At 44.8% G+C, this 252899-nt stretch overlaps 1 protein-coding gene across 1 annotated transcript; it reads left to right on the top strand.

The window, feature by feature from the left end:
• The first annotated feature begins 51541 nt into the window (after positions 1–51541).
• Positions 51542–213385, top strand: PHF20 (PHD finger protein 20). The gene is made up of 19 exons (XM_065414947.1): positions 51542–51646; positions 60084–60212; positions 74773–74887; positions 94311–94482; positions 94939–95023; positions 97402–97481; positions 108017–108404; positions 108986–109093; positions 117509–117688; positions 118539–118715; positions 131172–131450; positions 161217–161303; positions 166849–167013; positions 173329–173504; positions 186492–186591; positions 190441–190636; positions 201555–201954; positions 212172–212355; positions 213223–213385. Exons 3-19 carry the CDS (start codon positions 74805–74807, stop codon positions 213363–213365), a joined length of 3003 nt encoding a protein of 1000 aa, XP_065271019.1. The 5' UTR covers positions 51542–51646; positions 60084–60212; positions 74773–74804; the 3' UTR covers positions 213366–213385.
• Positions 213386–252899: the final 39514 nt, after the last annotated feature.

Genomic DNA, 252899 nt, shown 5'->3' with positions numbered 1-252899 from the left:
TAGGGCTGTTTCGTGCTGACTTAATCCTGCTTGAACAGCCAGGAGAGACTCCCCAAGTATGGGGGACTCCCTGGGGTCATAGGGCCACCCCTTCTCCATCTCCTGAGATGAGGTGAAAGATGTCAGGGGTCTTCTGTGTTTGGCCAGTCCCGCCAGAATAGCCATGGAGGTCTTTGCAGCTGGTATATGACGAGCAGCAGCTCACTGGCCTGGGTGTCAAAGAGCTAGAAAGGTGGCGGATTGCCACTTGCACCAAGCGCCGCTCCTCCAGGCTGGAAGACCGATGCGCTCTCTAGTGGGTGGGGAGGACGCTTACTGGTAACAAGCGATCGCTAGGGTAGCATGTGCTGTTGTGCTAGGAGGCGTGAGAGGGCTTGCTACAGGCTTGCTACACCAAGCACTATGCTCTGTCTGCCATGTCCCTGTGCCAGGAGTCACCCCTGCATTCTGCTCACTGCGTCCCCGTTACCGCCAAGGCAGCATGCTGCGTAAGTCCTTAAACCAGGAAAGCAAGCCAGAGCAGCTGGTGTGTTTCAGAGCCTTGCTGGCGAGGAGGCTGGCTGGCTGGGGTGGTCTCCGAAAGGCTGTGGCTGACCGTATTTGTTAGTGCCATAAATGCTCTGGGCTCACTTTGGGCCAGTGAGAGTGTGGTGAGCCGCAGCGAGGAGGGGGTGTCTTTCTGAGGCTGCTTAATGGGAACATGTGGGTTTCCCCTTGGCCTCCAGCCAGTCACACATTCCTTCGCAGACTGTAACTCCTAATTACGTGGTGCCCAGTGCTGCAACTTGCTTTTTTAAGCATTTTCTCTCCCAGCGGCAGGCCTGTTATGGGCCAGATCTCTGAGCCTTGTGGTTGTTTGTACAGCACTACGCCCGCCAGTGGTATCCAAAGCCATATTCACTCTTGTGCCTGCAGATTCCCCTCGTCCCAGCTGTGTTTCTCATGTAGGTGCCGAACACAAGCCAGCCTTCTCCTGACTGTAAACCATTTGTGAGCCAGAGCTGCAGTGGGCTAAATTCCAGCTGGCAGATGCATTGAAAGGCTACTCTCTGCTCAAGGCTGAGCACAGGTTTCAGACAGTCGGTGTGACACGTACAGGGAGCTCGGAACACTTGTAGCTTATGAAGTTGATGAGTCAGGGAGCCCTGGGGTGCAAGATCTTCAGCCAGAGTTTGGCCTGTGCCCTGTAGAACCAGGGGCCAAGGTGCTTCTCCTTGTACCAGATGCGAGGTGCTGGTATTACTGGGTCAGGAAATCCCTGCTCCTCAGGTCACAAGAGATCAGTCTGTCCTGGGTGCCAGAAAGGGTGCAGGGAGGGGCTGCTTCCCAATCTCACCCCGCTGCAGAGCTAGGAAGCAAGTCAGCTCCTCTGGCTTCCACAAGAGGGTGTTGAATTTACGCAGCTGCTTCCACCCTGAATGGTCCGTGCAGTTCAGGTGCCAGCCCTGGGTCACTGGGAAATTGAAATTGTTAAACAGTGCTCAGGGTGTCACATCCTCACCCCAAATTAGCTGGAATGTTTGCTCATGCCTGGCTCAGGATCCCCTTTCATTGGGTTGTAGATACACACCTGTCCCAGGGTTGTCAACTGCAGCTAACAACATTGTGGGCAATGATTCAAATTCTTCCTTGCCCCTCGGTGTAGCAGATAGATATTTGCTGCTGTCTATATCAACGCTTTTTGCCAGGGCTGTAAAATAGGCTAAGAAATTACACTGGATATTGTTTTCTTTTTTGCCAATCAGTTTGTAAATGTGAACCCAATGAAGCAGCCTCTCCTCTGTTACAAGAATCATTAAAAATTCAGTGGCGAACCCTCGTCCCTCCTGTGCATTTTTTAAGCTTGGTTCGTCCACATGGAGCTTCCTTTTTCAGTGGCAAAGTCCGAGGGTGGTGGATGAGCTGTGATGTGAGCATTCGCAGATGGACACAGGCTGCTGCTCAAACTCAGCAGGTTTTGTGGGATCCTCTGGATCTTTTCCCCATCCCTGTTGCAAGAAGAAAGCTGGGAACAGTCTGTATTCTGGAGCTGCTCACTCTCTGGAGTTGCCTTAAGAATGTGGTAATCCCATTTGGCTGTGCTGTTCTACATGATGAATATCAGAGCAGTTCCCAGTAACAACTCTGCTACTTATCTTGCGTGGCTGAAAATATCCCAGGCTTGGACTCTGTAGTCAATTTGTGTGTGTGAAAGTTTAAATCTCTTCAGCCCTTTCAGGTACGAGAGCATCAACGATTTACATTTTCTTCATTGTAGTTATAGCGTTGCCCCTCTACCTGCCAGTAGAAGATTCTGGGGCCTTGCTGCTTGGGCGCCTGTTGGAGGAGAAATCAGTGATGTAGACTCTGGGAATGCTTTACATGTAATTTTGTTTTATTTACACACACACACACGTCCTGGAACAGAGGATGTCAAACAGCATGCATGTCAAACAGCATCCAGGAATCTCGGCTCTACACCTGCTTCCCAGAGATTAACTCTGCATCAAGAATTGACTCCAGTCAGAGACCAATACTGAGAGCAAACTCCTGGGCTCATACAGCTCCCTCTAGTCAGAACAAAGTGAGCAATACACAACACCAGCATATCTCCTTCTAATAGATGCAGCTGTGTATTCCACTTAGGTGTGCGCATGCCAGCACGCCAGAGAAATTGCCTAGCAGTACCCATAGAGGGGTGGCGCTTGCGCTCTGTGGCTGTGGCCCCTCCCCTGGCTATATGAGGCAGCACTGCCCTGACCCCCCTCAGTTCCTTCTCACCGCCCGTGGCTGGTGTCAGAGCTCTGTGTGGTTGTAGCCTCATAACCTCGCAAATAGTTTAGTTTTCTTGTTGTATATGCTCCGTAGGACCCTCAGTGTTAGAGTTAGTTTGTTTCCCTCGGAGAGGACCACACCAGGTTTAAACATTGTCCTTCGTGCAGAGGAGCGATTCTCACATACACCGCTTGCTCTGTCTCGGCGCAGATCGTTTAAGAAAGGGCTCAGGTGGCTCGGGACCTTTGCCTGAAGCAGTACCTGCTCGAACAGGCCATGCGGCTCGCTTCAGTATTGAGGCCCTCATCGAGTCAGAGATGGGCCTTGGGCTCCAAGAGCACGTTCTGGAGCAGGCCCCACCCCAAAGAAACCCCTTCCCGTTTTACCCCAAACCCGATCATCCCTCAGGTCATCCTCAAACTGAAGGCAGATTGGGCCAAGCTCATTCTCATTCCCCTGGCCTGGCTGTGACAGTGTTGGTTCTCTGATTTTCTCATGCTGTCGATTCAGCCTCCCAAATAGCTTCCTCTCCATCCTGACCTGCTTGCTCAGAATCACAGCCATACCTTGCATCCTGCGCTCATCTCCCTGCATCCCATGGGGCAGCTGCTGTGTGGCTGAATGAAGAAGAGGAGCAGTGTTTGGTGGTCATCCAACAAGTCCTGCTCAACAGTAGGAAGTCCTCTACCAGAATGGCCTATGTAGTGAAATAGAAGAGTTTTTCAATGTGGTCCTTTCCCTGTTCAGGGAAAATCAATCTTCTCTAATGCCCTGGTGACGAGATTCCTAAAATGGCATTTCTGTCTACATCCTCTGGTCCAAGAGCCGTTTCCTTTGTGGGACCTAAATACAAGGCAGCTCTGATGCGACCTCCATTTGAGCCCCTACTGTCTTGTCCACTGCCCCTCTTGTGTCAGAAAATTGCTTGGCTGGTAGCGATTACATCTGCAAGGCAGGTGTGTGAGTTGCAGGTTCTGATGGCAGAGCCTCCTTATACGCAATTCTCCAAAGACAAGGTAACTTTATGACCACACCCAAAATCTTTGTCTAAAGTGGTCTCTCCATTTACCAGGCAGCATATTTACCTGTGTTTTTTCCTAAGCCGCATTCATCTCTGTAGGAGTAGCATCTCCCAGTTCTGGACGTTAGGCAACGTCTAGCCTTCTGTCTGGCTACAACTAAACCATTTCTTGTTGTGCCTCGCCTGTTTGTGCCATATGCAGACTGCATAAAGGGTCAAGTGGTCTCTTCACAGACTGTCTCTAAACGGGTGACATCTTGTATCAAGACTATGTCTGAGATAACTTCGGCTATGCCTCCTCAGCAGCTTCATTCAACAAGAGCGCAAGCAACGTCAATAGCATTCCTCACTGACGTTTCCATATTGCCCATTTGCAGGGCTGTTACATGGTCGTACATACATACTTCTATGAACCATTACACCATTAACGCATCTTCCTGAGCAGACGCAAACTTCAGAAGGGCGGTCCTGCAATCCTTATTTAGGTAGACTCTGAGCCCCATCTCCTGGGAGAGACCCTGCTTGTGAGTCACCTCTGTCGAATACACAGCTGCATCTACTCGAAGAAGACTAAATGGTTAGTGTAACTGTGGTTCTTTGAGATGGGATGCAGACGTGTATTCCACAACCCAACCTCCATCCCCTCTGCACTGGAGGCTCTTCTCATGGGCTTTCTATGTGAAGTAATGGAGGGGGATTGGGACGACACTACCTCATATAGCTAGGGGAGGCGCCACAGCCACTTGGCACAAAGGCCACTCTTCAACGGGTCCCGCGAGGCAGTTTCCCCAACTTAGGTGCACTGGGCGTGTGCACACCTAACTAGAATACACGTCTGCATCACATCTCAAAGAACCACAGTTCCAGTAAGTAACCATTTCTTCCCAGGACTGAGCATTTGTTCGTATGCGATGAAAGAGAACTTGGAAGATTCTGTGTAGCAGTGCCACCTGGTGAGCCGGTCTTAGCACTTATAAATGGTCCTCCCCCTTTTTTTCCTGTTTTTGAGGAGGAAAAATAATTCTAATGCAGGGAATTGTTAAATGTGAAATGTTCCATGGCAGGTGCTATGGGCAGCCTTAAAAATGTGGTTCTGAATTACAAAAGTGCAGAACCTCTAACCTGCCAGCTCGTGGGTAGGTGTGTGTGAGGCAGAGATCTCAGGGAGGCCTGCGCCCTGACATCAGCCCTGAGGCAGGATAGATTGGGTGAGCAAATACCTTCCACAAGTCTAGGAAGGATGGTCTAGTGGCCAGAGCACTGGACTAGGCCTCAAGAGACCTGGGCTCCATTCCCAGCTCAACCACAGATTTGTGTGACCTCGGGAAAGCCATTTAGCCTCTCAGTGCTCCAGCTCCCCATCTGTAAAAAAGGATAATAATCCTCCCCTGCCTGCCAGGAGTGCAGGGAGGAGAAATACACTAAAGGTTGTCAGGTGCTCAGAAGGCCATGTACCTGCCCAGGTAAAAAGGCCTGAATCAACATCAGCCCCTAAGGAGGTGGAGGCAGGGCCCAGAGTCCGACAAATGGGAGAGTCACACTTGTGCGCTTAGATTTCCAGGTTGTCAAAGCTTTCTTCCAAATGGCAGCTGAACTTTGGGGGGAACAAGCCCTGGAGGATCTCAGAGCATGAGCCTCTACTGCCAGTACTCAAGAACAGCTTCCTTAGCTGGGAGGCTGGAGCAGACTCCCAAACCTCTAAGTGGTCCAGCCCCTCAAGGAGGGACAGAGTCAGCCTGGGTTACACAAGCATTGAGTATATTTGTGGGCCAAAAGCACCATCCCAGTGAGCTCTCCGCCCCGAGATGAGGATGCCATTCCCTGAGGCAGGATGCATCGGGGCTGGACAAAGAATCCAGCCAGGCTTGGAGAGATGAGCTAGCTAGCCCAAGGAGGCAGAATTCCATCAGGGCTTGGATGCTGAGGAAGAATCAGACACCCAGTCCATCCCTGGCCCTCTGTCTGCAGAGGCCATTCGCACTGGAGAACCCGAGGCAGGGGGCCTCTCCTATAGAAAAGAGCTGATTTTGCTTCAGGAGTGAAGAAGCCCAATTTATGTGTTAAAGTTTGTAGCTCCCGTAACGAGATGCTACAATAAATACCATTGCAACCCCACTTGGGATACTGTGTCGCAAAAACAAGTTTAACCTTACTGCAATTGGTCCACTCACCACTAAGCAGCCCCTCATGGCCAGGCAGGACATTGCAGCTCTCTCATGGGGCAATACCCCTGCCAACAGTCACTGTGGCAGTTGCTCTGTCTCATAATTCGGCCCTCCAGTCAGGTCACCATCGTAAGTCCACTCCTTCCGAGGTCACAGTTATCTAAACTAAAAGTCCAAACATGTCTTTAAGAAGAAAGTAAATCCTTCCACCCTCACTGGGACCAGGAGTGGAGGAAGTGCCCTTAAAGTTGGGGGTGGCGGGGACCACACAGGCGCCTGAACCATGGCCCTGCCACCCAAGACCCTGCCCTCGCACCGCCCCTTCCCCCTGAGGTCCTGCCCTCGCACTCCGTCTTCCCTCCAAGACCCTGCCCCCCCCCCACTCCTCTCCACCCCCTCACCCCGTCGCTCGCCCTTAGTCGGTAAAAAGTGGGGGGAGCTATGCCCCCCCCCTTTTCCTGCACCCCTGGCTTGGGCTCTTCCTCAGCCTGTCTCCAGCTCAGGCTACAGTCCCCTCGGTGGGCTCAATAACCATTTCTATGGGCGTGTAGGCCCCCTTTCTGAGGCCAGTCGGGGAACCCAGTCTCCCTCAACTCTGGGTTCCAGCAGAGAGCCCTGTACCAACAGCTTGTTCTGCTCCTTGACCTTTGCTGTGGTTTTCCCTGGGCCACTTCCTACCTTTCTTCTCAAGTTCCCCTCTTGGTCTCCTAGTCACATGCCTGGTTAGCCAGGGGCTCCCAGCCCTCCCTGCCTGAGGAACTTACCTTCCCGCTGAGCTGCCTAACTAGCTTTCACTCCAGCTCTGTCCCCAGCTGGGCTTTGTCACCACTTAAGCCTAGCCCTTTATGAGGGATTGCCTGATTCCCCTGGGGGGTGGGCTCATTCTGTAACCAGGTTGGCATAGCCCCAGGCTCACCAGCCCACTGTTACATACACCCACCCATTTAGAACCTTGCCTACCCCAGGGGCAAATTCTACTGCTGTCCAAGCCTCATTCCTTGTCCTCTCATTGGTGTCGCCAGCCACATGCTTGTATGGCCTGGGCCCTGGCCACCTCTAGTCCCCTTCAGCTCACCCATCATAATTATGAGGAGATCCTTCTTTTCTGCAATGTCCCGACACTCCTGCAGCAACTCATTCTCATTAACAGCTGCTTGCATGACCTGTTCTGAAGCCACTAGCTTCTCCTAAAGCCTTTTTGCTTCTGCCGCTGCATCCCTCAGAGACTTTTCCATCAGGGTCTGAGGACCCACCATGAACTGTTTCACCCTTGTATTTGTCACTACTTTGGCCTGCTTCATCTCTGTGCCAACCATTTCGACCTTCAGCTGCCTGCAACACCCTCCCGAGTGTGCTGATTTAGTGTCTGCAAGGTCCACATCTGTCACCACCACCTCGCCTGCCTCAAGAGCATTTGGGCCACAGGACATTCTCTCTTTTCTTTCTACATGCTTGGGGCCCCACCCGGCCTTTTGCCACCCTGCAGTTTCCTGGGGGGGCAGTGTCTTTTTATATGGCCTGCTTCTCTGCACCAAAACCAAATAACTCTGGTCCCCCTCTTGGCATTAGGCCATGCTTCTCCTGGTTCTCATGCCCTGCTCTCTTGGGTTAACCTTCTCAGCACAGCTCACGTAGGGCCATGCTCTCATTTTGTGCCCTTTTTATCCACAGGCATGGCAGATCCTAAATTGTGCCTCTGGCCTCCTAGCCCCTGAATATTTCTTTTCTTTCTTTCTTGGGACCACAGATTATTTCCCTTTGCAGGATCTCTAACAGCTATTGCTGCTGCTGCTCCTCCAAGATAGCACATTCCCCACTGCTTCTGTTCATTCTCTAGGAGCTGCTGGAGAACCACCTGGACCTGGTTTGGTTACTGAGCTGCCCCCTGGAACTAGGGTGACCAGACAGCAAGTGTGAAAAATCTGGATGGGGTGGAGGGTAATAGGAGCCTATATAAGAAAAAGACCCAAAAATCGGGACTGTCCCTATAAAATCGGGACATCTGGTCACCGTACCTGGAACTGAAGTGGAAACTCAGAGGAGCAGCTCTGTCCCTCTACGTACCCACTTGGGAGGGTGGACTGTTCTTCAGCAAACACAGCCTCTGTGTATTTTGGCTACATCATCCCTCCTTGATTGGGGGGGGAAGGATCCTACCAACTATGCCAGTTTCTAACAGGGTTGCCAGCTCCCCCTCATGGCCAGTGGTCATTCTATGGCCCCTACCTCTGTTTTCCACTTTTCCAGGGCTCCTTAAATAAACTCAGCACAGTCCACAGGAAATTAAAACATTTCCCACCTAGGTCCTTTGTTCAGTCTTCAAGTGCACGCTGGCACTCTAGGCCCAACCCCAGTTCAGTGGCTCTCCTTTAGCTGGGAGGTTTCCAGCCCTATTTCTCAGACCTGGGTCACAGTTCAGTGTCTTTGCGGGAGCCAAATTTGCTTCCTGCAGCTGTTTCTTCAAGGCAGCTCCAGCTCCTCAAGCTGCTGTTTCCTGGTCATTTCTGCCCCCACCAGCTTCCTGCTGCCTTTTGTATTGGAATCACCTGATCCCTCTCAGGTGGGGCTCATCTTGTAATCAAACGGGTTTAGTTCCAGGCTCTCCAGACCACTGGCAAGCCACCCTGTTACACTTACACTTCCTCATCTCCCGCCAACAGGGGTAAGGCTCTAAACGTACTGACTTGGCCTCACTAGCATCCCGGTCCCGCTGGCACCTCACAGACCAACTCAGTGGGGAGAGAGGATGCCCTTGGGATGTCAGATGTTGACACTCAAAGATTTTGGAGACGAGCAGAGAAAGTAAGAGCTCCTCACAGAGAAAGAGGATGGAGCCTGAGTTAAGCACCTCACTGTTTGCAAATCGTCTGTTTCCCAGGTAGGGTGACCAGACGTCTCGATTTTATCGGGACTGTCCCGATATTTGCTTGTTTGTCCTGCGTCCCGACCAATGTTCGGTTGGGACGCTGGACAAACAAGCAATTTTGCCCTCCGCTCCCACGCACAGGTGGAGCCTGGAGGGGCTCGCCCCCCCCCGCCCCAACTCCGCCCCCTTCTTCCCCCATTGGACCCCTCCCCAAATGCACGCCCTGGCCACGCCCCCAGCCACGCCCCCCTCACTGCCCCATTGAATCCCTCCCCAAATCCCTGCCTCTTCCCCGAGCACGCTGCATTCCTCCTCCCTCCCAGGCTTGCGCCGATCAGCTGTATGGCGGCGCAAGCGCTGGAAGGAGGCCCGGGGGACGCAGGGGAGGGCGGGGTGATTGAGTCCGGCCTGGCCCCGAGCGCAGGCAGGAGGACAGGGCAGTACCTGCAGGGGCAGCCCCGGGTCCGGCCTGGGGAACCAGCTCCCTGTACGCGCCCATGGGTGGGGGTGGAGGGGCAACAGCTGCCCGCGTGGGGACTCCGAGGGGGCTTCACCTCCCGCCACGTGCGCGCCGCCCCGCAGGGTGGCTGTAGGGAAACCCCACCCTGGGGCGGAGGCAGCGGCAGCCCCGTTCATTCCCCTGTGGGACACGAGCGGGATGGAGGGGCTGGGGCCTGCTGCCCCCACTCCGGGGCACCCGTGGGATTGCACCAGCTGGGCACCTTCCCGTACTGGGGGGGAGGTGGAGACGAGGCGAGCTGGTGCGGGGTGGGGTGGCGCTCCGCCGGCTTTTTTTTTTCCCCTCTGCCGCCCCCCTCCCCTCCCCCCCCGTCCCGATATTTCAGTTTTGTCATCTGGTCACCCTATTCCCAGGGAGGTTTATGGTGGGTTCTTTACCCTGAAGCCCAGCCTTTCCACACCACCGCTTAGTAGGTGTCTCCCTCTGTCTGAGCACGTCCAGTATCCTCGACACACTGAGCTCACCGCTGAGTGGATACCAAGTGGGCATGAGCTCTGGCAGGCCCTGTTTGTGACATACAAGCACATTCTTCGTTGCTTGTTGTTTCAGCCTGAACCTCCTGCTCCACCTGAGCAGCCTTTGTTTGGCTAAACAAACAGGAACAATCCCCAGAGACAGAAATAAGGCTAGGTCTACACTACAGCGGGGGTCCGACCTAAGATACGCAACTTCAGCTACGTGAATACCGTAGCTGAAGTTGCGTATTTTAGGTCGGCTTACCTAGCGGTGAGGACGCGGGAAAGTCGACCGCTGCCGCGCTGCCGCCGACTCCGCTGCCGCCTCCTGCCGAGGTGGATTTCCGGAGTCGACGGCAGAGCGATCAGGGATCGATTTTACCGCGTCTTCACTAGACGCGGTAAGCCGATCCCCGATAAACCGATTGCTACCCGCCGGATCGGCGGGTAGTGAAGACAAAGCCAGAGCTGAAACCTGAGCCGATTTAAAAAGGCTGATGATGTTGCAGTGTTCACTGGGAGAGGCTGCCACACTGTGGTCAACCTAAGCTACTTAACTGCTTTTGACATGCATATGAAACTAAGTTAACCCTAAACCCTAACCTTGACCCTGAATGCTAAATCCTAACACAAAAGTTGAAACACAATGGAAAATATGGTATGATTCTTTCAAAATTTCCCCCCTAATTACTGAAACTGAAAAATAGTCAATTTTTAATTTGAAAATGTGCGTTTTTCCTTTTTTGCAGTCTCAGAAATAGTAATATCTAGAAACACTATTTTCACAGAGAAGACAAGAATATGGGGCATATATTCTCTCAGAAAATGAGGAATCAGATAATGTTTTGATTTTTTTTTCATTGAAAAAAATTCTCCAGTGAAACTTACTGCAGTTAAAAACATGCATTTTATAAATCAACATTAAAAATACCACAATGAAATGTTCAGACAAATAAAAAAAACTTAATCTACAAAAATCTAAGATTATATCTAAGGGTACGTCTATACTTACCTCCGGGTTCGATGGTAAGCAATCAATCTTCTGGGATCGATTTATCGCGTCTTGTCTAGACGCGATAAATCGATCCCCGAAGTGCTCGCCGTCAATGCCGGTACTCCTGCTCCGCGAGAGGAGTAAGCGGAGTCGACGGGGGAGCCTGCCTGCCGCGTGTGGACCCACGGTAAGTACCTTGTAGTTCGAACTAAGGTACTTCGACTTCAGCTACATTATTCACGTAGCTGAAGTTGCGTATCTTAGTTCGAACTGGGGGGGTTAGTGTGGACCAGCCCTAAAGTTTGGGGTGATTTTTAGCTTTCTACTAGGGCAGTTAACTCACGCGATTAACTCAAAAAAATTAATCACAGTTTTAATCACACTCAAAGAGTAGAATACCAATTGAAATTTATTAAATATTTTTGGATGTTTTTCTACATTTTTAAATATATTGATTTCTATTACAACACAGAATACAAAGTATACAGTGCTCACTTTATATTATTTTTATTACAAATATTTGCACTGTAAACAAAAGAAATAGTATTTTTCAATTCACCTCATACAAGTACTGTAGTGCCACTCTTTATCGTGAAAGTGCAACTTACAAATGTAGATTTTTGTTACATAACTGAACTCAAAAACAAAACAATGTAAAACTTTAGAGCCTACAAGTCCACTCAGTCCTACTTCAGCCAATCGCTAAGAGAAACAAGTTTGTTTACATTTATAGGAGATAATGCTGCCTGCTTGTTATTTACAATGTCATCTGAAAGTGAGAACAGGCATTCCCATAGCACTTTTGTAGCCGGCATTGCAAAGTATTTATGTGCTAGATATGCTAAACATTTGTATGCCCCTTCATGCTTCAGCCACCATTCCAGAGGACATGCTTCCATGCTGATGATGCTCGTTAAAAAAATAATGCATTAATTACTTAGTGACTGAACTCCTTGGGGGAGAATTGTATGTCTCATGCTCTGTTTTACCCACATTCTGCCATATATTTCATGTTATAGCCAGGGCCGGCTCCAGGCACCAGGCACCCAAGCACATGTTTGGGGCGGCACCTGGTAAGGGGCAGCGGGGGGAGCGCGGCGCGGCATTCCGCGGGGTGGGGGGCGCTCTGGCGGCGGGCGGGGGCGGGCTCCGGTGGCACGGAGCTCGGCGGGGGGGGTTAGCGCGGGGCTCGGCGCTCGGGGGGGGGGGTTCCGGCGGCGCTCGGCACGGGGGGCGGGCTCGGCGCGTGGCGGGGGGGGCGGCGCGGGCGTGGCGCTGGAGGGGGGTTCTGGCGGCGCTCGGCAGGGGGCGGGGGCGAGCTCCGGCGGCGCAGCGCTGGGTGGGGCGGGGGCGGCGCGGGGCTCGGCGCTCGGGGGGGGGGTTCCGGCGGCGCTCGGCGCGGGGGGGGGGGCGGGCTGCGGCGCTCGGCGGGGGGGCGGCGCTCTGGGGGGGGTTCCGGCGGTGCTCGGCGGGGGGGGGGACTCGGGGGGCGGCGCTTTTTTTTTGCTGCTTGGGGCAGCAAAAAAGCTAGAGCCGGCCCTGGTTATAGCAGTCTCAGATGATGACCCAGCCACATGTTTTTCGTTTTAAGAACACTTTCACTGCATATTTGACAAAACACAAAGAAGGTACCAATGTGAGACTTCTAAAGATAGCTACAGCACTCGAACCAAGTTTTAAGAATCTGAAGTACCTTCCAAAATCTGACAGGGATGAGGTGTGGAGCATGCTTTCAAAAGTCTTAAAAGAGCAACACTGTGATGCGGAAACTACAGAACCCAAACCACCAAAAAAGAAAATCAGCCTTCTGCAGGTGGCATCTGACTCAGATGATGAAAATGAACATACATCAGTCTGCACTACTTTGGATCGTTATCAAGCAGAACCTGTCATCAGCATGGATGCATGTCCTCTGGAACGGTGGTTGAAGCATGAAGGGACATATGAATCTTTGGCGCATCTAGCATGTAAATACCTTGCGATGCCGGCTACAACAGTGCCATGTGAACGCCTGTTCTCACTTTCAGGTGACGTAAACAAGAAGAGGGCAGCATTATCTGCAGCAAATGTAAACAAACTTGTTTGAGTGAATGGACTGAGTAGACTTGTAAAACTTAGAGCCTACATTGTTTTGTTTTTGAATGCAGTTTTTTTAATATAATTTTACATTTGTAAGTTCAACTTTCATGATAAAGTGATTGCACTACAGTACTTGTATTAGCTGAATTGAAAAATACTATTTCTTTTGTTTTTTACAGTGCAAATATTTGTAAAAAATAAATAAATCGAAAGTGAGCACTGTACACTTTGTATTCTGTGTTGTAATTGAAATCAATATATTTGAAAATGTAGAAAACATCCAAAAATATTTAAATAAATGGTATTCTAATTATTATTTAACAGTGCTATTAATCACAATTATTTTTTTTAATCGCTTGAGAGCCCTAATTTCTACGCCTTCTTCCTCACTCCCTGGAACACTTGCAATGTTAAAAACATAGGTGAGGTTTTCAAAGACACCTCAGAAGATCTGGACTCCCACTGGGCATCCAGACCCATAGGGCAGCTTTGAAAACCGCAGCCATAACACGTCAAGAGGTGGTGTCTACCTGTTAGAACAATATTTTCTCACTGTTAAATATTAAAAGTATTGACTAATACTTTAATACCTAATAAGTATACACAAACCAGTCTCTAATCCTGCTCGGATACACACTATTCTTCTCCAGAAACTCTTTCCCCAAAAGTGGGTTTTGTGTGAAGTTTGTGTGATAGGTTGGCATCACAGAACCCCCCTTGGGAGCTACCACCTGATGTGCCAAGACTACTTCTACCCCTGCCTTCCCTGCCAGCTCGGGGCCCCAGCACCCTGTCTTGCTGAGCCAGACACTCCCGCTGCAGTTCACTGAGGCTATGTCTTCACTACAGGGGGGGGTCGATTTAAGATACGCAAATTCAGCTACGCGAATAGCGTAGCTGAATTCGACGTATCGCAGCCGACTTACCCCGCTGTAAGGACGGTGGCAAAATCGACCTCCGCGGCTTCCCGTCGACGGCGCTTACTCCCACCTCCGCTGGTGGAGTAAGAGCGTCGATTTGGGGATCGATTGTCGCGTCCCGACGAGACGCGATAATTCGATCCCCGAGAGGTCGATTTCTACCCGCCGATTCAGGCGGGTAGTGTAGACCTAGCCTGAAACTGGGATACACTCAGCTCAGTGTTCAGACTTTATTTTGCTTCCTTTACTGTCCCTGCTTCCCTTACCCGAAATAAGCAAACAGAAAATAACAAACCAGTCGCCACTTTGTCTGTTCTCCAGCCACCACACTTAAAACTCACTACCAATATCTCAAAGCAATCAGCTGTGCACAGATCCTGCTCGACTATGCCACTGTGACGGGTTGGATCACAGAACCCCCCTTGGGAGCTGCCACCTGATGTGCCAAGACTACTTCTGCCCCTGCCTTCCCTGCCAGCTCGGGGCCCCAGCACCCTGTCTTGCTGAGCCAGACGCTCCCGTCTGCTCCAACAAAGACCCAGGGTCTGAATTACTTGCCGCAAAGAACAGAAGTGTTCTTGTCTTTAACACTCAGATGCCCAACTCCCAATGGGGTCTAAACCCAAATGAATCCGTTTTACCCTGTATAAAGCTTATGCAGGGCAAACTCATAAATTGTTCACCCTCTATAACACTGAGAGAGAGATATACACAGCTGTTTGCTCCCCCCAGGTATTAATACATACTCTGGGTCAATTAATAAGTAAAAAGTGATTGTATTAAATTCAGAAAGTAGGATTTAAGTGGTTCCAAGTAGTAACTGACTTACTTTGTTCTGTCTAACTGAATACAGATAAGATCCTCACCAGTTCCAGAATGCTCCCTTTTACAGACTAATCTCCTTTTAGCCTGGGTCCAGCAATCACTCACACCCCTTGCACACTGTCCTTTGTTCCTGTTTCTTTCAAGTATCCTGGGGGGTGGAGAGGCTCTTTCTTTAGCCAGCTGAAGACAAAATGGAGGGGTCTCCCAGGGGTTTAAATAGACTTTCTCTTATGGGTGGAGACCCCCTCCTCACTCCTATGCAAAGTCCAGCTCCAAGATGGAGTTTTGGAGTCACCTGGGCAAGTCACATGTCCATGCATGACTCACAGTTTTTACAGGTAGCATCCATTGTTTACATGCTACCTTGAACGTCCTCAAGGAGACTTCTTATGTGGATTGGAGCATTCCAAGATCCATTGTCCTTTAAGTGTTTCTTGATTAGGTACTTAATTTCAACATTCTTTTCTCCAGGAACTGACTAAATCAGGGGTCGGCAACCTTTCAGAAGTGGTGTCCCGAGTCTTCATTTATTCACTCTAATTTAAGGTTTCGCATGCCAGTAATACATTTTAACGTTTTTAGAAGGTCTCTTTCTATAAGTCTATAATATATAACTAAACTATTGTTGTATGTAAAGTAAATAAGGTTTTTTAAATGTTTAAAAAGCTTCATTTAAAATTAAATTAAAATGCAGAGCCCCCCGGACCAGTGGCCAGGACCCGGGCAGTGTGAGTGCCGCTGAAAATCAGCTCATGTGCCGCCTTTGGCACGCGTGCCATAGGTTGCCTACCCCTGGACTAAATGCTCTAATAAGGTTATTTGGAAATCAAGCCAGTACACAGCCAACATTCATAACATTCATAACTTCGAATACAAAAATGATACATGCATACAAATAGGATTAATACATTCAGTAGATCATAACCTTTATGGAGATATGTTACATGGCATATGTAGCATAAAACACATTCTAAACATATTTCCATAAAGCCTTATGGGAGGTACCGTCACAGTTTGACCACTGGATATCACACAAGCGACATCCAAAATAAACAAAACATTACAAGTGGGGTTTTATAGTCCAGCCACATTCTGAACTCACCTCTTGCCCCCACACAGGAGCCCAAATTTTAGGGTGAGCTTTCCTTACGCATTTTCAGGTAAAATCTCACCAGTGACAAATTCTGTACAATTTTTGATTGTTATAAGTCAACATGCATTCACAAATTACTGGGAACACAACCCAACAGCTTTGTTTTATTAAAGTGGCATTAAACACACGGGATGAGATGTCTTGCTGTGCTTCTAAGAGGTGCAGCACAGAATTTTTAGCCCAGGAGAAGGGGAACGAAAACACCAGTACACGATCCTTGCATCCTCCCGATCCCATGCTGCTCCAGGATCTGGAGCAGTTCCTGCTATAATTCAGCCAGCCCTAGGGCTTGTCTAAATTACAGCTACATGCCTCTGACACCCCCTCTCACCCTTAGTCCCCACCCCTTGTACAATGCCTGCAATAGGGCTTGCAAGGGCTTCCACAGAGGGCAGCCTTGTAGCTGTGTTCCTCAATTGTTGCACTGGGAGAATCCTCCCCAGCCAGAACAGTTTTAAGTTTGTAGCTCACTTTTGGACCCTACCGTGGAAAAACTTAACCAAGGAAATACAACGGTTTGCCCTCCATCACAAGGATCGGACTGTAACATAGTTGGCACCTGTTGCAGGCTCCTATGATACACAGGGCACATTGTTATGCTTATAAGAAGCACACGGGATCTTTTTCAGAGGAAAAGGCAATACGCCGCATTTATTGAAGATACAACAATTAGCACAGTCATTCAATCACACCACACACACTGTCCCGCCAGTTGATGTTATAGTTACCAGTCCAGAGTCCGGATCAATCTAGTGGTCAGTTAGGTTGATCACGGGTAGGGAGGAGCCGGGTTCCATCAGTCACGACACGATGCTCCAAGGAAGTCTTGGCAGGATGAACCCAAAGTTTCATGGCAAGACACCCTATTTATACAGTGATTTTCTTTCATTGGGACCAATGAGTTTTGCACCGTCATGCTGTAATCAATTGTTGTTTGACGAGTGCTTGTTTTCTTAAATTGTCCTTCTCATCCTTTATCTTGTTCTTTCATCAAGTTCCTCAGGGAGTTATCCCATGCTGGTTTTGACACCGCTATCTTGTCCCCATTGATAGGTGCCTGTCTCATCTTTAGAGTCGTCAATCTGCCCTCCTCTGACATTTCAATAGGAGCATGTTGCAGCCTCCTGGCAGCCTTGCATCTGTCTCCAGTTCCTCCCTCGTACATCTGGTTCAGCGATGGCCTTCACACTTATCTCTTAACACACACATTCCTCATTCACACACAAAACAGAATTAATTTACACAGAACATTTTGTACAGGAACATTAAGTTGCAATGCAAAAGAAAACAATCATGGCATTATTTTACTTATTTTAAAATGCTAAACCTACAACAAATTGGTGACCCTCAAAGGTCTCAAGTATCAGGGGGTAGCCGTGTTAGTCTGTATCTACAAAAACAACAAGGACTCTGGTGGCACCTTAAAGACTAACAGATTTATTTGGGCATAAGCTTATGCCCAAATAAATCTGTTAGTCTTTAAGGTGCCACCAGACTCCTTGTTGTTCCTCAAAGGTCTGTTACTGCTTTGAAATCCAGTCCAGACACAGATTCTGGCTGATGTATCTCTACCCATTGGCCCATTAGGCCATTCCTTTCTGTTATTCAAAAAGGGTGTCTGGCAGGATATGATCAAATCATACACCAATACATTTAATAGATGCTACATGGGAGGGAGAGATAGCTCAGTGGTTTGCGCATCAGCCTGCTAAACTCAGGGTTGTGAGTTCAATTCTTGAGAGGACCATGTAGGGATTGGGGACAAAAAAAATAGTTGGTGATTGGTCCTGCTTTGAGCAGGGCGTTGGACTAGATGATCTCCAGAGGTCCCTGTCAACCCTGATAGTCTACATTATTATTCTTTATCCTTCATTCTAAATTATATCAAATACAAATATAAAATCATACTACTACTACAGCCAGGCCAGGCTTGGATGTTTATGATTTTTTTTAGTGTTTGGAGGTTCCTGTTTTTAACTTGCCCACATCTGGACCAACATGTCTATGATTTTTTTTTTTCCAGTGACTCGTTGAAATGTTAACTTTTCCACTTTTGGACCCTGAAATGGAAAGGAGGGGTTTGCCCAGAAACCACACCTGGTTGCCTTCCATCACACAAAATGTGCCAGAGCCTACCTTACCCCATGGCAGAGGTGCCGACTCCCTGGGTGCTCCGGGGCTGGAGCAAGCATGGGGAAAAAATGGTGGGTGCTGAGCACCCACGGGTGGTCCCATATCAGCTCCCCCTCCCCAAGCGCCTCCAGCCCTTTCCACCAGCCCATCTGTGGATCAGGCTTTACTTTCAATAGTGCCCAGAGCTGCTGGAACATGAAATTAGTTCCCTGGTCAGTGAGGACCTCTGAGGGAAGGCCTGCCCAGGAAAATAGCTGGATTAGTTCCTGCACAAGCGTGGAAGCTGTGGTGTCCCATAGAAGAACAGCCTCGGGGTATGGGGTGGTATAGTCCACTAGTCCAAGGATGAACCTATGTCCTAAGGTGCTTTTTTTCTAGGGGGCCAATTATACCAAATCTCACTGTCTCAAAGGGAGTTGCAGTCAGGGGTGGGGAATTAAAGCGGCTTGACCCTTACCTTTTGGGGTGACCCTTTGGCAGCCAGGACATTAGAGGCAGAAGTCTGCTACGACATCATCCATCCCCATCCAAAAACACTGGGCCAATAGTGTTTCTTGGATTTAAACCTTACCTCGGTATAATGTGGGCCTGCTCTAGGAGCTCCCATTGAGCGAGTTTAGGCACCAGGAGGTGGTATTGGAGATGCTTGGTTTGAAGATGTCTCTCCACCTGGCACAGCAACTCATTGCACAACTCAAACCAGGGGAGACGATGTGCTGTGCAGTCTGCTGTGAACACTGGGGGTAAGACCCTCTCAAAGGGTCTGGTCCTTCCATGGGGCTGCCATGATGTCTAAAGCATCACTCGGGACACTAATCTAGATCAGGAGCTTGGTCTGCTGTGCCCCTTCCCTGGACGAAAGGTGGTTTTGGCTGTTGGGAGGATCCTGCCCCCTCCAAAAGATGGCGCTATTCTTCAAAGGCTGCTTTGATGGACAGCAGTTCTTTGTCCAGGATGTCATAATTCATTTCAGTGGAATTGAGGTTTCATGAGTAAAAAGTGCATGGGTGAAGCTGATGATTGAGAGGAGCAGGTTGGGAAAGGTCTGCCCTAGCATGAGGTTTGAAGCATTCGCCTTCACCATAAATGATTTGGTAGGATCTGGGTGCATCAAGATGGGAGCTGTGACACAGCTCTGTTTCAAATTATCAACTGCAGCCTGTGCTTCTGGAGACCATGAAAACTGGACTCCCTTTTGCATCAAGGGGAGGATGGTGAAAGGACTGGCCAAAGCAGAGAATCCTGGGATAAATAGTCTATAAAAATAAGCAAAACCCAAGAAACATTGGATTCTTCAGACATCTTTCAGTGCCACCCAATCCATGACAGCTGTCACCTTGCAGGAATCTGTTGCCAGTCCCTTGGGTGAGATAATATATCCAGGAAATTCAAGGGTGTCCAGTACAATGCATATTTCTCCAGCTTGGCATATAGATAATCTGGTGTAGTCTTTTGAGAATGTTATGCATGTACTGGTTGTGAAGAGCTGGGTCTTCAGAGAAAATCATTATATTGTCAAGGTATATAATGACAAAGTGAACCTGCATATCTCAGAGTATATTGTTCATAAAAAGTTGAAAACTTGCTGGAGCATTGCATAGGCCGAATAGCATGACTAGACATCCATAGTGGCTGTATTGAGCATGAAAGGCAGTCTTCCACTTGTCTCCCTCATGCATATGCACCATGTTATAGGCCCACACAGATCTAACCTCATGAAAATGTCAGACGTGCGTATCTGGTCTAGGAGCTTGTTGTTAAGGGGGAGCGGGGAGTGGTTTCATATGGTCAGCTTGCTCGGCGTCTGATAGTCAATACATGGCTGCAAAGAGACATCCTTCTTCTTGACAAAAATGATCAGAGCACCCCCTGGGCACATGGATGGGCGGATGAAACTCTTCTGAAGTTTCTCTTGCAAGTACATGCAGCGAACCCAAAGTTCAGGTTCAGAGAGGGCATATACCTGATCAAATGGGACCTCTGCTTCACATTGGAGATTGATCTGGCAACCATAAGTCTGAAGTGGGCCAAGATGTCTGCCTTCCCCTTTTCAAAAACATCAGCAAAGTCACAGGATTTGTGGGGGATCTTGGCCATGGCAGGTGCAGCTCCAGGGGACACTGAGGGCACTGGTGGTCTTGCTGCCTGAGGGCTGAGGTCTTCCAGAAGGTAATGTGAACCCCAGAGCATACCAGTCTGGTTCTTGGATCCTGGGAGGTGGGATAGCCAGCAATGCTGGGAACTAGAGTGTAGAGTACTGTGACTGGGTGTACCAATGCTGCACTGGTGTGGAGAGGGTTAAAAAGCTGCTTTGGGCCCAAGGGGACACACCCCCTCACCTCTGTTGGGCATGCTCCTAGGGGAGGGAGCATTTAAAAGGGAGTGACTAAGCTCAGCCTGGGCTGACAGTGGAGGAGAGCTACAGCCTGCTGCCGGGAAGTCACCAGGGCTCCACACTGCCAGGACCGAGACTCATAGCCAAGCTGCTGGAAACCTGTCAATCATGGGAGCTGAAGCTGATGACTTGCCATTCTCAGCGAAGGAGACTCAAGAGACAGATCAGCAGGAAACATAGAAGAGACCCCAAGACTAGCCCAAGACACCGCCAGAGGAACTGGAACAATGGTAGGAAATGACCCAGGGAGTGTGTTCAGGGGTATCAGGCCCTAGGCCCTGTACATGGGCTACTGGCTCGAAGGGCCCTGGGTCAGAACCCAGTGGAGTAGGGTGGGCCCGGTGTGACAATGCAGTTCTGGCGGAACCCAACTGAGAGTGCCAACTCAGGACAAATTGCTCAAATAGGGCAGTTACAGCCCAAGGCTGGGGGTTTTTCCACCTCTAAGGCAAACCAAACCAGCCAGACTAAGAGGACTTCGGTCTCACCCCACTGGCTAACCGCAAGTCTCACAAGCAATCTCCTAAGACACTCCAGTTTCCCAGTATTACCACCAGTGCCACTCGTTATGGGGACAAATGGTTATGAAAACCAAGACCCCAGTAAAAGAAAAAGGTTCTCCTGATCCCAAAGGACCAAGCCCCAGACCCAGGTCAATATACAAATCAGATCTTATCCACAAATCACACTGTTGCCAATCCTTTAGAATCTAAAATCTAAAGGTTTATTCATAAAAGGAAAAAGATAGAGATGAGAGCTAGAATTGGTTAAATGGAATCAATTACATACAGTAATGGCAAAGTTCTTGGTTCAGGCTTGCAGCAGCGATAGAATAAACTGCAGGTTCAAATCAAGTCTCTGGAATACATCCCCCGCTGGGATGGGTCCTCAGTCCTTTGTTCAAAGCTTCAGCTTGTAGCAAAGTTCCTCCAGAGGTATGAAGCAGGATTGAAGACAAGATGGAGATGAGGAATCAGCCTCATATAGTCTTTTCCAGGTGTAAGAACACCTCTTTGTCCTTACTGTGGAAAATTACGGCAAAATGGAGTCTGGAGTCACATGGACAAGTTCCTGCATACTTTGCTGAGTCTCAAGGCATATTTGCCTTCTCTCAATGGGTCCATTGTATAGCTGATGGTCCTTAATGGGCCATCAAGCAGGCTAGGCAGAGCTAACACCAGTTTGTCTGGGATGTCACCCAGCAGCATAGCATACATTTGAAATACAGACAGTATAGAGCCAATATTCATAACTTCAACTACAAAATTGATACACACATATAGACAACCTAATCATAACCAGTAAACCATAACCTTGTCTTAGACACCCCATTTGACCCCTTTTATACAAGATTTGCGTGCCACTACAGGACCTTGGTTGCAACAATGATCTACATGGTCCCAGATTATATCAATAACGTCACACCCGGGTTCCCCTAACTCCCCTCACTTGCCAGTGAGCAAAACTACCTTGAGCTGTTGCTGCTAGGCAAGGAAGTCTTTGGACTCTTGACAGTGGGTGACACTACCCTGAGCCATAACTGCCAGGAAAACTGATCCTTGGACACTCACCATTAGGTGTTACCTCCCCAGAGTATCGCCATTAGTTGATACTGCTGGCCCGGAGCAGGCAGCCAACACCCTCCCCCCCATCAGTTCCCCTTCTGCCAACAAATATGAGGGTCATGAGTGTAAGAAAGGGCATTCAGTGGATTAATCTGGGGCTCCCATACTCCCATCATCCTAATTAGAGGGTTTCCTGATTCCCCCAGGGGGTGATAACTGTTACTGGCAAGGTCTGGTGGGTTATTGGTCCTGAAGAGAGAGAAGAGACCAATCATTAGTCTTGACTACAACTGGAGAGTCTTTGCATATGGTGGGAACCACATGGGCCTTAACTAAGTTCAAATCAATAAAGTTACCTGATGCCACCACGTTGACTAGAGCCTCTATGTGAATCTCAGAGCTTACTGTAGTCGAATCAATAGAAGTATTTGGAGTTACAAAAGAAACTGAAATGGGGGCCCTGCTGTGCTAATTGTGGCCTGTGGGTGCTAGGAAATGCAGGAGGGGGTAGAAGACCAGCTCTGCCCAGACCTGCTCCTTGGGGCTGGGGACCTGGTGTTTCCCAGCCCCAGTTCCACCCAAGTCTTTGCTGGATATGTCAATGCAAGATGGCAGGGTTCCCCACAACCTAAACACAAGCCTAACATAAAGTGTCAGTTCTTCTCCAAGTCGGAGAGGTGCGAGCAAACCTGGTTGGCTTGCAAGGGCTCTTCTGCCAGGGCAGACCTGTGTGTTTGGTGTGTCATTGGCAGGGTGGCTAGAGACCTTCGGAGAATTCTGGTACTCTCATGATGAAGCTACATGAAGCAATCGTCGATTCTAATGTACAAGTCAATCAGAATGTTTAGACTGGGTGGAGGCTCCATCTTGTCCTTTATAACCTTGTTTAACGGCAGGTGGAAATGGTAGCACTCTCCCGCCTCACTCCATCCGGTGTCAGAAGCCAAACAAAAAAATTCAGCAGCATATGTGGGAATGGGCCAGTGTCCCTGCTGTAAGGCCTGAAGGGTTGTCTCAGTGGTTCACATATGGTTGGGGTCGTGGCAACGGATTCATCCTAAAAGTGGGGGGGCCACGAGGCCCTGCCCACTCCGTGGCCCTGCCCCTGCCCATCCTATTCCCCCTGAGGCCCCGCCCCCCCAGCCAAGCCAGAAGCCATAGCCAGGCCAGGGAATATGGACCCCCACATCTGCCTGGGGTGGAGAGGCCCCAGAGAGCAGCCCCCAGCCCATGTCCTCACCCCTCCAGACCCTCTGCCTATGGCAGGGGGAGGGTCTGCAGCTTCCCACAGCTTCGCACATGGCACTTACCCTGACCCAGCTCCAGCTTCCTGCCTGGCTGGAATGGGGGTGGACTCGGGGGCTGAAGAGCAACAACTGGGCAGCTGTGTGGAGCTGCAGACCCTCCATCTGTCCTGGGCAGGGATGACATGGACTGGGGGCTGCTCTCAGGCATTCACCCACCCAGGGTAGGTGGAGGGTCTGTGGCTCCTCACAGCTGCCTGGGTGGCTCTTACCCGGGCTGGGCTCCAGCTTCCAGCCTGGCCAGAGGGGCGGGGCCTTGGGGGAAGAGGAGCGGCAGGGGGCTGGGCCTGTGGTGAAAAGTGGGAGGGCCATGGCCCTTTGATCCCCCTGTTCCAGTGCCTCTGGTTGGGGTCATCAAAAATAATGAACATAGCTTGAATGAATTCCTCTAAACACAGGAGCAGTCATCATGGTGGACATGAGCACTGAGCAGCCAGCGAGCTGCTGCTGCTGGCTTAAGAGCTGGCCTGTTGGTCCCTTCAGCCAATCAACTGGTGTGGCCAGCCGGGCAGCACACTGCAGGCCAGCTGTAGTGATGAGGCTGCCTGGAGACTGGTTCTGCTGCAAGCCCTGATTGCTGACAACCTTGGAGCTTTGATCAGTGCCTTGCTCAAGGCCATGAGGCTCTAACCCTTGGAGCTATGATCACCCCAGGTGTTTGACGTCTGAGTGGTTAATCACTCCCTGGTGGTGAGGGGCAGAGCTGAGAGGAGCTAAGTAAGGCAGACTTGGTAAAAAAAAAAGGTATTTGCAAGGTGAACTCGAGAGTTGTGAACAGAGGCAGCTAAACAGGAGAGTGTCAGAGGGAGTTGAGAGAGGGAGTGAGTGAGAGTGGTTTTCCTTTCAGGTTCAATATTATGTATGATATCCAGATGCCCAGCGATAGAACAGTGGTGGTGACCTGCAATAGATGTGCCATGTTCTCTTTCCTGCCTGAAGCCAGAAAGGATTTCCTGTGCATGAAGTGCAAATTGCTGGCTGTGCTAGAGAAGATTCTTGAACTGGAAGGGCATGTAGAGATGCTACTGAGAATCACAGAAGCTGAAGAGTTCCTAGACAGCCAGGTTTGGAAACACCAGTACCCTAGGTTCAAAGAAGAATGGAGTTGGTCATGGGAACAGAGAGAAAGCAAGTCAGAGAGGAGGCCTGGCAGTTCATAACCACCAAAGGCAAGAAGTCAAGGTGGGTTTCTACATGGTTGGAGACAAATGAGGAGAAGCAGGCAACAGCAACCAGATGGAAGAGGACCGGGAAGAATTCCACATAGCTAGAAGTTTCAAATCGATACCATGTCCTCAGTGTGGAAACCATGGAAGATACCTCTCCAGAACCAGCAGGTTCAAGAAAACAGAGGGATATACAGAACACATACGTGGATGGAAGCTCAGCCCGACCTGTAAAAAAAAATCAAGCTTCCCCGCAAAGAGTTCTCCTACCATCCAAAGAATACAGACAATGCTTGTTTGAGATTCAATATTCAGAAGAACCGAAAGAACGTTCTGCAAGGGACAGGCAGACAACGGAACATAAGAACGGTCATACTGGGTGTGACGTTTTGTACCTCGTGGGAACACCCCACACTCCCATGTTCATCCTTATAATATGATTGTGTGGTATCCAATGCAAAGTTTGTCATGTCAGGTGTCTTTGGAAGGCTCATGATGCACTGAGCATTGTTGTTATAGTGATGCTATAGTAATTGTTGTTACAGTAACGTTATAGTAATGTTATAGGTTGCAATTTCATATATATAGCTATGAGGCTGAAAATGTGTCTTCATGGCTTAAAATAAGCCCAGGCAAAAACTCTCCAAGAACAGAGAGGCGGTTCACACCTCATCAGGGCATGTATGGGACAAACTCAGCCCAGCCTCAGAGGAACAAAGGACGCTGGCCTAGGCAGCAACAAAAGTATTTTTTGGACTCTCGAGTGAGTCACCCCCCTTCCTCTGGTCAGTTTGGGACTGCGATGAGGTAATGCTCACCTGACTTTGAAGGGGGAGGGGGTCAAAGCCAAGAGGAAAGAAAGAACATGATAAAAGAGAGAGACGTTTGCCATGCTCTTCCTCTCTCTTCCACCTACATCTACAGCCACCACACCGAGCAACTGAAGCGCTGATCAAAGGGGAGAGCCTGGCTGAAGAGCAACCAGCCAGCCTGTGGTGAGAAGTATCTAAGTTTGTAAGGGCACTGAAAGTGTTAAGATCAGCTTAGAATGCGTTTTGCTTTTATTTTGTTTGACCAAATCTGACTTCTTGTGCTTAGACTTAGATTCTAAGTGATTATATCTTTATAGTTAATAAATCTGTTTGTTTATTCTACCTGAAGCAGTGTGTTTGGTTTGAAGCGTGTCAGAGATTCCCCTTGGGATAACAAGCCTGGTACATATCAATTTCTTTGTTAAATTGATGAACTCATAAGTTTGCAGCGTCCAGCGGGCATAACTGGACACTGCAAGACATAGGTTCCTAGGGTTGCATCTGGGACCGGAGATATTGGCTAGTGTCATTTGGTTGCACAATCCAAGCAGTTTACATGCCAGAGGCTGTGCGTGAATAGCCCATGAGTGGGGGTTCTCACAGCAGAGCAGGGTAAGGCTGGCTCCCAGAGTCAAGTATTGGAGTGACCTAGCAGATCATCGGTCCAGATAACACAGGGGAATGTCACACTGTGTCAGACCAAAGGTCCATCTATCCCAGTATCCTGTCTTCCGACAATGGCCAATGCCAGGTGCCCCAGAGGGAATTAACAGAACAGGTAATCATCAAGTGATCCACTCACTGTTACCCATTGCCAGCTTCTGGCAAACAGAGGCTAGGGACACTATCCCTGCCCATCCTGGCTAATAACCATTGATGGACCTATCCTCCATGAATTTATCTAGTTCTTTTTTAAACCCTGGTATAGTCTTGGTCTTCACAACATCCTCTGACAAAGAGTTCCACAGACTGACTGTGCGTTGTGTGAAGAAATACTTCCTTTTGTTTGTTTTAAACCTGCTGCCTATTATTTTCATTTGGTGACCCCTAGCTGTTGTGTTATGAGGAGAAGTAAATAACACTTCCTTATTTACTTTCTCCACACCAGTATGATTTTATAGACCTCAATCATGCCCCCCCTTAGTCGTCTCTTTTCCAAGCTGAAAAGTCCCAGTCTTTTTAATCTCTCCTCATATGGCAGCAGTTCCATACCCCTAATTGTTGTTGCCCTTTTCTGCACCTTTTCCAATATATCTTTTTTGAGATGGGGCGATCACATATGCATGCTGTATTAAAAATATGGGCATACCATGGATTTATATAGAGGCAATATGATATTTTCTGTCTTATTGTCTATCCCTTTCTTAATGATTCCCAACATTTTGTTTGCTTTTTTGACTGCTGCTGCACATTGAGTGGATGTTTTCAGAAAACTATCCACAATGACTCCAAGATCTTTCTTGAGTGATAACTGCTAATTTAGACCTAGGACAATGTGCTGGCTTCCCAGAGGCAAGACACAAGATGTCACTCTAAGACTGGATGGGCTTCTGAAGTCAATGGGAAAAGATCCACTGGTGATGTTTCGTATCGACGCTAATGACACTGCATCACAGCATATCTTGCAGATAGTAGATGAGGTCAGGGAACTTTGAAGTATACTGGGGAAGAATGTCTAAGTGATCTTCTCTGAGATCCTTCCTGTCCCACAACCAAAGGAAGATAGAAGATTCTGGAAGTGAACCACTGGCTAGGTAAGTGGATGAGGGTTTGGGTTGTGTGGAACATCTGTACACCTTCAATGGAGAAAGGGGGCTGTGTAGTTTGGATGGCCTCCACCTCAGTAGAATAGGGACCAATCTTCTCAGGAACAGGATGGCTAAAGTAGTCAGGAGGGAGTTAAACTAATAACAAAAGAGGGAAGATATGAGCACAAAAATCAACATGTTGAGAACAAAATCAAGGAACCAAAGGACATGAAGAAAAAAAAATTATTGAATTGCCAATGCACCAATACGAGGAGCCTGAGTAACAAACAAGAGGAATTGGATTTGCTCATTTATGAGCATAAGTATGATCTAGTTGATATTGCTGAAAATTAGTTGGACGATTTGCACTATTGGAATGTTAAAATCAATGGTTATAAGCTATTTAGGAAGGATTGAGTGAGCAGGAGGGTAGGGGAGTGGCCCTCCATGTTAAAAATGGCATTATCTATTTCCAAGTCACTGATAAGTTGGAAGAAAATTATCTTGAATGCTTCTGGATCAAAGTCCTAACCGATAAGCACAAGATGGGGTATTAGTTGGTATCTGCTACAGACCCGAAATCACAGTGGGGAACAGGATGATTGCACATAGATACATAAGGAGCAATGTATAGGGAAAAACGCTGCAGGATCATGGGGTACTTCAATCTGAGTGACACACGCTGGAGGTCTCAGGCTATCAGTACTAAAACATCCTAGCAATATCTAAACATTATAGATGACAATTTCCTAATTCAAAAAGCATTGCAGCTAACATGGGGGAATTCTTTATTACACCTTGTCCTAACAGACAAAGAGGAACTGATCACAGATCTAAAAAAATCAATGGTAGCTTAGGGGTAAGTGATTTTTACTTGATAACATTTATAAAGTGCAAGCAGAATAAAGTCCAGACCAGTGCTATATATACACTTGGTGCTTTAATAGGGCCAATTTCACTAAGCTGAAAACAATTACGAGCCAAATCAACTGGGGGAAAGAGTTTTATCAGAAAAGGGTGTATGATAATAGGGAATCATTTAAGAACATCTCACTAGAAGTTCAAAAAGCCACAATTGAGGAAGAAGGCTGTGACGGTTAAAAAAATGACTTGGTTTAGAAAAGTGAAAGCAGCTATAAAAAAAAGAGGGGAAAAAAATCTATAACAAATGGAAGAAAGGGGAAGTTGATAGTAATGGATATCAATCAGGGTGACAGTCAGGTTCCAGATACCCCCAGGGGAAAACAGGGGGTCTGAACCCCCAAAGAATAAACTGAATCAACTGCTTGTATATAATGTTACTGTATAAAAATGTCAGGCAAGGTCTTTTATGAAAGCTTGTAATGTTCTAAACTTGATGGTCATTCTGAGATATTTATACAGACTGTGGTTACGAATGTATGTATTTGTGTAGATACAAAAATGTACTCATCATTTGTGCTTAAACAATCAGCTGCACCTCACAACAAGGCGGTGGTCAGACAGACAGGGAGGGGTTGCCTCTCCAAACAGTCAAGACTGGCGCCAACCACCTATATTGTCCAACTCAGGAGAAGACAAGTGATGGGCCATTAAAGTTAACGAGAAAACAATGAAACAACTTGAAACTGAAAAGAAAACCTCAGTCTTGGAAAACTAAGAAAGAAGGGAATTTTTGACAGAGTGCCACTGCTCCTCCACCTTTCCCAAATTGATTATGACTATTGATTTTAACATTCCAATCACGGGAATCATCCCTTCAAGACCAGGGTGTGGATGGCCATGCCTACTGGTCACAGCACAGAGCAGTCCGCAGGGCCGCCCGGGGGGGGGGGGAGTGGGGCAATTTGCCCCAGGCCCCGGACCCCACAGGGGCCCCCACGAGAATATAGTATTCTATGGTATTGCAACTTTTTTTTACGGAAGGGGTCCCCAAAATTGCTTTGCCCCAAGCCCCCTGAATCCTCTGGGCGGCCCTGGCAGTCCATCCTAGTGGTCAGAGCCAGCATCAGAGGCCAGGAACAGCTCTGAGCATCAGAGCTAGAAACCAGGAATCAGAGTAGAGTGTCAGTCAGGAACCAGGAGTTAGAGCCAAGTGTCAGGACTGGGTTGTGGGTGGCCTTTGGCCATGGAGTAAGTTGCTCAGTATTGGGGCCAAAGGTCAGAGATCAGTCTGGAACTAGGCCAGCTCAAAATTTCAAAATCAAAGTCCATTACCAAACAGAGCCTGAGGTGAGAATTGGGGTCAGTCTGGGACAGAGTCTTTCATCTGGGTCAGCAATAGTCTTACACCAAAGACAGTGAGCCAAGGTCGAGAGCTGAGCCTAAGTGGAAAGCTGGTAGTCTGGGATCACGGTGAGTTGCAGTGAGCAGGGTTTAAGGCAGAAGCACACCAAAGGTCTGTATTGCTCAGAGAACACCCAGAAATGGGGTCCTGGTTTATATGAGGAATGACAGCTAATCAATCACAAAGGGCTAGCACTTATGCCCCTTACAGAGGGACTTCCTTCAGAGCTTAGCCTTTCATTTGCCCTTGGTGGCAATCCTGCCTTGGCTCCTGGTGGCAATGAGGAAGCAGCACCTCCCTCACATCCTGGCTCTAGGCCCCTGGATTCTTACACTACAGGCCAGGGCCAAGGGCAGGAGCAAGGTGGGGAACAAGGCAGGTACAGGAGCAATCACAGCTGTGGGTATAAGTGTTGGGCAGCTGGCAACCTGCTAGTGTAGCTGGGCTTAAGAGCACATCTGCTGGCTCCCTTCAACCAACCAGGCAGGTCAGGCAGTTTTGCTATAGCCCATTTGGGCTCATTAGTCTGCTTGGAGACTGAACCAGCTAGTCCAGGTGCTCATCACTGACAATTTCCACCAGGTTACAGCAACACCAACTAAAACAAATTTATGTTTATAAATGAGCACTTCAGTTCCTCTTGTTTGTTACCCAGGCTCCCAGCACTAGTGTACAAGCAATTCAAGAATTTCTTCTCTTCATATCCTTTTGTTCCTTGATTAATTTTGTTCTCAACATCAATTTTGTGCTGAGTGCCCATCTTTTCCCTCCCCTTTTGTTATTAGTTTAATGCCCTCCTGACTGCCCTAGCCAGCTTGTCCCCAAGATTGGTCCCTGTTCTACTGAGGTATAGGACATCCAAACTATACAGCCCCCTCACCCCACAGAAGGTGGACCAATGTCCCACAAAACCAAACCTCTCCACCCTACACCATTTACTTAGCCAGCAGTTCACTTCCATACTCTTCTGCCGTCTGTCTTAATTTGCTCATGGGACAGGAAGGATCTCAGCAATGACCACTTGGACAGTATTCATCTTCTGCATGTTTCTGAGTTCCCTGAAGTCATCCACCATCTGCGAGATACCCCACAATACACTGTGATTAGCACCGATATGAACCATCACCAATGGATCATTTCCCATTGACTTCAAAAGCCCATCTAATCTTAGAGTGACAGTTATGGTTGCGTTTAGTGCCGTATACACTCTTGCACCATCCTCTCTCAGTATAGGATAGGCTGCTTGTGCCTCCTCAGTACCACAGGCAGGGAGGGGATTTGGCAGAGCAGGTGTAGTGGGTTAGCAGTGATCCCTCCGTCTCCAGCTCAGTGGGAGGTCCACCGAGGCCCCACCCCTCCTCTTCCCCTGGAGGCCCGTCCCCTTCTCTTCCCTCAGAAGCCCTGGCCCCGGCCAAGCTGACGCAGGGCTGGGGAACCCAGCCCCCCCACCCACCCAGGGGCCAAAAGCAGTCCGCTGCCAGTGTCCCAGGTGGAGGGACTCGGGCTCCCCACAGCTTCTCACGCGGCACTGCTCTTACCCCTACCTGGCTCCATCCAGGGGGCAGAGCTGCAGCTCAGCCATGGTAAGAGCAGCGCAGGCAGCTGTAAGAAGCTGCGGCGTGGACCCTCCATCTGTCCTGGGCAGGGAGTCCAGGAGGCGGGCTGGGGATATGGGGGGGAAAGAGGAGTGGAAGGGGGTGGGGTTGCCATGGCGAAAAGTCGGTGGGCCATGCCCCTCCGGCCCACCCCGTTCTGGTGCCACTGCACTAGACAGTCCCCACTCAAGTTCAGCTCCTGGTTTTCAGGGTTGGTGTCATTGCTTTTCCTCAGGCGTGATAAAAAGTCCGTGTTAGTGTAACCCACACACCTTCTGGGTGTGGTGTTCTGTCCCATCTAGTGGCACCGAGACCACTTAGAGAGAGATTACTGAATCTGCTCTACAGCCTTAGCTAATAGCTATATGGCTTTTAGCTCATGTAGTAGAGGCTCATGCACTGAGTTCCCAGGTTCGATCCCACCTGCCAACAGCCAGGGTCTGTCGGTGTTACCATAGGCACCAACTCCGTGGGTGCTCTGGGGCTGGAGCACCCACGGGGAAAAATTGGTGGGTGCTCAACACCCACCGGCAGCTCCCCGCCCAGCCCACCTCCCTCCCCTGAGCGTGCCGCATGCCTGCTTTTTCCCCCTAGCTCCCAGCGCCTGCGCCGTGAAACAGCTGTTTCGCACGGCTGGGAGGGAGGGAGAGGCGGGCCGGGGCAGGACTTTGGGGAAGGGGTTGGAATGGGGGCGGGGCAGGGGTGGGGAAAGGGTGGAGGCAGGGCGGGGCCAAGGGTGGGGGGGCGTGAGCCCCCACCGGCGCTGGGGAAAGTTGGTGCCTATGGGTGTTACAAGTGGGGGCTCATCTGGGATTTCAACTGGGAAGTCTCTGAAACTCTGGACACGCTTCCTCAGCTAGGGGAAGTATGTAACCCACACACCTTCTGGGTATGATGTTCTGTCCCATCTTGTGGCACCGAGGCCACTTAGAGAGATTAACGAGTCTGCTTTACAGCCTTAACTAATAGCCATATGGCTTTTAGCTCATGCTGTAGAGGCTCATGCATTTAGCTCCAGAGGTCCCAGGTTCGATCCCACCCAACAACAACCGGGGTCTGTCGGTGTGACATTAGCATTGTCCTTACCTGGTCGGTGTCTGAGGGTGAATGCAAATAGCTGGAGAGTGAAGTACCACCTCATCAACTTGAGATTGGTGTTCTTCATAGTGTTCAGCTATTTTAAGAGGGCATGGTTGGTTATCAGCAGGAAGGGGGTGCCGAGGCGATAGTACCTGAGGCATCCACCACCCATTTGACGGCAACAGCTTCCTACTGATGTATATGACTGGTGCTCGACCCTTTCTACCGCCTGTGAAAGGATGGCCATGAGCCCCACCTCTGAAGCATCTGTTTGGACAATAAATTCCTGGTTGAAGTCAGGGCTGAAGGTACCGGTTCCTAGCACAGGTGCTCCTTCTGGGTCCGGAAGGTGTTTTCACCCTCTGCTGACCAGTGTACTCAGTGGGGCTGTCCTTAGTCAGGAGTTTGGTCTAGGGGGCAGAAATTGACTATAACATCCGGCCAGCCCCAGGAACAGCTGTGGTCGGGGCCAGGCAGGCCTGCAGGGCCTGGACCTTCCCCATGAGAAGGCATATCTGAGCTTACCCCAGGGTGTATCCCAGGTAAGTGGTTTCTTGCCACCCAATCCGGCATTTCTTCGGGTTCGCTGTCAACCCAGCGACTCACAGTGCCTGAAGGACAGCTGCTACCTCCCAGCTCTGGCTGTACACCACCACATCATCTAAGTAGGGTGCGACTTACATAGTGTGGGGCTGCAGGAGGCGGTCCGTTAACCGCAAGAACGTTGCCAGGGCTCTGTGCAGGCTGAAGGGCATTTGCATAAAATGATAGAGCCCCGTCGGGGTGGAAAATGCATTCTTCTCCCTGGAGCTCGGGTCCAGGGGGATTTGCCAATATCCCTTCATGAGGTCAAGGGTTATAATGTATTGGGCCTCCCCGAGCCAGTCAAGGAGTTTGTCAGTCCGGGGCATTGGGAAGACATTGAACTTTGAAACTGCATTCATCTTTCAGAAGTCGATGCAAAACCGGAGAGTCCTATCGGGCTTTGGGACCAGCATGATAGGGCTGCATCTCTTGCTCTGTGACTGTTCCATGACCCCTAGCTCCACCATTGCCCTGACTTCCTTTTCCATGACTTCTTGCATCTGCCATGGGAGGGGCTGGGTGATCTCCTGGACTATCTCCCCTGGGTTAATCAAGATGGTGTGCTGGATGAGGGTGATCTGGCCAGGCTCCATGGTGAAGGTCTTGGAGAAGGCTTTTATTTGGCTGCAGGCTTGCTTTAGCTTTTCGATTGTAAAAGTGTCACCCAGCCAAGGCTCCTCGGAGTTGGTGGCCTCTGGGACCTATGGACACAGCACCAGTTTTACGGGGGTACAGGGCAATCAGCAGCCCCTTGTGCTCTCATCAGGGCTTCAGGAGTTTCACATGGTAAATTTGCTTCTTCCATCAGTCCAATTGTCAGATCTCATAAGTAACCAGGCCTACCTGACGGAGTACCTTTGGGGGCCCTGCCAACAGGCCAGGAGCTTCAGTTCTTCCAAGGGGACTAGGAGGAGTACCCAGTCACTGGGCTTGAAGATGTGAAGTCTGGCTCCCTGGTTGTAGGTCTGCTCCTGTGCCCCTTGGTCTGCCCACAAATTCTCCTTAGCAAAGTTCCCGGTCTGGGCTAGGTGCTTCTGCAATTGCATGACATATTGTAAAAGTCTCTGTGCCATCAATGGGGTGTGTTCCCAGGCCTCCCTCATTAGGTCCAACAGTCCACAAGGTTGTCGGCCATATAATAATTCCAAGGCTGAGAACTTGGTGTACAACTGCAGTGCTTCCCTAATTGCTAACAGCAGAGGGGGGAATCAGTTGGTCCCATTAGCAGAGCTCCTGCAGGAGAAACTTATGGAGCATCTCTTTTAGGGTCTGGTTGAACCGGTTGACCAACCCATCAGTCTGGGGGTGATATACCAAGGTCTGTAATTTCTTGATCCCCAACAGTCCACATACCTGGCAGAGCAGCCGGGAGGTGAAGTTGGTACCTTGATCAGTGAGGAGTTCGTGGGTGTAGGGAGCCAGGGTGGCTTCCCTCCGAACCTGAGGGTAAAGAGCCACTCTCTCAGCCTGAGTGGGCGGGGCCAGGCCAAGCTTACTCCACCCCCCGGAAGGGGAGGAGTGGAACAGGAAGTACAAAGGGCGGGGCCCTTAGCCCAGGCAGAGCAGCAACAGGAAGGGAGGCAGACACAGACCACTGGCAGTTCCCTTCAGACCCTGCTGCCGTGCCAAGGGAGGCCCTGGACCAGGAGAAACCTGACCTGGAGGAAGGATAGGGGCTACCAGGACTGCCCACCGCCAAGTACCCAGAGGAACTGGAGGAGCCTTACGCAGAGGGAGAGCTGGAGCTGCCAGCAGCTGAGTACCCGGAGGAGCTGGAGGGACCGGAGGGACTCGCTCGAGCGACAGGGTAGGAAGTAGCCCAGGGATAGAACTGCACAGTGTGGTGAATCTATTTGGTCAGCGTGTTGCGGAAGGACCCCCACTGACCCCGTGGTGGGACCCTCGCCCTGCCACTGTCAGGGCCCTGGGCTGGAACGCAGTGGAGTTGGGTGGGCCTACGTTCCCCTACCCGGCCAACCCGCCTCGGGTAGCAGAATCCCGACAACGCTATAGACTCTTGCGGGTGCTCCCCTGCCTGAGGGGCGCGCTAGAGACTCTTGCCGGAGCCCCTCCCGCCGCTAATTCCCTAGTGACAGACGGCGTGACTCAGGCCGGCCAGTGAGGCAGTAGCTCCCCACCGCCCCCTAGCGGCTTGGTGGGCCAACTGACACAGGTGACAGTGGGGGAGTCCAACCCAGGTGAAAACCTTCACGAGCTCTGCTGCAATGGTCTGGGCATTGGTGTTAGCCTCGGGGAAGTGGGTGGCATAATCCATTAGGATGAGAATGTATCAGTAGCCGGCGTTATTCTTTGGGAGGGGTACCACCAGGTCCATCGCAACCCGCTTGAAGGGAACATCAACCACAGGTAATGGAATCAAGGGCCCTCCACACTCCCTGGGGAGCCGTGAGCTGACATTTGGGATACAAGTTCCAGTATTCCATTACTTCGCGATGGACTCCTGACCAGAAGAACTGGGCCAGGACCCAAGCCAGGGTCTTCTCCTGCCCCAGATGACTGGCTGCTGGGACGTCACGGGCGAGTTGCAGGATGGCCTGTCGGTGGCACCGGGGAACAACTAGCTGAGTCCAAGTCTCCTGGGTTCGGGGGTCTCAGTCGATGCGGTATAGGTAGTCGCTGGTCAGCTCAAAGCGGGGTCCCTGGGCCGCCCGCCGGGGCTCAGTCACTTCTCCATCCATGAGGGTTAACTATTCATGGGCATATCTGAGGGTGGAGTTTTCTCTTTGGTCATTGCTAAAGTCTGTAAACATGGCTGGGGTGGTGGTCTCTTCATCCAGACAGTCCTGGCCCAGCACCGGGCCCAGTCATTCATCAAGGTTCTCTCTCCTGGGATCCTCCTTGTCTTCCTCGGGTGGGTCCCCCTCGAGGCACCTCCTGAGTAGGGAGACTCCCAGTGTTTGTAACCTGAAGCAGTTCTGCGAACCCTGGGCAGTTGTGGCCAAGGATGACAGGGTAGGCGAGCGTGGGGGCCACTGTCATCACCCAGGTCACTCTGTTCACAGTCGGGGGACCCGGGCACTGGGGTATGGTTTCATGTCCCTGTGGATACACTGGAGCCCTTATTTCCCCGAGCACCTGCTTGGGGTCTGGGGCAAGCTCCCAGAGGATGAGGGTCTGTCAACAGCCTATGGGGCCAGTGACCTGTAGTGCCCCACCTCCACGGGGAGCATGAGCTTTGCAGCAGTCTGTCAGCAGTCCCGGGATTTGCCCGTATAAACCCAGCCAAAGCTGCTGTCCATGTCTGGATATTCCCATTGCAGATGCCCTAATCAACCGCAAGAGAAGCAGGGCCCTAAATTTGGGCGCCCCAGGCGGGTGACCACCTCAGCCAGGAGATTGGGCAGACTCGGGCTTGGCACCCTCTCGCTCAGGTTGGGGCACACCCAGGGTCCCCAGAATGTAGGGTGATATTGGCAAGGGGTGTTGCTGACCAGGCTGTCATGTCTTCGTGGTCCTGGTTGTCCCTCGACCGTGGGTCCAGATTTCCTCCCTGGGTCTGGGGTGGTCATTCCTGATGCCAGAGTTCAGGTCCCTGATCCGACAGGGGCTTCTGGGGCCAGGAAGTCTTCCATCAACACCACAGCAATGGACAACATAGCAGGCCAGTGTTGAAGGACCCAGGTCCTACCTCGTGGCGGGAGGATATGAACAAATTGCTCCACAACGATCTGTTTGGCAACATCACTCGCGAAGCGCTGTTTGCGTTGCAGTCAACGCCAGCAGGCATCCTTCAATTCCTGGGGTACAGCCCAGGGTTGGGCGTCCGGCTGATAGACCTTCCCTCAGAACCATTCTCTGAATGTCTCCGGACAGATGTCTAGGGTGTCCAAGATGGTGGCCTTCACCTGTCCATAGTCCTGGGCTTTGTAGTCTGGTAGCCCTTGGTAAGCAGTTTGCACCGACCTGTAAGATATGGGGCCAGGAGGGTGGCCCACTGTTCAGGTGGCCACCCAGCTGCTGAGGCGACCATTCAGAGATCACAAGGCATCTTTGACAGCCGTACTGGTACTGTGGGGATAGAGGTGGTCATAGCTTCTGCCTGGTGGGCCCCGCCAGAACTGGACAGCAGGGCTTCCAGCTGCTGCAGGCACTACTGCTGCTCCTCAGGATGTTGGGCTTCCAACTCTCAGAGGAGCTGCTGCTTTTAGGCCCCTAGCTGTTGCACCAGCTGCTGCTGCTGTTGGAGTTCAGTCGCCTGCTGCTGGTGGTGGCTCTCAGCCAGGTACTTGATGAGCTTGTGGCAAGGCACCTCCTTCGTCTTGCCGGACCAAGCACTTCCCCCTCTGAAGATGGCAGGCCTGGGGTAAATCAGCCCTATCCCACTCTGGGCAGCGTTCGTCCTATCCCCTTCTGTGCTCCTTTGGTTTTATTTCCTGGGTAGGCCTCAGGGTAGGCCTACAGGGTGATCCTCCACCAAACAAAAGGGGAATAGTCTCATAAACACAAAAACAAAGGGATTGCCTCCTCCCTGGTGCTGGGTGTCGCCCTGTAGTCTGCCCCTGGATGTCAGTCCTTCCCCTAGCAGGCATTCAGGCTTGTCTGCTTCCCCTATGGGGAAGCTTACTTCCCTGCTGCCACTAGCTTTGTAGCGGCTTGTCTCCCTCTCTCTCTCCCTGTCCCTCCTGGTTTTAAAAGGTCTCAGGAAGCCCTTAACTGGATCCAGGTATTCCTAATTGACCTGAGGTAACCCATATGGATGTAACAGCTTATCCATGAGCTGCTGGAAGATTGCAGGAGCGCCATATAGCCTAAAAGGGAGGACAGTGTACTGGTACAATCCCTCCGGTGTCAAAAAGGCAGTCTTCTCTTTGGCCTCCTTGGCCAGAGAGATTTGCCAATAACCTTTGGTTAGGTCATTGGTGGACAAGAATCGTCCAGTCAGTCTTTTCCAAGTCAGTCAATTAGCTCATCTATCCGAGGTATGGGGTAAGCATCAAACTGGGACACCTCGTTTAATTTCGGAAGTCATTGCAGAATCTCATGCTGCTGTCTGGCTTAGGTACCAGGACAATTGGACTGGACCATTGACTATGGGACTCCTCAATGACTCCTAGCTCCAACATTTTCCTAACTTGGGTCTTGATCTCCTCTCTTTTTGCCTCTGGGATCCGATATGGCTTAATTTATAGATTTATAGATTTATAGATTCTAGGACTGGAAGGGACCTCGAGAGGTCATTGAGTCCAGTCCCCTGCCCGCATGGCAGGACCAAATACTGTCTAGACCATCCCTGATAGACACTTATCTAACCTACTCTTAAATATCTCCAGAGATGGAGATTCCACAACCTCCCTAGGCAATCTATTCCAGTGTTTAACCACCCTGACAGTTAGGAACTTTTCCCTAATGTCCAACCTAGACCTCCCTTGCTGCAGTTTAAACCCATTGCTTCTTGTTCTATCCTTAGAGGCTAAGGTGAACAAGTTTTCTCCCTCCTCCTTATGACACCCTTTTAAATACCTAAAAACTGCTATCATGTCCCCTCTCAGTCTTCTCTTTTCCAAACTAAACAAACCCAATTCTTTCAGCCTTCCTTCATAGGTCATGTTCTCAAGACCTTTAATCATTCTTGTTGCTCTTCTCTGGACCCTTTCCAATTTCTCCACATCTTTTTTGAAATGCGGTGCCCAGAACTGGACACAATACTCCAGCTGAGGCCTAACCAGAGCAGAGTAGAGCGGAAGAATGACTTCTCATGTCTTGCTCACAACACACCTGTTAATACATCCCAGAATCATGTTTGCTTTTTTTGCAACAGCATCACACTGTTGACTCATATTTAACTTGTGGTCCACTATAACCCCTAGATCCCTTTCTGCCGTACTCCTTCCTAGACATTCTCTTCCCATTCTGTATGTGTGAAACTGATTTTTTCTTCCTAAGTGGAGCACTTTGCATTTGTCTTTGTTAAACTTCATCCTGTTTAACTCAGACCATTTCTCCAATTTGTCCAGATCATTTTGAATTATGACCCTGTCCTCCAAAGCAGTTGCAATCCCTCCCAGTTTGGTATCATCCGCAAACTTAATAAGCGTACTTTCTATGCCAATATCTAAGTCGTTGATGAAGATATTGAACAGAGCCGGTCCCAAAACAGACCCCTGCGGTACCCCACTCGTTATGCCTTTCCAGCAGGATTGGGAACCATTAATAACAACTCTCTGAGTACGGTTATCCAGCCAGTTATGCACCCACCTTATAGTAGCCCCATCTAAATTGTATTTGCCTAGTTTATCGATAAGAATATCATGCAAGACCGTATCAAATGCCTTACTAAAGTCCAGGTATACCACATCCACAGCTTCACCCTTATCCACAAGGCTCGTTATCCTATCAAAGAAAGCTGACATGATTTGTTCTTTACAAATCCATGCTGGCTGTTCCCTATCACCTTACCACCTTCCAAGTGTTTGCAGATGATTTCCTTAATTACTTGCTCCATTATCTTCCCTGGCACAGAAGTTAAACTAACTGGTCTGTAGTTTCCTGGGTTGTTTTTATTTCCCTTTTTATAGATGGGCACTATATTTGCCCTTTTCCAGTCTTCTGGGATCTCTCCCGTCTCCCATGATTTTCCAAAGATAATAGCTAGAGGCTCAGATACCTCCTCTATTAGCTCCTTGAGTATTCTAGGATGCATTTCATCAGGCCCTGGTGACTTGCAGGCCTCTAACTTTTCTAAGTGATTTTTAACTTGTTCTTTTTTTATTTTATCTGCTAAACCTACCCCCTTCCCATTAGCATTCACTATGTTAGGCATTCCTTCAGACTTCTCGGTGAAGACCGAAACAAAGAAGTCATTAAGCATCTCTGCCATTTCCAAGTTTCCTGTTACTGTTTCTCCCTCTTCACTGAGCAGTGGGCCTATCCTGTCTTTGGTCTTCCTCTTGCTTCTAATGTACTGATAAAAAGTTTTCTTGTTTCCCTTTATTCCCGTAGCTAGTTTGAGCTCATTTTGTGCCTTTGCCTTTCTAATCTTGCCCCTGCATTCCTGTGTTGTTTGCCTATATTCATCCTTTGTAATCTGTCCTAGTTTCCATTTTTTATATGACTCCTTTTTATTTTTTAGATCATGCAAGATCTCGTGGTTAAGCCAAGGTGGTCTTTTGCCACATTTTCTATCTTTCCTAACCAGCGGAATAGCTTGCTTTTGGGCCCTTAATAGTGTCCCTTTGAAAAACTGCCAACTCTCCTCAGTTGTTTTTCCCCTCAGTCTTGATTCCCATGGGACCTTACCTATCAGCTCTCTGAGCTTACCAAAATCTGCCTTCCTGAAATCCATTGTCTCTATTTTGCTGTTCTCCCTTCTACCCTTCCTTAGAATTGCAAACTCTATGATTTCATGATCACTTTCACCCAGGCTGCCTTCTACTTTCAAATTCTCAACAAGTTCCTCCCTATTTGTTAAAATCAAGTCTAGAACAGCTTCCCCCCTAGTAGCTTTTTCAATCTTCTGAAATAAAAAGTTGTCTGCAGTGCAGTCCAAGAATTTGTTGGATAGTCTGTGCCCCGCTGTGTTATTTTCCCAACATATATCCGGATAGTTGAAGTCCCCTATCACCACCAAATCTTGGGCTTTGGATGATTTTGTTAGTTGCTTAAAAAAAGCCTCATCCACCTCTTCCACCTGGTTAGGTGGCCTGTAGTAGACTCCTAGCATGACATCTCCCTTGTTTTTTACCCCTTTTAGCCTAACCCAGAGACTCTCAACACTTCCATCTCCTATGTCCATCTCTACCTCAGTCCAAGTGTGTACATTTTTAATATATAAGGCAACACCTCCTCCCTTTTTCCCCTGTCTATCCTTCCTGAGCAAGCTGTACCCATCCACACCAACATTCCAATCATGTGTATTATCCCACCAAGTTTCAGTGATGCCAACAATGTCATAGTTGTATTTATTTATTAGCACTTCCAGTTCTTCCTGCTTATTACCCATACTTCTTGCATTTGTATATAGGCATCTAAGATACTGGTTTGATCTTTCCTCCCAGTTTTGTCCTGACCCTCCTTTCTCTCTGCCAATATAGCCCACACTCCCTCTCGTTTCCGACCCATCTCCCAGGTCTCCATGTTAACATTCACCTTTATTCCAGGATCCGTGATGATGTGATGGTGAACTTCTGTGGTCCTGCCTGGCCTTTCTGAGAACACGTCGTGGTTTCGTTCAATCATACCGATGACTTTGGCTCGTTGTTAAGGTGTCAATTCAGGGGATATTCCCACCTGCCCCTGAGGTTTGTTTCCTTGGGGTGGTGTCTCTAGAGTGACCAGATGAACTCCCTGTTTTGCCAGGTTTCAACAGGTGGATATGGTAGATTTGTTCCAGCTTCCAATGATCAGGCTGTCAAACTTTATAGTCGACCTCCCCAATGGCTTCTATCACTTCATATGGCCCCTGCCATCTGGCCAGGAGTTTGTTCTCTGCTGTGGGCACCAGCACCATTATCCGATCTCCCACTTGGAATTTCCAGGTCATCGCTTGGCGATTGTAATAAATCTGTTGGGCCTCTTGTGCCTTCTCCATGTGTTCCTGCATTATGGGGGTGACTTGGGCTATCCTGTCCTGCATTTGCAGCACATGCTCAATGATGCTTTTTCCCTGGTTAGGCTGTTCTTCCCAGCCTTCCTTGGCAATCTCCAGTATGCCACCGGGGTGGCAACCGTATAACAGTTCAAAAGGGGAAAACCCTTATAGCAAACATCAGGTAAGGTAGTAAGTTATCCCAATTTTTCCCATCCCAACTCACCACTTTCTGTATCATGGTCTTCAGTGTCTTATTAAAGCATTTTACGAGGCCCTCAGTCTGTGGATGGTAGACTAACATTCTTAGGGCCCATATGTGGAGCATCGCACAGAAGTCTTTCATCAACTTGGACACAAAGGGGGTCCCTTGATCTTTCAAGATTTCCTTGGGTTTTCCCACCCTAGAGAAAATTTGGATTAATTCCTTAGCTATTGTCTTGGACATTGTGTTTCGTAAGGGTATGGCTTCTGGGTATCGGGTGGCATAATCCACTACATCGAGCACACTCTGATAGCCCCGGGAGACTTCTCCAGTGGGCTATCTTCTTGAATGGGACTTCAATAATTGGCAGAGGGATTAAAAGGGCCCTTAAGTGCGGTCGGGGGCCATGTAATTGGCATTCTGGACAGGAGGTGCAATATCGTCGGACCGCCATACAAACTCCTGGCCAAAAGAACCTCCGAAGGATTCGGTTGAGGATTTTATCCACTCCTAGATGTCCTCCGAACAAATGACTATGAGATCCAACACTGCTTTCGGGTGTCTTCGAGCTACCAAGAGCTGCTCCACTTCTTGCTCTTGCATTTGGACTACCCTGTATAGTAGGTCCCTTTTTATCATGAAGTATGGCCCTGGGCCTTTGGTTTTCCCCTCCACTGGGACCCCATTCACCTCAACTACCTCTTTCCTAATGTTATCGTATAGCGGATCATTGGCTTGATCCTGCCCAAAATTCTCAAAGTGGGGTCCAATATGCCCAAACTCAAGGGGACCTATTTCTGTTTCCCTCCCGGGGGGGCCTCCGTGGAACTGGATCCGGCTTCTGACTCGTCGGTCATTTGCGTCGCCCCCACTGTCAGCTGGACCAGACTTCTTCCCTACGAGCACAGCCTTTTGGTTCTGGGCCAAGATTCTGGTTCCCAACCTTTTATCTGCCCTCCTTTCTCGCCTAGTCTTCCGGGGATTCCCACCTGTAGAGAATAGATCCTGAGGGAATTCACGGAAGACTGGGGGAGGGCTAGCTACTGGGGCCATCGTATTGATCCCAGGGTCACTACCCTCCTCTGACTCATCTATGGGGAGTAGGCCTCCAAACCCTGGGAAGTCTAGACCCATGAGGACCAGGTATGGGAGCTTCAGGACCACCCCCACCATCACCCTTGTGGACCTCAATTTGTACAGGGATGGTCAGATAATAGTTGACAGCACTGTGTACACAGGTTATTTCTGTGTGCTTGGCCCGAGACGGCTGATCCCAGCCCACTCCTTTCCCTGAGAAAAGCGTGTCGGCACTCCCAGAGTCCACTAAGGCAATGGTTTCTATGCCATTCATCTTAATTGGCTGCATGTATCTGTGGGGGGCCATCTCGACTCCCATGAGGTTTATCAAGCCACATGGATCTTCAGGATCCCCCAGATTACATATCATGGGCTCCTCCACATTAGGACACTGGCCCGCTATATGTCCTACTTCCTCACATGCATAACACCTATATCCTGCTCAGGGTATTCCCCTATTCTTTGGGCTATTGGGCCTTACCCCACGACCCTCTCTCCCCAGTTCTTCAAGTCCCTTTGCGGCCTCTGGACGCTCTTCAGCATCCTTCCTCCCCATCATAGTTCTGCCCAGTGCTTCATAAGCCAGGGCCCTCAGGGCGGGGACTGGCCTCTTGAACCAGCGCATCTCTTCCCCGATAGTCCAAGAAAGTTCTTTGGCCATTAAGCATCTCTCTATGAGGGCGACTAACTCATCATAGGAGGAGGGGTCATTTTGGCTGACCCATCCCCGTAGGTCAGGCGGTAGTCTCCTCATGAACTTGTCCAACACTATGATTTCCATAATTTTCTCTGGGCCATGGGTCTCAGGGCACAGCCACTTCCGCGTTAGATTGATCAGGTCAAATAGCTGGGACCTTGATGCTTTGCTGTTCCAGTACTGCCACTCATGGAACCTCTGGTCCCTTATAGGTGTTGTCACCCCGGATCTCGCCATGATCTCCACCTTCAGCTGGGGGTAATCTGTAGCTGCTTCTGCTGCCATGTCGTAATAGGCCTTCTGGGCCTCCCCACACAAAAAGAGGGCGAGGATGCTGACCCACTGGTCTCGGGGCCAAGCTTCTCGTAGGGCCGTTCTCTTGAAGGTGAGGAGGTATGCCTCGACATCATCTTCTACTGTCATATTTTGTAGGTAAATACTGGCCCGTAGGGACCAGGTTCCATCGTGGCCACGCATCAGAGTGGTCAGGGCCTTCAGCTGGTTCACGACCTCCTGCAGGGTGGCTTGGTCCTGGGCTGCCTGGGTCAACAGCAGTTGATTTGTTTACTGCTGAAGCCGCACCAACTCCTGTTGTGCAGCCATCTGGACCCTGGTAGCCTCTTGTTAGGCTACCATGGCCTGTACCAGCGCCCTTAGTACATCGTCCATTGGGGGTGTGTGTGATTTACCTTCCCTTGGGATGGTTCACATAAAGTCAGATCCCACCACTGACACTATGTGTGGCAAGGCACTTCCTTCGTCTTGCCCGACCAAGCACTTCCCCCTCTGGCGATGGCGGGCCTGGGGTAAATTAGCCCCACCCCCCTCTGGGCAACATTCATCCTATCCCCTTCTGTGCTCCTTTGGCTGTATTTCCTGGGTAGGCCTCAAGGTAGGCCTACTGGGTAATCCTCTACCAAACAAAAGGGGAATAAGTTCCATAAAACAAAAACAAAGGGTGATACCTTCCCCTGCCTTCTCTCTGGGGCTGGGTGTTGCCCTGTAGTCTGCTCCCAGCTGCCAGTCCTTCCCCTCGCAGGTACTCAGGCTTGTCTGCTTCCCCTATGGGGAAGCTTACTTCCCTGCTGCCACTAGGCTGGTCGTGGCTTGTCTCCCTCTCCCTCTCCCTCCTGGTTTTAAAAAGGTCTCAGGCAGCCCTTAACTGGATCCAGGTGTTCCTAATTGAACCGAGGTAACCCTGTCTCAGTTTATAGGGAAGAGGGCCTTTAACATTCTAGGGCTAACATATCTGCCTTCCCACATCCTCTTGCGGCTGTCTGTCCTGACTTTGTCACAGCTTGTCCAGCTCTATGGTAACCGCAAGGATGTGTGGGGTGTGACTTACTCTGGATCCCTTATTACAGAGGCCGGGCCAATGCCCGCATTCTTCACCAAGTGTAGTGGGTTAGCAACGGTCCCTCCCCCTCCGGCTCAGTGGGAGGCCACTCTGCCTGACTATGTCTCTGGGGTGCCACCCCTTATCAGGGATTAGAGCTCCAGCTCTTAGGCAAGGCAGGGCCATGAAACAGTCTAGGACAGTGGTTCTCAAACTTTTCTTTTCGCAGACCACTTGAAAATTGCTGAGGGTCTCGGCAGACCCTCAATGATCTTTCCAAATGTTGTTTGTTCGTTAGCTAACTATTGTAAAGCGCTTTGGATAAAAGTGCTATATAAAAATACCTTAATAATAATTAACTTTTTTTGTTCTACAAATAAAAGCACACGACTCATATTTTAATATCAGTAGTCTCACCTTTCTAATGTGATGGATGTACCCTCTCTCCCCTACCACAGCAGCCCCCGAGCTGGGGCTGGGAAGGAGGGGGGTCTGTCCCCCACCACAGCAGCCACAGAGCTGAGGCTGGGAAGGAGGGCCATCTCTCCCCAACAGCCACAGCCCTGGAGCTGGGGAAAGTCGCCTCTTTCTCTGGCCTCCGCAGCTCTGCACATCCCAAATTCCCACCTGCCCCTCTTCTTACGCCACTGCCCTCTCACACTTACCTCCTATTCACCCCAAGGCCACCACCTCAAATTGTATATGTGTTTTCTCCAGGGTCCAGGCACCTAATAAGTGGAGCCACGCCTGCGCAGCTCCACTAATTAGGTGGGTGGCCCTTCATTCTCTTGTGTGCAGCCGCCCAAGCACACACCTTAGAGGGAACTATCCACGGACCACCTGAATGGAGCTTGCGGACCACTGGTGGTCCACAGACCACAGTTTGCGAACCTCTGCTCTAAGTGCTTCAACCAAAACCACAGTGTTTTAGGAAAAATATAAAGCAGATTTATTAACTACAGAAAGATAGATTTTAAATGATTATAAGTAGCTGAAATAGAGATCAAAGTTGGTTACGTAAGAAATAAAAAATAAACTTGCAGTCTAAATTCTACAGACTAAGTAAGGTTTGAATCAAACAGTCTCTCACCTCAATGGATGTTTCAGGCAGTTTACAGTTTTTATTACACAGACTGAATTCCCTTTCAGTCTGGGACCAATCTCCCCAGTTCAAAGTCTTTGTCTTCCACGAGTTGAGATGGGGGAGTAGAGAGGCCAAATGGTGATGTCACTGTCCCTTTTTTATACTTTCCTCCAGCTGCTAGAAAGATCCTTCCTATGTCACATGAGTTAGGTTGCCTCCACAGTGTACGTGTCCTCTGAGGAGTCTCTGGGATGGGCATTGGGAGTCTCCGGTATGGGACACATACCTGGCTGGTCCTGATGTAAATCTGTTTCATTAGATGCTCCTTCGTTGCAACTGAAAGGCTGGCTGTGGGCGCCTCCCAACCTCACGACATATTTCAATAACACACACAACAATAGTTCACAACTTCAGATACAATGGTAACACACAATTCTACAGGATAGTAATGTTCAATAGCTCATGACTTAAATGATCCCTCGCAGGCATACTTTGTACAAAACATATCATAATCATATCACAGTGGTGAATATGAGGGTTCCAGGGTGCTATTTTGAGGTACAGAATGTCACAGTAGCCCCTCAGAAGTTCCAACTAGGGCCAGGGCTCAGTGATGCAGAATCGAAGACCCTCACTCAGCTCCTCGATGGCACTCTGCACCATATCCAAGCAGGGGAGAAGCAAGTCTTGAAAGTCTCTGGAAGAAGGCCTGCAATGATGCTGGACTCCACTAGATTTGTTTTGTCCTCCTTCTGTTCTGTCATTTTCCTAACCAAGGAAGTCCATCTCTTCACTATAACTGAACCCCACACCTACAAACCCAGTCAGCAGTTTGACATCTTTGTCTCCCTCCTTAAACCCTCTCCCTCCCCTCTCCCACTTCTCTCACTGCTTGGGAATTTGATGACTTTTGCACAAGATCAGACATGAGCTCTCCACAGGGGTGTTGGAACAATTTGTATAATGGGGGTGCTGAGAGCCATTGAACCAAACTGTAAACCCTATATATACTGGAAACCACTTCAAGTCGGGGTGTGTGTGGCAGCACCCCTAGTTCCATCACCCATGACTCTCCATTCCCTTACCTTCTACCACACTCTCCTCCTCCTTCCCGAACACTGACACCGTTTCTCATTTTTTTTCTCCTCCTCTAAGCCTTCCATCTGCTCCTGTGTGACCCCATCCCAAGTGTACCTCCCCAGCCCCCATTCTCACATCTTTTTCTTCAGCACCTTGGATCCTCCCCTTTGTAATACAAGCATGCTTCAGTCTAACTCATCATGGAATAATTCACCTCTGACCACATCTGCCTCTGCAGCTATCACACCATTTCCCTTACACCTTCAGTCTTATTGAATATGCTTCTACAACCACTACCTTAAGTTCCTCTTCTTACACCTTTTCCCTCTCAATCCAGTTTCTGCCCTCTGAACTCTACTGAAATGGCTCCCAGTATAATCTCAAATGATCTTTTCTTGGCCAAACCCCAGGGTTTCTGCTCCATTCTCATTCTCCTTTTATTTGTTTTAAACCTGCTGCCCATTAATTTCATTTGGTGGCCCCTAGTTCTTGTATTATGGGAATAAGTAACTTTTCCTTATCTACTTTCTCCACATAACTCATGATTTTATATACCTCTATCATATCCCCCCTTAGTTTCCTCTTTTCCAAGCTGAAAAGTCCTAGCCTCTTTAATCTCTCCTCATATGGGACCCGTTCCAAACCCCTAATCATTTTAGTTGCCCTTCTCTGAACCTTTTCTAGTGCCAGTATATCTTTTTTGAGATGAGGAGACCACATCTGTACGCAGTATTCAAGATGTGGGTGTACCATCAATTTATATAAGGGCAATAATATCTTCTCTGTCTTATTCTCTATCCCCTTTTTAATGATTCCCAACATCCTGTTTGCTTTTTTGACCGCCTTTGCACACTGCATGGACATCTTCAGAGAACTATCCACGATGACTCCAAGATCTTTTTCCTGATTCGTTGTAGCTAAATTAGCCCCCATCATATTGTATGTATATTTGGGGTTATTTTTTCCAATGTACATTACTTTACATTTATCCACATTAAATTTCATTTGCCATTTTGTTGCCCTATCACTTAGTTTTGTGAGATCTTTTTGAAGTTTTTCACAGTCTGCTTTGGTCTGAACTATCCTGAGCAGTTTAGTATCATCTGCAAACTTTGCCACCTCACTTTTTACCCCTTTCTCCAGATCATTTATGAATAAGTTGAATAGGATTGGTCCTAGGACTGACCCTTGGGGAACACCACTAGTTACCCCTCTTCGTTCTGAGAATTTACCATTTATTTCTACCCTTTGTTCCCTGTCTTTTAACCAGTTCTCGATCCATGAAAGGACCTTCCTTTTTATCCCATGACAACTTAATTTACGTAAGAGCCTTTGGAGAGGGACCTTGTCAAAGGCTTTCTGGAAATCTAAGTATACTATGTCCACTGGATCCCCCTTGTCCACATGTTTGTTGACCCCTTCAAAGAACTCTAATAGATTAGTAAGACACGATTTCCCTTTAGAGAAACCATGTTGACTTTTGCCCAACAATTTATGTTCTTCTATGTGTCTGACAATTTTATTCTTTACTATTGTTTCAACTAATTTGCCCGGTACTGACATTAGACTTACCAGTCTGTAATTGCCAGGATCACCTCTAGAGCCCTTTTAAAATATTGGCGTTACATTAGCTATCTTCCAGTCATTGGGTACAGAAGCCGATTTAAAGGACAGGTTACAAACCATAGTTAATAGTTCCGCACCTTCACAACTAAACTTCTTTCAGAACTCTTGGGTGAGTGCCATCTGGTCCCGGTGACTTGCTAATGTTAAGTTTATCAATTAATTCCAAAACCTCCTCTAGTGACACTTTAATCTGTGACAGTTCCTCAGATTTGTCACCTACAAAAGCTGGCTCAGGTTTGGGAATCTCCCTATCATCCTCAGCCGTGAAGACTGAAGCAAAGAATCCATTTAGTTTCTCCACAAGACTTTATCGTCTTTAAGTGCTCCTTTTGTATCTCGATCATCCAGGGGCCGCACTGGTTATTTAGCAGGCTTCCTGCTTCTGATGTACTTAAAAAACATTTTGTTATTACCTTTTGAGTTTTTGGCTAGCCGTTCTTCAAACTCCTCTTTGGCTTTTCTTATTTCACTTTTACACTTATTTTGGCAGTGTTTATGCTCCTTTCTATTTACCTCACTAGGATTTGACTTCCACTCTTTAAAAGATGCCTTTTTATCTCTTAGTGCTTCTTTTACATGGTTGTTAAGCCATGGTGGCTCTTTTTTAGTTCTTTTATGGTGTTTCTTAATTTGGGGGTATACATTTAAGTTGGGCCTCTATTATGGTGTCTTCAAAAAGCATCCATGCAGCTTGCAGGGATTTCACTTTAGTCACTGTACCTTTTAATTTCTGTTTAACTAACCCCCTCATTTTTGCATAGTTCCCCTTTTTGAAATTAAATGCCACAGTATTGGGCTGTTGAGATGTTCTTCCCACCACAGGGATGTTAAATGTTATTATATTATGGTCACTATTTCCAAGCGGTCCTGTTATAGTTACCTCTTGGACGAGCTCCTGCGCTCCACTCAGGACTAAATCGAGAGTTGCCTCTCCCCTTGTGGGTTTCTGTATCAGCTGCTCCAAGAAGCAGTCATTTAAAGTATCGAGAAATTTTGTCTCTGCATTTCGTCCTGAGGTGACATGTTCCCAGTTAATATGGGGATAATTGAAATCCCCCACTATTATTGAGTTCTTAATTTTGATAGCCTCTCTAATTTCCCTTAGCATTTCACCATCACTATCACTGTCCTGGTCAGGTGGTCGATAATAGATCCCTAATGTTATATTCTTATTAGAGCATGAAATTACTATCCATAGAGATTCTATGGAACATGTGGATTCACTTAAGATTTTTACTTCATTTGATTCTACATTTTCTTTCACATATAGTGCCACTACCCCCCCCCCCCCCCCCCCCCGCCGCATGACCTGTTGTGTCCTTCGGATATATTTTGTACCCCGGAATGATTGTGTTCCATTGATTGTCCTCAGTCCACCAGGTTTCTGTGATGCCTATTCTCTTGATGCACACATCTAGGCCCTGTCCAATTCTTGTTGTTTCTTTCCACATAATATTTCTAAAATTCTGCCTTTTCTGTCTGTGCAGCCAACCGAGGCTCTTATTCAGGCCTCATTATCTAATGTCCTGTTTATTGTAATTTCTTCCTGGTTGAAGACTATTCAAAACACTGCTGATGGGATTATGTTCCTTGCTCTATGCACCGACCATGTCATCCCCCTTTTAATGTGTTCCACTGGGTTCCCCTCCTCCACTACTTCAAACTTAAGCACCTCGTCTTTACCTTTAAGGCCTTTCGCCATGTAGTGCGACCCTATCTGACAGATCAACTAACTTATTGAGCCTTTGACCCCTTTGCTCTGCTAATTAGAGCCTCAGCAACATTTCTTGTTCATTTTTTTAGCTGTCTTCGTCCAACCTACTCTCACTTTGTCTTTTTTGTCCATTTGCTGTGCCCTAACATAGGGTTACCATATTTCAGCAAGGAAAAAAGAGGACAGGAGGAGCCCCGCCCCCGTTCTGCCCTAGCCCCGCCCCTTCCACTCCCCGCCCCCCTCAGAACCCCAACCCTCCCCCTGCTCCTTGTCCCCTGACTGCCCCCTCCTGGGACCCCTGCCCCTAACTGCCCCCCAGGACTCCACCCCCTACCTAAGCCTCCCTGCTCCTTGTTCCCTGATTGCCCCCTCCTGAGACCCTCCCCCCATCCTAACTGGCCTCCTAGGACCCTACCCCCTACCTGTACCCTAACTGCCCCAACCCTTATCCACACCCCCACCCCAGACAGACCCCCGGGACTCCCATGCCCCATCCAACCACTCCCCACCCCCTGACAGCCCCCCCCAGAACTCCCAACCCCCCCCCCTCGCTCCTTGTCCCCTGACTGCCCCCTCCTGGGACCCCTGCTCCCAACTGCCCTCCAGAACCCCACCCCCTACCTAAGCCTCCCTGTTCCTTGTCCCCTAACTGCCCCCTCCTGAGACCCCCCACCCTAACTGCCCCCTCCTGAGACCCTACCCCCACCTGTACCCTGACTGCCCAAAACCTTATCCACACCCCCAGAAAGCCCCCCCCGAACTCCCGACCCCCCCCGCTCCCTGTCTCTTGACTGCCCCCTCCAGAACCTCCCTGCCCCTTCTCCGACCCCCTTACTCTGCCGCTCAGACCAGTGTGCCGGGGAGGAGGAGCGGGGGAGGAGTTCCAGACTGCCGATGTGAACGGCCGGCTGGTGATCTGCAAATGCAGGGAGGGAGGGAGGGAGCGATCTCTGCTGCAGGGGGAAGGAGGGGCTCTCTCTGGCTGTCGGAGCCCCATGTAAGTGGCACCATCCGGCTGGCCGCCCTGTTAGCTGCGCGTGCTCTGCATGGGGCGGGGAAGTCCGGACATTTACAAATTCCCCCCGGACATGTCCGGGGGAATCCGGACGAATGGTAACCCTACCTAACACCTAGATTGTGAAATAATAAGAGTATGAGTGGGTATTTATCGACAACAGGAAAAACCCAAAGGATGGTGGGTGGAAGGAGTCTTTTGGGTCAGTGCCTTTATGGTGCAGGTGGGGACGCTGGGGCCTGTGTCTCATGCACTTAGAAGTCCCAGGGGCTGTAGGGCCTGTCTTCAGAGAATGTGGGGTGCTGATGTGTTGGGCTCATGTGTTTGGGGTACAAGGTGGCTCTTAGGCCAATCTCTTTGGGGTGACAAGCAAGGGAAACAGGACCGTCAGGCTTGCGGCAGCAGGGAGTGGGAGTGTTTTGGGCTGCTGATGCTGGTACTGGCTGGGACTATGCCAGCTGCCTTTCTGGATGCAGAAGTACCTCTGGGAGCAGCAGGAACCCCACTGAAGGGAGGGACCGTGCCTAACACGTGCCCAAAAGGGAGGGAAAAGGAGACCTGTGTGAGCGTTCCGCCCCGCCCCTTCCTGCCCGCAACACAGGCCCCGCCCCTTCACCTGCGCCTCCCCAAGTCCCCGCCCCTTCTTCGGGACCACTCTCTCTACCCCGCCCCCTCCCCTCTGCCTAGTGGCCCCACCCCCTCCCCTGAGATCCCGCGCCAGCCCCCTTCACCCTCGCGGCGGCGGCGCGTCAGCCGCGGCGGCCATTTTGTGGCGCTGCTCGGTCGGTGGCGCTGGGCTCGCGCGGGGAGCGGGGCCCGGGCGGCGATTAGCTCCTTTCTAACCCTTTTCCCGTACAGATTCCTCGGTAAGAAACCGGCAGCGTCCGGGCCGGCCCCGCCCCTCAGCGGCCCCCTCCCCGCGCGGCTGGGCCCGGTCTCGGGGGGAGGCCGGGCCCGCCACGGAACGTGTCCTCCCAGCCGCACAAAGGGGGGAGGGGCAGGGACTGGGCTGAGGAGGCCCCGAGGCCTGGGCGGCTCCTGCCCCTGCCCGGGGCGCGGGCCCCAGCGTGCCCGTGTCTGCGCCCGCCCTTGCAGGGCTCCGTTGTCGCCCGGGGCCGTGGGGACAGAGCCTGGCCCCTGCGCCTCTGAGCTGCGCGGCTCGGAGCGGCCCATGCGGGGTAGGTGAGTATTTGCGCCCTACAGCGCAGGCGCTGGCGGGGCCCGCGCGGCGCGGCGCGAGCGGGTCCGGAAGGGTCTCCGGGGCGCCCCCGGCTTAGCCCGCGGAGACGCCCAGCGCCGCTCGTGGTGCAGCCGCCCTCCGCTAGCACCTGTGGCCGCCGCGGGTCAAGGCGGCGCGCTCGGGTGGGCGTGGAGTGCCCGTGGTCGCGGAGCCGTGTTTTCTTCTCGCAGACAGCCTGGCGGCTTCCGCCCCTTTGTGCTCTGCGCTGTTGAATGTGAGTCCCGGCGCGGGGCTTTGGCTCCAGGGGCCTCGGAGCGGAGGATGGGAAACAGGAGTGAGCGGGATACTGACTCGCCTTTAACGTGCCAGCGTCTCGGGGCGCTTTGCGGACATGAGTGATGGCTCCCTCGGTGCGTGCAACGAGTGTTCTGCTGCGACAGTGACAACAAATTAACGTCAAGCTTGTATGCCTTTGGGAGGGGGCAGAAATAAAAGCAATGGCACTATTAGGTTGTGATGTTGATGTTTGTACCCTCATAGGCCCGCTGGATACAAGGTGTAAGCACAACACTTCTTACTTGGTGAGCTGACTACAGCATTTGTGGCAATCAAATTCTCTTTCTCTGTGGTTCACATTATCACATTGTTTCACTAGTAGGTGTGTGTCAGAGGATCCTGACACGCCTTAGCTCTAATTCATTCTGATTTGAATAGACCCACTTCTCAATAATAGCAAATACAACAAACAGCCTCTTTTAGACTGGTTTTCGGAGATTTTAGTGGATATGGGACAGTTGTGGGCATCTTTCAGTGGGGGTGCCTGTAGGCTGTCTCTCTACTGTACTTTTGTTAGCATTGTTAGCTTTACAAGAAACCTTTTGCTCTTTCCACTTTGAGGTGAGACCTCAAAGTGAGTGTGTGGCTTTGGTGAAACAGGAAGTTGTTCTGGAAAGGTTATAAAATGTCTATCCCTTCTTAAGGAGAAGAAGGCAAAAAAAATTAATAGGAAACTTGTTTATCACAAAAATAAGGAATATGACTTTTGAAAGATGTTTACAAAAACTGGCATTTACTTTAATCACTAACCTGCTAATAGTTGGTTCACTAGCTGGCTACCACTTCAGCTTTGCATAGGTTTGGTAAAAATAAAGAAAATGGGCTTTACAATAAGTCCACAGAAAAATGCATTTAGTTATGTTTAAAGGGGAGAAAGCTCAGACATATTTGTTGTACAGTATTACTTACAGTTCCTGGAATTGAGTATTGCTCCACCTCCTACTTCAGACTAATAGGTAAAGTGGGTCTGTACTGAGTTCTCAGTGCGAGAGAGCCTGGGTTCAAATCATTGCTTATATCCCCACCCAAAAAAAGTTTGGATTACAGACTCACTGGGACATCTGGCAGAATTGAATCTGTTCAAGAAAGACTAGAAATACAGGTAGTTAGGTCAGAATTGAAGTGTATTAGCTTTCCCATACAGCATTACCATCTATCAATCTAATCTAATTTCATTTCACTATGGGGAGTTTTGCGAACCAGCTTGACCATGGAAAAGTAGCTCTATGTCCCCAAATTAATATGTGCAGCATTAAATGTTATGCAGATCCTGAAAAATAATTTGAATTTGTGTATAGAAATCACAACACTGATCCAAAATAAAGGGATACATGAGACTGGGTAGATTCAAACAGGATCTTTTAAAAATCCATTTCTAGATGGTTTGGGGTGGTATGTGAAGTTTTGCAGAACATGTCTCTGTCATGCCAGAGGTATTACCTCAACATATTTTTATTCTCTTAGTTTCTGGATAATTGTACAGAAGTTCACAACTAGAAAGTTTTTGAGAAATGCTTTGGGTGATCTGGGATTCTTTTAGTGAAATGTTGCTTGTGGACAAAAGATCGGTTCTAAATCTGTACTTTAAATAACTGTGTTCTCGTGCAAAAGTGGTTAAGTTGTTGCATCTTTTTGTGTGTGTTGTACATAGCTGTTTGGAAGCACAGAGCAAAGTCCTCCTGATTTGGGGTTGTCTGCTGTTAAAAGAATCTTCATTTAAAAAAAAAAGTGTTGGTTCTCTTCTGGAGATGGGTGTATTGGTCAATTTAATCCAAAATCTAATTTGTGGGAGTTCAGTTTACATTCCCTCTACTCTACCCTCTTTTAAATTCTGTTGTTCATCATGCCTTGTTTTCTGAAGGACCTTTTGACTGTCTTTATCTTAAGCAGGCTGATAGTGTATTGTTTTGGATTATAAGCAATTGGTTTTCTTTAAAAACCAGTTTGTGGATGAATGTAGACCGGGGGTCGGCAACCTTTCAGAAGTGGTGTGCTGAGTCTTCATTTATTCACTCTATTTTAAGGTTTTGCATGCCAGTAATACATTTTAACTTTTTTAGAAGGTCTCTTTCTATAAGTCTATAATATATAACTAAACTATTGTTGTATGTAAAGTAAATAAGGTTTTTAAAATGTTTAAGAAGCTTCATTTAAAATTAAATTAAAATGCAGAGCCCCCCTGGACCGGTGGCCAGGACCTGGGGAGTGAGAGTGCCACTGAAAATCCGCTCGCGTGCCGCCTTTGGCACGCGTGCCATAGGTTGCCTACCCCTGTTACAGGGCATTCCAAGACTACACAGATTTACTGAACACCAGTTATCGAGCAGTCGGTGGAAGGAAGAGGATACAAACTACTTGAAAACTTGCAGTTAAAGTAGCTAGGCAGGGTAGCTGTGCTGATTGATGAGGGTGTCCTTGGACTCCTGCTAGGCTTCATCTGCACCCTTTCCAACATTCGCTGAAGTCAGTATTCCAGTCCTCAGTCCCATATGGACAAGGATCTCTTTGTTCTTGGCAGCATCCTTTCCTCTATGAGGTGGTGGATAAACCTGGAGACAGTCTGCAAAGGGGTGCCCTTTCACTTCCCTTTTTTCTTCAGCGATACAGGTAACCAATGTTACCACATAAGGATGGAGATTACACTTTGATCATTTTGCACACTCAAGGTCTGGGGTCTCGAGTCAGCTCTTCACATAAATATATTAAAGCACAGGACAGTCTTGCCTACAAATTTCTTTCCTTTACTGAAGTGTCAGTCTTCAGATACAATACATAGATCTTGATCTTCCCTCCCCTTTGTGTCAGGAAGCAATCAAATTTTGAAGCTGATGGTGTTATTTGATGCTAAACATGACAGCCCTTCACAGACATCGGAGTGAGCAATAGCCCAGCAGATTACTGCATCAGGCAGTACACAGCTCATCATGTGGCCTGCATCATGCGGGAGGTCAGACTAGATGACCACAATGGTCCCTTCTGACCTTAAAATCTATGAGTCTATGAGTCTTATGTGTGGTCCATGGAGGATTCTCTGAAAATCCTTTTCTGTAGGTGAGGTAGTCTTATTCTTGTTGGTGGTAAAACAAGTGCTGCCTATTCTGCCCCAGAGGAAGGGGGAAGAAATCTAGGTTCTCTCCCAGATGCCTTTCTTGGTCAGGTCTTGTGTGACTTCCCCACTGGCTCCTCTCATCCTCCGTTATCAGAAAGATGAGACAAATTACAGCCACAGTGACTTTCACAGCTTCTTCTTTGGTGAGAGAGTTCTGGGTCATGGATCTGCTACATCTAGCTCGCTGTATGACCTGTCTCACTCCTGAACATCCCAGATGTTCTGTCTCAAAATCAGGGGAGGATCCATCACCCCAGGTCTCTGTATCTGACAAATGGACGTTGACTGGCTGAGCATAATACTGAGAGAAGCTGCTCTGCAGAAATACAGAACATTCTCCTACAAGTAGGAAACCACTTACTAGATCTTTCCACATCATCCTAGAGAGAGATCTTCTACCTTGGCCACTTAACAAGGGCTTGGTTCACTGAAAACTCCTGTCCCCAAAATTCTGGACTCAGTAAAATTTTCAGAAGTGACTAAGTGACTAAAGCTCCTGAATGTCTGTCACTTTTGAACATGGAAGTTGGTATAAAATTTTCAGAAGTGCCTATCTCGTGCACTTCAAACAAATGCACCTTTACTGTCAAGTCAGTGAGTCTGTCTAGCTGCCATATCTGTCTGTCATCAATTTGTAGAAGCCCAAACAGTGACACTTCAAATGTAATCTTTAATTTGTGATCGCTTTAGCAGATGAGATCTATGAGACAGTGGGAGTGAAGTATAGGGGGGACTGAAATAGGGAGTTGCTGCAGGAAGGGGAAAGAAGAATTGCTTTAAGAAGAGTTAACTGCTGCTGTACAAATTCTCTTTACATGGACTGAAACACTGGACGATTTAAACAGGTATTTAGAATCCAGAGTATGTTAGAACAGATTAGATTAAAGGGGTGTCAAACTCATTGTGGGGAAAAGAGCCAAATTCCATTTTAAAAGTATAGATCAGGGTATAAGTTTTAGACCCTGCACTCCTGTTTAGTACACAGCAGAATTTTAACTAGTAACAATGAGAGGGTTGCACAGAGATCAAGGGTGGAAGATAGGTATTCTGTAGTAATTAAGCTTTTAGTTAACTCTTCCAAAGCTCTTCTGAAGTGGTTGGCTCACCAACTGAGAGGCAGTGTGGACAAAACAACTTCTGTTTGGTAAAGGATAAAGTAATTAGTGTAAGACTTCTGATATTTAAAGGCATACAAATAAAAAAATAAAGGTATATACGTGGTATGTCTTTTAACAAGGATTGCACTGAACAGTTACTAAGCCTCAATATTTACAGAGCTTTCACATTTAAAAGTTGGGAGTTCCTGAAGGTGTTGGCTGTATTATTTGGGGACTAAAAGTTATTCCTTTAGGTAACTGTTTTTCAGAACTTTAAAATACCTTTGTTATAGCACTGATGACTTTTTTCCCCTTCCTGTAGTCATAGGTTAAACATTTGGAATGTTTTCAACTATATAAGCAACAGGTCTTTTCTAGGTGAGTATTCTAATCAGATAAGTTCAGCTCTTTTATAACAATTCAGTAGTACTGCTCTTAAATTTCAGAATTATTATAAATACTTAGACTCTTTTTTTATAGTCTTACCATAAAAGATCTGTCAGTTAATGTTTCTCCCAAATCAAACAAATAATGTTGGCATTCTTAAAATGAAGTATACATATGTTTCAGATGCAGATTTGCTTTTGTAGACATCATGGCAGTTTGAATAATACAGAAGTAGCAGTTAACTTATTCATAGTATGTTCTAACGCTTCTATTTAGAAAAAAAAATTTCACCTAGCTCATATTATTCTTGGTAAAATTGAACAAGCAAGCTTGATTTTAAGGATTTCTGCTTTGCATTTTTAATTCACACTCACATTGTGGGACTTCTAGAAAGTATTGACATAAGATTAGAACAAGTAACTTTAATTTAGCCAAACATTTAATATATCTCTGAAAAGATTTTAAAACAAAATTCCTTTTAAATCACTCTTTGCAATTCAAGGCGAGGAGGATTTCTTTTATTTTTGAATTCCTCTTGTTTGATGGATTATACCTCCTGTTCCTTAGTCTTCACTTCCAGATTGGTCCCAGTCTCTGCATTCATAGTTCTCTAGTGTCCTTCCCTCCCCCATCACGGTAAGAGGCAGGGAGGGGAAGGAAGAGGCTGACTTCCCCACAAATATCCTGTAGTTTAGGGAAGGTACACTGACCTGGGAGCCAGGGGACCATGAATTCTGGTCTCTCACCTGATTTCTGTTCATATTTCTGGAAACTGGAGTCCTTTATTGAGCAGGTGCTCATACCTTGTTCTAAAACAGTGGTTCCCAAACTGCGGTGCACGAAATGTTACAGGGGGTTCTCGGGGGAAAAAATTCCCTAATGGCAGACAGAGCTGTCCCTAGGGACCCTGGGCAGCACGGACCAGCAGCCCAGAGCCCCTGGACTTCCCAGAGCTAAGCTGATCAAAGCAAGCCTATGTATCACACTGAGGAGATTTAAACTTCAAGACTCCTTATAAGAAATGGAAAGGGAGGTAGATATTTTTTGCTGTTTTTAAAATTAAATAGGCAGCTAGTATTGTTTTTAACATTATTATGAAGAAAAAGTTTAAGCTTTGTTGTAACGTGTGTTGTTTGCCTGATCTGCTCAAGACCTGAATGCTTGTATAAGAGGAACTCTTTGAGTTGGCTTCTTAGATACCTTCATGCTGTTTCACATCTGATACTTCTTGATGAAACATAAGAGCCTTGTCTTTTATAACAAGCTTATTCAAAGTGATACAAGCTATGAAAGTGAGATCTTAGAATCATAGAATCATAGAATATCAGGGTTGGAAGGGACGAAAGAGTGTTGCCATTTTCAGAATATAATAAAAATACTGTAATGATAAATAATAATAATAGTGTATAATAAGCATGTCATAAAAACAAATTTTATATTTTCAAGATCACTGCTTTTATAATTTATGCTCAGGTAAAGGAGAAAATCCCTGGAAATATTCTTTTTTTAGGAGGGGGTTCGTGAGACTTGACATTTTGGTGAAAGGGGTTCACAGATTGTTAAAGTTTGGGAACCACTGTTCTAGAAGGACTGGCAGATAACCTACTTGTGTAATGAGGAAAAATGATTGTAACAGAGAGTTCACATTGTCTGTGATAAGCAGGATAGTAAGCAGGTTCCAAATACAATAGATCCAAATCTTACTCACTGAGACTCACTGCCTCTCAGAATGAACGTGCCAAATCTAAGGATTTAGCTATCCTGTCTATAACCACTAGATAACATCTTCCTTCCAGATCCTGGAATAGATACCCAGGATTAATGATATCAACATCCTACTGCTATTTAGCAAATAATTGCGTAACTCCCAGGCAAAATATGTGGCATCCTGTTCTAGCGGCTAGCTCACGTAGCGGATAACAATAGATTAATGGTTTTTTAAAGCCGTTAGTGACTATTGTGATCATCTAGTCTGACTTTCTGCATAGGACAGGTGAGAAAATTTCCCGAAGTTATTACTGCATCAAACCAATACTTGTGTTTGGACAGTGTTCATCTTTTTGAGATGAACTGATGGGGAGTCCATCATATGCGTGGTAGTTTATTCAGATAGTTAATTATCCTTATTACTGGTTTGAGTTTTTCTTGTAACTGCTTTAGCTCAAGTGGTAGATGTCTTGATTGGGGATTTGAAGATACAGGGTTCAAACCTCACTGATACCTGTATTCATTTTCTTCAAAAACAAAGAAACCCTGGTTTAATAAATTGCATGGTGACAAAACATGCTTCAGTTTATGGCACATCGTGCAATAAGAGGTGTGCTTCATGCCGGCAGGGACAAGGGACACAGCCGGCAAAATCTGTCTGCTGGAGCACAGGCACGCACCCGGCTGTTGCAGCTACCCCTGGGTGTAGTCCATTTCAAGAAGTGCATAAGAAGCTGTGCAGTGTTTTGGGAAGCGAGTGACATTGCAGGCTTCCCCTACTGTGATTACCTGCCACCATTCCTTCCATGGTACCTTTCTTGAAGATTATTGCCATCTCTATGCCTGATGTGACCAAAGTACATAAATGTGTGCCTATTGATTTCTGATGTCAGCTTCTCTCCAGTAATACTTCTAACACAATTGTTTGTCTTTTCCATCCAGAAGATAAGATACTCAAGTCTTTGCTAGCACCGCATCTCAAAGACTTCAGTTTTTCTCTTGTCAGCAGCATTAGTTTCCCAGGATTCACATCCATAAGTTGCTATGGAAAAAATTAAGGTTTTCACCAGTCTAACCTTCATACGTTTTGAGATGCCACACTTTTGCAAGGGAGGCAATGGCTGGGTGAGCCATCCCTAGTCATCTTCTGATGCAACCCTAACTGTCACTAAATAAAGATTTTGTTTTGTTAATAAACTGCTCTAGAGTTGCAAAGTGCATTTGGAGGCATAATATTTAACATACTTTAAGGTAACATTTTCACAAGCACCGATATGATTTAGGAGCTTAAGTTCAGCTGGCTTTCAATGGGTGTCTAAATCACTCTTGATGATGGTACTAGGGAGCCTATGTTATGTGCATGTGAAAATTTTACGCTTGATTGTCACGAGGCCTTTAGGATTGTAAACATTAGGTGGTGTCTGTAGGTAAATACATTGTGTCATAAATAGTTGTCTGATATAGACGTTGCCTTTTCTCATCTGCAGGTGTGTATTTCAGCACAGCATGGCTATGGTTATCCATTTGCACGGTCTTCTGATTGTGGCGGGGGACCATGGACATTCACCACTTTTTGCCACTGAGGAAGATGCAAGATGTGTTTATGGTGGGCACAGGTGGTACCATTAAAGAGTCAAAAGTAACTCTTGCTGAGTTGTATGACAAATGCAAAACATGATAGAACTGCCAATTCAGATATGTCACCAGCAGGTCTGACCACCACCTAGTTCTGTGTCAGTGCGAGGGTAAACTTATCTACTGTAGTATCAGCTTCTAACAGTCCTCGGTTTAGCAACTGCAGCTACTTCTGTGCATGAAGGCAACCAAAACATAACCTACATTCTCTATGGCCCGTATGCGAAATGCATTCCGAATCCTGGTGCTGCCTTTGCTAGCCCCGCATTTAACTCAATTATGCTTAGTAAAGTATCCTCAGTGAACACAGTACCACCTTCGCCAGTGCCTGGTATGCCATCTTTGCCACCAATGCCTTCTATTCCCCCTAAACCTGTCCCATGTCCTGTACTTGCCCTGCTTCTTGTTCCTCCATTTCCCCTGGTGCATTCTGTACCATCAGTGATACCAGGAATGTCTTCTGTGAAACCTCCAGCTGTAGCACCTTTTACGTACTGGAATAAATGGGTCTGGAATAGCAGTGAATAAGAACAACTGTTTGAATCCAGTGTTTGTCTCTCAATAATCCTATAAAGCCTCAGATGAATTCTCAAAAGTAGTGCGAAACCCCTTCCTATCACTTTTTTTTTTTTTTTTTAAATGTCAGTGTTCATGGAATACCCCTTTTCTGCAGTGAAATCTGATATGAAAAGGTTCTTTTCATGGGCTCTGAGTTGATGCGGTACATATGCAGATGCAGTACATAGACTGAAATAATGGAAATGGATCCGATGAAGGGCTTCTTAACACAAACCTTAGTTTGTGGCAAACTGGGGTATGACTACTCCTCCGCACTAGCCTGCTCGCAGACTAACTGTACATGTGAACCCTACTCATGCACATTAGCAGCTAGTTCTGTGTACTTATTTGCAGACCAAATTGGAAGTAGTGGTTTTCCTGGTTCAGGTATTGGTGCTCCAGGGTTTGGAAGTGGTCCTAGTAAACCGAGTGGAATATGAAGTGTTGGAGGTGGATCTCAGAACTCTGGGAATGGGCCTAGTTAAGTGATCTCCTTGCTTTGATAGTGGTGTTAAGAATTTAAGTGCGCCCCAGGGCTTTTGGGAAGCCAGAGTCAACTGTCATTAAAGTGCAAAGTATGCCATTTAGTGTGTCCGTGGATGAAATTCTTGATTTCTTTTATGATTACAAAGTGACCCCGGGCTTGGTCTTACTAAAATACCATGAAAAAAGCATGCCTGTGGGAATAGCAGTAGTTGCATTTGAGGCTTATAGTGAAATAATGTCAGCTGTTCTAAGTGACGGGCCTATAGGCTTAAAAGTCAAACTTATTTTAGAGATGCTGTCCACGTAAAGAATGTCATGTTGCTATTCATAATGATGTGACTAATACATTCAGATTGGTTTTTATTGTATTTCCAGATTAGAACCTGTGAATTGCTTAAATCATAAATGTTTGTTTTGATAACTCAGGCCACTGGTTGAGCTCAGGACAGGGCGATGCTTTTAGTGATAACCAAGTAGTAACCTGGGTTGGGCCTTGCAGGTGAAGAAGGTCAAACCTTGTTTTGCACACTCACTGGCTGGATCTTTGTGCTGCCTCGGGGCCTTTTTGTGAGGAGATAGTACCGATTGGTCCTAGACCCAGTACGCACAAGGGAGCTGGAGCCATATCAGAGTACCACTTCCACCATCCCATCAGGTGTGTCCATGTTTGTCCTCCACATATGTTCTGCAGGGCCAGGCACCAGAATATGGGTTACCACAGGGGGCAGATTGGGGATGCTGCTCACCCCCAAGAGCAGTCCAGAAATCTACTCCGCCTTCTATTTGCTCAGTGCATCTGAGGACGGTGACCAGCTTGGGGAATACTCTGTAGGCATTGACAGTGACCAGCAAGAAGCATGGGGCTCCCTCCACGCTGAGGATGGGGGCAGTGAGTGGTTGGTGGCATGTTGCAAACGGGGCTTCTGCCTATATCATTGTACTGCATGTTGGGGGCTGGGTGGGAGTGGCTCTCTTATACTAGTAGAAAACTTTTCTTGAAATGCCCAAACCTGCTAATATAACAGGAGTACTTGTGGCACCTTAGAGATTAACAAATTTATTAGAGCATAAGCTTTCGTGGGCTACAACCCACTTCTTCTGGCGACTCCCTCATCTGAGGGACTCCAGGGAACACCACTCTTGTTAATTGCAGCCCTGTAAATTGCTGTAAATGTGTATAGTTGTAACACGCATGCATGTTTATGCAGATGTGCGGCTGCTCTGACATACAGTAATTCTTAACAAGTGAAATGTTAATATGAAGTTAGGAATTTATAATAGAAGCATTTGAGGTTATTAAACCTTACGGATGCTGTGTCCTAAATGTGTGGAGGTCTAAAATTCTAATGCAGGGAATTAATTAAAGAGCTTTGGCTACCTATAAGCACACTTACCTGGGTTTTAAAATAGAGCAGTGTTTAGCTATACCACATATTCTCATTGTAGATTTGTCTTTTACTATTTACCTTCACAGCATAGTATAGCCTTTTGTGCATGGAGGCAAATTTCTGGCAATTGTTTGAGTGTTGCTTGACATAATAACAAATCCAGCAGTATTGGGGTAGTCTCCAAAGGGAAGTGATGAAACAACCATAGATAAGTTAATGCGGTATGTGGTATGTACTTATTAGGTGGAATGGGAAATAGGCCCAAAATATGATCTTCCTTCTGTACTATATATGAAATCTTGATATTTGCATTTGTTACTGTTACAAAGTGTAGGTTATAATCTAAACCCATCTAAATTACTTAGTGATGTTTCCTGCACATATATCTCTTGGAAATGCTTTGTCCTATTTGATGGTGTTGGCCTTTTTCTGGTGTGCTACTCTTTTTCTCCTGAGTAGAATCATAGGGTAAGAAGGGACCGCAAGGTTAGTTTAGTCTAACCCCCTGCCAAGATGCAGGATGTGTTGCATCTAAAGACAGGTGGCTATCCAGCCTCCTTTTGAAAACCTTCAGTGAAAGAGCTTCCACAACCTCCCTATGAAGTCTGTTCCGTTGTCCTACTGTTCTTGCAGTTAGATTAAATCTCAGGAAAAATTTCCTAACAGAATGGAAGTAAACACTTTACAAATTATTAAATTATACCTGAATATAAAAAAAATTAAACTTTTTCTTACGGAAAAAGGCCAATCTCATTTGTGTGTAATTTCCCCCCCTCTGTCCTCCAACACTGTAATAGCTACATGAAACTTTATAGACTTAAAGCCCTAATTGCTGAGCCACCTACCCACTATCAAGCCACTTTAAGTTGTCTGAAGTTAGGAACCCAAAATCACCACTCTGAATATGTAGACCCACACAGTAAAATTTCTTTTCTCTAGCCTTTATTCCTAATAGTTGCCTACAGAACACTGCCAGTCACTATTCACATAGGCACTAGGCAGCTCAGCGTCTTGACTGCTGTTTCTTCACAAGTTTAGCCAAGTCCTCTTTGAGGAATGATTGGCTAAGCTGGCTATCCATTATAAACCTCAGTCTACCAGCTCATCCTAATTGCAGGATCAGTTGCAGTGTTCTTAAGAGTGAAAATTGGGTGTGGCAAATGTCACCTCACAGAACGACAGGTTACCTGGTTGCCCGGTTCCTGCCTTGGACTAGGAAGGGGTAGGACTTTCTGCTGCCTCCACCTCACTTGTGGAGCTGTTTAGTGCTATCACCCATATTCCTGTGCTAGTACCTACCTGGAAAGTAGGACAGAGGCAGGTAGCCATTAAGTTACTTGTATTCTGGTAGTGCTAGGGTCTATTATACTAGGCAATGTGTAGAATACAGCTCCTGGCTCAGAGCCTACAACCTAAAAGATAAAATGGACAAACACCTACAGATATAGGTGTTATCAGGCGCTACTTACCTATTGTTACGGGACATTTAATCTGTTCGTGGTATTTTTTTTTTTTTTTTTTTAATTCTGAGGAATTTGTTTTATTTCTTGTCTCATGCCTCTCCGGGCCTGGTGCTATTGTCCTAGGTCAGGGTGAATTTGATTTAAATCACTAGTCAGGAAGACTCAATTTAATCATGGATTTCTATATAAAAGTGCATTCTTGTTGGTTGTTATAACCTTAATATATATACTTCACAACTCAGAGATCGATGTAGGTTTCATTTTTAGACGGGGTACACTATACATTTTTAACGTGATTTATTTTGAAAACTTTTCAGATTAGTTTTACAGCTATATCAGAAAATGAATGAATGGTTATTTCATTTACCAAAAGTAATTGAAGCAGATATTTATGAAGTCATTGGGGGGTGAACTATTTCCAATTCAACAGGTTAATCATTAATATTTGGAGGATTTTCTTGCCATGCTGTATTAGGAGGATAGACATTTAAATTGTTTTATTTAACTAAAACAACAACATTATGTATTCTGGATTTTTTTCTTCAACAGCAAACAGAGATAATATTTTAACAAAACATGCATAAAATTTTTTAAATTTAGTTAAACATTCAAGTTTTTTAAAATCAGGTTTGTTTTTAAAATTCTTTTTAACTAAAATAGTTAAATTCATTTTTTAAAAATATTTCAATCAACTGTCAGCCAGATCAATGTGAGAAACTTAAAATATTGGCTTCTGCAGCTAAGTCAGTCGTCTTCACCTTCATTTTTCTGTTTGTTCAAAATCTGGAAAAGAAAAACAAGCTTTTCTGCTTTTTCAGGTCCCAAACGATTTCTCAATTTGGAATGAATTAGTTCAAAGGAAGAAAATATTCTTTCTACACCGGCAGAAGAAGCTACAGCTGTTAAAAGTGAGATTCACTTCAACAGTCTCTGAATCCAAGTGCTTAAGTGACTTCTACCAGTTCACTGGTGTGACTTTGTTTCAAACATCATCAGCAAACATATATTTCTTGAATGGTTCACCCTTAGCTCTGAAGTTTATTATAGTTGGCATTATGGAGGGATGATTGCTGGATATCCATGTCATAGCCAACTCCTCCTCTTCAGCAGTTAAAGTTTGACCCTGGTACCGAGTATTGAGAATATTTGCAAGAAAATGAGCTGGGATAGTGCTTGTTCTATTCGTTTTTTTTAATGCTTGTAATTTAACTCTGTCATTGCATATTACTCTTTTTAAGATCTCATTCAGTTCCTTCCAAATTTCAACAGTGTCAGCAATAAAACAGCTATTTCCCTGCATTTTGTTCAAGGCTACAGAAATAAGCTTCAGGGTACTCAGCATGTGTTCAACATTTCTCTTAAGCCCAATGTTGAGAACTTTGGCTGTGACAGTGCCATCTATTTTTTTTTTTCACGATTTTGTTCACAAACTGTCGTCAGTTCTTGATACAGTGCTCAAAACAGTCCACTGCTGAGTTCCATTGCACGTCTTGTGGGAGAGTTAGCTTGGTTCCTCCCACTTTTTTCAGAGCAGCTGCTGCGAAGTGGTTATTATGGAAGTACACCTCTACCCCAATATAACGCTGTCCTCGGGAGCCAAAAAATCTTACGCGTTATAGGTGAAACCGCATTATATCGAACTTGCTTTGATCCGCCAGAGTGCGCAGACACCCCCCCCCCCCGGAGCACTGCTTTACCACGTTATATCCAAATTCGTGTTATATCGGGTCACGTTATATTGGGGTAGAAGTGTATTTTGCAATTTCAACAACATTAGCCTTTATTTCTGGAACACTGAAGTCTTTGGCTAGGAGGTGCATTAAATGAGCACTGCAACCGTCGTTAGCTTGGGACTCTCTTCTAAATAATTTCTTCTCATCTTGGATACATTTGCAGCATTGTCTACGACCAAGTGGCGTACTAGACATTTGAATTTTTTTTCACAGTTTTGTTATAGCTTTTACTGCTGCTACTTGTAAGTATTCTGCTGTGTGTGCATTTCCTGGTGTATCAGTTGTTTCTATAAGGAAGACATTTCCTTCTTCTCTTGTCACACAGGCACATGCAACAGGATCATTGTGGACATTGCTCCATCCTTCAAGACTCAGGTTAACAATTGTACCCTCTAGACTTTTTGCACACTGCTCAATTTCTCTTTCATACACTTTATCCAGCAATTTGCCTGCGACATCTGCTCTGTTGGGTATCTTGGTCTTAATGACTGAACCATGTTAATGATGTGTGGGTTCTCAATCATACGGAAAGGAGAGTTTGTTGCATAAACAAACTGGGCAATTTTTTCATCAATTACCTCTTTTTGTAATCTGGTTTTTATCACAAACTCATCTGTGATTGTTTCTGGATGATGGAGATTTCCCCCCCCCCCCTTTTTGCTACAGGTGATATACTGTGGCTATGTGACATACATGATGTGACTGAAACACTATCATTGGCAGATAACTCTGAAACTATAGAAAATGATGGTGATCTTGAAGGTGGATAGTCTTCAGAATCCTGTATGTTGAGGATGGATTCTCCTAAACAAAATAAGTCAATGCAGTTATTTAATTATTATTACCATACTGCTCATTTAGTATTACTCATTGCATTCACTGACACTCAGTACTACTTTAAAGATGAAATTATAAAAGGAAGATCTGCCTATTTCAGCTATTTATATTTTATCACAACTGCATCCATAGAGTTAACAACTATATTTTTTGCTCAAACATGAGAATTCAAGAATAGTCCAGAAGGAAGACAGGCATAGTCCCTAAGAAAAGTATGAAATAAAAAAGTTTACCAACCTGAAGATCCTGCATGTTCAGACGTGTTCCTTTCATCATCTTCAAGGCAGCTTCCTCCTGAGAAGGAACACTTCTCATGATGTTGTTTCATTCAGGCAACCAGGCCTTGCATTTCTTTGTTAAACTGTTTGCATTTTGCATGTATGCCTGTCTTACCCACAGGTAGAGGAACTTCATTAAAATATTCCCAAACTGGGTCTCTCTTACAGTGTGCTGCCATTATAGGTTTTCACTTTTAGTGAGAGAATGGTATGGTAGATGTCAAATCAATGAAGGCTACACTCAGAAAGACCCCAAGACTTCTGGAATACGCTGCTCAAACAGTTTCACTTTTGTTTCTACTGCTTGTCCCTCCCTTCTCACATTTATCTCCAGACTCCTTCTCCTTGTCCAGATCTATACTGCCCCCAACAATCTTCTATTCATTGAACTTTTTGAAACTTTGCACTTTTAGAGAGAGGTAAGGGATCGACTCTGTGTATACAAATTTGCAGAGGGACAATAGGGTTTTTGATTTAAAAAAAAAAAAATCATTGATTTTTATCCACTCTGGTTTTCCTCTATTGCTTGGCAAAACAATGAAGATCAGCTGTTCGGTATGAAAGCACTATACAGATTCATAGCGCAACATTATATATTTGGTTACGTTCATAACTATAGGGTACTGGAAACCTTTTCGTTTTTAATGAAAGCTTAGAAATATTCCTGACATAGGTCTCTCCCTAGAAAGCCTCTTATTTGCTGCTGACGTTTGAATTGATCAAACCTTGATGTAGAGTTAAAAACTGAAAATAAAAATACTTAAATCTCAATCACCTTTTTACTTACCTGTTAAATTCCAGGTTCTTTGTTACCTTAGTATGATTGATGAAATCAGATATCTAAAGCAGACAGATGGATTATATCTTTTGCCTTTAGGTAGTGGGTTTAAGGGAGAGAAATCTGAGCCTTTAATTGTGGTCTTTGTGAATGAAAAGATGTTCATTTCATCTCCATAGTACAATGAGCAGGATTTTTTCAATGTTAGAATATAATCTTAGCAAAATTTGAACAAATTAGTTTGTGACCTGTCGTGATTGAATTAGCTCACACACCATGGGGAACTGGACATATCTAACATAATAGAATCCTAAAAGATGAAATATTAGTGATTATGAAACAAGTATGAGATTTCTAAATCAAAAATCATTATGTAGTTGGATTCCTAATAATGGGAATTAGAGAGAGAGAACCTATTATCTAGTCCAGCCCTTTGTCAATGCAGGATTGTTCCTTGCAGTATGTTCTTGATTATTCTTTTTTTTATGCTTCTCTAGATTGCATGGCAAAATTTCCCTTCTGATTTGGTAGGCCCTACTTATCAGCTGGCTGAGTGCTGTCAAGAGCTGCAGAATGAAGCTCCTCACAATCCTTAAGCAGTGCATACTGAAGCATATTGTGGTTCATTGCAGTGGAAAAGTGGTTAGTGGGAGTAGGACAGCAGGAAGAAAAGAGAAGATCACTTTTTCTTGCCCCTCAGCTTGCCTTCTTGAGTCTAGTATCTAGTGGGTTTTGTAAGTTTTCCTGTGATCTCCTGGCCACTGCTTTGTGACCCATCCAGTGTCCAGACCCACAGCTTGAGAACCCCTGAGAGAATTGAGACCTTCTCCAGTCTCATAGAAAACAATTTTATGTGGTATTAGTACTTCTTTGTGACCCTGGTGTGAAGAATTGGTTCTTTTTTCCTTTCCTGCTAAGTTGTGGAGTTCTTCTCTCATTCTCAAGCCCTAGGCGGTTGAAATAAACAGCTTCTGTTGCAGAGTTAACAACAGAGGACAGGCGGGAAAAGAAAACACCAATACTTAGGAGAAAGGGGACCCAGCTCTGCCTTAAGAAACCTTTTTTTCTCTGGATGAGTTGGGCCCTTTTTCTACTACACCTTTGTCCTCTTTCCTCCTGTTGATCTCATTGGGCTGACTGCAGGTTGAGCATGAAAGAGCCCCAAAACAGACCACCTCTCTTCGGCATTGTCATCCTTATCTCAGCAAAATTGATAGATCCCTATCTCACATGCATGTTCCTCAGATTTTCTCTGAGGATGCACACCAACTTCCCCTCCCCCCCAAAAAACAAACAAACAAAAAAACAAAACAAAAAATCGTGGTGGAACATTTACATTTTACTTTTTAACAGGGACTTTTCTGCAAAGTGTTTTTTGGTATCAGGATTTTTATAGAAACTTTCACTTTGTGCACAGCTCTTTCATAGGCTTCTTGAGGGACACTTCATTAATATAAATAACGATTAGCTGCAGTATGCACATTTTCAGTCTTTTAATAATTTGGCTACATTAAGAAACATTAAGTGTTTCTGGTTGCATTGCTACCTATGTGTTACGAGAGAGAATTAAATATATGATCTTGGGTTTTGCAGGATGGAAAGTGTTTAATTTTTCTGCCCCAACATAGTTTAGAACTGGGGCAGTGAAAACATTTCTCTATGATGGGGTGAATGCATTTGAGATCAATCAGTTGCAGGCTCAGAAGAGGGAGGAGGGAAAAGAAAACACCAGTGAAGAGAACAAATAGATCTTGTCTGAGCTATTGATAATAGCAAGCCAGTGGCTTCAGATAAGTAACATAGAACGTTCATCAGAATAGCCTAGTCAATCCCCCAGCTCTAGCTCAGAATGTATCTATTTTAAAAATAAAATAAAAGCTTTTAAGAATAGATTTTGACTTTAGCTGAAGTCAAAAAAGCATGTGATCAGCGCAGTGGCCATCATTCTGCACTGTCTCCTAGCATACTAGTTCTTGCTCCTGGTGTCCTGTCCTGCTGGGAGTAGTAGTGCTATGATGCTTCCCATGATTGTGTGTTGGGAAGGGACAGGCACCACTCAACGTTAATTGGCCAATTTAAAGAGTTGTGTTAATGGGATTGGAAAGGAGCCCCAATTAACTTTTTTTGGTTAGAAGGAGCAGTGGCCACAATATACCTATAGTGGGATAAAAGTAAGGGTTTATAGGGCTCAGACAGGGACACAGAAAATGCCTGGTACAGTAGGGAAAGCAGGGGTACCAAATGTCTTTCATAAAAGATCACACCAGTGTTGGCTGAGTCAATGAAGTATTAGAAATATATTCATCATCATCACTCCCATAACCGCATTGATCATTGGGGCACCATCACTGATGAGCAATCAACCAATTGTCTCCACTCCGACGATTGTGTGTCAGTACTTGAATCTCCACAAAGTCCATTCAGGTCCACTCTTTTATGTTGTCAATCCACCTCTTCTTCTGTCTATCTCTTCTTCTCTTCCCCTGTACTGTCCCTTGGATAGGCCAGATGATCTTGTTATATGGCCGTACCACTTCAGCTTGTGCTTCTTCACGGTCGTCAGGAAGTCTTCATGTGACCCAGCGCGTTGGGTGATGATATTGCGGATCTCTTCATTAGTGATGTGGTTGAAGTGGGAGATGCCCAGGATTTTAGAGAAGTATCTCATCTTTACTACCTGTATTTTCTGTTCAAGTTCTGCCATAAGAGTCCGTGTCTCGCCTACAGAAAAATGGAGCTGACCAGTGCGTGTAGCAGTTTGAGTCTGGATTCCAGGGAGATGTTCTTGTTCCTCCAAATTGGCTTTAGCTTTGCCACTGTTGTTTGCACAGGTCTTGCCAGAATTTCTGCCTTTGATTCTTCATCAGTGATGATTGCCCCCAAATATATTAGTTGATGTTTTATGGAGAAAGCAGGCTGAGTCTTTGGCATAAGGAGTGGTTGACTATAAAAGGACAAATGTCAAATGGGGTCATAGAGTTGTAAATGCTGTTGATAACTTAGAATAAAACCATATGCACAGAAGATCAATAAACAAGGCAAAAACCTAGGATAAATGCAGGTTGAATAGAGCTTAGATTGTCACAAATTTATCGTATTACGAACTTTGCAAATATAGTTAGACTGTTTCTAATTTTTAACCCTTTTCTTTGTTATACTTTTCAGGCTGAAACTAGGTATTCTGCTCTGCGTGGACAGAGTTGATATGGTGTCATTGGGAGGGAGTTTCATTTGTTTTCATTGGCAAGTATCTTGTACGGCAGTGGTCCCCAACCTTTTCCGTGGGGCGGGCGCTGGATGACTAGCCACTGAGGACCGTGGCCGCCGAAATGCCACCATGAAGCAGCGTCCTCAAGAGGCGTCGCTGCCGAAATTTGGCGGCATTTTGGCGGTAGTGCTTCTTGACGTTGCTGCTTCTCGGCGGCATTTTGGTGGCTGCTTTTTCGGCAGCCAGTAGGGCAGCCAGCACATGGATGCCCCGGTGGGCGCCATGGCGCCTGCGGGCACCGCGTTGGGGACCCTTGTTGTACGGCAGTGCCTCCAAAACAGGGAAAAGACACATTTGCTATGCCATTTGCCATTTTTACTAGATCCATTATGAAAAAAACTTAATGGAAATAATGAATAGCTAAAACAGCAGCTGTAACTATACTGTGGCTCCCTTTAAAAATTGGCACTTTGAAGAACAAATATTGAGAGATTGTGCAGGGTCATTGAATCTACACCACATCCAGAAGAGGTGCCTTTCCTACTCCTTGGATCTCAATTGTTCTTCTTTCCCTCTTGGTTCCTGATCCTACCCTCACCTGCTGGTTGACTTTCTTGTGCCATCTGGGCCCAGCACCTACTCTTGCCACTTATTTGACTCTTCTGCCCCCCTACTTCATTAAGATTCTCATTCATTATGGATCTGACCCAGTGGAAGTCTTTCTATTAGCATCACTAGGAATTGGATCAAGTACTATTTGCTGAGATTTGAGTCTCTTTTGTCGTCATGCATGTTCCAAAGGATGCAAGCAATGTTGCAGTGCAATTAGGAGCTCACAACAGACTCTAGTAGAGGCATCCAGGATGGCTGCTTGTACAGGTCTTTTCCAGGCTCTCTCCTGAATGAGGAGCCTGGCCCCCATAGAAGTAGCTGGAACTGAGGAAGAAAGTTAGCCAACACAAGGTGACATGCCTGCTCTGTATAGACCACCAGCAAGTGTTTCATGGACCACAGTTTAAGAGCCACTGATCCAGTCCATCCCCCATGGAGGCCCTTGCTGGGGGCTTTCCCTGCAGTCTATTTTCTAGTGTTTTCTTCTGGTTTGTTTTAAATGTCACAAGCAGCGTGGCTTCCATGGAGACTATTCAACAGTTTAACAGATTTCACAGTTAGGAAGAGTTTCCTAAAACTGTTTTATTTCAGCTATATTTTTTTCTTTTCCTAATTTCATTCTGTTAGGGCTTGAAATGAGCCACCCCAGAAAAGGGGCAGAGTTGGGAGGCAAACAGAGAACCACGAGGGTCAGTGGGAGGTATGGAGGCACAGCTGCCACCAAAGACAGGGCAATAAGGGAGTGTGGTTAGTGAGGTATGAATAGATTTCCACTCTTTTTTGTTCCCACTTTCACTTCTGGTTAAATACTTTTTTTTATTTTTGAGTAGTTTTAACTAGCTTTGCAGGTGTGGGACCTGATTAGCTGCACTTAATGTTACTTAAGACTAACTCCAGTAAATGGGGGAACATTGGTGTAAAACTGGTGCAAATGAGGCGAGTCATTAGTATTTGCATAATTAAGAACCTATTGGTGTTTCCATCATACATGTTTTTGTGGTTTAAATGGGTTTACCTGTGAAAACTCACTTTGAGATGAAGTACTTGCTATATGGATTAGAGAAAATGTGGGTGAGGTGATATCTTTTATTGGACCAACTTCTGTTGGTGAGAGGATGGTGGTGTCTCTCACCAACAGAAGTTGGTCCATTAAAAGATATTACCTCACCCACCTTGTCTCTCTAATATCCTGGGGCCAATACGGCTACAGCAATATTGCATGCTATATGTATTATCATGAGAATTTTTCTAATTACTACTTTCCATGTGTTTGAGGAAGGTGGTTTCTGTTCTTTGTGTGTTCTGGTAAAAACAAACTTTTACCTTTTAAAATACTTTCCCCCCATAACTGTTAATTTGGGGCTAGACTTTCAGACGGGCTCAGCTCTCATTTAGGAACATAGCAGTTGCCGGAGTGGAGCACACCACTAGTTCATCTCATCCAGCATCCTGTCTCAGACAGTGGCCAGAACCATATGTTTCAGAGGAAGAAACCCTATAGTAGGCAGTTATGGGGTAATCTTCCCCCCAGAGAAAGCTGCTTCGTAAGCCTCTGTAGTTAGATGTTGCCTTATGCTGCAACATTTGAGGATTTATATCCTTTCCAAAGTTCTTGTTTGTTTTTAAAATACTTATTATAACCCTGGATATTCTAACATCTGTTAGAAAAGTTTAATCCTTAATGGAATCCTGCTAAACACTTGTTCTAAATCAGGGGTTCTCAAACTGGGGGTTGGGACCCCTCAGGGGGTCATGAGGTTATTATGTGGGGGGTTGTGAGCTGTCAGTCTCTACCCCAAACCCCGCTTTGCCTCCAGCATTTATAATGGTGTTAAATATATTTTAACAAGTATTTTTAATTTATAAGGGGGGTCGCACTTAGAGGCTTACTATGTGAAAGGGGTCACCAGTACAAAAGTTTGAGCATCACTGTTCTAAATGATATCTTGTGCCAGTGAGTTCCACAATCAAATTGTGCACTGTTTCCTTTTATCAGTATGTCCCCTTTCACTTTCATTGGATGTCCCTGTGTTCTTGTACTGTGAGAGACTGAATAAAAGTTCCTGATCTATCTTTATTAGATTGTTCATTAATTTGTAAACTTTGATCAGGTCTCCCCTCTAAGTTACAATCTCAACCTTTTCAGTGTCATATACAAACCTTGGAGTTACTTGAGCATAGAGACTGCCGGTAGGTTGTAGTCTGTATTGAATTCTTAAGTTAAAATGGTTGAGGTACAGATTTTAGGAAAAGTTGCTGTTGAACAGGACTTTGCAATTAACTGGACCTAGAAATTAATGGGCTACTAAAGCAAGCCTTCCTTAGTGTGTTTTTAAGTAGTACTGGAGGCATTCACAACAATTAGCTATTTTTTAAATAGTTTTCAATAAAATACAAAAGAATAAATAGGTGAAAACACAGGAAAGGGAAATAACATACCAGGTGATATCTTAGATCTGAATTGACAAAAATAAATCATAATCATAATAATTAAGTCCGGTCTTTACTGTATCGATGATGCCACTAGTAAGGTACACTGCAGTGTGCAGAGAAAGGATGAGCTAATTCATTGTTTTCAGGAAGCTCATTAAAATGGCAGTTTGTGAGTGTATGTTAATTGTGTACATAATTAACTCTTGAAGAGATTCCTCACTAGTTTTACTAGAGCCTATGGTCTTTATGTTTTTGTTTTTCTGGTTCTGGTAAAAAAAAAAAAAAAAAAAAAGTTTTATTCTTATCACAAACATCACAAGACTCAATACTCAGGCAATATGGAAAGGCCATATTTCACTACATTAAGTGTTCCGTATTCTTTCATTCCTTTGTATGTTCTTGAAAGCTTTTCCTCTTCTGATAACTGATTTTTCTTTTACACCATATTTTTCCATGAACACAGTAAAAAGTGCACTCTGGGGGCTACCATGGATAGGTAACTTTTTAGCAATAAACTCTCCCCCTACCCCTCACTCTAAAAGATATTAGCAGTTCACCTAGAATAACTCAAAAATTTGCTTGTAAAAAATTTCATATTGATTTGAATCTCAGACACTTTCACTAGATTATTCCTTGTAAATAGGAAACATTGAGCAATGAATTATTTAAGAATACTTCTAACATTTTAGATGTTTTGGATTTACAGTGCATAGATTTATTTTTGTATGTATCTTTATTAGTGATTGATATTCAATTGCATTTTTCAGGGGAATAAAAACAGCGGTGTTGATATTACAAAATGACAAAACATCCACCGAATAGAAGAGGGATCAACTTTGAGGTGGGAGCCCAGTTGGAAGCCCGTGACAGATTAAAAAACTGGTATTTTTTAAAACTTAATATTATATTAACTATCACAAAAAGTTTCTTAGAATGTTACAAACACTTGGTGATATTATAGTTTTATTCTTATCACAAATGTTCTTGGAATCCTGTTCAGTGGTTTATGGAAAATTAGTTTATTTGTGTTTAACAGGCTTATCTGTGTACAATATACAAATTATAAAGCAACCGTTTCAAAGTGGAGAGTCTTTTTCAGCCCAGAATATCCAAGACAGAACCTCACCTTGCTCCCATCCAGCAGTATTTATGCTTCAGATAGTTTATAAGACCTGCTGTCTTGTACTGATTTCTAAAGGTGGCCAAATACTGGATTGAGGGGCTGAAAGTAGGACTATCCTCCTGTAGTGGGTGCCCTAGGTTGGGAATGTTGCTCTTTTGCCTGCCCTCTGGAGTTGAACTGTGAGGAAGAATATTTGTTGACTATAAATTCTATGATGGGGCAAAAAGAGAGAGTATATTTTGGAGTCATAGGAAGCCAGTTTAGAGCCCAGGTGTTATCTCCTGGGCCTGCTCAGTAAGCGGGAGGCTGCATTCTGTTTGCACTATCTGAAGCTTCTGAGTGATCTTCAAGAGTAGTTCCAGATACCTGTAGAGTGCCCTATGCTAGTGAAATTTGGAAATAAGCATGGAGAGATTCATGTCGGAGAAGAGCCAGCTGAAGATAGCATGAAATGCCTTTTACCATCACTGTCATCTAGGAATCTAAGAATAGTATGTGGGTCCAATATTGCCCCTGAAATTGAAAATCACTGGAACCAGAGATTTACCTTCTGAATGCAAAGATCAGTCATTATTCACCAGTAACTATATTTTTCCTTCTGGCTGCCTGCATCAACTCCATGTTATATGGATTGAGCCTGGCTTTCCTCCAAGAAGCAATCTTGGTTTGGCACAGGCAATCAAGGTTACTGTTTTAATTACAGAGATAGTACTCAGCTCTTTGCCTCTGTCAGCCTACAGATGGTATTGCAACCCAAACGTCTTTTCCATCTCCCTCATCAGTCTTACTACTTCTGATGTGTCAGCAGGACAACAACAAATTGGATTTTCCCATGAGGCCCGTTTAGGAGGATGAAGTGCTCATTGACACACTTTACAGCTCTTGTCCTAAAACAGGCTGTTACATCTGAAATGCCTTTAAACATTGTTAGTTAGAAAATAGAGAGGAAATTAAAGACATCAGATCTTAAATCCTGCTTGGCTGAGTTTGAGGTATGAAAGAATAAAGGTTGCCATGATAGTTTTACAGCTACAAATATTTAAGAGTATTTGCATCATATCTTAAAATCTTAGCTTTTGCTCAGATTAGGAGGACTGTTTTGATTATGGTTCTGTCCTGAATCTTTGTGCATCTGTGGTTTTCCTCCCTCTGGCTTTTTCTTCACTAGAGAAATTTGGCATGCTGACACTATGTAATTCCCAAGTCTGCCTGTAACACACCTTGTGTACATGAAGTACATTCCGTTACAGCTACTATTGGGTTTATATTTTATTTAAACCTTTGTGGTCCTCCACCGTGCCAGTCTTCAACATTCCAAAAATACTCCTGAGAACATAAGAATGGCATAATAGGTCAAACCAGTGGTGCATCTAGCCCAGTACCCTGTCCTCTGACAGTGCCAGATGCTTCAGAGGGAATGAACAGGACAGTTACTGTATCAAGTGATCCATCCCCTGTCCATCCAGTCCCAGCTTCTGGCAGTCAGGTTTAGGGACACTCAGAGAATGGGGTTGCATCCCTGACCATCTTGGCTGATAGCCACTGATGTACCCATCCTCCATGAACTTATCTCTTTCTTTTGTGAACCCAGTTATACTTTTGACCTTCACAGCATCCCCTGGCAATGAAGTCCGCAGATTGACTGTGCATTGTGTGAAGAAGTACTTCCTTATGTTAGTTTTAAATTTACTGCCTATTAAGTTCATTGAGTGAACCCTAGTTGTTGTTGTTCTTCGAGTGTTTGTTAATGTCGATTCCATTCTAGGTGTTCACGCACTCACGTGTGCGGACGTTGGAGATTTTTGCCTTAGTAGTATCTTTAGGGTCGCTTGTGGTGCCTCCTTTAGTGGCTTGATCATGCGTTGGTATATCAGGCACCGCGGGCCCTACGCCCTCTCAGTTCACTTTTACCGCCTGTGTTGGTTAGTCAGAGCACCTTTCTTTGCACAGCAAAGGCTAGCACTTTTGTCTCTTCTGAATTTAAGACTTAGGGCCTTGTAAATAGTGTTAAGTAGTTAAGTGTAGTTAGAAGTTAGGGTCCCATCACCTATGCCTGTAAGTGACCCCCACAGCAGCTGCCTTGAGTGCTTGGGGGAATCACATGTGAAGGACAAGTGTTGTCTCTGTAAAAACTTTTGACTCCAGGACCCAGAAAGAGCGTGATATTCATTTGAGGGCTGTCCTCATGGAGACTGCTCTCCAACCGGCTTCCGAGCCGCCCTGGCCGGACTCAATCCCTAGTACCTCAGTCTCTGAGCGCAGCACACTCCCGACAGCAGGCTCCGCCTGGCACCGCTCCCCATCACTGGTGCCCAAAATGAAAACTAAGAAGCACGGCTCCCTGGCACCAGGCAAGAAAGGGCATTGGGCAAAGGACCCAGTTTGAGCACTCTGGAGCCATGTGGATTTGCTTCCCCAGTCAGGGTCCTTAACGCCTTAAAAGATCCACCACCTACTCCCGTGAGCAGTAGGGGACCCAAACTTGTGGTGACATCGACACCTTCCCAAGCTCCTCCAGTGCCAAGAGAGGAGAGGCCTCTGCCCACGCTGCCGGCACCCTGTGTGCAGCAGGAAGCGGCAAAGGCTCCCTATTATGAGGGCAAGCCAGCCACCAAGACCCCCCCAGAGGGCAGTTGAGCGCCGCCGATCCCCTGAGGCAAGGCAGTGCTCTCCGTCTCCATGCCACAGGTCTCTGGCATTGCAGCCCAGAACCTCTGGGGCTTGCCCTTGATCACCGGCACCGCGTTTGCGGTCGCCGCCACCTCGATGCGTATCGTCTAGCGGGAGGCGCCGGTCACCATATTATTGGCACTTTGCCCTCCTGCTGGTCGTCCTCTCAACACAGATCTCCATCAACTGCCCCATGGGAGCACTCTCCATCATGACGCTGGTCCCCACGACACCGGCACCGGTCCTCCCACTTCAAGCACCAGTTTCTGGCGGCGATGGTCAGCAGACAAACGCAGGTGTTGATGGCCCCGCTGTGGTCACTGGAAGGGGATTCCACTGGAAGAGCAGTTTAGCCCTCGCCAAGACTCCACCGGCGCGATTGGGCACCAGAGGCTGCGTTGACTTCTATGGCGCCACCTTGGCAGCATGGCCAGTGGCCAGCGTAGTGGCCCTATTGGAATGCGTGGGGCATGCCAGTGATGCCGATGCCCCCTTCGTACCGCTCATCTGCTATCACTTTGGAACAACAGTTGACGGCACCGGGCTCGGTGCATGAAATGCGCTCAGAGGTAGGGGTAGAGGAGCTAGTGCCCCCCCAGCCCCCTTCCTCCATGGGGGATGATGCCCCAGGGCCTCCCCTGGCGGTACAATCATCATCCTCGTGTCCAGACGAGGTGGTCACGGGACCCTCGAGGGCCAGCCGCCAGATGATTTTAAAGAACAAGAACACCAGGCCCTGCTTCGACGGGTGGCTGAGAACTTGGGCCTAGAGGTGGAGGAGATGGCCGAGCAGGCGGACACCTTGTTCAGTGTGCTCTCAGCCTGTACCCTGCCCATGATGTGCTACCAGTGCATGATGGTGTCCTGAAAATTGCCAAGGCCCTCTGGAAAACCCTGTCGTCCATCTCTCCTACCACCAAAAGGGACGAAAAGAAGTACTGTGTCCCAACCAAAGGGTTTGAGTACCTATATACCCACCATTGTCTGGGCTTGCTGGTAGTCTTTGTGGCCAATACGAAGGAGAAGCAGGGGCACACCAGTTCCAACTCCCAAAAATAAAGAGGCCAAATAATGGGACCTTTTAGTGAGGAAAACTTATTTGACAGCCAGCCTGCAATTCCGGGTGGTGAACCACCAGGCTCTCTTTGGTGGGTACAATTTTAACTTATGGGACTCTCTCTGTAAGTTCAAGGAGCCCCTCCCCCAAGATTTGGCGCAGGAATTCGGCACCCTGGTAGAGGAGGGTACCACGACGGCCAGGTGCTCTCTCCAAATGGTATGGGACGCGGTGGACTCGGCGGCTAGGGTGGTCGCATCGACGGTGGTCATGTGGCAGCTCCTGGCTTCAGACCGCTGGCCTGTCCCAAGAAATGCAGACCTCAATCCAGGACCTCCGATTCAATGGGAATGGATTCTTAGGTTGCATGGGTTGAAGGACACGCGGGCCGCCCTTCGCTTGCTGGGTATGCGTACACCACAGTCTGCAAGGAGGCAGTTCCGGCCGCCCCCACTGCCAAGACCTTGGCAGACTTGACCAGGAGTCTGCAAGGAGAAAGTATTAGAGACACGAGCTTTAGTCGTCGCCGCCCCTCCTCCTCCTGCTTACCCACGCAGCCAAGCCAAGCATCCTGGGAGCCAAAAGCGCTCATTTTGAAGGTGCACTCGAGAGTGATGCCCCAGTCAACTCCCTGGATCCACCTTGTTCTTTCCTCGACTGTCTTCATCCCTACAGTTTGGCCTAGTTGCGGGTCACCTCAGACCGCTTGGTGCTAGAAATAATATCTCAGCGCTATACCCTGCAATTTTTGGCTGCCACCCCCATTCTTCCCCCATCCCTCTTCAGCGACCCTTCTCACAAGCAAGTCCTGGTTCAAGAGGTCGAGAACCTCCTGCACTTGGGGGGCGGTGGAGGAGGTCCCTCAGGTCATGAAAGGAAAGGGGTTCTATTTCTGCTACTTCCTAATCCCGAAAACAAAAGGGGGGCCTCAGACCTATTCTGGACCTGCGTTGCCGCAACAAGTCTCTCAGGAAGTTGAAGTTTCGTGTGGTCTCCCTTGCTCCATCATCCCCTCCCTGGATCGGGAAGACTGGTATGCCGCCCTCAACTTGAAGGACACGTATTTCCATGTTCCAAGGTCACAGACGTTGCCTCAGTTTCATAGTGGGCAGAAGCCATTTTCAATTCACGGTGCTGCCCTTTGGCTTCTCATTGGCCCCAAGAGTGTTCACAAAACGTATGGCGCCAGTGGCTGCTTACCTGAGACGTTGAGGGCTCCAGGTCTTCCCGTATCTCAGTGACTGGCTCATCAAGGGCAGGTCTCCAGAACAAGTACAGAGGAGTCTCGATCTTGTGTGTTTCACCTGCCGCGACCTGGGCCTGTTAATAAATGAGAAAAAGTCCACCTTAAGGCCAGTCCAGCTAATAGTTAATTGGGGTGGTTTTTGACCTGGAAGTGCGTTTTTAGGCCATGTCGGACCTGATCTCCCATGTGAAGAACCACCCGCTCACCACGGCTCACACCTGCCTGTGGTTGTTGGGCCGCATGCACGTTCATGGTCAGTCATGCCCAGCTCCATCTCCGGCCTCTGCAAGCGTAGCTGATGTTGATCTACATCCCCAACAGGAACAACCTAGACCAGATAGTCAGGGTGTTGGATTACATCTAGTCGTTCCTGGTGGTTGGATCAGTGGGTCAGTGTTGGAGGGAGTTCCTTCGCGGCCCTGTCACTGACCCTGGTCTCAGATGCTTCGGACCTGGGCTGGGAAGCCCACCTGGTTGCGGGATGATCTGGCCCTCCGTTTCAACGTCAGGGAGCTCAGAGCGGTTCACCTGGCTTGCCAGGCTTTCTTGCCCCACCTGAAGGGCAAGGTGGTGGAGGTCCTGACAGACAATACCGCCGTGATATATTACATCAACAGGCAGGGTGGAGCCAGGTCATTGGTCCTTGGCCAAGAAGCTCTCCGCCTTTGGGACTTTTGTGTGCAGCATACCATTCATCTGGTAGCTGCGCGCCTGCCTGGGATCAGGAATGTATTAGCAGATCACCTCAGCAGGAAGGTCTCACTTCGCCACGAGTGGTTGCTCCATCCAGAGGTGGTCAGTATAATCCCCCAGAGGTGGGGGACTCTCCGGTTGGACCTGTTTGCATCCAGGCAGAACAGGAAATGCCATGTGTTCTGTTTGATATGGGGGATGGACAGGGACTCCCTGTCAGACGTATTTCTCATCCCGCGGTCAGGGGCTATGATATATGGCTTCCCACCAATTCTGTTGATTCACAGTGTCCCTGTGAAAATCAAGCAGGACAGCGCAAAGATTATCCTAATAGCCCCTGCGTGGCCTAGCCAGCACTGGTTTGGCACGCTGCTGAACCTTTCAGTAGCCACCCCGCTGCAGCTGCTCCTCCTGGCTGGATCTGCTGTCCCAGAACTAAGGCAGCCTTCTGCACCTGAACGTGGCGGTGCTACTTGACAGTATGGCTGCTGCATGGCTAAACGCAGACAAACGGGAATGCTCGGCCCCGGTTCAGCAGGTCTCGTTGGGTAGCAGGAAACCCTCCACCAAAGCTGCTTACCTGGCCAATGGAAAAGGTTCACATGCTGGGCCTCGGAACAGCCTATTCAGGCCCCTCAGGCTTCACTGCAGGAGATCCTGGATTATATTCTGTACCTCAAACTTCAAGGTTTGTTCCTGTCATCGGTCAGGGTCTATCTGGCTGCTATTTCTGCTCCATTCTCTGTTCCAAGGCAGGTTTGTCTTCGCTCATGATATGATGACCTGGTTTTTGAAAAGTCTGGAGCATCGCTACTCGCATGTCCGGGATCCCATCCCTCCTTGGGACCTGAATCTCGTGCTGCTGAGACTAATGGGGGCTCTCCTTTGTGCTCCTGGCTTCCTGCTCTCTCCTGAAAGGTTTCGTTCTTGGTTGTGATAACGTCAGCCCGCAGGGTGTCCGAGATCAGGGTTACTTCAGAACCGGCCTATACGGTATTCTTCAAGGATAAGGTTCAGCTGCGACCACACCCAGCGTTTCTGCCCAAGGTCACTTCCCAGTTTCATACTGACCAGGACATATGTTTACCTGTCTTCTTTCCAAAGCCTCATATGTCAGTTGAAGAATGCAGGCTGCACGGTCTGGATGTCCGGAGGGTGCTGGCCTTCCACATAGACAGGACAAGGCCATTCCGTAAGTCGCCGAAGGTGTTTGTTGCGGTGGCAGACAGAATGAAGGGTCGCCCAGTGTCTGCTCAAAGGATTTCATCCTGGATCAGTGCCTCCCTCTGCTGCTATGAGCTGGCAAACATGCCTCTGCCGGGAATCATTACGGCACATTGACCAGGGCACAGGCGTCATTAGCGGCCTTCCTGGTGCAGATTCCAATCCAAGAGATCTGTAGAGCCGCTGCCTGGTCTTCTGTCCACACGTTCGTGTCTCATTATGTACTTACTCAGCAAGCTCAAGATGATGCTGGTTGTGGCAGAGCAGTGCTGCAAGCTGCACAACCATGAACTCTGAGCATGGTGGACACTTCGTGGACACTGCTTGTGAGTCACCTAGAATGGAATCGACATGAGCACTTGAAGAAAAGCGGTTACCCACCTTTTCGTAACTGTTGCTCTTTGAGCTGTGTTGCTCATGTTCATTCCATTACCCGCCCCTTCTGCCCCTCTGTCGGAGTTGCCGGCAAGAAGGAACTGAGAGGGCGTAGGGCTGGCAGTGCCTCATATACCGACGTATGAGCGCGACACTCAAGGAGGTGCCACAGCTGACCCTATGGATACTGCTAAGGCAAAAATCTCTGACAACTGCGCTTGTGGGCACGCGCGCACACCTAGAATGGAATGGACATGAGCAACACATCTCGAAGAACAACAGTTACGAAAAGGTGGGTAACTGTTTTTTATGTGATGGGGTAAATAATATTTCCTTATTCACTTTCTCCACACGATTCATGATTTTATAGACTTCTATCATATCTCCCCTAAGTTGTCTCTTTTCCAAGATACAGACCCAGTTTCCTCATATGGAAGCTGTACCATACCCCTAATCATTTTGTTTTGTTTTGTTTTGCCCTTTTCTGTACCTTTTCCGGTTCTAATATATCTATTTTGAGATATGGCAACCAGAACTGCATGCAGTTTTCAAGATGTGAGCAGACCATTGATTTATATTTTGATATTTTTTGTTTTATCTATCCCTTTCCTATTGGTTCCTAATATTAGCTTTTTTGACTGCTGTTGCACATTGAGCAGATGTTTGCAGAGAACTATAAGAACATAACGGCCATACTGGGTCAGACCAAAGGTTCATCTAGCCCAGTATCCTGTCTTCTGACAGTGGCCTATGCCAGGTGCCCCAGAGGGAATGAACAGAACAGCTAATCAAGTGATCCATTCCCTGCTGCCCGTTCCCAGCTTCTGGCAAAAACTATTAAAGACTTTCTGAAAATCCAAGTACAATATATGGACTGGATCACCCTCGTTTGTGTGCTTGTTGACTCTATCAAAGAATTCTAATAGATTGGTGAGGCACAATTTCCCTTTACAAAAGTCATGTTGACTCTTTCCCAACGTATTGTGTTAATCTATATGTCTGATAATTCTGTTCTTTATTATAGTTTCATCCAGTTTGCCTGGTACGGAAGTTAGGCTTACCAGCCTGTAATTGCTAGGATTTGCCTCTGTAGCCCCTTTTTTTTTTTTAAAAAAATAGGCATTACATTAGCTACCCTCCACTCACCTGGTACAGAGGCTGGCTTAAACAATAGGTTACATACTGCAGTTATTAGTTCTCAATTTCATATGAGTACCTTCAGAACTCTTGCGTGAATACCATCTGGTCCTGGTGACTTACTACTGTTTAATTTATAGATTTGTTCCAAAAGCTACTCTATTGACACCTCAATCTGGGACAGTTCCTGGGATTTGTTACCTAAAATGAATGGTTTAGATGTGGGAGTCTCCCTCACATCACGTGCAGGGAAGACCAATGCAAAGAATTCATGTAGCTTCTCTGCAATGGCCAGGTCTTCCTTGCGTGCTTCTTTAGCACCAATGTCATCCAGTGATCCCACTGTCTGGCAGGCTTCCTGCTTCTGATGGATTAAAAAAAAAAAAAAAAAAGGCTGTTAGTTTTCGTTTTTTGCTAGCTGCTCTTCAAACTATTTTTGGCCTGCCTAATTATACTTGACTTGCCAAAATTTATGCTCCTTTCTGTTTTCTTCAGTAACTGCTGTAACTGCTTCTGTTTGCTGCATGCCTCTTGGCTCAATTTTGCAATTCCATGTGGCATGTTCTCTGCTCAATACAGGTAGTTCTGGAATGTAATTCTGGAAGCTACTGAGATTCTTTCCCCCCTTTGCTATGAACCTCTGAAATGGAGCAGGCAAGGTCTGTCTTTCATCATTTTGGGAGAGACAACATAAAACAAATATTTATGAGTTTTGCTGTTGCTCTAGCTGGAGCTGCTCTACTCTGCTTCCTGTTCAGCTGACTCCAGGGTTCATCCCATCATGATGCTATACTTTCAAAAAAAATTGTCGTTGCATGGCTCGTGCATTGTGAACTGGACCTTTATGTCCCTAATTCTACTTCTAAAATACTTTCAAAATGTAATTATTAGATCATATATTCAATAAAAAATATTGGACTTGGCAGGGTTTGTGCCCGAGAATGCTGTGGGGCCTAAAGTCTGCGTAAATAAATTGGGTGACACTGGAGTGATTTTGGCTGTGGAGTGATTTTTCCAGGCATCCCTTTTGGATGATATTAACTCTGGTTAGAGGAGTTCCTGAAGCCAGTCCCAGGTCCTCTTTATTCCAGTGGGGAGTAGGTTACCAGTCTATTCCTAACTGATTTTTATAGAGGCAGTTATGGAGCGATGCCTCCCTCAATCGCTCATTCCTGGAATTGCACAAAATTAATGATGCACTTCATAGAGGTCCCATGTGATAATTAGAAATAAATGTACTAGTGCCTCTTGGTTTTGTACATTGATTGTTACCCCCACCCTGCACATCAACCGAAGTGCATTTCCAACAGCAATATTAACATACATCCACCACAAAATATATTAAACTTGTCAACTTTTTTGTGCAGATCATACTGTCTTCTGCAAGAGTTGCAGATGCTTAGCATCATTAAAGATTTGGCTTTGAGATTTTTTTTTCTATATAATTACTCTTTCCTCCTAAGCTGTGTATTTTTAACAAAATTATCAGCATTCAAATTAAGGATTTACGAGGTTTTCTTTTCTATTGCATGTAGATACAGTAACTGTTAGTATTTCACAAGCTTTTGCGTTCTACATGTAGGATTTAGATTGTTTTAAGTAGAAGTGTAACTGTTTGGTAATTTGTATTCATTTGAGCTATCCTCCAGGGCCTTAATAATCTTAAAATATTACTTTTGCTGAGAACTGGATGTACTTGCAATTAGATTTGAATAAAATATCCCTAGAGTACATGCTTCGTGTGTGTGTGTGTGTTTAGTAGTACCTTGTAGTCAGTTATGGCAGATTCATAATACTGTTAAATTTCTTTAATAAATGAGAATTTGCCTGGAGAATTTTCACTTCTGTGCTACTGATTAGAAAGTTGTCAAATTTCTAATTGGACAAGTACAGGTAAGTTGAACACTGTTTTCTTTTTTTGCATAAAACAACAAAAATCTGTGATTCAGAGGCAAAAGTATTGGTGTTAAGCTGTAAGTGTATTTAGGGTAAGAGATGTGTTAATGAAACACCCACTTATAGTACTATAGCTATTGAAAGAGTTAATATACAATTTCACTTAAATGCTTACAGATGCTACAGTATATGTTCATTTTGTAGCATGTTTTATTGCATTTTTATTTCAATTGACTTTCATGATTCTGGATTGTCCTCTTATAGAATAGTACACCTTACCGCAGGATGCTGTGTATCCATCTAAAGTTGTAGTGAAAAAATCGTTTGACATTCAAATGTAGTATTTGAGAAGTATGTGGTCATGTAATTTAAGACTGTTATAATACATGTGCACAAGGAGCAGAGTAAAGGTTGTGTTGTGTCATCTTGAAATTTGTGATGTTTATAGCTTTGCTTGCCTAATCATGCAACCATAATGTTCTCTAAAGGTAGCTCAGTAGACTAAATTTCTTTTAGTTTGTTTTTAAAAAATAAAAATAAAAGTTGAGGTGTTTAATGTGCAATTCATTTATCTGTGTGTCTGTCTTCAGCCAGCCTTTTCTAGGCAGCACTCTGGTTCTGCTGCCATGTGCAGGAAATACATGAGCTTATGTTTAATGGATGATACTGGTATGCCTGCCTCTTCAAAATGTCTGACCTTTGTTGCTACAAGTACTATTGCCAAATGGAAGAGAATGGGAGAGAGAGCACCAAACAAGGCCACCCCTTTCTCCAAGCAAAGGCAGATGACTTATGTATGTTGTAGTTATAGGCACTGGTTTATGATACACTGTCACCAACTATTTGATAAAATTAACTCTGTACCAAAAGTTTCTAAGAGTTAGTCAACGCTACTGAAATGCTTTTGGCATTCTCAGCTGGTAGGAAGGTCTCGTGTGTGTATCTGGACATGACAGATGAAGGGATTCATTTTCCAGTTCTTGTCAGAGGTCATTCCACCTTTCATGGGTCCTGCTTGATTGAGATGGAGGATGGTAGGTAAAATATGATAACGTTTTTGTTGACTTTGAAGTCTGTCTTCAGGCTGAGCAAGATAGAACATCTTCATTCTTCTTGGGGGGTAGGAGTAATTGTGTATCTCTAGAGTACAAACCTTTTATCAATGTCTGTTGTGGTCTTATGCCAAATAGGTCATAGCGATTGAGATATCTTATAGATTTGAGAGGGAGCTATGCAGGCTGTGAGATCTAGCTGTTGGCAGTTTTTTAGATTGGGTTTCAGTAAATATTTCATGGATGCTTCCTACAGGGGAGAGATCCTGGAGCACTGGGCCTAGCACATGAGCTGAGGTCTGAACCAGAGGCTATGAACCAAAGTTAGGCCATGTATTAAAGTAAATGTTCGCAAGTTCTCTGTCCAATGTATGACATTGGCAAAAGTATTACTAGTGTTGCTAAAACATAGGCACTCCTAAGAAGTAACAGATACTGGGTATATGTGAGAACACACTCCAAAAAATAGCCCAAGAATATCCTGACTGAACGCCAAAAAGAGGATGTTTTGCCTGAGACACCTGGAGCATGATACAAGGGGAGTAACAATCAAATGTCATGAAACACATAAAGTGATAGGTAAGTTGCTTGTTTCAGTCTATAAATGTTGGGGTACCTTGCTGTAACCTTTTGTGTGGCTGATGGGACAGCAGAGACTCCTGCGGACTGAGCTGTTCCTTGCCACAGTCATCTGGCCGAGCGCCTTTGTTGCCAAACTTGAGTCTGTGGTCTTTCTGGGTAGTACTGTCGAGGTCTGCTGAACCAACTATCTGCGCTAGGCTGGGACAGCAGATGGAGAGAGCGCACACGCACCTAACTGATCACACTTCCTAATCTAACATCTCTCTCTATTTGAGAAAATTGTAGAAGGTGAATGTCCCAAAGTGTTTCGTAGCATTGTGACCTCCATCTCTTTCTGCTGTGTATAACGGTTTGTAAAAAGGTTTCCAATAATTTTGAAGATATCTTCTGGTTCTTCTTTGAGTAGATGCAGATGTGAATTCCACTTAGGTGTATGTGCGTGCTGGAACATTTTCCCTAGCAGTACCCGTAGAGGGTCAGCACTTGCACCTCATGGCTGTGGCCCCTCCCCTGGCTGCACCTCATGGCTGTGGCCCCTCCCCTGGCTATATGAGTGGGTGACAACCCTGACCCCCCTCCCCCCCCCAGTTCCTTATCGCCCATGGCGATGAGAGTCTGAGTTCTGTGTGGTTGTAGTCTCTCAAACTCTCATTTAGTGTTTATTGTTGTTGTGTATATAGTCAGTTACTTAGTGTTCCCTGGTGCTGCCCTTACCAGTGTCCCTCCCTTTTTGTGGAGGGACGATCCCCAAAAGTGACTCCCACATAGGGTGCTTGCTTTGTCTCAGCAAGGCCCACCTTAAGGAATACTGTTTAATTTTTAAATTGTTTAAAAAGTGGAATCAGGTGGTGCTGGACCTTCGCCTCAAGCAGCACCTGTTTGAACAAGTTATGCGGCCTTATCTGGTACAGAGGCCCTCCTTGGGCCGAAGATCGCCCTCGGGCTCGGAGAGTGCTCCCACCTCTTGTTCTGGGACAGGTGCCTCACTGAAGAGACAGAGGAGCCGTTCCTTGTCAGTGCCAAAGAGGAGGTCTCTTAAGACTGGGACGCTCCAGGTGACTGGAGGAAAAGTGCAGACCGGCACAGGCCCAGTTCTGTGCCATCCCACACACCAGGTACCTCTGATCTTCCTCGTTACCAAGAGGGAAGGGCAGAAACCTCATACCGTTGACTCTAGTTCTGGCCTCCGGGTGTCTGTTGAGTGTGGTACTGACAAGGGAATTACCGGTACCAACTGTGTCCATGTTGTTAGCATGCCAGGCAGCTGCAGACCTCTGCCTTTTGGTCCCGACCTCACCGTTGGTCCAGGACTTTCCCAGGGCTGTGCCGCCTATGACCCTTCCAATGGAGGAAGCCGCTAAGCCTTTGTGTCTGTCGGCGCTGCATCTGGATGCTTCCCTTCTGTGTTGGGGATGGAGTCAGTACTGGAATCAGTGCAGGGAACCTTGGCCCGGGACTCTCGTTGGCCTGCTGCATTCCACACTTCAAGGCGGCTCCCGCCTTCCCCCTCCCCCCACCCCACAACATTGCCACCTTCAGGTGCTCCAGTACTGATGTTTGTTCCAGGACCGCCCACTGCCTGTGGCCCCGGCATGCTCATACTACCTTCATTGAGAGCACTAATTCCCGCCTCTTTCTGGGCAACAGATGAATTGGACTGCCTACTGGCTCTTTCAGGCATCACTCTGCTTATGTTGCCAAGATCGTGTGGCTCTGATTCAAAATTGGAGTTGTCATCGTTCCGCTCTGCATCACTTAATGAAATCCGGGGCCACCAGTGAACCAGTATGGCTTTCAGGGTTGGCAGATGCCCTGTGGCCGGGACAGAGGTCCCTATTGGTCACCAATGTCCTATTCCAGTGGTTCTCAACCAATTTACCATTGTGGGCCGCATCCAATACTACTTGTATGGCACTGAGGCTGTCACATGGGCCGCAGCTGTGTGCTGATTGGGCCGCGGGTTGAGAACCACTGCCTTACTCCTATTAGTGGCCTTGGACTCAGTGAGATGCTCCTCATTCACAGAGATCCCACTTAAAGCTGAAGTCATCCTCCAGGTTGACAGTGGTGGATCTGAATCAGACTTAGACCAGGCCATCGGTGGTCTTCCTCCCCACAGAACTGCTATTGTCCTCCTCCCGGGTATGTCTTCCTGGGAACGAGAGCTGGTTTTGGGTCAGCCAAGATCTTTGTCCTTGTTGCTGGACAGTGCTGCGTTGCTGAGTTCATCCTCTCCTTCTATCCTGGAGGACTTTTAAGGCGTACCAGTAGACGCATCCCTGGGCATCCAGGCAGAGTTCCTCCAAGAGAACACACACAAACTGGTGGACATTTTACAGCCTGCCGTCCCCTGGAGAGCGGGCCTCCTGATCAATGATGCACTCCTCGAGCCGATGAGAGCCCTATGGAGGGAGTACACAGGGTGTGGTAGTGAAATACTTGAAGTGCTGCTTTGGTCCTATGCAGGGATGTCAGGGGTCCTGTTCCCATCCAGCCCAGAACTCCCTGGTAGTAATGATGGTAAATGACAGGGCCTGGCAGAGTAGGTTCATGTCTACCGCCACGGTTGGATGTTCTGGGTAGGAAGGTCTATACCTCATTGTCCCTGCAGATGAGGATTGCTAATGAATAGAGGCCCTACCAAATTCACGGTCCATTTTGGTCAATTTCATGGCATAGGATTTTAAAAATCCTAAATTTAATTATTTTAGCTATTTAAATCTGAAATTTCATTGTGTTGCAATTTTAGGGGTCCTGACCCAAAAAGGAATTTGGGGGTGGGAGGGGTTGCGGTACTGCTACCCTTGTTTCTGCGCTGCTGCCTGAGAGCCGGGTAGATGGAGAGCGGCGGCTGCTAGCTGGGAGCCCAGCTCTGAAGGCAGAGTCACTGCCAGCAGCAGCACAGAAGTAACGATGGCTTGGTATGGGATTGCCACTCTTCTGTACTGCTGCCTGCAAAGCAGAGCCCTTAGTCAGCAGCTGCCACTCTCTGGCCACCCAGCTCTGAAGGCAGAAGCACAGAATGATGACATGGTATGGTATTGTCACCCTTACTTCTGTGCTGCTGCTGGCAGGGCACTGCCTTCAGAGCTGGGCGCCTGGCCAACAGTTGCTGCTCTCTGGCCGCCCAGCTCTGAAGGCATAGCAGAAGTAAGCGTGGCAATACTACGACTGCCCTAAAATAACCTTGTGACCCCTTGCAACTCCCTTTTGAGTCAGGACCCCCAATTTGAGAAACGCTGGTCTCCCCTGTGAAATCTGTATAGTATAGGGTAAAAGCATGCAACACCAGATTTCACGGGGGGAGACTAAATTTCACGGTCTGTGATGCATTTTTCATGGCCATGAATTTGGGAGGGCCCTACTAATGAAGAGACTTTACAGGTCAAGTATGACTGCCTAAATTGGTCAGTCATGGCTAAATTTGAAGAGCAGTTGTCCGAGCTGTCATGTGAGGAGTTTGAGATGTTGGTTGCAGAGGGCTGCTTGTCCTAGAAAGTCCCTGCAGTCTATCCTTGAGGTTGTGGACACTGCGGCCAGGTTCATGGCCTTGGCAGTAGCCATGAGGAGGGCTTCCTGGTTGCAAAACTTTGGGGTTGCCCTAGACGTCCAGTAAGCCATAAAGGACTTGTCCTTTGATGGCTGAGTCTTGTTCTCGGACAAGATGGGTGACACCTTGCATTCCTTCAGGGATTCCAGGGCTGCCTTGAGGTCCTTGGATGTGTACATGCCATCCGTGCAAAGATGCCACTATGGGGTGCAGCAGCAATATCACCCACAGCCTGCCTTTGCGTAACTTTGTCCCCGAAAAAATGGAGTACCGTATAAAAAGGGATAGATCCTAAAAAGAGGAAGCAGTCGGGTGCATGCTTTGGGCAGCCCTCAGTCTCTCCCTCGGCACAGGCCATGTGCCCATTTTTTTTACTCCTTTGTCCAAAGCAGTGGTCCAGTCATTCCTCAATCCTCCCATCCCTTTGGCCCACTTTTACAATGCTTGGGACTCAGTTACCTCCAACAGCTGGGCCCTAGACACTGTAAGATCAGGCTACGCTATCTAGTTCCTCTTCATGCCCCCTTTCCCCGTCCCTCTTCAGGGATCTCTCACAAGACGCTGCTTGTTGAGCAGGTTAGCTCTTTGAAGTTGGGAGCAGTGGAGGAAGTTCCGCCAGAACACTTGGGCCATGTTTTTTATTCCCGGTACTTCCTGATACCATAATCCAAGGGCGCAATGAGACCTGTTCTCGACCTTCGTGGCCTCAACAACTTAATCAAAGTACATGAGATTCTGTATTGGCTATCCTCCTCGTGCTGTCTCAGAACGACTGATTCGCTGCTCTGGACCTTCAGGACACGTACTTTCATGTGGCCATTCTGCTAAGCCACTGAAAATTTATTTTGTTTTGTGGTAGGAGAACGCCACTTTCAGTATACTGTTCTCTCGTTTGGCCTCTCTTCTGCCCTGCTTTTTGATAAACAAAAGAGATAGTATGTGGTGAATTGAAAAATACAAGTACTGTAGTGCAATCCCTTTGTCATGAAAGTGCAACTTACAAATGTAGATTTTTGTTGTTGCATAACTGCACTCAAAAACAAAACAATGTAAAACTTCAGAGCCTACAAGTCCAGTCAGTCCTACTTCTTGTTCAGCCAATCGCTAAGACAAACAAATTTGTTTACATTTACAGGAGATAATGCTGCACTTTTCTTATTTACAATGTCACCAGAAAGTGAGAACAGGCATTTGTCGCACTTTTGTAGCCGGCTTGCAAGGTATTTACGTACCAGATATGCTAAACGTTCATGTGCCCCTTCATGCTATGGCCACCATTCCAGAGGACATGCTTCCATGCTGATGATGCTCATTTTTAAAAAAAAAAGTGTTAATTAAATTTGTGACTGAACTCCTTGGGGGAGAATTGTATGTCCCCTGATCTTTTTTACCTGCATTCTGCCATATATTTCATGTTATAGCAGTCTTGGATGATGACCAAGCACATCTTGTTCATTTTAAGAACACTTTTACTGCAGATTTGACAAAATGCAAACAAGGTACCTATGTGAGATTTCTAAAGATAGCTACAGCACTCGACCCAAGGTTTACGAATTTTCCCAAATCTGAGAGGGATGAGGAGTGGAGCATGCTTTCAGAAGTCTTAAAAGAGCAACACTCCGATGCGGAAACTACAGAACCCGAACCACCGAACAATAAAATCAACCTTCTGCTGGTGGCATCTGACTCGGATAATGAAAATGAATGTGCGTCGGTCCGCACTGCTTTGGATTGTTATCGAGCAGAACCCGTCATCAGAATGGAGGCATGTCCTGTAGAATGGTGGTTGAAGCATGAAGAGACATATGAATCTTTAGCGCATCTGGCACGTAATAGCTTGCAATGCCAGTCAGTGCCATGAGAACGCTTGTTCTCACTTTCAGGTGACATTGTAAACAAGAAGCGGACATTATTATCTCCCTCAAATGTAAACAAAGTTGTTTTTCTGAGCGATTTGGCTCAACAAGGAGGAGGACTGAGTGGACTTGCAGGTGCTTAGAATTTTACATTGTTTTGTTTTTGAATGCAGGTTTTTTGTATATAATTCTACATTTGTAAGTTCAACTTTCATGATAAAGAGATTGCACTACAGTACTTAGGTGAATTGAAAAATACTATTTCTTTTGGTTTTTACAGTGCAAATACTTGTAATAAAAATAAATATAAAGTGAGCACTGTACATTTTGTGTTGTTGTAATTGAAATCAATATATTTGAAAATGTAGAAAATATCCACAAATATTTAAATAAATGGTATTCTGTTATTGTTTAACAATGCGATTAATTACGCGATTAATTGCGATTAATTTTTTTAATCGCTTGACAGCCCTACTTAAATCTAATGAACTGCAGGTTTAGACAAGAGCATGTTTACTTGCATTACTCCTTGATCAGACAGAATTGCTGCGTTCCTGTTGATTTATACCTTAGAGCTGCTGGAGTGAAATAGTTAAGTTGCCCCTGTTGGGGGTTCTGAAAACCTTGGGTAACAGCTTTGAATGCTTCAGAAACTGTAATTTGGTCTTGCAGAGATTTAAAACTTGAGTATCTTTTTAACTATGTCAGTGAAGTTTAGCCTTTAAAGATGTTGGTACATAGCCTCAATGTTGAGATTTTGGATGTGTTCTCTTGGCACTGGCACGTGGTCAAATATAGTTAATGGATAGAAAGGATATTGTGGCAACCAGGGGGGACCAGTTTGAGAAATTATGTAATTTATCCTTGGGAAGAACAGGAGTAGTGTCTATATATCCATGAGGTTCCTGTCTGCACATGTCAGGCTGTTAAATGGTGGTAGCTGCAGTGACAGGTCTGCCTAAAGTTAATGTGTTTCTGATAAGTCCTTGATAGGTTCAGTCACTACTAATTGTTGGGTGGTCCCACTTGCAGTCCAGTATTTCTTCTATCTTATGAAATAGATCTGTCAATTGATGAGGAGGTGTATACTGAACCCAGAATGATACTTGACCATTTATGAGGCTGTCATTGTGGGAAATTAGAGGCATGAGAGAAGTGCAGGTTGAGCCAAGTTGGGTTTAAACAATGCATAAACGTTAAGGAGAAGGCTCTATCTCAGTGCTATTCAGTATTGATCAGTAACCTGAAAGGAAATATGAAATTATTGCCTAGTTAACCAGCAGATGACACAAATTTGTGGATTGGTAAATGATGAAGACAGGTCATAGATACTGAGTGATCTGGATCACTTGGTAAGCTAGGCACAATCAGATATGTATTTTAATACAGTTAACAGACTTGTATACTTACAAATATAGATATTGCCATGCTAGATCAGATGCATGATCCAGTTTAGTCCAGTATGCTGTCTGAGTACTAGTCCTATTGATTGAAGAGGCATCCCAAAATTGTGCTTGTGTCTTGCTACCTTTGTTGGAAAGACAGTGAGATAAAACATAGACATTTATTTGGATAGAAGAGAGGTTTCATTTTACTGTTTGTGGAAGCTACACATAAAACAAATTACATAAAAATAGAAAAACTATGGGAAAAGGCTGTTCCCATATCTTCAGGTCTCGGTACCACTACAGACTGCTTAAGCATCATTTTTTTTCACTTTTGCTAGTGTCAGCAGAACAACTAGATATATGTATGGCCTTATATTGTAATCATCCTACTGCTTTTTGAGGCATCTCATCTTATTCTTAACCAGAGTTATTTTAGTGAACTCTTTATTTGTCTAGGTATCCAGCTCATATAGAAGAAATTGACTATGAAGAAGGAAAAGTGCTTATCCATTTCAAACGCTGGAACCACCGATATGATGAATGGTTTTGTTGGGACAGTCCTTATCTGCGTCCCTTAGAGAAAATACAGTTAAGGAAAGAGGGGTTACATGAGGAAGACGGATGTGGTGTAAGTTGAAAACAGTGTATTCAATGATTTCCCATTATTCAGCTAGTTATGTACCAAGTCTTTTATGCATCTAAACCCATTAAGGTCCCTGAATGCAGCATGTACATGGCCAGATATAGTTTGTGATTGTTATAGCTGAGTGCTAACAATGTCATTGGTGTGATACAGCCAGAGGAAGGAACAGTCCTGCCTGAAGGAGCTTACCGTCTCAATAGAATGGTGTGAACTTTTCTTTTTTGCATGTCTAGCTGAATATAAATTCTTTCTTATGCGCAAGTGCTGCTGCAGTGGCTGCCTGTTGAAGGATATGGGGTGTTTTTTCATTTTTGCTTTTTTACTTTTAACAAGGAAACAGTTCTAGTGTTTTAATGAAGCAGTATATTTTAAATCTTCCTAATTTTGTTTCTCTAATTCAGGAAATGTAAATTGTTAAAGAGTTTTTTTTTCTCTTTGTAGGGATTTCGTATAAATGATCAGGTATTGGCTTGCTGGTCTGATTGTCGTTTTTATCCAGCCAAAGTCACTTCTGTTAACAAGGATGGTAAGTCACCTATTCGTTTTGTTGTAGTTAATAACTGGATAAATTTAATTGTGTTCAGAATTTCCTCATGCTTCCAGAGAACATAGCACATCTCTGCAAGAAAAGTCATTATACTACAGTAAGTTAATTTTACGAAAAAGTTAGTTTTTCAATTTTGTAATTTCTCATTAAATGTTATTGGTATGTAACCAGTGGGTATGTTGTGCATTTTTTCCAGTGGCTAGCACAAGCTACCAAATGACCTAACTTGGGAGGAGAATAAATTAATTACAAATTTTTTTAGCCACTTCATATAATTGCTAAAGAAGTGTTGGCAGCAGAGAACAGGCACAACGTAGTCTTTTTTGTCATTGTAAAGGAGAGGATACAATTTGATGGAAGACCAATTCTTTCTCTAAGATTCACATACATGCTTTCACCCTTAATGTATTTTTTCTATACTTGGAAGACACAGGCTAAATAAATAAAATACAAAGATCTTCTTTTTTAAATATCTGGGACCTTCTTACGATTGCTGAATTCATCTTCCTTGAAATGCAGTGGTCTGAGGTTTATTTTCTTTTTCAGAGGTGCACAAAGCATTCTTCCACCAAAACTACCTCTGTATTCTTAATGAGTGTGTCAGGCCCACTATTAAATACATAAGTATATTTTTTGTTGAAATTTAAATGATTCTACATTTAAATCAGGTACGCTTTACTTTCAGCAGAACGCGTTATTTTCCTCATCATAGAAGTTGGAATTCAAATTTGTTACCTACAGTGTGCTTCCTGGAAAATATACTGTAGGGAACACTGTTTGGGAGTTGTAGGCTGGATCAGATAATAGAGTATGGTCCAGTACAATTTTTAAAGTGTCAAAACAATGAAGCGTGCGTCACTTCCTTTTGGAGCAGCGAAGAGTCCTGTGGCACCTTATAGACTAACAGACGTATAGGAGCATGAGCTTTCGTGGATGAATAGCCACTTCTTCGGATGCATGGTATTCACCCACGAAAGCTCATGCTCCTATACGTCTGTTAGTCTATAAGGTGCCACAGGACACTCTGCTACTTTTACAGATCCAGACTAACACGGCTATCTCTTTGATACTTTCTTTTGGAGATTATTCCACAATTTAATACAGCTCTCTCAAAGATTATTTGCTGTGGACATCACTAAGAGATTATAGAGACTTACAGAATAATTTTCAGCCTAATGATTCTTAATATAGATCACTAAAATATGAGAGAAAAGGGTAGAAATGTGAAACACTTCAGTTTGATACACTGCTATAGATGTATTCAGCATCATAATTACTAGGCTCTTCTCTTGCCAAGCAGGATTTAAGGCATTTATACATTTGTTTGCAACTTGGTCATTAGACTTGGGTACTCATTGTTAGTGGATTAGAGTCTCATGTGGAACTGTTCAGCAGCTTATTATAATTTTCAGATATTAAACATTTTTTTCATGTGTAACAGTCAGCAATTGATTTAATATAGGAACTTTAAAGCTTGTCATGGGTAAATAGCTATTTGGGGGTAAGGTGTTTTTTTTTTTTTTTTTTTTTAAATCTATAGGAATATTTTCATAATTTAGGAGAGATGTAAAATAGTACTAAGAGCATCTCAGTTGCAGAAAGCAGATCCTACAGGTTAAACCAGTGAGTCTTAAACTTTTGTACTGGTGACCTCTTTCACATAGCAAGCCTCTGAGTGCGACCCTCCCTTATTAATTTAAAACATTTTTTTTTATATTTAACACGATTATAAATTCTCAAGGCAAAGCAGGGTTTGGGGTGGAAGCTGACAACTCGCGACCCCCTACATAATAACCTCGCGACCCCCTGTGAGGGGTCCCGACCCCCAGTTTGAGAACCCCTGGGTTAAACACACAGGGCTATTTCCTACTTCCTGCACTCCCTTCCTTCAATGGCACTACCAGTGTGAGTACTGTAAACAGGAAGGAATTGCTCATATTCCTTCATTTGACTTTGATCCCTTTTGGATCTGTTAGTCTCAAAATTAATTCTTTTGTTTTATTTTTTCAGTTGAAAGCATGGAGTCTAAGAAATAATTTCATCAATCCCAGTGTGCATGCTTTCATGTGTATTGACAATACATTTTTTTACTCATGATTTTTATTAGTATACTTGTTCTTACGTTAATATAGATGAAACTAGAAGAAATAAACTGTATTCTCCCTTCATACATGTTTAGTGAAAGAAGAGGCTTAAAGTTTAAGAATATAAATTTTCGTAACCCTAAAAAAGTGAACTTTTATTTAGAACCCAGATGTGCATCTCTAGAACTGGAGTGTTCAGTGTTTATTCTTTGAATAATTATCAAAATGCAAGTTAAATTACACTGTTAATTGGGATGTGTTCTCAATTTTTAGGTACTTACACTGTGAAATTTTACGATGGAGTAGTTCAGACTGTCAAAAATATTCACATCAAAGCTTTTTCCAAAGATCAGGTGAGAAATGTTGTGTGTTTTCCAATTTAATTCTAAAAGACTAGCTGTTTCTTAAATCTGAATTCAGTTGATTTGTTCATGTTCGCGTCAGTGAAAAATCCATCAAGTGAACACTTAACTAATTTTTGTTTTTATCTAGAATCTTAGCCAGTAAATGATTTTAAATAAATATTTGTAATTTATCACTACAGGAATGTGATTTAAGTTTGTATCATATCTGTCATGTATTGTCAATACTTTAATCAGCTCTGCCCTAATAATATCCTGTGATAACTTTTTTGTTTTTTAAACGTATACCCGTCACACAGTTGTTCCTGAGCACGTGTACACGCACTTCTTAAAATGATAAGAGACTAGCTGATCACTGTCAAATAAAATGTCAGACTCCAGATCTAGGTTGTAAACATAACCCACAGTCATGTCCTTAGGCAAAAGCTGAGCACCAATTCTTGAAAGCCAGTAGGCTGGGCATCTGTCAGACTTGTGGAGGAAGTGAATTCTAGATTTGAAGGCTCTTCATTGAGATGCCCTGCCAACAGGAATTGTCAGGCGAGAGTCTGTTGGCTAATCTCTTCTGTTGTCAATACAGAAGGAGATCCTGAAAGAATCTTCATTGCAATGACAAGTGGATTTATTTTATTTAAAGTGTTTTTCTTATATCCCTGAATGATCTTTTTATGAAACATTCTGCATAATAAAAATTAAGTTTTTCTTTGATTGCATATGTCCATTCCTCTGAAGGCGTGCATGTGTGTGTCGTGCACTGGTGCTGGAGATTTTTCCTTATCAGTAACCATGGGGGTGGCTACTGATGCTGGATAATATCATTCTTTTGTAGTTGTAAGGGAGATGCTATGCTGGACAAATTTTCTGGTATGTTGTAGTTTATCATAATTAGGGACAAAGGGTAAAATTTTCAGAAGAACCTGAATGACTTAGGAGCTCAAGTCCCAGTAAAAGGGGAATTAGCTTCCTAAGTCATTTAAGTCCTGTTCTGCCAAAGCCAAGACACTCTCACCCTCTACCCCCCAGAGCCCAGGGATCCAGAGGGAGAAACACAGCCTGATGCTGGATCCTGGGCTTGCAAGGAGTTTCCTTCCTTCAGAGCGTGCTGGGAACTGCAGCTGCTGGGAATCCTCCAGTCCGTGTCTCTCTCCTCCTTCCTCCCCTTCCTCCCCCCCCCCCCCCTCCCCCGGTCTTCTATTTGTGAGCTAGGCTCTGCCAAGTCCAGCAGCCCCTAGTGGCGGCCAACAACTATGCAGCCCATTTTGGGGGGTCAGGGAAGGAAGTTCTGCATGCACAACATGAATTTCTGAAAAATTCTGCATTATGCACTGGCGCAGAATTTCCCCAGGAATAAATGTGTGTGACCCATAGTAGGCCTCCCATAGGCGCTGTTAGAGGGTTAAGATGGATAATCAGATAAACATGCACTCCCAGTACGATGCTGTGGCCAAAAAACTAATGTGATCCTGGGATTCATAAGTAGGGGGATATTGAGCAGGCATAGAGAGGTTATACCTTTGTTTGGCCCTGGAATACTGTGTCCAGTTCTGATGCCCACAGTTCAAGAGGGTGTTCATAAATTGGAGAGGGTTCAGAGAAGAGTCAAGAGAATGATTAAAGGATTAGAAAACATGCCTTCTATAGACTCTAAGAGTTCAATCTATTTAATTTAGAGAAGGTTGGGATGACTGGATTACAGTCTATAAGTACCCACATAGGAATAAATATTTAATAATGGGTTCTTCAGTCTAGCAGAGAAAGATATAACATGATCCAGTGGTTGGAAGTTGAGGCTAGACAAATTCAGACTGGAAATAAGGATAATTTTTTAATGGTAAGAGTAATTAACCATTGGAACAGTTTGCCAAGCATTGTGGCGGGTTCTTCATAAGTCACAATTTTTAAATGAAGATTGGATGTTTTTCTAAAAGATCTGTTCTAGGAATTATTTTCGGCAAGTTTTCTGGTCTGTGTTATACAGATTAGACTGATCACATTGATCCTTCTGGCCTTGGAATCTGTTACTCCTGGGGGAATTCTGTGCCAAAAAATTAAAAATTCTGTGCACAATACTTTAAAATTCTGCACATTTTATTTGTCAAAATAACACAATATAATCATACCAGTTTAAATAATTTTGGTAATTTATTTCAAAATACCTGTCAGCAAGTATGTTTGTAACAGTACCGACAAAAAAGATTTCCCCCAGGAGTGGAGAGTTAAATAAACCCCTACAACAACCCAGTTCTCTGTTATGCTTTTGTTTGGTGTCTTGATCTGGGTGTGTCACACGTGCCAGGTGGGCACATCTTGAGGGAAAAATCCACCCCTCCAGTCTCAGACACTCGCACCCCTTACTTCGCAGAGCTCAGCTGCGGAGTGCCCCCCAGCCGAGACATCTGCAGCCTCTATCCCCCCATAGCCCAGCTATGGGGTGTCCCCCCCGAACTCCTGGCCCAGACACCCGCATCCCCTACTCCCAGAGCCCAGGAATCCAGAGAGAGAAACAGCCTGTTGGTGAGTTCTGGACTTTTATGGAGTTTCCTGCACGCTGCCGCCTCCTTTCATGATGTGCTGGGGACTGCAGCTCCAGCTCTCCCTTCTTCTGTCCATATCCTGTATTTGTGAGCTGGAGAGCTGGGCTCTGCTGGGTCTAGCAGCCCCTGGTAGTGGCCAGCAACTCTGTAGCACCTATTCCGTGGGGGGAAATGAAATTCTGCGCAGAACATTAATTCTCTGCAAATTCTGCATTGCGCAGAGGCACAGAACTCCACCAGGAGTAATCTATGAACTATGTGGTTAAATCAGTTTATCAAGGGTTACTGGATTTCGTGGCAAGAAAGTCACATTCATCTGTTTTGTGAGACTGCAGACTCGTTGTCCGCAAGGTTGAAAAAATTGTGTTTATGACTGTGTTTTTGACCCTTCTGTGTATGTTCCTTTGACTAGGGAACAGGCTGTACAGATTCTAGCACAGAACATTGGCTATTTGTTGCTGAAAGGGGGGAGCTAGGTTTCCAGATTTTCTTACATCATGAAGCAGTGTGGACAGTGGGCATTCAGAACAAAGTAATTCCTTCAGTTCTAGATCTGTAAAGAGTGAAAAATGCTTTAGCAGGCTACATAAATAACATATGATTGGATCAGATGGACTTGGTGTGTGTGTGTGGGTGTGTGTGTGTGTGTGGGTTTTTTTTTTTTTTTTTGTCCATCAGTCTGCTTTTGGAATCACTGAAAAAGATCATGTAATGTCCAAAGATGGGGTTCCAAGTTCTTATCTTAGACTTAATTGCTTGGTTTTTCTCTTATCCTTAATAGATTTGGGATTACCAATAGTGCAAGTATATTTGCTGTAATAGCTATTTCTGCTTACTGTATCCCCATTTAAGGGGGGGAGAGGGTTCAGATTCCTTTCATCCTTTAACAGAGTTTCTCAAAGATTGGAATGTTTATCCTCCAATTTATTGATCAATGAGATCATGAGGCTGAAGTCTGGTCCCTACTTTGGTAGCCTGTATTTATTGTGGAAAGTTTTTCCTAGTGGCTATATGACCTCAACAGTTTCAGGGTTGGAAGACAGAACCTCATTGTACAATTTGAAATAGTTTTGACATTTCATCCATATTTGATTTTTACAATTTCATTTATTGTTTTCTGTGTTTTTCTGAAGCATTAAAGTCTTCCAAGTAGAGCTTAGTTACATATCTTAGATATTAAAAGGGATATTAGCAATTTATTACCTTCCTATCAGAAAGTATACAAAGTGAAAACACTGTTTCAGGCCAGTGGCTTTTGAACTGGATCAAATAGTGTATTCAGACATGCTGTAGCCTAGCTGGGGTTGCTGTTTGGCATTTTGGCAGATGATTTGATTTAAGTCTGGAATTATCCTTTAAAAAATATTTGAATAGTATTTGAGTTTTGATATGTGTGTTAATGAATTGTGCTGATAATCTGTTGCTCAGTGAGTATCTGAATACAGTAAAATCTGCCTTAGTGACCACTTCTGACGATGGGCCACCTGTCATGAGCGACTACTTGCAGAGTCCGTGGAACGTTTTCCTCCCTATAACATTTAACTTAGTTTCTCAAAGTGGGGTCCGTGGATCCCTGGGGATCCCCGAGGGTACTCAAGGCGGTCCGTGGGCCCCGCTGAGCAATTCCTCCTTCTCCTTCCCTCAACTCCTCTCCCTCCCTCTATCTCCTGGAGGCTACTGAAGCTAAACCGGGAGATTTTAGGTGCTAAAAGTCCGGTGGCACAATGGGGCTAAGGCAGTGTCCCGGCCTACCCTGGCTCCACGCGCTGCCCCCACCATGAGCGCCAACTCCATAGATCCCATTGGCTGGGAACTGCGGCCAATGGGAGCTGCGGGGGTGGTGCCTGTGGGTAGGGACAGCATGTGGAGCCTAGGAGCCACTTCCAGAAAGATGTGCCGCGTCGCTTTCGGGAGCCGCCCGAGGTAAGCGCAGCCCGGCCGGAGCCTGTATCCCAAACACCCTGCCCCAGACCATAGCCCTCACCCTGCACCCAAACTCCCTCCCAGAGCCCGCACCCCCTCCTGCACCGCAACCCTCTGTCCCAGCCTGGTGAAAGTGAGTGAGGGTGGGGGAGAGCGAGCAACAGAGCGCGTGAATGGAGTAAGCGGGGAGTGGGAAGAGGTGGGATCGGGTGGGACCTTGGGAGAAGGAGTGGGGGTGGGGCCTGGGGCTGAGCGGGGTGGCTTGGGGGTCCCTGAAAATTTTTAAATCAAAACGGGGTCTTCGGGTTGCTAAAGTTTGAGAACCGCTGCCTTATAATTTAACTGTGAAGAGCAACGACCTGTCAGCTGCGACGAGTGACAACATTTTCTTAGTCCCATCCATAAAAACAAACCTGTAGGAGAAACTGATGGTCGCTTCAGTCTGGTTTTTTTTGATGTTTCCAGCGAAAGATTTTTTTCTTTTGTACATTACGGTTTCTGCAATAATGGCCTCATACTCAACAGGAACTGGAAATTGAACTTGAACAAACAGGAACTTTAAAGGAAGATGTGAATGTGTACACTATTGTATGTCGCAGTTTAAAGCTAAAAGAAGTCGTAATGGAAGAGAGAAAATGCAAATCCAAAGTGTTTCTTACACTGGAGCAACATGTTAAAGCGGTATTGCAGCTAGAACAAATTGCCAAACAGTTTGGCGTTGGAAAAACACAGATCCAAAACCTGTTACAATGGAAGGCAGAAATCCTTGCTGATGTGTCAAATGCAAAATCTTCAATGAAAATTAAATGTGCTAAAACGAGAAATGAAGTCAATTTTTTCACTTATCAGTGGTTTAAATCCACTGTCGCTCATGTAAATATGTCTGGGTCAATGCTAAAAGCGCAAGACATGAAATTCGCAGAGGAGTTGGAAAACAGGGAGTTTAAAGCCAGCAATGACTGGCTTGAATCATTTAAGAAGAGTCACAGCCTTGCCTTTGGTATAGCATGCAGGGAGCGTGGAGACATTAATCAAGATGTGGCTTCAGATTAGAAGCAAAAGTTAGCTGAAGTCATACAGGATTATGAACCCTCTGAAATCTATAATATGGATGAAACTGGACTGTTTTTTAAAGACAGCAGCATTAGCAAAACCCTCCATATCAAAGGCTAGCAATGTGTAAATTGGAAATATTCAAAAGAAAGAATCCCCCTTTATTATGCACCAACATGAATGGAGATAAAGAAAAGCCTGTACTGATTGGTAAATCCCAGTGCCTACGAGGCTTTGGCAAGTTGAATATCAAAGAGTTGCCTGTGGAATATGAATTCAACAAAAAAGCATGGATGAATTCCGAGCTTTTTGAAAAATGATTACAGAGATTTGACTGCAGATTGCTACTATCAAGGACACAAAATTCTGTTTACGGAAAATGCCCCATGCCGCCTCCCTGTTAAACTCAAACATTAAACTCTGCTTCTTTTCCCCCAAACAGCATCTCTGTGTAACAGCCTATTGATGCTGGGGTTATTGAAACCCTAAAACTGAACTTTCGGAACAGGCAAATTATAGACTCATAGACTTTAAGGTCAGAAGGGACCAATATGATCATCTAGTCTGACCTCCCGCATGATGCAGGCCACAAAAGCTGACCCACCCACTCCTGGAATAATTCTCTCCCTTGACTCAGCTGTTGAAGTCCCCAAATCATGATTTGAAGACTTCAAGTCGTATAGAATCCTCCAGCCAGCAACCCCTGCCCCATGCTGCGGAGGAAGGCGAAAAACCTCCAGGGCCTTTGCCAATCTACCCTGGAGGAAAATTCCTTCCCGACCCCAAATATGGCGATCAGCAGAACCCCGAGCATGCGGGCAAGATTCTCCAGCCAGACCCGCATTGACCATTGATACTAATTACCTGCGATGGTACGTTATTGACCTATTGACTAAAATCATGTTATCCCATCAAACCATCCCTTCCATAAACTTATCAAGCTTAATCTTAAAGCCAGAGAGATCTTTCGCCCCCCACCGCGTCCCTCGGAAGGCTGTTCCAGAACTTCACCCCTCTGACCGTTAGAAACCGTCGTCTAATTTCAAGCCTAAACTTCCCGACGGCCAGTTTATATCCATTCGTTCTCGTGTCCACATTAGTACTGAGCTGAAATAATTCCTCTCCCTCCCTGGTATTTATCCCTCTGATATATTTAAAGAGAGCAATCATATCCCCTCTCAGCCTTCTTTTGGTTAGGGTAAACAAACCAAGCTCCTCGAGTCTCCTTTCATATGACAGGTTTTCCATTCCTCGGATCATCCTAGTGGCCCTTCTCTGCACCCGTTCCAGTTTGAGTTCATCCTTTTTAAACATGGGAGACCAGAACTGCACACAGTACTCCAAATGAGGTCTCACCAGTGCCTTGTATAACGGAAGCAGCACCTCCTTATCCCTACTAGAAATACCTCGCCTAATGCATCCCAAGACCGCATTAGCTTTTTTCACGGCCACGTCACATTGCCGACTCATAGTCATCCTGCGATCAACCAGGACTCCGAGGTCCTTCTCCTCCTCCATTACTTCTAACTGATGCGTCCCCAGCTTATAACTAAAATTCTTGTTAGTCATCCCTAAATGCATCACCTTACACTTTTCACTATTAAATTTCATCCTATTACTATTACTCCAGTTTACAAGGTCATCCAAGTCTCCCTGCAGGATATCCCGATCTTTCTCCGAATTGGCAATACCTCCCAACTTTGTGTCATCCGCAAACTTTATCAGCCCACTTCTACATTCGGTTCCGAGGTCAGTAATAAATAGATTAAATAAAATCGGACCCAAAACCGAACCTTTAGGAACTCCACTGGTCACCTCCCTTCAACCTGACAGTTCACCTTTCAGTACGACCCGCTGCAGTCTCCCCTTTAACCAGTTCTTTATCCACCTCTGGATTTTCATATCGATCCCCATCTTTTCCAATTTAACCAATAATTCCTCATGAGGTACCGTATCAAACGCTTTACTGAAATCGAGGTAAATTAGATCCACCGCATTTCCTTTATCTAAAAAATCTGTTACTTTCTCAAAGAAGGAGATCAGGTTGGTTTGGCACGATCTGCCTTTCGTAAAGCCATGTTGTAATTTGTCCCAATTGCCATTGACCTCAAGGTCCTTAACTACTTTCTCCTTCAAAATTTTTTCCAAGACCTTGCATATTACAGATGTTAAACTAACAGGCCTGTAGTTACCCGGGTCACTTTTTCCCCCCTTCTTGAAAATAGGAACCACATTAGCTATTCTCCAGTCCAACGGTACCACCCCCGAGTTTACAGATTCATTAAAAATTATCGCTAACGGGCTTGCAATTTCTCGCGCCAGTTCCTTTAATATTCTTGGATGAAGATCATCCGGTCCGCCCGATTTAGTCCCGTTAAGCTGTTCGAGTTTGGCTTCTACCTCGGATACGGTAATGTCAACCCCCCCTTCTTTATTCCCCTCTGTCACGCTGCTTATATTCCTAAGCCCTTCATTAGCCTCATTGAAGACCGATGCAAAATATTCGTTTAGATATTGTGCCATGCCTAGATTATCCTTAATCTCCACTCCATCTACAGTCTTCAGCGGTCCCACTTCTTCTTTCTTTGTTTTCTTCCTATTTATATGGCTATAAAACCTCTTGCTATTGGTTTTAATTCCCCTCGCAAGGTCCAACTCTACACGGCTTTTGGCCTTTCTCACTACATCTCTACATGCTCTGACCTCAATAAGGTAGGTTTCTTTGTCGATCCCTCCCCTCTTCCACTCTTTGTATGCTTTCTGTTTTTTCTTAATCACCCCTCTGAGACGCTCGCTCATCCAGCTCGGTCTAAATCTCGTGCCTACGAACCGTTTTCCCTTTCTCGGGATACAGGCCTCTGACAGCTCCTGTAACTTTAACTTGAAATAATCCCAGGCGCCTTCTGCCTTTAGATCCATAAATATGTTAGTCCAGTCCACTTCCCTAACTAGTTGCCTTAATTTATTAAAGTTAGCCCTTTTGAAATCGTAAACCCTAGTCTCAGATTTAATTCTGTTAATCCTTCCATTTAGTTTAAACCGAATTAGCTCATGATCACTTGAGCCAAGGTTGTCCCTTACAACCATTTCCTCAACGAGGTCTTCACTACTCACCAAAACCAAATCTAAAATGGCATCCCCCCTCGTCGGTTCAGCAACTACTTGATGAAGGAATTCATCAGCTAGCACGTGTAGGAAAATCTGAGCCCTATTATTGTTACTAGCATTTGTTCCCCAATCTATATCAGGGAAGTTAAAGTCTCCCATGATTACACAGTTCCTATTAGTATTTACTTCCCTAAAAACATTAAAGAGTTCTCTGTCCATATCCAGGGTAGATCCCGGCTGTCTATAGCACACCCCAAGCACTATCCCAGGGGAGGCGCTAGTAGTTTTTTTACCCAGTGTGAGTATTGCCCAGACAGATTCAGTCTTATCCATTCCATCACTTATTATTTCTTTACAGTTTATCTCATTCTTGACATACAGTGCTACTCCCCCACCTTTACCTTTGTTCCGGTCATTCCTAAACAGCACATACCCTTCCATACCTGTACTCCAGTCATGACTACCGTTCCACCACGTTTCGGTTATTCCTACAATATCTGGTTTCATTTCTCGGACCAGGAGCTCCAATTCCTCCATTTTGTTACCTAGGCTTCTCGCATTGGTGTATAAACATCTTAATTTATGCTGTTTAGCCTCTCTCACACTCGTTGTCCAATTTGGTACGGACACCGTATTGCCAGTATGACCTATTAGTCTAGTATCCATTCCCCCCCCCCCCCCCTCCTTATGTCCAATCTCTTCCCCCCGGCTATATCCGTTCTTATCTCGTCACCCTCCTTCTCAATATTGTAATCTGGCGTGGAGATTAACTGGACATCATCATAAATTCAATTTATTCTTCATCAAATGGAATCTGGCGTAACTTCCTCGGGTCCAGTGCATTTGAAAAGAGTTTCACTCTTCGGTGAATACACTGGGTTCATTGAGCATGGAGTGAGACTGAGCCAAGCACCATCAAAAAATGCTTTGCTAAATGCGGACTTACCAAATGAAGATGTTCATCTAGGAGATGAACATGAGCTTCCTCTTTCAGTAGTTAACATGTTGCAAAGTCTTTTTGGGAGTGCTGATTGAGAAGATGTACCAGATTGATGAGAACCTTGCAACAACTGATGAGGTCACTGACAGGTCAATGCCTGCTACAAAACTAGAAAATTTCAAGCCATGTGATGACTCTCACATTGACACAAAAACTGATGATGAAGGGGATAGCAATGGTGCCTCTGAATCCCGGTAAGAATAATTTTTATGACTGAAGCCAAGAATATGATTAAAAACATGAAAGCATTTGCCATTCAAAAGGGCAATAACCGACTTTTAGAGCTATTCAACGATGCAGAAGAAACGGTAAACATGCTCCCATTGTCACAGAGGCAGACAAGAATAAATGACATTTTCAAATAAATACAAGCTACTGTAGAGTGAAACCAAGACTTTCTGATAACACAGGTAATTGTAAAAATTCTTTTGCTTCAGTGTAGAGAATATGCACTTTATTAGTGTACTGAATTTCCTCTTTTGATTAACACATACTGTTCTACTGTATTAATAAACCCACCAAGAGATTTTTAAATACAGTACTATATTGTATACTATATGTAATGTTCCTGTAATAGGTAATGAAAATTAAACATGAAACATTGGTAACACTAGTAGCCTTTCTGTGCCTTGTAAAAGTGCCCATTTTACAGTAAGCCTTTGAAGAGAGACCACCTCTTACAAGCAAGCACTTCTGCTAACCCCCAAGAGTGGTCACTCTTGGCAGGTTTTACTGTAGCGCTCTGCCTATAATCTTAAATTTTTAACTTATGGGTTATACTGACATGACACCTGGACCCCTGTTCCTTTGCTTACATTTTTTTTTTTTTAAATTCTTATGTTAAATATAAAGAAATTTCAAAATGCAAAGAATCATGCATTTTTCACTTCATGTTTTCTTTATTTTAGAATATTGTGGGTAATGCTAGGCCTAAAGAAAAAGGTAATGAAATCCCTTCATCTCCTGAAAAACGGGAGAAGTTTAAAGAACAGAGGAAAGCAACAGAGAATGCTAAGAAGGACAAGGATGAAAAGGTATTAAAGACAGAAAAAAGATCTAAACAACCTGATAAAGAAGGAAAAATAATAGTCATCTCAGAAAAAGGCAAGGTCTCTGAAAAAAATATACCTAAGAATGGGAAAGAAGACAAAGAGAATATATCAGAAAATGATATGGAATATTCAGTAGATACACAAATTGAGAAGAAATCTGAAAATGACAATGTGAAGAGTCTACCAGAAAACATAAAGGAAACTAAAAGAAAACGTGGTAGACCACCTATAACACCCCCAACAGGTTAGTACTTAAAATATTTGTATTTAGGCAGTATTCTAAAAAATCTTGTAGGGAATGGGAGATGCTGAGCAGCTCAGCACTGCATTCTTTTCTGATTTGGGGCATGGGGATCTTTATGTTCTAAGTAAATGGAAATAAATGTTGCTCTAACAACACTTATTTTAGCTCATTCACTACAACGTCCCGTCATGACAATCTGCAACATATTTGGTTGTATTTAAATAACATTGGTAGAGAGGTCTAAAAATTTAGTAATAGAGACATGATTTTTAAGGAGATAGTTGCAGAGCTGATGTGTAGACACTAACATGACAATATGTGATGTTATAAATGGGATTATATGGTAAAATGAATATGTTTATTAAAGAGTCAGTCATGATCTACCAAAATAGCTAATAAGAGGAAAGGAAATAAAGAAAATTGCAGAATTAGAGAGAGATACTAATATTGTTTTTTTTATAAAGCTCTGAAAAAGTGAGTTTGTATTTTTTTTTTTTAAATATACAAATTTGAGGATTTTAACTGACTTTAATGGTATATTTAGTTAACTCTCATTCCTCTGGTTTTATGTAAATTTGTAGAGCAAAGTTCTCAAACATTGCAGCCAATAACATTGGAATTAAGAAGGCGGAAAATACCTAAAGGAGGGGAAGTTCCATCAAAACGCATCAGGGTTGAAAAAAACTTGTGTGAGTATTTTTAGTACTTCAACTTTTGTAACGTAGGGTATTTTATAACATTGTTCTTTCTATAATATTGTCTTTGAGTTTAAATTTGAATTTTAGATGGTCTAAAGGCTATGTGTGTTATCATTGCAACAGATTCCCTAGATAATTTACGTCGGGTATTGAAGTGTAGCAATATTGTAAGTAGTCCCCTCCAAAATCTTGAAAGCAAGATTTCATAGATTTTTTTTTTTTTTTTTTTTTTTTTAAGACTAGAAGGGATCATTGTGTTCAAATTGGACTTCCTTAAGTAGTGGAGGCCATATAATTTCACACAGTGATTCCTGAATCTATCCCAATAAATTGTGGTTTAACTATAGGATATCTTTTCAAAAGACCTCCAATGCTGATTTAAAGATTTCAAGTATGGCTAATCCATCACATCCCTTGATAAGTTGTTCGACTGGGTAATTTACCTTCACTATTAAAAAAATATTTTCACCTTATTTCTAACCTGGATTTATGTAGTTTCAACATCTAGCCCTTGGATCTTGTTATGCCTTTGAATGCTAGATTAATGAGCCTTCTACTAATACCTCGGTAATCCCGTTCCCTCTGAACTTTAACATGCCCTACAAGATTTAAGGAGCTCAATTTCTTTTTAGATTATTTGGATGATTGTCCACATGCACATTCCGCTGATGGTGGTACACATTTTCCTCATGTACTCGAGTTTGGAGTCTTTTGGCGAGCAGTATATGATGCACATGTGCCCCAAGAGTACTCTTGTTCTGCATCAAGGGCATAGAAAGGTGGAGTGCACCAACTGCCACTTAGTTCTACTCACAACCTCTTAGCTTCGAAATGAAGTAGCTTGCTGACTCTGTGACTGTGAGCAACTTTTTGCTAGTCTTATGGTTAGTTATTAGCTATATGTTTGCTTTAGATCAGGGGTGATGAATCTACAGCCCGTGGGCCGGGTCCGGCCCGCTGCTTCATTTCATCTGGCCTTTGGCAAGTCTCTACACTGCGGGCTGGAAGCCCCGACACTTGATGCCCGCCCGCAGGGCTGGAGCTGCGAAAGCTGGCTTGCCCTGCTGCGGGGAGAAGCTGGGGTTGCCAGACCATTAAAAGTCCAGTTGGCTCTGCACAGTTTCTGGAAGTGACCGGCATGTCCCTGCAGCCACTAGGAGGAGAGGTGATCAGGGAAGCTCTGCACGCTGCCCCCACCCCCAGCGCTGGCTCCGCAGCTCCTATTGGCCAGAAACTGTGGTCAATGGGAGCTGCGGGGGCGGTGCCTGTGGGCACGGGCACCGAGCAGAGCCCACTGGCCTCTCCGCCTAGGGGCTGGACGTGGAGGCCACTTCTGGCAGCAGGGAGCCTGCCTTAGCCCCGCTGTGCCACCACCCGGGAGCTGCCCGAGGTAAGCACTTCCTGGCCAAAGCCCACACCCCAAACCCCCTGCCCCAGGTCAGAACCCCCTCCCGCACCCTAACTCCCTCCCAGATTCCGGCACCCCCACCTGCACCCCAAACCCCCTGTTCCAGAGTGGAACCCTCTCCCACACCCTAACTCCTTCCCAGACCCTGCACCCGCACCCCTACCCCAGCCCTGGGCCCCCTCTCGAACTCAAATTCCCCCAAACCTCCTCCCGCACTGCTGCCCCAGCCCTGAGCCCACTACTGTACCCCAAACCTCATGGCCCCAGCCCAGAGCCCCCTCCTGCACCCGAACCCCTCATCCCCAGCCCCACTCCACAGCCCGCACCCCCAGACGAAGCCTTCATCCCCTCCCACACCCCAACCCCTTGCCCCAGCCCAGAGCCCTTTCCCAAATCCTGAACCTCTAATTTCTGGCCCCATCCCGGAGTCTAGGGGACGCACCGAGCCTCCGCGCCCCCCCGGTGGGGGTTGGAGCTGTGAGCACCAGTTCACTCCGCTGCGGGGGAAGCCTCAAGCACGCACACCCACCCACCCCTGTGTGCGGGGCTGTGTATGTGTGGCCCGCGACTGATTTTTTTTCTGTGGGTCAGTGGCCCCTGATAGAAAAAAGGTTCCCCATCCCTGCTTTAGATAATGTGCCCATTGGCACTTTTCTCTAGTTTTAAGTAATGTTAGTAGATAAGTATCCAAGTTACAGAGTGGCCTCATGAGGTGGTCTGGCTTTAAGTACTGTCTGGCATGCAATAAAGCAGTGCCTATTCATGATGGTCACATTAAGTGCCTTTATTGCCTAGGAGAATTGCATATATCTGGGAAATTCTTGATTTGTAAGTCGTATAGTGCCTGGACAGAGAAAGAACAGAGAAGTGTACTTATATGACTAAATTCATAAGACCGGCTTCGGATCCTAGCTCTTGAGGTGCCCCCCACCCCTCTGTTGGAGCCAAAGAGTGAAAGTGCAGGCTCCTTATCTGGAGGGGGCCCCATCTTCATCCAGATCCACCAAGAAATTGGAGGGCAAGACTGAGAGTGCGGGTAGCCCTACAGGGAGATCTCCCACCTGTTCTTACTCCCATCAGCACTATTTGTTCTCAGATTTCACCGTCCGGTATAGTTCTTGTGTAAGCTCAGTTCCATATTGGTCCATAGGAACAGGTAGTGAGCTGACACTAAGCAAAATCAGAACCTCTGAAACCTCACTTCTCGAGAGACTCAGCACAGATAGCAATCCATGACATGATTGTGGCATCATCAAGACCTTTGCGTTGAAAGGTGCCAGCCTTGGCACCACGGTCAGTGTTCGTAGACCCAGTGCCACTTCTGGCCACACCACTGCATCAGCTGGCACTGAAGTTTATGGCACAGAGACTTGCTGATCATGCAGGAGCCAGGGTCACCTCTTTTATCTGCTTTGCTGCCATTTGATGCACTAAACAATGTTGACAACCTCTCTCCTGCTACCCTGCTAGCCTAACTCTTCACTCCATGAGCCATAGCTCTTCTCATGGATGTGGAGTATTCTCATCAACCTCATGTGAGGCTTCAGGTGATAACAGAGAATCTGGATGAGACCTAAACTCTTCATATAAGGGATTTGGACATTCCTTCAGGGAAGGATACTGGGAGTGCCTGTGGGTTCCAATTTGGCCATATTGGGACTCGTGGTTCTCCTACAGTAGGGCAGAGCCTCAGGATAGACTCCAGCAATCTGCAAGATTACTTCCACCAACCATGGCATCACAAGGTGTGCCAGAGCCAGCACCTCCCCACTCCCCACCAGAATAAGAGGAGGACTTGGATTAGGTCTCATTACCAGGTGATATACTGGCTCTGGTGGTACCGTCGTCGTCATCCCTGATGAAGCTGTTGTCCCGCAGACTCTCTCTCAAATTGATGACTTTTGGGGATTCCAAGAACAACTTAAGAAGATTGTGCAGACTTTGCAAATCCCCATGGAAGAAGTTCAGGAGCAGACCTACAAATTGGTGTATATACCCCGGTCCTTCACACCAGGAAAAATTGCCATTCTGGTGATTGGACCCAGTGAAAGTGTTGTCAAAAACACCAAACCACAGTAGCTCCTGCCTCTTGTAAAAGGGACAAAATATCAGGTTCCACCCAAAGGGGCTCAGTTCTCTCATGTACTTCCAATGCCACCTTCTTTGTTCGTAATGAAGGCCAATGAAAAATCCCATCAGTATAAATCAACACCCAGAGACAAGGATCCAGAGAAACTAGATTTATTGAGTTGAAAAGTGTACTCGTTGGTGAGCCTTCAATTAAGGATTACCATTTACCAAGTCCTGCTGGCCTGCTGTGATTTTAGGAATTATGAAAGAATACAGGCCTTTGTGACAAACTTCCCTCAGACCTGAGGGGGAGAATTTGGGAAGAGTCTCAGAAGATGATCTTGTGGCTAAGGTGAGCCTACAAGCAGCTCTGGATGCAGCAGACACTGCTACCAGATCAGTGGCAATGATCATGATGGCGTTTGTCCTGCTTTCAGGAGGCATCCCCTGTGAGGTGTAGGCGACAGTAGGTATCCCATTTGAAGGAAGTACCTACAGTTAATGGTGGGTGACGACCACAAACAATACTACGTTATACCCTTTGGACTCCAGGCTTCACTGAAGGTATTTACCAAGGTGCTTGCAATAGTAGTAGCACCATATCTAAGAAAGACGGAACATTTTCATATACCCATACCTTGACAGCTGTCTGATATGAAGCAGATCTTCCTTAACAGGTCTCGTAATCCATCCACCTGATGCCCTGTCTGTTCCACAACTTAGATAGGACTGAGAGTCAACATGCAGAAATCCAGCTTGTCTCCTCTCTAAAATATAAAGTTATTTGGAGAAGTTCTAGACTCCACCAAATCAGTGGCTTATCTTCTCCAGGACAGATTCAAGAACCTGTCATCCCTTATCTTACAGCTAGAACCAAACCCACATAAATAAGAATGTGCCTTGCCATGTTAGGACACATGGTCTCCTGTACCTTTTATGATGCCATGTGCCAGACTTTACCTCCACTGCGTTCAGGTCTGGTTCAGGCTAGCGTATGCCCTTCCAGGCATCACTTGGATATGCCCCTCTTACCCCCCTCCCCCCACAGTATTGTAGTACAGTCTGTCCTGGAAGAACCCTGTGAATGCCTGTATTGGATCTCCTCCCATCCTCCCCTCCGATCCAGGATTACAGCTATAGACACTTTGCTTAAGGCATGGGGAGCACACGTGAGAAACCTTTCCAAGAGATTGATATACATTCTTGCTTCTCTCTGAACCCAGAGAGACAAGAAACTATATCAGTCTCTTGGAATGCTGAGCTGGATGCATGGCTTGCGAGTCCTTCCTTCAGTACATCACAGTGTGATTAGTCCAGGTAATAGAGAACGATACGACCACCATGTTCTACATCAACAGGCAGGGTGGGGTAAGATCCTACCAGCTCTGCCAGGAAGCCATCAGACTATGGAACTAGTGCATCACACATTGTGTTTCTCTTTCGGTCATACATCTACTTGATCTACAGAATACTGTAGTGGGCAATCTCAGCAGACACTGCTGTACCAACAAGGCCCTTAGTTTTTGTGTTTTACTGTTTTTAACCAGAAAAATCTCAGGTTTTATAAAAGCTATTATTTGGTATTTACCAATATTTCACCTGAATTTTAGACCACTTGTGTACATGAAAATACCAGTTATGTGAGAGATCAGTATATTACATTGTTCATTGTTACTAAATTAATCTAAATGTAAATCCAAGACCATCTGTTAAAGTAAGGCGCACTGTAGTAGAAGATACACACACACGTACACATGAGTGTGTATGTCAGTGCTCAAGTCCTAAAAAGAGAAGTGCAGAACTCCCTAGACCCAGCTCTCTGCTCCGGAAGGCGAGATGGCAAGTTGGTAACCAGATAACCTAGCTGCTATCTCTCTTTCTGGAGTGGGCCTGGAAGAGGTAGAGGAAGGTAGTGTGAGGAGATGACCACCTTGCTTCCCAGCCCACTCCAGAAGGAGAGATGGAAGCTGTGTAACCTGGGTCACCCAAGTTACCCAGCCACCATCTCCTGGTCCAGAAAGGGGAGCCAGGCCAGAAGTACTCTTATTTTCTGTCTTCCAGTTCCCCAATATTAACCCTGACATGTATTCAGAAAACTGAAGTTAAATTTTTGCACCAATTTTCACCTGTTTCTTAATTTTTGAAATAAACACTGATAAATTTCCCCACAAATTTTAAACAAAACAAAAAGTGAAAATGGAAGGGCCTTGTCTACCAAACACAAGTGGGAGATCAAAGATTCTATCTTTTGGGACATATTTTCAGACTGATGCTAAACCTGGATAGACCTGCATGCAACATGAGAACAGGAAAAGTTAGATGTTCTGTTCCAGGGGATGAGTGAACCCAGGCTCCATAGCCTATACTTTCCTGATCCTGTGGTTGGGAGCTCTGATTTATGCCTGTCCACTAATTCCCATGGTCTCCAGAGTGCTCTGCAAGATAAGACAGGATTCAGCCAAGCTGATCCTTGTAGACCTGGTATGGCTGTGGCAGCTTTGGTTCCTGGACATCCTGAACCTGTCAGCTTCCCAGCCCAAAACCTCACCTTTGTTTCCTGATCTCTGATATCACAAAACAAGGGGGAAATCCTACATGTGGATCGGAGATACCTTTATCTCAGGGCATGGAGGTTGGATGGTTGTTGACTGTAAAGTATGCCTGCTTCTCTTCAGTCAGGAATATCCTCATGTGACACTTTCTTGGGCGCCCAGGATTGTGGGTCCCTTGTCTCCAGTGTGAGGGAGTACATCCTGTGATAGCTTTTTGTCAGCTCTTGTACACTGCCAGCCTTTCAACTACTCACTCTCCTCAGGACTCTGCCAATCCTATTTTGCTTCGCAGGTTAACATTAGGTGCACCTCAGTCCCCAAAGCCCCTTTGAAGAGAGTTCCCGGTAGCATCCAGACCCTGTCACTGGACACACTCAGTGATTACCAGGTAAGCTGTTCCCCAAGAGACAGTGTGTACACAGCTGGAAGGTTACAGCTCAGGATCAGGTCCTTTATAATAATACAGCACTGTAATCTACTTATGTGGTCACCAAATGAACTAGGGGTCACCAAATGAAATTAATAGGCAGCAGGTTTAAAACAAACAAAAGGAAGTATTCTCTTCTCTCTCCCCTCCCCCCCCGCCCCCAACCTGTGGAACTCCTTATTAGAAGAGGATGTGAAAGTCAAGACTGTAACAGGGTTCAAAAAAGCTCTAAGGTGCCACAAGTACTCCTGTTCTTTTTGCTAGATAAGTTCAGTAGCTAGGGGATAATCGGGATGGGCAGGGGGGATGGTGTCCTTAGCCTCTGTTTGCCAGAAACTTGGAATGGGTGACGGGATGGATCACTTGATGATTACCTGTTCTGTTAATTCCCTCTGGGGCACCTAGCATTGGCTGCTGTTGGAAGACAGGATATTGGGCTAGATGGACCTTTGGTCTGACCCAGTACTGCCGCTCTTATGTTCTTATGGTGAAAACATGTATAAAGAGAAAAGATTCACAGATATTCAAGTGAGTATAGAGTAAAAATAAAACACACGGTTACAAATAAAACTAAAGTAAAAACCCCCTTTCTGGAGACTAAAATGTCACATCCCCAACTTTTGTCTAAAGCAGTTTCTCTCCCTCAGTCTTTCTGCAGAGCTTGCTGGTTTTCAGTGAATCCAGGATTTATTCCTTCACAAGTCATCCCCCTCTGCCAATGGTGTTCCTCCATGAAATGAATAATGAGGTGTTGTCCTGGCACCCCCTGTTACAGTTCAGTAGACCTTTGAAATGCTTTCCTGTTGTTTGTTCTTCAGTGTGCTGGCGCCATGTTGAATTCACACACCCCTGCCAACCTCTGTTTCTGGTTGACTTGACATGGAAATGTAGCTCCCATTTTTTTTGGCTTGCTGTGCTTAATTTACATTTAACAGATAACTCTGCCTGCCTGCCTACTTGCCTGCATGGAAGGAACCTATTTCTTCCTTTGGTTACAGACTTTAACGTTTTTAATATTAGTAGGTATACATAATTTCTCCTGTAGTGTTAATACATACCCTTCACAATGATATTAATGATCAGTGTGTCAGCAGCTTTCATTTGATACCTTACGTGACATTCTTTATAGATAAATACATCACAGCAATGTGGTCGGTGTAATGAGTTTGGCCTGACAGGAGTTGCTGGCAGAACAGTGAACTTTTTGCCCGTTGGCTCTGAGGGGTTCTTAGGCTCATTCCTCATAAATAGCAGGAAGGACATTACGAGGGAAATTTACCTAGAGAAATGGACCAGGTTTTCTCACTTGTGCCAGTGGAAGTCCATCACCCCTCATCACTGCTTGATATCTTGAATTCTGAATTACGCACAGGAGATAAAACAAAGTAATTTATCCTTGAATTCAGTCAAAGTACATTTGGTGGTGATCTCAGCCCATCATGCACCTATAGACAGCCGTACAACCTTCTCCTAACCAACTGTGATCAAGTTCCTCAAAGGCCTGATTAAGATGTTGTCATTGGTCAAGGACCCTGTTGCTCCATGGGCCCTGAGTCTAGCTCTCTTGGCTTTAATGAGAGCACCCTTTGAACAGTTACCAAAAGGTTCCGTCTTGCATATGTAAATGAAAACTGTTTCTAGTCGCCATCACTTAATTGAGGAGAGTGCTGCAATCTTTATTCTCCAAAAGACTTGAAGCTCCCACCTACATTACATAAGATCACTGCTTAGGAGTCGCCAGCAGTGGAATATGCATATGGACAATCACTCAAAGGAGAATGGGAAGTTACTTACCTGTTTAGTAATCAGAACTCCAGTTATTGGAGGTAGAGGCATAAGTGATCTGCAGGTGTTAACCACATAACCAGTAGTACCTCATTGTCAAGCTCCAATGTTTTCATAATTGACAGCGTATTGCACAATGAAATTAAATTTATTATGCTGTTTAGCTCAGGAAAAGTTGAAAAACTCTCCAGACAGCAATGAAAGAGACCAAATTAGGAGACGATCATCAAGGTTGTCATCCAATGGTAGTCCTGAGATAATAAATACAGATCTTGTTACAACAACTTTTGCTGAAATTGGACCTTTGAAAGATCCAGCATCTAGTCCAAAGGAACCTGAGGAACGTAAGTACTTTGTTGTAATGGTATGCTCTTGGGTCATTATGAAGGAGAGTTGTTTAGTTGTGTTATAACTAATTACTAAGATGAAGTTTAAATGACTTCCACTTGCAAAGAAGATTGATAAAAGCTAAACATGAAATCAACTTTAAGTGCAGTTGATATATTAGAATTCACTTGAACTGGGGATAGATTGCCTAGATAATCCAGAGTAACCGTTTCTCTAAGATTTAAGGGATCCCTGTTGGAACTAGTTGAACCATATAGAATATTCATTTATTTATTCACTTACTAATTAGTTAATTACTATTGCACCCTAGGAACCCCCCCCCCGTCATAGACCAGCACCCCATTGTTAGGCCCTGAACGAACACTAAACAAAATGACACTGCGATTAATTGACAGCCCTAGTTTAAATACCTTGGTAGAGCCACTCCATTCTCTCCCCGACTTTCTCAGGAAATCCAGCCTATTAAACCCAATCGGGCTGTGTGGTCTTCTGGAATCACTGGATTTGATGAGGGGCATGGAATGGCGTTAATGTCACGCTCCCCATCAGTACCTGCCCTGGGCCAGGGAAGCTAATGATCCAACCAGTGGACCAAATTCAGTGATGAATACTGGTCATGTGCCACGTTGTGCATACGCTAAAAAGAACGCCTGGATGTGATATTCAAACACTAAGAGGGAAGGGAGTGGAGGTTTTGTTTCACACATTCCTATTATCCACCTAAAACAGAAAATGGTGAGACAAACGCATCTTCTTTTGCCTTAAGTCTTTTCCAGTATTTTGGCTATCTGATGTTTGTTTTTGTGTATTTTGCTCCCATAAACTCCTTTTTTCTTTTTCTTATAGTTCAGTTAGAAATTCCTGTTGAGTCTGACCAAAACGCCAGTGAACAAGCACCTCAAGCTTCTGGCGATGTATCACAGACCACACCGCTTGATGTGAACATCAGTTTAAAGGAAGAAAAATTTGATGACCGTGAACTCTCCTTTACGTCTACTGAAACCCAAGAGCCTTCTATTACAGGTTCAGATTTAGATTTAACAAATCTAAAATGTGATGCCTTCTTTGTATTTTTGTGTATTTATGATAGAACACTGGCACTAGGCACCTTTTTTTTCTTTTCAAACATTTCTCTATTACATGATTATTTACACACAAAAAAGGGGGGGGGAGATGGAAGCATTTGGATGAATGCTGGATAAAGGAAAAATACATACTTTATTATAGATTAACTTTGGGGTGGTTATGAACAATTTTCTGCAAACACAGTGGTAATTTTGCATTTCAAATGATTGGGTTTTAGCTATGTGAAAGGTAGGGTAACTCCACAGTCTCATATATGCAATAATCATACAATCTTGATTAATATATTTGTGTTTTGTGGTCCCAAATAAGATTAAACTGATGTTTAAAGTGATATTAATTTCTTCTATATATTTCCCCCCTTTTTTAAATGTCTGTAGGGGAGAGTTAAGGTCATTGGGGTATCCTAACTGCATTTCCACACTGTAATATGTATGGATTTCCTTAAGTTAACCTTACCTTTGAATTTTCTGGGGTTATAATTCTTCTTTGTGGGGATAATTGACATCTCTTTAATGTTTCTTTACCCTAAACATAATAATACATACTTTTGATCTTAACTCCATTTTAACATAGTTGTGTGGGATTTCTGTTGTTATATATTTTATAATTATTAGAATTTTCATACATAAACAGTAAATTAGAAGCCCCAAGAGAATGTCATGCTGTGAAAATTCCAGTTATTTGAAGATAGGAAATTTTGAAAATTAACTTTTAAGGCTTGATTCATCCATTCTTGCTAGTGTATGCCATTCTGAACTAGTGTAAAGCAGCCAGAGTATATTGAGCAGTTATACTGGATATACAGCTGCTTGACCTTGTTAGAGTAGTAGATTATACACACTTGATTCCCTCTCCCTCTTGCCCTTCTACGTCCCTTTGTACACATGCTCACAGTCCCTGTCCCTCCATTTCCCATCTCTGTTAAGTAGATCTGATGCAACAGGTAGATTTTTAAAAAACATTTTTCGGATTAAGGGTCATCTTTTGATGCTGTTCTTCATAACCAAAAGTTTCTTCACGAGTAGCTTTGGCACAAAATCTCCTTCAGAGAAATTCCTGAAGTTCCCTCTTTCAAAATGACTGCCATTTTCCACTGTTCTCAACTGATCCTCAGCTAGGATGGTCCCTGTTTCCCATTGTTCACAGTGGCAATGAAGCCAAACAACCTTCAGGGAAGATGCCCTCGGAACACTGTTAGGAACAGGTGAATTCGGTGGTGGCCATCTTTACTAAGGGTATCCTGTGGCCTCAGTCCTGTTCAAAGCAATGGTTGATCATGGCCATTTTGAAAGAGAACAATTTTTATTGTGTATCCCTGAAGGAGATTAGTAATCTTCAGCCTTTGACAAACTTTGTTATAAAAAATAATGGAAGGGAAAAATCCTACCTGTCACACCAGATCCACTCAATGTTCACCTCTCTGCCAATGTCTGTTGATAGACAATACATTAGAATTTATAAATCCTGAATGATCTTATTTGATAGAGTATTCAATTTCTTAAAGGACCCATTTTTAAATTAATTTTTATAAATTAGTTAATAGATTTACATGTAAATTCTTAGAAAATTAATTCTGCAAGTACTGTGATTTCAGTGGGTACAATATGCTCTATTCTTCATACATAAAGTGGTTGAACTTTAAGTGCAAATTCAGCCTGAACTATGGAGCTGCAGTTGATGCCTCCATATAATAATCATATGTTTTTGGATTATGGCATTCTCATATGTATAGTACTTAAATTATAGAATATAATTTAATAGATCTAGTGGCTAGCAAAAGAGTTAAAGGCAGGGTAATGTAATTAATGCAAATCAACATAGGCTTATGAAAAACACATCCTGTCACATTAACTAGATAGCTTTTTTTGATTGCAAGTTTGGTTGATAAAGGTAATAATGTTGATATACTATGAATTTGACTTGGTAACACATGGCATTTTGATTAAAAAACTGGAATTATATAAAATTAACATGGGACACGTTAAATGGATTAAAAACAGGCTAACATATAGGTCTCAAAATGTAATTCTAAATAGGGAATTGTCATTGAGCAGGTGTTTGCAGTCCTGTTGGAATTGGTTCTTGGCCTTATGCTATTTAACACTTTTTTTTTTTTTTTTTTAATCAATGACCTGGGAGAAAATATAAAATGATCACTGATAAAGGGTGCAGATGACACACCCATTGGGGGACTGGTAAATAATGAACAGGGTAAGTCACTGATCCAGAGTAATCTGGGTCACTTGGTAAACTGGGTGCAAGTAAATCATGTGTTTTAATATGGCAAAAATTTAAATGTATATGCCAAGGAACAAAGAATGTAGGCCATACTTACAGGTTGGGGGACTCAATCCTGGGAAGCAGTGACTCTGAAAAAGATTTGGCAATCGTGGTGAATAATCAGCATAAGCTCCCAGTGTGATGCTGTGGCCAAATAGAGTGTGTGTGATCCTGGGATGCATAAACAGGGGAATCTTGAGTAGGTGTAGAGAGCTTATTTTGCCTCTGTATTTGGCACTGGGGCAACCACTGCTGGAATATTGTATCCCTTTCTTGTGCCCATAGTTCAAGAAGGATGCTGATAAATTGGAGGGGATTCAGAGAAGAGCCACGAGAATGATTCAAGATTAGAAAACATGCCTTATAGCAGTAGACTCAAGGAGCTCAATCGACTTAGTTTAACAAAGAGAAGGTTACAGGGTGACTTGATTAATCTATAAATATCTACATGGGGAACAAATATTTAATAGTGGACTCTTCAGTCTAGCCGAGAAAGGTAAAACATGATCCAGTGGTTGGAAGTTGAGGCTAGACAAATTCAGACTGGAAATAAGGTGTTAATTTTTAACAGTGAGAGTAATTAATAATCGAAACAATTTATCCAGGTTTTGTGGTGGATTCTCCATTAGTGGCAATTTTTAACCCAAGATTGGATGTTTTTTCTAAAAGATCTGTTCTAGGAATTATTTTGGAGAAGATCTCTGCCCTGTATTATACAGTAGGCCAGATTAGATGATCACAACGGTCCCATCTGGCCTTTGAATCTATAACAGGGAAATGTTGTAAAACATTTGGATTAGCAGTTAATTTTAATAAAAAGCTAGAAAAGGGATATACCTTTCCTGGAAAGCTACCATGATGTAACCTTTGTATATTTATTTAGAAAGCAAAGTTTTTAAGTAGTTTCAAAAATGTTTGATTCCAAATAATTTTAAAAAGCATTTCAGTTTATAATAACGTTTGATCCAAAATTAGTAATAGAAATGTGTAGAGACTTAGACTACAAATAAATATCTTTGAAAACAAAGTAGCTGAAAATTAGTGTCTCCTTTAGTTACCTCTCAAGATCTGAATTCAGAGTTGTATTTCCTTTACAAGAGTTGAAGGCATCACTATACAGCAGTACAAAGAATACTTTTTCTTGTAATATTGTCAACTATTACAGTAGAAACAGACAACCCTGAGCTACCTTAACTCAGGTTCTGACGCCTTTTAAAATGTATTTATTTGTGATCTGTATGTCTACATGTTTGTTAATGATTTGGGATCTCAAACACTATCTTATATTAATTTTAGAAAAAATTCAAGTAATCCTTAGAATTAAAAATTAAAACAATTGCAAATATTTTCCTCCTTCACTTGCCTTCCAAGTCTTGAGTTCAGGATTCCACATGTGCCCTACAGTGGTCTGGATTCTGACATCTTTTACCACTTAGAACCCTCCTCCTGCTGAGGTGAGAAGGTGTTTGAGCTGGGATTGTATGGGGCTGGAAGAGGAAAAGGACAAAACAGGAGCTTTAGTTGAGTGTCTGTTGAAATTCCAAGAGGGAGTTTCTCAGGTTTGTAGTGCAAAGCTCTGTGAAGCATGCCTGTGGCTGCTGTCAGATGGAAGCTCTGCTTACTGCTTGCTATAGGGCACAATAGAAGAGTATAATGCTGGTGTGCAATCAAATATTAATGAATTCAAGTAACTGTAACCCTCCCTCACTTGCCCTTTTTCTCACATTTACAAACCTGCTTGGTCCCTTGCCTAGCAGAAGGGAAATCTGCAGGTAGCACATGACCCTGGAGCTCTGTAGTTTTGTTTTTGCCCATGTAGAGATGAGCTCTGGCTGTACATACATCTGTGAGAATTCTGTAGAAAACTGGCAGTGCCTTAATCATTTCAAGAGTCATAAGATAACTGATTTATTTAGATTACCAGACTGCAAATGGGAGCGCTTGCTCAGGCCTTGGCTATTCTAAAGAAACATAGAAGTTAATTTAGGGTATGAGACTGAGTGAACTATTGAAACTCTCTAAAGGCACAATAAATACAGTATATAACTGCACCATATGGTGGCTGTTTATATCTGGTGCATGGTGTACTTACTCGTCCCTACCTCAAAAATTCTGGTCTTCTCTTTGTGGTTTCTTTTCCTCTGACTCTGGTTCGGAGTCATTAAACATTGGTTGCTGGAAATCAGAGGTTTAGTTTTCTGGATTTGATATTTCATTTTTCACTTCTTCTAGTAAATATACATAATATAAAAATGTCAAGTATTTATAGATGGACATACACGAGATATGCTGAATGTAACTACACTGAGTTTGTTTTGATGATGTTTCACTGGAAAGATTTTAAGAATAGGAATCATTCACTTTTTTTCAAAGAGTAAGTGCTGTCAAAGTAAAAGTAAAACATGTATGATTTGATAATTTCATAGCATATTTAGTTATCATAGAAATGTAGGGCTGGAAGGGATCTCAAGTGGTAATGAATCCAGCCCCCTGTGCAGAAGCAGGACTAATTAAACCTAGCCCATCCCTGACAGATGTTTGTCCAAACTATTGTTAACCATGGAAGCCTATAAGTGGTTGTACTTATCTGAGAGCCACAGCCTCTGTTGATTTGACCAAAATAGATTTTCTGTGATTAAAAGTGTTAGTATTATTGATTACTATCAGTGAATGCAGCTAAGTCTGTAGCGTAACTGACTTGCATCCCATCACAGACTTGACTGCATGATATTCTCAGGAGAAATTGTCAATATATTCGCTTTAAATGAGAAACACATCAGCAGTAGGCAGTCCTGGGAGATATGGTTGAGATCCATCTTTTTCCCATCTGTCCTGGGTGCCAGAGTGCACATCCATCCCTCTCAGACCATTGCCCCCAAACTGTTATCTGATGAACAAGAAAAATTCTATCATTCCATAAACATACAGGTAGCCTGCATTGGGATGCAGTAAAATTACGATTGTGACAGTGGGGAGTGGCCAACTTACCTTGGTGTGTCTGCACCTGACTCTCATTGTCCCTTTTTATTTCCGTAGAGACTGACAGCTTCGTAAACCAATCTCAGAAGAACTTGTTCTTCTGCAAATTTAGGGCAGGCCTATTCTAGAAAGCTTTGGTAACGTAACTATGTCAGTCAGGGGTGTGATTTTTGCCAGCATCACTGTGCTGCTAAAAGCTCTAGTGTAGATGCAGTTACTTGTTATAAAAGTGCTTATACTGATGTAGCTGATGCCAGTCAGGGAACTGGAATATGCTATATCAGTGTAAGCACTTTTATATTGATACAACTGTTCCTTCACAAGGAACGTTTGCTGCTCAACTATATTGATACACCTCTACCCTGATATAACGCGACCCGATATAACACGAATTCGGATATAACGTGGTAAAGCAGCGCTCCGGGGGGGTGGGGCTGCGTGCTCCGGCGGATCAAAGCAAGTTCGATATAACGTGGTTTCACCTATAACACGATAAATTTTTTGGCTCCCGAGGACAGCGTTATATCGGGGTAGAGGTGTATAGTTAAACTGGCAGAACTATCTAGTGGAGACTAGACCTTAGGAATCAGCTTCTTTGCTTGTAAAACCTGCACTCCAGGTCGTAACCAGGTTCCTCTCTCTCCTCTTCCGCCCTCATTTGTCTTTAAAAGGTTAATGAAAACTTCTTGGTTTTAAATATGCATTGTTCTAGCTGTATGCCTGGTTTATCTTGTGCTGACTCTGTGTCTGTCTATTCTTGTCTCTCAAACAGGGGTTGTATCATTGGAGATGAAAGCAAAAAAAGGTGCTTTGTGTGGTTTTAAAGCTGAATTGATTCATTCCATGAATGAATCATCCAAATACCTTAAATGACCAAATAGGAAAGTCTCTTCAGCTATTTGTTTTTGAGTGTCCGCAGACTGCCTTTAGTATTGTTTGCATGCTCTTAAATGGGCAATATAAGATCCTGGAAATTGGAGATGGAAATGACCTACCATCTCAGGAAAATGGAGCATTCTTCCCTATTATTTTCATCTATTGTTTATGCAGCTTAGTTCTAAAGTCACAAGGAATAGAATTTCCATCTCTTCCTTTTGGGAGAATATTCCAAAGTCAAGTAGAATGACTTGCCTTCATTTTTATCCTTGGCTGTGTGTGGTGTTGGTGCTGCATGTTAGTTGTGAGATTGTTGTGTAATTTGCATGCAGCACACACAAAAAATCTGCATATGTGTGAACATTAACAATAACTTTTAAACATAAAACTGTTTAAAAATTGGTGTCTTCTCTCTTACCTGCTGAGAGTTGAGTTCAAGATTCGGTTTGTGCCACAACTATCTAAAAACATGACACACTGCACTGTTTAGCATTGCTAAGCAATTCAAAATGTGCATCTGTTGTAATACTTTTCATTACTTGTTAGGATTTTAATATATACCTTCATGTATAGTATGTTTAACAGGGGCGAAATATTGCTTTATGGAACTTAAATTTTAAATTTCCGGAAGTTTTGGTTAAATTTTCAACAATAGTGTTGCATGTGGCTGTTTTATATTTATATATATATATATATATATTTTTCAAATTTTAAAGGATAACAGTAATATTCTGCTACTGTATTTGAATTCTTAAAAAATGATGAGGAAAAAAGATTAAAGATTACTGGTACAGTAGATTTCCACCCTGTGGATCTCATGCTTCTGTGGGGTGACCGAACGGTTGATGGGAATTAACTCAGTCAAGAGGCATTCTAACTAATAGGATGTGAGCCAGACTGTTCATCAGCTGTTCTGACAGCTAGTACCTGTTTTCTCTTCTGTCTGCGAACAGGCTCAAAATCACTCCACAGCTACTCTTGGTGCTTGGCTCCTCAAGGGCGTGCTTGATACTTAGAAGTTGGTTTCTGATTTTAAAAATGCCTCCTATGCTTTCCGTGATTCTGCTGTGAAGTTCCTAGTGTTGTTTTCTAAGATTATGCTTGAAGTGTGCTAGTTTGGACATGCATCAAGGTTTCAGTCTACATAGGACTTGTGACCACTTTTTCTAAACTTTGTAGTCATTTCATCCTTGGTTTTCAGGTAAGGAGAAGCAGCCTAGTCCCTTCAAATGCAGAAAATGTTTTCCTCCAGTTGACAGGACTGCTGCATATCCTGCAGCTGCATGGGTCATGATTCCTCCCAAGGCACCATAAAAGTTGTCAACTCAAGCCAGTGAATACGGGCAAGCATCATGCCGCCTGGCTGCTCTAGAAAAGAGTAGTCAAACAAAGCTTTTGCCTCAGCCAGCGGCTTTGCACTGGAGACTGGCATTTTGACAAGTCATTAGCTATAGGTCCAAGAGAACCATTTCAGTATCTTCAAAGTTCCACTTTTAGAGTTGAAGGGCTGAATCCACCTCTTGATCTGAAGGGGGAGGCTTTAAATTGCCTCATCTCCCTAGCTCTGAAGCATGTGTTGAAGTTTGCACTGGTTGTGCACTCTGTGCTTGCATGTTAGATCTTTCAATGTGTTCTGTGTATTCCAGTTCCTCTATCGTTTTAATACTGGCACAGGTGAAGCAAATGTATGGGCTATGTGGCTCGGTTTACCCTCATAACTTTAGGTGTAATTGGTGTCTCAGATGCTGTTTGCAATGGGTCAAGTAATCTTGTATGCCCAAAGGCTGCTCAGAGCTTTGTGAACTGAGAAGAGCTCACTAAATTGAGGACTTTGACATTTTTACTCCAGACAGCAACATCTTTAGTGCAGTGGGTTCTGGAAACATTGAAGGTGCTAGAAAGAGGTACAATACGTAAGTAATGCAATCAGAGTAGTTTTCAAATCCTGGTTTCACAGGCTTAATTTTTAATAAGGCCTTGTCTATGCTACACAGTTTTGTCGGTAAAAGGTAGCTTTTGCCAACAAAACAGTGGAGGTGTACAAAACTACTTTTGGTGGCAAAACAAAACCACCTTGCCAAGAGGCATAAAGCTTTTTGTGGCAAAGTTAAAATGACAAAGCATCAGTGTAGACGCCACCATTCATTATGTTGACATAACTGGCCTCTGCCCGTATCCCACAATGCCCACCATGACCGCTCTGCTCTGTATTTAGAACTTGGCTTCCCTGCAGGCATGTACCCCTCCCCTTTCAAAGCTCTGGGAAGCTTTGACATTTCTCAGTGTGAAGAGCTCTGTGAGCTGTACCTGCCCCCATGAGACATTACAAAGCCTTCCCAAAGCATCCTGCAGCCAGTTGTGCAGTGGGATAGCTACCCACAGTGCACTGTTCTGTGTCAATGCAAGAGCTGCTAGTGTAGATATGCTCTGCGGACACAAAGAGCATAGTGTGGACATGCAACAGCGGGTTTAATTAAAGTGGCATAACTTTTGTCAACAAAACTCTAGCGCAGACATGGCCTCAGTTTTGAAAACTGGGAAAGTTCCAGAGGAGTAGAAGAAAGCCGTGTCATACCAATTTTAAAAGAATAAACAGAATAACCCATGTAACTGAAGATTTTGTCTTCTGAAGATACATGAAGCTTGTAGAATGAGTGGTCCGTGGGTGGGTGAGAGGTAGAGTTCCGAAGAGTTGATTATCTTTCTCCTATTTGTATGAAAAGTAATTTAAGGATAAACAGTTACTGACTCTCAGGAAGTCTGCATGCTTTAGCTTGCGCCCTCTATTGGTTATTACCCTAACAGCTTAGCTGAAAGTTCTAAATCAAATAGGATCCCTCACAATCCAGAGGTTTAAGATACGTATGATTTATGGATTGGTGATCTGGGGCAGAAGGCCAGAATTATGGTAAGTAATTTTCTCTTTCAGCATTCTGAGAACCCCAAAATAAATGGTGGGATACATAGAGGGCTCACACTGATAGACCTCAATATTCACAAGAAATTGCTTGTTTGCAATATTGAGTTCTCCTCCTCCCCCCCCCCCACCCCTTAGTGCTCCAGAAAAAGGTGGAACCTCTGAAAGTTCATTGCTGGTATGTCCTCAGTAAAAAGTACCTCACTGTCCCCAAATTGGGTAATTCTGTTAATAGCTAGTGCATGTGACCAAGAATCACAGTATCAAGGTCCAGTTTTTCCTGGGCTGTTGTGGGAGAGGAGGAGCTTCCCCCTTCCACCTCTGTACACTTTCCTTTCCTACCATCAAGCTTGGGAGAGATTGTGCTTCCTTGGGGTACAATTTCTTCCCAAGGTCTTCCTGGGTAGAACAGTCGCACACCAACTTTATATTAATTCCCATGAGCAGAGAATTCCATGTGGGCATTATCGTATGAAGGGGGAAAAGTGCCTCTATGTCGTGGTAACCTAAACTTTGTAGTTCGAAATTCAGGCATGTCTGTGTATTTCCTATTGTTGCCCTAGAGTTTGAATAGATTCCTTTGTGCCCATTGCAGTAAGCCAGGGGTTCTCAAACTGGGGGTCGGGTCCCCTCAGGGGGTCATGAGGTTATTATGTGGGGGGTCGTGAGCTGTCAGTCTCTACCCAAACCCCGCTTTGCCTCCGGCATTTATAATGGTGTTAAATATATTTTAAAAGTATTTTTAATTTATAAGGGGGCTTGCTATGTGAAAGGGGTCACCAGTACAAAAGTTTGAGAATCACTGCAGTAAGCTCTCCCTTCCTTTCTCTCTCCTGTTTCCAGCCCATCCTCAATTCCTCTGTTGCCTCCTCTTCTCCAAACTTCAGTTTATCAGATCAGTTAGAAGCTATTCTCTGTACCTTTGCAAGAATTTGTACATCTCTGTGGAAGAAAGATACACCAAGCTTGGATACAGGACACCTGACGGGGTCTAATCATGACAATTGTACAATAGTATTCCTTGTCATCTTCATATTTCTTTTGTTGAAGCCTGAGACCCCATTGGTACTCCTTGCTGCAATTGAATGTTTTCCCATCTCCATGTTACTTCTAAATTGAATCAAATTTCCTTCCACTTCCATTATATGTTTCATTCTTTATTAATACAATATTTTAGGTTTTGGGGTTGGCAGATTTTGCCATCCCAATAGCATGGCCCTGTTTAGGTTTGTTGAAATTATCAAAATGATTTGAAATCACTCACTGTCAGGAAATTCTTACTGACACCAGGCCTAAATTTTGCCTTTCTTAATTTTTTCTTCCCCTTTCTCCTTGTTATTTCCCCCATGTACAACCCTAAAAAAATTCCTCTTCGTTCTTGTTGTTCGCTCCCAGTAAGTAAATGTAGATTGTTAAATCGCTCCACTTTTCTCTTAGGCAACCTGCTGTGTATGTATAAGCTCTCCTACTTTCCCCAGGAATCAGTCTGTCTAGCACTATTGAGTACTTCTGTTGCTTTTCTCTTTGAACTCCTTCAGGTTTGTCAGTTTCTTTCAGACAGAGTAGTACCCCAAACTGAATGCATTTCAGATGCAGTCGCACCAGAACAGTTTACTTTCCTGCTCCATGATGCCTCTGTGTATTTAGCCCTAAATTGCATTGGCCATTTTTGTTATCTTGTATTAAAAATATTTATCAAAATTGCTATTTGCTCTTATGCCTAGCTCATCTTGGCAATACGGCTTCCTAGCTTCCTCCCTCCAAGTGACTGCTGTCAGGTTTTTTTTCAGATTATTTCCCCCCACTCTTTTCTGACCACATTTGTTATCTCTCATGGCTTTGTATTAATTCTGTGTCCTTGTTGGTGTTTTCAACTCCTCCCAATTTAATGTGATTTTTTTTTTTCATTAACAGGCTACTTACTTCCATTTCCAGTTCTTTGAACTTGCTAGCTCTGGGTCCTTCCAGATACTTCCCCTCCCCTAACTCGAGATACCATGATTTAATATCCTTTTGTGGAGTTTTTTGTGATAAAGTATTTGTTTTATCCAAATGATTTACTAAAATCTAAATATGCAACATGAACTGCAGTGCCTTTATTCACTAACTTTGCGCTTCTGTTTAAAAAGAAACAAAAACAAACCCACAACATTGTCCCTAGAAAAAATTATTCTTTACAAACTCATGTTATTTTTCATATTATTCCATTAGCCTCTAGATATTTAGTGATTTATCTTACTAGTGATGCAAGTTAGATTTATGTGATGGTTATTGCCAGGATCATTCTTCTCTTTTTTTTAAATTGTTCTATGTTGGCGTTTCTCCAATTTTCTGGTAATCTTCCCATTTGAACAATTTTTTTAGGTATAGTTGTCAGCACCCTAGGAAGTTCAGACTGTTTTTTTTTTTTTTGTTAATCAAAATGTTTCTTTCAAGAATACAGTAATTCCCATCAAAAACATAAGTGAAAATGTTTGGAACCTTAGAAGAGGTAGGAATAAATCTATTTAGTTCATCTTCTGGCCAATGTAGCAATGTTCTGTAGACTATATTCTCTTATTCCAGGCCAGTTTGAAGACTTGAACAAAGTTTTTTCCAGCAGCGCTATTGAGAAATGAATATGTAGTCTAATAAATCTCTGAGTAGGAAATGTTTCTTGAAATTCATCCTAAGTATGCCTTTGCTTAATGTCATGCCTTCACGTTTACTGAACTTTTTAAAGTTCTTTTGTTAATAAATCTAATTTACTTGAAGGACAGCTCTGACTTTTCCCTTACTGTAGCAGCACTCCACAGCTCTTAACTTTAACAGATATTTATAGTTGGATCTGACATCAGGAAATCCTGATGCCCAATCAGTTATATGTTAGTAAGCAAAAAATGTTTCTCTTGACCAGTGCTCTCTAATATAAGATACCAATGTTTAAAGAAGCTTGATAGAATGTGCTATTATTGTTTTAAGTGAAACATGTAGTGTTCATGCTGCTTCCATAGTGGACAGCATCACTGTACTACTGTTGTGCTACAGGCTTCAGTTAAGCAAAATCTCTATAATGTAATATATTATGTTCCCTATTACAATAGCAATTGGTTAATAAACATTTTTATGGAGATTTTAGTAGTAGTTACATCAAACCACAGTAAGGAAAACAGTCTCAGGTTAGTCCCTGTCTAGGCTGTTGATCTCAAAAGCCGCTAATAGCAACAATACTTTTTGTTTCATAGCTAATATAGTATTTTATGTTTAAATACATGTTAGTTTCTTAATTTTTTTAAGTTTAGAGAATCATATGATAAATATAGCAAAAGCATGGGGGATTCTTATTTGTTTTGTCCTTACAGTAACAAAAACTTTTAAGAGAACACATGATTTTATTGCTTCAAAAGCTGCGACTGTTGACCAAGATCACAAGTTTAGATGCAAGCTCTTGGACTGTTCAAAATCATTCCGCAAAGCCAAGTTGCTACATTATCATATGAAATATTTTCATGGAGTGGAGAAGGCACCAGAACCACAGCAGAGTCCAGTACAAAGAAATATTCAAACACGAGGTTTTTTGGCTTCTGAAAAAGCCAAACAAAGAAGTTTAAACAGAAGGCGGACTACCTCTGGTTCATTGTGTAAGTATGTTGGCTATCTCTTCATTTTTAAAGAGCATTCTAGTATCTAGAATGAAAAGGAAAATTAGTGGAAAACATTTCAGTTATATGATAGATATTAGGCAAAGAAGGGTCCTTTGGGTTCATCTTCTTATTCTTCTATGTATCTCCCTGAATTGAGAAATCTTATTTAGAAACATAAATACAAATGGTATAATGTAACAATATCATTTCGAGATTAGAGAAGATGATAAAACTCACTCTGAGCTGATTCCCTCCTCCAGAAACTGACCAAGTTACTTAATGAACTGATTTATCCTAGCAGCTTCTTATGCTCCCCTTCAGCAATTTATTCCACTATTAAACCTTTGTGTGTTTAAAAAAGAAAAAATTCACCTAAAATACTGGAATCCTTTCATTTTATTTTTGCTTGGCAATGTCCTTCTTCCTCAAACAATACTCTCAGAAGAGGAAAGGACAAGAGAAGTTCTTCCATCAACCAGTCTAAACATCTAACTCATTTCTTTCTCACTCTTTCACTCTCCTCATTCAGAAGAAGGGATAAAAGTAACTAAAAGTCCAATCTCACTTGTGATTTTTGTGATTCTTGTTAGAGTTCCATCAGCAGCTTAAAAGCAAGCAATTTAAGCCGCTGGTGAAACTCTGACAAGAATCCTGTTATGCATGACTACAGGTGTAGGAGTTGAGTTCTTGTGAAAGAATTTTGTATAATTTACTTGAGTAGAAGAGGGGGAAAAATCAGGGCATGGGAAAATGCAGGATTCTCATTAGGTGACACCCACCTGTACTTTTCAAAACAGAATCTTATTGGTTGTCTTCTGCTTTACATTTTTGTTGTTTGCTGTGCCTTCCTTCAACACTGTGCTCACTAGAATTATGCATGATATTCTAGATAAAATCTTCCTAGTGTCTTATGTAATGCCAGAGTAATATTTTAGATTTCTATTCTGTATTCTCGTGTCTTACAACCTTGTTGTTTGAAACAGATATTCTTATTTTACTTTAGTGGGCTATTTTTTTTTCTGTATTTTAGTTCCATTTAAACAGACGTTTTTATGGATTTTCTTCTGCTCTTAGCCCGTATTTGTAAAATAATTTTTTCAAAATATATCTTCTTGTGCCACATTATAGTGCATAGGGATAAAGACAAGACTACAGTGTTTACCTAAATTCTCAATTTCTTGGCTTTTCTTAGTTTAAAATCTCAAACTTTAATGTTGCATTAACATTTTGTATAAATAATTATTTTATACAATTAAATAATATAACTTGCAAAATTTTTGTGTAACTAATTAAAAAGTAGCAGCTAGTTATTTTAAGCCAGAATTAAAGCAAGATGTATATAGCTTTAAACACACCCTTACTATGATCTCTAGTTTATCTTAATGTATTATCCTTGCAAAGACAATGGTTCCTCATTTGAGAGGCTACCTCTCCTGTTCATATACCACTTACCTACCTGAAAGTAGTTTTTAATATCCTACAAAACTAAAAATCCTACATTCCAAGTAGTTTTACAGTTTCCCCCCCCCCCCCCAAAAGAATATTTAAAATAAATTGGACTAAAAGTGTAGGCAGAATTTTTCTTAAATGAGTTAGTGGGGAATGCGTTTAACTACCCGCTATAGTTTTACTATACATAACATTTAAATCAAGCTAAATAAGTATTGGCAGAAAAAATATTGTGGAGAACTGCTAATGCTTAAGAGAGTGATCGAGATGGGCTTCTTCTCCTTCCTGTCTTGTCTGTGTCTGTGATTGTTCCTACTTTATATGATCTGGTTCTGAGCTGCATTTCTAGTTCTTTTAATCATTTCATCTATAGAAATTCTAGTCTACTTTTTGTAATATCACTTGCTTCCTCCTTGGTCATCCCAGCCTCTGAGAACTTGATGTCCTCTCATGTTATTCTTGAGGGAAAGTAAAGGCCATATCTTGTGTATCCAAATGCCTGAGGAATGAAAACTTCAGTGCTACTGCATAGTTTGATCTGAACTAGAATTTATACCTCTGAGTAAAGGACCAATTTATTTTAACACAAGCTATTTTAAATCCTTTCCATGACAGCTGTCCTGATACCAGAAATAATATAAAAATGAAGTGTTATTTTAAAATAGGATACATTCTGAGGCTTACTCATCCTGCATTTCAGCTTCTCATATTGTCCTATTTTGTGCTTCACATTACAAACTTTCAAACTCCCTTTTCATTACCTGTCTTAATTTGTCTGCTACTAAAGATTTTTTTTTCATGTTGAGTGCTATGCAGTTTTGGAAAAACTCATTTGGACCAATTGTATTTTTAGTGATTATATTTTGAAGTTTCTGTATTGCAGTGCAGGAACTCATAGCCTTTTAAGGGCTTCTGGTAGTGCTTTATTGAATTAAGCTGGCAAAACAGACCATTTTTCATTCAGAGGTTTTGAATCTTTATTCAGTTCTTCACGTGCTTTTCAGGCACAAAAGCCCGTTTTTGTTTGTTTGTTTTGTTGTTGTTTTTTAAAAAGCAAAACTGCTGTAATTCTGCCATAGTGGGAGAAGCAGGCCACAAAAAGACCATTTAGGGGAACTCAATCTCTGCATACTAGGGAGCAATACAGAGGCAATTTTTGTGGGGTGTTTGTGGCCAGTGAATTTACTCTATACAGATTCACTTCATCCTTGCATAGTATCTGTGTTGGTGCAGCTGCATTGGTGATCTGCCACTAGCTTCAGGTTGAAGTGGAAGGAAGTTTATTTCTGAGTCTCCACTCTCTCAACCGTGTGGAGATGAAAGAAAATGTAGGTGTAATATTGATTACTGTTTCTGTGGGGGACCTTCTCTGGTGGAGAACCTTCTGTTAAGGATGAGTTCAAATAATAACCATGGCAGATATCCCTTTGGCAGTATGAAGCCAGCGGGGTGGAAGGGAGGTACTGAAGCCCCAAATCTTTTTTGGAAGACCAACAGTCCAAGGGGTGTGGAGGCAGAACTGGAATATAGTCTTTCAACTTAACCCTCTCCTGTGGATTTTACTGTAGGTGGTGGAACGAACCCTTGCTTTTTAAATAATGCACTGCTTGGGCTGAAAAAGGTCTCATAGGCTTTGCACACACTTTCCATAAAGAAGATTTAAGAATTGAGTCTTGAAAGGGAATGAAATGTTTTATGTTTTTCCTTACACACACTGCAGATAACTAATAGCAGTTATAGCTGCATTGACTTCAGTGGAATTACGCAGGGAATGAATTGGCTGGCAAGAAGCCTAGGATACCAGCATAACGAAATTTGGCACTGATCTTGCAAACATTAATGTACTTGCATAACTTTGTGCATGTGAGTAGTCCCATTGAAGTCAATGAAGACTAGTCTTGTATAAATGTGTGCAGGATGAGAACTTGTGGAGTTTTGGGTAAGAGAGGCGTGATCTGTGAGCTATAAGGAGAGTTTATTCAAAAGAATTTGGAGGAGAAAGAAAAAAATCTTGGAGTCATTGTGGATAGTTCTCTGAAAACATCCACTCAATGTGCAGCAGCAGTGAAAAAAAGCTAACAGAGTGTTGGGAATCATTACGAAAGGGATAGATAATAAGACAGAAAATATCCTAATGCCTCTATATAAATCCATAGTACGCCCATGTCTTGAATACTGCATGCAGATATGGTCACCCCATCTCAAAAAAGATATATTGGAATTGGAAAGGTACAGAAAAAGGCAACAAAAATGATTAGGATACGGAATAGCTTCCATATGAGGAGAGATTAAAAAGACTGGGACTTTCATCTTAGAAAAGAGACAACTAAGAGGGGATATGATAGACATCTATAAAATCTGATGTGCAGAAAGTAAATAAGTATGTCACATAACATTGGGCCTGATAGTGGATGCATATTTACCATCTTCCCACAAGACACATTTTTGGAAGGTTATGGATAAAGCCTCTAGAAGGATTAGTCACTTGCATTTTGGATTTGTTGATGATCTCTCCCATCTGCTGAAAGCCAGGCAAAAACTTTATACTGTGGTTGACGCTGCTAGAGAGCATCTTGAAAGGAGATTCGCTTTTCACACCCTGGTTCTAAAATAATGATAGGCATGGATGCCTACAATCTGGGGGTTGGGACAAGGTATCTGGGAAATTTTCACTGTCTATGATCTTTGGAGACCTCAGGAGAAGAGACTCCATGTAAACTAGCTAGAACTGAGGCTCATCAGGCTGGTTCTCACATTCCTTCTTTCACACATCAGAGGGCAGACAATGCAAATGTTCAGACAGTGTGTTTGCAATGTATTACCTGAACAAATAAGGGGAATTCGGTTACCTCTGTGTAACTGACAAGCCACCTGTGGAAATGATGCATTATTAATAATGTAGTTAGGTGAGGTAATAACTTTTTTGAACCAGCTTCTGTTGATGAGAGAGACTTATACAGAGCTCTACTTTGGATCTGGGAACTGTACTAAGAGTACATTTCTAATATCAATGTCTCTCCAATATCCTGTGACTAACAGGGCTACAACAACACTACATACAACTTGAGACAAAACTCAGCAACCCTTCTGATATTTGACTTTCTTTGCTACAAATCAGAAAGTGTCCAAGGTTCGGCTCAAAAATAGGCTACCGAGGGAAAGAACTCCTTCACACCTGTCCTTCATTTCCCTTCTTTCCAGAGTACTGACAAAGATTCAGTAAGACAGAGCAGTGGTGATTCTAATGCTACCAACCTGGCCATGGGAGACCTGATTCTCAGACCTTTTGGCCCTGACAAAGATTGTCCAATCAGTCTTCCTCGAGTCAAGTCTTGTCACAGTAGAATGCCAGGGTGGAACGTCAAGGCTGTCAGTCCCTGCACCTTTTACCATGGCTGCTAGGTTTCTAGAGCAGAGGGTTTTGTGCTTTTCTGTGGAGATCAAAGCAGGTCTGAGATAACTTGTGTGCTGCCAGATGGAACCAGTTTGAAATGCATGCTCAAGCCAGAGTCCTAGACTGTGGTGGTGGGGTTTCTGTTTTTTTTTTTTTTTTTTTTTTGGGTGGTTCCTGCTGTCTTGACTTCCTTTCTCATGTTTCTAATGTCTTCACAGCTATCTCTGGCTACTGTATGTTTGTTTACTGTTTATTTAGCTACAGTTTCTGTTTGTGTCCATGTGAAGAGTCATGGAGTTTGCTCATCTCCTAGTGTAACAATTTTTAAAGACTTTAAACTTCTACCTCCTGCTCAGTGGCCTAATGATCCTTGAGAGTTGAATTTGGCATTAACCAAGCATATAGATGGGCCCTTTGTGCCATGGGAATTTTAGATCTCTGTGAACGTTTATTCTTCTTGGCTGCCACGTTGTCCAGGAGGGTCTTGGTGTTGCAGGCTCTGCTAGCCAGCCTGCTTGACACCACAGTCCAAAATCACCAGGTGGTACTTAGTGTGTCAGTATCTCTCCTGGTCTCTTTCCCAAAGCCCCAAAATAATACTAGGAGAAGAGCTGGTTATCTGTTACTTAAACATGACTAAGCCATTCAGAAAATTAAGCAGACTATTTGTGCCATTTATAATTAAAACAAAGAACAGCTAGACAGCTAAAGGATGGCTAGTGGATAAGACTATGCATCAGGTCATGTTATGAATTAGAGTGTTCCTATACCTAAATGTCTAAAAGCTAACTCACCTAGGGGCACAGCAGCTTCAGTGGCATATATCTGCAATAAGAACATAGTAACAACTGCTATATTGGGTCAGACCAGTGGCCGGTCTAGCCCGGTATCCTGTTTGCAACAGTGGCCAGTAGCAGAATTTCTGGGAGAATGAACAGAGAAGGGCAATTTTCCTCTCCTGGCTTCTGGCAATGAGAAGTTTAGGGTCACCCCAAGCATGGTGTGCATCCTTGACCATCTTGGCTAAAGTTCATGGAGGCTATCTAGTTCTCTTTTGAATACAGTACCTCTAGTCGTCACATCCCATGACAATGAGATCCACAGGTTAATTGTGTTTGGTGTGAAAAAATACTTTTGTCTTAAATCTGCTGCCTATTAACTTCATCACATGACTCCTGGTTTAGCATTGTGGGAAAGAGTAAATAACACTTCTTCTCAAGTGGTGTCCCTATGGGTTCCCCACTTCAGGTGCACTCGCACCTCTTATGCTTTTAATCTGAGATTTTTGGTAGTAGTGTCTGTTCGACCTGTGCATGTGGCTTCCTTGTGCCCTGCTTCAAGGCTATATAAGGCTATGTGGGTGAACTGCCTGCAGTTCCCTCTCAACTGCCTTGGCCTGAGACAAGCATTAGTGTGCCTTACTATTTGAAGTTGACAGTTGAGTCTAGTTACCTTTCTTCATTCTATTACTTATTTATTTTAGTTGCTGTATTTTATTTAGGTGTTTAGGGGGAGCCTTGCTCAATCCCTTTCCCCTTTAAGGGAGGTGGGAATCTTTCCCTTCTAGCTACTGTTGCCTTGGGATATGCCAGGCTCTCTGGGCTTTTGGGAGGTTCTCGGGAGACTTTCCTGGTCAGCAGTGGGTATTCTCGTTTATCTGTAGCTTGGAATAATCTTATCCTGTATGTCCATTTGCTGTGCTTTTAAAGGCAGGGCAAGGAAAAATTGGGTTTTAAAACTGAGATGCTTAATGATGGAGCGTTCCCTCCAGCCACCCTCATCCTCAGTTCCCAGCCAGGAGATCTCCCTCCCCCCCCCCCCCCACTCCCCCATCCTTACCCCCTACAGAAGTCTCTGTGTGAACACATGTCCCTGTCAACTGTGGCACATTCACCTGAGTCTATCTGAGGTAAATTCACAGAGAAGTTATATAGAAAGAGGATCCATTCTCTTCAGAAGAAGTCTACCTCAAAAAGACCTCTGTCCCTGCAAAGCAAGACTGCTGTGGAGTCATCTCATCTCACTTTGGGTATGGCTGAGGCTCCAGATGCTCTTGGTACTAATCCTGTGTCCATGGCTCTGGACTCATCTGAGAAAAAGGGCAACAAGCATGCCTCAATACCAAGACCTTCTGTATTGCAGAAACAGGACACTGCATAAATAAAGCATTCCACCTCTAATAGGAGGGTACCCACAACTCCTTAGGTAACCTCATCAGAGTCAACCACTAAGACTGCTTCAGTACAGGGAAGACACCACATTTCACATAGGGTCTTGACCCCTCCCAAGGCATCATCATCAGTACCAAATACTTTGGCCAGAAGGGACTTGCTGGAATAACATATACCCTTGGTACTGACTACAGAACGGGGCCCCATTCTTCAAATCCACCCTGTACTGCAGGAGTTCAGATTCCTTAAGACTTACTTGTTTTGGAGGAACCAGAGTCAGCCTTATTAGTGGGTACTGAAAGGTTATTGGTAACTAAACAGTCTCCGAGGTAGGGCCTTTCCCCAGTACTGCTTGATCCTCAAAGACTTTCAGAGTGTGCTGAAGCTGCCCCTGTTGAGGAGGAGGAATTATCCTCTAAGGCCACGTCTACACTACCCGCCAGATCGGCGTGTAGTAATCGATCTATCGGGGATCGATTTATCGCGTCTCGTCTAGATGCGATAAATCGATCCCCGAATCGATGCCCATACTCCACCTCGACAGGAGGAGTAAGCGGAGTCGACGGGGGAGCCACGGCAGTCGACTTGCCGCCGTGAGGACACCAGGTAAGTCGAACTAAGCGTAGCTGAAGTTGCGTATCTTAGATGGACACCCCCCCCCCCCCCCCAGTGTAGACCAGCCCTAATTTGAATGTCTCAGTCCAAGATTCCCCTACTCTTCAGACAAGGGTTTTCCCTTCTGATGCTTTTGAAAAGGTGGGGGGGAGAGGGGGCAGGGAGAGTTGCATCAAAGATGGGCCTGTGTTCATCCTATCTGCTTAAAGCCTTTTGGACACCCCCAATCCCTAGTGACCATACTGGGATCCTTGAACTGCGTATTGACAGCAGTTTTCTCATGCCCCTAATCTTTCTTGTGGGGAACAGTTGGAGTAGAGGAGTGTCTTCTCTCTCCTCCTCCCCCCCCCCCCAATCTATCCCCCTCCTCTACCTCAGCTGCAAGAATCATTTGAGGAGCAGGAGGCCAGGGTAGATAAAGAGGCTACTCCGCAAACAAATATTTCTTCATTTTCCCCAGATGAGGTGGTAATGCTTGCCTAATCAATTATGGCTGATGATTTTAGACACCTCCACAAGTTAATTAAGCATATTGCAGATTCCCTACAGCTCCCTCTGAAGGGCTCAGGAAGTCTCAGCATAAGCTCCTGGATATCCTTCAATGGACTCCCTCTATCTGAGCCGCCCTGCCTACTAATGAGGCCCTGTTGGATCCTGCCAAACCCATGTGGCAGACCTCTGCAATGATACTGCCAGCATATAAACAGGGCGATAAGAAATATTGCTTCCTAGCTATTGACTCTGAATTTTTGCAGACCCATCCAGCACCAAACTCCCTGGTTGTGGAGATGGTGAATGAGCCACAAATGTGGCAGGCAACACCACACGAAGGCCATGCCATATAATGACCTAAAACGCCTTGATCTCTTCGGCAGAAAAACTTGCTCATCTGTGACTCCTCAATTTAGGACTGTAAATTATCAAGCTGTCATGTTGAAGTACAATCACTCAAATTATGCCAATTTCAACACCTGGATTCAGTATCTGCCGGTTGATTAGCGTGAGCTGTTTCAAGCTGTTATCAATGAGGCTAGAATATTGCTACAAGCCTGGTTGGATTCAGTCCCCACTGATCTGTCACTACAGCAGCAGGCATGCATAGGGCATCCTGGCTGTCTGAATTCCCAGAGGAGGTCCAAAACATGGTTGAGGACCTTTCCTTTCAGTGGCCTCAAGCTCTTCACTGAATCCACTGATGAATCACTGCATACTCTTAAGAATCCCAGAGCCACATTGAGATCCTTTGGGATTTACATGCTTACAAACAAACAAATTTAGTAGTTCCCAAACAGCTCAAAGATCCCACCCTGCTTCATTCTCAGAATTCCAGAGACCTTATGAATCACCCAGAAAGAAGTCAAGGTTCTAGAGGAAAAGACTGCTTGCTCTATTTGCATCCGCTGCTAAGCCTTCATCATCATCTAAGCATCTGTTTTGATGGGCTGGTCAAGGGCCCGGAACAGCCTCACAGTTTGATTTTTGTGTCCATACCATTCTACCCATCATGCACCTGTTGGAGACCGTCCCTCGCACTTTCTGTCCACATGGGAAAGAATCATATTGGACAATTGAGTGCTGGAGGTTATAAGATTGGAGTACGCTATCCATTTTACCTCCCTCTCTTCTACCCCCCCCCCTTTCCTGTTCCTCCTCAGGGACTCCTCTTATGAATAACTCATAAAGCAAGAAGTCAATTCCCTTCTGTGAATAAATGCTATAGAACCAGTTCCAGTTCAGCATGGAGGGAGGGAAGAACGGAGAGTGGAGGCTGATTTTAGATCTAAGACTTCTAAACAGTTTTTTGAAGTCACAAAAATTCAGGTTGATATCTCTCACAGCTGTTGTTCTGTCATTAGAACTGAGGAGAGGGGTTGGTTTTCGCCCTTTGAACTTCAGGATTCTTTTTTTTTTCTTTTGTATCACAGTTCACCCATTTCACAGATGTTTCCTGTTTTTTCAGCTGTGCCATTGTAAGGTGTGTAGTGTAGATATAGCCTAAGTCTTTTAGGAAATCACCCTGACCGTTTGTAACTATTGCGGATAGGTCTAACAGTTTGGCGATTTCCACCCAGAGACTCTCCAGGTGGATTTCTGATTGTATTATATTGTGTTATGAATCAGCAGACACAGTCTCATTCTATCATGCTGGCCCATTCCACAACAGCTCTTTCTGTAACAGTGGCATTACTCAAGAATTCTTCCTATTCTGGACGTCTGCCACTTGGACCTCCATGCCTTTTCCAAGCATTACGCTGTGGTCCAGACTTCTAGATCAGATGCTGCTGTTGGAAATGTTGTGTTGTCTTCAGTCTCTGATTCGACTCCTAAGCACCCCCTGCTCCAGCTGAGGGTGCTGCTCTGTAGTCACTTGAAGTGGAGCACCTATAGACACAGTACTCTGAGAACGAGAGGTTACTCACCTTGTGCAGTAACTGGAGTTCTTCAAAATGAGTCCCCCTATGAGTGCTCCATTGCCTGCCCTCCTTCATGTCTGCTTCAGGGTTTCCTCTGTGGCTTTTGCAGTATAGAGGGAACTGAGGGCAGTTTGCCTATGCAACCCTTTATAGCCTCAGAGCGGGCACAAGGAAGTGTAGGGTGCATGCATGAGCCAAAGAGGTTTGAGCAACCTGAAGTGGAGCCACTCATCTCAAAGAACTCAAGTTACTGCCCACAGTGAGTAACCTCTTCTTCTCTCTTCATTTTTTCCACAGAGTTAATGATTTTATAGACCCCTATCATATCCCCCATCAGTCATCTTTTTTTCTGACCTGAACAACCCTAATCTTTTTCGTCTCCCCTCATATGGAAGCCATTCTGTACCCTTCATAATCTTTGTTGCCCTGTGTAGAATCTTTTCCTGTTCCACTATACCCTTTTTGAGATGTGTCCTTTGAAATCTGTAGGGCTACTATATGCAACTTTTGTTCACATCTTTGTGAATCAGTATTCTCTTTGATGCTTTGAGGGCAGAGGGTGGCTTTTGAAGAGCAGTGCTTCAGATACTATTAAATTAAAAGAACCCCTCAGCCTGGTCATTGTTAGTTTGCTACAGTGGCACTTTGTGGAAGAAGTGTTATACTATTTATCAATAAGAATTCTTGTATCTGAATTGGTTGCCTCCACAGAGCCGTATTCACCTCCCTTCTCCTTTCTGCTTCAAAGCCTGAGTACTTCTGGAGGTAGAGTTTCTGATGAATGACTGGTGGGCAATGTATTTATATCCTCTGTATATGGAAAGCTGTGATTGATTGTTATGCATACCCTCCAACCGCTGTTAACTGCTGCTTATAAGCAGCTCTGTGGTCACATGGTTAGGCATATAAATCCTACAGTGTAGCTCTGTGGAGGCAATGCGTTCAAACAACCAGAATTATTGCTGGCAAGTACCTCCTTTTCATGGTTCTAGGTAGACTTTTGAAACAAAAATATTAAAGCATGCAACTCGTTTTTATTCTCTTTATAGATGCTCCTCTTCACATAGCCCTAAGGACTACACCACATAGAGATGAGAAAATAGAAAAGAGAAGAACTTCCGCTCCTTCCTCAGTAAATACATTAAAGGCTCACCAACCTTCCCTTAGAGAGCAAAGCAAAGAAAACCATATAGACAGATCACACAAGAAACATCAAGAAAGGGAAAGAACTGAAAATGGTATGGCTTCTAAACTGGTCTAACATGGGATTATGTTGGGGAACTTCAATGCAATATAAGGAATTTGTTATAAATGTTGATACACGATTCTTTAGCCTACCTTTGTCCCCTACCAGATACTTTTGTAATCTTGAAGAGAACATTAAGCAGTATTTTTCAGTGTTTCTTAGTTGTTTCATATTTTCTTAAATAGGAGCTCTTCATCACAAAGCACTTTCCTCTGCTGAATTCTGCCTGGAAATCCTAATAATATGCTTGTGAAACTCCATTCCTTTCCTAAGAAATCATTTGTGGTATCACAAATTGTCAGTTATTTTAAGATCTAATGGGCAGTTAAGATAAGCTGTGAGAGAGCACTTAACCTTGAACACCGATGTATTTGGTAATTAGCAAATGTGTCAAGAATACATGTGAATGATAAATTATGGTTTGTCAGATTTAATGGATAAAGGTTAAAGTTTCCCAAAATATAGTCTATATCCCTCAATGTGAAAGTTCCTCTTTCACTGTGTAGCTGTGTGAAAATGTTAAGACAAACACCCTATCACCTGTGGGTGAACACTTCACAAAACGATCACTCTTTCTGACCTATCAGTCCTCATCCTCAAAGGAAACCTGCACAATATATTAAAAAGACCAGCCTTGAAGCTTAAACTCCTAACACTGTTTCTCCCATCGACATAGCTACAGCATCTCATGGAGGTGGATTAAAACTATAATGAGGGGAGAAGCTCTCCCATCGGCTTAGTAGAATCTTCTCTAAAGCACTACAGCAGTGTGCATGCACTGGTGCAGCTCCGCCACTGTAGCACTGTATGTGAGGATGAGCCCCTACACCTGAAGAAGAGCTCTGCATGGCTTGAAAGCTTGTCCCTCTGACCATCAGAAGTTGGTCCAATAAAAGATATTACCTCACCCTCCTGTGGTCTAAATTAGCTGTTACCACTCAAAAGAGAGACCTTGGAGTCATTGTGGAGAGTTCTCTGAAACTATCCATTCATTGTGCAGCAGCAGTCAAAAAAGCTAACAATGTTAGGAACTATTAGGAAAAGGATAGATAATGAAGGCAGAAAATATTATAATGCCACTATAGAAATCCATGGTACCTTGAATACTGCATACAGAACTGGTCGCCCTATCTCAAAAAAAGATACATTAGAATTGTAAAAGATACAGAGAAGGGCAACAAGAATGATTAGGGGTATGGAACAGCTTCCATATGAGGAGAGATTAAAAAGACTGGGGCTGGTCATCTTAGAAAAGAGATGACTAAGAGGGGGATATAATAGAGCTCTATAAAATCATGAGCAGAGAAAGTGAATAAGGTAGTGTTATTTACCTTTTCACATAACAAAGAACTAGTAGTCACCTAATGAAATTAATAGGCAGCAGGTTTAAAACAAACTAAAGGAAGTACTTCATGCAATGTAGAGTCAGCCTATGGAACTCATTGCCAGACGATGTTGTGAAGGCCAAAAGAATAACTGGATTCAAAAAAGAGAAATTCATGAAGGATAGGTCCATCAATGGCCATGAGCCAGGATGGTCAGGGACACAACCCCATGCTCTGGGTGTCCCTAAACCTCCAGCTGCCAAAAATATCTGGTGCTGGCCACTGTCAGTCAGTCTACTGGATTAGATGAACCATTGATCTAACCCATTATGATGATGATATGTAAAAAATATAAAGCAAATCGTGAATTTTGCTTGTTTTTGTAATCAGAGAAGTCCAGATGGTCAAGTCTGCTCCTCCTTGACCTAATTTGGAGGTATCAGAATTGTGGATTGTGAACTTTCTCAGCTCTTAGTTGATGGAATGGGGACGTTGAATCACTTCTCCCAGTTGTTTCTCGGGTATTTGAGGTAGATAGGTTTAAAAGATTTTTAAAAACATGTATAAAAAATTGTATCCCTTCTCAGTGAAATTTTACTTGCATGTTGTCTATCTTTATCCCATTAGTTCTTCAGCTGTCCATCGTGTTCCAGAAAGAAGAAAAAAAAAATGAATTCTGAATTTCTTACCTATTTAAAAAAATAAATAAATCGATCTTTATATCTTGTAAGGAAGGGAAAAAAAGTCAGAGCTAATTTTTTTATTTACAGCATTTAAAAGTGAATATTGCTGACCTCATCTTAAAAAATATTTTACTGTGTCCCTATGATTTATAACTTTTTAAAGAAATAATATTCTCACTAGTAAATATCTTTTTGGTGACAGGACTATCCTATTTCATGGATATACAATGCCCAGCACAATGGGGCCCCCTTTCCAGACTAGTGTCCAGAGCCCCATTGTAATATAAATTCACTAGCAACAAATACTCAACCACACAAAACACAAAGATTAAAAAAAAAAAGTACAGTCGGTCTTATTTTCCACACCACGACCTTAACACTACCTGTTTTTGTTCACAGTGGCCTAAAGGAAGAATCCGTCAGGGGCAACATGTTTGGAGGTCAACTGGTGGTGGTGAAGAACAGTGATAGGGAAACTATAAAGTGTTAAATGTTTAAAAGATTCTTATTCTAAAGAATCCCTCAGGACAATCACATTACATCTCACTTAGTCTTAGGTCAGGTCTACACTACAGACTTGTATAGGTATAACTACGTCGCTCAGGGGTGTGAAAAATCTGCACCCCCTGAGCAATGTAGTTCTGTTGACCTAATCCTCTGTGTAGACAGCACTATGTCGACAGGAGCACTTCTCCTGTGGACAGAGCTACCACCTTGTGCAGGTGAATTAACTAGGTCGACGGGAGAAGGTCTCCCACCAGCATAGTAGTGTCTTCACAAAAGGGCTACAGCAGTGCAGCTGCAGTGTTGTACGTGAAGAGAAACCTTTATTGTCCGGGGTGATGTCCAGTGACCCTTTGCTTGTACTTCCTGGATAGATGTTGTTGCACTGAACATGGCAAGGATCCGTGGGAGTGTATGAATAGGAGAACATATCTGGTATGTGGGAGGGATGGGCACAAAGAAAATGGCAGATTTTCTTTGAAAGTGGTAAGAGTCTGATATATTCCCAATGCCGATTGCCATCTCCACAGGGGCAGAGTTAAGGTTGGGGAGATTGAGATTTTTTTTTTTCCTGTTCCATGGTATGGCAGAATCAAAGAAGCAAAAGAAACCAGGTTTCAAATTTGTGTTTCCTGCCAGGCTCTCTTCTCAAGATCTGATGACCATATGCTGTGCTGCAAGTGCCTGGGAGAGGGTCGTTCTTCCTATAGGTGTTTGTTCTGCTGGACCTCTACTCCCAGAGCCTGCAAAGATAGGGAGACTGACTGACTTGCAGCTCTTCCTCCTCAAGGAGGCTCTTGAGGCCAGACCCTCTGGATCCGAAGAGTCCTTAGATCTAGTCTCTGCCCCTGTGGCTTCCAGTGACTCCAGTGGACTGAAGGGCTCCAAGAAGCTGCAGCCCCCAGTGGGGGCAGTGCTAGATCCTATGACTCCCTCAGTCAAGCCCCCACAGTTACAAATGTCTGAACTGAGGGCCATGCAGTTGGATCCAGTTGCCCTGGTTCTGCAGAAGAGGTTGAAAGATGGTTCAGCCACTCTCTCTGGTGCCGTACCTTGTGCCTTCAAACTCTTTAATCATGTCAGAACTCCTGTAGTTGCAGAACCAGGGTTGGTTTTGACATCTGCTTCCAGATGCAGGAAGATGAACTTCACTGGTGTGTCTGAACTGGGGCCATCAGTGTGTTTGGTTTTGGTGTTGTGGTGCCAAGGAAGAAGAAACATAGGGACCAATTGGCCACTGGCAGCAGTGCCAATTTCCGTGCATCAGAGCTGTCAGATCAGTCTGTTTCAGAGAAGGGCACTATAGTTCCATAGTGGAGCCCTGACCCATCTTCAGCTTCATTAGTAAGGGAGATATATTTGTGTGTAACACCAGATCTGATGTCCAACTCTTCAAATCTGCTATTGGCTCCTGCTTTGGTTCCGTCTACATCCTCGGTTCCAGAAAGCTCTATCACTGTGGCAGCCCAGGTTCACCATTCGGGTCCAGTTCAGGCTTCTAAGAGGAAGCATGCTTCCCTGGTTCCGAGATTATCTTCCTCATCTCTGGTTAGAAAGAAGAGACCAGAAGGAGTTGCTGGTCTCTCCTCAAAGCACCATGTGCTTCATCCTCCCAGAATCCCTACAGGGTCTCCTCCAGATCTTCAGGATCCGTCGTTGTCCCCAGTGCACTTTAACTAGGATCCAGATCCCTACCAAGAGGAAAGATGCAGAGATCTGTGGCTTGATTCATACCTCTCTTTCTCCTGCCTCTTGTAGTCAAGTTAACAAGTTTGTTGGGGGGCGCGTTGTTGGGGAGACTGGCAGTTCTGGGGCCTGTGGCCTTATTGGGGGCCACCTCAGGAATTCTTCAGCTACTCTCTGTGTGAGTGGAATGGTAATGTTTCATCTGCAGCCTGGTGCTGGCGGAACCACTCTCATGGGAACCCATGGCAGGGCCTAGTCAGGAGGTAAGGAGGCATACTCATAAGCATGGGACTAGGTCTTCCTCAGAATCAAAGTGGATGCTCCTTCCACAAGTTTGAGCCATGCGGATGGAGCTCACGCTAAATCCCACAGGCATGAAAAGAAATCCCACAAACAGTGGGATCCAGTGGTTCCAAGAACCAGTTCACTGGCACCCCACAAGACACAGGATCCTCCCGTTCTGCCCGTGGTGCCGGCACCAATACCAGGCAAAGAGAGGGTGCTTCTGACACTGAAGATCCGGAACCGTATCTGAGCCACAGCACATTTGCCTTTCCAAACCAGGAGTCACCCCGTCCATCAGGCTCCCCCCACTGTTACCTATGGGTTTCAGAACCCAAAGCAGTGGGTAACAAATCAATAGGGACACAGCTCCTGTGTCTGATGAAATGATTGATACAAACCAGAAAGCTTTTACCTAAAACTTTTTTTTTAATTAGGGGACACACACACACACACACACACACACACACACACACACACACACACAAGGTCCTACGATGCCAAGCAAGTAAAAAATTCTCTACATTGGTGAACTCAAACACACATTTGCACAAGAGTTCCCTTCGCTCAGATCCCCCATTGATGATACTCACAATGAACACCTCGCTGCTAGGTTGGGGGGCACACCTGCACAACCACACGATCCATGGTCGCTGGTCCTCATCAAAATCAACGTTACACATGAACTTACTGGAGCTGCAGGCAGTCCGCAGTGCATGTTCATGCTTCCTGCGTCTCCTGTCCGGGAGCATGTGAGTTGCTTGCACACACTAGTGTGACCAGGGACAGCTGCCAGTGAGACTGGTGCCTGCCCCGGTGGGCAGGGCTGGATGCGATACAGCCACACCGGAGGAGCTCCCCGGGCTGGACATTGGCTCCCACAAGTGGCAGCACAACATACCACTGCTTTTGCTGCTATGGTTCCTGGCTTGGTTGCTGGCCGTGGCCTTGCTGGTCTCGCTTGTTGTCGCTAGAGCCCTGCAACTCCATGGATATCGGCATTCGCCGATATAAATTTTGTATCCACGCAGGGCTCTGTCCAGGGTTCAGAGACAATGAAATGACTTATTCAGAGGAGATAAGACACATTAATAACAAGGTCTACTACAAGGCATACCTACCTTCACAAATGGAAGAAATTCCATACATGTAGCCAGAATAGGCAAACAACGACAACTACCTCTCCTTTACCAATGGCATTGGATTACATACTGGAACTCAAGAAATTGGGTGTCTCAATGAGCTCCATCAGAGTACACCTTGCAGCAATCATGGCATTTCCACCACAAAGTGGACAAGTTCTCAGTCTTGGCCCACCTTACCACTGAACATTTTCTGAAGAGTCTTTGTAACCTCTACCTGGAAATACGTGCCTTCATGCCATCATGGGACCTGTGTCTGGTGCTGCAATGTCTGGGCTCCCTTTTGAATCATTGGTGACATGCTCACTTCTCCACCTCTTGATGAAGGTAGCCTTCCTCGTTGCTATCACACCTGCCCAACGAGTGGGATAACCGGGGCCGTCATGGGACATCCACCATACAGAGTAATTTTCAAAAAATAAAGTTACCCTATGACCACTCCCCATGTTTCTACCTATAATCGTTTCATTATCCATTTGTATCAACCCATCCATGGGAACAAACAAGAAGCAGCACTTTATATCCTACATGGTCATAGGGTGCTAGCTTTTTACACTGGAGACTTTCCGAAAGACTGTCATTTTCAAGTTATTTCTTTCCATCATGGAACTATCTAAGGGGGACACCATATTCAAAGAAATATCAGGGGGTAGCCGTGTTAGTCTGTATCCACAAAAACAACGAGGAGTCTGGTGGCACCTTAAAGACTAACAGATTTATTTGGGCATAAGCTTTCATGGGTTTAAAAAACCCACTTCAGGTGCATGGAGTGAAAATTACAGATGCAGGCATTATTATACGGACATATGAAGAGAAGGGAGTGACCTTACAAGTGGAGAACTAGTGTTGACAGGGCCCATTCAATCAGGGTGGATGTAGTCCACTCCCAATAATTGAGGCGGAGGTGTCAATACCAGGAGAGGGACAGTTGCTTTTGTAGTGAGCTCGTCACTCCCAGTCCCTATTCAAGCCCAAATTAATGGTGTTAAATGGTGTTACAGGACAGGCCCAACAAGGAAAATAACAGAATACCACTGGCCATCACATACAGCCCCCAGCTAAAACCTCTCTCCAATGTTTAAAGATCTAGAAAACATTACCTATGAGGGAAGATTGAAAAAATTGGGTTTGTTTAGGCTGGAGAAGAGAAGACTGAGAGGGGACGTTACAGCTTTCAAGTACATAAAAGATTGCTAGAAGGAGGAGGGGAAAAAATAGTTCTCCTTAACCGCTGAGAATAGGACAAGAAGCAGTGGGCTTAAATTGCAGCAAGGGCGGTTTAGGTTGGACCTTAGGAAAAACTTCAGGGTAGTTAAGTACTGGAATAAATTGCCTAGGGGTCTGATTAGACGTCAGACCAGGGCCCAGATGGAGGTAGAGGTAAGGTTAATATTGTCAACCTTGTAGAAGCTAGGCATATTGATAAACATGCAGAAATCGACACTCTCCTCTGTCCAAAGGATAGAAATCATAGGGGCGATTCTTCCAGAAGCCCAGTTCTGGGCCCTGGGCTCAATCATAAAACGCATCAGAAACCAACTTATTACCACAGCAAGAAACTGCTTGAAACGTTGGGGCACATGGCATCGTGCACCTACATGGTGAAACATGTGAGATTGCAACTCAGACCCCTTCAAGCCTGGCCAGAGTCAGTGTACTGACCAGCCTGGATTGCTTGAACATGGTTGTCACACTTCCCCATCCTTCGGTGGCTGGATCCAGAGAGACTTTGTGCAGGTGTCCCATTCTCGAAACTTCAGCCGTCCATGTCTATAGTCACCCATGCTTCTGTGCTTGGCTGGGGGGCTCATTTGGGGGTCCTCTGGTCCCAGGCAGAGCTCTCACTACAGATCAACCTGAGAGAACTCAGAGCAGTGCCCCTTGCCTGCCAGGCATTCCGATTCCATCTGAAAGGCAAATGCATATTGATGCTTGCAGACAACACTACAGCAATGTTCTATATAAACAGACAGGGTGGAACACGCTCCTGTCACCTGTGCAAGGAAGCTCTCCACCTGTGTGAATTCTGAATATCCCACTCGAGCCACCTTGAAGCCTCCTATCTCCTGGGGGCACAGAATGAGCTAGTGCATCGCCTCAGCAGATCCTTCTCCAAGCATGAATGTTCCATCCGCCCAGACTTCGTGAAGGACATTTTCCAGAGGTGGGGAACTCCCCAAATAGACCTGTTTTGCAACAAGACCCAACAAAAAGTGTCTACAGTTTTGCTCCTTCCTGAATTACATCCTGGGCTCACTCTGTGTTTTTTTCCTCTCGTGAAAAGTCCATCTCCCCTTCTCCCCCCCATTCCCCTCTTTCTCTCCCCCACCCCCTCTTCCTCTCATACACAAGGGCCTGCTGAAGGTCAGAGAGGAAGGAACAAACCTGATCCTGATAGCCCGGCCTGGCCTCAACAGCACGGTTCACCACCGTTCTGGACCTCATCAATCGGCTTACCTCCATTTCCAGATCTCATCTCCCACGACCACGGACGCTTACTTCACCTGATCTCTTTGTGATGTTATATGATTAAAATATGACCATGTAGATCACTCTTGCTACCACTGTTATATAATTGCAACAAATCTTGTACAAAGTATGTCATGTAAGGTGTCAATGGAAAGGTTATGATTTGCTGATACATGCATATAAATAGCATAATTATATCCTTTTTGTATCTGAAATTATGAATATTGGCTGTATACCAGTATATTTCAAATATGTTTGCTCCTGGGTAACATCCACAAGATATTTAGCCAGCACATTGTGAAAGACTTATTCAAGGTGAATGGCCAATCAAAGAACACTTAACTCACAGTGGACCATGAAAAAAGCCTATCCACACCTGATGGACCTTCCTGAGGACATTCTAGCTAGAATGTGGGTAATGGCTGCCCTGACTCAAAGCATGCAAGGGCATGTGCCTAAACACTAAACTCCATCTTGTGTGCCTCTACTTTTCCACAAACTGCGCTAAGGGCTTTGTTTGGGATAATGAGTTTTCCCCTCCACATGGCATAAGCTATAAAAGGCTCTGGAAACATCTCCATTTTGCCTCTTTCCTGCTCTGGACTGTGGACTTATACTAATGGGAGCATTCTAACCAAGGGACTGAGGACCTTACAATTAATTGGGAGCAATCAGACGTAACCAATTAGCAGTTTATGCCATCATTGCTTTAAGCCTGATCCAAGAACTTTGCAATTATTGTATGTATTTGATTCCTTTAATCAATTTTAACTTTCACCGGTTTCTTTTTATAAATAAGCCTTTAGATATTAGATTCTAAAGGACTGGCTGTAAGCATGTATTTGGGTAAGATCTGAAATATTCATTACCCACCAAGTTAATGTGTCCAATCCTTTGGGATTGGTAGAATGTTTCATTTGATGAACAAGATTTTCAGTAATCCCCATCATATTTGACTTGGCTGTCTGTGAGGAAGCCGAAGGCTGGGTTGCTTTAAGGAAACTGTTTTGGCTAAATCTGTGTAACCAGTAAGGTATTTTAGAAGCTGATTTGTTACTAGCTTGGTGGATCTAAGTGTTGTCTGCCCCATTCTTTGCAGTTTGACCTAATTGAGCAACCTCAGTGTGGCCCCCGGAACCCTGGTCACACCCTTCATTTCACATCCTGGAGTCTCCATGGCTGAACCTCTTGGAGCTAGCATGCTCCAGTCCAGTTCAGGAAGATTTTAGTGAGCAGAAAGCTGTCCACTAGGACCATGTACCTGGCAAAGTGGAAAAGGTTCTTGATCTGGTCAGAACAGATAGGGGGTCTCCCCACCCGATCATCAGTATCATGTATCCTGCACTACTTGCTGCACCTGAAGCAGCAAGGGTGGTGGTTGTTATCGATCAGAGTCCACCTGGCTGTGATTTCAGCTTTTCACCCATGGGTGAATGGCTGAATCATCTTTGCAAGCCCGATCTGTAGTTGTTTTCTTAAGGGGCTGGACAGACTGTACCCACAGGTGAGACAACCTATCCTGTTCTGGGGCCTTAATCTGGTGGTATCAAGGCTAATGGGTTCCCCATTCAAGCCATTGGCAAGGTATTCTCTACTCTACTTGTCTTTGGCCATTACCTCGTCCAGAAGGGTCTCGGAGATTAGATCCTTACTTCAGAACCTCCATACACAGTTTTCGTCAAGGACAATGTCCAACTGCGCCCTCACCCAGCCTTTCTTCCAAAGGTCACAATTCCATAATAACCAGGACATATTTCTCCCGGTGTTCTACCCAAAGTGCATGCCAACAAACAGGAACAGAGACTCCATTCACTAGATGTCAGACAGGCGCTTGCCTTCTACATAGAAAGGACTAAATCGCTTCGGAAAACGACTCAGCTTTTCATGGCGGTGGCAGACAGGATGAAGAGCCTTTCAGTCTCAGCCCAGAGAATTTCATCATGGATCACGTACTGTATCCGCACATGCTACAACATAGCAAAAGTCCCTGCTCCTGCCCTGATGGCACATTCCATAAGGTCACAAGCGTCTTCAGCGGCATTTGTGGCACAGGTTCACATCCAGGATATCTGTGGAGCAGCAATGTGGTGTTTGGTCCCCACTTTTGCAACTAACTACGCTATCACTCAACAGGCCAGAGACAATGCCACATTCAGCAGAGCAGTGCTTCAGTCTCCTTGTCAGTGAACTCTAAATCCTCCTCCTATACCTGCTTTGGGAGTCACCTACATTGGAATGCACATGAGGAAGTAGTCGAAAAAGAAAAAACGGTTACTAACCTTCCGTAACTACTGTTCTTTGAAATGTGTTGCTCATGTCCCTCCAACCCTCCCCCCCCCCCCCGCCTGCCCCTCTGTTGGAGTTAGCTGGCAAGAATGAACTGAGGGGGGTGGCAGGGCTCTATATACCGGTGCTCTGAGGACATGGCTCCAAGAGGCATCAGAGCTGACCCGACGGACACCATTGAGGGAAAAACAGGTTCTAGGCAATGAGTGTCAACATAACTAACATTGTGAGCAATCCTTATATACCACCCAGGACTTGCCTATCCCTCCTGGCCCTATGGCTTCATGTATATGAGTGACCCCTGTTGCAAGACTCCACTTTCGCTGCCTTCAGATGTGGCTCCAGTCAGTTTACTCACCAAACGATCACTCCATGGATTTCATGCTGACAGTCCCCGCCAAGTTACTGTCATCCCTCCAGTGGTGGGCAGACCCATGTCACGTATGCGTGGGGGTTCCCTTTCTTCCCTCCTTCCAGACAAGATGATCATTACCCCACACATCCCTGGTCGGCTGGGTAGCCAACATGGACAATCACATGACACAGGGAAAGTAGTCTCCCTAAGAATCCAGGATGCACATAAATATCTTGGAACTCCAAGCTGTAAGAAAGGCATGCCAATCCTTTCTTCCATTTATTCGTTCCCATCACATTCATCATGTCAGACAACATCACCATTTTTTTCTATATCAAGAAATGGGAGAATGAGATCGGCTGCTTTTTACTCAGAAGTGCTCAATCTCTGGAATTGGTGCCTCAATGACCAGATCCTCTTGTCCGCAGCCTATCTTCTGGGGACACAGAATGTACTTGCGGACTCGCTCAGCAGACATTTTGCGATTGGCCACGAGTGGGAACTTCACAATTCTGTAGTATGTGATATCTTCACCTGGTGGGGGACTCCAACCAGATACCTATTCGCTTCACAAATGAACAGCAAATGCACCACATACTACTCCAGGGAAGGCCTCAGTCACCGCTCTCAGGGCAATGCTCTCCTACTCTCCTGGTCAGACCAAATCAGCTACACCACCTTGCCTTGAATACTGCACAAGATCCAGCGAGACAGAGCAATGGTCATTCTGATCGCCCTCTGCTGGCCCAGACCATTCTGGTTTCCTAATCTCCTATGCATGCCATCCCATCCACTGATTCTCATCTGCAACTTCCCTAATCTTCTGACCCTGTACAGTGGCGCGATCAGACATCCCAATTCACATATTACACCTCAGAGTGTGGTACTTGGATGGGCTTCTGCTTTAGAACAGACGTGCTCTTCACCCATGCAAGATATCCTCTCCAGCAGCAGCAGGAAGAACTCCACTAGGCAATGTTATTGAGCCAAGTTCAAACATTTCTCATCTTGGGTGCCATAAAAAGGAGTTTTATTTGAATCAGCAGGGATCCCCCCTCATCCTGGACTACATTCTATCCTTAAAGTCCCTGGGTCTTGCCTTCAACTCTTTGAGTGTCCACCTGGCAGCTATTAGCGCATTCCGCTCTCCAGTGGAAAGTTGCTTTGTCTTTACACATCCACTAACCACTAGGTTTTGGAAAGGCCTTATCAGAACCTTCTCATTTGTCCAAACGATCGCATCCCAATGTAGGGTGACCAGACAGCAAGTGTGAAAAATCGGGACAGGGAGTGGGGGGTAATAGGAGCCTATATAAGAAAAAGACCCAAAAATCGGGACTGTCCCTATAAAATCGGGACATCTGGTCACCCTATCCCAATGGGTCTTGAATCTAGTTCTCTCTATGCTAACGAAACAACCCTTTGAACCATTAGCATCGTGCTCCATGTCCCTCGTTTCCGTTGCTATCACTTCCGCAAGAAGGGTCAGTGAACTCAGAGCTACGATGGCAGACCTATGTTTCACACTCTTCCACAAGGATAGTCTCCTTATATCGCCACCCCAAACTTTTACCAAAGATGGTCTTCCAGTTTCACATCAATCAATCTATTCACTTACCTGTTTTCTTCCAAAAGCCACACTCATCTGCAGAGGAACATTGACTCCATTCCCTAGACATCCGACAAGTTCTGTCCTTCTACCCTATTAGGAAGTTCCCTAGACTATTTGTTGCGATAGCAGAAAGACTTGAGGGGCAGGCCATCTCCACCCAGAGAATCTCTAAATGGATTTCGGGTTGCATTAAACTCTAACTGTTAGGCCTACCTTCCCCCGCTCCATGAGAGCTCAGGCTTCGACCACGGCCTCCCTTCAGGATGTGCCGCTTATGGACATATGTAGAGTAGCCATGTGGAATTCTGTATACACCTTTTGTGCACCGCACTACGCCTTACAGAGGACTTGATGGTGAATAACTCCTTTGGCATGGCAGTTCTCCGTACCCTCCTCTGGTTTAGATACTGCTTGTTAATAACCGTTAGTGGAATTACTCAAAGAGGAGGTTACTTACCTGTAACTGGAGGTTCTTCAAGATATGTGGTCCCTATTTGTATTCCACTTCCTGCCCTCCTTTCCCTCTTCGCTGGATTTGTCTGGTTTGTGGTGGAGAAGGAACTGGAGATGCAGTTGATCTGTCCCAACCTTTATCACTTCAGACGGAAGTACAAGGCAAGCCAGGGTGCATCTGTGGACCAGTGGACGCTACTTTAAAATTCTCCGGCTCTGGACACATGGTATGCATGCGTAACCGTTAGTGGGATACAGAAGGGACCACACATCTCCAAGAACCTCCAGTTACTGTTAAGTAACCTCATCTTTTTGAAAGAGAATGTCTTTTCAGAGGAAAAACAGGCTAATTACTGAAAGAACTAAAGTGCATGAGATCGCTGGCTTGTTCTCTGTGCTTGATTCCCTCTGTAAGAATGAGGCCCTCCACTTTCTCTTTCCAATTCCAGAGGCAGTCCTTCCCCTGGACTTTCGTTTTATTTTACATTAAGCCAAGCATGTCAGAAATACCTGCAGCCTCCCAGAGTCACTCTAAGTGGACAGCTTTCTTAAAATGAGTAAGTATATGTTAAAGATTCAGCAGTGTCTCACTCAAAGAGTGAAATTCTTTTTGGATCTCATGGGCCTTATGGCAGCCACTACATTGTGCATCTGAGAATGAGACCTATGCAGCACTGGTTATCTCTGGTCTACAGACCAAACTGGGACAGCCTTCAGATGTTGATCACCATGCCTCAGAGTACTATAATTTCTCTAAAATGGTAGTCAGTCAGGGCAAATGTGCTTGGGGTGCAGAGTTCAGTCCTCTGGATCCATCCCTGACAGTAACTTCAGATGCGCCAAACAAGGGTTGGGGGCTGTATCTGAATCATTTGACAGTTCTAGGGCACTGATTTTCTCAGGAGGGAGCCCTGCACATCAGTGTATTAGGGCTATTCATTTGGCCTTCGGGTCATTTCTTCCACCTTCAGGGGATGGTCATGCAGATCATAGAATCATAGACTTTAAGGTCAGAAGGGACCATTATGATCATCTAGTCTGACCTCCTGCACAATGCAGGCCACAGAATCTCACCGACCCACTCCTGTATCAAACCTGTGTCTGAGCCATTGAAGTCCTCAAATCATGGTTTAAAGACTTCAAGGTGCAGAGAATCTTCCAGGAAGTGACTCGTGCCCCACGCTGCAGAGTAAGGCGAAACCCCCCCAGGGCTTCTGCCAATCTGCCCTGGAGGAAAATTCCTTCCCGACCCCAAATACGGCGATCCGCTAAACCCAGATGATGGACAATACATTAGCGTTGTATTACATCATCAAGCAGGGGAGTGCTCACTCTGTTCTCCTGTGTACAGAGGCTGTAAGTTTATGGGATTGGTGTATTCGCTGTGACATTTATCTTGTAGCCCCATACCTGGCAGGAGAAAGCAATGTAGTTGTGAATCATCTCAGCAGAGAGAGCTCCCAAATTCAGTTGCTTCAGACCATATTCTCCATCTAGCAGGAGCGGACCAGATGTGGACCTGTTCACAGCAAGGATCAACAGTGTCATCTCTTCTGATCCAGAGCGGGCAGACAGTCAATCCCTGTCAGATGCCTTTCTTCTACACTGTGGGAGTGGCTTCATGTTCACTTTGCGTGCCCCCTTCCATTGATCCAGATGGTTGTAAGAAATTTCAGGACAGGGCAAGGATGATACTCATTGTCCCAGCTTGGCCACGTTAGCGATGGTTTATTGATCATCTTCAACTGTCTTTAATGCGTCTTCCTCTGTCCCCAGATCTCCTGTCCCAGCAGGAGGGCAGGATCTTTCATCCAGAACCCGCGGTCTCTTCACCTGATGGCGTGGGTGATCGTACTTTCACTCTATCTGTGTTTGACCAGTGTTCTTTGGCAGCATATGCTAATTAACTCTCAACAGTCAACTAGAAGTTGTTACCATTTAAAGTTGACCAGATTTCAGACGTGGGTGAAGGGACGCTCTGATTTCCCCTGTATTTGCTTTCATTCCTTGTGTTCTGAAAAACTTAACCTCTGATTCCTTAAGTACATTATCTAACTCCTCATGAAAAGTGCATTTGGCAGCCATCTCTGCATATCATACTCTAGCTGATAGCAGGTCACTGGTTGGTGGTTGTTTGGTTAAAAGATTTATGATGGGTTTGTCAAATGTGTATACCCCATTAGCGATCCTGTCCCTTCTTGGGACCTCAACTTGGTGTTGCCATGCTGGTAAAATAGCCCTCTGAACCTTTGGCTAAATGTTCTTTCTTCGATTTATCTATCAAAACAGCTTTCATTTTTGCCATCACATTGATTAGGAGAGTGAGTGAGTTGAATGCCCGTATGGCTCGATCCACCTTTCACTTCTTTTTCAGCAGGGCAAGATAATTCTCAGACCTGATCCCAGATTCTTACCTAAAGTGCTGTCTGATTTCCACATCAATCAGACCATTAATTTGTTAGCTTCCCCTCCTTCCCCCCAGCCTCACTCTAATAAGTGAGAATTTATCCTATATAATTCGTATGTCAGAAGGGTCCTCACCTATTATCTGGGCAGAACTCAAAGTTTTTGGAAATTTGTCTAGATAGTTTGCGTCTTATGCTGAGAACCACATGGCGTGTATGGTGTCTGAGAAGACTGTTTCTCTGTGGATTAAACAGTATATTGCTGAATGCAATGCACTGGTAAAAGTTCCTGCACCTGCTGTGATTTGACCATATTCCATGAGCTGTGACTACTTACCTTGCTTGCCTGAGGCAGATCCCAATTGCTGAAATTTGCAAAAGCTGCAGCCTGGACTTCGGTGCATTCTTTCACTAAGCCTGATGCTCTGTACTTGGCTTCTAGGGTGCAGGCTGCATTTGGCAAAGCGGTGCTTCAATCACTATTCAACTAGAACTCAGCTCCCACCTCTGGGTCAGTTGTCAGAACTGCTTATCAGTCTACCCCCATATGTGGGAATATGCACTTAAAGAAGAAATAAAGGTTACCTACTTGTAACTGGAGTTCTTTGAGAGGGTTCTGCATATTCACATTTCCCACCCAGCTTCCCTTCTCAATCAGAGTCCTTGTTTGTTCTGTCTCTCAGGCTTTGAGGTGGAAGGAACTGAGCTGATGAGGGCACTCCACCCACACTCTTGCCCTTATCAGTGTCTCCTGACCCTGAGGGAAGGGGAAGGGGGTGTAAGAGTGCTCTGAAATGGCTAGAAAGAATTTTTACCATAAGACACCACAAGGCGGCACAGTATCCATAAGTGTGAATCTGCAGAGCCATTTCAAAGTTTTACAAGTTTTGAGTCTCAGGTCACCAGTTAATACTCACTTTTGTTGTGGGCAAAAAAGTGTTTTAAAATTTGCTATTTTATATTCGCCTTTTTGGGGAGAAAGGGAGGATTTCAGGAACCTCTTGACCAAATAAATCCAAATATTCATATTGACTCTATCCCTATCTCAATTGGTATAGCAGTTTTTATTTTTGTTTGAGTATTCATATGCGCTTTAGAGACCTTTGAAAATTAACTCTAAACAAAAAATTCTGCTAATCTTAACTATGGTGCTCCCATGATAACACTTTCTTTGCTGGCTTAGACTGTTTTCATCTGGTTCCAAAAAACGATTCATGATTTCGCTGTAATCACATTATACAACTTAATCTAAACATAAAAGTGCTTTTTAAAAAAAAAAATCTTGTGCTTTCTCCCTAAGTAATTCCTAGGTGCTGGTAGCAGCTCCATAAGTTTAAATTGCACCAGACTTGGCTTAGTCAGGTCTTTAAAACCTCTGTCGTTTAGCCAATTGCCTTCTTTAGAAATCTCAGAATGGAAAACCACTGACATGTCTGAGTTTTTGAAGATATTGCAAGCACTGATGAGCGTGCCTGGACTAAGATATAAACATTAAAAAAACACTGTTATGAAACTTAGGTTAGGGTTATCTCTCCCCTTCCCTCCGCCCCCCCCCCCCCCCCCCCCGGTTTCTCTTGCTAAATACCCACAGTCCCTGCAAACCGCAAACTTTACATACACACTAGTCACCTATGTCTGCCAATGCAAGTTGAAAATGTTTACGTTTAAAATTTAAAAAGTTGTTCCCCTAATTTATCATGACATTAAGCAGTTTCACCAAGAATAAATGGCAGAGCTCACCATCTCCATCTGACCAGGGAGGAAGAATTGGCAGCTGGAGCACCTGGGTGATAGTGGCTGTCTGAAGGAGGAAGGGAAATGGGGTGTGAATGCACCATTTGTTGGGAGCAGGGGGAAAAAGGAGGTGGGCAAGAGTGTGTATGTATGAAGTTGGTGTTGCCATCCATGTCTCCCTTAACACACTCCCGTTTTGCCTGCACTAAGGCTGCCTGGCTGAAGAACATGTATTTTCTGTCCATATACTGGTAGTCCAGTCTGATGAACCTCTTGTGGCGTGTCAGATTGACACTTGCCAACCAGTGAGCTATAGATGGCTAGCTGGCTGGGGCAGCTGCTGGAAGAGGAGACCTTGTAGCTGACAGAACTTCAATATGACTCCCCCTCTTGCACCTTTCCAGAATAGCAGGGGACACTGAAGGAGCCAGGAGAGGGGAAGACCGCGCTAAAGCTATGTAGGGACAGAGTTAAGAGTCCCATTCCTATGGCAACTGTCAAATCACTGCTTAAATGAGTTAGTTTGTTTGATGAACCAGACTGTTTATGGATGTGCATTTGCTGTGGCGTGTGTTAAATTAGGTGTGATACGTGCGGCATATGGTGGATGGGTTACTAGTGATCTATGTGTTTGGATCTATTGGCATCAATATTTATTTCCTGCACTTTGTGGTTTTGCATTATTGATGAAATCATTTGAGGAACATAGTGTCCTCTAATAGTGTTTTGTGTGTAGGAAGGAATTTGATATGACACACTCCATGCTCTTTGGCCTTAATCATTTTGTTTACTAATAATCAGAAATTGAAATAATCTTTTTAAAAATTTGTCTGTGATTGGTATATACCAAAGGGTTATTCAGATTATATAGTTCTCCTTTCCTTTATATTATGGTTGCACCTAGAGGTGCCAACCAAGTCAGGGCCCCATTGTTCTAGACACTATACAAACATACATAAAATTATGGTTCCTTTCTCAGAGAGCTTACAATCTAAAATATGACATAACAGGTGATTTAGACCAAAAAGGCGAGAGCAGAAAGATAGGTTAGCAAACTATAGAATGTGCACATTTCTTTGTCCGCAGTAAAGTAAATTCCTGGCTGTGCCATGTATGACCTAGGGAAAATGACTTAATCTCTGTGTTTCTCACATATAAAATAGAAATAATGCCTTCTTTTTTTTCTACCCTTTGTCTGTCTTGTCTAAACTCTTCTGGGCAGGGACTTTCTTTTACTATATATGTACAGCACAACTGCAATCTTGGTTGGTGTCATTATGTGCTACCATAATACAAATAAATACTGTAATTTGTATTAATTTGGCACTCTTCACTTTAGTGCTGCTGAAAAATACTTGAGCACATCGTGATAGGAGATTGCAACAACCAGCAGAAGACTGTTCGTTTTTCTTTTTGCATCTGAGCTGTCCATGGTTGCATAAAGTAACAGATCTAAGTTAAAATGTGTATGATGCAGAATGAGTGCCTAATTGTGAGCTGTCCTTTCTAAAATAAACTGCAATTTTATCTAATTTCAGCTGTTAAAGACAAAGAGAAGAATAAAGAGAAGAAATCCAAAGACTGTGTAAGGTCAAAGTCGAAGAAGAAAAAGAAATTTAAGTCTGGTAAAATACACTTTTTCTCTCTCCCCACCCCCACCCCCCCATAGAAAGTGGCCTTAGTTTTTCAGTTTGACTCTCTTGACCCCAGTTCAAAGTTTTCCATGACCAGTGACAGTATATAGGAGAGATTGTACTGTTTTGTCTTTAATCACCACCAATTCTGATGTAATAATCCATTAAAGGTGAAGTGTGAATAGCATGGCATTTTCTTGCTGATTGAAGGGCATGGCCATTGAGGTAGACGGCTGATAAAAAACAAATGAATCAGTAAATAAATGTATGTGCCCAAGGACAACTTCTCCAAAACATCCTTCTCCGCAAAAAGCGTACAAATCAGTGCTCTTGGAAGTGATGACGTGACAATATTTTTTTTCTTTTCTGTCACTGTTCTCAATAGGAGTTACTGGATGCAGACCATTTCTGAAAATCTGGCCACTTTGTTTAGTTGCCTAACTTGGAGCTGAGCTCTTTGAAAATGTAGCCTTAGTTGAGGGTTTTGAGCAATTTTGAAAATTTAACCCCAACTTATCATTGTCCTTCATAGCTATTGTTCTTCTTTGACTTGTGTGTCAGTGTGGATCCCACTGTATGTGTGCATGCTCTCGTGTGCTCAAGATTGGATTCTTTTGAATAGCATTGTCCTTTGGGTCTGCGCCTGTGCCACCTCTATGCTTCCATGTGAGGGCATAAAGGGCAGAGAAGTCTGTATTCTCCCTCAGTTCCCTCTGAACTGTCAGTGACAGTAAGACGGAACCCAGAGAATTTCTGACCCACTACTTCTACAGAGCTTCAAATTTTATCCCTTTTTGACCAGATTCGTGAAGAAAATTTATGTTCACCCCTCTTCTTGCTTTTTTTCTTTCATTTGGGCTTTCCAAAAAAAAAAAGAGAAGAGATCACCCTTGAACAAAAGGGTGAAGCATTTTGCACCAACATCGTGGGCTCTAAACAGTCAGGGTTCAAACCCTGCTCATCCTGTGATGGTCTCATCCCTCTTACTGGTGGACACACCTATATTCTAAGCTCAACAACTCTGTCCAGGATTGTCCTCCCCATCAATGAGGGCATACTGGAGCCAACTAAAGGACTCGGGCAAACCTGGGCCACTCTTCCATTTCTAAAAAAAGATATTAGGTGACCCCAAAGGGTATATTTTTATGCCCACCCAAACACAGGATATTTGGGGGGTGGGGATGTCCACAGTTCAGAACAAATTTAGTCCTGAAAAGGTACTCCCAAATACAAATATCCAAAGAAGTTAGTCCTGTTTTGTGTAAAACATACTCCTCAGCACTACTTCAACTCCAGAGGCAAAGTACCATGATTTGTTTGAAAAATAACTGCCTCACCTGGGAGAAGGTCATTTGCTTTGTAATCCAGTTACTGAGAGGTTAAAGAGTGGAGGTTGAAAACAAAGAAAAGTCTACAATTTCTTATTTTCTGTTTGTTTATTTCGGGAAGGGGAATAAAGCCGCAGAAAAGGCAGGATGAACAAATAAATGTATGCTAAGCACACCAAGAAGCAGAAGAGTTGTGTGCAGAATGCTGCTTATTCACTGCAGAAAAAAAATATGGATAGGTTGAAAACCCTCCTCATGGTGTATGACAAGCAACATGAAGGGCATCTGAATTACTCTTATGTGCTTGAAGACTCAGAGAATCCGCCTGATACCACCACTAGCATATGACAACAAAGGAGCTGGAGTTAGCCACAATAGAGCTCTGCAAGCTGGAACTAGCAGAAGAAGAGTGTGAGAGTGTCTGCAGAGGGTGGCAGAAATTGAAGCCAAGAAAAGGCAATAGACAGGCAAGGAAGAGAGACTGCACACCCTGAGCATACTGGCCTTACAAAAGCCCATGGGTAATACTCCCTCAGGGGCATCCAGCAGGGACAAGCTTTGCCCTGTATACACACAGAGATTGAAAAGTATCTCTCCATTTTTGAAAAGATACGTGCATTGCAAAAGGTTCCAGAGGAATAAAGAATACCCACTCTGATCTCCAAGTTGTCTGATAAAGCATTGTGGGTGTTTAATGAGGTGGACATGGAGGAGGCATTGAAATATGTTGAATTATAAAAAGCTTTGCTGCAAAGGTTTCAGATCACCGCTGAGGTGTATCGTTTAAGATTTAGGAACCTCGAAAAGCATGACAGGATGTGTCATAGAGAATATGTGTATGGAATGTGTGATTTTAATGAAAAAGTGGGCAATGGGGACAAGGATGGCTGGACTGGCCAGTTATTTGTCCTGTTTGTATAGGAACATTTCCTGAGTGTATGTATTGAAGTCAGAGCACCAGTTTGGGATAAAACCCCTGCCACTGTACAGGAAGCAGCTGATATTGCTGATTCACACGTACAAGACAGACTCTTCAGTGAGCACAGATCCAAGAGGAAACAGCAAAAGCCCAGTTTAAAGTGGGTTCTCCATTTTATCCCCAGGAAAAGGGAGGGCAGTGGTGAGTCAAAGCACGCCCCACCCCAGAACCCATCCCCTCCTGGTAATCATAATTACAGGCCTCTAACGCAGGAGGACAGCCCAAAAAAGTGTTACTCGTGGTTCCACTGAGCGCATGAAAAGAAATTGCCCTAAGCAAGGGGAATCCAAATAAAAACCCTGTTCAGCCCTGGTTAACGTATCTACCTTCGACTTAGGACCCCAGGAGGTGGTTTAGGTGATCCTAGTGAATTTTGTAAGAGCTGACCTATTGGAGGTTGGTTAAAATGTTTATCAAAGATGTACGGGAACAGCAAGGTATGCCAAGGTTGGAGGGACACTGGTGCCCAGATTTCTTTGGTTGGAAGATAAATGGTTATGGATTCTATGTGCTCCCAGGGCAAAATTTAAAACTCCTTGTATTGGGAAAATTTGAAATTAGCTCCAATAGAGCTGGACTGGGAACGCTTAAATGTTGATATACTGGATAGCATTCCAGCAGATGTACTAATTGGTAATGATATCATGTCTGTGCGTAAAGCTATTAATATGATAACTCCTAGTAAGAGCATAACACCAAAACCCCACTTCATCAGGAGAGATGAAGGGGTATACACTGGACATTTCCAAAGGTCAGTCCAGCTCATCACAAAGAATATCTAAATGGATAAACACTGTGTCTCACTGTGATACCAATTAGCTGATGTACCCCTCCCACTAAACATCTGTGCTCACTCTTTCAGAAATGAGCCAATTTCTGAAATATACAAGGCAGTGATGTGGAGTAACCCACTAACTTTTGTCAAGCATTATCCATTGGATGTAGCTGCCAGGGCAGATGCCAAATTCAGGAGAGCAGTACTGCAGTCCCTGTTGGACTGATGCAGCTTATACTCACCATCCCACCATCCAGAAAGGATATGCCTTGCCAGTCGCATATATTGGACTCCACAGTGACACATATTCAAGGAAGAAAGATTATTTACTCAACAGTAACTTTGGTTCTTCAAAATGATGTCAGTGTGGATCCCAGGACCTGCCCTCCATTCCTCCTTTCAAAATCTTCTGTTAATACGGGCTTCATGTTGTGAGGGAACTAAGGGGGAGTTGCATATTTTTCGCCCATTAGTCCATCACACAAGAGTGTGAGGCCCAGGGTTCATGCACAGCCCCAGTGAGCACTGCTATTCAAAAGAATCTGATCATGCATGCTTTAGGCACAGTGGGATCCATGCTGATTACAACATCTTCAAGAACCAGTTACTGTAGGGTAAGTAACTAGTCTCTTCAGGCTGTCTTCAGTCTCAGGCAGACGTCACTGCACTGGGTTTATATCTAGTTGACATTTTGAATGTTTTCTTCACAACCATAAGGGCTAGTAACTTTTTATTAATAAAAAGCTTTGATTCTGAAGCTCAAACATGTCCACTTTGGAGAAGTACTGGCTTGCTGAACCACCCCAATCTTGACCCCTGGTATTACATTTATTCTGGATATGTTCTTTCATCTGCAGCTTTTTTTCCTCTTCTTCATGCATGACTCTGGCTTGATAAAATAGCACATAGACTTTCTTTAAACAGCACAATGTGAGGAAGCTATCAAAGATAACAGTGGTCTCTAATCACAAAACCGTCTTATCACAAATATTCTCTTCTGAATAGATTTTTGCAGGAACACAGTCAACCAAAAAAATCACACTTGCCGTCATATTTTTTTTTACCTTCTTTTGTTCCCAGTAACATCAAATTCTTGGGGGGCATTTTTTTTTATTTTTATTTTTTCTCATTTCTTCTTTAACATTCCCACAAAGAAGTCTACTGTAGGATTCACAGCCTAATCAGTCGCAGAACATCTTTTTGAGCAGTAGCTGGCAGTTAGGATGTGCGCGCAGTCTTAAACCCAACATTCCATAGATTGAGTGTATAAACCCATCACTCCTCTGTTCTTGTCTATCCAGCCACTGGCACGCTCACAGAACTACTACTTCTCTCTATTGCTTTAGTTTTCATATAATATATAGTGTGTATATATACTATAGTATATAGCATGGTCTGGTGGTTAGAGCAGGTCTTGTCTATTTAGACCTGTACGCTCTTGGAGGGTCTCATAGCCCGAGCTCTATCCTGAACCCAAATGTCTACCCTGCAATTTTATAACCCTGCAGCCTGAGCCCCGCAAACCTGAGTCAGCTGACCCAGGCTCTGAGACTTGGTGCTGTGGGTTTTTTATCAGTGTACACATACCTAATGTGTCTGTACAATGCCTAGCACAGTGGAGTTCTGATCTCAGTTGGGACCTCGAGGCATACCATAACACAAGTAAAAATTAAATGGTTTAGATAGTTGAACGTAGTACACCTCTACCCCGATATAACACTGTCCTCAGGAGCCAAAAATCTTACCGTGTTATAGGTGAAACCAAGTTATATCGAACTTGCTTTGATCCGCTGGAGCGCGCAGCCCTGCCCCCCCGGAGCGCTGCTTTACCGCGTTCTATCCAAATTCGTGTTATATCGGGTCACGTTATATTGGGGTAGAGGTATATTGACTAAAACGTCTTGATTTAATTTTTGTAGCCTTGGGCTATTTTCTGTCAGTTATTTGCTGGGTTTTCGGTTTCCTCAGGTCTTGTTTGCCTTTACAGACCCACAATGACCCTTCTTCCTCTCCTCTGTTGGAGTCCAGCTTAAAAAAAGGCTTCTGGAGGCAGAGAGGAACTGAAGGATTGTTATAAAGGGTGTGTGTAAGATGTTAATTCTTAAAACCAGAAAAGGATAAAAAAATCTCAGTGTAGGTGTAGTATCTGAAACTAGTTTTCACTCATTTTTTAAATAACTACATTTAAAGTTGCCAGTGTCCCTTTAATCTTTAGTTGACATTAGAGTCCACGCAACATCATCTTTAAGTGGTCTCCCCTCGTATACATCAGGCAGAGTCCAAAGGCTACCTCTCTACCTTCCTTTTACCTGCCCTCCACCCTGGAAGCCACCATTCTTCCACTGCAGGAGGACAGGCCAGTAATGCTATTAGTATTTCTAAATGCCAAACTTGTAGATCCCCACTTTACTGTTGTTTTTTCCCCCCAGTACTAACATATTTATAATTTTACAGAATACCCTGGCAGTGAAGAAAACATTGACATTTCCCAGGAGCTTTCCCCCCCAAAATCAGTCATCACCACAAGATATAATTCTTCAAATAGATCTTATCCCCACCTAAGTACACCGTTACATGTCTCTGATTCTGGGCACCATAGAGACAGAGTGAAAGTAAATGGTAAGATGGATCTCATTTGTGGCTTGATAGCTTTGTGTGTCAGTGTGAGTAAAAGGGAAATGTGTAGTGTGTCACAGCAGATGGATTTAAGCAGCATTAGTGGTGCAAATTCACCTATACCAGTTCAGATGTGTTGTGTTTATATGTCCCTGCCATCCTGAGGAAGCTAAACCCAATTTACTTGCCTAGGCTACATGCTGCTGCGTGGGTTTTTTTTTCAGTTTCACTCCATAATGATTCTTTTAAAGTACAGTAGACACTTGTTTGCAGCAAACCGTTGTAAGAGCAATTGCCGTTTACAAGCAACATTTCCCATGGGAACATTTTTCCTATTGTGAATTGTCGACACTACCCTTAACAGCAGCAGCCACTTAGCAGCAGCATAGCAAAATATGTTGCTACTATTGAGTGTCTACTCAACTGTCTCTCAATCTCTCCTGGTCACCTTTTGTTCTTTTTCATAACTCAGTATGTGGTTTACAGCAAAAGTAACCTTTGGTAAATAAATTCTATTAAGTTTCCATTTATAAATAGTTCATAAAGTGCTAATAAATGATTAATAGATGTTTAGAAACATGCGGTATACAGAGTAGTATGTGCTATAAGCACATCAGTAGAAGGTGTTAATAGATGGTTGTAAATCATGGTGGTTCTTCAAGTACTTTTCCCTATGTGTATTCCACAACTGTTATACACATGCGTTTCACGTGCCTGAGACGAGTTTTCTAGAAAATAGTGTTCGCTATATCTCATAAGGAGAGCAAAATTTTAAATTAATAATAAATAGTAATTTGCTCAGTTTCTTTGCAATCACCTGCTGGTACATGTTCTGAGTTTTCCTTTTTAATTTAAATGTTTGTGTCCTTGTGTTTGTTTGATATCTGAAGATTAATCCCACGATGTTAAAGGGAGCTATTAGTGTGTGTTGTTGTCTTTCACAAAACATCATGAGGCCTTGTTAATAATAGAATTTACTGAATTGAGTTCTTTTGATTAATTAAAATATTGTCTTAATGAGTCAAGTGGAGCATTAATTCCTTACTCAGCTTTCCACGTGTTCTTGGTTTAGAATCAAATGTCCGGTTCCACCAACTAAAATATTCACTGCCAGTTGTTCCTCTATGAAAGTACTGCCTTGACTTTGACTCAGGGCTTGTCTATGCTTGAAATGCTACAGCTGCAGCAGCGCTTTAGTGTAGGTGCTACCTGCACTGATGGGAAAGTTCTCCTATTGGTGTAGGTAATCCATTTCCCTGAGGGAGGTGGTAGCTAGGTTTACTGAAGAATTCTTCTGTCAGGCTAGAACTGTCTACACCAAGGGTTAGGTTGGCTTAACTAAGTCACTCAGGTGTGTGTGATTTAGGCTCTGGCTACACTAGAGACCTTACAGCTGCGCTGCTGTAATCTCTCTGTATAGCCACTCTAAACGAATGAGAGGGAGAGCTGTCCCTTTGACTTAATTGATCCACTCCCAACGAGCGGCAGTAGCTACATCGGTGTGAGAAGCTCTCCCGCCGACATAGCGCCATCCACACCAGCGCTAAAGTCGCATAAGTTAGGTTGCTTGGGAGTGGCTAATTCACACCCCTGAGCAACATAACTTATGCAGACTTAAGCTGTAGTGTAGCCATAGCCTTCATTCCTTATTCTAGATAGAACTGTCTACTAGACAAAGTATAGAATACTAACCATCAAACAAAAAATGGAGTGAAGCATTTTCTTCTCTCTAATCTTCAAAAACAGCCACAAAGTTTTGGCTTTCACACATTCTTAGGAAGAGCTGGAAGTAAAAAAGATAAATATAAAGAGTGATGAATCTGGGAGTGGGTTGAGAATAACTCCAGATACACCACACTACATTATACGTGTCTGACAAAAGTCAGTTAGGAGGATAACTCAAAGTAATTAGCAAGATACTAGCTTGCTGAAATATCAGGAAATAACAGAGCAGCAGTGCCCACTTTATTAAGGTTGTGTAACAGTTTACTCTTTAATCTCTTTTCGATAACTCGTATCTTTACAGAACTTTGAAGTTTCAGGCTGAAGGCCAGATTTGGTTTCTGCTCAAAAGCAACTCTAAATTTTTGGAAATTTTGAGCAAAAACATTTTAATTGTTTTTGAATATGAGGAGAGGTAGTAAAATAAAATCCCCAATATTTGAAATCAGTGGTAGTCATGTGCCTAAATTCCTTTAAAAATCTGGTTCTAGGTTTCTTGCTTAGCTTCCTAACTCCTGATGGGTGCAGATGTGGGATTTCCTTCTGCAGTACTCCTAAGGGGGGAGGCTGTGCGTGAGAGAGAAAGAGAGACAGACAGAAACATGGCGTTTTGTTGCTGTCTCAGGTACTGCTCACATGCTTAAAATTGAGCACTCGCTGAAGTCCTTTGCTAGATTGGGGCCAGAGTGCACGGTATTATGTAGGTCTGAGTCATTGCCAGAGAGTTCCATATCATGGAATTTATACAAGCTATTTACAATTTTTTGCAAGCCAGCACAATTCCGAAGTCCTGAAGAGTGAAGCGCCTTCAGTTTTCCATCTTTTTTCCATTAAAAAAAAAATAATAATAACCTAACCTAAAAAAAAAAAAAAAAACCTCCAGGAAATTTATGTTGTAAACATAAGGGTTGCATGATTAATTATTAAAAAAAAAAAAAAAAAGATTGCATGCACAATCCTGACTCTGCCCTTTTGTTAGTCTGAGGACCTACTGTTTCTCAAACAATATGATCTATCATACTTTTTTCTACAAGTGTAGATACACAAGTATAGCAGCTTATGATAATACATATTCTTTATATATGCCAGACAGTCCCTAAAAGTCATACACAACATACAATTCATTTAGAAAAACTCATACAGGAATAGTGACCATTTGGTGACATGTATAGGCTTCCTAAGTTGGCAGTTAAGTTACCTTTTATAGTTAACTGCCTCAGTCCTGAGTTGTATCTAAAAGTCTGTGCTGATGGTTAAATAGAAAAATGTATACTACACAAAAGTTACTAGAATACTTAAATGAGAGAAAAAACAAATCAATGCCAGTAAAGATGTTGGACCATTCTGACAAAGATTTTAGTGTAAATAAAATAGTGGGGCTGTCAAATGATTAAAAAAATAATCACAATTAGTCGCGCAGTTAAAGAAATTAATCGCAATTAATCGAGTGATCGTGCTGTTAAACAATAGAATACCATTTATTTAAATATTTTTGGATATTCTACATTTTCAAATATATTGCTTTCAATTTCAACACAATACAAAGTGTACAGTGCTCACTTTATATTTTTTATGAAAAATATTTGCACTGTAAAAAAAACAAAAGAAATAGTATTTTTCAATACAAATACTGTAGTGCAATCACTTTATCGTGAAAGTGCAACTTACAAATGTAGATTGTTGTTGTTGTTACATATCTGCATTCAGAAACAAAACAATGTGCCTACAAGTCCGCTCAGTCCTACTTCTTGTTCAGGCAATCACTAAGACAAACAAGTTTGTTTACATTTACAGGAGATAATGCTGCCTTCTTATTTACAATATCACCAGAAAGTGAGAACAGGCATTCGCATGGCACTTTTGTAGCAGGCATTGCAAGGTATATGCATACCAGATATGCTTAACATTCATATGCCCCTTCATGCTTTGGCCACCATTCCAGAGGACATGCTTCCATTCTGATGATGCTCATTAAAAAAAAATGTGTTAATTAAATTTGTGACTGAACTCCTTGGGGGAGAACTGTATGTCCCCTGCTCTGTTCTACCTGCATTCTATCATATATTTCATGTTATAGGAGTCTCGGATGATGACCCAGCACATGTTGTTCGTTTTAAGAACACTTTCATTGCAGATTTGACAAAATGCAAAGAAGGTACCAATGTGAGATTTCTAAAGATAGCTACAGTACTCGACCCAAGGTTTAAGAATCTGAAGTGCCTTCCAAAATCTGAGAGGGACAAGGTGTGGAGCACGTTTTCAGAAGTCTTAAGAGCAACCCTCCGATGGGGAAACTACAGAACCTGAACCACCAAACAATAAAATCAACCTTCTGCTGGTGGCATCTGACTCAGATGATGAAAATGAACATGCGTCAGTCCGCACAGCTTTGGGTCGTTAATGAGCAAAACCCGTCATCAGCATGGACACGTCCTCTGGAATGGTGGTTGAAACATGAAGGGACAGATGAATCTTTAGCGTATCTGGCACGTAAATATCTTGCAACGCAAGCTACAACAATGCCATACAAACATCTGTTCTCACTTTCAGGTGACGTAAACAAGAAACGGGCAGTGTTATCTTCTGCAAATGTAAACAAACTTGTTTGTCTTGGCGATTGGCTGAACAAGAAGTAGGACTGATTGGACTTGCAGGCTCTAAAGTTTTACATTGTTTTATTTTTGAATGCAGTTTTTTTTACATCAACTTTCATGATAAAGAGCTTGCACTACAGTACTTGTATAAGAAGAAGGCAGCATTATCTCCTGTAAATGTAAACAAACTTGTTTGTCTTAGTGATTGCCTGAACAAGAAGTAGGATTGAGTGGACTTGTAGGCACATTGTTTTGTTTCTGAGTGCAGATATGTAACAAAAATTACATTTGTAAGTTGCACTTTCACGACGAAGAGATTGCACTGCAGTACTTGTATGAGGTGAATTGAAAAATACTGTTTCTTTTATCATTTTTACATATAAAGTAAACACTGTAGACTTTGTATTCTGTGTTGAAATTGAAATCAATGTACTTGAAAATGTAGAAAAACATCCAAAAATATTTAATAAATTTCAATTGGTATTCTATTGTTTAACAGTGAGAGTAAAACTGCAATTTGATTAATTTTTTTGTTATTCGCATGAGCTAACTGTGATTAATTGACAGCCCTATAAAATAAATGAAAAAATTACATGTCATATATCTGGGGCTGTACAGTATTGATTTAAATGTATTTGTTTAAATAGTATGTTTTAATGTAATTATAAACTGTACACAAAAGAGGGCAGAGTTAAGTTTGCTTGGGCAACCTTAACCCTAGCATTTTTTTACTTCACTATAAACTTAAAACAAATCAACATTGTTTCTGATATTGAATATATGCAAAGAGTTCAGTTTGTTCCCAACTTTGTATCGGATGCACAAGGAGGAGTGAGTTCAAAGGCTTCCATCCACTCCTTGTTCCCCTGTGCGGGGACTGTGGCCAGGTCTGCACTACAGACCTATATCTGTATAACTACGTCACTCAGAGATGTCAAAAATCCACCCCCCTGAGCAATGTAGTTATACCAACCTCACCCCCTGTGTAAACAGCACTATGTCAACAGGAGAGCTTCTCCCGTTGACATAGCTACCGCCTCTCAGGGAGGTGGATTAATTATGCTGACAGGAGCAGCTTTCCCATCAGCATAGGAGCATCTTCACTAAAGTGCTACAGCAGCGCATCTGCATGGGAGGGATGTATGCTGCACCTCGTGACTGTGTGGTACAGTGACCACTCTTGGCAGACATTGTGCCTTTTGGACAGATAGTGGCTCCCAGTGGTGCAGTATTCTACAGCACTGTCTTCTTCTACAGGGTGTGGCTTTTAAATGTGTAATTGAACTCTTATTATCAAAGCAGTTCCAACTCTGGAAATACTGAGTTATTGATAAAGAGCTTATTTAAATTTTTAAACATTCCTGTGGCAACATCAGTGGATTTTAAAACAACACATGATGGAAAAAAATCTTTGGCATCAAAGAAGATAAACTTTTGTTCCCTCTAGATACTCCTACATCTAGCTGGGAATAGCACCACAAAATCTGTCCCAGTTTCAATAAATTCAGACCTTGAAGACACACACTTTTGTTAGCTGTCTGCATAGAATTGGCCATCTCAAAGATGTGAACTCCTCATTCCAGAAACAAATATACTTTTCTTCCGGATTGTGGTTCTCACTTCTGCTTTTCTACGGAAGTAGGAACAGGTCTCACTTAAAGTGGGAAAGGAATCTTGTGACTTTGTTTTTGTTTTGAGACACTTTCAGATATATTTTGGGAACTAAAATCTTAAGAAGACTTCTGAAGGTTTTGATAAGGCAAAAGGTATTTCGGAGTAGCTATTAATTAGCAGATATGAATTTGCCAACTAGTAATGTACAAATTCAACACACATTCTAAGCCTACTACTGTACTATTACTTTAAACACAGAATCTTCGACATATTTTATAGTGCCTGCAATGCGTATCCCCAGATATACAGTAATTTAGAATAGCCACCCCATTCGGCTTTTTCCTGTAATCGCTCTGATGGATTTATTCAATTTAACTTTTTGACACAGAGGAAGATACCTTGAGTGAGTCATCTACAGATAGTTTGCTTTGGAGTGATGATGACTGCAGTCAGGACATTGATGTAACAACTAACCCCGATGAGGAATTCGATGAAGAAGACAGTGACTTTGGGATTGTTCGATGCATTTGTGAAGTGGAAGAAGAAAATGACTTTATGATTCAGGTATATGATTGTAGACTGTGGATGTGCAGTGAAGTAAATGTAAATACAGGAAAGGATGTCATCTGAAGCTCAACAGTGGAAGAATCTATGTAGGAATATGTGAGAGTGGATCCCTTATGAAATGTATCATTGCTCTGCCCTGGCATCTCAAAAAAGAAAAAAAAAATCAGGTTAGCAGGGGTGAGCAACTGTTCTGTGGTAGCAGGTGAACAAATTATACTTTGGTAGCTCACCTCAGAAATTCATGTTCCATGTAAGTTCCATCAGGACCATCACCATTAATGTTGCCTTCTTGAAAGTTTGAGTAAAATCTCCAGTTACTTTTAATTAAGGGTGAATGGGAGGGGGAAAACATTGTTCCTACTTCTTTACAAAAACACTTTTGTAACAGAGCTACAGCAAAAATGGCTGAAGTTTTTAACTTGTCGTGGACATAATTCTCCTTGAAGATAGTGTCTTTGCTAGGTTAGAGAATAAATATACTAAAATTAAAATGTTGAGATTGATTTGAAACCTACCCCAAACTTCTGAGCATGCTCAGAAGCTATTTATCTGCTAGTTTTAAAAGCCCTGCCTCATCACAATGTACATTCACCATACCTGGGCCAGTCAAAAGGATGAACAAGTACAGTGAGTTAGTGCTTGATTCAGTTTACATGAGGGATATTATTAAATGCCTTAGTAAAATCCTCTAAAAACATTTTTTAACATTGGGGTAGGAAAAAATCTGGTGGTATTTTATTTTTTAAAGTAGAACCTGCTGTTTTGGGTGGGGGGTGGGCCCTGCAATTCTTGATGCATTATGTAATATTCTGCACATTCTAAATTTTCACTTTTTTGGAGATCCATTCATTCAGTCTGGATATATTACTCTCCTTTCAACCAAGTTTGTAAAAAACCTGTCTCTAGCTACACAATAGCAGCAGCAAATGTGGAACTTTCCCTTTCTCTATGAATATCTGCACAAGATTCCACACTTAGAATCATAGAATATCAGGGTTGGAAGGGACCTCAGGAGGTCATCTAGTCCAACCCCCTACTCAAAGCAGGACCAAATCCCAACTAAATCATCCCAGCCAGGACTTTGTCAAGCCTGACCTTAAAAACCTCTAAGGAAGGAGATTCCACCACCTCCCTAGGTAACCCATTCCAGTGCTTCACCACCCTCCTAGTGAAAAAGTTTTTCCTAATATCCAACCTAGACCTCCCCCACTGCAACTTGAGACCATTACTCCTTGTTCTGTCATCAGGTACCACCGAGAACAGTCTAGATCCATCCTCCTTGGAACCCCCTTTCAGGTAGTTGAAACCAGCTGTCAAATCCCCCCTCATTCTTCTCTTCTGCAGACTAAACAATCCCAGTTCCCTCAGCCTCTCCTCATAAGTCATGTGCTCCAGTCCCCTAATCATTTTTGTTGCTCTCCGCTGGACTCTTTCCAATTTTTCCACCTCCCTTCTTGTAGTGTGGGGCCCAAAACTGGACACAGTACTCCAGATGAGGCCTCACCAATGTCGAATAGAGGGGAATGATCACGTCCCTCGATCTGCTGGCAATGCCCCTACTTATACAGCCCAAAATGCCGTTAGCCTTCTTGGCAACAAGGGCACACTTGACTCATATCCAGCTTCTTGTCCACTGTAACCCCTAGGTCCTTTTCTGCAGAACTGCTTCCTAGCCATTCGGTCCCTAGTCTGTAACAGTGAATGGGATTCTTCCATCCTAAGTGCAGGACTCTGCACTTGTCCTTGTTGAACCTCATCAGGTTTCTTTTGGCCCAATCCTCTAATTTTGTTTAGGTCCCTCTGTATCCTATCCCTACTCTCCAGCGTATCTACCACTCCTCCCAGTTTAGTGTCATCTGCAAATTTGCTGAGAGTGCAGTCCACGACATCCTCCAGATCATTAATGAAGATATTGAACAAAACCGGCCCCAGGACCAACCCTTGGGGCACTCTGCTTGAAACGGGCTGCCAACTAGACATGGAGCCGTTGATCAATACCTGTTGAGTCCGACGATCTAGCCAGCTTTCTATCCACCTTACAGTCCATTCATCCAGCCCATACTTCTTTAACTTGCTGGCAAGAATACTGTGGGAGACCGTATCAAAAGCTTTGCTAAAGTCCAGGAATGACACATCCACTGCTTTCCCCTCATCCACAGAGCCAGTTATCTCATCATAGAAGGCAATTAGGTTAGTCAGGCATGACTTTCCCTTGGTGAATCCATGCAGGGTGTTGGGTCTTCAGGGAGCTCCCCTAGCTCTTAAGTGCTTTGATCCTCTGTGGCACATATACATTGTCAGGAGAGCTCTACCAAGTAAATGTGCACCAACTACAGACCATTCCAGCCAGTTCCCTACCAACTACAGTCAGCAAAAAAGCACCTGGCAGATTTTAACTGTTGTTGCTCCAGCTCTGTTCACCACTGCTCTTTTGGCAAGTTGCCTGGTATCTTTTGATCATTTCTCTGAATTTTGGCCAGTGGTGAAAATAAAAATTGAATCAGCAAAGAAACCTGCCTTATTGAGGTCAGAGCATGTAGAGATGGAGTGAGAAAGGCCAAAAGCCGTGTAGAGTTGGACCTTGCGAGGGGAATTAAAACCAATAGTAAGAGGTTTTATAGCCGTATAAATAGGAAGAAAACAAAGAAGTGGGACCGCTGAAGACTGTAGATGGAGTGGAGATTAAGGATAATCTAGGCATGGCACAATGTCTAAACGAATATTTTGCATCGGTCTTTAATGAGGCTAATGAAGGATTCAGGAATAGAGGCAGCGTGACAGAGGGGAATAAAGAAGGGGGGGGTTGATATTACAGTACCCGAGGTAGAAGCCAAACTCGAACAGCTTAACGGGACTAAATCGGGCGGACCGGATGATCTTCATCCGAGAATATTAAAGGAACTGGCGCGAGAAATTGCAAGCCCGTTAGCGATAATTTTTAATGAATCTGTAAACTCGGGGATGGTACCGTTGGACTGGAGAATAGCTAATGTGGTTCCTATTTTCAAGAAGGGGAAAAAAAGTGACCCGGGTAACTACAGGCCTGTTAGTTTAACATCTGTAATATGCAAGGTCTTGGAAAAAATTTTGAAGGAGAAAGTGGTTAAGGACCTTGAGGTCAGTGGCAATTGGGACAAATTACAACATGGCTTTACGAAAGGCAGATCGTGCCAAACCAACCTGATCTCCTTCTTTGAGAAAGTAACAGATTTTTTTAGATAAAGGAAATGCGGTGGATCTAATATACCTAGATTTCAGTAAAGCGTTTGATACGGTACCGCATGAGGAATTATTGGTTAAATTGGAAAAGATGGGGATCGATATGAAAATCCAGAGGTGGATAAAGAACTGGTTAAAGGGGAGACTGCAGCGGGTCGTACTGAAAGGTGAACTGTCAGATTGGAGGGAGGTTACCAGTGGAGTTCCTCAAGGTTCGGTTTTGGGTCCGATTTTATTTAATCTATTTATTACTGACCTCGGAACCGAATGTAGAAGTGGGCTGATAAAGTTTGCGGATGACACAAAGTTGGGAGGTATTGCCAATTCGGAGAAGGATCGGGATATCCTGCAGGGATACTTGGATGACCTGGTAAACTGGAGTAATAGTAATAGGATGAAATTTAATAGTGAGAAGTGTAAGGTGATGCATTTAGGGATGACTAACTAGAATTTTAGTTATAAGCTGGGGACGCATCGGTTGGAAGTGACGGAAGAGGAGAAGGACCTCGGAGTCCTGGTTGATCGCAGGATGACTATGAGTCGGCAATGTGACGTGGCCGTGAAAAAAGCTAATGCGGTCTTGGGATGCATTAGGCGAGGTATTTCTAGTAGGGATAAGGAGGTGCTGCTTCCGTTATACAAGGCGCTGGTGAGACCTCATTTGGAGTACTGTGTGCAGTTCTGGTCTCCCATGTTTAAAAAGGATGAACTCAAACTGGAACGGGTGCAGAGAAGGGCCACTAGGATGATCCGAGGAATGGAAAACCTGTCGTATGAAAGGAGACTCGAGGAGCTCGGTTTGTTTACCCTAACCAAAAGGAGGCTGAGGGGGGATATGATTGCTCTCTTTAAATATATCAGAGGGATAAATACCAGGGAGGGAGAGGAATTATTTCAGCTTAGTACTAATGTGGACACGAGAACAAATGGATATAAACTGGCCGTCAGGAAGTTTAGGCTTGAAATTAGACGACGGTTTCTAACCGTCAGAGGGGTGAAGTTCTGGAATAGCCTTACGAGGGAAACGGTGGGGGCGAAAGACCTCTCTGGCTTTAAGATTAAGCTTGATAAGTTTATGGAGGGGATGGTTTGATGGGATAACGTGATTTTAGTCAATAAGTCAATAACGTGCCATCGCTGGTAATTAGTATCAATGGTCAATGTGGGTCTGGCTGGAGAATCTTGCCCAAATGCTCGGGGTTCTGCTGATCGCCATATTTGGGGTCGGGAAGGAATTTTCCTCCAGGATAGATTGGCAGAAGCCCTGGAGGTTTTTCGCCTTCCTCCGCAGCATGGGGCAGGGGTCGCTTGCTGGAGGATTCTCTGCGACTTAAAGTCTTTAAATCATGATTTGGGGACTTCAACAGCTGAGTCAAGGGAGAGAATTATTCCAGGAGTGGGTGGGTCAGATTTTGTGGCCTGCATCATGCAGGAGGTCAGACTAGATGATCATAATGGTCCCTTCTGACCTTAAAGTCTATGAGTCTATGAGTTCTGTGGAGTGGTTTGGGTTGCTGATACTTTGGGCCTGGAGTACCAGTTGTTAAAAGGGCTCTTGGCTCCCTTTTTGGGAAATGGTTGGTTTTAGGAATGTTTTGGGGCTCACTTTTGAATCCCCAAACCCCTTTAGTTAGTTTGGCTTGGTTGCAAGACTTCAAGTCAAGTCTGAACTATCCTTTGGCTCATAAATGCACCCAATGTAGTCTCTTATCTTGTGTTATATTTTTTTAGTGCTTTGTTGATTGGTTATTATCTCTGTAATGCTACTTTGTAATTCTGTTGCGTGCAAAAAGGAGGATAGAAAGAAGCTCAACAATTTGAAAAAGTGTTAGAGTGGCTGGAATATCTCAATGGTAGGCATGGCTGGTATGCTCTGTACCTGGGAGAGGAACTTGGCGTGAATGTGACTAGGTATATGGGTCGTATATGCTTTGAAAGGATCATCTGGAAACAGTCCTGGAGGCCACCATCAGATGCCCATAATTCTGGCCTGTTGCCGTTTCTGTTGACCCAAACCTAGCAGATCTGTTTTACTAGCTGTATCAAAGCAATCTGAACCATCCATTTTGAAGCAGAGGTCTCCAAAGTAGTGATGATTTGATACCCTTGGTGCATTCATATACTAAGTCAGTGGCTGAGCTCCAACTCATCTAATGAAAAATGCGGTTCAGGAAGATCAGAGAGAGAGAGAGAGAGCCAGCCAGCTTTCCTTTGGTGCATCACCTTTGATTCCAAGCTTCTCAAACCAAAGGCTCCAGATACCCCAATCCAAGTAGGGAGCAACATTTGGAGAAACTTGACGGCAGCAGTGCATGTTGGCAGAAATACTCAAGTGTTTCAGGTTAGTCATATAGTGTCATAATGGCACCATATTCAACACCCAACACCTAAGTCTGTCAGAGCACTTGGTGGAATGGGACCACCGTTTATTCCAGCGTCAATATATGTGCCCTAGAAGTAGGATTCATCTGTGTAAGGCAAGCTGTTCTAACACTCTGGAATAACCTTGAATGGAATATCTTGGTTCAGCTGACATTACTTGCAGAGCAGTGACAAATCTTGCATTACCCTCATCAATGCAACAGATTGAGTGGGGATAAGTATTTGCTGGGGAGAATTCTTCAGAGGCTGGATACATTTCTGCAACAGAGGAACAGAAAGACAGTTACTGTGCTCCAGAGGATGCAGTATCCCTCTGTTCCCTCAAATGTTTAAAGCAACTGGCTAAAACAGTTGGGTTTGAATCAGTTTCTGTCCTCAACAATCAAGCTTGACTGGTAACTTGACTGGAAGCCCTTTCTTTGCCCTTGCATCCTATTTCAGATGAATTGCTGAAGAAAGTATGGAAGACACTGCAGACTTTTCTCCCCAAGTTCTCCCAAAGTGGCAGAAAAGAAATACACCTCACCCTGATATGCCAAAAGCTTTCTCTGTGGGATAGGTCTTGCCTGGGGTGTGGATTAGTAGTCCTTAAGAAGCTGGGATAGGACATTGTATGTGGTGGGACATAAGGATTAATGAGCAGGATTTAAAAGTAGCTGAGTCTCATTAACCTTGCAGGAAACCAGTCTGGGACATAGGAGGATAAAGTAAAAAATCAGGTGCTGTCTGTTGGAAGCTTTGAGGGAAACTGGCTGCCTGCCTTTTAAATACCCCTAGGTTGTGAATTTCTCGCGTCTTTACAGTTAGAGACTGTTTGTTTTTAATCCTGAGGCAAAGGGATTTGAGATCTTTTGCTTACCTTATCCTCCGGGAGCAGGGAGGGATCAGAGATTGCTTTTGTTTGTTCGTGACTCAAGGGGTTGAGGACTTTTGTTTTCCTTGAGCCTCAAGAGCATTGAGAGTGGATATAAGTTAAGACATGATAAAAACTAGTGGTTTTATTTACCTTTTGGGTTGCCTGGATTCTTTGAGGATGAGTGACCCTTTGGCCAATATCTTTCACACCACTAATGTGCACATGGTTGGGGGGGGGAGAATGGGGAGAGATCAGACAGACTTTCAGCACTGTGGCCTAGAGCTCTTAAGATTTGGTTCTTGGGTTATTTTTGGTAGGTAAGTTTACTACATTTTGCGGCTGTTGCTTCCTTGTGAGTCCTAGGTCATACTAATTGCCTTAGCTTGGGCTAGCCACTACTTGTATGCATATCTCTTCAGACTTGATAGGAGTTGCCATATCTCCTACCAGCGATATCAGACATCTTGACCCAAAAAGGCTTTTGCATGCTGCATCCTCACATCTTGGATCACAGGATGCTGACTGACCTAACTTGTACTGTGGAAATGTGGAAAATCCTATTACAATCTAGGAAACTACTTGTTAAATATTTTTCTCAGAAGTGGAAGAGGTTTCACCATGAGTAGCAGATTCTCTTCAATCTGTTTTCATATTATCCAACTTGGACTTCTTACTTTTTCAGTCCCTCCTTGTATTCTGCCAAAGTGTATTGGTCTGCCATCTCATCATATTATCCTCTTGTTGATTATAAATTGTTACCATTATTTTTTATCTCTGCTGTAAAAATTAGGCACCACTAGAGGGTACTTGTGCAGTCTCAGTAAGGGCTGCTTTCTAAAATGTTCCTGAAGCTCAGCAGTGCCAAGGCTGCATCTCCCATAAATTGGAATATATAGACATACTTTTAAAATTATAGCTCCTGAGTTACCTTTCTGTTTTTACAAATGTAATATGAAATTGAATAATGCAGTCGGTACAGTAGCATGTATTTATATTTTAATAATAAATTGTCTTTTATGTTACCATATTTTCAGTCTTTGATTTGCAGCAGATTTTTGTATTGATAACATCTTACTCCATGGTAGTAGTTATTAGGGGGTGGGAAGCTGGTGTTATAGCAGCTGCATAGGCACAGTAGGTACTTGAGAACACGCAGGAATTTGTTGGGAGTGAGATGCACATTAATTAGCTTTGGGGTTGTCCTAAAATGATCAGCAGTGAAATAGTAATGTTTGCAGTTATCAGGCTTAGATGTCAAACTTAAGATGCCCTATAGAGATGAATTGGGAAAGTTCACATCTCGCTATGCTTTTGTTTCAGGCTATCTGCAGACTCAGGAAAATATAATTTCTTCTGTTACACTGCTCTTCTATTCATAGATATGAGGGCTAGAAGTATAACTTGATTAGAAATTAAAACTTAGATGCTGGAGTACAATTTTCCGGCAAGGGGTGGATTTCTGTGGTAAATTCTATTATTGCAAAACACAAAGGGCCACATATGGTGGTAGCTCAGTATCTTTACTCCTTCATTTTGGAGTCTTTCTATTACAGGGTCTTCTGGAAGGTTTTTTTGGGGGAGGGGAGACCAAGAGCTATTAGGGTTGAACTAATGTTGTTGGTTCACAAAAATAGTGACCGTGGATTGCTCTGGCTGGCTGTAATGAGGAGGTGGCTTTCTGTCTAGGAGAGTGACGTTGTCTATACTTCAGAGACATGCCCAAAGGGTCTGGTGCATGGCTGGCTTTGTTATGGGAATTGCTGCAATTTGTAGAAGTCCATGGTGGTTGTGACAGCTCGGTGGCGTTGGGTTATTTTCTTAGCTGCATTGCCTACATTGCCATTAAAATTGGCTAGGACATCAAATCTTAGATTGGTAGAAACACTTAGTTGTTTAAGTGATTGTCTAGACACTCTATGGTTGTCTTGTCTGGGAAATTGTCTAACAGAAGAATACATATGGGTTTTTATTTCTCCATCTCTGGATTCACATACTGAGACATCTCCTATTTGAGTCGGCCAGTTTTTGAAAGTTTCTGTTTTAGAAGGGTGCATCCTTTGGTGCTGTTTATGTATATGTTTTTCATCATCCTATTGGGGGGTGGGGGGGGGGGGAGTCTCTTGTTTATTGGGTACCAGCCTCTTTTTGACTCTGCTTCTTGGAGCGTTCTAATTATTTTTATTTGAGTCATTGCCCAAGCCACTTACTCTTGAAGAGTGAAAATCCTGTGCAGTTTTTCTTCTCCTTAAAGAAGAAAAAACTACTTACTTGTAAATCTGCATTGTTGAAGATATCCCCTCAGAGGATTCTCACTCAGACCTCTACCTTACCCCAGAATTTGGAAGCTCAGATTTGAGGTGTCTCCTGTATCTGCCCTCAAAAAAGTCATTTGGAGATTTGCCCATTCCTGGAGGAATTGCTGACTTTTATGTTTTTTTTTTAAATGTGGGCACTCTAAATGCCAATTAGAATGAGACAGAATGCTGCCTTTTCTTACTGATCTGAAAGAAACTGGCTAGAATTTTCTGGGACCTCTGAGGTGCTTGTTGTTGGAGCATACACATTCCAGGGAGCCCTTGTGCCAACCCACAGGTGTCTTGAGGCATCAAAAACATAAGAGCTAGGGCAGTTTATGCATGGGCGTGCAAGACCTGTGAGTGGGACTCTTGTGAGATCTTATCTACAAAAAGGCAGAATTACAAGTAAGTAATATTCTCTTCCCCACTCTGTTCATCTCTAAGAAGTTCAGTGCCATTAAGCATGGAGAATATCTTCATTTTTCTTTACAAAAAGATTACATACAAAAATTGTATGCAATCCTAATATTGGTACAGTTAAATAACAGAGTCTGGTGCAGCTCCCTTTGAAGCTGACAGTAAACCTCCCACTGATTTCAGTTGGAGCAGGATTGGGCCCAGTAACAGGAAGTGCAAAATGTTAAGGTTTCAACTAGACCATGTACAGTTTAATATATAGTATAAAATTCGTAACCATTTGTGTCTGCATACAATAGTTACAGAAAGGTACATACATGGTTTTTGCATTTAAATAGTACATTTGTATAGCAAGAATTACTAAGTTAATAGTACTAGAACTGAAACAAAATCTATTTAAATATGGACCTGTGTCAAATTGTCACTGAGGCTTCATCCTGGTCTCTGCTTAACTCTGGAGGGCCATGGGGTTTTGCTATTAGAGCTATATAGGCAGCAATTCAGTTTTTACACTGATCACCCTTTTTATTGTAGGGGAATGAGACTTTCTCCTGGGGTCTAAATCCTCAAGGTAACGTCTGGACAACAATTAGCCCCAAATAGAACAAGTCTGCATATTCTTTTCTGGGTTTAAGTCATGAATTTATTTTTTTTATGGGGGGGGTGTGTGTCTTTTTGGTTTGTTTTTGTTTTAATTCTGGAAGATGCGGAGCTGCTCCACATACCAGCTTGGGGAAATTCACTCCTCACCTCCTTTGTATACATAATTAATTTGTATTTTTTTTAGTCCTGTTCTCCTCCTCCCCCCTTGTCCACCTTTTCTCCTCCTTCAAAACCTGTAGCTCCTTATTTTAGCTCATTTTCCATTACTAATCTATACTCTGGCTCAATCTGCTTCCTCTCACCTGTTACAGTGGGTCTGTAGCCAGGCAGGCAAAAGTGGGAAGCACTGGACAGACAGTAAAAAAGGGGTGGCGAGCATCGTGTACTTCCATGGAACGCTCTGAAATGTCTGGGGCAACTTTTAGCATTTTAGAAGATTAAGACATTTCAAAACATTCACTTTAGTTAAAACAGTTGTCTTGAATTCTGTAGTTGGGTATTTTGCCTGTGTGGCAAATTATGCTTTGCATATTCCTCATTTATCTGTGTTAAACACATGTATTTTTAAAATGTCAGGAGCCAGCATCAGCATCTAAAACCAAAACAGGTTTTCCCTTGCCACTTATATAGTGATATTGGGCTCATGAGAGTCTCCCCAGCCTGCCTCATTCAACAGTCCCATGCTTTGATATCTCCTGATTCAGTATATGAACTCAAACTGAATGTCTGTGTGTGTGTTTTTGTATCATTTTTATAAACTTGCTGTAAAACGAAAGTAACATACTTCTTTCCTTGTTGTTTGTACTGATCTTTCTCTTTTTCCTTGACTTTTCTTTCTTTTTGTACTCACTAATCTTTCTTTCTGCTTTTTCAGTATCTGCTTTACATCCAATTAAAGGCGCATCAACTAAAAACCACTTCTATCTGAACATGTTTTGTGTGTGATTGCTACCAGTAATCCTTGAGATTACTAGAACTAAAAAATTGGAGAAAAATACTTTGGTGTCAGTTAGTTTGTTGCCCTGTGTTGCCTTGACGCTATTTTTAAAGCAGAATGGGTTTGTTTGACAGCATCCTTGTACTTTTCTGCCCTTTCCCCTTGTGGGCCCAGTCTACACTAGCACGTTCCCTAAAATCTCTCACTGTTGCAGCTCCACTCTTGTGCAGCCATGGGGAATTTTACAAAACTACTAGTTTAGACAGGGCCTGGAGCTCTCCTCTTGTTCTTGACACATCCTCCTTTGGCTTCCCTTTTCCTCTGCTTGCTTTCCCTCCTCCCATTAACCCATCCTTTCCCTTGGTTTTCCTCTGGACCCTCCCTTGGTAGGATTTCTCTGCCTCCTCTTTCCTTCCCTTCTCTTTCCTTCCCTTCCCTTCCCTTATTGGGAAGACCCGTTTTGGAAGGGGTGCCTGCCTTTTTCTTTTTTTGGATGGGGAGTCTTTTCCTCTCAACTGATCTTTCTATTGCCCATCTTACCCACCACCATTGTCTTAGTGGTGAGAAGAGGGACTACTTCCTCCCCTACCCGCCTCCCAGGGATGTCTTCTATCTTTTACAACCCTCCACCCCATCCTACTTGACTGACCTGTCTCCTTCCTCTTCTTTCCACCACTCTTCCCCTACAGTTCTTAGGGTGAAGGAATGCCTCTTCTTCTCTCCCCATTTTGTGGGAAAGACTCTCCTTAATCCCAGCCTCCTTGGAGACATGGTATATGGATCTTGCAGTCTATTTGGGGGGCAGGGGGCAATATGTCTAGACTAGAGTTTTTTACTGCAGGAGTAAACTACAGACATTTGTGTAGTGTCTAAGTTAACATTTACAAAAGTATAACTTGAGTTAATTGGGAATCAATTCTCTCAAAACAGGATCCAAACTCTAGTCTAAACAATCTCTGTGGCCCTAGGGACAATAAACATGTTTCTCAATTGAGGTAGCCCAACTCAACTGAAAACTAACTTTTAAGGTTGTTTGAGCTGGCCATTTTATAACTATTTGGTTGAGCTAATTCAATTGAAAAACACCTTCTTTGTTCCTGTCAGTACGGCCTGTGCAGAGAGAGCCACTCAGGGAATTAGGGAGAGTCAGGAAGGGTTCTTCCTCTTGTGCCTCTCTGTAACAGGCTTATGTAAAAGAAGATATTCAGAACCATGACACAGTCCTGTAAATAATGTTCCCTCATGTGCAGTTTTGTCCCACTTCCACCATCTTTTTCATTATCAAACTTAGAAACTCCTTAGAGGAGAGACTTGGTTATCTTATTTATCTGTAAGTTTCTTTGTACCCCTTTTTAGACTGCATAAATGGGACTAGTGGTAACTTCTAGGAGCTGTTTGGAAATTGCAGTGGGGTACTTTTCATGGTTTATAAAATAAAAAAAAAAAAGACTGAAACACAACATGCAGCTACAGCCTTATCTACACTAGAAAGTTGTACCTCTTTAATACTGATATAGTTTAATACTGTTAACTTTCAAGTTTAGACCAGGCTTACGTGTCTCTGCCTTCAAGGTATCTTCACATTCGATATTATACCTGGATTGTGATGCTCTGAATAATGATTGAATGAAGGTGACTCAGCTATTCTCTCACTTCTGGAGTTTTTTAGGTACATTGGTAGGGGAAGCTTGAACTTGTACTGTGGTTACCCTTGCTCTATGCAGATGAGGTAATATCTTTTATTGGACCACCTTCAGTTGGTGAGAGACACAAGCTTTCAAGCTACACAGAGCTCTTCTTCAGGTCTGGGAAAGCTTGTCTCTTTCATCAAAATAAGCTGGTCCAATGAAAGATGATATCTCACCCACCTTGTCTCTTTAATATCCTGGGACAGATACGGCTGCAACAGCGCTTGCTCTATGTGCTCGTCTACTAGAGGATTTTGGTCTCAAGGGGTATCAGTTTGCTACTTTTTATGATCTCTAATTTCACTCTAAAATGGTTGTGATTTTTATGAAAAATGAGTGGGGAAGGTGGAAATTTCATTGTAGTTCCAATCTTTTAATTTAATTGCTGTTCTTAAAATAAGATGGGATCCGGGTGTCATTTTCTAGGCCTATATTTCTCAAGTTTATTGGCTTTTTTTGTTACACAGACACTACATACATACATACATACATACATACATACATACATATGCATATTAATCTTATTAATTGAGGTAATTGTATTGAGGTTTCATTTGTTGATGTGCAATTCTTGACTTCAAACAGTGTGAAGAGTGTCTGTGCTGGCAGCATGGAGTCTGTATGGGTTTACTGGAAGATAATGTACCTGAGAAATATACCTGCTATATTTGCCAAGATCCTCCAGGTACAAAGATTTCTAAGGTTACAGACTCTAATACATGTAGTAATTTTATTAGCTTTTTATATCTATTACAAAGTATATATGTATAGTTTTTTTCTTATACCAGTAATTTCTGCCATTAGTTTGTCTGTCCTTTTTAGATGATTGGATTTTTTAAAAAGTGAATTTAATTTGCTTTCATTTGTTATTGTTTAGTCAACATTGTTCAGATGCGTTATGTGAAACCATAACAGGAGTTGGAATTAAATGTGTATAATTGTAAAGATACTCTGCATAGAACATAATTTTGCTGTTAACACAGATTTAAGTTGGGGTGTACTATCTGACTGGAAAATACAGATCAAGTTGTCTAATTTTTCAGTTTGTTTTATTTTTGAGCTCTCCTGAGAGTTTTAAATTTGTTTGAGACTAATGATAAATTATTGTTGACTAAGTGCTAGGAAGCTTTAGGTAATGCTATAGTTCAAACTTAGTTAACCAAAGCAATTAATTGAAGTAATATTGAACTAAGTAATGTTAAAGATGGTAAATAGAATGAAAATGGAATAATTTAATATTGTATCACTTTGGATATGTAATGTTTGACAGTGGTATTTTCCCACACAGGCCTCTGAGCATGTTTCAGCATAATGGAACCTGTGCCTGACAGTGTTGTTACAAATCACCACTTTTATTTTAAATATGCCTGTTTTGACGGCTGTGGCAGGCTCATCGACAGCAGTCCTGTAGACTCCTTTAAGGCTGATGCCAGTCCTACCTCATGAAATTAGCCAGCAGGAAGCTGTTTCCTAACAGCCATAACTATCTCCTCTCTCCCCTCCCTTCATCTCTGAAATGCATTTGTGATTTTATTTTGTGTTAGAACATAGATACAGTAAGAAGCCATCAAAATAAATTCCTCTGTGTCGTGCACAATCTAAATTATTCAGATTGCATCACCCCATATCTTTTTTTTTTATTTTTTTAAATCCATTCTTGAAATAATATTATAAAAGATATATGCTCTAGTTCATACAGGAATTAATTCAGGGAAGTCCTATGACCTGTGTTATGATCACAGTGGTCCCTTCTGGACTTACAATCTATGATTTAGTAATTCCTTCAAATAATCACTCTTAACAAGTTTGAATTGTTTTGGAGAAGATTGAGAAGTTTGGGGCTTGTCTCTCCAGTTCTCTTAATTGTCAGAACTTGGGGTAACTGACAGACTGTCTTCTCCACTGTCCCCGATATCTTCAAGGGTTTGTGTGTTTTATACTCTGATCTATGCCCACTCTGGCTACCTAGAAAGTTGTTTGCTGCCATTGTGTTGCTGTTATTGACGGGATATTATCAAGACATCACTTAGTAAGTGGCGGATGCCAGTCAGCTATGGAGGTTCACCCCTCTTCAAGTCACAGGAGTGCTTCCTAGTAGTCTCCCTGTCTGACCTTTCTTCTTTGGGGACAGTAAACCAGAAGGGTAATGGCCTTTTGGCTCCAAGTCCACCTCTAAATCAGTGACATCCTCGATAGGTTTCAGTCCAGATTCAGTCTGTCTTAGGGAGTTGAGACTGCCAGTCAGGGTCCTAAATGATCTGTAGATTTTAAATTAGGCTGAATTGACATCGTTGTTGTTGTTTTTTTGTATTTGGCAGATTTTCCTATCATTGGCCACATGTTGTTGCTTTATTTACTAAGGGATGTTGCTGGTGTGCCTGGAACTACTTTGCAGTGGTTCTAGTCATATCTACAAGACCTCACATTGTTGCTAGACAATGTGTGTCATTGCCTAGGGATTTGGATCCCCTTAAAAGTCTGTCCTATTTACCATGAGGTAATATCTTTTATTGGATCAATTTCTGTTGGTGAAAGACAAGCTTTTAAGCTACATAGATATTACTTCACCCCAGGGCCGGTGCAAGGAAGTTTCGCGCCCTAAGCGAAACTTCCACCTTGCGCCCCCACCCTCCCTGCCCCCCCTCCGCCCTGAGGGCCCCCCCCCCCCCGCAGCAGCTCCCCCTCCCGGGGAGCTCACCTCTGCTCTGCCTCCTCCCCGAGCACGCCGCCCCCGCTCTAATTCTCCTCCCCTCCCAGGCTTGCGGCGCCAAACAGCTGATTGGCGCTGCAAGTCTGGGAGGTGGGAGAAGTGGAGTGGCGACCGTGCGCTCGGGGAGAGGGAGTCTGAGCCGCACATGTCAGCGTGCCACCAGCAGCTCAGCAACGCTGTAAAAAAAAAAAAAAAAATTGGGGGGCACCGCTTTTTGGCGCCCCCAAATCTTGGTGCCCTAGGCAACCGCCTAGTTTGCCTAAATGGTAGCACCGGCCCTGCTTCACCCACCTTGTGTCTCAAATACCCTGGGGTCAACGCAGCTACATCAACACTGCAGTGTCCAGTTTACCACGTTGTTTAGTGTTTGCATAGATAAGGTCTCTGGGTGAGGTCATCTCTAAACGTTGGATGATCATATCACCATGGTGATGGTACACAATTGTACATCTCCTCCCCTGCCCTGTGGACCCTGATAGCTTGGACTGGGTATGTCCCAACTGACTCTTTCCACAAACCACATCCTATCCATGGAAATTCATATTGTGCTTGGAATGAAAATATTTTGCCTTTATTTATCCCATAATGACCATTGAACAGCAATACAAGGCTTTGTGACGGAGGTTCAGTGATTACAGTTCCCTTAGTAGGACTCTGAACAGGGGATCTTCCATGCTTGTGCAGCAGCAGCATAGCTAATGTCCACACTGAGCACTGATGTTCGTAACATGCATCCCCTCTGCATTCTTATGTACCTCCTGCCCATAAAGTTGTGCATTGATTTTAAGTTGGCCCTGATAGCTGTCAAAACCCCCTAATGGATATTGACCTAGCTATATTTTAAAATTCCTCTGGGAGCCTCTTTTAGATAGGCCTGTGCTGTAACTCTTTTGGGCCTTATATGAGCAGGTGACTTGTTCTTTGCTCTGATGTTCCCCTGGCTGTGGAACATGCTCTTCTGGGGCAGCTGCAGAAGCCCAACCTCTACTCTTCAAAAACAAGCTCACTTTTATTGAATAGTCTACTTTTCAGAGAGACACTCTGTTTTAATCAGTTAGCACCCAGACAGAATGCATCTCCAGTCCCATCCTGCTATTTTTATTGATGCCCCTTTGCTTGGCTTCTTAATTTATTACTGTTGTGTTTATCACATCTATTTTATAATGTGGTAACTCATTCGCATTTCAGCTGTTTCTGTGATACCCCAATTGCCTCAGCAAGGGGTAACTTTATTAATAGTCATATATTTGCATAAGGTTTTGGTCAAAATTGTAAATTTCAATGACTGCATCTTGGTACATACATTCTACTTATAAAATGTGACCAATTAGGCATCAAAGAAACTACTGGTGATGGGGAAGTTCACAGCCCTGTGGTGTATTTGTTTCTGTCCACAGACTCTTTAAAATCATTTGCACTGAATTACATAGTGTCTTTATGCCTGAAGATTTAGTTACTGGAATGTGCAGTAATCTGTTGATAAGAATACATCAAAAATATGAAGATGTCCATCAGTTGCAACTGTCTGGCATGGAAGTCCTCATTGAATACTGCTGCTTTACACTTGGGTAGAATTCCCTGGCCTGGAGCAAGGTGTCCTATGTTCTTCCCACTTCATATGTTCCTTCTGTCTTTGGGGCAGTGGAGTGTCCCATGTCAAATAGACTCTTTTACTAGTCCTATTGTTAAGAGGAGTTACTGTTAATAAGCTGGTGCAAGGTTTATATTAGTCGATATCAAGCTAATGACAAATATTACCCGTAATGTTCACATACCAAAGTTACCTTAATGATTATTTTAATCCACTCATTACTGTTGCTTTAGGTCAGAGATCCAGCTTAAAATACTGGTATGAGAAGGAGTGGTTAAGTAATGGTCACATGCATGGCTTAGCATTTCTGGAAGAAAATTATTCCCACCAAAATGCCAAGAAGATTGTAGCCACTCATCAACTTCTTGGGGATGTGCAGAAAGTGATAGAAGTACTGCATGGACTGCAGCTGAAGATGAGCATTTTACAGTAAGCAGTGTTTTGAAGTCTTAGCTGGCATGTACTAGATGTGAAACAGATTTCAAAGAGTAGAAAAATAACTGATAATGCAGATTTATTTTGATTTTATATACTATTCCATGGATATATAGGAATGTAGTTTGATATGATGAGTTGTGATTTGCAAAAAAAAAAAAAAAAAATAGCTGCAACTCCTTGGTGCAGTGAAACTAATTTATAAAATATAAAAAAAAATTAAATTGTTGTGGGGGTATAGATATACTCAAACAGAAATGTGGAGAAAGAGATAGCAAGCAAGCAAAGTATAGAAGAAAATTTTTCTAGAATATTTATACAGAATACAGAAAAAAGCAGAATATGGATGAAAGGTGTATATAATACTTATCTCGATATTCTTGACACATCTCTCTTTTCCATCTCAATACTACTAAACCATAATTTTGCTATTGGGAACATTATTTTTTCACCCATCTCCATTATTGCTCTATTATATATAGTGGAATGAGAACATTAATATCTCAGCAGCCTTTCAGTGGCTTGCCCACCACTTTATAATCTATTTGAGCTTTATTTTGTGGTTACCAACGCAACCAGAAAAATTACAAAATGTTCCCATTATACATACATATATGTATTAGTAGATATGGACAGTCAACCAACTTTTTTCTGCATTTTTATGAGTTGAGCAACATTTTTCCAGTTTCCTTAATGTTCTGGGGATGAAAAAAATGAATTATCCTAACCTCAAATCCATCAGTTTCAGAGTGTGATTTCTTAAATGTTTCTCTGTTCACTGATCAGTCGGTCCCATAGCAGCAGCCATTTGGAAAGCAAAGCTCTTGGTGTCTTCGGCCTCTTTTAGAACTTCTTCTCCTTTCACCTCAATCTGTGGTGTCTGCAAATGTGATAATTGCAATACCTTTTAGTGTTTGAGTAGTGGATTGCAAAAAAAAGATACAGGGTCATGCATCATGGAAATATTATGTATCCATTCATCATGGGATCCCTTAATCACCTCTGTGGAATACTTTTCTACTTAATAGAAAGGAGGTGAAACTTAAATATCTCCTGCTCTTTAGGACCTTTCTTCCCAGTGTTGTACAACAAGGGGACATGAGAGTTTTAGATCTTTAGATTCTTCAGTTATGGAACACAATATCGGTTTTGTGGCATTAAGGTTTGGAACAAAACAAGAGCGTTTTGCTTATGGAATGTTTTCCTTTTGACTTCCACCATATCTTGATCTTGCTGTAAGGTATTGTACTAAATTAACTCCCAGTTTCTCATAAAATGTATCATTAAAGAATCTTCAAGAGATTTCAAGATTTGAAGAAAAAGTATCTTGATGTTCTTCTTTGAGTGATGTCTCTATTGGTGCTCCTCTTAAGGTGATTGTGCACCCCGCACCTCTAGTCAGAGAATTTTGACAGCATTGCCTTGTTGGGCAGCACATGCGCTATTCCCATAGTTAACCCATAGCAGCGGTTAACTAGTGCTGTGTGACCAACCACCCCTTTGCTCCTTCTGAACCGCTCTTGGTCCGAGTCGGAGCTCCAGCAGTGCCTCTACATGACTTACCTTAGATTTAGATTTTGGATTAGCTGCATAGTGTAGTAGCTAGAATGGTTAGTTAGAACTCGTTCCTATCTCTTTTCTTTTCTCCCCATTTTAAAAACACACTAACACTAACACTATTTTTATGTTACATTTTCATTCACCCCTCGGGGACGATTTCACCTGAGAATGCCTGAGTCTCCGGGTTTTAAATGTTACCTCTCCTGCTGAGAGGCAATGCCAGTCTCGGACGGACATACCCAGTGTGTCTGCTGCTTGGGGGAGACACACGTACACCAGAAGTGCTTCTACTGCACAACCTTAGGACCTGCGCAAGGAAAGTGAGGGACCTTAAACTCAAACTCATTTTTATGGAGCAATCTCTCCGCCTGGCCTCCAAACCGGGATCCCAAAGTCCTCCCAGTCACCTACCTCGGCTTCTAACAGACCTCCCTCACCGACTCTGCATGGGAGGGACCTGTCTCCTTAAAAAAAGGCCCAAGAAGAAAGCTACCACTTCTCTCACAAAAGGAATCTCAAAAAAATAAGCATTCTCCAACTCTCTCCACGTCATTGGTGCTGACTGTGCCACAGCTATGTACCTACGAGTCAACAGGATCTTGCAGTACCCCTAAAGTCAGAGACCCTAAGTGGGTCGTCTCTCAGAAAGATGGCAGAGACAAGACTGACCTTTCGACTGCAGCACTCACTGCAGCAGCAAATCATTAAATACCAAGTAACTCTGCAGTGCCTCAGCTTACGGCGCCATCTTCTGGCCCTCTGGCGCATACCTCCGAGACACAGTACCAAAGCCTACTTTACCTCCTTTGGTACAGACACCATCAGCACCAATTACCCCAGTGCCGCAACACCTCCCAGTACCACAACAATACCCAGCACCGCAGCAATTGCAGATGCAAGTTGATGGTACCAAGATCTCTTGAAATGCAGCAGTTTCTCTGACTTAATAGTTGCTGCGTCACCAGAGTCACCTCTTCTCGGTACCGATATTGCGTCGGTGCATTCAACACTCACACCAAACAGATCTGCCCCTCCTTTTTCTAGCGAGGGGGATGAGGAGGGAGAGGTTTATTCATCACAACAGTCTTCACCCATACAGGGAGTAGTCAGACCAGATTTACAGGAACAGCCAGGACACTGTTCCAGGGGTGGTATGGACATCCACCACCAATGCCATTCCCACCATAGTGGCTGTACTGGGACCAGTGGGTAACATTACTCCAAGCCTCCCAGTACCTCCAGGGAAAAACAGAGACGCTCCCCATCAGTGTCAGAGGCAGAACCCCACGAGCTCCCTGAAGAGACTTTTGAGGAAACAGAGGAGGCTGTGGATCAGGAGGCCAATCCTGCACCTAACAGCACCTCCTCTCCAGATGAGACCATCATGCCTCTGCCACCTACAACAGGAAACAATTTTAAGCAATTTCAGGAGCTGTTTAAAAGAATCACACACATGCTCCAAATCCCTCTGGAAGAGGTTGCTGAGTCCCAACACAAATTGTTGGATATATTACACACGTCCACCTCATCCAAAATGGTTCTTCCCATAAATAAGGTACTCGTGGAGCCTGCAAACACCATCTGACAGACGACCACAAAAATCCACCCTACTTGTAAAAGGGCAGATAAAAAGTATTACGTCCCATCAAAAGCCCTAGAATTTCTATTTTCATACCCCCAGCCAAACTCATTGGTGGTAGAGGCAGGCAACAAATGGGGCAGGCAACACCATTCAAGGAGCAACCCATATCATAGAGTGGAAAAGATTGGCTCTTTTTGGTCGTAAGGCCTATTCGTCAGCGAGATTACAGTTCAGAATAGCCAAGTGTGAGGCCTTGATGGTGAAATACAACCATACAAATTACTCCAAACTGTACAAATGTATTGACTTTATCCTGGAAGACAAAAAGGTACAATTTAGGGCAGTCATCTCTGAAGGTCACCTCCTGGCATGAACACCTGTACAGGCTTCCTTAGAATCAGCAGACACACTGGCAAGATCCATTGCAACCGCCATAGTCATGCGATGGGCCTCTTGGCTCCATCTGTCCGGATTCCCAAGTGGGGAGGTGCAATCCACGGTAGCAGATCTTCCCTTTGAAGGTCCAAAAATATTTGTAACTAAGACCGAGTCCCTCCATACATTGAAGGACTCTAGAGCAACTCTTTGGTCTTTAGGCATCTATACACCTGCACAAAAACAAGGCAGATATTACTTCTCACAATGCTCAAGGCCAGTGCCCTACACACAGCCACAGAGGCAGAACGATACCCATAGGTGGAAGCAAAGACCCACAAGACATAGGCCACTTCCGTCTCAGTCTACCACCTTGCAACAACCTGGATTGAAACATCAAATTTGAGGGTTTGGTCGGGGCCCAAGAAAGAGACTAATTCCAATTGCTGAAACCACTTTCTACCAGACATCCATTTACAGACCATTTAATACCATTCTCCCCACCAATTATTTACAATTATTACTTCGGACAAATGGGTACTGGAAATTATCATCACCGGTTATTCCATCCAGTTCACCTCCACGTTCTCTTCCTGTCCCTCTTCAGGGACCCCTCTCACGAGTACCTTCTAAGACAGGAAGTAGATCAGCTCCTGCAATTGGGTGCGGTAGAACTGGTACTGGTACAATCGAGGGAAGGGATTTTATTCCCATTATTTTTTTAAACCCAGAAAAAGACATGGGGTTAGAGGCCCATTCTCAACCTGAGAAACATAAATTTTGTCAAAATAAAACTGTTCAGAATGGTTACTTCAGCAACAATAATTCCAGCACTGGAACAAGGGGACTGGTCTTTGGCCCTCGACCTGCAAGATGCATACTTTCATGTCGCCATACATCAGCAACAATAATTCCAGCACTGGAACAAGGGGACTGCTCTTCGGCCCTCGACCTGCATGATGCATACTTTCATGTCACCATACATCCATCGTACAGGCGGTTTCTCCAATTTGTTTTGAGACAAGATCACTATTAGGACACAGTGCTGCCCTTTGACCTCTCCATGGCTCCCTGAGTTTTTTTCCCCAAAGTTCTAGCAGTGGCGGCAGCCCACCTACGCAAGCAGGGGCTCATGATATACCCACATGTAGACGATGGTCTAATCAAGGCCCCAACTCGGGAAGAAGCTGTTGAAGCCACACAAAAGACAGTATCACTCTTTACAAAATTTGGTCTCCAAATAAACATTCAAAAGTCAACGCTGACACCTGTGCAAGAACTAGAATTCATTGAGGCTCACCTAAACTACAGATTCCCCCCGCAATGATAATCACAACATAAGTTCCCTCTAAGCTGCGCGGCTGCACAGCAACCTATTAAGGGCCGCGCAGGCGCTAAGGGCTGCGGCAGGGAGAGATGCCTCTCTCCCAGCCTCAGACCTGCCGCAGCCGGGGGAGAGGCACTCGCCCTCAACCCAGCCTGGACCTGCCATGGCCAGGGGAGAAGCACCACTCCCCACCAGCCCAGGTGCTGCGGGGGGAGTCCTCTCTCTCCCCGCCATAGCCCCGGGGCAGCCTGCACCCCAAACCCCTTATCCTCGGCCCCACCCTAGAGCCCACGGCCCCAGCCCCTCATCCTCAGCCCCACCCCAGAGCCCGCACCCCCCTCACCTGAGCCCCCCTACACACTCCAAACCCCTTGGCCCGACCCCCACCACATGAATTTTGTTATGTGCACCAATATGGATTTTGTTGTGGATACAACGAAATTCATTCCGCACATGCCTGGGAAAAATTAAAGGGAACACTGATCACAACGGACACCTCCCTAGTGGGCTGGGCTTCCCATTTAAACATCTAGCAGTACAGAGCTGGTGGTCTCCTCCAGAACCAACACTGCACATAAACGTTCTGGAACTGCAAGCAGTTTGCAACATATGTGCACACTTTCTGCCCATGATCAAAAACAAAACCATACAAATCCTGATGGATGTTGCTTGCATGTTTTATATTTTAAAAAAAAAACAGGGAGGAGCAAGGTACACTCCCTCTGTACTGAGGCCTTAAGACTGTAGAACTGGTGCATCCATGACAACATCACCATATTAGCCACCTATCTACCTGGACGTCAGAACACCACAATGGACATGTTAAGCAGAAAGTTCTCCCACAATCACGAGTGGGAAATAAATACCTCAGTGATATAGGACATATTCCGACAATGGGGATTCCCCACAATAGATCTATTTGCCACAAGTCAGAACAGCAAATGTCCAATATTTTGCTTCAGAGCAGGCTTAGGGCCAGGATCCAGGGGCAATGCCTTCCTCCTCAGATGGTACCCACCTCTTCTTTACACTTTCTCTCCTACCCGGGTGTTGTCCAGGATCATACAAAAGCTCAAGACCAATCAATCCAGATTCATCTTGGTAGCCCCCACATGGCCCGGGCAAACGGGTTCTGTACCTGCAGCATGTCCGCCGCATATTCTCCAACTTCTTCCATGTTTCCTGTCACAAGATGCAGGCCAGATCTTGCACCCAAGCCTGGAGATACTCCACCTGAGAGCATGGCTCCTCCACGGTACCAAGGCAATGAGATGACCTGTTGAGAAGAAGTGATGGATGTCTTGCTAAACAGCAGATGGTTGACTATATGTTCAACCTACCTCCACAAATGGAAGAGAGTTCACACGCCAGAACAAACACATGAGAGCCACCACCTCCTGGACTGTATACTTCAACTAAAAAAATTCGGTCTTTCATTGAGCTCACTCAGAGTACACCTTGCAGCTATCACAACCTTCCACCATAAATGGATGGGTTCTCAGTCTTCACCCATCCAATTACAAAATGATTCCTACAAGGTGTCCGGAACCTCTATCCCGAATGGACTAAATCATTCAGGAAGGCACCAAAACTATTTCTCTCAACTACGGAGAGATCTAAAGGAGAAGCTCTATCTAAGCAAAGACTCTCCAAATGAATTTCAGAGTGCATTCATTTCTGCTACTGCCAACACGAAGTACAACCCCCACCGGGGGCTAGAACACATTCCAGCAGGTAGCTCTGTACATTGGTAGCCTTCCTTAATAATGTACCTATTACAGACCTATGTAAAGCAGCCACTTGGGCATCAGCCCATACATTCATTCAGCCGTACACAATAGAGATTCAACATCTGACACTTTACTAGGACTCATGGTCCTAGCATCAATCATAGACCCAACTTTGAAGCCCCTCCTTTCCACTACAGGCACTGCTCTACAGTCACCTGAAGTGGAGCACCCACATCACTCGAAGAAGAGAAGGTTACTCACCTTGTGTAGTAACTGAGATTCTTTTAAACGTGTCCCTCTGCGGGTGCTCCAGTACCCACCCTCCTCCCCTCTACTTCAGAGTTCTCGCAAGGTCCTCTGTGGTAGAGAAGGAACCGAGAGGGGGTTGGTCACACAGTGCTAGTTAACTGCCGCTATACGTGCGAGACGGAGACAGTGCATGTGTGGCCTAACTGGCTACTGCTGTCGAAATTCTCCGACTTGAGGCGCTGGGGCACACACTCACCTGAATTGGAGCATCCACGGGGACATGCATCTTGAAGAACCTCAGTAACTGCACAAGGTGAGTAACCTTCTCCTACTGATGTACAGTTCAGAAAAACATCTTCATATCCTTTCAGAAAATATTTGGAGAGTGTCCTTCAGCACTCCTGAACGAAAGGGGGTGAAAAGATCAGTATTGGCTTTGACAGAATCAGTATAGTGTGAGCCAGCTTTCAGAGGCCGTTAGTAAACAGTGCCTGGGGTCAGTGTTAGTTTGTTCCTTGGGTGCTTCACTTTCAGATGTTCCTCCTGTCTGCAATAGGCCAATCCATCCTAGATTGACTTTTGTTGCTTCTCTTGTGAAGCTAGCCAACACACTGGTGACCCCGACAAACCCTTAATGTAATACTGATAGAAATACAAGCCATAACAGTAATTGCACTAATGGGAATGTATTGCTGCATGCAACATCAAACCAAAAAGGCTAAATTACAACACCAGGCTAAGAAAGTGTAGTTGTGCTTCTGGAACTGGATTGGAAAAGACTAAGGCCTTGGCTACACTGGCACTGTACAGCGCTGCAACTTGCTGCGCTCAGGGGTATGAAAACGCACCCCCCTGAGCGCAGCGAGTACAGCGCTGTAAAGCGCCAGTGTAATCAGAGCCTGCAGCGCTGTACGCTCGCTCGCAGCACTGCAAGTTACTCCCCTCGGAGAGGTGGAGTACTTACAGCGCGGCGAGACTACACTTGCACTTCACAGTGCTGCCGCAGCAGCGCTGGGAAGTCCCGAGTGTAGCCAAGGCCTTATACTGTATATACAAGCCTCCTAAACTGGTGAATAAACCTGTAATTGAAGGCACTTCTAGAGGTGAACACTGTCACATTTTGAAATCCTTATTTTTATTGGCGAATTCTAGCCCTTTACTGATGAGATTTGCCCTTTAAGAAGATTTGTTTTGTTAAAGCAGCACTTGTCAGTTTTGGAATAACTGCCGCTCCATGGTCTGTTCAAGGAGTTTCCCTTTAGGTCTCAGGCCTCCAGCTGTCAATTCTCATTGAGCCAGGAGCTGCCTCCCTCTCCCTCAGAGCAGGGTTTTAGGCTTTCAGCTCCCCCTGCAATTCACTGTGATTATCCCGGCAGGTCTGACTTAGGGCTTACTTAGCACTTGCAGTTTCACTTTCTCCAGGGACAATGACAGTGTTTCATCGGTGACCAAACAGTCCTCACCAGGTAAACTACTTTTATTTACAGAAAACATCATAAACAATAGCATTTAAATACATACTTAATCTTACAGAGGTCCCCCAGCTTCCCTATGGAAACCCTGGCAGGTTCCCGTCTTTCAGACTCTTTAGCAGGTAACCACCACTTGTCGGTTGGCTCAAAATCAGGCCCCCGAGTCTGTTTAAATGCAGCCATTATATCCCAAAAGACTTTTTGTTTCCAGGACTCCTGAAATGGATAAAACCAGTCACAGTCCCTTTGCCAAGGGGGCAAGAGTTCAAACTCTGGATGTCTCCATAATCAGCATTGGGATTCTGCATAAATCACCACTTAGTGATCTCAGATCCCCCAAGCAATCCACACAGTGAGCCAGGAGCACACAAATAGATATAACATGTATTGGTACAAAGGTCTCTGGGCCCATATTGTCTGGACCACCTCAAACCATCTCTTCGAAGTTTTCATGCTTTCAAGGTCTGGCTTAACATCCAGAAAACATTTATAAAGTTGAAACACTAGTCTCCGAAGATGCTGCATGTGTTAGCAATATCTGTCACAGGCACCAACAATAATAGTCTCCTACAACATGTAGAAAGGAAATTTTAGCCACTCTAGCATGGATTTGAAAGGAATGTTTCAGTTGTGCAATTATCATGTTGCCTATAAGATGCCTACAGCAGACAGCTCAGTTGCAAACATCTTTAGCCCAGTATTATCCATTTATCATGTCTTCAGAGAGCTGTTTGAATATTTTTTTTGTCTCTGGCTCTTTATTCTGTGAAGATAAGTCTTGATAGACTGTGCAGTGGCATGGGATTTCAATTACTTTGGATTTCAACTTAGATCAGTACTTCTCCAGGATCTTCTCCAATATTCTTTCAGGAGTTAGCCCAAGCTGTCATTTTATTTTCTTCTAGTTTGGGCCTGGTTCTAGTCTATGGGAATAATCTGTTCAGACATTCCAAAGTTGCTAAAAACTTTGCTTCCTTTTTTTTTTTTTTTTTTTTTTTTTTTTGCTGTTGACCCCTAATGGATAAGTGAAGGAATTCAATGAAAATTACAGAAGCATAGTATTCATATTCATCTAAAATTCTTGGTTCCTCCTTAAACTATTTATAAGTATACCCAGTTGCCCTGCTGCTGAAATAAATTCTTGCAGGGTTATTCTGTACTGTTCAACCTGATGGAAATTTAAGTAAACTAAAAAATGAAAAAAAAATAGAAAACAGTTTAGTGGGAAAGGTATGGGGTTCTAGTGTACACAAAGATAGGCTTGGCTAGGTGTGAAACTGCTCAAACACTTTGCTTAAGTAATGGAATAATTTGCAAAGGAAGGGTCATTGAGGAACCAGTATAGACATGTATTATTAGATTTATGGATTTAGTTTGAAGGACAATTCTATACAGGTTGCTAGAAAATGACCCAGAAGGACCTTTCCAGTGCTGTGATCTGAGAGTTCATTTGGCTTAAGGAGCTTGCATTTGAAGTGCCTTGCTTCCTGTTCCTTTATTACAGCTTGTTTCTTGACAGTAAATTAGTTTCATATAAATGACACGTATATAGGAACAAAGAGCAAATATCAACTATTTTTCCAGTTTTTGTTAAGTAATGGGTTATTTCTTTCCATGGTAAAATCAGAACTTTTTTTTTTTTTTTTTTTTTAGAATAATAGAGAAAAGAATACTTAATTGTCAAACAAATCACAATGCACAAGTAATTCCTGGCATACACATCCAAGAAATAGATTTCCTGCTGGGAAAATTTCTTGATCCCAGAGTTTATATTTGAGTTCATTTTCACAAGTTTTTCTTCAACTATTAATACATGAAAGAATTGTTGTTAAAACCAAACACTGGGTGTGTTTGCTGTCTTTATATGTGTGAGGGGGTCGGGGATGGAGGGGTTGGAGTGTCGGGATTTTTTTTTGTTTTGATTTATGGTCTTGTAATCTAATATTGGCCATACTTTCAGGAGGTTCATTTGTACTACTCTAATGAAATTCGTATTTGTTTGTGTGAATAGAGGACTGTTTCAGCTCTGTATGCAAATACAGTAATCAACTGTTTAGAGCAAACACTTTCTCAGTTCTAGTGGTTTTTAAATATTTCTTTCTTACAATCAAATTAAAAACATGAAAACAAATTTCTGCTTCCATAAAGAAAATTCATAGATGATTCAGGGGATGTACCAACAACTGAAAATATTTTCTCATTTATTTTAACACATTTTTATAATTGAAAGTTAACAAAAGTATTTGCACCATTAAAAATGTTGATATGAACATGCCAAATTTGAAGTAGTTCCAAATTGCACTCTGCCTGATGCACCTAAACATTGTGGGGTATAGGATAACTAATGCCATGGCATTAAGCAGAAAGCATTATTAAAAATAGTGACTCTAATGAAAAAAGATTCTGTTGAAAGATACTGAACAGAGATCACTGGAAAGTGAAATCTCACCCCAGAATGTTTAGGGAAACTTACGTGTGAGGAAGTTCATCAATTCTGATATGTTTAGATAGAATGTTCTCATTTCACTTCTTTGTAAAATAAGGTCATAAAGAAACTCTGTCATTTTAAGAAGTTTAAATTTAAAAAGTGATTTTTACTAGTTTTATCTGTAAACAGAAATAAAGAGCATCCAGACTTAAAACTTTGGTGTCATCCTTGGAAGCATCTTACAGTGGATGAAAAAATTCATACGAAACACATCATTCACATTGAAGAAAGCTGCTGCAAAGAAGAGACCGTAAGTTATAGAACTTTCAATGGAACAGTTGAGAAACCTTCAACCATTCCTTCTGTGGAGGAATCCTATATTACCAGTGAACACTGTTACCAGAAACCTCGGGCCTACTACCCTGCTATAGAGCAGAGGCTGGTTGTGGAAACCAGAGGTTCAGCCATGGACGATGGAGTGAACAGAATAAGGGAGAATGGAGATGATGCCCTGTCAGAGAGATTTGGATGGAATCTGGACAGAGAATTATACAAGTTGGAGAATGAGTCCAAGCATAATTATTCTAAGGTATGTTGTATTGGTATAGCCCTGTTTTTCTAGGGCATTTGTTTTTACCAGGCTAATCTACTGTGCTTTCTGAAAATCCTTGACTGCTTTGAGTATTATCTGTGTTGATCCCCACTTCTAGTGCATGTTTACTTCATGCTCCAGGGTCTGGAATTTTCTGGTCAGCAGTGTCCATTGGGGTTGCACATGCTCTCCTCACAATCTGAGGGCATGTTGCAAAGTGTTGTTCCAGCCCCCCTTCTTACCACATGTGGCTTCAGGTTGGCACTCAGTGATGTCTGCTGTACTCCCCATAGAAGTTCATCCTTCAAAAATTTCACCTTAGAAAGTTAATGTTACAGTATTAGTTTACTAACTGCTTTGCTAGGTTTTTCTGTCCTGTTGGCAGCTTTAGATTTTGACCATTGATTTGATTGGTGCTTTAAAGTTGAGGCAAAGGTATGAAGGTTCAGATACTCTTCCTTATGTGACTTATCCTTGTCAGTGAGGTGCCTTTTTGGTGGTGGTGGTGGCGGCGGCGGCGGTGGTGTTGTGGCGAAGACCTTATCCTCGATAAGTGCTTGGTCTGCTGGTTCTTCTTAGCCCAGTCCTGATATGCCAGGGATAGTCATCTCAGGCTTCACCTCTTGGAGCAATCTGTGAAGGTGACTTCAGATTCAGAATGGAATAACCCTCTGTCCTGGGACTGAGCCCCTCTACTAAGGTTATACAATTCCTTACCACTCTGAGGAACAGTGACACATCTTCATGGGGTCCCCAATACCAGGGCAAAGTTTCTAGCTCCCTCAGTGGACTCTGAGACCAAGCACATCAGCTCTCCAAGTGCTTACTACTTCTCCTGGGCTTTTGAGGCAAATCTCGGTCTCAGACCAAAGAAGACAGAAAGCACCAGTCTTCTGCCTCGGAGAGGAGAGGAGAAGAAAAAGAGGAGGAGCCATGAGTCATAGAATCAAAGGAGATTAGGGTTGGAAGAGACCTCAGGAGGTCATCTAGTCCAACCCCCTGCTCAAAGCAGGACCAACCCCAACTAAATCATCCCAGCCAGGGCTTTGTCAAGCTGGGCCTTAAAAACCTCTACGGATGGAGATTCCACCACCTCCCTAGGTAACCCATTCCAGGGCTTCACCACCCTCCTAGTGAAATAATTTTTTCCTAATGCCCAAGCTAGACCTCCCCCACTGCAACTTGAGACCATTGCTCCTTGTTTTGTCATCCGCCACCACTGAGAACAGCCTAGCTCCATCCTCTTTGGAACCCCCCTTCAGGTAGTTGAAGGCTGCTATCAAATCTCCCCTCACTCTTCTCTTTCGCAGACTAAGTAAGTCCAATTCCCTCAGCCTCTCCTCATTAGTCACGTGCCCCAGCCCCCTAATCATTTTTGTTGCCCTCTGCTGGACTCTCTCCAATTTGTCCACATCCTTTCTGTAGTGGCCCAAAACTGGACACAGTACTCCAGATGTGGCCTCACCAGTGTCAAATAGACGGGAAGAATCACTTCCCTCGATCTGCTGGCGACGCTCCTACTAATGCAGCCCAATATGCCATTACCCTTCTTGGCAACAAGGGCACACTGTTGACTCATATCCAGCTTCTCGTCCACTGTAATCCCTAGGTCCTTTTCTGCAGAACTGACGCTTAGCCAGTCGGTCCTCAGCCTGTAGCCGTGCTTGAGATTCTTCCATCCTAAGTGCAGGACTCTGCACTTGTCCTTGTTGAACTTCATCAGATTTCTTTTGGCCCAATCCTCCAGTTTGTCTAGGTCACTCTGGACCCTATCCCTACCCTCCAACATATCTACCTCTCCCCCCAGCTTAGTGTCATCCGCGAACTTGCTGAGGGTGCAATCCATCCCATCATCCAGATCATTAATGAAGATGTTGAAGAAAACCGGCCCCAGGTCCGCTCCCTGGGACACTCCGTTTGATACCGGCTGCCAACTAGACATTGAGCCGTTGATAACTACCTGTTGAGCCCAGTGATCTAGCCAGCTTTCTATCCACCTTATAGTCCATTCATCCAATCCATACTTCTTTAACTTGCTGGCAAAAATACTGTGGGAGACCGTATATCATTCTCTAATTGAACATTTGACTGTGCTGCCTTAATCTGTTTATGCAAGAACTCTTCTGCCTCTCTGATGCCACTCAAGATCAATAGTTGACCTTTAAGATCATGAAACTTTTCCTTTTATACAGCCATCAACTTGTACTTCCTGCATAATAAGTCTGTCTTCGGGCAGGAAACAGAATATAGCACAATCCTTGTTAAGTCCCAATAACTAGTCCATTGCTTGTGGTCGGTATTGGTAATGTACCGGGGGGCGGGAATCCTCCTCTCTCTGCTGCAAACTCTTTCAGAAATCCTGTTAGCCTGCTCAGGTGGTTTTTTTTCAAGTTCCATTATTTTCATTGGTCAGTACCACCCCCTTGCTATTATGGAGGGATTAACCACTTAGACTTCAAACACCTGGCTTGATCAAAGGTCACATAGCCCCAGTCATATGGTCATTAGAGACACAAGGAAACCAACTGCTCACTGGGCCTTTTCGGAGGCCCAAAAGTTCAACTATTTGACCCTCTCAGAGACAATCAAACCAAACATGCAACTCACCAAGTCATCAGGATCTACAGATACATCCCGAAAACTTCCCTGTTAGCATTGCCTGTTCACCTGCTCATGTGTTCACTTTAAGTGCATTATACCTAATGTTTCTGGACAGCATCATGAAAGCATCCAAGGCAAAAAGTGTGTTAGCTACCCCAAAGGAAACCTGTAAAACTGTAACCTAGTCATCCAGCAACATGTTTGTAAAATGCTACAGGCTTGAACTTCATTCTGTGGAGAAGCATCATTTAACAGGAAGGTGCTCCAAGATGTGTCCCCAGATATTTCTGATTTGAGGGAAGGGAGTGCATTCTTCTCCTATTTAGCACTCTCTTCCTTCTAAAACCTCCTTAATTGAGTAGTGTCCCTATGGGTGCTCCACTTCAGGTGCGCATGTGCCTCTTGAGCCCTTGATCGGAGATTTTCCGGTAGCAATGACCGTTCATTCCACACATGCATCTAGTACCTCCTTGTGCCACGTAACAAGGCTATATAAGGATGCGCGGGCAAACCACCCTCCGTTCCTTCTCAACTGCCTTGGCCTGAGGTGGAGCCTTAGCATGTCATGCCTCGGCTGTCTTGTGTTTACAATTTCCTATAGTAGTTTTGTTTAGGATTAGTTAGTATAGTTAGTTTTAGTGATAACTATATAGTTAGAGATAAGTGGTGATTGGATTGTCTTGTTCCTCTCTCTCTCCCCCTCAGGAAGTCTTTTATTTTCCTGCCAGGAAAAGCCTGGATCACCAGGTTATAAACACTGCTTCTCCTTCTGAGAGGCTATACCTGTTAGCGACAGCCACTCTTATGTGGCTGTTGCTTGGGGGAGTCCCATGTCTCCCAGAAGTGTAGCTTCTGCCCAACCCTCAAATCCAGGGCAAGAAATAACAGAGAGATTAAACTGAGACTGTTGACAATGGACTGCTCCCTTTGACCAGCTTCTGAATCAGCTCAGGAGACACAGCTCTCCCCCCATACATCTGTTTCTCCAGACAGATCCAGCACTCCTTCAACCTCAGTGCAGGCTTCTCCTGAGAAAGGGAAGACTTCGGAGGCTCCAGGGAAGGTTTTCAAAAAGAGGAGTGTGGAGACTCATCTTACGGAGCCAGCTCCTAAAGGGCCCAGATCCCCTGGTGAGAGCCACAATCTCGGAAGCCTTGACCTCTCAGCTTGGTGCCATAGAGGCAAAAGACTCCTCCAGTACTGGTAGGGCTGAAGTGCCAGAGCTCATGGAGAGAGACAGCTCTGACAGGTCTTGGTACCATCTGAGAGACAAGGAAGGCAAGCATGAACACTCGAGGCTGCCACCATCTGGCACAGCCCCACCATTGGTGCCTACGCATTCAGCACCTTTGCTACTGAGCAAGAAATGGCACCAGATACCGTGGGCACCTGCATTAGTACACCCCCAATTGATAGTACCTTCTTCAGTTACCGCATCGGTACTGATCCTCTACTTAGTACCACAAGAATTCAGGTACATTAAGCACCTGTCTGATTAATGTACCTAAGTCCTCACTCCTCATAGTACTGAGTGTCTCTTGGTACTGAGACCTCCATCTCCAGATCACCATCATCCTCACCATTTTCTGTGGTTCCATTGAAGGATATTGAGTAAGATGGAGACTTCCAGTCAGTCTCTCGTATTTCTGTACAGGGTTCTCCGACTTACCTATATAGGAACCTATTCTTTGACAGTCATAGGGAAGATACTCTTGCTCAATAAGGAGTGTGGTGGAAGCAACCCTATGCCACCCCCGCTCCCATATGGGTGCCCTCCCACCAGTGGCCATACTGGGATCTTTGGACTGCTTATCGGCATCAATTCACCAGACCACTGGTACTGTCTCCTAAGGAGGCTAGTCATACAGTCCTCTCCTCACCAATCTGCCCACTCTCAGGAGGAGACATTTGAGGAGCAGGAAGCCAGGGTGGAGAAAGAGGCCACCCTTCAAACACCTATTTCATCATTGTCTACCGACAAGGTGATTATGCCTCCACCACCTTCCATGGCTGCTGATTTCTGCAATTTCAAGCTCTTATAAAGAGGGTAGCTGACACTTCTAATTCTTCTTAGAGGTCAAGGACTCACAGCACAATCTGCTGGACATTCTGCAGTCAGCAATATCCTCCAGGGTGGTATTACCCATTAACAAGGTACTCTTGCATCCAGCGAAGACTATGTGGCAAATACCTGCTACCCTTCCATCAATGTGTAAATGACCAGATAAGAAATATTATGTTCCCCCTAAGTATTCTGCTTTTTTTGAGCAGGGTAAGCAGAACTTCTCCAAGTCTATTCTGTATGACAAGGACCAAAAGAGACCAGACCTTTTTGGACAGAAGTACTATTCATCAACCCTGCAATTTAGGAACAAGAACTATCAGGCAATCATGGCCAACATTTTACAAATTATAATTTTACAAACTGTAATAGATTTACAGCCTTTATTGAACATCTGCCACAGGAACATAGGAAACAGTTCCAGGCCATCATTTCAGAGGGCCAATTATTGGTCAGAACCTCTCTTCAAGCATCCTTGGATGTTTCAGACACCACTGCCAGGCCCATCTCCATGGCAGTATTTATGTGCAGGGTGTCATGGATCCAACTCTGGGTTTCTGAGAGATGGCCAGAACACTGTTGAGAAACATCCCTTCAATGATTGTAAGCTAGTCTTGGAGACCACAGATGAGTCCTTCCACATACTAAAAGACTCTAGAGCTACTTTATGATCTCAGGGCATATATACACCTACAAATAAGTTTTGGTAGGTCACATCCTGCTCATTTCTTGGGATTCCTAAGTCCCACTGAACCTCCCAGGAAAAGACAAATTCCAGAGAGAGAATGCTGCTTACCTGCCCTCTATGAGCACCCCATTATCTTCAAAATTTTGACAGGTCGGTCAAGGGTTCAAATCCTCTGGTTTTACAGCTACATCTGTTTCCCCTCCTCCCCCTCTTTTGGAGATCACATTCCCCATTTCCAACATGCTTGGAGGAGGATCACTACAGACAACTGGGTCATAGATGTCATAACATCGGTTTATACCATCCATTTTGCATCCCTCCCCCCCTTCCATCCCCTTTTCCTCTTCAGGGTCCCCTCTCACAAGCTTTTTATTGAGATAAGAAGTGAACTCTCTCCTTCGATAAAGAGCAATATAGGCAGTCCCACCACTTCACAAAGGCGAGGAGTTTTCCTTGACGTATTTCCTTGTACCAAAAAAGGATAGAGTGTGGAAACCAATCTTGGATCTAAGACTTCTAAACAAGTTTGTAAAGCCTTAATAATTCAGGATAATGACTCTGGCAACTATAATTCCTTCACTGAAGGAAGGGTATTGATTTTTGGTTCTCGACGTACAAGATGCCTATTTCCAAATAACGATAAATTCATTGCATAGGAAACACCTACGCATCACTGTAGGCCAGGATCATTTCCAATTCCAAGTACTTCTCTTAGGCCCTAAGGATGTTCTCAGAGGTGCTGGCAATAGTGGCTGCTTACCTCCATCAAGAAGTGATCCTAATCTTCCCATACCTCGACGTCTGGCTACTCAAAGGCAGGCTGTTCCTATGGATCAGTGCTGTCTTCCAACCAGACAGCAGTTGCTCTTTTCCAGAAACTGGGTCGCCAGCTGAATGTAAAAAAATCCACATTAACTCCTGTAGCAAAGATACAGTTTACAGAGGCATACTTGGATTCATTGACAGCCAGGGCCTACCTTCCCACAGACAGACTTGTAACTTTGTCAGCGCTGGTAGGGACAATTCAGGGGAGCTTAGACTACAATAAGGACATGTCTACAGTGCCTGGATCACATGGCAGCTTGCACCTTCATGACCAATCATCCAAGGATACGCCTCTGCTGCTACCAAGTTTGGCATAAAATGACCTTTTCTCTAGCCAGAGATGCTTTGTATAGGCATGTGATGGTTCTTCTCTAGACCCTCAGCGTCTGTGCAGGCATTCCTTTCTGTCAGCTCCAGGAGTAACTATGACAACAGCTGCGTCATTATTGGGATGGAGAGCTCACCTCAGTGCCCTCACAACTCAAGGTAGATGGACAAATCAGGAAACCTGTCTCCACATCAATCTGTTGGAACTCAGGGTGGTCAGAAATCCCTGCTTTTGTTTCCTCATCGGGGCAAATCAGAGTCATGACGGACAACCTATTCTGCATGTTCTATATCAACAAGCCGTGAGGGACAAGATCCCCCTCTCTGTGCGCCAAAGCTAAGAAACTATGCAATTGGTGTATAGTCCATCCGATCCAAATTTCAGTTGTTTATCTCTCATGTATTCGGAACTATAGCTGGTATTCTCAGCAGATAGTTATCCCAGGACTACAAATGGGGGCTAGACTCTCAAATACTCCACACTTTATTCCACAGGTGGAGACTACCAGAAGTGGATCTCTTCACCACCTTCAGGAACAAGAAGTGTCCTCCATTCTGCTCAAGAAGGGGTCTGGGCCTTTCTTGTATCTTGGCAGCGGGATCTGCTTTTTGCATTTTCTAAAACACCACTACTATTAAGGGTGATGAACAAGATCAGACAGGACAAAGAGTTATCCTTACAATATTGATCTGGCTGAGACAAGCTTGGTACCCTGATCTGCTTCGCCTATTCGTCCAACTGTTGTTCATACTTCTGACCATTCCTCATTTCCTCTCCCAGGCTGTGGGTCATGTGCTTCATACTAGCCTAGGGTTCTCCTCCTCCGGGTGTGGTTCCTTGATGGTTTGTGGGGTTAGAATCTTCCTGCTCTGCAGAAGTGCAACAGGTGTTACTGAACATCAGGAGTCAACCCATATTACTCACCTGCAGAAGTGCAAGAGATTCTTCCTTTGCTGTTGTCACCACTTTTTTGTCTCTGAATCTGTGTCGCTCTGTTGCCCTGGATAACTGTTAGATCTAAAGAAATTGGGGTTATCAGTTCAATTAAGGTCCATTTGACCGCAATATCAGCCTTTCATCCTCCAGTAGCGGGATTCTCCATATTTGCTGACCCTGTGTTGTCTAGGTCAGTAGTTCACAAGCTTTTTCAGTCCGCTTCCCTCCCATTCTCTCCCCCCCCCCCCCTTCCATTTATCATTCACAGAATTTGTCGTGCCTCTCCCTCCATTACTTGTAATCTGAAACTGTTTCGGTTTTCTTCCAGGGCTCTACCCTGAGATCCTGCTGCCATAATAGCCGGAGCGGGATAAAAATTCAACAAATAATGTGGGAGCGGGTGGGAGTGAGTATTGTGGGGTGAGATGGGAGTGGGATTTTAAAAAATAATTTTCCTGCAGCGCAAGCAACATGAATGCCCTGGCCAGCACCTGCTGCTCTCTAGCCGCCCAGCTCTGAAGGCAGCACCACCGCCAGCAACAGTGCAGAAGTAAGGGTGGCAATGCCCTCACTTTGCACTGCTATTGGTGGTGGTGCTGACCTCAGAGCTGGACAGCTGGAGAGGAGCAGCTGCTGGCTGAGGTATTCATGTTTGCTGCTTGGGAGAACTTTTTTTTTTTTTTTTTTTAAATCCCACTTCTGTCCTGCCCCGCAATACCCACTCTATTTTTATCCTGCTCCAGCTATTATAGCAGCAGGTCCTGTGGGACCTGCAGGATCCCAGTTTCTTTGTGCCCCTCAGAGAACCTCTGGCATGCCCCCCAATTTGTGCACCACTAGTCAAGGTTTATAATGGGTTTAGGGAATCTCTACCCCACTCCAATTTGGGACCTTAACGTGGTAATTAAGCCTATAGGACTCGAGAGAATGAAGCCTTGATAGCAGATCTCCCTCTCCCCCTCCCTCCAGTATTCTGAAAGGATGAAGTCTCTGTGCCCAAACCCTAAATTCTTACCTAAGATACTATCAGTGTTTCATCTTAACCAGTCCATTCATCCACCATTTTTTTCCAAAACCCCACAAGTCTCTGCAGGAGACATACTATCATATCTTGGTTGTTCAAAGAGCATTGGCTTTCTACTTATATAGAATCAATCAATTACAATAGTCACCTAGACTGTTCATCTCCATCACAGATAGATCCCATGGGTCCTCGATCTCTGCTCAGAGGCTGTCAATGTGGATCTCTGGGTGTATTATCACTTGTTATGAGGCAACCAGCATTTCATCCCCCCTCCAAAGGGTGATAGCACACTCTACCAGAACCTAAGCAACATCCTCAGCATTATCCAAGAATGTGCCAGTATCTGAAATATGTATGGCTGCTACATGGGCTTCAGTACATACATTTTCTAATCATTATGCCTTGATCCACGCCTTCTGATCCAATGTGGCGGTTTGTAAATGCACTACTTTCTTCAGTACTGGACTCAGTCCCAAACCTCCTGTATCCCCCTGTGGGGATACTGCTTGGGAGTCACCTGAAGTGGAGCACCCTTTGGGACGCTACTCAGAGAAGAAGAGGTTACTCACCTTGTGCAGTAGTTGCAGTTCTTCGACGTGTCCCCCTATGGATGTTCAACTACCCGCCCTCCTTCCCTCCTGCTTTAGACTATTCTATATAGAATATTTGGGTGGATAAGAAACTGAGGACCATTGACTTGCACATCACTGGATAGCCTCGGTGTGTGGCACAAGGAGGTAGAGGATGCATCACAGGTTGAATGGACACTGCTAATGGAAAATCTCCAATCAAGAGCTCAAGAGGTTCATGTGCACCTGAAGGGGAGCACCCATAGGGGGACACATCTCGAAGAACTGCAGTTACAGCACAAGGTGAGTAACCATTTTTTACTGCTTGCTATGGCCCATCCATCTCAAACTGGGGAAGCGCTCGGGATCCAGAATGGAAAGCTTATTACCAGATTTCCTTGATGGGACTGAGCTGCTTTATGTGAGAGAAGTGCTTTCCGTATCTGAACAATTGGCTTTCTCCGGGGACCATATGCACATTGAACACAAGCTACTTAGGTGTTACTATTAGATTACATTTAATCTGCTAATAAAGATTGTGTTTCCATACAGTTTTTGAAAATGGTAATCTGGGGGCGAGAGGAGAAGGAAGGGGTGTTGCTAACCCTGGAACTTTGTGAATTAGTCTAAACTGCGTCCATTACTAGCCAGAAGGATAGTGCAACCAAAATATTGACTGCAGAAGAGGTCAGTCCCAGACAGGAAATCAAGAAACAAATCTTCTGTTTAAACAGTCTCTGTTTCTGCAGTGTCAGACTCACATTCTTTTGCTTTTGAGTATTTTGTTTTTCGTTTTAAATGTTGTTGGTGTTTTTGTGCCTCATCCAAGAGTGTGAAGCTGAAGCAGCATCTTCGTTGCTGGTAAAGAGTTTTAAAATTCTTATTAGTGGACAACTGGAGTATAGAGACTTTTTAATCTTCATGTTTCATATTATTGAACTATCTCTGCATTTTGATGGGCTAACAACAGCTGTTAGCCAACAAGGATTCTCAGACTAGTTGAGAAATAATACAATAATTCTGCAAATCATAAACACAGCAAAAAAAATGTAGGGAACTGGATAACTGGGGAGAAACTGTACCATTAGCTTCAGTAACTCTAGAGATCCATGCAGCCTGATTGGCTGGCTGAAGTATTTCCATTTCACTATGATAAATACTAACTTATGTACCTTTGTCAGGTAAGAGAATGTGTATCTAAGAAAATCCCTTCAGAGGAAGCTATTGAAATGAAACTGCTGGAAAAAGACAAGGAAGGAGTTGTGAACTCTCAGCTGCAGTGGCAACTTAACCTTCTAGCCCACGTTGAATCTCTACAAGATGAAGTTACACACAGGATGGATTTCATTGAGAAAGAACTGGATGGTAAATTAAATGTATTTTCTTTCACTGGTTAAACAGCATGTACATTTTTGTCCCATTCAGATTATGCTGTTTCTCTCCTAAATGCATTGTCTTGAGATCTGTATCCTATTTCTGCAGATCTACAAAGATACCAGCATCGTTTTTATCAAATAGCCATCTGTAATAATTGAAAGTTGTGTTTTTAGGAGTAAATTTGGTTTTGATATAGTCACTGGAACTGCCCTTCAGGTAGTTGAAGGCTGCTATCAAATCCCCCTTCACTCTTCTCTTCTGCAGACTAAATAAGTCCAGTTCACTCAGCCTCGCTTAATAAATCATGTGCTCCAGCCCCCTAATCATTTTTGTTGCCCTCCGCTGGACTCTCTCCAATTTGTGCACATCCTTTCTGTAGCGGGGGGCCCAAAACGGGACGCAGTACTCCAAATGTGGCCTCACCAGTGCCAAGTAGAAGAGAATAATCACTTCCCGCGATCTGGGGCACTCCGCTTGATACTGGCTGTCAACTAGAGATTGAGCCATTGATCACTACCCGTTGAGCCCGACGATCTAGCCAGCTTTCTGTCCACCTTATAGTCCATTTATCCAATCCATACTTCTTTAACTTGCCTTGCAGAGATGTTTTTTGCCTTACAGAGATGAACACATTGATTTAAGCACATGGTAGCTCTGTAAATTACCAAACACTATTTGGGAAGTTTTGTTTTCTGATTTCTAAAATATGGTATATGTTAAAATTACTGTAGTTTGTCTTTCAAAATATATTTATTTCAAGAACTCTTAGTTTTATGGTTTTGGAAATATATATGTATATATTTGTCAGCTAATCACAATAGCGAATAGTATTAACTTTTTCTATTTCTTTTGCAGTTTTAGAGAGCTGGTTGGATTACACAGGAGAGCTGGAGCCACCTGAACCACTAGCTAGACTTCCACAACTCAAACATTGTATAAAACAGCTTATTACGGACCTAGGCAAGGTGCAACAAATTGCTCTTTGCTGCTCAACATGAGACTAGAGAGCTCTTGAAATTGCTGTTGAATATGAACGCGGAGTGTTTGACACAAACAGCTCTATATATTTAAATGAAATTAGCATGCTGATTGCATGTGATGCAGACTGACTTCAGGGATTTGTGAAGAAGTATGACTGTTCTGAAAGCAGTAACAAGGTTATTCTTATCTTTTGATCTTTTGGGGGTTTACTAGGCAATTTTAACAATATGGAAGGGGATTTTACTCTTGTATTCAAGGGTAGGAGCAGACTGACAAATTATACTCTTAGATTTTCATTCCTTACGACAAGTTGTTGAATGAAATAAACTTTTTGCATAATGAAACTGACTTAAAATTGTGCCACTGAAGATAAAACAGAGTTCTAAGAGCCAAAAATGTTTAGTTGACGAAGGTTGTAAATTATGTTCTACAGAGTTTATTTAAATGACTTGTATACCAGGTCAGGTCATGCTTTATTCCTACTGGTTTATGCACAGTACAGTATTTAATCAATAGGCGACGTTATAACAATTTTCAAGCATAGCAAATATGAATGTCCATCTTTAATTGTTAACTCTTACATGGAGGTTTGCAAGTAATACTGGCCTAAAACCCCACTAGTGTTAATTTAAATAGAGATAGCAGAAGGTCACAGTTGGGTTGCATTTAGTTTCATAGTAAAGGATTGTTTTCCATATTTATCATGTCACTATCACATGACTCTACGGTACTGGGGAAATCCATTTACATTGTGCTTCTTGTGCATTCTTGAACTTTTAAATTTGGCCATACTGTGCCTCCTTGAACTAGTGCTACTGGTTCACCTTTGTGACAGTACACAGTGATATGTCTAAAAGATGGGATATGTACCAGAAGTTCCAAACTTAAGATGTGTAGTTTTCTATCCATTTGTTAATTGCCATTCCGGTTATATTTTGAAATGTAGACTTTTTTTCAATACTCTAAACATGCTCATTGTAAAGACTTATTATGAATGTGTGGTTTTGGGAATCAGTTTATTTTATGTTTGTTTAAATAAAGCCTCAAAAGCAATGCCTGAGGTACTGTCCTCACAGTGAGGTATTATGTTAAATAGTATATGTTCTCAGTCTCTTTTTATACTTTGTTTTAATTTTCTAGTTTGTATTATTTTGTGAGATCAAGATGAAAATGCTGCTTAAGTTGAAGATACATTTTATATATATAGTACCTTTTGAAACATTGATGTATTGTATTTGATATGTTACAAGCCTTTTACGTGCGGCTCATATCTCCATAAATAATGGTTGTGATTTTTTTTTTTCTTCCCAAATATTGCTGAGTGTAACTTCACTGTGGAAAAGGGTAAATTGTTTCTGCATTGAGAGGGTGTCCTGAAAAAGCAGAAATTTTCTGTTATCTTGATCTCTCTTACAGTTCTATTTGTGATGGTACCACCAAAGGGTTAAAATTAAAGCACAGTTGTAATCAAAAGACCCAGAAGTGTACAAATTGTTAATTATGGATATATGAATCTGTAAAGTTTATATGCTGCAAAGAATAATGATTTACTATGTAAACTTGAAATATCCACTATCATAGGAATAACAATATCTACAATTAATATTTTGATCAGTTTAGTTCATTCAGAAAATGGAATAACTAGGCTACTCAAGGTAGTAGTTAAGGCTTTTATGCCAAGACTCATTTCAGGGAATAATTTATGTCGTACCATTTTATGGCACTAGTTGATATATAATGAATTTGACATATGTACAGCAGGAAAATAAACTTATTTTGCTGTAACACAGTTGGAATAAAGCTTACATTATCTTAAATGTCACTTCGCTTTCTAAAGGTAAAAACAAATGCTTAAACATGTCATTCCTCTTAATGACATCTGAATTATGAGTAACACGCTGTGTAGCTCTAGAACAGACAGCAGTAACCAAATGATAAGAAGGGTATCCAAACAAGGGTTTTAAACAACAGCTGTGAAGTTTTTATCAGATTACTGTTTTACCAGTAAATTATTCCCTGTTTGAAATCTGTATAATGAGCACTCCGACTGGAAAATAATTAAATACAAGTACATTAACAAATCAACTTTGTTACAGTTTAAAGCAACGGAGAGGTTAATTCCCAAGTTTTTCTCTCCAGAAATGGAAATTTTCCCTTTGCAAGTAACTGGTTTTGGAGCGTTCATTTTAAGTTTGCTTTGCCAGTTTATTTTTTCTCATGGCAAAGAAAATTCCACTTGGTGAATAGCAATACTGAAGGTTTTGTTTTCCTTTAGCAGAATGATTATACAATAGGGAACCCCTTGCTGATGAAACAGATCTGGATGACTGAAAATATTTATTTGAAATAGGTTAGTGCTTTTCACATTCAGGAAAGGTTCTGTATTGTGCCCTGCCTGAATTGTTTTGTCCCTATTTTTATAAGTTTCCACATTTGTAGCTCTCCTTATTCTTGACCAACACTATTTTGGTCTGGCAAATCACTTTTTGTTGTTTCTTTAAATCACTGTTAAGTGAACGCAACATGGAGCCTTGATAAAATGAGCAAACATTGCACTGTGGATACATAAGTATATATGTCTTTGTTTATGCACTATTAGAACTGAGGGCGTTGTATATAGAATTTTGCTTTGGAGCAATATTTGCAAAACTTGAAAACTTCTGTATCTTGGTGTTTGGAATAAATAAATAGGTTTTTGTTGGTTAAGTCTTAGTAAAGTCTATTTCTGTTTCAGTTTAATGATATTGAAACTAATTATACATTTAAAAGGTCATTTTTGTACTTTAGAGAGACGAGATTGGTGAGTTAATACCTTTTATTGGACCCATTTCTGTTAGTGAGAGATGCAAGCTCTGAAGCTTACATAGAGCTCTTCTAAGTTAGATACTGTAGTTCAGCAGTAATAATACTGACCCAGTACTCACTAGATTGATCAGTTCCTCAAAAATGTCATGTATAAGCATTCCCAATGAATAAACTGACCTTTTCTCTGCATGTAGTGCTTAAAGTGGAATATTTTATAATTTTTTAATTTAAAACCCCACCAAAATTAACAGGATACATGTGTAGGCTTAAAAAAAAAAACCCTGTATAATATTAAACCAAATATTTATAAAGAAGTTCCTTCATCACTTACCAATCAAAGCCTGAATGCAAGATTTTAAGTTTCTCCTGTATGAGTTCATAGCATCACAAATATGTCTGTCATTGAAAAGAATGCAGCAGGAGAAACACGGAACACTGGACTTGAGCCTCAACTGATCAGGGTGGATTGATTTAAAACAAAGTGATTTAAATCGCCAGTTTTAATCATGATTTAAATCACTATGCAGGAAACCTTGGTTTAAATAACCAATTTTAATCTTGTTTTCCATTTGTACTTTCTGTTTACCTAAAAAGAGGTCAATTCTCATTGGCTAGTAACCATTAAAACCTGTTGATTTGCAGCTAAATACAGCCTTTGCAGTACTGGGCTTATTTATTCTGAAGAAGAGAAGAGTTGAGGGGGGATTTGATAGCAGCCTTCAACCACCTGAAGGGGGGTTCCAAAGAGGATGGAGCTCGGCTGTTCTCAGTGGTGGCGGATGACAGAACAAGGAGCAATGGTCTCAAGTTGCAGTGGGAGAGGTCTAGGTTGGATATTAGGAAAAACTATTTCACTAGGAGGGTGGTGAAGCCCTGGAATGGGTTACCTAGGGAGGTGGTGGAATCTCCATCCGTAGAGGTTTTTAAGGCCCGGCTTGACAAAGCCCTGGCTGGGATGATTTAATTGGGGTTGGTCCTGCTTTGAGCAGGGGGTTGGACTAGATGACCTCCTGAGGTCTCTTCCAACCCTAATCTTCTGTGATTCTAAATTTGGTACATTTTTGCTAAACAAGAGGATATACTATGTCTACGTAAGTTTTATTTAAGCAACTATGTATAGCTTAATACATATTTATTCCGATTCTTAATCTTTACATTTTTATGGTTAGAAAATGCTGAATGATACATTTTTCATTTATCAGATGAATAAATTTTTTACTCATGATTTGTTTCAAGCTGCATTTGGATGGAAATTTCTGCTGTTGTGCTTCTTAAATTAAATTCCATTTTTTTTTATTAGTGTTATAAGCTTACCTCTTAAATGTGCGGGATACACTTTTTTTTTAAGTTTATCAAAACATGTTTTGCATTTAAAACCAACTGGTTTAACAAACAAACAGGAACTATTATCTGTACTTAGCGAATTGAGCTGATTGTCTCTGTTCACCCATGCCCTTCAACATTTTAGAATTGGTAGATCTCATCTTCTTGTATCTTCTTGTTTTTATTCCTAGATTAGAAGAGGAAAACAAGCTTACCTGCTTTTGCATCTTCAAGTTAGTTTCTTAACTTCAGATGAATTAGGCACTGAACTGAACTAGCTGAATAAATTGAAATGAAGGAAATATTCTCTCTGCACCCGAAGAAGAGGCTAGTGCTGTCAAAAGCTGATGTAGCATTTCAGCAAACTCTGATTCCAGCTGCTTAGCCAGTGATTTCACCAGTTCAGTGTAGTCTGACTTTCTTTAAAACTTCAGCAAATATGTAATATTTGTAATACATGTAAAACATGCAATATTTAATATTTTTATTTAATTTACATATTTTAATAGATTATAGTAAGTTTAGGCCTTGACATAGGTTGTCATAATTTCAAGTGTAAGTTTAAATAGGCTTATTTTTAAAAGAAAAATGTATTTAATTTACATTTTAAAATCTAATTTTAATAGGTTTCTATCCATCCCAAGAAGTCGTTCAGTTCAGTTATCCAGGGGTGGTGGGTTGGCAGTGGTATTAGCCCTCATGCAAAGGTGTGGGGAGTGAAATGTAGTTGCTCCAGCTCTCCCTTGGCCTGTGAATGCTCCAGGAAAGAGAGGAACACCTTCCTGGCCCAGAATTCTTAAACAGCAACCACCCAATTGTTGTGTCTGGAAATGACCAAGTGTGCATGTGAGCTTCCTATCCTACCCAAAGCAGGCATCCCCTTCCCCACCCTCCAAAGTAGGGCTTGGGGAAGAGTATACAGAAAAGCTTCCCTTGAAGCAGCACATGAAATGAAGTGAAACCAACTCTACACAAAGTGCTGCTGTATGTACCAAACAAACTGAAATGTTGGAGAAAAACATTTTTCTGTCTCTGTAACAGGATTTTATGGCTCGCTTGTAATGAGCAAGTACACCATTTTCAGACGGAAAAGTAGTTTTATGGTTAACTGGGTCCAAATGACATAAAGGAGTTAGTTGGTAAGTGTAAAATAAGTTTGGAAAGGCTGCACTGGAAGAGGAGAGAATTCTAAGATTCCAGGATTGTCTCTCACTGTCACTCTGAAGCCTAGAATGTCTGAGTCACTGTGAAGCTATGGGGTTTGTCTACACTTACCTGAGGATTGACACATTGGCGGACAATTTAGAGGGTCTAGTGAAGACTCCACTGGATCGAGAACAGTAAGGGGAGTCGATGGGAGAGCGTCTCCCATCGACATCACGTAGTGTGGACCCTGCGGCAAGTAGATCTAAGCTACGTCGACATAAGTTACACTATTCGCATAACTCCAATTGCATAGCTTAGATTAACTTTTCTGTGTAGTGTAGACAAGGCCATGGAAACGGCTATATGGGTGATTGAGAGCTCATTTCGTTTAGAATGTTACCAGATTCAGTCACCAATGGATTTTGTGGTCTGTTACTGTCCAGTTTTTAAGTTCTCATCCATTTTCACTTTATGAATTACAGTTATGTGACAGCATGGGCTACTGGAGGGTATGTTATGCCAAGAGTTCCAGACCATTGTCATATCAGAGTTAACTCACCCAATTACCATCCTTACTCAGCAGCTAATTTGCATGCAGCAGTTCATTGGTTGTATGAGGGAAACTGCACAGATGGTGGATTACTTGGCGCATCTGCCACAATTCTTCAAAACCACAACAACACGACCAGCACGCACAATTACCCAAACGTGCACAGCCCTTCACTGTAGCATATACCCGTCATTTGCTATCCACACAAAACACCCATCTCCTAGTACACACACTAACCCCAAACAAAGGGTGACCAGATGTCCTGTTCTTAAAGGAACAATCATGTATTTAAGCCCTCCTGCAGGTGTCCTAACTTTTTCTTAAAAACAGGCAAATTGTCCCATGTTTTCTCTCTTCCCCCATCACTACTGGTGGGTCCTGCTGCTGTCCAGATCCCTGCTTGCCAGCCACCTGCCCACCAGCGGTGAGTGTGGGGGGGGCCATTGATGGGGGTGGGTGTGCAAGGCTGCTGACGGGGCGAAGTTGCAGCAGGCATGGCCCGCCGTTCCCCCTGCTTGTCCATCAGCACAGCCCTCACTTTATGCCGACTCTTGGCCAGCAGGGCCCTAACCCCCGTCCCATTTCCGGCCAGCACTGGCTGCGAGTTGTGGTGGCTAGTGAGTGAGCTCAGGCGCCAGGCAGCAGCTAGTTACTTTTTGCCTCCGCTGCCCCCCATTGGCCCTTTATGTACTCCCCCTCTCGCTGTCTTCTCCCTGCTTTACCCCTTCGCGCCCAGCCCCACTGCTCCTACAGATCCTCCCCACCACCACCCCGGTGAGGCATATACTGCTCCCAGCGCTGTGCGGAGAGCCAGCCCCTAGTTGGAGCGCTCAGCTCACCAACAGCATGGCCAGCAGGCTCCTTTCTTCTCCCTCCCCCGGCCTGGGCTGCGCCCTGGGAAAGCCCAAGATCCTCTGGCCCGGGGCGCTGGCCAGGAGGAGCCAAGCCCTGCATGTGCCAAAGCCCCGAACAGTGCTGGCACAGGGAATCCTCTCTGCCCCTCAGCTAAGCTCTGGAGTGGGGGGAAGCTATTTCCAGCCTGTTCATGCCCCAAACCTGCAGACTCCAGGGGCAGGGACCTAGCATCCTCTTTACCCTCCCTCTGCCCTGCCCTGGGTCCTGCCCCCAGGGAGCATGGGGCTGCTGTGTCCCATAGGCACTCTCCCCTGCAGTCAGGTTCCCTTGGCCCTGGTGCACAATGCATCTTTAGGGCTTAACCCCTTCCTGCCCAGGTGCTGTAGCCAGGGGACAGGAGGCGGCTGGTTTATGTTGGTGGCCAGCACCAGCCTGGAGGTGTTAGCTGCTTTTCTACACTGTGCGGGCAGGAAGGGACAAGCTGCTTCCAGCCATGGGGGGGTGGGGAAGATGAGCTCAGCAAAGACACAGGCTACGTCATCCCTCCCCCCCTCACCTGTGCCTAGAAATAGCTCCCATCCCTTCCCTCCCGCACAGTGCCAAAAGGCTGCTGCTGGCCACATTCTGGTGTGAACCCTGGCAGAAATCTGGGGGGAGGAGGGGCATGTGACCCAGCATGGACCCTTTCCCCCCACATGTTGCCTCGGGAAGACGCGGTACCAGGAGAGGCGGGTCCATCCCAGGGGCCCAGCCTGGCATGGAGGGCGGAGAGCACCAGGGAGGGTTGGGTAGGTTGGTCACCCTCCCACCCCGCCATGTGAGAGAGGTGTATGGGAGTCTGTCTCTCTCTCACCTCTCCCTATCTGTGGGGGGGTGGTAGGGCTGTGTGCATCACCCCCTCTGTGAACCCTAAAGCCTTAAAGATAAGGTAAATAAAAAGAATCCACCTATGCAGTATTGCTTGTTAATGGGGCTCAGTCAACTTGATGTTAATTTGAATGTTTATATTGTATAGTTCTGATTGCTGTTGAACTCACTTGAATATGAGTAATTTTACCAGGTGTCCCATATGCAGCATAGGGAAATATGGTCACCCTACCCCAAATTCATACGGCCCTTCGAAGCAGCGCACACCCCCTCATTTACCACCTGCACAAATCAGCACAGATCTCCCAGCACAAACCACACACAACACAGAATCCCCCAGTACAACTCCCCAGACACACAACCAACACACAACCCAAACACAAATAGCCTCTCACTGCAGTGCAAACCATTTGCCACCCATACAAATCCACACAACTCTCCCAGCACAACACAATCCACACCCAAAACAGAACCAGAATACACAATCCCAAACACACAGCCTCTGACTGCAGTACACTCCCATCATTTGCCACCCATACAAATCAACGCACACGTTTGCCCACCCTTATACTGACTATAAAACCATGGTTTTGGGTCATGACTAGTGTTGTGATCAGAGTTCTACTGTGCTTGATGCTGCACACACAATTTTCTCCTCTTTGATCAGCACTTTGCTGTCCATTCCTACGTGGCATGCTGCTCCGAGCAGTGGTGGGAGAACAGCATTCCCATGACAGGAAAGAATGTTTATGCAAAGAGACATGAGACAAAGGAAATAAGACAGGAGCCTCCCGCGGTGCTCTAATTATACAAATAGTAGAAACTAGAAGAGATAACAGAACGGAGAGAGATGGAGAAAATCCACCTTCCCAGAAATTTTTCAATTTCATACTGAGAGTCCTGCTGAGGCATTGGGTAGGGCGAACATATCTGAACAGCATAGTAAGAAAAAGGGAGCATAGGCAGTGGTATTAAAATGCTTTCAGCCTTCAATCTCCTCACCAAACAGGCTCAAAACCTAAAGCACATTTAGATTCTTCACTTGCTCTTTCTTCTTCTCCTACCTTGCCCACCCAGTTCAATTCTGAGGCACCTGTAACATTTGCTTGCAATTCATGGATTGTAAGGCCAGAAAGAGCCATTCTTCGAGTGCTTGTTCATGTCCATTCAACTTAGGTGTGTGTGCTCACCACATGCACGGGTGCTAGAAGCTTTTCCCTCCGCAATATCTGTAGGGGACCTGCTCCGGCACCACCTTGAGTGGCACATACATGCCTGGGTCTATGGGGTGCCGCCGGTTCCCCCCACCCTCAGTTCTTCGAGTGATTGCTCATGTGTATTCCACAATAGGTGTGCGTGCTCACCACGTGCACCGGTGCCGGAAGTTTTTCCCCTAGCAGTACCCGTAGGGGGGAGCGACCCCTGCCTGGTGCAGTATAAGGGGAGCTGCGTGCTCCCCCCCCCCACCCTCAGTTCCTCCTTGTCGCCAGTGAAGGTGCGTTGGAACTACTCAGCTCCAGCTTTGCTGTAGCTTGTACCCAGAACTGTTCGTTCAATGTTAGTACCTGTTGTTAGTTGGCTGTTTAGACAGACAGTGAACCCGGGCCAGGGCATGCTCTTTCAGGCGTTCTGTGCCAAGGAGCAACCTGCATGCAGACTGTTTGCGCTGCTTGGGAGAAACCCATATCAGCGAAAGGTGCAAGATTTGCAAGTCGTTTAAGCCTCGGACCAAAAGAGAAAGGGACGTTGGACTCCGGGCCATCCTGATGGAGTCAGCGCTGACCCCGACCCCAGTACGCTGCTCCGAATCGGTACCTGGCACCGTGGCGTCGGTACGCGGCGACTCTCTGGTACCAGTCGGCACCGCTCCCTGTCCATGGGGCGGGCCAAGAAGATTCCCTCTTTGCAGCGGCAGCAAGGGAAATCTGGGACAGAAGCTAGGCCCATGTCAGGTAGTCCTCGATCCCCACCGGGCCACAGACCTCCGACTCAAGCTGAGCGGAGTAGCCCGGCCCCTTCAGAACAGGCCTCTCCGGATGTCCGGATGCCTTCCACGCCTGAAGCCCTCCAGGTGGCCCGGGACGTCATGTCCATGCCGGTGCCTGGAGCGCCGCCAATGTCGTCCCCACGCTCCAGAGGCAAATGCTGCTGGGATCCCCGCAGCCGCCTCTGGCCCAGTACCGGTCTCAGTTGTGGAAGAAAACAAAGTCCTCACTCTGAGTTTAAAGCAACAAGCCAGAGGCAGCTTTATTACAAGCAATTGCAATTGGTTGGGAGAGTACACACGGGCAGGGATTCTCCTACCTAGGCAGGTCTCCGCCAGATAACCAATTAGGGCAAGCATTTATACCTTTTGTTACATACAATAATGATCAACAACTGCATTTTGTTTATACATATTCCTTCCTGATATCTTACTTTTCTCAGCAATTTTCTGCTACAGTCTGCATTCCATTCTTATCTAACACAAGGTCAAAATAACCTCTGTTTTTTCCTACTCGCTCAGGCCCTGCATTAAAGTCTCGTGTTATAAGAACATAAGAACGGCCGTACCGGGTCAGACCAAAGGTCCATCTAGCCCAGTAACCTGTCTACCGACAGTGGCCAATGCCAGGTACCCCAGAGGGAGTTGACCTAACAGGCAATGATCAAGTGATCTCTCTCCTGCCATCCATCTCCAGCCTCTGACAAACAGAGGCTAGGGACACCATTCCTTACCCATCCTGGCTAATAGCCATTAATGGACTTAACCGCCATTAATTTATCCAGTTTTCTTTTAAACGCTGTTATAGTCCTAGCCTTCACAACTTCCTCAGGTAAGGAGTTCCACAAGTTGACTGTCCGCTGCGTGAAGAAGAACTTCCTTGTATTTGTTTTAAACCTGCTGCCTATTAATTTCATTTGGTGACCCCTAGTTCTTGTATTATGGGAATAAGTAAATAACTTTTCCTTATCCACTTTATCCATATCACTCATGATTTTATATACCTCTATCATATCCCCCCCTTAGTCTCAACTTTTCCAAGCTGAAGAGTCCTAGCCTCTTTAATCTCTCCTCATATGGGACCCGTTCCAAACCCCTAATCATTTTAGTTGCCCTTCTCTGAACCTTTTCTAGTGCCAGTATATCTTTTTTGAGATGAGGAGACCACATCTGTACACAGTATTCGAGATGTGGGTGTACCATCGATTTATGTAAGGGCAATAATATATTCTCAGTCTTATTCTCTATTCCCTTTTTAATGATTCCTAACATCCTGTTTGCTTTTTTGACCGCCTCTGCACACTGCGTGGACATCTTCAGAGAACTATCCACGATGACTCCAAGATCTTTTACCTGACTTGTAGCTAAATTAGCCCCCATCGTATTGTGTATATATAGTTGGGGTTATTTTTTCCAATGTGCATTACTTTACATTTATCCACATTAAATTTCATTTGCCATTTTGTTGCCCAATCACTTAGTTTTGTGAGATCTTTTTGAAGTTCGTCACCATCTGCTTTGGTCTTAACTATCTTGAGCAGTTTAGTATCGTCTGCAAACTTTGCCACCTCACTGTTTACCCCTTTCTCCAGATCATTTATGAATAAGTTGAATAGGATTGGTCCTAGGACTGACCCTTGGGGAACACCACTAGTTACCCCTCTCCATTCTGAGAATTTACCATTAATTCCTACCCTTTGTTCCCCGTCTTTTAACCAGTTCTCAATCCATGAAAGGACCTTCCCTTTTATCCCATGACAGCTTAATTTACGTAAGAGCATTTGGTGAGGGACCTTGTCAAAGGCTTTCTGGAAATCTAAGTACACTATGTCCACTGGATCCCCCTTGTCCACGTTTGTTGACCCCTTCAAAGAACTCTAATAGATTAGTAAGACACGATTTCCCTTTACAGAAACCATGTTGACTATTGCTCAACAGTTTGTTTTTCTATGTGTCTGACAATTTTATTCTTAACTATTGTTTCGACTAATTTGCCCAGTACCGACGTTAGACTTACCGGTCTGTAATTGCCGGGATCACCTCTAGAGCCCTTTTTAAATATTGGCGTTACGTTAGCTAACTTCCAGTCATTGGGTACAGAAGCCGATTTAAAGGACAGGTTACAAACCTTAGTTAATAGTTCCGCAACTTCACATTTGAGTTCTTTCAGAACTCTTGGGTGAATGCCATCTGGTCCCGGTGACTTGTTAATGTTAAGTTTATCAATTAATTCCAAAACCTCCTCTAGTGACACTTCAATCTGTGACAGTTCCTCAGATTTGTCACCTACAAAAGCCGGCTCGGGTTTGGGAATCTCCCTAACATCCTCAGCCATGAAGACTGAAGCAAAGAATCCATTTAGTTTCTCCGCAATGACTTTATCGTCTTTAAGCGCTCCTTTTGTATGTCGATCATCAAGGGGCCCCCTGGTTGTTTAGCAGGCTTCCTGCTTCTGATGTACTTAAAAAACATTTTGTTATTACCTTTTGAGTTTTTGGCTAGCCGTTCTTCAAACTCCTCTTTGGCTTTTCTTATTACATTCTTGCACTTAATTTGGCAGTGTTTATGCTCCTTTCTATTTGCCTCACTAGGATTTGACTTCCACTTTTTAAAGGAAGTCTTTTTATCTCTCACTGCTTCTTTTACATGGTTGTTAAGCCACGGTGGCTCTTTTTTAGTTCTTTTACTGTGTTTCTTAATTTGGGGTATACATTGAAGTTGGGCCTCTATTATGGTGTCTTTAAAAAGCGCCCGTGCAGCTTGCAGGGATTTCACTTTAGTCACTGTACTTTTTAACTTCTGTTTAACTAACCCCCTCATTTTTGCATAGTTCCCCTTTTTGAAATTAAATGCCACGGTGTTGGGCTGTTGAGATGTTCTTCCCACCACAGGGATGTTGAATGCTATTGTATTATGGTCACTATTTCCAAGCGGCCCTGTTATAGTTACCTCTTGGACCAGCTCCTGCACTCCACTCAGGACTAAATCTAGAGTTGCCTCTCCCGTTGTGGGTTCCTGTACCAGCTGCTCCATGAAGCAGTCATTTAAAGTATCGAGAAATTTTATCTCTGCATTTTGTCTTGAAGTGAAATGTTCCCAGTCAATATGGGGATAATTGAAATCCCCCACTATTATTGAGTTCTTAAATTATTAAATAGAAGAGTTAGCCTGACTCTTGCTCTTCCTGGAAGACTAAAATGTCTGCGCTTTTCACAACTTCCACATGGTCGAGGGAACGTTCCCGATTCCGATCACTGCCCAGTGACCACTCGGGGCAGAGTCCAGGTGGATCGCCCTCGACGCCGACCAGATTGGCTGGGTTCCGTTTGGTCGGGACTCGCAGCACTACTCGTCCTCAAGGAGCGGGGGTCGCCATCAGTCCTCGTCTCGGAGACAGTACCACAGTCAGTCATGACACAATCATCGATTCAGTTCCCGCTCAGACTCCTGCTCTAAGTCTCCTCCAAGACATCGCAGCCCCGGGCGTCAATCGCCAGCGTCTCGCCATCGCGGGGCCACCCATCGAGGCCATTCACAGAGCAGCTATTACCATCGGTACCAGTCCTCCACGTCGAGATCACGGTCCCATGGCTGTCGTAGATCCCGGCACCGCCACTTCTCCCGGTCCAGGGACAGCAGCGGATCTTACGCCAGCCCAGTCTCCATCCATAGCCATCCCTCTATGGGCCAGGCCGGCCAACCCAGACAGCCGGCCCAGCAGGTGCAGCGGCACCGACCGTTGTGGCTGGCCGAAGGGTACCAGTGGGGTACCAGCCAGTGGGGGCTCGCTCGGTGGCCAGAGCTTCAGAAGCACCGTCGGCCTCCCTCTTCAGACCCCCGAGGAAGGAGTCGGTGGGATGTATGTCCTTGGTACTGTGCCCGGAGTCCAACCAGGTGGTGGACCCTCTGGTGCCGGCCGACACCCAGAGCACCACACTGGCCTCTTGGTCTGCCTGGAGGAGGCGATTGCGGCCCCGGCACCCCCATGTTCCGCAGGAGGACTCTAGGGCCCACCAATAACTCTTAAAGAGGGTGGCAGCGAGCTACACCTCCAGGCAGAGGAGATGGAGGAGCCCTCGGACTCCCTGTTTAACGTGTTGTCCCCATCGGCACCGGGTAGGGTGGCCTTGCCTCTCCATGAAGGGGTGGCTAAGATTTCAAATGCCCTGTGGCAAACACCGGCCTCGTTGGCCCCCATCTCTAAAAAGGCGGAACGTGTACCCACTAAAGGGCACGAGTACTTGTATACCCACCCGGCGCCCAACTTCTTGGTGGTCGAGTCGGTCAACCAAGGAACAGCAGAGTCAGCCAGCCCCAACCCCAAAGAACAAAGACTCTCAGAGACTGGACCCTTTCGGAAGGAAAATTTATTCATCTTCAAGCTTCCAGTTACGAGTGGCGAACCATCAGGATCTCCTGGGCTGGTACAAATTCCATCTCTGGGCTCCCTGCCTAAGTTTGAGGACTCCCTCCAGGAGCACGATAGGAAGAAGTTTAAGGCGCTAGTGGAGGAAGGGACAGAGGCTGCTAGGGCGTCCCTTCAGCCAGCCTCGGATGCTGTGGCCACGGCCACATGATCAATGGCCTCCGTGGTGTCCATGAGGCGGGCGTCGTGGCTCCTACTCTCTGAGCTGTCCAGCGAGGCGCAGTCTTCCATGCAGGATCTCCCGTTTGATGGGAAAGCTCTGTTTGTGGAGGAAACGGATACAAGGCTGCATGACATGAAAGACCCCCGCATGACCCTCCAGACTCTGGGCCTCTATGTCCCGGCTCCAGCAAAACCTAAATTCAAGCTACGGCAGACTCCCGCCCAGGCCGCCCTCCTGAAGTATGAGGCCACCCATAAGAAGCAGTGGGACTATAAAAGATGCCCTCAGAGGCAGTTTCAGCCTGCCCCCCAGTCTGGGTGCTTCAAGGGCAAGCAGGCAGGGAAAAGGCATTTTTGATGGGACACGCGGGGGCACCCCGCCAGTCCTCATCAGGGATCCACCCCCAATAAAGCTTCCCTTCTCCAACCGGTTGTGTGCATTCCTCCCAGAATGGTCACAGCTAACCTCAGACTGATGGGTCCTCAACACCATCTCCCAGGGTTACATCCTCCAGTTTACTTCCTCCTTGCCCCCGTTCTTCTTGGGGGACCCCTCGCATGAAGCTTTGCTCGAGCAGGAGGTTGGGCGGCTCCTAGGACTAGGAGCAATAGAGGTGGTGCCCAAGGAGTTGATGGGCAAGGGGTATTACTCCCGTTATTTCCTTATCCCGAAGGCCAAAGGGGAGCTCAATCCCATCCTGGACCTCCGAGGTCTGAACCAGTACATGGTGAAGCTCAAGTTCCACATGGTCTCCCTGGCCTCCATAATCCCCTCCCTGGATCCTGGGGACTGGTACGCTGCCCTTGATCTACAGGACACGTACTTCCACATCCACATATACGAGGGGCACAGACGCTTCCTCCGTTTTGTGGTGGGACAGAATCATTACCAATTCACGGTCTTTCCGTTTGGTCTGTCCACTGCCCCCAGGGTGTTTACAAAATGCATGTCGGTGGTAGCAGCCTACCTCAGACGGCGGGGGGGTCCAGATATTCCCCTATCTGGATGATTGGCTTGTCAAGGGCACCTCCCGGTGGTGGGTGAGGGATCATGTGGCACTCCTGTCCATGTGCACCGCCTTGGGCCTGTTGGTAAACAACACCAAGTCCATGTTAGTCCTGGTCCAACGCATAGAGTTTATTGGGGCGCTCCTGGACGCAGAATCGGACAGGGCCTCTCTCCCCCCAGACAGGTTTGAGATCCTGAAAGGTCTCATAGACTCAGTCATAAGGTTCCTGGTGACAACAGCCAGGATTTGCCTGCAACTCTTGGGTCACATGGCATGCACGTATGTGGTCCGTCACGCCAGATTCAGGATGAGGCCCCTCCAGCTCTGGTTGGCTTCGAAGTTCTCCCAGGTCACTGACAGGCTGGACAAGGTCCTCACCGTGCTGGACTCTGTGATCACCTCCCTATGGTGGTGGTCCGCCCCAAACAACATGCTCCAAGGGGTCCCGTTCAGGGACAGGGCCCCTTCGTTGGAGCTGGTGTCCGATGTGTCGGACCTGGGTTGGGGGGACCACGTGGGGAACTTTAAGACCCAAGGTCTGTGGTCAGCTCAAGATCTGACCCTATATATAAACGTCAAGGAGCTCAGGGCGGTGCAGCTAGCGTGTATGGCCTTCCGCTCGCACCTAGAGGGCAAGGTAGTCAGGGTCCTCACGGCCAACACGGCCTTGATGTTCTATATCAACAGGCAAGGCGGGGCCCGATCCTTTGCCCTCTACCGCGAAGCCATCAGGCTGCGGGACTTCTGTATAGCCCATGACATCCATCTGAAGGCCTTCCACCTACCGGGCGTCCGGAATGAGAGGGCGGATCGCTTGAGCAGGGACTCTTCCTCGCAACAAGAGTGGTCCCTCCATACGGAAGTGGCCCACGGGCTCTTCCGTAGGTGGGGAACTCCCCAGGTGGACCTATTTGTGACTCGGCAGAACCGGCGATGCCCCTGGTTCTGCTCCGGGGGGGGCTTGGGGAGGGGCACAGCTCTGATGCCTTTCTCCTGTCTGGTCAGGCCGGCCTCTCTACGCCTTTCCCCCGTTCCCCCTAATCAGCAGGGTCCTGGAGAAGATAAAGTCAGACAAGGCCCGGGTCGTTCTGATTGCCCCGGCGTGGCCCAGGCAGAACTGGTATGGGACCCTCACAGGCCTGGCGGTAGCTTTGCCATGGCCATTGCCACTCTGCCCGGACCTGCTCTCTAAGGACCAGGGCCGCCTCCTCCACCCCAACCTAGCGTCTCTTCACCTCACAGTGTGGCTGCTCAGTGGTTAGGTGGAGAGGAACGGACGTGCTCAGACCAGGTTCAGCGTGTCCTCCTCGAAAGTAGACGGCCCTCCACTCGCCGTGCTTATTTGGTGAAGTGGTCCCAATTTTCTAGGCAGGCGGCAGACCAGGGCATCTCCCCGGTGACTGCCCCGATCTAGCTTATCCTTGATTACCTCCTCCACCTGAGGACCCAGGGCCTGGTGCCGTCGTCGGTCAGGGTACACCTGGCAGCCATATTGGCCTTCCATCTGCCGGTGCAAGGGCACACGGTATTTTCCCATGCTATGACTGGCCGGTTCCTTAAGGGTTTGGACCGTCTTTTTCCGTATTCTAGACCCCTGGTCCCACAGTGGTACCTAAACCTGGTATTGACTTGTCTCATGGGGCCCCCGTTTGAACCACTGACCACGTGTTTCTGGTCTCACCTCTCGTGGAAGGTGGCCTTCCTGGTTACTATCACGTTGGCCAGGCAAGTCTCGGAGCTCTGGGCCCTGATCTCCGAGCCGCCGTACACGGTCTTTCATAAGGACAAGGTCCAGCTTCGCCCACACCCCACATTCCTCCCAAAGGTGGCCTCCGGCTACCACATGGGTCAGGACATTTTTCTACCGGTCCTCTGCCCCAAGCCTCACACGTCCAGTGAGGAGCGCCGTCTCCACACGCTCCATGTGTGGCGGGCTCTGGCTTTCTACCTCGAGCGGACTAAGCCGTTCAGAAAGTCCTCGCAACTGTTCGTCGCCTTGGCTGAGCGCACGAGGGGCCAGCCGATTTCCACTCAGAGGCTGTCCAATTGGATCACTTCGTGCATCCGTTCCTGTTATGAACTGGCGGGTGTTCCCCCGCCACCCATTGTGAGGGCGCACTCGACTCGGGTGCAGGCCTCGTCGGCTGCCTTCGTGGCCCATGTCCCTATTCAGGACATTTGTAGGGCCGCCACGTGGTCTTCGGTTCACACGTTCACCTCGCACTATGCGATCGTCCCCCAGACCAGGGATGACGCTGGGTTTGGCAGGGCTGTCCTCCATCCTGGGAACTTGTGAACGCCTACCCACTTCCAACAGAGAGAGCTTGGAATCACCTATTGTGGAATACACATGAGCAATCACTCGAAGAAGAAAAGACAGTTACCTTTTCCGTAACACGTTCTTCGAGATGTGTTGTTCATGTCTATTCCATGTCCCACCCTCCTTCCCCTCTGCCGGAGTTGTCTGGCAAGAAGGAACTGAGGATGGGGGGAGCGCGCAGCTCCCCTTCTACTGTGCCAGGCAGGCACCACTCCAGGCGTTGCGGGGGGCGCTCCCCCTTACGGGTACTGCTAGGGGAAAGACTTCCGGCACTGGTGCACACGGCAAGCGCACACACCTATTGTGGAATAGACATGAGCAACACATCTCAAAGAATACCAGTTACGGAAAAGGTAACTGTCTTTTCCTTCTTGCCGCCAGTTACGGTGCTGGAACTGTTGCTGCTTCAGCTAGTGCTGTTGCTGCTCGTTCGAACTAGTTATCTCTTGTATTATAGTGTGTATAGTTTTCTGTTAGTGTTTATAAATCCCTTAGCTATAGTTAGTGACTTCGTAGGTCCCGAATGGGGCTTTGCCTCGGGACGGGGCATGCCCCGGTCCCCAGGCTTTAAGCCCTGTGATTGCTGCAAGAGACCCATGCCCGTTAGTGATCCACACAGCAGTTGTCTGCGTTGCTTGGGTGAAGGACACATTAGTGAGAAGTGCTAAATTTGCAAGTCCTTCAAGCCAAGGACTAAGAAGGAGCACGATATTCGTTAGAGTGCTCCTCATGGAGTTGGCCCTCACCTTGGCACCAGAGCAACACTCCGACTCAGTGCCGAGTACTGTGGACTCGGTGCACAACGCCTCACCAGGACTGTCCACTGGCCGGCACCAGTCCCCATCTGTGGCTCTGACCAAGAAGGTGATGCGAGGCCGGTCTCCAACCTTCCCGCAAGGGAAAGGATAAGACTGGGTGCGAGCCAAGTCCCATGCCAGGCAACTCTTCACCCACATCGGGATCTCGGGGCCAAGCTCTGGTGGAACGATGGAGCCCAACCCATTCCCCACCAGCTACCCCGGATAGCGGCAGAGGCTTCCGTCAGCTCTGGGTGCCGTCCACGCCAGAGGCCCTGCAGGTGGCGCAGGAGATCATGTCCTTCCCGATGCTGCTCACACTGGCTCCTGTGATTCCCCGGCCACGGGGTAAACCCATGTTTGGACCGCTTCGGTCCCCATCTCAGCGGCACCGTTCCCCATCGCGGGGAATGACCTGCCAGCGCTCGCCCTCCTGTAGCCGCCATGCATCTAACCACGAAAGGCAGATGCAGTGCAGCCCATTCGGTCCCTGGACCTTGGGCACAGGCAGAGAGGCTCGAGGTGCAGCTCGCCGGCCACCAGGCACAGACCGTTGGAGGCGCGCCCCTCCCCCCCCCCCGGCAGAAGTACCGGTCCTGGCACCCTGCATCTCCGAGACCGCGGTACCGCTCCAGTGACCCATCGAGGGATTGACGTTACCATTCTTCGGACCATCGCTGATCACCTACGAGGGCATCACCACGTGCTGGTGCTTCCCGGCACCAGGCCCGTTCCGACTCCCGGTCCCATTCCTCATCCCGGTCCCGCTCGTCAAGTGCGAGACGTAGATTGCCGGCTCCAGGCCATGCCGGATCCGTTGAGCCCCCCAGGTCTCTAAGATCGAGGAGGCGAGGTTCCCTGACGGCAGGACAAGCTCCAGTAGCAGTGGTACTAGCTACATTGTAGGCACTGAAACCGGCCCCATGGCCTCAGGCACAGTGACCGGTGCCGTGGTACCCAGGGAACCCATGGGGATTCACCCAGGCCACACGCTCAGTGTCCGGAGCCTCTGACTAGCTGCCTCTTTCTCCCACCCTCCTCTGGTGCGTGAAGCCTCGGGCGTGAGGACCCCGCAGGTCCAAGAGGGAGAGCCACTGGGCCACCAATGGTTGTGGAGGACCCTATGGCACCATCATCTTCCTCGTCGTTGACTGATGAGGCTATAACGGGGACCCCTCCTCCATTCCTCCAGATGACATAAAGCGCACCAGGAACTCCTGAAGCGGGTCGCTGCCAACTAGGGTGACCAGATGTCCCGATTTTATAGGGACAGTCCTGATTTTTGGGTCTTTTACTTATATAGGCTCCTAGTACCCCCCACCCCCTGTCCTGATTTTTCATACTTGCTGTCTGGTCACCCTACTGCCAACCTGGGTCTTCAAGCGGAGGAGCTAAAGGAGCCTTTGGACTCTGTCTTTGATGTCCTCTGCTCCACAGCACCGGCCAGGGTGGCTCTGCCCCTTCATGAGGGGGTCTCTAAGATCTCTAATGCCTGTGGCTAACTCCCTCCTCCCTGCCACCCATCTCCAAGAGGGCTGAGCTCAAGTACTTTGTGCCACTCAAAGGCCACGAGTACCTGTACACCCACCCTGCTCCCAACTCCCTAGTGGTAGAAGCGGTCGGGTTAACCACAGGGAGCTACAGGGTCAACCCGGGGCTACCTCTAAGAACAAAGAGTCCAAGAGTCTAGACTTGTTTGGGCGTAAGGTTTATTCGTCCTCTGGTCTCCAGTTGAGGAGACATCAAGCCCTCCTGGTATTCTATGATTTTAACATGTCACACGCTGTGGCTAAGTTCGAGGGCTCTCTTCCTGAGCCTTCTAGGAAAGAGTTCCAGGCTATTACAGAGGAGGGCACGACCGGCCAGGGTGTCATGGAGTCACCACGCGATGCTCTGGAACTACTCCATACAAAGCCAGTCAGGACTCTGGGGGAGCATGCCTCCTCTCTCTGAGCATACTGTCGGCAGGGCAAGATGCTTACACAGTTTCGACCTTCCTGGGTCTGACCTTGGAGCATTCAGCATCCCCTTCCACACCATGTGCTTCCCGCAGCGAGTCCACCCGAGCGGGGCTCCTGGGGAAGCCAGAAGGCCCTGCACCCCAACAACACAGTCAGACGTGACTCTCAGCTAGCATGTAGAACAGAAGAGTTTATTAGATGACAGGAACACAGCATAGAACAGAGCTTGCTATCACAGAAATCAGTGACTTTCAGCCAAGTCCATCTTGAGTACTTGGCCAGATGCCCTGGACTCCCTCTCTTCCACCCCCCCTAAGCAGACTGCCAGTTTCAAGCGACCTGACTTCAGATACTCCTGTTGCTCCTCCTCCTTGTCTTTGTCTCACCTCCCGGGCAAAGAGTCACCTGGTTGCATTCCCCTCCTGGGTCTCAGGTTATGAAGGGCACCCCTCATAGCATAGGTGCAGGCAGCTGGAGCAGTGTCACCTGCCCCAGAGGTCTCAGCCAAAGTTACACACTCCTATTCCCACCACTGAGGTATTGGTGCAGCACACAGGGAAACTGAGGCACACAGTATTCATGCCAAACAGTAAAACTCACATAAAACATAACAAGGGAAAATCCCCACTTCATCACACAGGGCGATGCTCCAAGCTGCATCGGATGCAGCGGACACCGCCACCTGAACCATGGCCTTGGCCGTCGCTATGTGCCGGGCATCCTGGCTGCTCCTCTCTGGCTTGTCCACGGAGGCTCAGCAGTCGATGCAAGACCTTCCCTTCGATAGGCAAGATGGACAGTAAGCCCCATGGCCTAAAGGACTCCCGCACGACCCTTAAGATGCTGGGCCTGTATGTTCCCAGCCCTGCCCACAAGCGGTTTAAGCCGCAGGAGCCTCAGGGCCAGGGGACCCACCCTTGCCAGGAGCCTCCCCTTAAGAAATCCAGATGCTTCCTAGCCAACAGCCTTCACAGGCGCCTCAGTCGAGCTCAACCCACAATAAGCAGGCGGGCAAGCGCTCATTTTGAGGGTATGCCCAAGGGCGACCTACTAGACTGTTCCCAGGATCCTCCCTCCACTATTTTTGCCAGCCGCCTTTCCTCCCTGCGTGGGCATCTATAACATTGGACCGATGGGTCTTCAGTACAGTGGCGCGGGGTTACACCCTTCAGTTACTTTCTACCCCTCTTCCCCACACACCCCCAGTCCCTCTTCAGGGATCCGTCTCATGAGAGTCTCCTCGTGCAGGAGGTAGAGGGGTGTCATAACTATAAAGGGAAGGGTAACAGCTCTCCTGTGTACAGTACTATAAAATCCCTCCTGGCCAGATACTCCAAAATCCTTTTACCTGTAAAGGGTTAAGAAGCTCGGGTAACTTGGCTGACACCTGACCCAAAGGACCAATAAGGGGACAAGATACTTTCAAATCTTGGGGGGGGGGAAGGCTTTTGTTTGTGCTCTTTGTTTAAGGGGTGGTTCGCTCTTGGGACTGAGAGGGACCAGACATCAATCCAGGTTCTCCCCATCTTTCTAAACAAGTCTCTCATATTTCAAACTTGTAAGTAAAAAGCCAGGCAAGGCGTCTTAGTTTTACTTTGTTTTCTCAACTTGTAAATGTACCTTTTACTAGAGTGTTTATCTTTGTTTGCTATACTTTGAACCTGGGCTAGAGGGGATTCCTCTGAGCTCTTTAAGTTTGATTACCCTGTAAAGTTATTTTCCATACTGATTTTACAGAGATGATTTTTACCTTTTTCTTTATTAAAAGCCTTCTTTTTAAGAACCTGATTGATTTTTCCTTGTTTTTAGATCCAAGGGGTTTGGATCTGTATTCACCAGGGAATTGGTGAAAGGTTTCTCATAGCTTCCCAGGGAAGGGAATTAGCTTTGGGAATGGTGGCAGCGGACCAGATCTAAGCTGGTAGTTAAGCTTAGAAGTCCTCATGCAGGCCCCCACACTTGTACCCTAAAGTTCAAAGTGGGGATACAGCCTTGACAAGGGGTTACTGCAGCTAGGTGTGGTGGAGGGCATTCCTCCGGAGTACAGGAACAAGGGTTCTATTCCCGCTACTTTTTAATCCCAAAGGCCAAGGATGGTCTATGACCTATCCTGTATCTGCGAGACCTGAACCACTTCCTAGCAAAGCTGAAGTTCCGCGTGGTCTCCCTGGCCTCCGTCATCCCCTCCCTGGATCCGGGAGACTGGTACGCCGCCCTCAATCTGAAAGATACGTACTTTCATATGGTCATCTTCGAGGGACACCGACGCTTCCTCCGGTTTACGGTAGGTCCCAACCACTATCAGTTTGTGGTCCTCCCATTTGGCCTAGCAACAGCACCACATGTATTTACCAAGTGCATGTCCGTGGTGGCTGCTTACCTCAGACTTCAGGGTATCCAGTTTTACCCGTACCTCAACAACTGGCTAGTCAAGGGCAGCTCCAGGCCCCAGGTCCAAAGGCATGTTGCAATGCTGTTAGCCACCTGGCCCGTTGGTAAACAACAAAAAAATCCACATTAGTTCCGGTACAGAGGATGGAGTTCTTCAGAGCAGTGCTTGACTCGACCTGCACCAGGGTGTTCCTGCCGCTGGAGAGATTCAGGGCGCTGACAGACCTCATCACAGAAGTCTTAGCATTTCCCCTGACCATGGCCAGGGATTGCCTGCACCTACTAGGTCACATGGCAGCATGTACATATGTGGTGCGCCACACCAGGCTCCAGATGCAACCCCTGTAGCAATGGCTGGTGACGGTCTTCTCCCAGTCCAGGGACCACCTAGAAAAAGTCGTTACCATCCCTGCGACTGTACTTACCTCGCTGCGATGGTGGACCGACCCTGAGAAAGTCCCGGAAGGACAGCACTCCTCACTCAGTCGAGTTGGTTTCGGACCTCTCGGCTGGGGGGTGCACCTCGGCACCCTCCAGACCCAGGGTATGTGGTCCCCAGAGGAAACAACGCTACACATAAACGTCAAAGAGCTCAGGGCGGTGTGCAGAGCATGTGTGGTCTTCCTACCTCACTTGTCAGGCAAAGTGGTCAGAGTTTGATGGACAACACAGCCTCCATGTTCTACATCAACAGACAAGGGGGAGTGCAATCCTCTGCCAAGAGGCACTCCGTCTTTGGGACTTTTGCATCGACCATGGACTCAACCTAGAAGGCCCAGGTGCCAAGAACATGCTATCAGATCACCTAAGCAGGGATTTCTCCTCTCACCACGAGTGGGTGCTCCACCCGGAGGTAGCCGGCATGATCTTCCAGAAGTGGGGAACTCCCCAAGTGGATTTGTTCGCCACCAGGCAGAACAGGAGGTGCCACAGGTTTTGCTCCAGCCGGGGTCTGGGCAAGGGCTCCCTCTCCAATGCCTTCCTCCTGCTGTGGGCAGGAAGCCTGATGTATGTCTTCCCTCCGATTCTGCTCATCAGCACGGTCCTAGTGAAAAGCCCCGGCGTGACCTCACCAGCACTGGTTCAGGATGCTTTCGAGCCTGTCGTCAATCCCTCCATGGCCCCTGTCAAACCGACCGGACCTGCTGTCACAGGATCACGGTCGACTCTTGCATCCCAACCTCATGTCCCTCCACCTCATGGTGTGGATGTTGCGTGGCTGAACCCTGAGGAAAGGGCCTGTTCGGACAGGGTCCAGAAGGCCCTCCTCGAGAGTAGAAAGCCCTTGACTAGACAGATTTACCTGTCAAAATGGACGAGGGTCTCCCGCTGGGCTGCCGAACGGGGCATCTCCCCTTCACGTTCTTTGGTGCAGTTGATCTTAGACTACCTGCTTCAATTGAGGAACCAGGGCCTGGCACACTCCTCTATCAGGATGCATCTGGTGGCTATGGATTTTGCAATGTCATTCTGTAATCGTTAGTCCTTAAGTGGTGTTAATCTTGGGGTTTTCCGCTGTTATCTCTTATTTGTTGTCTCACCTTCAGGGGGTTTGCCTCATCTCTGAGGTTTCAATGCTGCTAACTCGTTTAGCATCAGATACAATGGATGTTTTCTGATTGTTTCCTGTCACTTCTTCTGACCATCTGGACATTTGCGATGGCTTTCACAGTCATCCTTAACCATGCACACATCCTTTGCTCACACCGAACAATTTTACAGAGAATTTCAGACAGGATTACATTTTAGAAAGGGTTATATGGTTACTAAAGGGATTACAAAAGAACCTTACACAACTTTGTTTGCAATGCAGATAAGAGACGAGACCTTATAGCAAATACTGTAATGAAAACTTATCCTAAAACAAAAGGTGACCATAACCAGCCATAAGGACTGTTCTGGTCTGTTCCTGCCTTATCATCAGTTGAGACAGAGGCAGCCTGTCTGATGCGTTTTTCCAACAACCCAGGGTCATTCCTTTCTGCTATCCAGTCACGGTGGCCGACAGAATACAATCAAATCATATCATACATCAATACATTTAATACATACTACATTATTATCCTTTATCCTAAGTTATACAAAATACAAACATAAAATCCTACAACTACATGTCCCCCTTTTGACCCCTCAAGAACGATTCTTGAGTGGGTCATATCTTCTCCAGCTGTTTCAAAGCAATGCACTGAGAGGCAATTTGAGCTTGTGGTTTTAGCTTCAAGTACATTTTTTTTATTTAACAATGCATACAACACATTGTGATGACCATGAGTTATTATGGTGCTTAAAAGCACCATAATAACAATTATAGGGTGAAATGCAATGCAGATGGAGCTCCAGGTGGGTGACCATCCCCAAAAATATTATACCAGTGATGAATACTCATTTGTTTAGCTTGATCTGAAATTTCAGACCCTTGATGTAAAATTGCTAAACTGTGTGTTTGAATTTGAACATGAACATGAGTGGCATTAGCTAGCTGGCTAATTTGTTTATTTTTATAAATTTAATTATATAGCTCTGTCCAACTAACTTCTAATGATCAAAATTAATAACATTGTTTTTAGCCATTAAATTAATATGTTTATCTTCATGCACCAGGAAATAGTATGTCAGCTCAGGGGTGCAGCGCGTGGTTACCTTACCCATACGTTGTTGCACAGGGGTTTTTAGGGTATACCATTCTTGCCATACAACTTCTTTTGGCCCAATAGCACTGACACAACTCCTTCCATTATAGTATACTTTGGCAGTGCTGTTATTCAGTTTATCTCAGTAGCATGTTGCTAGCTTTTTGTTTTGCACAGAGCAAGGCTTCTCTAGGATTGGCAAGGAGAGGCTTACCCATTGTTGGGTAGTCCATTTTTTACATTCTTACCAACAAATAAACCTCATGTCCCATGCATATTTTGCCTTTAAATGTGCCTGCACCACCTGGGAATGTTTTCCTGTTAACATACTGGCGTTCCTTGACCTCTGCCCTTCTGCCACATTTGTATCTGTAAATACAGTTTAAATGCTTGTTAATCCTTTTCTGCCTCATGCAGTATAATTTTTGTTGTGACAGTAGATTCATGGTATTCTGGGTTGATCTTCAGCTAGTACCAGATTTTCCTGAAATTCTGAAAGACAAAAATGAACATTTTTCTACCCCTTTTGGGGTGGCAGATTATTGCTTAAAATATTCCTTCCTTTTACAAATATCCTTGCTGATTGCAGGCAAAATAGAGGAATTACCTCCCTACTTTTCTGTGTTTTTGTTCCGTAGGCAGGCCAGGTTTTAATAGTTTCTTTGCTGTGCTAAGCTTTAAGTTTATTCACAGGTGATAGCTAAATTACTACAATGCTTTTTCCACCCCCCCAGAAATCATGCACACTATACATTGTTACAGGGGTAACATTAACTCATTAACATTAAATTTATCCCAATGTTTAATATTAACATTAGCATCAAATTTATTGTTATATCATTCCTTTTATTTAGACAATTTGTCTTTGAGGCCAGTGTGTTTAATGTTCTCTTGAAATTTTTGCATAGGCTTTCATTTAATTTTATCCTTGGGGTTTTGGTGAATTAAAAGGTAGGGGTGTTATGCATATAAGCAGACCCCTTTTGTATCTGTCTCAGCACTGTGCATACACACACACACATTTGTTTTCCTACTTAGGATTAACCTGAGGTTTGACTTGTTTTTTTCACCTCTTTCCTGGAGAGCCATAATCTGAGTCTTCTTGCTTACAAGTAGTTTGCAGACCAGCTCCTTTGTGCTGCCACTTATGGGCAGTTCTCTCCTTCCTTTATTAGCTAGGTAATTTGCATCAACGCATGCTTTTTGGCTTGCTTTTGGATTTAAAGCTATCAGCAGCTCAGAGACTCTGGCCCCGTCTACACTGGCAAGTTTATATGCAGTAAAGCAGCTTTGAGCGCAGTAACTCCTGAGGTGTACACACTGCCAAGCCACTTAGTGCGCAGATGCAGCGCTCTTAAAAAAAAAAAACACCTCGACGAGAGGCATAGTGTGTAGACACCATGGTGATTACAGGGCTGTGATTGGCCTCCGGGAAGTGTCCCACAATGCCTGTTCTCACCTCTCTGGCCATTGGTTTGAACTCTACTGCCCTGCCCTCTGGTGACCAACTGTTAGCCCCACCCCATACATTCCTTTGCAAATTTGAAAGTCCCCTTCCTGTTTGCTCGGTGATGCGTGCAGTGGTCTCAGCGCATCTTTCCAAGTGGCCGTGCCTGCTCCACGCACCAGGTGATCCCCCGCTTGGAGCAATGCTGAGCTGCTGGACCTCATCGGCATTTGGGGAGAGGAGGCAGTGCAGTCACAGCTACGCTCCAGTCATTGGGATTATGATACCTACGGACAGATTTCTAGATGCATGATAGAAAAGGGCCATGACCAGGACACATTGCAGTGCAGGGTCAAAGCGAAGGAGCTGCGGAACGCCTACCACAAGGCGCGGGAGGCAAACCGCCACTCCGGTGCTGTGCCCACGGGCTGCTGGTTCTACAAAGAGCTGGACGCGATACTCGGTGGTGACCCCACCTCCACTGCGAAGGCACCTGTGGATCCTTCATTAGCTCGTGTGCCAGTCGAGAGTGGACCAAGCCAGGAGGAGGCAATCTTGGATGAAGATGGGGAGGGGGAACCAGAGGCAGAGGATGACTCGGAGGCCAGAGATGCATGCAGTCAGAAGCTCTTTTCTACCCCGGAAGAGCCTAGCCAGTCACAGCAGTCGGAACTTGGCAAAGTGCAAACAGGAGAGGAGGCCCCTGGTAAGTGGATCTGATTTTGGGAATTGCTGAAGCGAGTTGTTGGGGGCAGGAGGGTTACAGAAAGCAGGCTTGTCTCCCACCTCATGCCTAGTTTGAGCAGTGGAACATACTGTTGATACACTCCCTCACTTCACGGGAATCTCCCTCAGAGATCTCCAGGAAACTCTCGTGGAGATACTGGGCAATCCACTCCTGCAGGTTCCTCGGCAGAGCTGCTTTGTTTCCTGCCCCATTAATGGTAACTTGCCCATGCCACTGTGCCGTCACGGGGGTGGGGGAACCCTTGCTGCACACAGACTAGCTACATAGGGGCCAGGGCGGAAGCCGCAGGCTTGGAGAAGACCCTCCCTTGATTCCCTGCTCACCCTCAGCAGTGAGATATCTTCCATAATGATCACCTCCTGTGGAAAGTGTGGAGACAGGAATGATTATCAGGCCGCCCCTACAGTGCTGGCTCTCCCCAAGTGCCCAAGAGCCACGTGCCCAGTGTACAGCAGGGTCCGGAGACAGTGATTTACCCTGCCCCTGCGGCTACTCACCATTTTGGGGGTCTCATGGCTTATGTGTGCTTGCCTGGGGGCAGCCAGTTAGTGACAGGTGTGTGAGTACTGGCTGTGTTTTAAAGCACTGAAACAGTGTTGTGTGTGTTGCAAACAATACTGCTTCTGTAAAATGTTGCATTTAAACTTCACAGAGATGACCTTGGGAGCACAGCCTCCCTCTTCGTTATTGGCAGTAGAACGGTTGTGAAGAATTAGAAAGCGTCCAAGAAGAATTAAGGAGGACGTGAGGTTATGATGCACTCCGCTGCCGAGAAAAAGGAATTAAGGGAGTGGCGGCACACCAGAAAGAAGCCACGGAGCAGCTCTTAACAGTTATGGAGCGCCAAGCGATACTTCGCTCCAGGCGATACTAGCTCTTCAAACCGAGCAGCTCCGCGCCTGCCCTCCCCTGCAACCAGTGTCGCAAAACTCTTTCCCATGCGCCCCCCACACTGCCAACATACTCTTATCGACCTCCTGGCTCCACTCTCTACCCGCAGCATTCCACTCCTCTCTCCTCACAGTCCAGCAGTGTGGACTCTCAATCCCACTGCACTCGACACCGATCCATCTGCAGTTTGGCCCTGCTGAAGTACAGCACCCGCTGAGCCATTACAAACATTGAATCTATCTCCCCTTGTAAGCATTCTCACACTTGCTTCTTATCAAACTGTCTGTACTGGGCTATCTTGATTATCACTTCAAAAGTTTTTTTTCTCTTACTTAATTGGCCTCTCAGACTTGGTAAGACAACTCCCACCTGTTCATGCTCTCTGTATGTGTGTATATATATCTCCTCAATATTGTTTCACTCTATATGCATCCGAAGAAGTGGGTTGTAGCCCACGAAAGCTTATGCTCTAATAAATTTGTTAGTCTCTAAGGTGCCACAAGTACTCCTGTTATTTTAGCACCCGCTGCATCGTACTCCAAAGGAGAAGGTTAGGTATGATCCTGGGACATACACAAATCTGTAGCCGTCTCAGGACCCCTCCTCTTGAGACCTTCCATTCCCCCATTCCTTCCATTTCCCCCATTCCCCTCCCTGCTGATGAATTTTTTAGTTTGACTCTCTCTTCTGGTTGTTGTCTTTCAATAAAAGAATTGTGCTGGTTTTAAAGCAATCTTTATTCTATTAAGTGAAAGCAAAAAGAGAACTGCAAAGCAACATACAATTATGTTAAGGCCCCTTCTTGCATCATGTGCACAAATCACCTCCTAGCATTACAAGCACTGCAATCCTGAGCAAAGCAAAAACTATTAGTGGCTTTCAGCTTCAAATTGCTGCCTCAAAGCATCCCTGATCCTTATGGCCCTGCGCTGTGCCCCTCTAATAGCCCTGGTCTCCGGCTGTTCACACTCAGCCTCCAGGCACTGAGCCTCTGTAGTCCAGCCTTGAGTGAAGCTTTCACCCTTCCCTTCACAAATATTATGGAGCGTACAGCACGCAGCTATAAGCATAGGAATATTGTCATCGGCCATGTCCAGCTTCCCATACAGGCATCACCAGCGGGCTTTTAAATGACCAAATGCACACTCCACAGTCATTCTGCACTTGCTCAGCCTGTTGTTGAACCGCTCCTTGCTGCTGTCAAGGTGCCCCGTGTATGGCTTCATGAGCCATGGCATTAAGGGATAGGCAGGGTCTCCCAGGATCACGATGGGCATTTTGACTTTCCCTATGGTGATCTTCTGGTCCGGGAAGAAAGTCCCTGCTTGCAGCTTCTTGAACAGGCCAGTGTTCCAATACGTGCATCATGCATCTTTCCGGACCAGCCTGCGTTAATGTCTGTGAAATGCCCACGGTGATCCACAAGCGCCTGGAGAACCATTGAGAAATACCCCTTGCGATTAATGTACTCGGTGGTCTGGTGACAGAATTGGAATGTGCGTGCCATCTATCGCCCCTCCGCAGTTAGGGAAGCCCATTTGTGCAAAGCCATCCACAATCTCACGCACGTTGCCCAGTGTCACGGTCTTTCGGAGCAGGATGTGATTAATGGCCCTGCACACTTCCACCAACACGACTCCAATGGTCGACTTTCCCACTCCGAACCGATTAGCGACCGATCGGTAGCAGTCTGGAGTAACCAGCTTCCACCGTGCAATTGCCATGCGCTTCTCCAGTGACCGGCCAGCTCTCATTCTCGTGTCCTTGCGGCGCAGGGCTGGAATGAGTTCATCACACAGTCCCATGGACGTGGCTTTCCTCATGCAAAAGATCTGCAGCCACTGCTCATCATCCCAGACGTGCATCACGATGTGATCCCTTCACGATGTGATCCCACCACTCAGTGCTTGTTTCCCGAGCCCAGAAGTGGCGTTCCACTGTGGTCAGCACCTCTGTGAATGCCACAAGTATTCTTGTGTCATAGCTACTACGTGTGTCGAGATCAATGTTTCACTCCTCATTCCTTAAACTACAAAGGCAAAACTCCACTGCCACTCGTGACGTGTTAGTCAGTGTGAGCAGCATTCTGGTCAACAGCTCGGGAGCCATTCCTGCAGCCAGAAAGAGACAGGGCAGGGTGCTCAGTACACAAACGGTTGAAAGATGGTGCCAAATGTGGACGGAAGCACAGGGATTGCTGGGATGCGAAGCAATGCATCATGGGGCATTGGGACAGGACCCAGGATGCCCCACGACCCCTTCCGCCTTCCCACAAGTCTTAGTGGCAAAAGAGAAAGCTGCCCAGAGTGCACCGCTCCGAATAGCGCTGCAAGTGTGAACACGCTAGTGCGCAGGCAGCTGTCAGTGTGAACACACCAACAGTGGTTTTCCTTCGGCGCTTTCTGAGCAGTGCTGTAATTGCCGGCGCTCTAACTTTGCAAGTGTAGACATGCCCTCTGTCTTAAAAGGGACACAATGAACTTTCACCAGAGTTTTGATTTCTTTCCACTTTCAACTTCTGCTTCCAAAACACACAGTGACCTGAAAAAGAAAACACAACCTATGGTGGCTCCTTTTTGGAGCCCTAATAGGATTTTAATTAAGTAGCAAGTTTTGTTTGCATTTCTTTTACCCCTTTTACAATATACACTGCACATGTCCTAGGAAAAATGCATTCTTTCCATAGTGTAACTTCAATAACATATTAGCCATATGAATTTTTACATAAGGTGTAATTGTTTCTTTGTGTTCAGAGTTTTCAAGTACCTTTATTAAAGTGACCGTCTGATTACTCAGAGCCACCTTAAGGCGCAGAGTTCCTAACTGTCTTCTTCTTTTTTTTTAATTTCCTATTCTTTTACAAACAAACAAGCAAAAAAGATCCAGAATCTCTTCCAATTCTCCTGATTTTGACTGCGCTGCTGCAGCCATGACTTTGGTCTTTATTTAAAAAGATATTAAACTTTGTAAAGCATTGGGGTACCCCTTAAGGGTTAAATTCCAAAGCCAACAACACTGATTACCTGTGTTTGGCAAAAAGGTCTGACAGTTCTGCAACTTTGAATTCAAGATTCAAATGGATTTTTAGTGGCTTTATTAAAACCAAAACCAATTTGTCTCAAACCTACAAAACAAGAGTTTTACAAACCAGGTGTGTTGGTTTAGGTCCTTAGAACCTCACATATTTACACAATATATTTACACACACAGATAGATACATATCTATGTACATACACATATTCTTTTTTCCTTAACATCCCTTACACTGCTCTATGTTTATATAGCTGTACATAGATTACATTCCCTTTATATATTTGGGGCAGTTAAGTTCCAACAGAAACCCCTTATGTTCTTTTAGCAAATTTGACTAAATTGTCCATAGTCAAATTATTTCAATCAGATTGTCTCTTTGCCTGGATTATTTATAGACATTCCTTTGGAAAAGGGCCCATTTTCCCTTCAGAATGGCTGCAAAGAATTCTTTTCCTATAACACTTTTCCTTTTTAACATTTTCACAACATTCAACTACTTAATTCCCTCTAGCCTCTGCAGAGTTAACGTCTCACTCTTTCCTTAAATCACTTGCTTATCTCCCCAAATGACCCCTTCATTAGCTCAGATTTCACCATTCCAAGTATTGTCCCAGGGATCTGAATTCCCCAGGCCTGTACTTACTTTTTTTTCTTACTCCTGCCACTATGCCCTCAGAGCTTCCAACCTGTTTTCCAATTTTTTAATCTGTTGCCTGCCTGCTTCTCTGAGCCCGATCCTGCTTTCCTATCTGAACTTTTCCTTTTTCATGGAAACAGGCTTTGTTCCACTACCAATTTAGGAAGGACGGTGAGCTCCTCAACGATCCCCCCACCCCTCCTGGTCCCTTTCCTTAAACATTTCTTTCAAAATTGTTAAATCACCACAGTATCACTCTCAAAAAATACTACACTGCCCAAATGCCTATATCCTTCAGAGTTTGGTTTAACAGAGCAAGATCTGTCTAAAAGTGATCTCTTGAACAATGTATCATCTTCGGATTGTTCGGCCGAACAGCCCCATGGCTCGAAGCCAAACTTTTGAAGATGTGCCGGAGGACGAAGAATCGGTTTCAGTCTCTGATCCTTCCCTCCCCTTTGTGAATCGAGACTCCCACTTCTACAGTGCTTGGTCCCAGATCACATCAGATCATTGGGTCCTCAGCATAGGAGGGATGGGATATTCTATCCAATTCTGTTCCCTCCCACCCCCCTTCCCTGTCCCTCTTCAGGGACCCTTCTCACAGACAACTCCTCTTGCAGGAAATGCAATCGCTCCTCGCTCTAGGGGCAATAGAGGAGGCTCCTCAGGAGTTCAGGGGCAGGGGGTTCTACTCCTGCTATTTCCTCATCCCCAAAGCCAAGGGTGGGCTCTGGCCTATCCTGGACCTGTGAGACCTCAACACGTTCACCTTCCTTATGAAGTTTTGCATGATCTCTCTGGCCACCATCATTCCTTCCCTGGATCCGGGGGACTGGTACGCCGCCCTCGACTTGAAAGATGCGTACTTCCATATATCCATTATCCCGGCCCACAGACGATTCCTGAGATTCGTGGTCAGTGGCCAGCACTATCAGGTCAGGGTGCTCCCGTTCGGGCTCTCGGTGTGTTATGCTTATAAGAAGCACATGGGATCTTTTTCAGGAGAAAGGGCAATACGCCGCATTTATTGAAAATACAACAGTTAGCATATGCATTCACACACACACACACACACACACACACACACACACACAAGATGGTCTTATAGTTACCAGTCTGTCGTAACTCGAGTCAATCTAACGGCCAGTTAGATTGAGCACGAGTGAGGAGCTGGGCTCTGTTGATTGCGATCCGATGCTCCGAGGCTTTGCAGGACTGAACCCAGAGTTCTATGGCAAAACACCCCAGCTTTATACTTGCAAATTCCTACTTTAGTCTATGGATTTTGCAATGTCATTCTGTAATCGTTAGTCCTTAAATGGTGTTAATCTTGGGGTTTTCCGCTGTTATCTCTTATTTGTTGTCTCGCCTTCGGGGGTGTTTGACAACCTCAGATGAGGCAATGCTGCTAACTCGTTTAGCATCAGATACAATGGATGTTTTCTGATTGTTTCCTGTCACTTCTTCTGACCATCTGGACATTTGTGATGGCTTTCACACTCATCCTTAACCATGCACACGTCCTTTACTTACACCAAGCAATTTTACAGAGAATTTCAGACAGGATTACATTTTAGAAAGGGTTATATGGTTACTAAAGGGATTACAAAAGAACCTTACACAACTTCGTTTGCAATGCAGATAAGAGACAAGTTCTTATAACAAATACAAATACTGTAATGAAGACTTATCCTAAAACAAAAGGTAACCATAACCAGCCATAAGGACTGGTCTGGTCTGTTCCTGCCTTAACATCAGTTGAGACAGAGGCAGCCTGTCTGATGTGTTTTTTCCAACGACCCTGGGTCATTCCTTCCTGCTATCCAGTCAGGGTGGCTGGCAGAATACAATCAAATCATATCATACATCAATACATTTAATACATACTACATTATTATTGTGACATTGCACTCTATATGATTTTATAAATATAGGCTAATGAGTGAATATAATGTAACTGGAATATGCTTCATGCAAAAGGTCGCTTGTAAGGTATCATTACAAAGCTTATAATCTACTGAGTGGTCATCCTATTTGTATAAATGTACCACTCTTGTATCTGAAACTAGAAATATGAAATATATCTCTGAGGGCCTATTGTAATTATGCAAAGTGTGGGCCATTAATGGTGGTTTGAAATCTTGATGGCTCCCATCAACCAGGAGAATTGACTGTGGATGGCTCTGTTTGCAGGCAAGCCTTCCTGTGAGTCAGGCTGGGAGGAATGAAGGCTTGGGGTCTTACAGTGACGTGATCATGTCACTGAACTGGAATCCATCTTTAACCTGGTATCTTTCCATTGAGAAGGAGGGGGTGGGAACCCCGAGAGGGACAAAGGGTTCCCGCCTTATGCAAAAGATATATAAAGGGGTGGAACAGAACAAAGAGGGAGCCATCATGAGGAATCCCCTAGCTACCACCTGAGCTGGAACAAGAGCTGTACCAGGGGAAATAATTGTGCCCAAGCCTGGAAGGTGTCCAGTCTGAGGAAAAAACTTACTGAAGCATCTCTAAGGGTCAGATTATCTGTATTCAGTTTGATTAGACATAGATTTGCGTGTTTTATTTTATTTTGCTTGGTGACTTACGTTGTTCTGTCTGTTACTACTTGGAACCACTTAAATCCTACTTTCTGTATTTAATAAAATCACTTTTTTTACTCATTAATTAACTCAAGGTGGTCTGGACCAGGCAGTCCCAAAGGGCTCTCCGCGCATGGAAGGAGGATCTGGTCAAGGGCCTGGTGCTGGGAAACCCAGACTTTGGCGAACCCTATATGGTGTTCACCGACACCTCAGACACAGGACTGGGCACGGTGCCAATACAAGCTGATGTGCAGGGGGAGAAACAACCCATCATGTACGTGAGCAGGAAGCTGCTGCCTCAGGAGCAGGGCTATGCAGCCATAGAGAAGGAATGCCTGGCCCTGGAGTGGGCTCTTAAAAGGCTGTAGCTGAATCTAGTTGGGCATTACTTCACTGTGTACACTGACCACTAGCCCCTGCCGTGGCTGCCCCAGATGAGAGAGGCCAATACCAAGCTCCTGAGGTGGAGTTTGTCCTCCAGGATTATGAGATGATGGTGGTCCATGTTAAGGGGAGTGCAAGTGTTATAGCCGATGCTTTGTCCCAGAGAGGGGGGCCTGAACTTCTCTAGGTCATGGGCTAAAGTGACCCCGCTCAGTTCAGTCCCAAAGGGACAAGAGATGTGACAAAGTGGGTTTTTCTTCCTTATTCTGTTGTATGTGAGCCTATGTGACTCTTACTATTTTGCATGGATACTGTGTGCCTCAGTTTCCCTCTGTATTGCACCAATGCCTAGATGGTGGGAATAAGGATGTGTGACTTTTGCTGAGACCCTCGGGGCCAGGTGAGGCGGCTCCAGCTGCCTGCATGTAAGCGATGGATGGTGCCCTTTGTAATCTGAGACCCAGGAAAGGGATGTGACCAGGTGACACTTTGCCTGGGAAGCGAGACAAAGACTGGGAGGCGGAGCAACAGGCGTGTCAGAGGTCAGGTCACTGGAAGCTGGGCAGTCTCCTGTTTGGGACTCGGAGTGGGGAGTGCAAGGCGTCCGGCCTGGGATCCCACCAAAATGGACTTTGCTGAATTTCGGTGCTAACAAGCTCTATTCTACGCTGTGTTCCTGTCAACTAATAAACCTTCCATTTTACATGCTGGCTGAGAGTCACATCTGACTGCGGAGTAGGGGTGCAGGGCCCTCTGGCTTCCCCAGGGGTCCCAGCCAGGTGGACCTGCCGGGGGAAGGGTACAGTGTGAGTGGGTGCTGAATGCTCTGAGGTCAGACCAGGAAGGCCGTAGCCGAGGCGGTTGCTTGCCCTGGACAGCATACCCAGAGGTATTCATGACCCCCCAGAGTCCTGTCTGGCTTCATACAGAGCAGTTCCAGCGCTTTGGACCTATGACTCCATCACAGACATACGGCTCAATTTCCTTTGAGCTTGTCAGCAGCTATAATGGCAGCTCACTGCAGCACAGAGAAAGCAGGGGATCACAAGCGCAGCCCTGTGAGTGGATTCCGGGCCGCTATGGCGAGTCATTCTGGAATCAGAACAAGTAGCAGATTCATCGCCCCTTCCTGTCAAGTTGTTAGAGTCCCTCTCCTGAGGTTTTGTGCAGTTGCATTCAGGGCCGGTGCAAGGAAGTTTCGCGCCCTAGGTGAAACTTCCACCTTGCACCCCAGCCCTGCGGCAGCTCCCCGCCCCCCCCTCCGCCCTGAGGCGCCCCCCCCGCGCAGCAGCTCCCCCCCGCCGGGGAGCCGTGCCGCAGCTCCCCACCCCAGCTCACCTCTGCTCCGCCTCCTCCCCAAGCACGCCGCCACTGCTCTAATTCTCCTCCCCTCCCAGGCTTGCGGCGCCAAACAGCTGATTGACGCCGCAAGCCTGGGAGGTGGGAGAAGTGAAGCAGCGACGGCGTGCTCGGGGAGGGGGCGGAGCAGAGGTGAGCTGGGGTGGGGAGCCCTGCGGCAGCTCCCCCCCCCCGCCCTGAGGCACCCCCCGGCCCGGGGATCCGTGCGGCAGCTCCCCACCCCAGCTCACCTCTGCTCTGCCTCCCCCCCGAGCACGCCGCCCCCGCTCTAATTCTCCTCTCCTCCCAGGTTTGCGGCGCCAAACAGCTGATTGGCGCTGCAAGCCTGGGAGGCGGGAGAAGTGGAGCGGCGACCGTGCGCTCGGGGAGAGGGAGTCTGAGCCGCACGTGTCAGCGTGCCGCTGGCAGCCCAGCAATGCTGTAAAAAAAAAATTGGGGGCACCACTTTTTGGCGCCCCCAAATCTTGGTGCCCTAGGCAACCGCCTAGTTTGCCTAAATGGTAGCACCGGCCCTGGTTGCATTACAGCAGTACCGTGAGACTGCCATGTAAGAGAGAGCTCCTGAGTGCAGGAGTGAGAATGCTGCCAGCTCTGCTGGGAAGCTGACAGGTTTGAGTGGAGAATGGGAAGGTGGTCTCTTGGCCTCCTTCAAGTGCCCTATTGGTATTCACTGTGGGTGTGCATGCTATCTATGTGCCTGGGACTGGAAATTCTTCAGTAGCAGTGGCTGCTGGTGTGTGCCTTCATCTTTGCCCTTGGTTGGGAGCACTATGGGGCAGTGCAGACCGACTGCCTCTCCAGTTCCTTTCTACTGCTTGTGGTCTGGGATGGAACCCTTCTGTGTCCGTAGCCGTCTAGCTTTTGCTCTAACTTTTGTAAATATTTTTTATACACCTCTACCTCGATATAACGCGACCCGATATAACACGAATTTGGATATAACGCAGTAAAGCAGTGTTCGGGGGGGGGGGGGAGGAGCTGCACACTCCGGTGGATCAAAGCAAGTTCGATATAACGCGGTTTCACTTATAACGCGGTAAGTTTTTTTGGCTCCCGAGGACAGTGTTATATCGAGGTAGAGGTGTATTAGATAGTTGGTAAGTCATGGAATCACAGAACCAGAGGGTAGAAGGGACTACAAGGGTCATCTAATCTAACCCCCTGCCACGATGCAGGATCTGTTGTGTCTAAACCAGGGGTAGGCAAACTATGGCACGTGTGCCAAAGGTGGCACGCGAGCTGATTTTCAGTGGCACTCACACTGCCCGGATCCTGGCCACCGGTCCGGGGGGCTCTGCATTTTAATTTAATTTTAAATGAAGCTTCTTAAACATTTTAAAAACCTTATTTACTTTACATACAACAATAGTTTAGTTATATATTATAGACTTAGAGAAAGAGACCATCTAAAAACGTTAAATGAAATTTAATGTGGATAAATGTAAAGTAATGCACATTGGAAAAAATAACCCCAACTATACATACAACATGATGGGGGCTAATTTAGCTACAACGAGTCAGGAAAAAGATCTTGGCGTCATCGTGGATAGTTCTCTAAAGATGTCCACGCAGTGTGCAGAGGCGGTCAAAAAAGCAAACAGGATGTTAGGAATCATTAAAAAGGGGATAGAGAATAAGACTGAGAATATATTATTGCCCTTATATAAATCCATGGTTCGCCCACATCTCGAATACTGTGTACAGATGTGGTCTCCTCACCTCAAAAAAGATATTCTAGCACTAGAAAAGGTTCAGAAAAGAGCAACTAAAATGATTAAGGGTTTAGAGAGGGTCCCATATGAGGAAAGACTAAAGAGGCTAGGACTCTTCCGTTTGGAAAAGAGAAGACTAAGGGGGGACATGATAGAGGTATATAAAATCATGAGTGATGTTGAGAAAGTGGATAAGGAAAAGTTATTTACTTATTCCCATAATACAAGAACTAGGGGTCACCAAAAGAAATTAATAGGCAGCAGGTTTAAAACAAATAAAAGGAAGTTCTTCTTCACGCAGCGCACAGTCAACTTGTGGAACTCCTTACCTGAGGAGGTTGTGAAGGCTAGGACTATAACAATGTTTAAAAGGGGACTGGATAAATTCATGGTGGCTAAGTCCATAAATGGCTATTAGCCAGGATGGGTAAGAATGGTGTCCCTAGCCTCTGTTCGTCAGAGGATGGAGATGGATGGCAGGAGAGAGATCACTTGATCATTGCCTGTTAGGTTCACTCCCTCTGGGGCACCTGGCATTGGCCACTGTCGGTAGACAGATACTGGGCTAGATGGACCTTTGGTCTGACCCAGTACGGCCTTTCTTATGTTCTTATGTTCTTATGTTAAAATGTATTACCGGCATGCAAAACCTTAAATTAGAGTGAATAAATGAAGACTCGGCACACTGCTTCTGAAAGGTTGCCGACCCCTGGTCTAAACCATCCAAGACAGATGCTCTCCAGCTTCCTTTTGAAAACCTCCATATAAGGAGCTTCCACAATTTCCCTAGACTGTCTGTTCCCTTGTCCTACTATTCTTACAGGTAGGAAGTTTTCCCTGAGATCTAATCTAAATCTGCTATGCTGTAGTTTGAACCCACTGCCTCTTGTCCTGCCTTCTGTGGCAAGAGATAACAACTTTTCTCTATCTTTTTTTATGGCAGCCTTTCACGTATTTGAAGACTGCTAGCCTGTCCCTCCTCCCTTAATCTCTTTTCCAAACTAAGCATATCCAGGTCCTTCAAGTCATCATTAATGGGGCTGTTTGGAGAACATAGTATGCCCAGGGACCTGGGCTTCAAACCCTGACTGTGCTGCTCTCAAGTCTTCCTGGTAAGTGAACTGCATAGAGCTTCCTGTGCTGCCTTTTGGGGAATCACACGTTCCATCCAAGTGAGATCTGCCACTCCTTTCCTCCTTAGATGTTCACACTCGCAGGCATCCAATGGAACTCTCCATGAGGACCCATCTGATCTGGGACCTTCTCACTCTCCATCTCATCAGCCAGAGCCTCTGGGCTTTGCCCCTCCAGCAGCAGCACTTCAGTTTGGAATCCCCCAGCAGGCCCATGGACGCCACAAAATGGAGGCATGAAGGGGGTAAGGAGAAGTTCAACAAGTGACAGTAAGTGGGGCACTAAGAGTGACTGCAGTATAATTAAGTTCAAAATCCCTGGGGGCAGGAAGGGCACCAAACAGTGACACAGGGACACTAAAGCTCATAGAGTTCAATAAAAGGAGAAGATA

Source organism: Emys orbicularis, chromosome 12 (genome assembly GCF_028017835.1).
Source record: "Emys orbicularis isolate rEmyOrb1 chromosome 12, rEmyOrb1.hap1, whole genome shotgun sequence".
NCBI classification, from domain to species: domain Eukaryota; kingdom Metazoa; phylum Chordata; order Testudines; family Emydidae; genus Emys; species Emys orbicularis.
The sequence above is the reverse complement of the archived record's forward strand: the minus strand, read 5'-3'. Positions and strand labels throughout refer to the sequence as shown.

Bases quoted from the DNA above. Each gene is read 5' to 3' on its own strand.
- PHF20 (XM_065414947.1), top strand. From the start codon at position 74,805: ATGACAAAACATCCACCGAATAGAAGAGGGATCAACTTTGAGGTGGGA. The intron at 161,304-166,848 runs GTAAAATACACT...ATAATTTTACAG, and splicing joins GAAAAAGAAATTTAAGTCTG to AATACCCTGGCAGTGAAGAA. The intron at 212,356-213,222 runs GTAAATTAAATG...TTTCTTTTGCAG, and splicing joins CATTGAGAAAGAACTGGATG to TTTTAGAGAGCTGGTTGGAT.